Source organism: Phaseolus vulgaris, chromosome 9 (genome assembly GCF_000499845.2).
Source record: "Phaseolus vulgaris cultivar G19833 chromosome 9, P. vulgaris v2.0, whole genome shotgun sequence".
NCBI classification, from domain to species: domain Eukaryota; kingdom Viridiplantae; phylum Streptophyta; class Magnoliopsida; order Fabales; family Fabaceae; genus Phaseolus; species Phaseolus vulgaris.
Window position 1 is genome coordinate 36,247,887 of NC_023751.2, and position 266,852 is coordinate 36,514,738.

The 266,852-nt window shown below is 30.0% G+C and overlaps 27 protein-coding genes and 2 long non-coding RNA genes across 50 annotated transcripts; 14 read left to right on the forward strand and 15 right to left on the reverse strand.

Moving 5' to 3' along the window:
* Nucleotides 1-20,491: 20,491 nt before the first annotated feature.
* Nucleotides 20,492-39,705, reverse strand: LOC137821319 (histone-lysine N-methyltransferase ATXR7). Of its 18 annotated transcripts, none has more exons than XM_068625846.1 (22): nucleotides 39,504-39,705; nucleotides 37,289-37,468; nucleotides 36,112-36,697; nucleotides 35,913-36,029; nucleotides 33,968-34,273; nucleotides 33,545-33,862; nucleotides 33,153-33,461; nucleotides 32,621-33,076; nucleotides 32,053-32,467; nucleotides 31,838-31,954; nucleotides 29,967-30,391; nucleotides 29,759-29,881; nucleotides 28,848-28,928; nucleotides 28,107-28,160; nucleotides 27,827-27,978; nucleotides 24,817-24,862; nucleotides 24,689-24,745; nucleotides 24,255-24,373; nucleotides 23,211-23,306; nucleotides 21,812-21,867; nucleotides 21,008-21,187; nucleotides 20,492-20,920 (listed from the first exon to the last, which is right to left on the reverse strand). In XM_068625846.1, exons 2-16 carry the CDS (start codon nucleotides 37,444-37,446, stop codon nucleotides 24,841-24,843), a joined length of 3,639 nt encoding a protein of 1,212 aa, XP_068481947.1. In that variant the 5' UTR covers nucleotides 37,447-37,468; nucleotides 39,504-39,705; the 3' UTR covers nucleotides 20,492-20,920; nucleotides 21,008-21,187; nucleotides 21,812-21,867; nucleotides 23,211-23,306; nucleotides 24,255-24,373; nucleotides 24,689-24,745; nucleotides 24,817-24,840. The 18 variants fall into 18 exon arrangements, with proteins under 18 accessions (XP_068481947.1, XP_068481941.1, XP_068481949.1 ...); XM_068625840.1 differs by having other exon boundaries at nucleotides 23,177-23,306; XM_068625848.1 differs by lacking the exon at nucleotides 21,008-21,187.
* A 9,206-nt stretch (nucleotides 39,706-48,911) lies between these two features.
* LOC137822051 (large ribosomal subunit protein eL27-like) lies at nucleotides 48,912-49,627 on the reverse strand. Its single transcript, XM_068626946.1, has one exon. The coding sequence runs from the start codon at nucleotides 49,542-49,544 to the stop codon at nucleotides 49,137-49,139; it is 408 nt and encodes a 135-aa protein (XP_068483047.1). The 5' UTR covers nucleotides 49,545-49,627; the 3' UTR covers nucleotides 48,912-49,136.
* A 6,386-nt stretch (nucleotides 49,628-56,013) lies between these two features.
* Nucleotides 56,014-63,908, forward strand: LOC137822052 (copper-transporting ATPase RAN1-like). The gene is made up of 9 exons (XM_068626947.1): nucleotides 56,014-56,901; nucleotides 58,444-59,058; nucleotides 59,709-60,138; nucleotides 60,306-60,631; nucleotides 61,357-61,415; nucleotides 61,517-61,859; nucleotides 62,153-62,341; nucleotides 62,441-62,698; nucleotides 63,239-63,908. The coding sequence occupies exons 1-9, from the start codon at nucleotides 56,629-56,631 to the stop codon at nucleotides 63,713-63,715; spliced, it is 2,970 nt and encodes a 989-aa protein (XP_068483048.1). The 5' UTR covers nucleotides 56,014-56,628; the 3' UTR covers nucleotides 63,716-63,908.
* Nucleotides 63,909-73,256: 9,348 nt separating this feature from the next.
* Nucleotides 73,257-74,208, forward strand: LOC137822053 (uncharacterized). Its single transcript, XM_068626948.1, has one exon. It carries the CDS (start codon nucleotides 73,353-73,355, stop codon nucleotides 74,049-74,051), a length of 699 nt encoding a protein of 232 aa, XP_068483049.1. The 5' UTR covers nucleotides 73,257-73,352; the 3' UTR covers nucleotides 74,052-74,208.
* A 4,878-nt stretch (nucleotides 74,209-79,086) lies between these two features.
* Nucleotides 79,087-83,323, forward strand: LOC137822055 (protein GAMETE CELL DEFECTIVE 1, mitochondrial). Its single transcript, XM_068626949.1, has 3 exons — nucleotides 79,087-79,760; nucleotides 79,861-80,050; nucleotides 82,900-83,323. The coding sequence occupies exons 1-3, from the start codon at nucleotides 79,171-79,173 to the stop codon at nucleotides 83,116-83,118; spliced, it is 999 nt and encodes a 332-aa protein (XP_068483050.1). The 5' UTR covers nucleotides 79,087-79,170; the 3' UTR covers nucleotides 83,119-83,323.
* A 1,248-nt stretch (nucleotides 83,324-84,571) lies between these two features.
* LOC137822056 (uncharacterized) lies at nucleotides 84,572-87,105 on the forward strand. The gene is made up of 3 exons (XM_068626950.1): nucleotides 84,572-84,800; nucleotides 85,740-85,807; nucleotides 85,900-87,105. Exons 1-3 carry the CDS (start codon nucleotides 84,701-84,703, stop codon nucleotides 86,815-86,817), a joined length of 1,086 nt encoding a protein of 361 aa, XP_068483051.1. The 5' UTR covers nucleotides 84,572-84,700; the 3' UTR covers nucleotides 86,818-87,105.
* Nucleotides 87,106-88,386: 1,281 nt separating this feature from the next.
* Nucleotides 88,387-91,764, forward strand: LOC137822057 (protein TRIGALACTOSYLDIACYLGLYCEROL 4, chloroplastic). The gene is made up of 5 exons (XM_068626951.1): nucleotides 88,387-88,907; nucleotides 89,315-89,561; nucleotides 89,750-90,113; nucleotides 90,491-90,819; nucleotides 91,376-91,764. The coding sequence occupies exons 1-5, from the start codon at nucleotides 88,648-88,650 to the stop codon at nucleotides 91,571-91,573; spliced, it is 1,398 nt and encodes a 465-aa protein (XP_068483052.1). The 5' UTR covers nucleotides 88,387-88,647; the 3' UTR covers nucleotides 91,574-91,764.
* Nucleotides 91,765-92,388: 624 nt separating this feature from the next.
* On the forward strand, nucleotides 92,389-95,116 carry LOC137822058 (uncharacterized). Its single transcript, XM_068626953.1, has 9 exons — nucleotides 92,389-92,710; nucleotides 92,862-92,978; nucleotides 93,203-93,271; nucleotides 93,376-93,395; nucleotides 93,477-93,529; nucleotides 93,646-93,676; nucleotides 93,790-93,868; nucleotides 94,568-94,707; nucleotides 94,882-95,116. The coding sequence occupies exons 1-9, from the start codon at nucleotides 92,542-92,544 to the stop codon at nucleotides 94,912-94,914; spliced, it is 711 nt and encodes a 236-aa protein (XP_068483054.1). The 5' UTR covers nucleotides 92,389-92,541; the 3' UTR covers nucleotides 94,915-95,116.
* A 2,871-nt stretch (nucleotides 95,117-97,987) lies between these two features.
* Nucleotides 97,988-103,163, forward strand: LOC137822059 (choline-phosphate cytidylyltransferase 1-like). Its single transcript, XM_068626954.1, has 8 exons — nucleotides 97,988-98,361; nucleotides 98,664-98,777; nucleotides 99,792-99,887; nucleotides 100,765-100,807; nucleotides 101,113-101,268; nucleotides 101,405-101,485; nucleotides 102,581-102,691; nucleotides 102,807-103,163. The coding sequence occupies exons 1-8, from the start codon at nucleotides 98,231-98,233 to the stop codon at nucleotides 102,927-102,929; spliced, it is 855 nt and encodes a 284-aa protein (XP_068483055.1). The 5' UTR covers nucleotides 97,988-98,230; the 3' UTR covers nucleotides 102,930-103,163.
* A 5,936-nt stretch (nucleotides 103,164-109,099) lies between these two features.
* LOC137820435 (RING-H2 finger protein ATL74-like) lies at nucleotides 109,100-109,709 on the reverse strand. The gene has a single exon (XM_068624531.1). The coding sequence runs from the start codon at nucleotides 109,696-109,698 to the stop codon at nucleotides 109,198-109,200; it is 501 nt and encodes a 166-aa protein (XP_068480632.1). The 5' UTR covers nucleotides 109,699-109,709; the 3' UTR covers nucleotides 109,100-109,197.
* Nucleotides 109,710-112,993: 3,284 nt separating this feature from the next.
* Nucleotides 112,994-116,315, reverse strand: LOC137820434 (polygalacturonase QRT3). The gene is made up of 4 exons (XM_068624530.1): nucleotides 115,876-116,315; nucleotides 115,301-115,528; nucleotides 113,811-114,387; nucleotides 112,994-113,543 (listed from the first exon to the last, which is right to left on the reverse strand). The coding sequence occupies exons 1-4, from the start codon at nucleotides 116,263-116,265 to the stop codon at nucleotides 113,083-113,085; spliced, it is 1,656 nt and encodes a 551-aa protein (XP_068480631.1). The 5' UTR covers nucleotides 116,266-116,315; the 3' UTR covers nucleotides 112,994-113,082.
* Nucleotides 116,316-116,686: 371 nt separating this feature from the next.
* Nucleotides 116,687-123,301, reverse strand: LOC137820433 (cellulose synthase A catalytic subunit 4 [UDP-forming]-like). Its single transcript, XM_068624529.1, has 12 exons — nucleotides 123,015-123,301; nucleotides 122,466-122,664; nucleotides 121,965-122,083; nucleotides 121,804-121,870; nucleotides 121,559-121,709; nucleotides 120,286-120,898; nucleotides 120,045-120,182; nucleotides 119,346-119,471; nucleotides 119,036-119,248; nucleotides 118,410-118,928; nucleotides 117,909-118,259; nucleotides 116,687-117,566 (listed from the first exon to the last, which is right to left on the reverse strand). The coding sequence occupies exons 1-12, from the start codon at nucleotides 123,081-123,083 to the stop codon at nucleotides 116,985-116,987; spliced, it is 3,147 nt and encodes a 1,048-aa protein (XP_068480630.1). The 5' UTR covers nucleotides 123,084-123,301; the 3' UTR covers nucleotides 116,687-116,984.
* A 2,739-nt stretch (nucleotides 123,302-126,040) lies between these two features.
* On the reverse strand, nucleotides 126,041-128,826 carry LOC137822695 (polygalacturonase QRT3). Its single transcript, XM_068627640.1, has 3 exons — nucleotides 128,180-128,826; nucleotides 127,846-128,082; nucleotides 126,041-127,350 (listed from the first exon to the last, which is right to left on the reverse strand). The coding sequence occupies exons 1-3, from the start codon at nucleotides 128,441-128,443 to the stop codon at nucleotides 126,325-126,327; spliced, it is 1,527 nt and encodes a 508-aa protein (XP_068483741.1). The 5' UTR covers nucleotides 128,444-128,826; the 3' UTR covers nucleotides 126,041-126,324.
* Nucleotides 128,827-148,969: 20,143 nt separating this feature from the next.
* LOC137822678 (allantoate deiminase 2) lies at nucleotides 148,970-153,770 on the forward strand. 2 transcript variants are annotated; one of them, XM_068627623.1, is made up of 12 exons: nucleotides 148,970-149,370; nucleotides 150,304-150,395; nucleotides 150,653-150,756; nucleotides 150,828-150,912; nucleotides 151,000-151,116; nucleotides 151,303-151,412; nucleotides 151,491-151,596; nucleotides 151,698-151,784; nucleotides 152,256-152,498; nucleotides 152,614-152,739; nucleotides 153,218-153,379; nucleotides 153,463-153,770. In XM_068627623.1, exons 1-12 carry the CDS (start codon nucleotides 149,277-149,279, stop codon nucleotides 153,583-153,585), a joined length of 1,449 nt encoding a protein of 482 aa, XP_068483724.1. In that variant the 5' UTR covers nucleotides 148,970-149,276; the 3' UTR covers nucleotides 153,586-153,770. The 2 variants fall into 2 exon arrangements, with proteins under 2 accessions (XP_068483724.1, XP_068483725.1); XM_068627624.1 differs by having other exon boundaries at nucleotides 148,995-149,370; nucleotides 150,351-150,395.
* A 9,081-nt stretch (nucleotides 153,771-162,851) lies between these two features.
* On the forward strand, nucleotides 162,852-166,696 carry LOC137821743 (uncharacterized). Of its 2 annotated transcripts, XM_068626482.1 has the most exons (5): nucleotides 162,892-163,060; nucleotides 164,849-164,889; nucleotides 164,992-165,212; nucleotides 165,454-165,660; nucleotides 166,198-166,696. In XM_068626482.1, exons 3-5 carry the CDS (start codon nucleotides 165,009-165,011, stop codon nucleotides 166,492-166,494), a joined length of 708 nt encoding a protein of 235 aa, XP_068482583.1. In that variant the 5' UTR covers nucleotides 162,892-163,060; nucleotides 164,849-164,889; nucleotides 164,992-165,008; the 3' UTR covers nucleotides 166,495-166,696. The 2 variants fall into 2 exon arrangements, with proteins under 2 accessions (XP_068482582.1, XP_068482583.1); XM_068626481.1 differs by having other exon boundaries at nucleotides 162,852-163,060; nucleotides 164,849-165,212.
* A 2,291-nt stretch (nucleotides 166,697-168,987) lies between these two features.
* Nucleotides 168,988-171,246, reverse strand: LOC137820644 (cationic amino acid transporter 5-like). The gene has a single exon (XM_068624827.1). The coding sequence runs from the start codon at nucleotides 171,049-171,051 to the stop codon at nucleotides 169,276-169,278; it is 1,776 nt and encodes a 591-aa protein (XP_068480928.1). The 5' UTR covers nucleotides 171,052-171,246; the 3' UTR covers nucleotides 168,988-169,275.
* Nucleotides 171,247-172,434: 1,188 nt separating this feature from the next.
* Nucleotides 172,435-175,749, reverse strand: LOC137820645 (uncharacterized). Its single transcript, XM_068624828.1, has 8 exons — nucleotides 175,155-175,749; nucleotides 174,906-175,055; nucleotides 174,548-174,727; nucleotides 173,785-173,876; nucleotides 173,639-173,703; nucleotides 173,433-173,535; nucleotides 172,810-172,920; nucleotides 172,435-172,729 (listed from the first exon to the last, which is right to left on the reverse strand). Exons 1-8 carry the CDS (start codon nucleotides 175,270-175,272, stop codon nucleotides 172,598-172,600), a joined length of 951 nt encoding a protein of 316 aa, XP_068480929.1. The 5' UTR covers nucleotides 175,273-175,749; the 3' UTR covers nucleotides 172,435-172,597.
* Nucleotides 175,750-178,911: 3,162 nt separating this feature from the next.
* On the reverse strand, nucleotides 178,912-182,233 carry LOC137820935 (uncharacterized). The gene is made up of 8 exons (XM_068625281.1): nucleotides 181,876-182,233; nucleotides 181,656-181,805; nucleotides 180,403-180,579; nucleotides 180,036-180,127; nucleotides 179,887-179,951; nucleotides 179,631-179,733; nucleotides 179,379-179,489; nucleotides 178,912-179,222 (listed from the first exon to the last, which is right to left on the reverse strand). Exons 1-8 carry the CDS (start codon nucleotides 181,976-181,978, stop codon nucleotides 179,091-179,093), a joined length of 933 nt encoding a protein of 310 aa, XP_068481382.1. The 5' UTR covers nucleotides 181,979-182,233; the 3' UTR covers nucleotides 178,912-179,090.
* Nucleotides 182,234-182,730: 497 nt separating this feature from the next.
* LOC137821762 (pentatricopeptide repeat-containing protein At3g57430, chloroplastic-like) lies at nucleotides 182,731-185,469 on the forward strand. Its single transcript, XM_068626508.1, has one exon. The coding sequence runs from the start codon at nucleotides 182,778-182,780 to the stop codon at nucleotides 185,424-185,426; it is 2,649 nt and encodes an 882-aa protein (XP_068482609.1). The 5' UTR covers nucleotides 182,731-182,777; the 3' UTR covers nucleotides 185,427-185,469.
* Nucleotides 185,470-186,518: 1,049 nt separating this feature from the next.
* On the reverse strand, nucleotides 186,519-195,452 carry LOC137821329 (protein PLASTID TRANSCRIPTIONALLY ACTIVE 14). Its single transcript, XM_068625877.1, has 13 exons — nucleotides 195,257-195,452; nucleotides 195,016-195,174; nucleotides 193,696-193,833; nucleotides 193,346-193,471; nucleotides 193,028-193,156; nucleotides 192,248-192,337; nucleotides 192,015-192,165; nucleotides 191,057-191,166; nucleotides 189,712-189,783; nucleotides 188,121-188,226; nucleotides 187,823-188,020; nucleotides 187,189-187,231; nucleotides 186,519-187,092 (listed from the first exon to the last, which is right to left on the reverse strand). The coding sequence occupies exons 1-13, from the start codon at nucleotides 195,308-195,310 to the stop codon at nucleotides 187,014-187,016; spliced, it is 1,455 nt and encodes a 484-aa protein (XP_068481978.1). The 5' UTR covers nucleotides 195,311-195,452; the 3' UTR covers nucleotides 186,519-187,013.
* A 2,571-nt stretch (nucleotides 195,453-198,023) lies between these two features.
* LOC137822609 (cationic amino acid transporter 5-like) lies at nucleotides 198,024-199,970 on the forward strand. Its single transcript, XM_068627517.1, has one exon. It carries the CDS (start codon nucleotides 198,098-198,100, stop codon nucleotides 199,868-199,870), a length of 1,773 nt encoding a protein of 590 aa, XP_068483618.1. The 5' UTR covers nucleotides 198,024-198,097; the 3' UTR covers nucleotides 199,871-199,970.
* Nucleotides 199,971-200,530: 560 nt separating this feature from the next.
* Nucleotides 200,531-204,055, forward strand: LOC137820236 (pentatricopeptide repeat-containing protein At4g20090). Of its 2 annotated transcripts, XR_011082593.1 has the most exons (2): nucleotides 200,551-202,755; nucleotides 203,921-204,055. XR_011082593.1 is itself a non-coding variant. In XM_068624196.1 (1 exon), the coding sequence occupies exon 1, from the start codon at nucleotides 200,677-200,679 to the stop codon at nucleotides 202,612-202,614; it is 1,938 nt and encodes a 645-aa protein (XP_068480297.1). In that variant the 5' UTR covers nucleotides 200,531-200,676; the 3' UTR covers nucleotides 202,615-203,182. The 2 variants fall into 2 exon arrangements, 1 of the variants encoding a protein (XP_068480297.1); XM_068624196.1 differs by lacking the exon at nucleotides 203,921-204,055 and having other exon boundaries at nucleotides 200,531-203,182.
* Nucleotides 203,941-210,227, reverse strand: LOC137820238 (vacuolar-sorting receptor 6). Its single transcript, XM_068624197.1, has 13 exons — nucleotides 209,496-210,227; nucleotides 207,934-208,626; nucleotides 207,763-207,851; nucleotides 207,537-207,606; nucleotides 206,739-206,822; nucleotides 206,550-206,626; nucleotides 206,340-206,421; nucleotides 205,435-205,517; nucleotides 205,254-205,317; nucleotides 205,015-205,143; nucleotides 204,777-204,880; nucleotides 204,551-204,665; nucleotides 203,941-204,308 (listed from the first exon to the last, which is right to left on the reverse strand). The coding sequence occupies exons 1-12, from the start codon at nucleotides 209,788-209,790 to the stop codon at nucleotides 204,552-204,554; spliced, it is 1,884 nt and encodes a 627-aa protein (XP_068480298.1). The 5' UTR covers nucleotides 209,791-210,227; the 3' UTR covers nucleotides 203,941-204,308; nucleotide 204,551.
* A 10,273-nt stretch (nucleotides 210,228-220,500) lies between these two features.
* On the forward strand, nucleotides 220,501-224,137 carry LOC137822655 (serine carboxypeptidase-like). Its single transcript, XM_068627600.1, has 9 exons — nucleotides 220,501-220,854; nucleotides 221,764-221,932; nucleotides 222,097-222,216; nucleotides 222,504-222,647; nucleotides 222,745-222,895; nucleotides 223,004-223,092; nucleotides 223,174-223,435; nucleotides 223,684-223,817; nucleotides 223,900-224,137. The coding sequence occupies exons 1-9, from the start codon at nucleotides 220,532-220,534 to the stop codon at nucleotides 224,002-224,004; spliced, it is 1,497 nt and encodes a 498-aa protein (XP_068483701.1). The 5' UTR covers nucleotides 220,501-220,531; the 3' UTR covers nucleotides 224,005-224,137.
* Nucleotides 224,138-224,483: 346 nt separating this feature from the next.
* Nucleotides 224,484-225,394, reverse strand: LOC137822656 (uncharacterized). The gene is made up of 2 exons (XR_011082955.1): nucleotides 224,893-225,394; nucleotides 224,484-224,810 (listed from the first exon to the last, which is right to left on the reverse strand). It is a non-coding gene; the product is annotated as an uncharacterized lncRNA (long non-coding RNA).
* Nucleotides 225,395-226,969: 1,575 nt separating this feature from the next.
* On the reverse strand, nucleotides 226,970-229,050 carry LOC137822654 (isoflavone 2'-hydroxylase-like). Its single transcript, XM_068627598.1, has 2 exons — nucleotides 227,838-229,050; nucleotides 226,970-227,752 (listed from the first exon to the last, which is right to left on the reverse strand). Exons 1-2 carry the CDS (start codon nucleotides 228,738-228,740, stop codon nucleotides 227,144-227,146), a joined length of 1,512 nt encoding a protein of 503 aa, XP_068483699.1. The 5' UTR covers nucleotides 228,741-229,050; the 3' UTR covers nucleotides 226,970-227,143.
* A 9,976-nt stretch (nucleotides 229,051-239,026) lies between these two features.
* LOC137821738 (uncharacterized) lies at nucleotides 239,027-240,925 on the reverse strand. 2 transcript variants are annotated; one of them, XR_011082874.1, is made up of 4 exons: nucleotides 240,864-240,925; nucleotides 240,561-240,622; nucleotides 240,437-240,468; nucleotides 239,027-239,780 (listed from the first exon to the last, which is right to left on the reverse strand). It is a non-coding gene; the product is annotated as an uncharacterized lncRNA (long non-coding RNA). The 2 variants fall into 2 exon arrangements; XR_011082873.1 differs by having other exon boundaries at nucleotides 239,027-240,468.
* A 7,272-nt stretch (nucleotides 240,926-248,197) lies between these two features.
* LOC137822657 (isoflavone 2'-hydroxylase-like) lies at nucleotides 248,198-250,163 on the forward strand. The gene is made up of 2 exons (XM_068627601.1): nucleotides 248,198-249,295; nucleotides 249,381-250,163. Exons 1-2 carry the CDS (start codon nucleotides 248,411-248,413, stop codon nucleotides 249,987-249,989), a joined length of 1,494 nt encoding a protein of 497 aa, XP_068483702.1. The 5' UTR covers nucleotides 248,198-248,410; the 3' UTR covers nucleotides 249,990-250,163.
* Nucleotides 250,164-257,968: 7,805 nt separating this feature from the next.
* On the reverse strand, nucleotides 257,969-261,013 carry LOC137822477 (isoflavone 2'-hydroxylase-like). The gene is made up of 2 exons (XM_068627367.1): nucleotides 260,077-261,013; nucleotides 257,969-258,844 (listed from the first exon to the last, which is right to left on the reverse strand). Exons 1-2 carry the CDS (start codon nucleotides 260,968-260,970, stop codon nucleotides 258,236-258,238), a joined length of 1,503 nt encoding a protein of 500 aa, XP_068483468.1. The 5' UTR covers nucleotides 260,971-261,013; the 3' UTR covers nucleotides 257,969-258,235.
* Between the last annotated feature and the right edge of the window lie 5,839 nt (nucleotides 261,014-266,852).

Below are 266,852 nucleotides of genomic sequence, written 5' to 3' on the forward strand. Positions count from 1 at the left end.
ATTGGAGAGATTTAGTGTCATAGGAACAAGGTTATTTTTAAAGGGGGTGTGGTGGATCATTCAAAAATCTTTACTTTGGCTCAATTGAAGGCTTGGTCCTGGGTAACTTCTAAAATACCCTCTGCTGCTTTTCCTTCTCTGATTGGTGTTTTCTTTTTATTTATTTTGTTGGATGATGGTGTCTGTGGGTTGTTGGGCTGGTAGTTGGGTTGGTGGCTAAGGCTTGTTGTTCTTTTGCTCCTTGATATGTTTGTAGTGAGTTTGTACTAGGTTGGTATTGTGCTAGTACGGGTTTTTAGTAGTAGATTAATATGAGCTCTTTCGTTGTGCTGATTTGGGTGACTTGAGAAACTGAATTATATTGTATAGGTATGTATAAGGGTTGAATCACCCCTTAAGTGATTCCTGTTATTCATTTCTTATTGCTGATAAAAAAAAGTTAGCTAAATAATATTTTCATATGCATGTACAAATATGTGCTTTGGATTAATTTTGATGGATACAAGATACAACAATTGCTTGGTCCTATAAAATAAATCAAGGTAGGTTATTTACTTAATTCTTAAAAAGTTTAAATCAGGTCTCTTTTTTAATTTAATGAATCAATATTTTCTGTTTGTACTATTAATAAGTATTAAAATCTAAATACTTAGCAAATATATTATTGCACACAAAAAGTATGAAAAGTAGTGTGGATTAAATTATTGCATTTATCACATAATTTGTAGTATTTATATTTCAAAATAAGAATGTATTTAAAAAGTTAATATTATAAAAGTATAATATTTTGTTTGGACTAAACTATTACGCTAAGCTTTTTCTTAACTTATATTATTGGGCCTTAATTTAATAATTTATATTATAATAATTGAAACTTAAATATGAATTAAATTATTGAAATTGATAGACTAAATTCATATATTGTGTCTAACTCACTACAAGAAAATCATGAAATAAAAACCAATTTTTCGAGATCAAAATAATTAGTTACAATAGTAACTAAATTAGAGAATATTTTAAAAACTAAAACAAATTTTGGTTTCTAAATTAGTTTATATTATTATTAAATATTTTCTAAATTGGTATCTAATTAGCAACCAAGGTTTTAACTACCAATTATTTAGTTTCTAAATTTGGTAGTAAAAATCTTGATTGCTAATTAGATACCAATTTAGATATTATTTAACAATAATAGAAACTAATTTAAAAGGCAATTTTTTTTTTTAATTTCTAAAATATTTTCTATTTTAGTTACTATTACAACTAATTATTTTGATTTTTAAAAATTAATTTTTATTTTATTATTTTCTTGTAGTGGCTTTTTCAGCAATTGGTTTTAGGATTTGGAGATTTTAATTCGAGATGACGAATAAGTTATTTACACTACTATATGTGAGATAATATACGGTTATAGCATTGATATTGATATTGAATTCAACAATGTTTTAACATTAGGAAATATATTGTTATCTCCAATGGGGGAAAAATGTCAATATTGGAATTTCTTATATTCTCTCAATGAATTTTCTGTAAGAAATTCATGTATCAGTAATCATTATGAGTTTATATTTAAGTTATTCATCAAAAATCAACCTTTAAATGTCTGTTTGAGATTCATAAAATATGAATAGCTATACTAAATATCAAATGGTCTAATATTTTTTATAATTAATTAATAGATAAAGGGTTTCAATTTTTGATTCAATATTATGTTATATTAAATCTGATTCTGTTATTTTTTTTATAAGAAATAAATTAAAGTGAACTATTTTAGAAGTGTTCCAACCTTTATACAAATTTAAAAAAAAAAAATCAACAAAACTCTTATAAACATCTTATAAAAAAAACAATAGAGATAAATCAACATTATAAAAACATCAATTAACTAACATTGTCCAAATCAAATATCAAAACATCAATCAGAATAAGAAAAAAAAAAAAAAATACATAAAAAAAATAAAAATACATAAAAGGAACCCACAACCAAACTTTCAATCGAAAAAAATAAATATTTCTGAAATATCAATCTTATCTCGTCTAAATATGAGTTACCTTAATGCAGCAATACATATAGCTTCTTAAAGGTTATGTTGTTATTTATGTAAGATGTGACATTGGGGTTGAGTTTGAAGTGTGGAAGAATAGTATTGTTTTGCATAAACATAAACTAAATGGTTAAAATTTGATCACATGCTCCATTGGTCCACCCATTTCTGCAAGATGCAGAATTGCTACTGGTAACCAGCTATAACAAACTACTTTCTAAGCTCTTGTCCTGCTGCTGAAAGAACACCATGATATGCATGTAGGAGTTCTTTTCAATAAACATAATTCTCCTTGAGACCTGTCAGAAACTTCCTTCTTTCTTTTTTTCTTACTTTTTCGGTGAAAAAAACAGTAAACTAAATCATTTCAATAACCACAACGTATATAAAATACTATATTGTGTTAATTTTAGAGATGTACAGAAAGATTTAGCCATGATAAAACATATATGCCTTGAGATAGAGTGGGACAAATTTGCATTGACTTCGAAGCTTTATTCAGTAATGATACTAGTGGAGACTAGTAGTGTTCGATCAAGTATGATAGCTTATGAAATAACAACCCACGTTCTTGATGTTTACATCAACTATTTCAAAACTTTCTTTCAATTTGGTTTCATATTTCAACACTCAAATTTATGTTTTGGAACTCAAAAACAGTCAATTCAATGAAAATAAGTGTCACTTTACTTTTCATTTTATTTATTACTCAAATTTATCTCTTTAAAACCTTTATCTCCTCCTTAATATAGTATTACACGAAAATTATTAAATATAAATTAATTTAAAAATAATAATTAGTTGGTATCCTGAATAAAATAGATACTATTTTAGAGATTACAAAATTTATTAATTTTTAATTCATTTTTACTATGATAAATAGTTTTAGTTATCAATGTTTTAACTATCAATTATTTATTTAAATTTTAAATTTGTTAGAAAAATCTTGGTAGCTAATTTAAATCAATAATAATTAATTAAAAATCAATATTTTTTTGTCTTTAAAATGATATCTAATTTAGTCATTATAACAATCAATTATATTTTATCTCTAAAATTGATTTTTATTTAATAATTTTATTGTAGTGAATGTGAAATTATATTAATTTTTTAAATAAATTTATATTATTTTAAAACTAAATACGTCTGAAGTTTTTTTAAAATTCTCAATCTTCAACTTAAATGATAAATATTATAAAATGAAAGGAGGAAGAGATAATAAATACTCTAATGTTTTCAATAAATGATCATACAATATAGCCATAGATTTGACAATTATAATCATTAGTAAAAATATGGAAGGAAAAAGAAAATCCATCAGCATTACCTATCTGTGGGCCCAAAAATGTTGCAACCAAGACATTGGTCTTTTAAAAGTAAAAATATTACATTTTTTAAACCAAGACATCCCTATCTGCTAGTAGTCAATCATTGATATCTTCAAATAATAACATATATTTAAAGAATTTATTTTTCTCCCTATTAAGAGATTAAACTAGTCTTAAACAATACATTAAGACTAAAAACTATATGTGAATAATGATTTTTCATAAATAAAAAATAGAATAAGTTAAAATGGAGTATTTTAGGATGTTACAAGCCTTCTGGATAATTAATTTTTTAATGTGAAAATATATTTTTTTATCAGTAATAATAAATAAATAAATAGAACTAATTTAAGGACAGTTCAATCCTTATATATATCAAAACACTGTAACACACCTCTTCAAAACACTCACTTCCAAACGAGGAAAAAAACCATCACCTAATAGAAAACAACCGAGAAACAACTAAAGCCTCTAAAGGAAATAACAAGTTAACCCAACAAACAAATAAATTAAAAGTCTCCTAAAGAACATCCAACCTAAACCCACAAACAACCATAACTCAACTCACGCGTGAAAATAAAATATTACATCATGTAAAGTAATTAGGTTTTTTACTTAAGAAGTTCCAATTATAATAAACGTGTGATCAAACTAACACTTTAGTTTGGTAGTAAACTACTTTTAAAATGTGAAACTAATATAGTTCAAGCAAATATATGGAAGTAAATATATTATAAAAATAAAAAGATTGTAGTGCACATAGAGTATTACGAAGTGGACTTTAAGCCTAATTCAACCCCATAAAACCGGCTCAATGAGGTGAGGTTTGCACCCACTTATATACAATGAAAGGCTCTATTTCTAGTCGATGTGGGATCTCCAACACACCCCCCTCACGCCGAGACTGCCAACTCGTGCATGGGACTATATATTTTGGGTGGTCCGATAGCGGCCTGATAGCGGGTGGCACGATAGGCCCAACACAAACACTTTATCTCTCCATTTTGGACGATGAGAGATTTGGGAACTGCAGGATAAAAATATAAGAGTTTATCTTTTTAATGTTAGTTTTACACTGTTTTTTTAATATACTTTATGATATTTTTTGGTGTGATAGTATTTTCGTCACATTATAAAAAAATATTATATTTTTTTTATACAAGTTAGATAATTTCTTAAATAATTCTTTTAATTTTATTTATTTTTTATAGTCAATGTTTTCAAATCTCCCATGGGAAACTCTCTCTCTCTCTTCAAGTCAATGTTTTCTATTTCTCCATTCATCTCTTCCGACTTTTCACCTTCCCACGAGTTTTGTGTCACTTTCCTCTCAAACTTATAAGATGTGAATTTGAGTCAAATGTCTTTATTATCAACACTCTTTTTCATCTTATATAATTTATATTACGATAAGAAACTAAGTTAGCCAACTTTTGTATTGATTTAATCAAAATTACAATAAATTACAACTTTGTTAACCAATGTTTTCTATAATACGAGAAAATCATAAAATAGAAATCAATTTTAGAAATAAAAAATAATTAGTTGTTATAGTGACTAAATTAGATACCATTTTAGAAACTAACAAAAAATTGGTTTCTAAATTAGTTTATATTATTGTTAAATGATTTCTAAATTGGTATCTAATTAAATACCAAAGTTTTTGCTACCAAATTTATAATCTAAATAATTGGTAGTTAAAATATTATTTTTAGTCACGCAATTAATTATTTTTTTCTATTTCATGATTTTCTTAATACTATAAACATGAAGTTTTATACTTTAACATGAATATTTTTTATTAGTGCCATATGTACATTGCGTAGTATCATAAGGAAATGATGACTTAAGCAACTTTTGTACTGATTTAACCAAAATTTTAAATTTTGTTAACCAATGATATTGATAAATTTCAAATCTTGTAATCCAAAACTCTTGTCCTTTTGAAAGTTTTTCATGGGCGACTTCCTACCGATCAGCATATTCAAAATAAAGGTCTGCGTATTTGTTCTGTGTCTACGCTTTGTGAAAAACACGAGGAATCTATTTAATATTTATTTTTTGAATGTTCTAATGTTTTGCGTATTTGGAGTTAGGTTCATCAGATTTTTCCTACTTCTCATTTCTCTAATAAGGATGATCTTCTCTCTTTTATTAAGAATGATGGTAGTCCTTTGGTTAAATTGATTAAACTTGTTGTGATAACTTTTTCTATTTGGATGATATGGCGTATGAGGAGTTATGCTCGTTTTGAGGATAAGATTGAGATTTTTAGGGCTATTTCGGTTAATAAAGATTTAACTCGTCTGGTAGGAAATTTGTCTAAAGCTTCAATGAATAATGATATGTTGGATTTCAACGTGATCAAGTTTTTTGGTATTCATACTCATACTAGTAAAGTTCTTTGTCCTCTTCATGTTAGATGGGGGTTTCCTTCACTAGACTGGGTTAAAATTAACACTAATGGGGCTGCTAGGGAATATCCTGGTCTTACTACTTGTGGATGTATTTTTCGTGGGAGTATGGAGAAATTGATTGGAGCTTTCTTTACGTTTCTTGAAGTTCAGACTGCTCTAGTTGCTGAGTTTTATAGGGTTATACATGCTATGAGGAAGCTCAAAAGATAGGGCTTACTAATATATGACTAGAATGTGATTCTGCTTTGGTTTTTGTTGCGTTTACTGCTAGGACTAATTTCCTTGGATGCTTCGTAATCGATGAAATACTTGTCTTAATTACTATGAGAAAATTAGGTTTAGAGTTACTCATATTTTTCGTGAAGGAAATGAATGTGCTGATAAGTTGACTAATTTTGGATTTATTCATAGATAATTTTTTAATTGGTATAATAGTCTACCATCAAGTCTGTTCTTATAATTCTTTATGAATAGATATAATATACTTATGTATCGTTTTTGTTAACATATGGGTTTTGGTGTAGTCCTCTCATATTTTTTGTATTTTTTTTTTAATAATATTTTTTTTCGTGACAAATAATTGTTGTTACTTGAGGTGTCAGCATAACTCAGATGTTAAGTTTCATATTGATATCTAATATGAAAGCTTTTATTTAAAAAGTTAATCTTAACATTATTGCTACGTGAGAAAATGAAAAAAAAAAAACTTTAAAGAATTATGAAACCACCTCAAGATGTACACTTACGCTTTGTTATGTGGAGATGCACACTTAACAATTCTCTTGTTAATAATATAACATTTTCGCAAATCAATTCAAGATGAACCTATTTTAAATTATTAAATAAAAAATAATTTTAGAAAAAAAATAATTAGTTATTATATGGACTAAATTGAATATTATTTTAGAGATTAAAAAGATTATTAGTATGTAATTTTTTTTTATTAAATAATTTTTAAATTGATATCTAATTAACTACAAAAGTTTTAGGTCCCAATTATTTAGATTTTAGAGTTGGTAACTAAAAACGGATCGAAGTATTTGAAATAATGAGAATAAGAGTGAGTCATCTCAAGTAAAATGTATAAATTGATCTTTTAAGTTCGATCTTATTTTTTTTATTGATAATCTAGAAAATTAAATAAATAAATTATGATTTATACGTATAATAAAAATTATATTTTAAAAACATGATTAAAATATTATTACCTTTCCATATGCATCAATATTGTCCACAAAGAATATTCTCTCTAATTTGAAAATATTTTCCTCCATCTAAATTAGTTCTTCGTACTTCAATGTTGTGGAGAATAAATCTTTAAGAAAAATAACTAATTTCAAATAAGAGAATTTGTATCATGCACCAACATCTAATTCTAAGTTATCATCTCTCTTATAAAATAACTTCTTATTGTGTATAATATTACCATATGAATATGAATATTAACTAAATTCCTACATTTATATAACTTGGTTATTCCAAAGAGAGAGCATGCGTGTTGTTTCTCTTGGACGGGTTTCTACCTTTAAATAAAATACATCTATAACAATAAAAAAAATCATTAAATAAAAACTAATTTTAAAAACAAAAAATAATTAATCATTTTTGGACACCTACTCAATTGACAGACATAACTGTTATAACTGATTTAATCGGCTAGAAGTAGTGTAAACCAGAAATGAATTAACAAATATGAAGCCTATATTAATTAAATTAAATATTATTTTGAAGACTAAAAAATTTATTAATATCTAAATTAATTTTTGTTGTTAATAAAATTTATAAATTATTTTTTAAATTTATATCTAATTAGATATTGAGATTTTAACTACCAACTTTAGAATTTAAAGTAATTAGTAGCTAAAATCTTAGTAACTAATTAGATATTGATTTATAAATTAATTAATAAATTTTATTATTTTTTTCAAAATTACTTCTCTCTATAGCAATTACTTCTCTTTATAGCAGTCCACTTTGTTCAAAGGATTTTATCTTGTTTAGAATCACAAATGGGCACGACATAGTTTGGGATTTGTGAAAACAAGAGGTAATGGAAGTTTCACCTTATATTAGTAAGTTTATTTTATAACACAACTTGGTGTGAAATGTTTGAATTTTCTTATTAAGCACCATTACCCACATTAACTTATCTTACTCATGTACATTCAATAATTATGGTTTAGGGTGAACCACACATTTATTCAATGTTATAATCAATTAAAATGTTTTTCCTTGAGATCCAAGAAGCTTAATAATATTTTAACAACTTAAAAGTTCTTAAGTCCATTACAATAGAATTTAACATTTAAAAAAAAAAAGAAGCTAAAACACTTTCAAATAATTTACTCACTTAATCAAAACAAGATTAAAGATAAAAAGAAAATACTTACAACACATTATACACATAAATTAACCAAGATCCAAAATGAAACGCACAATAATTATAATTTTGTTACACATCGTTATTAACTTGAATATAGTAGTTGGAAACATCACATCTTTAAATTTAATCATCACATATTTAAATTTTTAAGACTATATTATTAAAAATTAAACTGCACATAATTAATACACTTTTTTTTATTTAGATATAGGTTGCTCGAAAAAGATGTTAAAACTATAATAAAATCATGAAATAAAAACTAATTTTAAAGACAAAAAATAATTAATTGCTATAGTGACTAAATTAGAGACTATATTTTTTTTTCTAAATTAGTTTCTGTTATTACGAAGTGGACTTTAAGCCTAACTCAACCTCATAAAACCGGCTCATAGGGTTGAGGGTTGAGGTTTGCACCCACTTATATACAATGAAAGGCTCTAATCTCTAGTCGATGTGGGATCTCCAACACACCCCCCTCACGCCGAGACTGCCAACTCGTGCGTGGGACTATATATTATGGGTGGTCCGATAGCGGCCCGATAGCGGGTGGCACAATAGGCCCAACAAATACTCACTAGGATAGGCTCGAAATGGCTCTGATACCATATTCCGAAAGTGGACTATAAGCCTATAAGTGGGTGCAAACCTCAACCCTCAACCCTATGAGCCGGTTTTATGGGGTTGAGTTAGGCTTAAAGTCCACTTCGTAATATGGTATCAGAGCCATTTCGAGTCTATCCTAGCGAGTATTTGTTGGGCCTATCGTGTCACCCGCTATCGGACCGCTATCGGACCATCCAAAATATATAGTCTCACGCACGAGCTTCTATCTATCACTCTCGGCGTGAGGGGGTGTGTTGGAGATCCCACATCGACTAGAGATAAGGACATTTCATAATATATAAATGGGTGCAAACCTCACCTCATTGAGCCGGTTTTATGGGGTTGAGTTAGACTTAAAGTCCACTTCGTAATTGGTAGTTAAAACCTTGGTAACGAACTAGATACCAATTTAGAAACTATTTAACAATAATATAAATTAATTTAAAAATCATTTTTTTTTAGTTTCTAAAATGATCTCTAATTTAATTATTATAACAACTAATTATTTTTTATTTCAAAAATTGGTTTCTATTTTATGATTTTCTTGTAATGTAAGTAGAAGTTTAACGAATTTTATCAATGTAAAAGGCATTTCCCAAAGTAAATTTTTTTACTTAGTTTTCTTAAATTCTTTTAACAACAATCAAAATCAATGAAACCTTAACTTTCTTTATCAATAAAAAACAATAAAATAAGACAAGATATCCCAATTCTTCTTATAAAAAAAATACACTCTGAAGATATATCTAGTACCTATATAGTAAATATATTATACTTTGTTTTGTTCTTTAAAACAAGCTAAAGCAACAAAATACATTCACAAAGTTAAACTTGCATTATAATTAAAACAAATATATATAACAGGGAAGATTCTTTTTGCCCAACATGTTGAATAATGATTAACTAATGTAGGGTATAAAGGAGAAGGGAGAACATTGTATTGGTGCATTCAATTCCATTTATTGACCAAATTGCTGGATTTTTCATCACTTTATTTTTGTAAGCTTTGAGATGACGTCTGCATAATTGAATGTTGCTCAGAAAAAGGAAAAGAATAAATTAAATGTACCTGAATCATGATTTTAATTAATAGATAAAACCCAACTACTTTAATGCTTCTGTGAAAAATTAGCTCATTTTTTCTTAATGTTACCAAACAAATACTTGTTTTCTTGTGTTTGATATCCTAGTTATAGTAAATTTCTTGCATGCCATGCTTTTTTCTCTCTTCTACTTTCTTGTTTTCTTCTGTCTCTTGATCCTCTAATTACTTGTACAATTACAACCAAAATAAAGAAATGTTGCTACAAGCCTAATGCATAGGGATACTGATTCTACCATAAAGTTGAACCAGAAGAGTACAAAAAAATGGCTCTGTTGCAATCTTATGTTCAGTCAAACTCAGTCAAAAGTCCCTTTTTGAGAGGTTCATTGTGGTATGAGTTGTCTTCTTATCACTCAATGCTACTTTGTTATGTATACAATTAATGCTGATTTCTTTAGGTTTCCAAAGAAACTCGATTGAAGTTTGAGTGGGTTTTTGGGATTTGTTTGGGAGGAAGGATTTTGTTTTGTAAATGTGTTTGTGATTTTTTTTATTGTATTTTAGGATGTTTTGTGTGTACCGGTTTGAACTAGTTATAAGATTTTAATATGATAAATGATATTTTTGTTGATGTGGTTTATTAAAGAAATAATAATTACTAAAATATATGTAATTATTGTATGTAATATTATATAATATTGTATTTAATTATATGAAATTAATTTAATAATTAATAATTAATAATTATAAAATGTCATGATTAGTATCTACTTAATTAGATGGTAATTTGGAGAGAAACTCCCTATATATTTTTCTATACATGATGAAGTGATGTAACAATACACATAAGAAAATAAGAAACATATTTTCTTCTTACCATTTTTTATCATTTTATCATGTTTTTTAATTGAGAATTGGTTTGGTGATTGACTTGGACCACTTACTATATAAAGATTGAAATATATCTTTAAGTATTTGTGTAAAGATTGAAACACTCCTAAAGTGTCTGTATAAAGGTTACGACATCTTTAAAGTATCTTATTTTTTTAATTTATTCTTTATTAATAAAAAAATAATTAATATTGAATTAAGAGTAACTATTTTCATGTAATTGATCATATTCCCAACCAAGTTGTAGTAGCAAAAGTCCAGTGATTTAAATGCGAGAGAACATCTGGCTATCAATAATCATGATTAGTGTTACATAAGTAACACAATGTTACAAAAGAGGTTCAAGACTATTCCAGCCTACCATTAATATAAGACATTTATAATAAATCACATTACCATTTAACTTAATTGTTTATTGTCAATGAAAAAAATATAAACCAATAAAATTAATTAATTTAGTTTTTTTATTAATTTTTTAAAACAATGTTACGAATGTACTAAATTTATTCTTATTGGTAGTAGTTTCTAAAAGTTATTATTTTAATAGAAAATACACTTATTAATATTTAATAAAAATAAATAAGAGAAAAGTAACATTTTATATAAACTATAAATTTCCTTATAAATTTGAGGAGTGTCAGTAATTTCTCGAAGTCACTAGTTGTATAATTTTATGGGAATTGAATATGTGTTTGACGAAAGTTAAATACATCACCGGATTTCATATCACATTTTTTTAAAATAAAAGATAAGTTTCATTATACAATTTGGTATCTCAGTTATGCTAACAGTTTAAGTAACAACAATCATTTGTTATCATATAAAAAAATATTATTAATAAAAAAATATAAAAATATGAAAAAATTATATAAAAACTTATATATTAATAAAAACGATACATAGATAGATTGTATTTATTCATAAAAAATTCTAAAAAAAGATTAGAGGGTAACATTATCCATATCATATTTTAAAAATTATATATCTTTATGTTCGTATTGTATAGAGAGTACTTAATCTCTCTTTGTGATTGTTTTTGCTTTGGAAGGTAGGTGAAATTAGTGATAAATCTCTTTGCGATGACAGTAGAAATCCTGTTATATTTTGGTTCTGCATCATTATGGATGATAGTTGGAAATAAAAAGAAAGAAAGAAAGTAAAGCTTTGATCTTCTGCGATTCTTCACTTTTTATTCACATTATACATTGCCTTTTATAGTGATATTCATTATTTAACCTAATTATCCATATTATGCATACTTATATGCTTAACCATAAGTATTCTTCATTTTACTCTTTACTTATTTTTCCATTTATAATACAAATATAATGTAGTTGTGAAATATAAAAAAAAAAATTCATATACAATACAAGAAAATCATCAAATTATAACTAATTTTAGAGATCAAAATAATTAATTACTATTAGACTAAATTAGAGACCATTTTAGAGACTAAAAAAATTATTGGCATCTAAAGTAATTTTTATTATTAATAAAAATTTATAAAGTAATTTTAAAATTAGTATCTAACCATTAGCTACCGAGGTTTTATCTATTAATATTTTAGATTCTAAATTATTCTCTAAAAAACTAATTGGGACCAATTTAGAATCTAAAATATTAGTAGCTAAAATTCTGGTAATAGATACCAATTTAGAAATAATTTTATAAATTTTTATTAATAATAGAAATCACTTTAAATATAAATAATTTTTTAGTTTCTAAAATAGTATCTAATTTAGTTAAAACCGTGATTAATTATTTTTTGTTTCTAATTCTTATTATTATTTAATGAATTTCTTGTAGTAATATGGATTTCAAGCAAAGGTTCATGTAAATCACGAATAAAGATCTTCAACAAAAGGATCATTGAATTATTTTCTCAGAAGTTAAATATATACTCACTCAATTTTTCAACAGTCACTATAAGAAAATCATAAAATAGAAACTAATTTTAGAGATAAAAAATAATTAGTTGTTATATTGACTAAATTAGAAGCTATTTTAGAAATTAAAAAAAAAATTGTTTCTAAATTAATTTCTATTATTGTTAAATGACTTATAAATTGGTAACTAATTAACTACCAAGGTTTTTGCTACCAAATTTATAATCTAAATAATTGGTAGTTAAAACATTGATAGCTAATTAGATACCAATTTAGAAACTATTTAACAATAATAGAAACTAACACTACAAGAAAATCATGAAATATAATCCAATTTTTAGATACCTAAATAATTAGTTGTAATAGTAACTAAATTAGAGATCATTTTAGAAATTAAAAAAATAAATAAATTGGTTTCTAAATTAATTTCTATTATTGTTAAATAGTTTCTAAATTGGTATCTAATTAGCAACCAAGGTTTTAGAGACCAAATTTAGAAACTAAATAATTGGTAGTTAAAACTTTGGTTGCTAATTAGATACTAATTTAAAAATTATTTACCAATAATAGAAACTAATTTAGAAACCAATTTTTTGTTTAGTTTTTAAAATGGTCTCTAATTTAGTTACTATTGCAACTAATCATTTTAGTCTCTAAAAATTGGTTTCTATTTCATGATTTTTTTGTAGTGTAATTTAGAAACCAAAAAATTTTTTAATCTTTAAAATTGTCTCTAATTTAATCACTATAACAACTAATTATTTTTTATTTTTAGAATTTGTTTCTATTTCATGATTTTCTTGTATTGAGTATATAAGTAACATTTTATTTTATAAATGAAAGTCAAAGTTTTAGCATATTTTATCCTGGATTGCATAGGATACTACTAGTTCTAACATATAATCAAGTAACTATATTGAAGATAATATTACATCCTATACTTGCATAAAAATCATTGTTGAGGAAACTAAAATCATTGTGAAAGTTAACACATTGTTTGGTTTAGATGAAAAAGAGATAAATGAAGAGAAAGAAAAGAAAAAGGTTGAAGAAAATATTTTTTACCCTTGTTGAACATTAAAAAAAGAAGGAAATAAAAAAATTATAGAGATTCTACATTTTTTTTTTTCTTTTTCGAAGAGAAAAAGAAAGCGATTTTTTATAAACCTCCCTTTCTAAATTTTATATATATAATAACCTCTTTTTTTTTTTCTTACATAACCAAACAACTAAAAAAATGCATCACTACTAATTTTCTTATTCATTCATTCTTAAACTAAGTCAAATATAAGATTTAGAGGACCCTTATAAAAAGGAACAGTAAAAATATGAAAAAGGTTGTTATTTATCAATATACATTGCCCTCTAATATTCTACTGGATCCTATAGAGAATAAGAATATGTGTGGACAAATTTTCTTATAAATATTTAAAGGAGAATTTTTATTTTGTGAGCTAAAATTAATTAATGGATAAGTCAATTTATTATTTTTTATATTTATTTTCAATTTGTACGTAATAAGTTAATTTTAGTTTATGAAGAAATTTATTATATTTTTTCGTATTTTTCCTCCCAAAAATTCTTATTGAATAAATTTTGCAAACATATTCTAAACTTCACCCGGGTTTAAAACAAAAACATATACTTTGTCTGAGAAACCATAAATTTGAAATTTAAAAGACAGAATTTAAATTGAGAAAAAACTTATCTATATTTACTCCTATTTAATACTTGTCAATCTAAGCATGTGGATCCATATTTTTTAGTATTTATTTTTATTATAGGTATATATTTAAATATAAATTTATGTGTATTTGTATATATAAGATATATGTTATTGCATTTCAAGAAATATAAGAGAGTAGAGAGATAAAATTTAAAAACTTTTCTACATTCAAAACTACTTATGAAAACTGTTTTAAATAGGAGAATCAATATCTCTCCACTCTCTTGCCAGTTAGTTAAGTGACTACAAATAAAATAAAATTAACGTATCAATCTCTATACTTTTTTAGTAGTTAAGTGCCTATTTATTTATTTTATTGCTGATAAAAAAAAGTGAAAACAAATAAAATTAAAAAAATACTTATTTAATAAAAAAATATCAGTTTAAAACAGAAAAGTAATCAATATCTCTACTCTCCTGTCAGGTGACAACAAAATAAAATTAAATTAACGTGACAATCTCTCCACTCTCCTAGTTAAGTGAGAATAAATAAAATAAAATTTAAAAATTAAAGAACTATTTTATTAACTTTTAAAATTATAAAATATCCAAATAACCAAAATAAATTAATAAAACAAAATATTAAACAAAATAAAATAGGAAAATAATTTAGAGTAATTAAAGTGAAAAATCCTATATAGGTATAAATAAACTACTAAAATCCAAAATCCAAGTAGTAAAATAAAGTAATCTATTATAAAAATTAATTAATACAATTATACATATAATTCTTTTACTAAATAAACGAATCATGTACGTGGCACAAATTTAGGAATCACTTCTCATAAGCACTTTAGACTTTCTTTTTTATTTTTTATCCATTTCGAAAGAACACTGTAGATTTAAGAAATACAAACTTAAAAAGGTTAAATTTTTAAAAAAGTCTGAAACAAGAATACCCTGTTAATAATATTCATCACAAAACTAATGATATTTTTATAATAAAATTTAATATTTTGACTACATTTAAGAGTGTCCTTGTTTTGAATGTTGTTGCTGATTGATAACTACCGAGGATAAAATTTATTCTTTAATTCTTTGGATCTCCATAATTTACAATTCTAAATAGAGTATCTAGAAGTCTTGCTTCCCAAAATAATTCTTAAATTTTGTTGTTGTGTCTTTATTGGACTTGTAGAAATTATGAGATATTTTCTTCGAACTTTATGTGGAAGTAATAATTGTTGTTTAGGACTTAATTAGCACAAAGCTCAAACATATATCACATGGTGCCACCAAAAGGAAAGCATGTGCTACAAAGAATTAAGAATAACATGACCAAGCTTTTTAAAGAAATCTAAATTTTAGATCTCAAATTGGCATTGGGATTTCATTTTGCAAGCATTTCTTTTACATTTACAATTTTGTAAAATCACTTTTAATATATATGAATTAGAGAGAGATTTTCGACACCTTATATGTAAAAAACTTTCTTAAAGAGTAATTATCAACAATGAAGTTTATCTTAAAAGAGTATAGAATCACCTTCATGTTCTTTTTCCCAAGATGCACCACTCTTCTTTCACTCTTTTTTAAGTTTTCTTTTTTTCTTTTTTCTTGTTTTCTTTATATCTATTAGGCCATATACACTACAAGAAAATCATGAAATAGAAACCAATTTTTAGATACCAAAATAATTAGTTGCAATATTAACTAAATTAGAGATCATTTTAGAAACTAAATAAAAAATTGATTTCTAAATTAGTTTGTATTATTGTTAAATAGTTTCTAAATTGATATCTAATTAGCAACCAATGTTTTAACTACCAATTATTTAGTTTCTAAATTTGGTCTCTAAAACCTTGGTTTCTAATTAGATACCAATTTAGAAACTATTTAACAATAATACAAACTAATTTAAAAACCAATTTTTTATTTAGTTTCTAAAATAGTCTCTAGTTTAGTTACTATTACAACTAATTATTTTGGTCTCTAAAAATTAGTTTCTATTTCATGATTTTCTTGTAGTGATATTTCATTCTTATTCTTATTCTTATGTAAAATCCTTATTGTATTGTTGTTCTTATTTTTATATTTAAATTATGATTGAAATTTTTTATTCAAGTTTATTATGAAACTATATAATTGAAATATACAAGAAGATTCAACTTATATATGTCCTAAACTTTTAATATGCACGTTATGGGTATGTGGTCACAACCACAAAAGGTATGTGAAAAAAATCCCAAAATAGTTATTTTATTCTTTCCTTTTGAAGTGAAAGTGCGAGTGGATGGTTACTTTCCTTTTGCATTTCCTTCATATATAAATTTGGAAATTTTCATTTGAAATCATTTTATTTGAATAATATAAAATTATTATAAAAAAATTGAGAATATTTTATATAATTCTATAAAAATAACTTCATATAAAAATATATAATTTGATATTAATTGATTAAAATATTCAATGATGGATTTTGTTGGCATTTTGGATCATATATAAGCTTTTCTACCTCTCCATTTGATTTTAATAAAGCAAATTTATTCCATTAAAAACATCACTACAAGAAAATCATGAAATAAAAACCAATTTTTAGAGACCAGAATAATTAGTTGCAATAATAACTAAATTAGAGAGCACTTTAGAAACTAAAACAAAAATTGATTTCTAAATTAGTTTCTATTATTGTTAAATAATTTTCTGAATTGATATCTAATTAGCAACCAAGGTTTTAGAGACCAAATTTAGAAACTAAATAATTGATAATTAAAACTTTGGTTGCTAATTAGATATCAGTTTAGAAACTATTTAACAATAATAGAAACTAATTTAGAAACCAATTTTTGTTTTAGTTTTTAAAATGGTCTTTAATTTAGTTACTATTGTAATTAATTATTTTGATTTCTAAAAATTATTTTTCATTTGATAATTTTCTTGTAATGCATATATGTGTACGTAATTTCTTTTCTTTTCTTTATTTTTGTGGGCATTGGAATCACTTAAAAAGCCAAAGATATTTTTGTTCGTTCCTTTGGCATGATTCTTCTGTTGCCATTTTTCGTTGACATAAAAAATGTAAGCACCAACATTGAGACATGCAAAAGCAGAATTGAATAATTCACTTCTTTACCACAAAAATATATAAAGTGTGATGATACATACACACACTTAAAAAGACATTATTCCACTTTTGCAACATAACACACTTAATGTAATAAACTGTGTTAAACACAAACTTTTAATAGAGATGGATAAAGAGACAAGAGAAATTAAGATTTTAAAATGAATGGCCACTTTACTAAACGTTAATTAGTACTCCTAAGTATAGATTTCTTAAATATTTTTATTTTTATTTTTAAAGTTTAAGACAATATTAATTACACTGTTATCATTTATATTTTTATCATTGGTCTAATCTTTGTTTATATAGATGTAAAAAAAAATAAAGATTGAAAATCTATAAATATTTTATTAAACTTAAGAAAAATTATTATATTTCTTGATTCAGAAAAGCTAAAATAAAAAAGGTTATAAATATTTTATTAAATTCAAGAAAATTCATTATATTTCTGAATTTTTTTAAGAGAATTTTAAGCAAGTTTAAAAATGAATATGAATAGTATCTTAAGATTGGGTTCATCAACTTATTATATCGATTTCATATTACTAATATTTAAAAAAATATAGCTTGTTTTTTAAAACATAAGATATTTACTTTTAAGTCCTCAAATTTTAACTTCTCTCACCACCTTGATAATCGAAATCCATATTTTAAACTCAATCTCCAAATTTTAACTAAAGAACAAGGTAAGAACATCTCCAATTATTAAAATTAAAAATGGTTAATTGTATTTTAATTAGTTTAATTTCTTGGTTCTGTTTTTCTTTAAAAAGAATTACAAGTATGTTAGGATAGTTCTTCTAATATTTTTTTTTAAATTTCACTTGATTATAATGTTTTATAATATATAAATGAATACAAATCTCACGTTTTAGTCGGATATTATCTCCTTACCTGATATTAGAGCATTATAAAGAAATATCTTTTATCATTTCTCATATGCATATTGTCCATTCTAATCATTCTTGATGACCAAATTGTCTGGGTAGGAAGAAACATCCATTGTATTTAAGTTGGTGGCAGTGGTATGGTTTGATCAGTGTTAGATGTGGATACAAAAGGTTGATTTAGACTCAGTTCAACAAGATTCTCATCAAATTGATGCCAACAATATTAAAAGCGTTGTGACTGGTTCTTTGATTACCATGCCTTTTACCTCGTCCCCGATTGAAAGTTGGAGACATTTTCTTGTGTTTTGATTTTGAGCTTGCATGAAATTGGCATCTTCAATGTCTAGATCCAGAATTGAAGCTTAATTGAAGCTTAAGTTAGAGTCATGGCTACTCTTTTTGTTGAAATACAGTGGTTCAAGTCTCTTCTCATTGAGCTTCAAATTAAGTCAATCAAACCACTTTTGATATGGTGTGACAATCTTAGTATCATTATTCTCGGTACAAATCTAGTTCTCCATTCAAAATTGTTTTGACTTCAAGTACAAAAAATAACAAAATTAGAGTTAATCATTACATCTAAAGTATTTTTTATTTTAGAAGTTGATGTTTCATCACAGTTTTATTTTTAAAAGACAACTTGATAAGTTGAAGGAGAAAAAAATATATTTAAACTAGTTTTGACTTCGACTCCTAAACAATGTGAAATTACTAAACAATGTGAAATTATATTGGTAATATGGCATAAAAAATCAAATCATTTTGAGTTAGAATTTTGGTTTGTCAACGAAAAGGCATCACAGCAGGGAGAAATCACCATCAATACATATGTCAATTTCAATTAACTGATCTCTTAACCAAGCCTCCTCCTTATGCCAGTTTTCTCTTATCAAGACCCAAACTGACTATTAGATCTAAAGCAACATTCAGTTTGCAGGGGATAAAAAGATAAATCCACAATTATTAAAACTGAAAATGCTTGGCTATATTTTAACTAGTTTAGTTTCTTGGTTCAGTTTCTCTTTACTTTTTTTTAAGAGTTTATGATTTAAGATTTATACATTCCTTTTCTTTTCTTTGTAATAAAGTATTTTATGTACTTTTCTATACATTTCTCTCCTTTAATGCAAAAGTGTAAATATGTTTTTTCTTCTTATTCTTTTCTATTATATGTTGTCTGTTTTTCCTTACTATTAACAGAAGATATTTATCAATAAATTAATATTTTAATGTGATTTCTTAAACATAGATTAAAATTATTTATATAAGAAATTTTCATAAATTTTAATCGAATTTGTGAAATTTACACTAAATGTTGATTTTATTGAGAAAAAAAAAACCAAAATAATTTTCATTAGAATTATTCTATTACTAAAGTGGAGAAATATAATGAGATACTCAACTATATCAGAGCATATTTCATTCTCCCAAAGGTTATATGTTCTTTCCAATTTGAAGAATGAATTTAAAGGATAAAAAATGCATTTAAAAGAACAAAAAAAATGTTTTTCTCTGTGCAGTAAGCTTGTATATTACCGTTTCTTACCTCAATAGCTCTGTAGCACAAATCTTGGGTTCTTGGTTGCTATGAAAACAATAGTATACAACATTGTAAAACTAACAAAATTGCATCATTAAATCCACAAATAAACTTTATGTACCTAATAGGACTCTGAAATCATATATTGCATGATGTTATATAATTAGTTAATTCCATGTAACGAAGCTAACATTCTTCAGAGTGGGGTTGCTGTTTGTCTTAATATTTACATTCTTCGCATATTTACATGGTAATTCCTTAAATTTTCTGTATCTTTGAGATGGTACGTATTGGTAGTGTTGTTGAAATACCGGGTCAAAAGGGTTTTCATAGGTATTTTCGTTGATCATGTTAAGAAACATTGGCTACTTCTCTTATGGAATTGAAAGTGACTAAAAACAAGTGAAACGGTTCAATGCTTTAAGGACCAAACATCATGTCTCTTGTGAAACTCCTACCACCAACTTTGGTTAAAATACAAAAATATCAGTGTGGCTGCTGAAGTATATACATAGCACAACCAAAGGAATTTGACTATTCAATTCAAAATTAAAGACTTCAAGCCACAAGATTAAATACAATGTGTGAATCGTTACAAAACTACATCAAATTAGCACAACATAAAATTAACACAAAAACAAGATATTATCTATAAATTATTTTGACCATCTGATTTATAGCAAGTTGACCATGCAATTTTTAAAGTGAATTATTTATATGAAACAAGTAGTATTTTCATTGACTAAAAGGTGCATCATTGGTTGTCATATTTTAATTTAATCAGAAACTTGAAATTGCAACCCTCCTCCTTTTTCCGGGCTGGGGACCGGCTGTGTTTTATTATGAGACACAGGCGGAGTTAATTGCTCAAAATACATAACCATATTTTAATGCCAATGGGGATTGGTCGTATAAGAACTTGAAAGATTATGGGTATACCCACTTAGACGATCATAGATGCAAAACAATGAATCGGTTCATCCTTAAACTTCTGTCACAAGCCACCACCAGATTATACAGTTGCGTTTGCTTGATGTTTTATAATCCGAAAGGCCAACACGTGCAGCCAAGCTATATGATGACCAGTGGCAGATCCAAGACCCTGGACCAGGGGGGACAAAAAATATAATTACACACTCCTATATCGTACAAGTACATAATTTGCAAAAGAATTAATATAGTTAATTACAATTTTACAAAAATTAGGAGGTGCAATTGCGCGCCTATGGTGACGGTTTTCAAACTTGAAGAGACTATAGTGCATACAAGCTTTAGGCCCTTCATCATTTTTGAAGTTACAAGATTGGATTCTCATCTTTTGGAAAGCCACGGCAAACCACCATTCTCAATAGGATTTGTAACGCTCTGACTTAAGTCATGCAATTATCATGAGCAGAATGATTAATCGATCAGGTGAGTAAATCCCATTACCATGCTTGGTTTTTTTTCTTCAAAGTATGTCATTTGCAAATGCAAATAATAAAACACAACCAATGCCTCGATGAATTTGTAAAATAGCTGATTTTGTTATACTTCCACAGATGTTCACATGTGAATCTAATATCCCAACTTATATACATAAAACACATTCACGATTTTATTAAGCAAACTCCTCAACCCATGTTAATTTATCAATTCATGTCAACTTTTTCGTGGACATTAAAGAAGCTTGTGTAGTGGTGGTTTATTAATTTATCATTTATTTGATGCTACAACCTCCAAATGAACTTAATACTTTAACAGAAAATAGTTGTTGGAAATTTGCAATGAATTCGTTGTTATTCGTGAGGACATAATTACCGAGGTAAATAAAGCATGAGAAGGAAGTAACTCAACCAATAAAGGCGAAATCCTTTTATCCAAACACCTTTGGCTGGTGCACACTATACTTTTTCGAGGGCTTAATGGAAATGGGAATCAGTGGATAACAAATAAGAGATAACTCACCAGTCATCAGGAACCACGAGAACAAGGAACGGAAAGAGAAACATACCAGTAGGCATGATCCAACTCAGCAAACTAAAACGGTATTTCCTACGTGAGCTAATCCTGCAACCACAGGAATTGAAGGAGGGAAGCAAAATAAATAGAAGATAAAAGGCAACCAATTTCATCTACAAATTCTACGCACTAGTAAGATACACTAATCAAAAGTCCCCCAAGATGCTTTTTTTCGCGACCATTTACACGCATACACGATTAAGAACTGGCAACACATCTTGATACATCATGTAATCTATCATAGGTCACAAAGGACTTTAAAAATTCAAGTAGTCAATAACCACAATTCCTTTTAATTTTAGAATCCCTAAACTAGAGTGCTAAAATAAACATTAATTCCATACATAAATACATACTAGTATATATTTCACTAAGTAACAGGAAATATCACCCTTAACCATAGTAAAATTGAAGTTCCCAAATACGACCCCTTTCACTTCAAATATTACCATTTTCCCTAGTTTGGGTCATGTCTAAAATTGTTGACAAATGGGAAAAACCTCCAAGTATAACTAATAATTTTTAGACTTCATTACATGTTTGCTCCCTCGGATATTGCAATTCTAAAATTTTAGTCTCTCAAATTTCAATTGAGTCAATTCAATCCCTTAGATATTACAAATAAGTCATTTTAGTCCCAAAGATTAAATAGCATCAATTTGGTCATAAGGTATCGCACAATTGTGCAATTTTAATCTTTCAAACAAGTCATCAATCAATATCACATCAACAATATCCAACTAATAAAAGGAATAAAATCAGAATTGTGATATTTAAGAAACTCAATTGAAACCTGTGGGACAAAAATCACACATTTACAATACATAAAAATCCCAACTAACATAACTGAAACTTAGAGGACTAAATTTGCACAATTGCAATAATGCCTATAAGACCAAAAGTGCAATTAACCCTTGATAGAGACCAAAAGAGCATTTAGTCTACGCTAAGGAAACAGCTAAAGAAATTCTAGCATATGAATAATTAATAGTTAACTGTTTAAAAATGTCGACGAATTTAACAACCCACTAGTCAAAAGAAATTTCAATATCATCATTATTGGCATGTAGATATATCACATAGTTGCCACTTATTAAGCCGCAGCTTTTAATATAATTCAATCAAATCTTTGTTATATAAACAACGAGGGTGTAACTAATAAATGTGAATAATTAGGGGGCAGGAATGAAGATTTGAGATTAGCACTGTTTTGATTTTCAGTAGCTTGTACTAATGTTTCCAAAGCTTTTTACTCATTAATGAATTAGACAATTCCTGTAACAAATCATTCCTTGACTGCAAAAAAAATATATACATGGAAAAAATTATTTACAGCTTCAAAGAGAAGAAACTCAACTGCCACAAAAAAGTCCCAAGAATGAACGAGCTACTTAATTCATCACCAAACGAGCAGGCAATCCGAATTTTATATCAATCATCAATATTATTCAGTGCAGCCTATATCATCAACGATGCTGATAGATAACCTGAAACACCACAAGACTTAAATCAATAACCAGAACTCGTGCACTAGATTGCATGTCTTTGATTTTAAATTATATATTAAGAACCTCAAAGTATAAAAAACAAAAACATGGAGTGTTGAGATCTATCAAAACTATTCCCTACTTAGGGAATACTAAATTTCAACATATCGTTTATCTAGAAGCAAATCAACAAACATGTAGAAGTCTAGACATGCATCAAATTAACTTTTGAAGAAAGATATGATTGCTTTAGTGGACCATATGCATTAAAGTTTACATAGAAAAAAAAAACAGTCAAAAACTGCAAATACATGTACACATGACGTCTGAAACTAGAGCTAAACCATTCATAGCTATCTTAATAAAATATTTATATTTGGTGGCTGTATCAACTCATAATGGTGCAATAGAATTTAAAACCACAGGACATGCTAGCCCCACCACAATCGAAAGATATAAAGTTTAAACTTTCCGAATTATGCTAAGGTAAACTGTATTCATTATTAATTGGAATTAGATTAGTTCATACAAAATATTTGATGATATTAGATTTGGAGTACACAATCAAAGAACAGTAGTTGGTTGGACATTTTCTTAAAGATATATATCAACAACCATAAAGAAATCTCCATGTAGTTTGGAAAATCCTAGAAATGTGATGACTAAAAACACAATGCAAGTTGTAAAATAACGGAGCAGAAAGCAGATATTAAGCAGCCACCCAATGAGTATAAGGCTATGCATTTATTAACAGGTTAACATAGCAAGTTGTTACACAGATGTAACTGAATCTATACAACTATTACCCTGTATATTCCTTTGGCAGTCACCTATCGCAATCCAGAGGTAGCCACATCATGTAATATAAAAATAAAATAACAAGCTAGTATTTAAAAATAAAAATAACCCCCATGAACACCATAGATTATTTTGAGAGCAGAAACGTACAAGGTATGATCACAAACAACTAGTTTAGCAACTCATCCCATTTGATGCCCAGTGAAATATTAAAATAAGAGTCAAGACTTCAGAATGCAACATCCAACAATTGTGGAAAGAATATAATCCTGGAAACAAAACAACGTGATTAATAATATACCAAATGTTCCAATCAAAGCCATATAATTTTTCGGATCAGTTGTACCTACCAAACAATCACACTTAAGGTGTACTCTTTTCCAAAAGATTAATTCACATGTTTAATAAATTAAATCCATATTCACAAGTTTAAAGAGTTGAACGCACATAAGTGCATAAACTCCCTAAACCAACAATTTACAAAATGAGGACATGTAAAGGGACAAGAAAGCAGAAGCTTATGAAATGAAATGATTAACAGTATTGAATACCATTATTAATCTCTATGCAATATGAGTACAAACCTATGTTGAAATCCTGTCCACTCAATAATTTAACATGTGGACTTTGAAAAGAATGACCTACAAAAGCATGACACAAGTTAGAGTGAAGCTGTATACAACGAAATTCACCTTCAGCAGTAAGCGCATACCAGTATCAAAAATCCAATCAATGCCTAATTCAATGATCCACGACACCTGCATAATAAATACATAGATATGTTATATAATGAGTATATCTCAACCACATGCAATGACAAACAAAAAGGCAGTTTTCCACCTTCATTTTTGTCCTAAATGTTCTGAACGAAAATACACATCAAGTTCAAATATCTGTCAAATAAACTAAGATATTATATGCTTATTATTTATAAAACATGAGCAGGGGTCAGTTAAACAACACCATTGTGCTTCATCCTCAAAAACCAATTTTTCAGAAAAAATCATTAAGATTAATTCGAATTTCTGTGTCTAAACCAGACCACTCACCATTGTATTTATAATATATGGACATTAATTACAAATGAATGTAATTTCTAAATCTAAGGCTAATTAGCACCTAATCTGGGATTTGTACAGAAATAAGATGTGTCTAATTATAACAATTCAGAACAAGGTCTCTCCTGATGGTTTTTGTTAGGTAACCATTAGGAACTAGTTATGATAGGTTGGATACCTGTTAGATAGATAGTTAGTGTAATAGATAGAAATAGTTAGCTACTTAGTTGGAGATTGGGGATAGTTACAAAATACCAGCGTTGTCAATAAGATACACTAGGGAAGAAAGAGATCATCTTGTCATTTGTGAGAGAATTGTGACCTTTGGGCATAAGGAGATGCATACCCTTGTCATTCTGCCGGATAGAAATTGTGTTCTTTAATAAGATATGGGGTTCCTATCAATTAGTATCAGCACCTTCCATCATGTATCACAGCCTCAGCTGCAAACTAGCTGCACAGTGGAGACATCAACACTGGAATGTTTCCCAGGACTAGTCAAAGGGTAGGGTACAACCAGCCAGCACAAGTGTTGGCACTGCAATGCTTGGTGGCATATTAGTATCCAAGTCCAACATTGAAAATCTGTGATTCTAGTGGGCAGTTGATTAGGGTTTGGGCTCTCCAACTATAACAGCTAGCTCTTGAGAATCTTATTAAAGCTCCAATCTCGGAGCTATATGGTTGTGAAAATGATTCCAAAATTGATAGGGAAACAATACTTATTGGTGACTGATCAATTTAGATATTTTGAGGGACTTAGAGTGCTTAAGGAGGAGAAGCTAACCAAAATGCTACAATTTTTACTTTGAAAAGCCTGCTTCAGCTGTTAACCAGAGCTCGGGATTTATCTTCAAGATTCAAAAACTCAGAGTAGCAAGAAAACAAATGCAGAGATGAAGTGAAATAGGAGAGCTAAGAACCAATAGCATATAGAGAAGAAGTTGATGACACAGTTACACAACAGTATTTTGGACAAAAAATCATAAAACGCATTTGAAATTACGTGTGATCAAGAATCACAATGGCAAAGATGACACAAAAATGGATCTATTTTTGGATTGCAAAGAGGGTACAAAAACATGGGCTTAGGGAAGCCCATGTTTCCGTAAGGAGGGAGCCAAAGACTGGCCCAACAACAACAATGAAGGTTTTGGGTTTGACCTGACATCAATCCACCACCAGAATCACAAAATCAACAGAACTGATTCTTCATATGATGACTGACAGTGAAGTGCAAATTGGTGGGTCCAGAACGTAGAGACAAAATTGTCCAAGGTGGTAATGAATGAATACAATAGTCATCATCAGCTGCCACTTGCCATGGGATCACATGTGAGAGGCACTGATACTGTTTCACAGACAAAATTAATGATGAAAACAGAGCATTGAAGAATAAAAGTATTAAACTGATTACATTTGCCCTGAGGGGAGTTAATGATATTTTCGGGCAGCTCTGCAGCCTGAAGTGGTGGGATTTGGCTTGATCACCAGACTTTGTAAAGTTGGATCGACAATGAAAACTTTATTCGCAGCCTGTTTGAGGTTTTCTAACTATTGCTTGGTGTGTCATGTTACAAGTCCAATCTCTTTTTTTGGTTTTTAGTAGCCCAACCTGTTTTCCATCATTTTAAAAGGTTATTCAAGCTTTTATAGGATGGTTTTGGTCAGGCTGCATTGCCCAGCCCATTTTATTTACTATTTTTAGAGTTCAAACTGTTTTTGGACTGAGTAAGGGGCGGTCACATGACCCAACCCCTTCAACTCTTCATTCTCCACAGGTATTCCCCCATGGTCAATTCAGACACTGTCCGCCATCCGTTTTGTGGCTGCCAGAGCCCACCGTCAAAAATCCAACACACCACTAATACTTGCTACAATTGCTATAACCTATATCATGCTAAAAATGCATTCTGCATTCTTCACCTTACTAATATTTCAATGTAATAGAAAACCTTTTGTTACTCTTCCACAAACAAAAGTTAATATTTATCCCTTGATATATCAACTAGGATTATATAATCAGAAAAAGTAAAAAAAAAACATGCATTGTTTTAGTTGTACAGGACTTCGAGTCTCATACTGGAAGAATATGACTCTGGTGAAGGGCTTATAATGCATTGGGCTCCCCAAAACTCCAACTACAATGACTAGCTTATATGGTGTGGCTCACCCAAAATTCTTATCACAATGAGGAACTACTATGTATGTGCAAAATCAAAAGGGTGATGCAAACGTTTTGCACTAGTAGCAAATCAAACAACAAAATAGAAAACTTGTGTTTCATGATCTGGCTTGTAATTGAGTGATATTAAGTATTAAATCATTCCGATGCTTGAATATCCATGTATATGCAACAAGTACTTGTACCAAATGTGTAAGTAACACGTGACAATCAAGTAACACATGCCGAATAAGTATGTACAATACTACATAAAATTAGAAAGCAATAATCAAAACGGTGAAGCAAACCGATGATCGAATATCCATGTGTATGCAACAAGTACTTGTACGAAATGTGTAAGTAACACATGACAATCATTCAAGAGGGTATACATGCATCATAGTCACAGCAACTTTTTTTATTAAATTAAGGTAGATAAAATATCTAGCAGCGATAGCAAAAATAAAACATGCTCAGAAATTGAACTGCCATCATCTTACTTTCTGGAACTACAGTTGCATGGAATCTTTTTCTCCTCCAAGGGGAACTTATAATTGTATGTTATTTCTTCACCAGCCTTTATATGTCGTTTTGCATATATGAAAATCTTCTTTTGACCCTCAACAGATATAACCTTTGTATAGCAGTTGGGCTGCCAAAAAAGAAGTCCAAATTAAGAAGAACGTGAAATCAAGAACAGAAGTGACATGTATACACACGAAACATGTCTTTAAATGCATGAATAATACCAAAAAAATGCATTAAATAGTACAAAAGTACCTGACACGAGTGGTTAATAAATCTAGCAATCCCACCTCTCTTTGTGGCATCAACCTGCATATACTCGAACAGGAAAAGTAAATGTAGCATTTCAATAGTTATCACTGGATTCGAATTTATCAATATATATTTTTATCCAGAGAATACTAATGAGAAAACAAGCAGAATACATGTAATTTAACACTTTACTTAGGCAATATTTTATAGATTAGGTCTTATTTAAGCCTATCTAGTGGAGTAACCAATCACAAGATAAAATTATCATGTGTCTAAAATGCCTTAAAAAGGGAGCTGTGTTTAACAGTAAGCATATGATATAACAGGGAATTTAATCACAACTATGTATTTAGATAATCATCCACTAGCCCATTTGTAAGAACATTTGCTTTACCAAATTATTCAACTCAAACCCAACTACAGAGTCAATAATACCTAGGTATGGCCTTCAAAATTTTAGTTATAAACCTATACATCTACCTTTTTACTGTATAACCCGATTATCCACATGAACAGGTCAGCAAGAGTCGTTATCAACTTTCAAAAAGCCACAAAATTTCAAAACACAATACAAACGTCATTATAATTCAATTTCAGAAGAACATAGTAAAGATATCAAACAATACCAACATAGGGAGAATAAAATATTAGATTCATCTGAAAGAACTATTTCATAGTCACCTTACAGAAGCAAGATAAATGAAACATCCAAAATAAAAAATTATTAAAACAATATATACTGACCACATAACCATCATCAAGTCTAAAAAGGTAACTGCTTCCAATTCCCATTTTCTCATATTCCCGTTCCCGTATATCTGATATCTGTCAAAGACAAAATCATATCAGTTTCCCATACAATATTGACCATTGCATGGTTTGTCAGTCAAGAATTGAAATGCAAATCAGAAGACAAATTAAGATTCATTATCAATTGTTCAAAATAATACGATATATATTTTAATACAAAAAACTCTAAAATTAGAAATAATTATTTCCTCATTATCAACGTGTTGGAAGGTCCCACCCACATCACTTGCCTCAAATTTTTGGGGTCCACTGTTTATATCTAACTGTAGGATAACTTCACTTGATGCTTATTGGTTTTAAGATGAATAACATAATGCACAATAATGTTTATGTTTCTCCAAGCTCTTCTCTCTCTAATTTTCAAAACCTAACCAGAAAAAACCCATTTTGTTGTTCAGCCACCTCTTCAGTTCCTTTCGTCTGCCCCTGTACATCCTAAGATGCACAAATATGAGGTGCATCTCACCTCACAACAACCCCACCACCATCCTCATTCCAATGCCCAAACCCATCTTAAAAAGTTTAACCAACAACAAGCATTCTGTTCAATCCCACCCATGGCACCCTTGGCTCATCATCCCACTGTAGCAGTTCACTATCCCTCCATATCATATTGCAAGAATCACAACAGATGTGCTCACTCAAGTGCAATTAGATGACAAAAAGTACTCCATCCTAAACATTTATTTATAAGAAATTTGGAAACGCTATAGAGAGAAACATGCTAATTTAATGGTCTTTATACATATTGTTACATACAGAATATATACATTAAAATTGACTTTGCAAAATCAACCAACAATATGACTTTAAAATATGAATAGTTGTCACAACAGATTTTTTACCCGAGGACGAATTAGTTCTCCAATATACTCAATCACAAAGTCCTCTGCCTCAATTGGCTCCAAGGCAACAAGTCCCCAGTCATGAATCTTGCTCCTTTGAAAACGTAACCGCTTCTTCCGTGCCTGATAAAAGAAAATAAATAGTTTAAATCTGACATCAAGATGCTATAAATAAAAATGACCAAAAACACTTTAATATTTCAATCACCTTCAATTGAGGCACTTTCAGAAGATCCGCACCCTCTGCAGCAGCAAGAAGGTTACGCAATTTCACTCTATTTGTTCTTGCAGAAAGACCCTTACAATTTGGCAACTGAGATAAATTATTTTCAGAATATATGCACTTGTTCTGGACAGACGGAAGGCCCCTGACACGTGCTCTATATGCAGGACTGGCACTTCTAGACCATTTATGCCACTCCCAACCATCAATAGAAGTCCTAGCACATCCAACAGATCTAGGACACAAATTCAATTCTTTGGATTTAGCAGACTTCGTACTTTCCACTGTATTTTGTTTACTGGTTCCCAGATAAGCACCACCATTTGAAATTTTCAAAATCTTTGGGGGATGTGAAGGTGCTGTACCATCCATTTGACGTTTCCTTTTTGATTTTGATGCTTTATTCGTTGCTGTAAATATAAGAAAGGAAACCCATAAAATATATGTGAGTGTGTGTTCAATAAAATGTTAAGGGTGGAATGAATGTGTTCAAGACAAGGTAAGAAACAAATTTAAAGCCTCGCATGGGTACAATAAACCAGAAAAAAGAGCAACGCATCTATCTCAAGCTTTTGAAAAGTTTGACAAAGATATCGGGACAAAAAATGGAGAGCATAAGATGGGCAAACAACAGTTTTGGCCACAGATCAACATATCAAAAGGATGAACAGGCTTTGGGATACAACCAGTGATTTTGGATTGGAAAGGTAAAAGAGACTCTCAAGAGGATGAATGATGGTAATGTTTGTCAAGATGGTATCACTATTTTTAGTTTGAAAGTATGTGGGAAAATGAGGTATAATTTGTCTCGGTAAGCTATTTAATGTGACTTTTTGAGATCTAAAAAACGTCAAATGAGGGATAGAAAAACACTTTAGTTCCTATTTTAATAACAAAGGAAATATTCATAGTTGTGTTTGTTGGAGATCCCTCGACTCGAGATAAGGTCAAATTCTGGTGGAGTAACCAATCACAAGACAAAATTATCATGTGTTTGACAGTAAGCCACATATGATATAACTGGGAAGTTAACCTCAACTATCTATTTAGATAATCATCCACAAGCCCATTTGTAAGAATATTTGCTTTACCAAATTATTCAACTCAAACCCAACTACAGAGTCAATAATTACTTAGGTCTGACATTAAACATTTTAGTTGTAAACCTATACATCTACCTTTTAACTGTATAACCCGATTATCCACATGAACAGGTCAGAAAGAGTCGTTAACTATAATGTTTTCAATAAACAAACATGATGTTAATATGATGGGAAATGAATGTATAACTATATAGCTACACTCTATGGTAGTAAACTGTTGGCAGGGAGGGACAATCAGAGGAAAAAGTGGGAGTAACAAAAAGGAGAATGTTAAGATGAATGTGTAGTCACACAAGAAAGATGGGATATGAAATTATTTTATACAAGGAGACATTAATATTTTGAGGAAAACATGATAGAAAATCAATAAAAGTGGTTTTGGCAAGTACAAAGAAGGTCATTGGAAGCACCAATAATGAGTATACTGAAGGATTTAAGTCCAGTGAAAAAGGGGGGGAAGCAGACCATGAACATTGAAGGAAATTGTTAAAAGAGATCTCCTGCTAAATATCTCTGAAGATTTGGTCCAAACAAAGCCAAATGCCTTCGTTATATGATCTATGTAGCCAACCTCACCTATTGACATACAAGGCTATGTTTTTGTTGTGTGTGCAAAGACTGAAAATTGAATAAAGGCATACATTTTACAAAAGTCGGATAAGTTTCAACCAGGAACAGGAAGCTGAGAAACATACAAAAATCCAGTAAGAATTACAATTAACCTACCACTTTGAATCTCTCTCGCGCAATTACCTGTAGTTTTCTCTTTAACAGAGCCATCACTTTTGACAACCTTCTTCTCACCAACACTATAATCAGTAGACACTGAAAGCTTTTTTACAGTGGATTTCACAACATCCTTAACATTCTCTGAATAAGGAAAAGTGGACAGCTCTTATTAAAAAAAAAATTTATAATCATGAAAGAAGTATCTACAAATTAAGCACGAAATATACTCTGAACTTCACCTGAAACCTTCAACACTTTCTGACCAGCTTTATTCTTTAAAGATAATTTATCACTGTGTGAGCTACCATTGACAATGACAGAAGACCTGCCCTTAGAAGATGAATCCTTCTTCCCTTTAATCCTCCTTGTCTTTTCATGTTTAACAGAAGCTATTTCAACCTCAACAGCCTCACCAACATCTCCACAAACAAGTTTCCTTAACTTGGCCACGGGCTTCTTCGCTGGCCTAGAATTATTTTCTGTTACAGTCTGTGAGGAAACTAACTCCTTCCGTGATAGCTTCTTGCGACAATAAGTATTCTTTCCAATCACCAGACGAACATCCGAAGAACTCTTTGCTCCTTCCTTCACTATTCCCAGTCCAGAAGTAACACCATTCAAATTCTCCTTGCTTGAATTCAACGTTTCTCCTTTCTATAGAATTATAAACAATTAAAGCAAAACAATAAACTTTCAATAATAAGACAAATTAATATTAAAAAAAAAGACAAGTGGAGAGATCAAGATGAAATGCAGTATTTTATGTTCTCAAACATATTGGAATATTTGGATTGATAAAATTCTTACCTCCTGACCATCAGACATAAAATGTTTCTTTATGGTACTTGATGATATAAAAACATGATTGAGCACAGAATCAAGAAACAGCGACTTCCACTCTTCCAGAACTTCATCATGCAGTTTCTGTCGGCACAGTGCAGTTGCAACATATTCTGTAATCTTAGGATGACATTCAACCAACCTTGAAGGTCGAAATTTCGAATTGTGGTGTATGACAACTGGTTGAGACTTCTCTTCAATTCCAGGTGGTAGGTTATCAGTCTCCTCTTCAACCACATCATCTACATATCCACACAACTCCTTAAATGCTTTTGAAAATATACCAGACATAAGGCTTCCAGATGCAGACTTGCCAAATGAATTTCCTGCTTCAACAGAATCCAAAGACTTGTCATTTAGAGTTCCCTTAACAAACGTTTCGTCAGCCAGTTTATCTGAAAAACAAGTGTCACTAACAGCAACCTGCAAGAATTAAAGTAATCTTCAATATAAAAGTGTCTGTACAAAAAAAGGATACAAACACTTACAATCAACTTACCTCATTTGATATGATTTCTTCTGGGAAAGGAACTATTTTGTTCACTTCCTTCTCAACAAAATGTCGTATGTAATCAGCAAAAGATGCCTTTGAAGACAAGTGAAGCTCATTCTCCACGCTTTCAAGAATGAATGTCAAATCTTTATAGTCATGGTAAGGAGAAGAAACATTCTGACCTTTTAGTAAGTTTCCACCTTCGAACCTACTAGGAGATAAAAATAACTGAGGATGGTTTCTTTTTGTTGTTAATACTCCAAACTGATTATAGCCATCGGCATTGCTTTCAGAGAAATCTGGCTTGGGAGCCAACTGTAGAATAATTGTATGATCATTATAGGCACAATTTAAGCAAAAAAAAAAACTCAAGCAAGCTATGCAGAAGTAGTACTCACAGCTTCTGATTCAATCTTTTCAGCATGATATTTACATCCATTAGTAGATGGTTGAGGCTCAGGATGAGACCAAATAGTCCTCTTCCTCCAAGAAGATAAGTAATCTGCTATTGTATCAAAAAACACTGCATTCCACATGACTTGCATGCAATAATCAAGAAGTACCTTGCGAACAACAGCATATGACCACCAAAAATTCTCAACGCTTCCAACTGCTTTAAAACTGGCTGAGGGTAGTCTGGAACTTTCATGACAAGCCCGATCATCAAGAATATGGGAAGTAGCAGAATCACTGGGAATAGCAGAACCTTTGCTGACCTGCACATAAAACTTAGACTGTTAAAGCAAACATTCAACATCTTAGTAAGGCGCACACAATTTTAAGCTTTCAACAATAGTACTTGCAAAGGAATTAAACATCACCATCTTGTTTTCAGGAGTATGGGCAGCTGATTCAAGCTTATGCCTCTTATATTTCTTTTCCGTAACATATTCAGCAATAATATCACCAATAATTCCATCTAGCACAACTCTGCGACCAGCTTTCATGATACTCATGTGCAATTGGGAAGAAATGTTCTCAGATATTTCACTAATCAAGTCTACCATATCGCCAACCTCATTACTTGTAGAACCTGATCTACAAATGGTTCCAGTGGTATCTCCTTTTAATGCATTGACAACAGACACTAGCACAAAGGTGTCATACTTCTTATCAGAATGAAAGATCTGTAAATTAATAAAAGTCGGTCATAAGGATGATTGACAGAGTAACATTAACTAGAGAAAACAAGTGTAAATTGATAGGAATGTGACTTAAAGAGAAACAGAAAGAGTGTCATTGATTGGAAAACTAGATGTATCACATGAAAAAATCTCCTCACAGTGACCCCAGAGCTATTGCTCCTGAAACATTAGATGATTTCGGCCCAACCTCTAAGATTCTATTAAAAAATGATTTTGAATTATTCTCACATGCTATGCCCACTTCCTATATACATGCTTCCTCCTCTAACAAACTGACCACATTAACAATTCTAATAAAATTAATGTTTGGCCAATTTGTTGGCTTAAGCCCAAACCCAGTATGCTAAAATAAACACAGGCAATAAAATAATGCTACAGAAATTTTATTTATATTTTTTTCACAGATAAGCACAATAGGACAGAATTATTGTCCACAGAATAATGCTCAAACTCACATCACTGTAAGAAGAAAGAAAAGAGCAGGAGATTTTATTCAAGCATCACGAAATACCAAACCATTTGGATACCTCTAAACCCTTGCATCAGAAAGAAAACTAATCCAAGTCGAGTTCAAAGCAAAACTACATGTACTGGATAATTACATTAAAGTTTCACAAACAAACTTACAAAAACAAATTTCAAGCCACGAGATATATTTAGGAAAAGGCAACTGATAACAGAATTAAACGTAAGATTGAAAATGCAGAGAGGAAAACAATGATAACTAATGGTTGGAAACTAACAAAAAATAAAATTTAAAATGTATTAGCCAGGTTGACTACAGTCAAGTATCGAGAGTGAAGAACCAGAGGCAATGGAACTCAGATTGTCAATGGGTTTCAAGATGCCTTTTAAAGTGGGGAAGAGTGGTTTCCCTTCCCTACCAGTAAAACAAAACTGTTCCATATTTAGTTAACATGCAACTTGATATCTCTTTAAAAAAAATGTTTATCAGTCCTCTCTAACATCATCAGCAACCCTTCCCCCTCTCCTCTCCTTCTAACCACCACAGTTTCACTTCCCCAGACCCAGACAACCAACAGATGAGCGAGACAAAGAAATATTGCAATAGTACAAATACTCCATCATCACCACACTGGAGGAGCAAGTTAAACAGAACAGATCAAGACACGGCATTGTGCTGGGGTCACAAAAAAATCCACTGATGGCAGCAAAGGAGGACCTCTAACCATCTACCATAAGTTGAAGATTGAATTAGAAGGCTTGGTGGCAAGAGATTTTATAAGGAAAGAGCAGGACAATGCCAATCTCCTATAGAAGAAAGGAGAACTGTATAAATGATGACAATAAAATTATTGTGTTTTCTCCTTCCTATATGATTTTAGAGGACCAACCCAATGGAAAAGTAAACAAGATGTTCCAAAACCAAAATGGAAATTTAGGCAAAAGTTCAACTGCATGTTTGTATTTCCATTCTAAACCATGTTGAACAGAAATCCTACGATAAATTTCTTCCACTCACATTTGAGTGACATGAACTGTGTGTGAATATAACACGCCCTAAAAAATTATGCTAGACAATGGGATAATCGTTCAATCATTTCCTGCAACAGATCAGCAGCCTATAATATTATTTCATTGAAAAAAAAATGCATCTTACCACTGTTGAATCTTTAAGATATCCACGACTGTGCCAAGAAATCAATTCATTGATAGAATGTGGCCCATGTTTCATACCCTTCTCATCCTCATAAAGCCAACAGCATTCTTCACGTAACTGAAATAAGCAATAAGACATGCCCTCAATGTACTGCAAACTTACCTTTACATGACAAAACAAAGAGTAGATATTGCACTACCATCTGACAAGATATTAAACTGTTGAATGCCTCTGAGTGTGGATTTAAGTGATTGGATTCCTTACTGCAGTAATTGACATGCGAATGTGACACAGACTGTGAATCTGGGTTACCAGCCAGAGGAGCAGCAAGCTCAAAAGATTTATCTTGTTCATATACTGCCATTGTAGGCAACCTTGTGCCTGAGATACCAATAATCAGATATGCAAACCCAGTGGAAACATGATCAGGGAACTGCTTGAAGTAATTCAGTGGTACAGGGTTCATTATTGTGCCATTAATTACTGGATACACGGGAAGCTCAGATGGCAAGAAACCAGTAGTTAGGCCCTCATATAACTGCTCCTTGATGTAGGGACCACACATTTGCCCATTTTCATTCACATACATCCATCCACTCACTAAAGCGGGCTGTTGCACATAGCCACAGAAACTCTGTTCCGGGTGTGATATATTCGCTGTGGTGGAATACACAGGAAGATAGCCACTATTAACATTTGATGGACAGCTCATCTCCATTCCCGAATCTGGATCAACTTTATCGTCAGTGTTACTGGAAGAGGGAACATCACCAGCACTAATGCACCTAGAGAAGCACTCAAACAAATAAGAAAATTTAATAAGAAAAAGGGGGGGAGGAAAAGATTTTTCACAGGTTAATGTCTTAAGTGTAAAAAGTTCCTTAAATCAGTAGCAGTTTTATTATCATATGGATATGCTATATCTTTCACTTTCATTAATTCCATCCAATGTCAGCAGCTTTCTGTGTCTTTCATTTTTTATTAAAGAAAATAATTTATTACAAGGGATACAACCAATAATTAATATGAAATATCCTACTCAGGAATACAAAAAAGCAAACAGAAGTAAAATCCAAAATCCAAATACAAGTCCCTATGAAATGATACGGTAGCGTGTCAGAAATATCCATTTATTAGCAGTCAAAAAATGACAAATAGATAATATCATAACATATTAAATAATGAACTCTGAAATCAAATGACTTGTTAGAACAATCACAATCAAACATACAACCAAATTAAACCTCAATGAAGTGAATGATAAAGCACGTTTAACAGGCTATCAATGGAAATTTTTTTATTAATTCCACCCATAAAATGCCTATATCACTAGAAGAACAAGCCAGAATATCATGTAATGACTAAAAATAGAATACCTTTCTATATTTTGATCCGAGGAAAAGAAGGAAAAATCACTGGAAATTCCTGCATCTGCATGTAAATCTATATCTCGATGTCCATGATCTAATGCTCTTGGCCTTTTTCTAGAAAAAAAGGGGCCACCTTCATGGAGGAAAGCAGTTGAGAAGACCATGAACCTTTGGGAATAGAAAATCCTGTGTCAACAAAAAAGGATTCAACCAATTAAATATATGCAAAGTAATGTGACAGTTCAAAATTGGTACATAAAAAAATTAATAAAAGTAAGAAAGGTAACCATTCTACGATAAAGTTATCAGCTTGACATGAAAATAAAACTAAACTAATCATTGAGTATATAAGCCAAATTTCTTCCATTTGTTTCCAACATATAATTATGGCATAAATACTGCACTACTATATAACACATAATTAAAAGTTCATACTTGAAAAGGACCAAATGATCAAACACAGAAAATCTCAGATATAAAATAAAAATAATCTTCTGTCTTATAATACTACTATTTATCAATAAAAATGTTATGAAAATTGTGAGGACTATCGCACAATCTTGATATTGTGAAGATTATGGCTTCTGTTTATGATCATTCTTGCACAGCCCTTTGATTTTTTCTATGTCTGAGCTGAGACCACAATCACATGTACATTTCGTTCTTCTCTTCTCACTGTACCTCTGCTCTTGTAGCCACTTCTCGATTGTGTTTTGTTCTGCCTCTTTTTTCTACCGATATGTTCTAATACCTTGCACTCTAGTCTCTAATCTGCAATTCTTCTAAATTTCTGGAATCTGAAAGTCTTGTATTGTTGCTGGCTTGCACAGTTGAACGTTCAGTTTAATTTACTGTTGTGATTTACAAGATATTTTCCTTAACCACTTCATTTTTTCACATCTTAATCTTTAAATATAATTTTGCATCTTCGGTGACAAACTTCCGATCATTCCATTTCTGACCTCTCATCCCCTCCCCATCCCATGTAAGATCTTGATATTTTACAACATTGAATAATAAGTCTAGAAACGTCTTCCCTTCCCCATAGCAAGCCCGAATGGAAAAGGAAGATTGAATAAGCCAAACGCTCACTGTTCAGATTTCGTTGATTGCACAATTGAGGCAATGGATCTAAGATACAAGTTTCACTCTTCTCTCTGACTCGGGTTGAGTTGCTGAAAACTTTATGTACTTTATAAGCAAAACACATGCATCATTAACAGTTACATTTTGTAACCACTGAACAATTATCATGAAATAAGTTTGCAATTGACCTGCTACGTAGGATAAAGGGATTCCAGAGGAGCATTCAAAAACATAAAAACATAAATATACCCCTATAATAATGAACATAAACCTACTTACAGTAATTAAATGTTGCTGCATTACCTTGGAACAAATGAATTTGCAAATAATAGTAATAGAAGTGATATGAGAAATGTCAGTATATCAGAGAAACACATCAACTATGCTGCATGACATGCAAACATCTTTGTACAAACCCAAATAGAACTAGGGACACTTTTATATCATAATAACTATAGAATAAAAGAAGATGAATTTGGAGCTGACACTTTGTATAACCCAAGCAAACATATTTGTATAAACCATCAATTCAAGACAGACATAATTTGACCTCATTCAATGGAACAGTGACACTTTGCTCATGAATTAGGGCTTCAGTTCAAATATAACTCACACGTGATATTGGGCAAGTTGATTAGATTACAGCCCCAAGTGGGGTAAGCAGATTAAATTCGCCCTAAAAATGACAAAAGAAAACAAATAGAGGTTTAAGATTATATCATTCATAAACTATATAAATCCATCTGTGGCATTAATTTTTACTTCCATCATCTTTCCGTGCCTCTTTTCAAAACATACACAATACAAATAACTGCCACTTGAAACACTAACACCTTAAGAAACACGGAAAAAAGAAAAAGACAAGCATAATCATTAACGAATAATAATCCACCTATAATTTATCACACAACAAACCTTTTGCCTATCACTCCAAACTCTCTCACCTGCTGCACACCAATTCATGACAAGACAAGACAATTCACTCATTTGTTAAACCTCCATTGGTCTCGAACAAAATAAACTAATCAATAAATAAACAACAAAAATCATTGGCGATTTGCGTGTGCAGTAGACTATGGATGATGGAAAAAGAATGCGCGGAAAAGCAGGTTTCACGAGAACAAAGAGAGAGAACCTTCTGATGGCGCAATTGCGTTGGTTTTGTTGGCTTTGATTTGAAGCGGTGGTTGTAGGGTTTGGTGAATTTGTTTGGTTTTGAGAGAAACAAAAGGAATTTCAATTTGCAGATGGAAGCGAATTGGGGATCGGAAGAGGTTAGGGATCAATTCTCAAGATTTTGCTTTGCTTCAATACTTTACCCTCATCTCACTCCTCTTATTTCTTTTTTTCCTTTTTTATTTCTTTTATTGAATGTTCCAGTTAAAAAATATTTCCAAATAATTTCATTTTGAAATAAAATTACAGAAATAAAAACAAAACTTATTGAATTCGTTCTAGTTAAAAAATATTTTTAAATAATTACATTTTGCAACAAAATTACAGAAATAAAGTATTTATCAGAATATTTACAGGAGTTGACCGGTATGCTACAGCAAGTCAAAGATTTGAGAGTCTATTTCTATACTATTGATTTAAAACGCTTTAAGTATATTAATTTATAATTTTTTAATAAACGTTTTTAGAAAAAAACTATTATAATTTATTGGTCATAACTACTATTATTCCATAGTCTTCTTGTTCTCTTTTATTATAGTTAATTTTAGTGTAAATGTGTCACAATTCATTCTAGTCATTCCTAATGATATTTAGTTGATACCACAATTAATTATGTTATTATAAATTATAATGAAATTATAAACTATAATAAAATTATAAACTGTAATAAAATTATAGATTATAATAAAATGTTAATATTATATTTTTGTTGAGTTTCTTTAATTTTGAGTTATAACAAAATAATATAATATTAATTCTGAATCACATCAACAACAAAAGATTATAAACATAAATATGAATAATATTATTTCATTTAATAGATTTATTATGAGATTCAATATATATAACTTTTCTTTATAACCAAAAGCATATCTTTTACTATATAAAGCAATAACATGTTAGTAACAAGTAACAAAATCTCTAATTGACATAAAACTTATGCAATAATCATTTGTCTCTTGAATAATGTATGTTAAATAATCAAACACTCATATTCATAATCACATTTTAAGCTATTGAAAATTCTACAAAATACTCATTTACATGTATATTAGATTTTAGTGTAACAATATCTAAATAGATTGAATTTGTACATTTTAACTTATATAAGTTGAATTCATAATATATTTATAGATAGGGTGAGATAATTTGGACCATTAAAATCATTTGGTACATATGTAGTTATTGCGTTAATCAAGGTAATGTGGAATAACTAAATTCAAATTTTATTATTATTACAAGATAACGAGACTTGAAAATAATGAAGAACATGTTAACATTTGCATGGGATGAAGGACAATACTAAGAACATAAGATAACCAATAAATTATGTGATGAAAATGACTATAAACATTATAATTTCTTACAATCATGTATATTTTGGAGTAACAAATCATTTGAGTATGCACAGAAAGACAAATATTCATCAAACATTTGACTTAAATAGGTCCAACACGAGTTTTCTAGTGGAGAAAACCATAAATTTAGTAGAGGTGTAATTAACTAAAAGATTTGCAATTAGGGTTGACAAATTATGGTATAACTATGGAAAGTTTCATAAACTTCACTTATCACAACAATTATTAAAAGTTTATGACGAATTGTTCAAAGAATTGAGACATGAGAACTATTAATGACCATACACGAGTCTTGTATAATGTCTAAATCATGAAATATGGAGAACTTATAAGCATCAAACAAAATAAAATTAGGGACGTACATTAAATAACAAAGTTGTGCCAAAAATGGATCCTATTGTCAAACATATAGACATACTAAAACCAAGCAGAAAAAAACATTAACTAATGAGTTTGTGAGTTTTTTTTTATATTATTAATTTTTTCATTCAATACAAAATTTAGACTCACATTTTCACTTTTAATAAAAATAATTTGATAAAAGTAATTAAAAAAAATCACAATTAATAACCATAATAATAAAGTGAAATATACAACTCTTACTAATACACTAATATCAAATAACATTGATTTATTCAGGATGAAACATTTGTAACAACAGAAATAATGACCATTTCTTGTAAATGTGTACAACACACTACATTAGCTAATTTTCATTAGCTTTTATGAACACTCATACTATCTTGAATTTTATAAACACTTAGTAAATTCCTAATTTTATTGAATTAATTTTTTAATATATGTATGCAATTGGTTAATTCCGAAAATAAATTTGATCATTAGTTTAAAAATTATAATTGTGAAACCACTCAAACTTGAATTAGATAAATTAGTTAAAATTTAATAGAACATGGATACAACAGTAATATAATAATATTAGACATAAAAAAGTTAAAATTAGAGAATATAAAATATAGCCTAAAATTTAAGTATAAAATTTTAATATTTTTTAAAATAATGATTATGGAATTAAAACTTTTCAATGTTAAAAATACATATTAGATAAAAATATATTAGAAATACATGATAGAAAATATAAGATATATATATATATAATAACAATAATAATAATAGTAAAATTTTAGTGACATGCGTTAAAAATTAAACAAAATGTTAAGAAAATAAAATTTATTTAAGTTAGAATTTAGTTAAATCAAGTTATTGGTATTTTATAATAGACAAGATTCAGTTAAAATCTCAATTTAGTTATATTATTTGGTTGCATTGAACATTTGACTCTGGTAGAAAATTATATTATTAAAAGGTAATTTTTTTTTATGTGATATATTAAATACATTGATATTAAGTGCGAATAACCTCAATAAATTGTATTATTTAATTTAAACGTGGTGCTGCCAAATTTTCAACATATAAAAATAATAACGGACAAGTAATTTAAGCATTTCATAACCTTATTAACAAAATAGGTGAATTTCTAAAATAGTAAGAGATAAAGATAACTTTATTCCTCCTCTCAGAGTTTGTTATACATTATCACAACTTTATATGTGTAGAAGTTATTATTTGTTGTTATGACTTGAGCAATTTGTTATTTATTGAAACGAATTTTAGTTTCCTAGCTTAATCAACATTTTAATATAATAAATAAATATTATTTGGTGCATGCTTTTTATTAAGATTAATTAGCAGAATACATGATTGAAAATGATATTATATCCAACCAATTTGTATATATAATTGAACATTGTTGTATACATTATTTAAAGTGATTATGAGTAGGAAAAAATCTCCTTGTATTTTGTTACTAAAGTGAATGACTTCAACATATAACATACTTCTAATCTAAACTTTATAAGGTAATCATATTTATTTTTAAGTAGTCAATATATTTCTAAGTTGATATTGTGATATTATTTTTCATATTTTAATACATACAACACAAATGGATTATGAGTATTTCGATGGAAGTTCAAGGAACATCAGTGAAGAACCTATCATAAAAAATATGGTCAATGAATTTAGTAAAGATGATGCACAAGAGGAGTACGTACCACAACAAGAGGTATTTCCAACATTATCCCGTCACAATTGTCAATCATTAAATCTTTCAACCCAAAATATGTAGTTTCACCTTTTCGAATGCACATGTTTCAATTCAAAAGAAGTCAATTTTAAATACAATCAAGCAATATCACATTGACCAAGGCTACAAGTTTGTGGTAGTGGAATTGAAGCGAGATAAATATGTTGCATGTTGCATTCATCACAACATTGACTACTAATGGTACAATTGAGCTTCTTTTAGCAAGATCCAACATCAATGGCAAATTAAAAAAATTAAAGCTCTTCACTCCTATTTGAGCATTTATCTTTCGGTTGTCACATAAATTTGGACTCAAGTCAAATAGCTTCTATTGTGGTCAATTCAATCAAGACGAATCCATCAATTCCGATAAAAAGTTTAATTATGAAAATAAATAATCATCTTAATTACTTTGTAACCTGGATATCTAAACAAAAGACTTTTGTAATGGAGTTTGGTGACTGAGACAAATCATATAATCATCTTCTAAGATAGTTGCAAGTTATACGAGACAATGTCTAAGGAACTATTGTTTAATGTGTTACCTATCTGTATCCTGTTAATGGTGTTCAACACAGCTCTGCTTACATTCTAGAACGTGTGTTCTAGTCGTTCAAGGCATACATTGACGAGTTCAATTATTACAAGTGAATAGTTCAAGTTGATGACACATTCTTGACCAGAGAATATCACGAAATTTTGTTAACCGTCATCTGTCAACTGGGAACCAAAACATTTTTTTGTTAGCTTTCACTATTGTTAAAGGTGAAACAAAGGATGCCCTTATATAGTTTTTTTCAATTGTTAAAAGCATATGTGACACCTCAGTCAAATCGATTAATAATTATCGGCAACTGAACAACAATAATATCAACATTAGAATCTACAAACGTGAATGGGAAGGAGATGGATTGACATTAGTGTATCCAATTTCAACAAAAGGTTCAGAAATGCATAGTGAAAGTGGTAGCTAATAAGCATTGGTATTTCTTAACTTCCATCACACATTACTATCAATTCACTACCTTTTCCATTAATCTCATTTTTCGACAACACGACACGTTATGATGAAGCAGCCAAATTTGCAATCAAAGTTATTGACGATGAGATCAGAATTTTGACAAGTAGACTTTAAGAATACCATTGAAAAAAATTATGGATGAAAATGTGGGGTGGGCCATCGCGTAAAAATATTATTTATTAAATTTCATGTTAAGGCAGCCCATTCATTCCCAAGTTGCACGTCCCCAATTCAAACCTAATTTGGTCTGCCTCTGCATCCGCATCTGCCTTGACTTCGCCTCTCCACCACCGCATCTGCTATGCCACCACGTCCGCTTCGCTCCATGCCCAATGTCACTGTATCAACCATTTGCATCAAATTTTGGTGAGTGTAATATGATTGATTCTAACTCTTACTAATTCATAAGTTTTAGTTGTTGTGTTTTTTGCATTTTCAACTTAACATTAATTTTAATAAAGTTGATACAATTATGTAGTTTATCTGTTTTAGGAATCTTGTTATCTCTGAAGGATGAATGAGAGTTGGACAAGTTTGAATTGGGTTGTCAACGTTTTTTTATTCTTTGTCCATAGTTCCAAATCCATGCCAAAATACATAATAAATACATATGTGTTATTTGTCAAAAGTTTTAAGAAGTGATTGAAATGGAGTAAACAATATTTAGTTGTTAAAAGTAGTAAAATCAACCGGAATAACTTTGTAAACTCATAAAATCAAGACAGTCAGGCGAACAATATGAATTATGGCATGTTTTGTTTATGTTATCATTCTTCATTTTTGAATAAATTATTTTATAAACTGATCATGTATATAATTTATGATGGATGGATAAACATTTTATAAATCACTCACAATTAAGATTTTGCAAATAGGAATGGATGAGGAATGTACTAACATGCCCCTTTGAGAATATGAAATTGAAGAAAATGATATCGAAAAACAATCTGAAATAGTTGAACTTGAAAAAAAAATGAACAAGGTTAACACATTCTATTGTTGGAGGTATTTTACTAAGATGGAAAAGAAAGGGCAATGTGCAATAGTTGCAATAAAAATATACGTAACTAGTAAAAGAAAATATGGTAATTCTCATTTTGTTGACCTGAATTGCAAGTTAGCAAGCTACTCCATTTTTGTCATATGCCTCTCCTTTATACAGGTTTTGAGTTGTCTTAGAAAATTAATGAATTTTGGATAATGCTTTTACTAATGATGTTCTTCAAAATACTTTAAGAAGTTAACTTCTTTAACAAAATGATTTCATATGTGGTGTTGAATTCTTTTATGTTTGTTGGTGTACACATATTAAATTTAATTATTCAAGAAGGATTAAAAGTGTTTAGAGATGCTTTGAACCAAATTAGAAATAACATCAAATATGTGAGGAGTTCAAAAAGTAGAATGGTGAAATTCAAACAATGAATTGAAAGGTTTAGTGATATTGATGCATTATGTGGGTTGTGTCTTGATGTCCCTACAGGATGGAACTTTTGGAAGCTTGCACTTGGTTGATGAATCTTATAAATATTGCCTTTCAGAAGAAGAGTGGGAGAGAGTTGAAATTTCCCTTTTATGATATCACTAACTTGATTTATGCTACAAGTTATTCTACTTCCAACTTGTATTTTTTACAAGTTAGAAAAGTTCAATGTTTGTTGATGAAAAATGTGAAAGATGAGGATGCACTAATTAGGAACATGGCTAAATTGATGATAGTAAAATTTGAGAAATATTGAGATGAATATAATGTTGTTCTTGGTGCAATTTTAAACCCAAGAATGAAGTTAAAAACATTGGATTTTTGCTTTGAAAAATTTGATTCACTTATTTGGGAGCTCAAATTGAAAAAATCAAGAAAAATTTATACAAACTTTTTGCTGAACATTCTACCAAAATTTTGGCAACATCATCAAATGTTTAAAAGCATAAGCAAAGACAATTTTCATCCTCATATACTTTAATGCACTTTAATTCATTTTTAATTTTCCTTGCAGTTGTCCATTATACGTGTTATTAACTTATTACATCATAATAAGAATTAAAAATGCGCAAGTTTCAAATAGCTAATAAAATGGGAAGGACACAATTTGACACTTATTTGGATGAATCAACTTTGGATTTTGACTTTTTAAAGCAAATGAATGTGTTAGAATAGTGAAAAAATAATAATCAAAGTTTTTCAGATCTTGCTTTAATGGCTAGAGATTTGTTGAGCATCCTTATAACCACAGTTACATCAAAATCTGTATTTCGCGTTGGTTCTCAAATTCTTAACAAGTATAGAAATCGTCTTTTGCCTGAAAATGTGAAAACAATAATTTGTATTTCTAGTTGTAAACATGAATTTTCTAAAAATAATTCAATTATTTTAGTTAATCCGATTTTTATTATATTATTTTAATTTTAAACTAATTCATTCATTGTCATTGTTTTAATTTATGCAGATAACAAGGAAAATTATAGTTATCAAAAAAGTGAATGAAAGTCCTTCTAATGGAAAAATATTGATGTTTTTTAATTGATTATGTTTGATGTAGTGGTGTACTTGTATTTCATGTAATTTTGGTAAATTCATATATATATATATATTATCTTAATTAAATGAATTTAAACATGATTTTGTTTTTCAACAATAAATATAGTTTTTTTTTATAATTAATGTGTTTTGTTTAAATATTTTTCTTACAAAGATTATCCTTTGTGCGGGACAAGCCTGCAAGGCCAACCCACATTGTTATCTCTAGAAAAAAATGAACTTATGCTTATGACGATCAAGATGTACTAACCACATGATAATTACTCTTGCTGAAAGCATGAACTCTATTTTTAAAAGTACATAATCTATAACAATTTGTACTTTGGTTAAGACCACATACAAAAGTTTGGTTTGTTAAACGAGGAACCAACATAAAGTGCATGTTGTGAGTTTGATTTATTAAACGAGGAACCAAAAGTGCATGTTATGAGTATGACATCAATTTTCAAAAGATATAAACCATCGTACTAAAAAAAAATTAGACACATTCTAATGTATCATGTGCAAAGATAGAACTTAAAAAATTTAAGAGTTTAATATTTAAAAGATAGTTACTCCCCAACTAGGTCATACATAATTAAATTATATGCATGTTATAGTTGTGGAGAGATTCAAACTCTACTATTATTTTACTCATATATAATTGTTTGTTTATCATATTTAAAGCAAAATGATATTTGTTATCCCAATATAAAGTCTCCACTATTTTCAAGATTTATGATATTCAATTTCATACAAATTTACAAGTACTCAACATATCCATTAAATGGATGATCCAATTTTGAATAAGCTAAAAAATTGTTCATGTTCTAGAAACAAATATCAAAATAGAAGCAAATGTGCATATAGACAAATATTTCAATAAAATTGAGTCTCAACTTCCATTATTAAATTCCCCGTTATAATAAAAAGATTTATCTATCTCTTTGCACATTCATTTTATTAAACTCGGCTTAATTAAGGGTGCAAAAATAATAAATTATTGACTTGAGATGTTTATAGATTGCGTAAAGTAATATCAAGTTAAAAAAAAAGTCATTTATCTAAAAATAAAAATAACTTATAATTTGGTAGAATTTGAAACAATTTTCAAATCAATCACATGAAACGTTGGATTATATTAGATGGTTCAAATACAAATCAGCCCGAGTATTAATTACATATAAAAAATTTAAAATAAATATTAATTTAATTAATTAAATATATTCTTAAATTTTTATGATGGTATTAAATACAACTAAACCAAAGAATTTATCTTTGGCATTTTCCAACTATACTTATAAATCTCATTTCAAATAAAAAGAGGAAAGGAAAGGATTATCCTCATACATATGCAAAAAAATATATTTTTACCACAACGCTTACTATAATCAATCACAAGTAGAAATTTCAATAAGATTAAATTAAATTTCAATAAATATAACACAGTTAACTGTTTTAAACACATCTTACATATTTTAAAATATATAACTTCTTTAATCCATTTAAATACATGATATTAGGTGCTTCTACAATTAGTTATTTAATCTTATTAGTACAAAAATTTTATAGCAATGAAACAAATATAATATTGCTATAAACTTTAAATTTGATAAATTTAAAAGACATTATATCTAAAAAATGATCCTAAGCGTATCCTTAATAACATACTATTAACCTATTATAGTAGTATAATTATACATTGTAATAATTCTTGATAATAAAAAAATTATTTGTAAGTGTACAAATTATTCTCCGTCAATTTTACAATAAAAAAAGGTGTATTTAATTGAAGTTAGAAACAATTACAGTTTTGAAATATTCTTTCATATATATAGACAAAACATTGCATTAAATTTAATATATATATATATAATAATAATTTAAACTTTTAAATACTTATTTGGAGCTTCATGAACAATAATTTCCATATATCTACACTAAAGTGTTCAGTGTCAACCAAGATAACTGAAAATCACAGCACAATGCAGTACCAAGAAGCGTGCATTTCTCTCCCAAATCAAATTCCTCCAAAAACACTTTCACAAACCCTAAACCAAACACACCATAATCAAACCACAACAAAAAAAGGACAACACCTAATTGTGAATTTCAATCTAGTATCAAGCTTTATATCACCAAATTCAGTGTATACTTGGAACGACAAAACGAGAAATTAGATTTGATACATCTAAGATTTGAAACTTTTCAATAGCTGAATCCGTTATTAAACATATATATGTTTAAATCTCACATTTAAAACTGTGTATGTGATATCTTAATTTTTAATTTTCCTAAATATAATTTTAGGGTTGAAGGCAGAACTCGGCTAACTATAAAAACCAAACAACATAAACAAAATCTCATAAACAGGCAAATCGCAAATTCATCCCATTCAAACCAAACGCATTCAATCTATAATCGCTAAAAGCTTCATCTATAATCTCCACAAGCACATTAAACATCGAATTGAACCAAAATTTAAGCAGCAGTTTAATAATCTAACCTCAAAATAGCATTATAAAGCGACAATTAAAACGACAAAACGAGATCCAATGAAAACGGTTGAAAACAAAAACGTACAATTTCGCTCAGAACCTGAGCTTGGTGAAGAACCACCGGTTCTTGCCGGTTTTGAAACGATCCTCGAGGCGCTTCTTGGTCTCCTTGAGGGCAGTGACCTTCTTGTCCTTGGCGTGGAGGACGTCGGGGGAGACGGCGTCCTTGAGGTCCACGTCGAGCGTGTAGCGCGTTGGCATCAAGTGCTGGTAGTTGACGAGCTTGATGAAGGCCTTCACGCGCGACTTCTTCGCGGTCTTCTTGGCGGAGTCCTTCTTTATGACCTTGCTAGGGTACTTCTTTATCCCTGCAACCAAACAGTGACCGTAGGGGCGCTCGCGCGTGCCCTCATCGAAGGTTCGCACTATCACCGCCTTCTTCCCCGCGTAACGCCCCTGCAGCACTATCACTGCTTTGTTCGTCTTCAGAAACTTCACCATTTTTGCGCCTCTTTCTCTCTCTCTCTCTGTGCCGTCTCACTCACTGTGAACCTGAAGACGCGAACAAACGAGGGTTTGCTAACTTATAATGTAGAAACCCTAGAGGGTTCGGGTTGGGCCGTGCTGGCCCGTGTTTTCAAAATGGGCCTTTTTAGTTACACTCCCATTTTTTGTAGCCCTATCTTTTCATATATACAACCCTTTTTGTTTGCTTATAAATAATATTATTATTATTTTAAAAAATACATTCGAAATATATACCTATAGATTGTATGCATTTGTAGAGTTTTGGCGAGTTAATCAAAGCAATGAATATTTTTTATATTTAGCATTAAGAATTTAAATTTCGGATTTATGAATTAGGGTTTAAGATTTATATATAGTTTTCTGATAAATATTGTCCTAATGTTTATTTGTTTATTTTTTTATTTTTTATCAGCATCCTCCTAATGTTTATTGATTTTAATTCGTGTTCTTTTCTTATAATTCATATTGTTCTTAATTACTCTAATTTGGTTTTTACAATAAAATGTCAATTTATGGAGGATGAGTAGTAGTAGTAGTAAAAAATTTAGTACTAGGATGCATACAAATATTATATGATTGTATGTGTTATTGTGATAATAAATCAATGATAAAGATATCAATAATATTCAAAATGTTTAGCAAATTATTTGACAAATGTTCCTTTATAAAGATATTGAAATGGTTTTGAATAATTATTTTCATAAAAATTAATTTTTTTAGATAGTCATAAATCTCAAACAATCAGTAAAAAATTGAAAAAAATTACATTATTTCAATGTTGTAATATTTGAATTTGGTATATTATGACTATTTTATTTTTAAGAAATAAAGTTTTAAATGCTATTATCAATTTATTTAATATCTATTTTTAAAGGTGTATGATCTCTATCATTTAAAGTCATATGATTGCAATTAAAAAACTCTAACCTCAATCGCCCACTCTGTGTTTAAAATTTAAAAAATCTTAACCCCCAAATGATTTTTGACTAATCCGTCAATTCACTTCAGTTGTCACCTCACACAACACCCAATCCCATTTCTCTCTACCACATAAACAATACTTGACGTCGTTCGGTGGGACTTAACATAAATGACTAATTTGGGTACTTTTTAAAAACCATAGAAACCAAATTACTTTTTTTAAAAAACCATCATACTAAATTGAATACTAACCCTAAATTTAGGGACCAATAAGGTAATTATACCAAATTTTAATATGTGCAAAACTTTTGAAATATGAACTTAATAATAAGAACAAAATAGTACTGTTTTTTAACTCTTATATTTAAAGTAAGAATAGATTATAAATAATAAAGTCATTTAAAAGTAATGATGTTACACTAGCTATTTTCTTTAAGAAATTCCGTCTTCCAAATTCTCTCAATTGAAAAGAGACAATGATACACTTATATTGTATTTTACTTTCTAATTCTTTAGTTTCATAGTTGTCTCTTTGTTCACTCCATAATACGTTTACCAAATGTATGTCATTTCTCCAAAGTTGTTTAATCACTTGATCTCCAGTCCTTATAGAAAAACACATCATATGTAAGAATTTATCATGTTTGTAGTACTATATCAGGTTTTATCACATGAAAAATGTCACAACTATATTTACAAACTTGAAATACATGAAACACGTAATGAAGTTTTGAAATGTTAGAAAGTAAAGGTACTTGGTTGGTGATGAAACCAACTTGCTTAAGGATTTGATAAGGAATAATGATTTTGGGTGAGAGTTTTGTATATTTGAGAGTTATATTAATCTTAATTACAAACGTAACCTTTAAAAAGACATGACTGCATTCTTGAATCTCAAGGATTTTTCTTTGTGTTATAATTTATTTATTTTTGTCTATCTTGAGAAGTTTTCATCTTGTCTTTGATCATCTCAATCTTATCAAACGCTTTGTTGAATTATTTCTAAACCTAAAATAAAGGATTTTCATTCTCATACTAACACAATAAGATTATACATCTTCTCCCATATAGAGTCTCGCATGGAGTCATTCATATGTTAAAGTGTTGTTGTAAGTAAACTTTATCAATTAAATAATTTGGTCCCAAATTCCATTTTGTTATGAAATACAAGCCCTAACAAGTATTTTAAAGATTGAATAGTTATTTTAAATTTCCAATCAATCTAAGGGTGATAAGTCGAACTAAGTCTAACTTTTTTTCCTATAACTCTTTGTAAAATATCTTAAAAAATAAATGTAAAACGAAAATCTTTATGAGAAGTTAAAGTACACCATGTATTCTAAATAGTTTCTTTATGTACAAATTAGCTAATTTTTCTAAGAATAGATGTAATGTTAACCGGTGTAAAGTGATAAGATTTTGTTAAACTGTCCATAATTATCCATATTGCATCATGACCAAACATAACTTTTGGTAAATATATTACAAAGTTCATAAATATACTTTTCCATTTTCATTTTGGAACATTTAAAGACTATAATACACCATAAGGAATTTTATATTCTAATTTTGTTTCTTGGCCCACTAAACAATGTGCAAAATCTCCACCATTCTTTTCATCTCCCCAAACCTCCAAAGCATATTCTTCAAGCCTTGATACATCATTATGACACCTAGATGAATACTTTAAATATTTGTATGAGATTCTTCAATGTTTTTTCTCTCATGTATTTTCTTTCCGATAAGCAAATTCTATCTCTAAATTTGTTGATTCCATTGTAATCTAAATTTGTTGATTCCATTGTAATCCTTGTGGAGTTATGATTTATTTCCTTTTATTTTTGTTGTCAACTTTTCTTACAACAATTTGTTCCTTTCTTGAGCTTCTTTTATTTGTTCAAAAAAATCATTTGAGATTTTTAACATTCTTAAATACAAACTCTTGGGTCTTAGTTCCAAGTATATAAATGATTATATTAAATCCAATTCACTTACTATCATCATATATGAAAGTAGAGATTCTTGACTTAGCATCTGCCATAATATTTACTTATATAGGATGATATTACAACTTAAATTCGTAATCCTTAATATGTACTTTAAGTTTTTATGGTAAAGATTTCAAACCTTGGATCGTACAATTAATGTTTTCATGGTTTTATGAAAACCATTCCAACTAATTCTAATCATGTATAGGATAATTAACTTCTTGTTGTTTGAATTGTCATGAATATCACTCTCCATTCTTGTATCAATACACATCCTAATTTTTGTCCATAGACATTACAATATATCTCGATCTTTTCGTAGAGTGAGGAAGAAACACAATATATTTCTTCAACTCTTGAAAACTAGTTTCCCTTATTTCATTCCATGTAAATTGTTGACCATTGTGTGTAAGTTTTGTCATAGTCAATGTTGATTTATTTCAGCTTACCTTTCATCTTATCCGATGAGATCTCAACATATTTTATTATATTTAATTTCTCAATATTCTCATTAAGATGATTAATTTTCATTTGAATTAACAAAGAAATAAGCAACATAAAGGTAGTCACATCGTATGAACCAAATCACTATATTCACAAGCAAAAACGTGTTTCTATATTTTTCTAGTAATAATTAGTAAAGTTAAACAAAATGTTTTGGTGTATGCCTTGTAGGAGACCAATAACCTTTATCATGATAACATATATTTTCATCTTCTACGCTATTCTTCCTGCCTTTTTTTTCATATTACTTTTTAGCTTCTAATAAAAAAATATTTTTATAAGATCCTTCAAAACCATATTTATTACAAGCATGATCTGAATCACATCCATTACTGTAGGAATTATATATTACTGCATTGACTTATAAAAAGAGGGAGTGAAACCAATTAGAAAGTTTAAATTTTTTTATTAACAACTATAGTAACAGTTCACAATAATAATTATAAAATCAACTTAGACAAGAGAACAACAGAAAATAAATTGAAATAATTATCTGATTTATTTTCATAAAAAAAAGTTCTCTATTTATACATACAAATGTAACTTATAATCTTAAAGATCACAAATCATTCAAAATAACATAATTTACTTACCATTATTATACATTAAATATATAAAGTTAAATAATATTAAACATGAATTAAAAAAAAAACTAATCAACATTAAATAACATCATTTACTTACCATTATTATACATTAAATATATAAATTTAAATAATATTAAACATGAATTATAAAAAACTAATCAACATTATAGTAATTATTTATAACAATACGTGTGTGAGAGTGAAGACAAGCCAAAGAAACAATAAGATACACAGTGAATTGATTTTTTTGTACTAAAATAAAATGAAGATGATGTTTTGAAGTTAACAGAAACTTCAATTTTATATCCATTGCAAGCCCACAGAATCCCATGGTTGTTTTGTGACCTTTTCTTCCTCTGGTTTAGGTCACCAAAACCACTTTTGCTTTCAACTTTCCTCAAATTGTAGTTTATTCCTAATTCAAATTTTTTCTCCATAAGCAAGAACAATTTCTGAAACAATCATTTGCCTTTTTTTTTCATACCAAAACCAGTTATATAAATTAAATAATCACCAATATTTACTTGTCACCTTATTTCTTTTAGTTCAAAATTTGATTTTATAGTTATATTTTGAAAATCCACTCGACTTTGTCTTCTGCTAAATTACTAGCAATATCCAAACGTGTAAAATGCGTTGTATATAACATTTTGTTTTTTTTCGTAAACCACGAGCTATGTTTTGACAAACGATAACTATATTGCGCATTGATTATTTATATTACTGATATATTTTCTTATAACTGTTTTTGTGTTGTACCGGTTAGGTTCGTACGACTGATGGAGACTCAATTTCCGGTCAAGGTCGATTGAAACTATCATTTCCAAAGAGAATTAACGAGATCAATCAATGATTAAATACTAGGTAATATATTCTTAATTACGACCCATATCTTTAATCCAATCCAAAAATAAATGATCCATAATAATCATATAAATAGACACAATTTTCAAGGATCGGGTACATCATCATTCAGTACTAATAGCACCGAGTGCCGAATACTTAAATTTTACTTGAATGTTTGAGTACCTTTTGCAGGTACCATCCGAGTTCAAAATTCACGAAGACGAGAAATAGAGAAAAGAGAACAGTATAAAAAATTCATCCGAGATGAGAGAGAGAAAGATAAACCGATTGAAAAAGAAGAAAATCGTTCTATTAATTCCAACATTGTTCGAGAACATTTATAGTTTTTAAATTATTCTTAACATAGCATATGTGTTTTTGTTAATATATAATTATTACATTACACATTATTATTATATACTCTGGATTAAAAAAAAAATGGTTATGAAGCAGAGAAGGAAACTACGATAACATCCTTGTACATTACGAGAGTGTGTAGTACAGTTAGAAACGGCAAAAGGGGTGAAAGTCCCACGAAGGTTGAAAAATTGACAGTTTCCATTTTTGTTATAAAAGTCACAGTTTTCAAAGTTAGAAAATAATAATAACACTGAAATAGTCGTGTTTTCCTTTTTTTTCCCATGCATTATTTAAAATCATGACCTATGTTTCCATTGATATAAAATAATGATGAACCTTGTTGTCCATGTTATTTCTTTCTAGCTATTTGCATTTATGGATGGTAGCAATGAGTGAGGAAGAAAAGAGGCTTTTGTGGATGCCACATTGTTATTGGTGGAAGACACTGTTTTATGTGGTTTTCCTTTACATTTTCTTTTTACCTGATTGAGATGGTAGTTTTAGTTTTCAGTAGTGCTCAAAGTAGTGGAAATCTTCCTTTATTTTTCTGTCTTCTTCCTTACAAAGTTATCAAAATGGATATAGTGGAGAGAATTGTCATCTTTCCAACAACATTTATGCCATACATTTTTTCACTATATTTATTTCATTTATTTAAAATTAAAATAAAATAAATTACTTTTTTTTAATGTACGTCCAATAGTCTCATTCCATTCAAATTGAGATAAATTACACTTTAAATATATCGTCAAGATGTGTTTTAACGACAAAACATTAATAAAACTCCGAGTTCCAAAAAAAAATTCTCATTTTCAATGAAGGGATTTCAGTACTTTCATTAGTTTTACATGCTCAAGGCATTTTTGTAGACAAGAACTCCGTTTTTTCCTTTTTTCAGATGGTAAATATTTCTCAGAACATGGAGTGTGAATCCAATCTATGTTTGAATTGAAATTGAGATACTGATACAAGTTTTTCTCTTCTGAAAGAGGTTGATAATAAGTTTTTTCAAAATGGACTATTTGTCTCTCTGTTAGAGGTGTTCCAGAAATGTCTGCGATCGAGTAAATTTTTCAGAAGTCGAGAATAATAACAGAACTCGTTGAGATACTTATGAAACTAAATTTAAACCAATAAACTCTTACTTATATCAATATATCAAAGTTAATGATATTTGTGTAGGTAAAGTAAAATGACATTAACACTTATAGTTCCAATAAACACTTTGTTGTTTTCAAGAAAGAACATAAAAAAAAAATTGGGTGTCTCTTTGGAAGAAAACGAAGACAAGTGATGACGAAAATAGTTTGAACAGGGAAAAGGAAGAAAATTGGAAGTTGAATGGGTTTTTGAAGAACAATTTTGATTTGTGAAGCTCCTGACAACAAAGGTCACACTTGTATTATTTCAAATCACGATTCTACCCTCCTCAGAACAAACATCAATCTTATATTATTTCAATTCAACGTAGTTAGTCAAAATTTCACATGCTTATGTTATTTAAAATATTTTTAAAATATTCATTTTTTTTAATTAATTTAGTTCTATGAAAAATTACCAATGAATATTTTTTCAACAAAAAAATAATTGTTTCAAGTTGCATTGCTACAGAGACACGGTTTACGTAACGTGCAGTACAAATCCTGTGAGTGGAAGTACAATGGACGGCAATTGGAATTCAACAAAAGTCTGAGGGCAAAATAGGAAATAAAAACAGCGTGAATAGAATAAATAAAACTGATTATTTATGAAAATTTGTAATCGTAAATATTTTCCCCTTTTTCTTTTTCATTTCACATTCTTTTCAGTGTCTCTTGCCTTAACGATCTCACTGTTTTTGTTTCTCACGCGATGGCGCCGGGAGTCGGAGGCCTGCAGCTCACTTCCCTTGCCGCCGCCGCCGCCTCTGATTCCGATGACCTCGAGGATGTGCGGCTCTTGGACTCCTACGACGAAATCGATGCCGGAGCCAGGCGGATTCAGGTGACGGTCACCGGCATGACCTGCGCCGCCTGCTCCAATTCCGTCGAATCAGCTCTCAAATCACTCGACGGAGTTATCAGCGCCTCCGTCGCACTGCTTCAGAACAAAGCCGACGTAGTTTTCAACTCGGCTCTGCTCAAGGTTCGTCTTTCTCTCTCTACAACTTACTTTTGTATCTTTTATTTATTGCTTATTATGAAAATTTAACTTGCTTGAAGTTTTAGCCTCACTACGTTTTAGTTAGGTTCTGTTTGGATATAAATCTTTGCAGTGAGCACTTGTAGCAGAGAAAATTAAGAAGAAAATAAGTTAAATTGAATTGAACTTGTGCTAACTTATACAGAAGCTTTTTCTTTTAACTTTCAGAAAATGTTTGCGTCGTAAGTTAATTTTAGTTTAGGGAGAAAATTAATTAATTTTACCTTTTTTATTTTTTCCTCCCAATTTATGGAGAGGTTTATCTAAACCATAATTCTAGTTTGTTTTAACGTATTTTAGATAATTAATCACTTATTTTCTTTTGAAACGATCTCTACTAAAAAATTGATTAATTATTATTATCTCTTGATGAATCGATCGAGAGTGTATTTCCGTAATGGTTTTTTTATTTTGGTGTTTTAACATTTTTTTTGGCCTTTATTGGTTGCATTTGGGCAATCGTGAGCACGTGCATTACGTCTGGAATTGAGATGCGTTCTCCTTAAATCAGTAATCTTGCTGTTTTTCCGGGTGAATTTTGCTGTTGTGTTTTTTATTGCAGTTATTTAAAGTTGCTTTCTATATTTATTGCTTTGGTCGCTGGTGATTGCATTTAAGTGGACATTTATATACTGTGTTCCTGTCAATACTGATATATAACCTTTTATCTAGCAAAAATTCTCCACCTCAGCTTTTAAAGTATGAATGGTGATTACATTGTTTTTGTTAGTTATAACTGTGTTAGATTTTTTAATTTTTGTTATTTTTCCATGTTTGTTGTCCCAATATTCAGTGTGGGGTTACTTATAGTTGGATATGAATCCAGATTTTTTGGGGTCCTCTGGTACAGGTGGATCCCTGTGTGTGTTTTTTCTCTTAAGATGTAGACTAAAATAATTTATGTCATAATACTTCAACTGATATCTATATTCCTTTCATTAACTCATTCTCTTGGAGCTTATTATTTCTTTTTAGTGGTATAAATATTTTTGTGCTCAGATATCATGATTTGGCCACTAAAGCGGACATCCTAACCATCTGGTTCTGCTACTACTGAAAGATGATACTCCCTCTGTCCCAAAATGATTGCCACTTTAACCTTCTAAAACAAAATTCTATATGACTAATGTTAGCAGTTTTCAACTAAATATTAATGTTCTTATTCCCAATTTGTTCCCAAATTAATTATCTGTCTCAATAAGAGTAACACATTTATTGAATGAGTAGAGTTATTTTAGTAAATATTATTTGAGAAAGTGATATATTTACTATCGTTCTTAATCTATGCAAAAAAAAACCTTAAACTGAAGTCATCATGAGATATAAACAGTATACTTGATTGGAAGATTATTGTTTGGCTGATGCATATTAAGTGATGATTTGCCAGTCCGTTAGTCCTATATAATATGAATAAGAACATTTTTTTTTCAAGTGATTTAGTACTCGAAGCTTTTATTTGATAAGATATTGTGTCATGTATTCCAGGATGAAGACATTAAAAATGCAATTGAAGATGCTGGGTTTGAAGCAGACATATTACCTGAATCTAGTACCGTTGGAAAGATGCCACATGGAACCTTGGTGGGACAGTTCACAATTGGAGGTATGACATGTGCAGCATGTGTAAATTCAGTTGAAGGCATTTTAAGAAAGCTTCCAGGGGTCAAGAGGGCGGTGGTAGCTTTGGCTACTTCGTCAGGTGAAGTTGAATATGATTCCAGTGTAATTAGTAAAGATGATATAGTCAACGCGATTGAAGATTCCGGCTTTGATGCTTCATTTTTACAAAGCAATGAACAGGATAAAATAATTTTAGGGGTGGTTGGTGTGTACAGTGTGATTGATGGACAAGTTTTAGAGGGCATTATTAGCAGCATAAAAGGAGTCAGGCAGTTTCATTTTGACCAGATTTCAGGTGAATTGGATGTTCTGTTTGATCCTGAAGTTCTTAGTTCTAGATCCTTAGTTGATGCAATCCAGGGGGGAAGCAATGGGAAGTTCAAATTACATGTTAGAAGCCCTCATATGAGAATGACTTCTAAAGGCGCTGAAGAGATTTCAACTATATTTCGGCGCTTTATCTCCAGTCTGTTTCTTAGTGTGAGTATTTTTCTTTTAATCTCAAATCATATAATGATCATATAGTTTCATTGTATTTCCTTGTCTTCTTTATTTGCCTTCCTTTCCATCTAATTGTGATCTCTATGGGTACATAGTATAGTATACATGTCAAAGTTCTTGTTAGATGATGTTCTGGCTCTGAAACAGCTACATATTATTTATGTTAAGTTGTGAACTGTGCTTTATCCTGAAAACTCATTGACACAGAAACAATGTCTTGTCTATTTTTAGAAACAGATTCTTATATATATTGCATTCGAGGAAGGAAAATTAGAACTGCAAAGAAGTTATGGGCGGTTGGGATAGATATCATTTATTGCTTTGCTTCTGTATTCTAAAAAATTAAGGCCTTTTACCATCTTTGGAGAGTCTGCAATTGTCAAATCCCATAAAGATATGCTTTGTAGGGAATTCATCCATTCATTAATTTCACATGAAAGAAGAGGTGTTCTACCTTAGTATCCTCTTCTTTTCATGAAAAATACACATACTGAAAAAAATACAAGATTTGATATTGCTGAAAGGAAAAATAGTTCTATTCAAAATTTGAGTCTGTGTATTAACACTCCCTTGTGTTTTTAGTTATTGTTAGACTTTTTGAATATATTTTTACTTGATGCTTGTCTCAGATTCCTCTCTTCTTCGTGAGGGTAGTTTGTCCTCATATACCATTCATGTATTCCCTGTTACTTCGGCGATGTGGGCCTTTCCTCATGAGTGATTGGTTGAAATGGGCATTGGTGAGTCTGATCCAATTTGTGATCGGTAAGTGCTTCTATATTGCAGCTGGCAGAGCTCTTAGAAATGGTTCCACAAACATGGATGTCCTGGTTGCAGTGGGAACTACCGCTTCTTATGTTTATTCTGTTTGTGCTCTTCTATATGGTGCTCTTACTGGATTTTGGTCTCCAACTTACTTTGAAACAAGTGCTATGCTCATAACATTTGTATTGTTGGGCAAGTATTTGGAGTGCCTTGCCAAGGGAAAGACATCTGATGCTATCAAGAAATTAGTAGAACTTGCTCCTGCAACAGCTTTACTAGTTGTCAAAGATAAAGGTGCGCATCAATTTCAATTTTTTTTTTTTTTTGGTTTTTTGAAGGAACATGAACCATATTTGGATTTGATTATCTTATATGTAGATTGAAATATCATTAATTAAGTTGATCACATTTGTTATGTTCTGGATGAAAATGATGACAACTAAAATTATATTGATATCTAGGTGGTAAATGTATTGAAGAAAGGGAAATTGATTGTTTGCTTGTTCAACCTGGGGACACATTGAAAGTTCTTCCTGGTGCAAAGATCCCTACCGATGGTATTGTTACTTGGGGCTCAAGTTATGTAAATGAAAGCATGGTAACTGGTGAATCTGTACCTATTTTGAAGGAGGTGAATGCTCCTGTTATTGGAGGCACAATAAATTTTCATGGTGTCCTTCATGTTCGAGCTTCCAAAGTAGGATCTGATACAGTTTTGAGCCAGATTATTAGTTTGGTTGAGACAGCGCAGATGTCCAAAGCTCCTATTCAGAAGTTTGCTGATTATGTAAGTATATTGGTCATGGTTGTGTTTGCCTATGTTGCCCTCAGGCTGACCTATATTTTTCTGGAGTTACTTTCATAGTGAATGCCTTTTGTTTGGAGTATTTTTTTTTAAAGAAAGGATTAGCTTGTGAAACCGTGCTTCAGTTCAGCCAATTGTTTCATGTTTCAAGGTTACCTGGCACTTGACAACCAATTTATATTTTTTCAAATGTTGCAATTCTTCTTACTTTGGTAATCTCAATTGTTAAGTTATATTTACTCACCCGGACAGAACTTGGTATTATGGCTATATTTGGTTCATGATGGATGGATTGTAGTTCTACTGTGGTTGTTATTGTTACTCTCTCTATTTTTTAAGCGAAAATTTGTGGAATTTGGCATACCCTTATCTTAATAAAAGATACATTTAGCAGAAGGAATCATATAGTCTGTTCCTTGACTGTTTTCTGGCTAATTTGGTTAAGCTTGTAAAGCTGGGGTAGTCTTTTGAAGTCTCTCTGGTATCTGAAAATTGGGTTGTTAAATGAAATCTAGTTATTCCAATTTGTGGCTTTCATCCTAAATGTTGGGGACGTTTTTGCTTGTTCATCATTTTCTGAAAGTAGTCTCTATCTTTATTTTTGAAAGTGGCCTCATCTTAAAAGAAAATACAGAGTAGTTTATTGGTCCATAGATGAGTGAAGATATATTAGATATTAGCTTAAGTTCTATTCTCTTGGTTTGCAGGTGGCAAGCATATTTGTTCCTTTGGTCGTTTCTTTGGCATTATTGACATTATTATGCTGGTAAGGTCACCTAACTGGTTTGGGCATATTAATAAATGTTAGATAACTACTGTGATTGGAATTCTTATTCCTTCTCTTTAAATTTGGTTCATTATCTTTAGGTACATTGCTGGGGCTATTGGAGCTTACCCAGAAGAGTGGCTGCCAGAAAATGGGAATCACTTTGTTTTTGCCCTGATGTTCTCAATATCTGTAGTAGTGATTGCATGTCCCTGTGCCGTTGGCTTGGCAACACCAACAGCTGTGATGGTGGCAACAGGGGTTGGGGCTAACAATGGAGTGTTAATTAAAGGTGGAGATGCACTGGAAAGGGCCCAGAGGGTTAAGTATGTGATATTTGATAAAACAGGCACTCTGACTCAGGGAAAAGCTACTGTTACTACTGCCAAGACTTTCACAGGAATGGAACGTGGAGAATTTCTTAAATTGGTGGCTTCTGCTGAGGTGAATTTTAATTTCTAAATGATTGTTACGTTTTTCTTCTTATTGTCTTCAGAGCATTGATTCTGGTGAGTTTATAGAGGACTTATAGAGGATATTTCCACATTTCCCTCCCTCTTGTCTGCTTAACTTCTTGAATAGTGTTATGGCATGATTAGCAAGTTTAGAGTAGATTAATGAATAATAGTTTCTTATATGTTTGGTTGTCAGAAAATAACACCCTTCTATGTTTTGTCTGATGCCTTTAGGGTAACCAATTATGACTTGTTATATTTCATTTAATTTTTGTGATTCAGGCTAGCAGTGAACACCCACTAGCAAATGCAATATTAGCATATGCACGCCATTTTCATTTCTTTGATGACTCGTCTGCTGATACCGGTACCGAGAATGATGCGAAAACTGGTTGGCTTTTTGATGTCTCAGACTTCTCTGCTCTTCCTGGAAAAGGCGTTCAATGTTTCATAGATGGAAAGCTTATTTTGGTATGTCCTTTTACTATCATGGTCGTCTTGATCTCTACAAACTGGAATTTGCTTCTTGTTTTCCAGAGAGTCTTAACCATGGCAATTTGTCCTCAACAGGTTGGTAACAGGAAGTTGATGGCGGAAAATGGCATACATATTTCAACAGAGGTGGAAAATTTTGTGGTAGAGCTCGAAGAAAGTGCTAAGACAGGGATACTGGTAGCATATAACGATATATTAACTGGAGTCTTGGGGATTGCGGACCCACTAAAGAGAGAAGCTTCTGTAGTCATAGAGGGTCTCCAGAAAATGGGTGTCACACCTGTTATGGTTACAGGAGATAACTGGAGAACAGCTCGTGCTGTTGCTAAGGAGGTCTGTATATTTCTGTATTATGTTTTATTTATATTTACCATTAAAATCTGTGTTCTGACTTCTTATAACTATTAGGGTGTATATTCAAAGGGTATTCTTCTAGGATCAGCATTCAACAACTGTACTTTTGCTTGTATAAAAAGATCAATAACCACTCAAATATTTTTGTAATTTTGGTGTTTAAAATCAAGGGAAGTGGAAAAGACATACTTAAGATCCAGGGATGAAAAAAATGTTTTAACTTATAATACTGGCCTTTTTGAGAAGGCCTTCTGTAGGTACTCTTAATTCATAACAACAATGGTAAAAGTTGAAACACTGGTCTTATTTAAAATATGGAGTCATTAGTTACCGGGTTCTTTAGCTCTCCATTGTGAATTATAACTCAACTCAACTAACAAATTGTCCGTCTGAAGCAAAATTAGTACTTGTACAGAGTTGCATCAGAAATTTTACGGGATAGAAATTTATACAAAAATTGATTATGGGATAGAAATTGATGTTGTCAAACCCGTGTTTAAAAAACGTATTGTATGACAGGTTAACATATCAGATGTTAGGGCAGAGGTCATGCCAGCAGGAAAAGCTGATGTTGTTCGTTCATTCCAAAAAGATGGAAGCATAGTTGCAATGGTGGGTGATGGCATCAATGATTCTCCTGCATTAGCTGCAGCTGATGTTGGTATGGCTATCGGAGCTGGAACTGATATTGCAATTGAAGCCGCAGACTATGTGCTGATGAGAAATAACTTAGAAGATGTGATCACAGCCATTGATCTTTCCCGGAAGACCTTCTCTCGAATTCGATTGAATTATGTATTTGCAATGGCTTACAATGTTGTGGCCATACCAGTTGCCGCTGGTGTTTTCTACCCTTCACTGAGGATCAAGCTACCACCGTGGGTTGCTGGTGCCTGCATGGCTCTCTCTTCTGTAAGTGTTGTATGCTCTTCTTTGCTTCTTAAAAGATATAGAAGACCCAGACTTACTGCAATACTTGAAATAGTTGTAGAATAGCAAGAAAGCATTATAGGTTTTAGCTTGTGAGGGTATAAATGAATTTGGATCCAAATCTGCAATTCCAATTTTGTGCATGGTTCTTTTTTTTCCTGCATCCTTGGGTTGGGAGATGCTGTTGTAACTGTAGCCACCAATTAATTGTAAATTGTACTTGGATTGTAATTGATGAAGCACTTTCCCCCTACAAAAACAACCACACTTTCACTACTTTTTATTTATGCTCAACTTCTTCCATGGAGCCATTTGAATGTGTAGTTGATGAGATCTTTCCAACCTCCTAAGGTCTGCTTGTTTCCACATGAATATTGTTCATGCGGATAGAAAAGGAAAGAATAAGTGTTTGCATCCATTCAAATGCAAGGAAAGAAATGCAATGATTTGTGGGAGAAGGATAAATTCAGCTCCCAAAAAAACTAAGTTAAAGGAATTCACACAAAAAGTCAATTTTACCCTCATTCTTTTATACACGTAAAATAACACTATTATATATATTACAATAAAAAATATTATATATATATATATATATTATAATAAATTATATATTATACTTAATTATTATAATAATATAATATAATAATAAAATAAATATTTATATAATCAGTATATTTATATAATAATATTAAAAGAAAATAAAATTATGTATTTTATATTAAAATTTATTTATAGTTGAAATAAAAGTTTTTACTTAATTCAAATTTATAAAAAAATATCTAATATTTTATTATTAAATATTTTTTAAAATAAGGATAAATGTGTAAATTTATCTTTTATACATTTAAAATAAATAAAAAATTTCTTACAATCATCATATTATCACCGACAAATTTCAATAAACTTTCTTCACAAATTCACTTTAACATACTTTAATCTAAACAACTTCACTTTCTTCATACTTTTCTCTCAAATCAACTCCTTCAAATTCACTACCCAATCCAAACACACATAAGGAATTCTAAAATAAAAGAACAATAATTTTTTTTATCACTCATTTGATTTTATATTGAACAAATATTCTCAATAAAAAAGTAGGCAAAAATAAAAGTTTTTTTTTTTCAGAACGTCACTTTCTCTCCATTCCTTTTAATTTTGGATGGATAATAAAAGATTAGGCTCTTCCTCTTTTCAAGCTTCTTTCCATGCAAGAGTGAAACCAAAACTCCATACACAATAGCTTCCACACCCTTCTTTTCAATGTTTCACACATACATTGGATTATCGCGATGAAAGGGACACATTTTATTTTGATTAAAAAAGAATTGGATATCTATTTAGTCCATTTTGATTTATTGAAAATTTAATTAAAAAAAATCTATTCCTATCTATTTAATACAAATCCATTTTAATCTATAAAATCCATTAACCAATAACTTTTTTCTGAATACTTTAATCTTCATTAAAGTCATACCTTTTAAAAAAAATTTAAAAGAAATACGAAACTATACGTTGTACCAAAAATTCAAAATATAGTTTTTGAAAACTTTAAAAAAGGTGAATTTAGAAAAAAAAATTATAAAGAAATTGGTTGGAATAATTTTGATCCATTAGTATTGATAAAGAAGATAAATTAGATTTTGAGAAACAATAGAATTGTTTTTATCCATCTTTAAAATTAAATGAATGGAATTTTGATAACCATTGTTTTATATTTTGTAATATTATGTGTGTGAATATGCCAGATGAATAATCAATAAATGGCCATGAAAAATTGTTATTAGAGTCAATAATTTTTTTGTCAAGTATTAATCTGTGTTGGTAGGAGGAATATTATTTTGTAGTTGTAATATCAATAAATTTCCATTCCTTATTCAAAAGCAAAGTAGTTGTATTATTAAATGCGACCAAGACTCTACATTAGACCACATGTTATAAATTAGGATGTTGTAACATCCACAACAATAAAAATACACACTTCACTTTAATAAATTAATATTTTATTCATTTTTATTTTATTTTTAATTTAAAGATATTATTATATTATTATAATAAATATATGTTATTTACTGGTCATATCAACAAAACTTTTCTCTATTATGTAAGTGATTGACTACAAACTAGAAGCTTAAAACCTAATAATATTATTTTGGTGTGAAATGTATGTATACACTGTTTACAGTGTTAATATATTCGATTTTTTTAAGAGAAAAGTTTATTTGAAAAAAAACATACATTTAACATGGGTTATAATAATATAATATAATTTAAATAAAAAAAATAAAATAAAATAAAATAAAATAAAATAAAATAAAATATTAATTCATTATAGTGTGAAATATATGTATATACTATTTAGGGTATAGATTTAAAATTTAGAATTTAAAATTTAGGAATTAGGGTGGGTATTTAGTGTGTTAATAATGTATGAGGGTTTTTTCCTAAAGAAATATGATTGGATTTGAAGAGTGGCGTGCGTTGAATTGAACAAGTCAGATTTCCCTTCCTCTCTTTCTCTCTGTACGGAAAATTATGTTTGACCATTTATAAAATATATTTATTATGCCGTAACAAATGTTTCATCCAACCTAACATCAACAACAATTAAACATTTCCTTTATTCGAGCATTACAATTACTATATATATATAGCTTCAATCTTTTGTTTCAGTCCATCACTTCACACTAATAATATTATAAACGCATAGGTTAAGTTTTTGTTTAAATATATATTCAAATATTTGTTTTGCTTACCAAGAGATTAATAAGAAAGTAGTTTAAAAAATTATATAAAAAAATAATTAATGTACCATGGATACCGGACGAAAGAACGAGAACACTACAAAGTATGTAATAAATGACAACAACAATTGTTACAAAAATATTTAACGAGTCGTATTCATATTCTAAAACATGCGGGAACATCTCAGACAAATAAACTGAACACTGATGAACTGAGATGAATATTCTTCAGATATCTCAACATACCTTATACACCTAATATATTTTCATACAAATCAGGGATCACGATGCACATCGGTGAATAACTGATCTTCAGTTCATCACAACAAGGATCCATAATCAACACTATAAATAAACCATTTGTGGAGGTGCAAGGTACACTTTAATCAGTTCCTTATACAGAGTATTTATTTGATCGTCGGAACACTTTTTTCAAGTTAACTTCAAGTGAACATCAACATTTGAAAAAGAAATTTAAAAAAAAAAAACGAGAAAATCATCAAACATGTCAATTATTATACAACAAATCCAAGTATTATTTAGAACTTATTTTTCTATACAGGTGCAATTAATAATATAAGATTTAGAAGAACAGTTTACTTGGTAAAACAATCACTCTTTGAAGTAATTTCTTTTTCCTTCCTTTCATTTGGATATAATTTTATGTTCTATAACTTATGCTTTATGTAGTATATTAATTCATGTTTAGGGATAGAGCTTTTTTTTTATAAATAATTCAATAAAAAAACTTTATTTAAGTCTTATGTAATTCATATATTTAGTTAATTAGTTAGTTTTAAGTGAGCTTTTATTAAAAGTTTTCATTTTTTTAAGTATTTAAAATATATCATTTGATTTTTATTATTAATAAAAAATGATGATTATTTTTTGTTTTCCAACTTATTAATTAGCTATTTTTTTAATTTTTTTTCTTTAAGAGTAAGTTGACCGATAACTTAAAATATATTGGGAAAAAAGACCAAATTAATTGACGAGAAGATAAAACACAAAAGTACGTCATTTCGTTCAGAAAAAAATAAAACAACAATATATATTTATATAAAATAAAAAAAAATATTTAAACACTCAATTGAGCAATTTTTTTTACTATAAAATTTAAATAATTTAAAACTTATTTACACTAATTTTTTTTTTAAACTTTTTCAATATATGGCACTCTATTTTGCCCTCTTCTTCTCACGTATATGCATTAATTTAATTACCTTATTAAAGTATTATATTGCATCCTTATCGTGTAAAAGATAAGCAAAAGAGCATTTGCCACGCGTCCACCTATCCCTACATAAAATAAACACACATACTGAAAGGATAATCTTTAACACTTTCTCTTTCAAACTAAAAACAACTTGCAATATTATTTCACAATTATAATTTAAAAATGTATTTATCAAAACTAGTTTATGAATTAATTGCTATGAAATAATTTTTTTAATAAATCAGTTCTTGATGTGTAGTAGAGTTTCTATGAGATATTACATCATTTATGTTGTTATAAAAACTTTGATTAAGAGAGTTTTAAGGTGGTCAAGTGGAATAATTTCTCATAATTTTTTTCTGAACTAAGTTTTGTAGTGTTGATTGATTATAAGAAAAAAATTGAGAGGTTTACATACAAAAATATCTATGATACTTAAGTCAATAAAAAATATAAAATATTTGTGAATAAGAATATGAAATGTTTAGTGTAAAAAAAATTAAATAAATGATACTTTTTAGAAAGTAAGTATTTATAGATCTTTTGAGTAAAAACTTTTATATTAATTATACAATTATTATTTATTATTTCATAAATAATTGTTCATTAATAAAACTTATTAAATAAGTCATTTTATTCGTAATTGTTATTATTAAGAATAATAATGTATACTCAATAACCCGAATCTTTCACATTCCTTATAATAGTTACATTTTATTTTGAAATTAGTGTAGAATAAGGTGTAGTGGTAAAAGTGTAATAACTAAAGTACTTGTTCCATCATTTACAATGTAAATTTATTTAATAATTTTATTTTACATCGTTTGTTGATTCTTATCAAACTAAAATTTTTAGTTTGTTTTTTCGAGGAGGATATATATCCATTATGTGGTACATTTATTTTTTTTTCCTTTTTTTTCGTTTATTAATGTATGTTTTTTTATCTATTTGGAAAAATAATAAATATAAGAAACTAAAAAAAAAAACAAATTACATCAGTTAGTTAGTGCAAGAACCAATTTAATAGGTCTTATTTTTTTTTCTAATATCTTTTTAAATCAATATATAATATTTATATATTATATCAATTAACAATCAATGTAATATGTATATAATTTCTACATCGATAACATGTAAGTCGGTTAATAATAGACGTAATAACTTATAAACAATCAATATTTATATATTTTTTTAGTAACGGCGGATAAATTTACAAGTTAACTTATTAGTTATTAGCAAATTATAAGTTTGATTACATATATAAATTTTGTATCTTTTAGATATATGTAATTCTAATTTAAATTTGTTAAAATTCATTAAATTCTTATTAAATTTGTAATGTTTCTATTTATTAATAATAATTAAAAAGAGATTAAGAAAAATATATTAAAATATAAAATCATGGAAGAATTGCAAGTAAAAAATTTAGTTAAATTAATTTATAATTTTTATAAAATATTTTTATAAAAATTAAATTAATTTATAAACTAGTTTAGGAAATAATTTATTAATGTTATCAATTGCACTCTAACCCATAAATGATGAACTTACACATCATTGTGAGATATGAAATGATGAAAATATATAGTACGTGTAAGGTGATAGTATATCTTATATTTTTATGTTAGGTTTGAAGTTTTAAATCAAACTTAAGTTTATTCTAAGTAATATGAAAGTTTATTTGATTATTGTTACGAATAAGATAAATTGTTAAAATTGTTGTTATCAAACATTTTATTTTAATTTTCGATGGAGAAAGAAATGAGTAACTGAGCTAAAGATTCTATTATTATTATTATTATATATATATATATATAATCAATATAAAATGTATAAAAAAATAATCCACATCTTGCAAGCTCTTTAGTATTTACTAATCGATATTGGATAAATCATGTTATTCGACTTTCGTGATTAGGTTATAATATATTTAAAACAAAAAGTTAAGACAGTTACAGAGACTTCTGAGAATCATGGACACATTCCACCAACTTTAGATAAAGTTTTGAGAAATCAGTTAATCTCCTTACAAATAAGTTAACACTGATATTTTGATAGATTCGGCTCATAATAACAAAGAGTTCATGATCAAATAATATAAATAAATCATTTACAAAGAAGTAATGCACGCTTTAATCAAATTTTAACATATACTTCAAATATTAAGTATTTACTTGATCGTCGAAACACCTTTTACAAATCAATCAAGCACTAAAGTACAAGAACACAAGAGAATGTGACCGAGTGAACGAAACCAACAATAACAGTTACAGTCAATCTTAGGTACAATTTATGCTCACTTTGTTTATATAATACAAAGTTAAATCCAGGTCAAATTCTAAAATAAATGGATTAGTTATAGTTGGTTTATAAACATAATTATCTTTTAATTTATAAGTGTTAGTAAACTAGTTTTTGAAATAAATCCTAAATTTCGATGAAGTAATGGATAAAATATTCAATTAAAATTACCCTTATAATGTATGCATAAGTACAACAAGAAAAATCCACAACATATTGCAAATTAATATAATATGTGGAAATTTCTCTATTTAAATTATAAGAAAACACGTGGATTCCAAGGTAGCTTATATAATAAATAATGGAGCATTTTATTTTATTATTTAAATTTAAGAAAACACGTGTACGATTCAATTGCTGAGTTATATATTAATAATTAAGATATTAACCAATTTATAATCACAATTAAGATTGATAGCATACGCAACGTAGATTTATTTGAATTTTTATAGTTAATCAAATATAATTAATTATCGCGCACATTTTACATATTAAATTAAGAAAATGACAAGTTCGTGATATTATTAATGATTAATTAGTTAAGTCCTTTGAATTTCGTATAAAGTTAGAACATGTTACATGTGTTGTCGCCAAATCTTCCACCTTAAAGGCACCCACAAATAAAGTTGCACTTTTCAAGTAAAGTATGTTAATAGCTAAATTACTTCTTTTCAAATTCATATTAATTTAAAAATTGTAGATTAAATTTTTTTAATAATAAAAAATTATACACACACTACATATATACCCTTTTGTGATTTTCGGAATCCAAATAATTTAGAACAATAGGGTTTCTTAATTCTCACTCAAACTATCAAAACCCTAACTATTTCACTTTTATTGCTTGTTTAATACTTCTTATTATAACTATTTTTCCCATTTGAATACTTAATCTACTATCTATAAATTTTAATTGATTTTTTTTAAGTAAAAATCACTTATAAAAAATATTTATTAATATTCTGATACCGTTAATATAGTTTTACATTACTTAAAAAGTTGAGATAAAAACAATACTTTAAATATAATAATACAATGATTAATTATAATTATAATTAATTTCTAATTATACTATTTAAAAAATAAGATTCAAACATTAACATCATCGATCCAAATTCAACCTCAAATTTCAAAATAAACTTGAAAATTGTAAGAATAAAATACTTATTTTAATGTGAGTTTAAATATATTTAAAAGATCTTTTGTTGGTATGCTTTTTGCTTTGCCTTGGATTTTGGAAGGAAATTAGCCGCAATTAAAAGTCAGTACAGAAGGCACAAGGGACTTTAATTACGTAATTAATATTTTAATTAATTAAATAATTGTATGTGCCATTAATTTGACCGGCTCTTCTAAAACTGTAGCAGTGTTTAATTTGAAAGATATTTTTTAAGGTGAGTTACTTATAAAAAAAGGCTTATAAATAAATATATTATTTTAATTCATGGTTATAAATTGGTTAAATACATTACGTATAAGTTGGTTAAAGTTAAAGGAAATTATATAAATTAAAAAAAATTATAAGTATTTTTTAATTTATAAGCATATATTTTTAATTTCAAACAGTTATTAATTGTAAATAATGTTCTTTAATTTTAAACGATATATATATATATATATATTTTAAATAATACTTTTTATTTTTAAGCAACTCTTATAAGAAAAACATAGTTAGAAATGATCATAGATGTTGATAATGATTGGAAAATTAAATATTTGATTACATTTCTAGTATTTGTAGAAGGTAAAATTCATTTTGCTATTGAAATGTCTAGAATTAGACAAAAATGATTCTTTAAATCAATAAGACGACAAAGTAGTTTCTTTAATGTAAGAAAGGAATTTAACTTTTCTAAACTTTATCTTTTTTATAAATCCTAATATTTAATTTTATCTTAATTGATTTTAAAACTTTCTCATAAACTATATTCTTTTCAAATTATTTTTTTAAATATACACCTTAGTATCAAAATCATCTCAATTAAAATTTTGAAACTACTTATTTTAAAAATAATCGATCACATCAAATTCGAACAAAACTAGAACGAAATATCAAACATTTCTTCGTTTGCTTTTTATATCATTTTCTTTATCAGGTTGATTTTTATGAATCATTTTTTTTCAGACGTTAAATCACAATAAAATTTAGAATTAAAAAATAAAATAAAGGTTTTAGTTTTGAATAGATGAGTTAAGTGGTATTAGATGATATTTTAAATTAACTGAAAATCTAAAATATTATATGAGAATTTTTATCATCTAATAAGTGGATAAATTTGATATCGAAAGTGTGTGTCCCTTCACTTAAACTATGGTCAACGAAGACTTTTGCTTACAACTGTGGTGTTCTTCGATATTAATTTCTTTCTGCTTTGTATATATCACTTTGACAGAGACTCTGTGTTCTAGTAAAAACACGTGCCAACTCCATGTTGAATTGCTACCATAGTATCTTACATGCTCATGCTCATCTCATAAAACACAGCAAAATTTAATGAACAAGGTATGGTGGGTGGGTGGCTCACACCATGTGCATCTTATCTTTTCAACTCCACACTACACAATTTTCTGACCAACATCACTACAAAACCTCCAACATAACAAACAACCAGTCCAACAATGATGTCAATCCAATTTTTCATGTCGTCATAAGTATGAACACACCCTAGGAAAATGTTTCAACTTTGTCACCAATTCTAACTTTAATCTTAAATAAGCAAGAATACTTGGTGTGCCTGTCCCTACGGTTGAGACCCAGCATTGGATCAAGATCGACCGAAAGCATCACACCTAAATAGAAGATTGATGAGACTAATTAAAGATCAAACATTAAACAATACCTTCCTAATCATGAATTAAATCCTTAATCATGTCCAATAATAGAGGATCCACGGTAAATTATATAAATAAACACAGATCCCAAGAATCAGGTATGTCATCATCTAGTACTAATTGCACTGTGTACTGAGTGTCGAAGTCTTACTTGAACGTTAGAGTGCCTTTTACAGGTCTGGAGTTCACGAAGGCGAGGCAAGAGGAGCAGAGGAAGTGAATTCGAGAGAAAGAAAAAGACCGACTGATCGAGAAAAAGGGTAATCGTTCTTTTGGTTCCAACCCCGTTTGAGAATGCTTGAAAAAAAAAGCATGCAGATGCAGATAATGATGTTATTTAATTTGAGTATGATTTTTTTGTAGAGGTATTTGTGGTTTATGTCAAAATGATGAGAATAGTATGAACACGATATTTCGTGGAAGCACACCATTCTTTATCAAAGTTTCTAAGCAGTCCCTATCAAAGAATAGTCAAAACTTGGACATTTTTACTTTGACCATGTTTTCATAATAGAGCCAACTTTGATTCTTTCTTTAAATCAAGAAATGTGTGATAGAGTGAGGGAGTGATCACTGATCCTCACCTTTTACCACCTACTTCCTTCTCACCCACATGAGGGATAACATGACCATGACTGCAACTACTGATCAATGGATGCAGTTCTATCAACAACCTCTAATGGATGCGCATGATCATGACCATGATCATGCTCTGCCACCAAACACAACTAGTCCACCTCCCACCATGCCCTCATCAGAGAGAAATAGCATCTCCTCCCAATTGACACCAAAGGGTAATGTATGCAAACCAATAAGAAGACGGTCTAGAGCGTCTAAGAGAACCCCCACCACACTCCTCAATGCCAACACCACCAATTTTAGAGCATTAGTACAACAATTCACAGGGTGTCCTACCACAGCCATGTCCACACTAGGGGTCCATAAGGGTCCTATTACCTTGAACTTCCAAAAAGGAAGCAGTGAGCACAAGATTCACCATAACACAAGTACTAGAGCAGTGCTACCATTTAGTGACAGAAGCTACCACAACAACAACACCACCAACAACCAGCTTCATGAAGTTCCTGCATCACTTCCTTGGCAGAAGCACCAGGAACAACAACAACTACCTCGGCAGCAGTTGTTGCAACAACAAAGTGGTTACTCCTTTGATTATGTGAAGAGCAGTGGTTACTCAGTTAGCACTAGCATGGATGTCTCTGACGGTTTGCTCTTGGATAATGATTTTAGCTTGTCTGATCTAACTATGAATGCCTTCCCCAATGATACCTTTTACAAGAATGAATTATAGATATATTTCATGTGATGAAAATGTTTAATTATAAAAGGGTTCAGTTATTGAACCCTGTTAATATCAGAAAACAAAAGTGGAGTTTAGTTATATTCAGTTCATATGTATGCATGCTTTTATAGAAACAATAATTCATAATAGTAGTTCATTCAGTTCAGTTTATTCTCTTTCTCTCTCTGTTTCCCTCTAATCTTTTTCAAAGGTGAGTTCCCTTGATTAAACACTGTTCTCTTGTAGAACAATTTCTTTTAGTTGAAATGTGTGCAGGTCCTATCTTCCTCCCACTTTTTTATATTATCTGTTTATAACTAGTTCATGATCAAAACTCTGATCTGAATGAAGCTTTTCAAAAGTCAAAATTGAGTATTAATTCATGAGCAGTTAAAGCGATCTCGACTTATTTTGGATAAACTGGCACATTGGATTTGGTTGCAGGTTCATAAATGAAGTTTCTGAGTCATAAATAAGACAATTTTACTGTTAACAATAGTCTATATTATCTGGTTCAAGCAAAGTTGTTTTCTGTACAGAATCTATGTTGTCTTAGAAAACAATTCTTCACTTTCTTCTACATCTCTCTCAATATATATTCATCAACTTCAAATTATCTAGTTATAGTACCTACTCACACTTCTTTTCAAACCTTCAATTCGTGAAATCTTGAGTTGATCACAGGTCATCACCAACCAGCACGTGAAGGAACATCCAGGGTAGGTGCAGTGTGTGTATATATATATATATATATATATATATATATATATATATATATATATTGACCATATCATTCAAGAAATGGTCAGATATGTTAGTTATCTAAGTATGAATCCTACAAAAGGGTTTGATTATTGATATGATGAGTGATGCAAAATTGGAGTTTTGGACACTTCACTGGGACCAAACCCTGGGCTGATTTTGGCTGCATCTGCATCACCCATGTTTGCTATAGGCCAAGTTTGTTCTTATCTTTTCTGTTACAAGGTTAAATCACACACAAAATTATAATAAAGACAATACTACAAAAACATGCAGCAATCAGAGGTCTCTATAAATTAACAATTTATCATTTCTATCTGATTTTGTTCATGAGTTGGATTTCTCTTAAATTAATTCTTATTTATTATTTATATATTTTGTTATTGTTGATAAAAAAAATTCTAGAGGATTTAGATTTTAAGTTGAGTTTGAGTAGTAGCTATTTTAATTACTCTTATTCAATTGTTGCTTACCATAAAATTTTATTAAAAGAATTAAATAATATGTAATTTATTTTGAGACTTCTGGATATTTTTCATCGAAATATAACCATGCTTTGTGTTTCAATAATATTGATGACACTGACATCTTTTTTTTTTTATCAGCAATCTAAGACTAACATGATGTCTCCTTCTTTTAATTCTAATCCATTAGATATAAATATAGATGCAATGACAATAGAGGTCACAACTGTAATTGTTTTTCTATTTTTTTAATATTAGTTTGATTTTTTTTTGTTACCTTAAAACCAAACTTCATTCACAGAATATAATTGTTTTCATAGTCAAAGACATTAACTCAAAATTTTCTAATATTATAAATAAATCAAAGTTGTCAACTATTTTAAAACATAAATTTTTTGTAAAAGAGATAAAACTAACCAACTATGAACTCTAAAAACTAATCTAAAATGTCAATCACTTTAATGTGTTATAAAAGTTAGCAATGTTCGTGTCAATATGATACATTCAAGTGTTTCATAGTCAAATAATTGTTTTTGCATGAAAACCTTTAATACATAATAATTTCACATTAATTCATAAACTAGAAATAGTTAACTTATTTGGTCAAAGAGAAAAAAATAAATAATTTTCACTCCCACAAAGTGTAACGTCATTCATTGCATATTACAACAAGTTTAAATGTTCTATCTTTTAAAATTTTTGTTCTTTGGAAAGTTTTCCATGAGCGACTTCTTACAAATCAACATATTTAAAATAAAGGTTTGATATATTTGTTCTATGTGTATGCTTTGTGAAAAGCACGAGTACTCTATTCAATATTTATTTTTTGAATGTTCTAATGTTTTGCGTATTTGGAGTTGGGTTCAACAGATTTTCCCTACTTCTCATTTCTCTAAATAAGAATGATTTTCTCTCTTTTATTAAGTGTGATGGTAGTCCTTTGGTTAAATTTATTAAGCTTGTTGTGATAACTTTTTCTATTTGGATGATATGACTTATGAGGAATTATGCTTGTTTTCAGGATAAAATTGAGGTTTCTAGGGCTATTTCAGTTATTAAAAATTTAACTCGTTTAGTGGGTAATTCGTTTAAAGCTTCAATGAAGAATGATATGTTGGATTTCAACGTGATCAAGTTTTTTGGTATTAATACTCGTATTGGTAAAGTTCTTCGTCCTCTTCCTGTTAGATGAGAGTTTCCTTCACCAGGATGGGTTAAAATTAACATTGATGGGGCTGCTAGAGGATATCTTGGTCTTGCTACTTGTGGAGGTATTTTCCGTGGAAGTATGGGGGAATTTATTGGAGCTTTCTCTGCGTTTCTTGAAGTTCAAACTGCTCTGCTTGCTGAGTTTTATGAGGTTATACATGTTATGGAGGAAACTCAAAAGATGGGGCTTACTAATGTCTGGCTGGAATGTGATTCTGCTTTGATTTGTGTTGCGTTTACTGTTAGGACCAATGTTTCTTGGATACTTCGTAATCGATGAAATACTTGTCTTAATTACGGTGGGAAAATCAATTTTAAGGTTACTCATAATTCTTGTGAAGGGAATGCGTGTGTTGATAAGTTGACTAATTTATGATTTATTCATAGATAATCTTTTAATTGGTATAATAGGCTACCATCTAGTTTGTTCTTAGAATTCTTTATGAATATGTATAGTCTACCTATGTATCGTTTTTGTTAACATATGAGTTTTGGTCTAGTCCCCCATATTTTTGTATTTTTTATTTTTTAATAATACTTTTTTTTCACGTGATGACAAATGATTGTTGTTACTTGAGGTGACAGTATAACTCAGATGTTAAGTTGCATAGTGATGCATAACATAAAAACTTTTATTTTAAAAAAATATCACCTATAATTGATTTACTAAAAAAAGGCTTTTAATTATGAATATATGAAGCATACTATATCAATTTCATTTTGAAATTAAAGTAATGGATGATGCATATTTGTGTTTGAACTTTTTTGTTGATGAAGGAATGAAGGAGTTGAGAATCCTGAACCACATACTTGATGTTTCTTTCCATCCATTCATAATCCAAACATATACCTAACAAATAATAAGTATAATCAATCATTTAACTATTAGAACTATAAATAAATATTGTTTAAATAAAATTGATATGTTTGATTCTTGGTTATCCAATGTAATTTCTAACACGTTAAACATGTGTATATACAATCATACATCACTATTTTTATTACAAATAATGAGATTTAATGATTTATCTACGAGATTTATACCTTAACCTATAATTATAGGATCATTAGTAAATAATTTTTTCTCATTTTTTTGGAAGAATTTGTGTCCCATAGGATACCATATCTCAACTATGTAATATATATCACGAAGGCACTTGACATGTTGCTAGTTTAGCCACAATATGACCATCAAAAGTAAGAGTAAATTCTATAATCACATATTGTATTGTACAATGAATTAATGAATTAGATAATATTAAGTGATTGCACATCCTTTTTTGCTTTCAAACTTATTCTCAAATGTTCATAAACTTTATCCTTTCTAAATGTTCATTGGTCTTAGGTTTGAGATTTGAAACTACTAGAAGATATTCTCCATTTTCTTTGACTTATTTTACAAGATAGCTTCATCCACAAACATGCTTATAACTTTTAGATATTTGTCTACAAAATCTCTCTATTGTAGATGCAACAATAACGATATAAGAATACCATGAGATTCTATTTCTAACGTCAACTCAAACTTAGTTTATTAGTCAAATTCTATGAATCAAATCCTAATAAACCCTAATAGTTGATTGCCAACTAACAAGAACACAAATGACATTCTATTTGTTTTTTTAAGGCAAATAATGCAACATTTCTTCATGTAATAATAACATGGAACTTATAACAATTTGTTAATAAGATGTAAATCCTTGTATGATATCATGAAACTTGTTACTAAGATATGAATTGTTTATAATGATATCATGGTAACTCAATTAAATTGAATATTAATAACATTTTCTACGAGAGACTGACTAAACTTATCATGGTGACATTTTTTAAAATAATTAACAATTGAATTCCAAAATTTTGTAGTACTTGCAGCTTGTAAGTTTTTTCAATGCTAGTTTGCAAATTACAAGAAGTGTCTCTGAAAAGTAACTCACTCATAGTCTTGAGTTAATGAATAAGTGTCAAAATAAAGTTGTGAACATTCAATTTCGTTGGAATAATTTTATAAAAAATTAAAAAAATATTTTTTTTAATTAATTAAATAATGATGGAATCGGATTATTAATTTTTGAAAAATTATAAAATTATAAAAAAGAGTTTTTAATTAAAATAATAGTAATAATAAAAGATAAAATTAGAAAATTATAAAATTGAAAAAAATTATTTTTTATAAATATTTAAACTAGAAAAAATTATGGTTAATCTCTTTTTAACAGAATTTATTTTTCAAAATGCTTAAATGCATAGACTTTTTTTTTAAATCCGATCAATTTATAAACATCATATATCAATACATTTTTTTTAAATAACTGTGATATTTTAAAAATTAATATATATATATATATATATTAATAAATTGTGTCAAAACAATTGAAAATGATTAAAGTATTTTCTTGCAAACTATTTACAAGCTACCACCTCTCTTCTAAAACTTCTAGGCTTTTGTTTTATTATGCATAAAAAAAAATGTTAAACACATTATCTAATAGATTTTGAAGAGGTTTAATTTATTGAAAGAAATATCTTAAAATATTAACTTCTTATTAGTTTTAAATACATAAAAAAAATTAAGTATAAAAAAAAATAGTTGCAAAACGAAATGAGTGATTTTCTCTAACATAAGCAAAACTAATTAATCAAATTTCAACCTCTCCGCCACTTCACTCACTAGTCGCCGCTCCACGCTCACAATGCAAGCCCTTCACCGTTTCGCATTCGCCACGCGCCGCGTCGCCGCGTCGCTGAGTCACGACAGCCTTCTTCCCCCAGCATCTTCTAGAATCTTCTCTTTCTCCACCAATTCGCGCGACGGAGGAGGAGGCGCCTTCGACGCCGAATGGGACACCACCTCGTCGTGGTCGACTGGGCTCGCCGGCGACCACTTCAACGGCGAACCCTCGCATTCCCCGTCGGCCGCTCTTGCGGAGCTGCAGGACACGGAGGACAGAATGCGCGAACTGGAGGGGGAGAATCGCCGAGGGAAGGCGTTCGTGGACAGCTGGGGGAGACGCTTGTCGGAGACGAGCGTGCTGATGAAGCAGGTTACGGAGCCCGGCGCGCGAGGCTCGTATCTCAAGGACTCCGAGAAGGCGGAGATGTACCGGTTGCACAAGCAGAACCCCGAGGTGTACACTGTGGAGAAGCTCGCTAAGGATTACAGGATCATGCGGCAGAGGGTTCACGCCATTCTGTGGCTCAAGGAGATCGAGGAAGAGGAGGAGAAGAAACTCGGTCGCCCTCTCGATGATTCCATCGAGCTCTTGCTCGATTCTTTCCCCGAGTCGGTGTTTCAATTTCTTAGGGTTTAGGGGTTTAAGATTTGTGTGGTGTTAGGAATTGTGAATTGTGAATTTTTTTTTTTTTTTTTTTTGTGGTTGCAGGTTTTTTAATTCACATGATAGGGAGTTTCATGTTGCGTCTCTTCCGTATAAGCCCGACTTCAAGGTTATGCCGGAGGGGTGGGATGGCATTACCAAAGATATGGATGAAGTGCATTACGAGATCTCCAAGAAGGAGGATGATATGCTGTTTCGAGAATTTGTCGAGAAGATGAACTTCAACAAAAAGAAAGTAAGTTCTTTTGGCCTTTGATCTATATTACAATGTTTTTGGGTCAATGATATGAATTGGAGTGTCGAGGGTGTACATTGTTTGGTGGGTATGTCGTTTTCTTTCTGTTGGCATTTTTGTGGATTAATAGAAGTGTTTCATATCCTCGTCCTAGAAATTAAATGCTATATGGGCATGGTTTGGAGGAGCAGATCCCAAATAAACACCAAGAGTTTTTCTCCTGTCCTGTATTTTAAATCAAAACTAAGTTGTGCCATTGTTGTTAATGGAGTAATGAAAATTTTGGTTGTTTTCTGAACAAAGAAAAAAGGGTTTTTGCTTGCACTTAGGCCACTAGCTACCAGTGTATCACATTGCTTGTCTATGTCCATTTTATGCTCTGTAAGGTTCACTTTTTCTGTCTGAGGGGCAGCCTTTTTCCCTTTTTCTTTGAATATTATTGAAATAGACTTGATCCTAGATCTTTGATTGAAAAGTAACTAGATGGTGATTCACAAGTAGATGGTATTCCCTTTGCTCTGTGTCAATGCCACAATTAGGGTCTTCTTTTAATTTATCTTCCTCCCATTGCCCTATGAAAGTCCATCAAGTAGGGTTAAGGTTGTCAAAAGCAAGATTATGGATGGGACTTTGAAGGGCTCACAAGATCATAAATCGTGGAATTATAACCCAGATCGCACATTCTACTTCTACATAAACATGATATGTATACCAAGCAAACAACAAATAAATAAAAACATGTTTCGGTATTACACTTTAAAAATATGTAATCAAACATCATAAACCATGAGAAAGAAAGCATGTCAACCAAGTCATAACTACCAAATGCCAAATTATGAAATACCAACTACCAAGTCCAAGACAAAAAACACATAGAAGCCTAAAGCCTAAACAGTAAATGTCTAGTAAAAATCTTTCAAATTAAAACCTGAAACTCAAGGATCTCCATTACTTCCATCTCCTTCGCCAAGCACATCAATAAGAACATCCTCCACTTGTAGAGGTGGCACGGCAAGAACATCATCCTCTTGCTCTCCAATTTGGGCTTGACCTTCAACCAAGTGTTCATCATCTTCTTTTGAATTTGGAACATCATCTAGACCTTCATTTTCATTGTCTCCTTCAACATAATCCACTCATCATAGAGTGGAATATCATCAAATTCAAACTCAAGTGATCTTCTAAGTTCTACCTTCCTTTTCAGCTAATTTTGAATTAACCATGACATAAAAACATCATTTACTGTTTACTAAGAAGTTCAGTATAGTTCTCCTCCTTTTGTTGGTCCACCCATCAGTCATTATGGTGTAACCTGTTCTCTTCCATGCATTCTTGTGAACTCCCAAAGCTCTTTGTGTCCTAAGCTCCTTCCCTCAAATTCTTTACTCTGATATTGTGGTATGAAGGGTGCTCAAATCCTGGGCCATGTTTTGAAACTAAATCAAGTATTTCCCAAAATTCTTTGCTCCTTGCCACATTAATTGTATACCATTTAATACAAAACCTTGCAACATCTTTACAAGCAGTTTCTCTTTGATCCTTAAGTAATTGTGGCATGTGAGCTTATTCCCCTCTTCTTGAAAATATTTCTAGTGCTGTCCACATCCTCCTCTTCAGTCATTTTTTTCTTTTCAGTATGTGAATCATCATCCTCAACATTATAGCTTCTCTTCTTCATTAATCTTTGTTCAAGACTCAACTATTTCAAAACATCTTTTTTTTACTTCATCAGTCACACTTTTGCAAGCACCTATATTCTTTTGAGCTACCGCCAACTGGTGCTTCAAGCAATTAACCCCTCCGGTTAAGACCTCAACATCAACACATATGCAATGCCTCCAAGCCACATGTGTATTACTGCCAGGAGCACTTTTTTGGCAGTTTTAGAGTGGGTAAATGTTGTCATCACTAACAGAAGTAGTAGTAGAAGGAGAATCAGAAGCCATATCAATGGTGCAACAAAGTAGAATTGAAGAGGGAACTGAATCACTGAAAGGACCTTAGGAACACATGTTTCAAGCGAATGAGTGAAAACAGAAGGTTCTGTCAAAATAAATTAGTGAAAACATGCATGCCTTTTGCATAGAAGAAGAATGCCCGAGAGAAGAGAAGACAAGTACTTGAGGAGGCTGAGGGAGGTTTGAACTGTTTTTGTAGAAGAATAATGTGTGGGCCTTTTGCATAGTAGAGAAGAAATGTCATTGAGGTTTCAAGGAGTCGAGGGGGAGCAATCAAAGAAAATATGGGAACTGTTTCATGTGTGTGGGTACAGAGATGAATGATCACAAAATATGAATTTTTTAATTCTTTTAGTGTTTTTACCCATTGGGCTTGGGTTTTAATCCAAAGCCCATTTTTAATATGGCAAAAACAGAACCATTTCCGTGCTTGCTCAACTCGCACTATCTTACAGTTTTTGCAAGCTAGTACTTCGATCTCACTGATTCTGCTATTTCACCGCCTGTGATCTAACAGTTCTATACTGCAAAATTGTGGAATCATGTGATTCCATGGGTAATCTTGAGATTCTGTTTACATTGAGTAGGGTTGCAAGGGTAGGTGCAATCTATTTGACATTAAGGCCTTCGATCATAAAACCAAAATCAAACTCCCCTGCCAATTTCCTGCAGAATATTATGCAATTAAGTTACCTCTTCAACTTGATATAAAGGGAAAGTTACATGACTTTTTTAATTTAGTCTTTTTGTATTTGCTTGTTATCTTGATAGTTAATATACACTTTAGCACTGTTACTGGAAACCATTTCTCACTTATCTCTTTTAGTTTTTTATTGCCATTTATGATCTGATAGTTGATGAAATGGTCACATCTCTTTTGGTTGTGTATAGATGGCTGGAGAGGTTAAATGCCACAAGTATAGTCGACGACGTCCTTCAGATGGATGGACTTTTACAGTAGAGAAATTGGGATCCAGGGGAAAACGTGGAGGTGGTGGAGGCTGGAAATTTGCTAGCATGGCAGATGGATCAAGCCGACCACTTAATGAGATGGAGAAAATGTATGTGAGGCGAGAGACTCCACGCCCCCGACGCAGGATCCTTCCTTGATTACCTTACCAGTTTCTGAATTTTTTGTTAGCTCTTCAAATTACATTCTGTAACCAATGCATTCAATCCTTTGGTTTCTTTTCTCTTGTTTTTCTTTGGAAAAGCTCAGCATATGGTGATGCTTATAATTCATTCTCCTTTAATCGCTTCTCATGTTCACCGTTTTGTGGAGAATGAAGCTCCTTTAATTCTTCTCACTGTCAAACATGCCTCCCAAAATTACATTTTCCTCAATTATCTCATTTTTATTAATTTTAAAATATTGTAAAAAGCAATCCAAATTGGATGACAACAGGATATGTATGAATTTGGTTATATACATTAGTGTTCATGAATTAAAAATTTATATCTATTCTCGTTTTATATTCAAAAAATATGAAACTTGTGTCATTTGTCAAGTATTTTGGATTTGTTTAAATATTTGTTAAATATTTTTTTATGAAAATAAAAAGAGAAGTAAAGAAAACATAATATTATAAACAATTCAATGTCACAAGAACATATTTTTTTCAATGCTAAGTAATAATAAAAAGTTATAATTGTATAAATTTAAGGATAGAGAATCAAATTAATTAAAAATAATTTAATGATTTAAAATAAAAATAAATATAAAAGGAGGAATGTGGACATACTTATCTTTATCGTCTTTGTATTTAATCTAAAAAGTTGCGTATTATTGTATTTAATCTAAAAAGTTGAGTATTCTCTATATCTAACTAATTTAGACTATATTCATGTATACAAATTTATTTATTGTTTATAAACTCATTACCTTCATTATTATCAAAAGGGATGAAATCCCTATAGTAAGTTGTTAATTGTATATTTTTAAGTTCACTCTCATGAACAAGTTCTTAAGATTTTTATATAGCACAAAATTCATAGTGTTTTAGAATGACAACATATTTTGCTTTGGTAACATTATTATTACATTAAACTAAAGTTGAGAGATTAAATATAATATTTAATAGGAGAGACTATAACAATCATATACATAAGTTGAGAGAACAAGACTCGTACGAAAATTGCTGAAGGATTAAAGTAGTCAACAAAATGCAAGCACAAAAAATAGATTTTGTAAAAATATAAAAAAATTAAAACAAAAATTGATCCACAATTATATATGGTTGGAACGTCATAATACGATGATTACATAATCATTTGACAATGAGTTTTAGCGGCTGAGACCACAAATATTATTAATAAATAAAAGTTTAAGTACCAATATTCATTAAATATTTTTTTAGAGATTAAAAACTAAAATTGAGGGAGGAAAAAAAACTGTGTTAAAATTTCATGTGTGCTCAATTACATAATTAAATTGCTTGTACAAATAAAGACCTTTGTTTCTTATGAGGACCCCTTATTCTTTCTTTCTTTTTGGGTAGAAATTTTGTGATAAAATTTAAAATTCTTATATTTTATTGAAAAATAAAAGAAAAAGACCTCTCAGGTTTCCATCTTCAATTTCTTCATTGTTTTGTTTTGAATCAACATTTTTCCCATTGGTTTGGTTGAACACTTGAACTGAGGACGACACCATCTTAGGACCTCCGAACAACACCGCCACAAGCCACGCCCAATGGGCGGCGAAGCTCAAGTTACAGTCTTTGCCGACACAAACTTAGGCACTCGCATTGCCTTCAATGCCCCTTCTGACATTACAGCCGCATCTCTCAAAAGTAAGTCCACAACACTTCAAACCAAAAAAGACTCCTTTTTTCCTCAACCCTTCAGCTTCTTGGTTTAAATGTTTTACCCATTTGAAGATTTTGCTATTGGGCTGTGTTTTTCACTTGCAAGATGCAGTCTTTGCTGCCATCTATCGCTTTGTTTGAAGAAAGTTGTATATTTCTTCTGCATGTTTTATGATGACAATGCTGCTGGTCTTTTGCAAGGGTTTAGATTTTTTTTATATCGTTACCTTTCATTTATTGTTAGGGTATCTATTGTGGAGTTTGTTGAAATGAAACTTGTCTCAATCTCCATTTGTACTCAAAATCCGTTTATTCTCTCTACCATCATGGCCTACCGCTAGATTCCAATTAAGTTTGAGAATAAAAGATGAAACTTAGTGGCAGAAGCTCAGCATATTGAATTGAATTTGATATGAACTTCAATGTTTAGATCTCAGTTTGGAGGGTCAAGATGAATGTATTACTATCATTCTCTTTTTGCTCAGCTGAAGTTTGAGAAAGCTAAAAGCATTTGACCCCTATAGAGAGAACTGTATAACTGTTTTGAATATTCCAAATTAGTTGACGTCTAAATGCAGACTTCCTTGATATTTTGCTTGTCCTGACTTTGTTTTAATCAGACAAGACAGAGTTCTTGAGTTTTGTGTTTTTTCTTATGAGATGGTCTTCCCTTTCTTCATAAAGGTGGGGGATTCACGGGGCATGTTCAAAATCTAGTTTTCTTTGAGCTTGAGTCTTCCATGAAATGGTTTGTTTCCAATGCTGGTTAGTCCTTTTTTGGATAAATTAATGTTCTGGAGTACTGTCGATTCTTGACCATGGTCATTATTCTTAAAAAAAAAAGGCATTGATGAAATTGTAGTTCAACTTGGTGTATGTTAGGTTATGACATGAAAGATAATCGATGCAATGATTCTTCTGCAGGAGACTTTGAGAAAGCACACCTCAGTTGTTTACCAGATATTGGAGAGATTCAAGTTAATGGATTAATGGTACTTTACTTTCTGTTTCAGTATCTATGTATCCTTTTATGAATTTTGTAACATTAAGCTTATGCTCAATAAGTTACTTCATATTCTTCCAGGTGAAGCGAAAATCATTCTTCTACTACCTGCCTGATGCCTTTCCTATAAAGTTTGCTTTCCCTGCGATGCGAGGAACATGGTTTCTTCATGTGGAAGTTAAGCATTTAAAATGCTTGTGTACTCCTCGTTCACCCTGTGATGAAGATGTTCTATCAAAACATAAGGACTTAATGATCTGTAAAGGTGATAAGGCAAAATGTAACAGTGAGGAAAAGGAAGAGCATGAAATCACTAATCTTGTTTCAAAGAAGCAGGAGGGAAATGAAATTTCTCATGAAAATCATGCTCAAAATGAAGCCACTGGAATGTCAGAAAGACATCCCTGCATATTTGGAGACAAACCTACTAGTATGGCTAAGACTTCCTATGTAATGCCAGAGAATAAATTTGAAAATCTGGTTGAGTTGCATGCTAACTCAATACAAGGCAGTCACAGTAAGATGTCAACACAATTGATATCAATCACAGGTATAATCAATAAATATTTTTCAAGTTTCAATGGCACTGACAATTTTAGCAGCTCTGCAAACTCAGATCTTACCTCTAGAGCTGTTCATAGTGAGATTGAAGTTCAATCAAACACCAGAGAACGTGGCTGCTTGAAGATACAGAGAGATTCCTTGCCACAATTCACTCCCAAAACATCTCCACGTGTCTTGCATACTCCATTGGTTTCCAAAAAATCAGGAAGCAAAAATAGAAAATTGAAAGCTGGTCAAAGTTCTTTTTCAGGGAGCCAAAGTAGAAAATTGAGAATAGGGGCACGTCTGCTTTCAGCTTCACAGGATCTTGGGGTTTCTATCACCAAGCATGATCCTAAACTTCCTTTCCGAATACTTAAAGATAGAAAACTACTGCAGGGAAAATCTCAGATGAAGGGTTCAATATTTTCTATCTCTGGCAGTGATGATGATTGAGTCTTAGACTGTAACAGATGTGTAGATGTAAAGAATGGTTTTGAATATCATACTTCTGATTTAGTAGTATCATGGGTGAAACTATAGGCAAAATGTTGTAACTGAAACTTCTTGATCACAAAAAGAGCAAACAGATGTGTATACTAGCAGTTTTGATACTATTGAGATTGCTGTGGAATAGTTCAGGCAAACGAAGGAATGAATGAATGGGAAAAGTCATGTACACAAATTACGAAGTTTCTTTTAGGGAATTCTTGCTCAATAACAATGCTTTGTTATATAGTTGAACTTAGAATTCTCAGTGACAATGTTCTATTTATACAGCATAATTGCTATAACTAATTTCTATAAATTACGTTTAAACTAATAAAGGCACATAAACTTCTGAGCTTAAAACATTATGTAACAAAACTTTTCTAATGAGAGAAAAGGTCTGATACAAGATAGACGGTTTGATACCATCAGACAAATGCATTTGAACTATTAAACGATGTTAAACTATTAGATGTTCTGAAGCATAGGATAATGTTGGAACCTTAACAAGATTTGACTGAATCAAGTATCACGTATATTTTTCTACATAGATGTTATTAGCACAAACTCTATTGGTTTTCAAATGTTTGTTTAAACATGCATGCTGCAGCCATATGACTATTTTCCAAAGTCTCATTGCAAATCATGTAAAGGAGAGGGTTGTGTGGTTTCAGTTTTTGTTAGATTATGTGGATTGTTTAGTTAATCGTTGACAAGAGTAGTATAAATCTGTATCATTAATGCAAGATCAGCTTGTTTGTTCTGTGAATTTTGGTGTTAAGTTGACAAAAATCACTTCAATCAAGGATTTAACTTTCCTACTTTATTCGATTTCTTTCATATAATATTTATTTTCCTTTTGTCCTTTTTTTTTTCTCTCTTTCACTGTACACTTTATAAAGTTTAGTTCCTTCAAACCTCAAATGCTTCAAGCAATCCCTACCTTCCACACTCTTTTTTAGTAATTTTGCTTCTGTTCAGTCATTTTCCTTTACTAAATTTTGTTTCTTGTTTTCATTCTGTCATGTTCCTTTATATACATTGTTTCTTTTATACACATTGTTTTCAATCTGTCATTTTGGGTCATTTTCAATTTACTTTGTAGTTTTTTTTCCTTAATATTTTTATAATTTACTTTCAAATATTTAAAATAAACTATTTTATATTTTTTATAAAATAAACTATAAAATAGTTTATTTTATAAAAAATATATATGTTTTATAGTTATTGTCCTTAAATTATTTCTTTAGACTTTTTTTTTTCAATTTTTTTGGCTAGGAATAATTTACATATTTATATATTTCCCCCCAAAATTTTGACATTAAATATGGTTAATAAGATAAAAAAAAACTTTGGGTTACTCACCATCTATTGATTCTTTGGGAAACTTATGTAGTAAAAAAAACTTGACTAATAATATGATTAATCGTGAAGAAGAACTAGATTAATCATATTTTCTCTTTCAATCCATTTTTTTCATCTACAAAATTCTCACTTGAAATCATAATTAAAATTTGTTTATGTTTATATTAGAGTGTGTGACATGTTAGAATCTCTCTCTTTGGTAGTTAGTTAGAGTACAAATTCCCATTTCCAATCATTTTGGTTTAAACTTGAAAGTATTGATAACACGATGAGTGTAGTTGAATTGTGTGGCTGACTATGGCAAAGTGAGTGTGAAAAAGTTAGTGGCTGAGTGAGTGAAGAAGAAGAAGAAGAAGAAGAAGAACAAGAAGAACAAGAACAAGAAGAACAAGAAGACCCAATTGATTGATTCATTCATTCCATTGGACTGTGATGAGGAAACTCAGATGGGTAATGGATGGAGGAGGGTTTTGGGATTTGGACATTTCCACTCCTCAAACCCTTGATGGAGTGGCCTGTGCCGTCCCCGGAGACCCTCTTCCCTTGGGTCTCTCACGAGGCACAAGACTTTCCAGAGCCAGACAACTCCAATTCATGCACCTTTTCATGAATGCCCCTCTCGTTCCCTCCTACGCCAAAACACGTGGCCTCTCCCTCCACCGTCTTATCTCCCTACCCTTTTCTGATAATTGGTATGCTAACTCAATTCTCCATCAAAGATTCAATCTTTTTCTGCATTTCGCCCCTTTTCGTTTCTGGGTGTGTTGGATATTTTTATCTGTTTAATGTACTCCACTTGTCTTGCATTTTAGATTAGATGGTATTGCTGTTATAAATATGATCAATTAAGTCGGTGACTGTTTTCATTAGTTTAACAATTAGTTACGTTAATTATTGCTTGTGTGGAGTGTAGATTGTATGGTTTTTAGTCCTGTGAAAAAGACATTGGAGGAAGGGATCTCTTAGTATATAATATCTCTGAAGATTTGGTCTGTATTTGCTCTTACCTTGTGGGACATGGCTTTGTTCTTGTTGTTGTAAGTGACCTCTGTGTGTGTGTCAATTCTGGTGGCTGATATTCAGTTTGGGAGTTTTGCAGGGTTTTATTTTTACTGGGTCAGTTCAATTTGCAGAGGTTTGTTTCCTCTGTTAAGAGCAGTGAGGAGAAGCCAAAGGGGGTTTCCTCTTGGTTGAAAACCTTTGGGAGACATTTGCAGCAGAAGTCCTTGTATGCCTTGGGCTTCTCTTCAGAGTTCCAGTTGGGGGAAGATGATACATTGCTTTTTGGCTTAGATGCTTATGATGATACCGAAAAGCCTCGTGGGAAAGTTGTCTTTCACCATAAGGTAAGCATTTGAGTGTATCCTCTTGTGCATCCCAAAGATGAATTTTGTAATTCTCAGTTGATCATAACATTGATTCGGTTTACATCAACGATCTACTTTCTTTTGTTGTATAGTAACTTCCTGACATGAAATTGAACTAGATTTTGGTCTTTTTACTCATACAAAATTTTATTGGTGTGTGGTTGTAGTTTCCCGATCATGATCTAAGAGTGGAGGCAGTTTCTCCTGGTCTTTTTGTTGATAATACCGGTAATTACTGGGATGTTCCATTTTCAACTGCAGTTGATCTTGCTTCTGTGACTACCTGTGACTCTTCCACCGCATATCATTTGTCGGCACACTACACTTCCGGGTCACCCAAGCAGTTTGAAAATGTTCATAACCATAATGATAGAGTACCACCTACTCTACTTCCTGGCTTGGCCTTCAAAAGTGCCTTTTCTTGCAGGAAGAAAGTTGATATTTGGAGAAGTGAAGCCCCAAAGTTGAAATTGGAGCAACTGTATGACGTGTTTCTTTCAAATTCTCATGTTTCTGCCTCAGGCATTATTGGTAAATTTTCTTCTTGTTTGTAACGTTTTTTGCTGACACATTCTAGAGTCCAGATAGAAAGGATGCTTGGCAGTGATCTTTAGATAACCACTCATTTTCTTAGCGAAGAAGTGAGGAAACTGTTTGACATTTTCTTAACATTTCACATGCATGTTATTGTTATCACTAAATGGAACGGATTTTAGAGCCTCTGATATGTATGTATTACTTAAGATAGTGGGCGCAAAGAAGTTAACTAGTGTAGTGTCACAACTTATCAAATACATTTGTTCTGATCACATCACAAAGATCTTTGATATGAAGCATTTCCATGTTACCTGAAGCTGTGGATGCTTTTAGAGTATGCTTATTATTTCCTTGAATTCTTTAATGGGAAGGTGCTGCTGCAACCGCCGCTTTTGGGGATAATTCGGCAAGAGCACGAATAGAAGATGGTAGTCCAGGATATTTTCTCCAGGTTTCCGGAGTAAAGTCTTCCTTTCTAGCAGATATGTTTGCATCTGTTTCATTCACTGCTCAATATGGAAACTTCCAGAGACCTGCTCTAGATCTTACCCGATTTCAGGCCCGGCTGGATTTCCCTTCTGGTTTCAAATTTCTTTCAGCTGCAACTGGTCTAACTCAAGATCTTCTCAATTCTCAAAAGCCCAGCTTGGAAGCTGTTCAGGCGATTTTACCCAATGCTACACTATCACTTCAGCAGCAGGTACCTCCCAATCAATTATTTCACAAATTTGCAAGATTTCAATGTTTTAAAACTTCTTCAGATTAGTAAGCTTTATCTCGAAAGGACATTTTGGCACTGTTGGAATAAACTTTTCTATAAACTCTTTTAAGAGAAGAAAGTAAAAAGGTGAAATGGATTGAACTTCTGGCCTAAGGTAAACTCAACTATTTACCTCATGTTTTGAAGATGTTAAATAAGAAAACTTTTATAAAAGTTTAATTTTCTTAAGTTATAGGAAAAGTTCAACTTTAAGTCATTTTGGCTTCTTATTTTCTCCTCCCATAAATGCTTATGAAAAACTCTATCCAAACAGGGTTCTTCTTCTTTATATGGTTTCCCATTGTTTGTCCATAAGTAAATGTATGTTAAAAAAAATCAAATTTTCAATATCCTGCCTTGTCTCTGACGGTCTAACCTCATTGATTCTATCCATGCTTTTTCTGATCTCATGTTTCTAATAATGCGGTGCAAATTGTTCAAGCATTTGGTCCTCAATGCTGCTGGAATGTTAACTAAAACACTTTATATCTTGCAGATTGTTGGTCCTGTCAGTTTTAGAGTTGATTCTGGAATTACAGTTGATCTGAAGAACCCTGATTTGCCTATTCGTGCACAGGAACCTGTATTTGCTTTGGAATATGCATTGCAAGTACTTGGTTCAGCAAAAGCAGTTGCATGGTATTGCCCCAAACGCCAAGAGTTTATGGCAGAACTTCGTTTCTTTGAAACATAAACAATAGCCCAATAGGCACTATAGAAATATCTTTTCCTTAAATTGCAAAAGCTAACCTCTATTGGAATTGTAAGAAGAGAACTATCAACTTTCATTGAATTCCGGGATTTTCAATGTAAACATTTTGTACAACAAATTCTTTGCAAAACTTACGTGAAACTCTTCTCTTCCCGATTTTACCGGGCATCAAATTCAGCTAAGGTTGATCTCAGCATGCATAATCATTGAAAGTTTTCAATTTCATTTATAACGTGCAATCAAGATGAAACTGGTTATACCGAAAACCAAATTAACCAAACAACTGTCTTTAACTACTTTGTGACACGCCTTAGCTTTCAACAACCAAACAACAGAAGTCTCCAGATTGACATGAGAAGGAAGCATTGGTTGTCGTAATTTGTGTGTTGGCAGAGGGCACATTAATCAGACACATGGTGTGCATCACATCCAAATGGTCAAACCAATAACATTTGGTTACCTGTTATTGGCAAACTGTTCGTGATTATCGGCGAGACAGAGACACATTTTGGATGTCATTACTACAATATTATTACATAGCTAGAAAAACATGGCGTGAATCACCCAACTATTAACTAATCAAAGTTTGGATGATTATATTAAACATATGCAAATTATATTTTATTTTCTCGGGAATATAATAAAAAACATTTTCATAAATAGGAAAAAAATACAAAATTTACATGAACTTAAGGAATTAATCTGTATTAAAACATGATGATTATAATAATTTATTTACTAAGAAAGAAAAATTGAAAAATTGAAACTGCATTTGGGTGATGCAAAAGGAGACATGATTGAATGGCACCTTAGGCAAGTATAAGTTGCTTTCTTTCCATCACAAGTCTTCCATTTCAAGATTTGTAACAGAACAACCTTTGTGACTGCAACATCTTCCTCGTACCCATTGGATTTTACTAACACCATTCAATTTCCAAACACAGAGAGTTATGACGTCAAGTACCCAAGCCTACGGTGAACCATGGTACTGGGACAACCGCTACACCAACGAACCTGGTCCCTTCGATTGGTACCAAAAGTACCTCACTTTGGCTCCCATCATCAACCTCTATGTCCCTCCTACCCACCGCATCCTCGTCGTTGGTTGTGGCAACTCAGGCACGTTTTCTTCTCATACCCCTCTTTTCCTTTTCTCTTTTTTTCCTCTTTTATTCAGATCTCTTTCATGGGTACATGCCTCTTTCTTTGGATTCAATCAAAAAATAGATTTTTATGTTTTGAAAAAAATATTTTTTTGCGGTGTTTGCAGCCTTCAGCGAAGGCATGGTGGTTGATGGCGGTTACACAGATGTTGTCAACGTTGATATATCCTCAGTGGTTATTGAAGCTATGAAAAGCAAATACCAGGACTGTCCCCAATTGAAATGTATCCTTTCTGCTTTTTTGATTTATCTGTGTCAATTTTACATGTTATGGAATCGTTGAAGAGTTTAATGGTGCACCTGTCAATGGATAATTTTTTACATTATCTATCAATTTTAAGTTAGTTATTGAAAATGTCAATAAATTCGTTATAAAGTATTGAACTTTATAGATTTTAGCAAAGATGGTAATAATGTGGAGTGTGATGTATCCTTAATGATTGACCAGATATGAAAATGGATGTGAGAGATATGAGTGATTTTGAATCAGAGTCTTTTGGTGCTGCTATTGACAAAGGTGTGCTTACTGTTTAATTTTAGTTTTTTTTCTGTTTTTATTATAAGAGGTTCGTTCATATTGGACAATGAATTGTGCTGATACTGTTTGATTTTGCTTTTCAGGGACTCTTGACTCTATCTTGGTGGGTGTAGTGATGGTTCATTGAAATGCTAGTATGTTTGACAAGTCTTATAGTTTGGTCTTTGCATGTTTTTGTTTGTAGTGTGGAAATAAGTCAAGAGAAAACGCTACAAAAATGCTTGAGGAGATTTGGAGGTATAATAAAACCATGAACAAAAGTCTATAATTGTTTTACAGGTTCTGTTTTATTTTGGATTTTTTTTATTCTTGATCTGTTCACCATTATTGAAGCAGTTGATGACACACTATAGGGTCCTCAAGGATAAAGGAGTTTATGTTCTGGTAATTGCACCTCTTTATTTAAGCATCAATCTGCATTCAGATTTACTCTCCAATGGATAGCATGTGCCTTTGCATTTCACTTGAGCAGGCTTGAATGGTTGTAAAATCTGTAGGTGACATATGGAGCTCCTCTATATCGCCTACATTTGCTTCGAGAATCATGCTCATGGACAATAAAACTCCATGTCATAGGTTGGCTTCAATCTTAATCTCATTGTCATTTTGTATTCCAAGTTACACACTTTCTGTCTTATATCTCTCAGATGCTGTCTACAGGCTTCTAGTTTTGCCTTTTCTGTCATTTAATTTTGTAATTCAGAAGTCTTGAATAACACACAAACTTTAGAATAGACGTTGGCTCTGTTTGGACAAACTTCTAAATAAGCACTTATAGGAGAGAAAAAAAGAGAGAATAAAATGAATTAAACTTATGCTGTAAGTTAAAATTAGTTAAGTGTCAACTGATATATAAACACTATCATTTAGCTTTCTTGTTTTGAACTTCTACATAAATTAATTTTATGATATTTGAAACTTTTAGTTCATTTTATCTTTTTATTTTCTTCTCAACAAGTGTTTAATGAGAAATTTGATTTAAATAGACCATAAGCTTCTTATCAGTAATCCTTGTAAACTAAAATATCCTGGGATTAGAAGTTTACTGAATCTTGGTGTCTTGCTGGTTAAAAGCATGAGGAATTATCAATTGGCTTTAGATATGTAGCAAATGCTTTTTTAGTCTTTTCCCCTTACAGTGTCCTTTTAAGTGTTCCTTTCTAAATTGCCAATTTGCTAGCCTTGTAAAGTATATTATGCATTCTTAGCCTTATGCATTAAAAATTGGTGTGTAAACTAAGTCCTAGACTATAACCACTGTCATGGTATATGCAGAAAAACTTGCCTCAGAAGAGAAATCTGATCAACCAATTTGGGAGCTGACAAAACCTGTTCCTCTCAATGATGATGGAAGCTCTGTGGAGGAAACCCTAGGAAGGAGTCCTGATGTCCATTTTATATATATTTGCACTAAGGTAATCAATGATTCATGGTGCCTATGTTTATTATATGTCATTGGTCAAATACATGTCACATGTCACTGTTTTGAATAACTAATCTTCATGCTTTGTAATTCAGACTTCTGACTCAAGTTCAGTGCATCCTTTGCCCATTTGGACTAACCATTTTTGTTCTAATGCTTCTGTCAGGAAATTTCTGCTAATTCAAACACAAATGCATGATTGAGCTTATTACAGAAGGAGGCCTGCATTTTCACTATTTACAAATTCATGTTGCCACTTTATTACTGTAGTTGATCTTTAGAGATTGTAATGCTGTTTCCAAAGAAAAAACTTGTTCTATGCAACAATATTTAATATGATCTCTCAGTGTGATATCAAGACAAAAGTTTCTTTAATTTCAAATTTGATTGATTCTATTTCATGACTCTTTTCTTAACTGAACCAATTTATTATTCTTCTAAATTCTCTTAACTGCAATTGTTGTATCATATTTTAAGCTTTTCATTATTATGGGCTTTTTCATATGTAGCCAATTGCCCAAATCTCAAGCTATTATTAATAAATTTATTAATATATATTTTAATGGAATAAAAATGTAAATATAGATGCACAGAATCACGAATGTTTTTACTAGTTTTTATAATTACTTTTTATGGAATTTTTTTATAATTTAATAAGATATTTTATTTTAATAATTATTATAATAATTATTATTTTATCTTTTGTTATTATAAGAAAAAAAGTGGACACGTGTGTTTTATCTATAAGAGAATAAAAAGCTTATTAATTAAATAATGAAAAAAAATAAGAAATATATGAACACATGCATTGAGAGAAAAGAAACACGTGTTTAAAGATTTTTTAATTCATTATAGAATCTTTGTATGCATTTTTTCAATAATTTATCATGTGGGTTAATTTTGTATGAAATTCTTAATTTGTTTCTTAGATACACTTCAAATCTCACATTTAAGATTTTCTCATCCATTTGAAGATAGTTTTAGTTGAACTGAAAAAAATTATTTTTAAAGATAATTCACAAGTTTTAGCTAATTTGAGCAGTAATTTTTCTAGTTCTCACATTTTTTCCCAGATTTTTTTTCATTTTCAAACTTATTAATAAGCATATATATTTGAGAAAATATATAACAGCTATTTTTAATACACATGATTTATTTTGAATTGAGTTTTCAAAGTTAAAATATAATTTAAAAATATATAAAAATGCAATAATCAATATTAATTAAAAAATATTTCTTTAAACAAACATATTATTTTTCAAGCACTTTCATTAATTTTAGAATAAAAAGAACACTTGTGTGATGTCATACTCAAAGAAATTAATAGTTACTTTTTTACATCATTGTAACCAAACATTAATTTTAAGTTGTTTTTATAAAACCACTACTTAAAAACTCTTATTTTTAAGTTTTGACAAACTCACCCATGTTTTTACATAAAGATCTAATAAAATGTTTCTAACACCAAATATTCTAATTCTTTCACCCACTTCTTTAGCAATTGAAAAGTAAAAATAAAATAGTTTTGATATATTTATTAACATTTTTAAACCATTTGCATACAAATATATAATACAAATTTCCAAGCAAATCATTTTTTACCCATTTTTTAATAATTAAAAATAGAAATAAAAACTCATTTAGTTAATTTACTGGAAATTTTTTATGTTTAATATAAAAATAGAAATAATTGATAAATATTTCTTTATTAATTTTTTTCTCATTCTTATTTTAGTATTTTTCACATAATTCCTAATAACTATATTTTGAACTTATTGAGTCTAGATCATGTTGTTGACAATCACTTACAATAATGTTACCGTTAGAAGAAAAAACAATCTTTTGAATATAGAATAAATACTTCAAATTATAAATAAAATATTTAACTATACTTAAATGACTTAACCTCTTATAAATTGAATAAAAGATATTATGTGTTGAACTTAAAATCCAACTTAACCTAATAAAATTTATTAAATAATAATAATGGTAATAATAATAATAATATAATTCTTATTCAATTTATTCCATTATTTTATTAACTAATTTCTACTCTTCAAATATTAGTTTTTTAATTTTTAAATATCAAATAAAATAATTTACTTTTTCTAAAAAATATTTTAAAAAATAAAAACCAATAAATGTTTTGAAATTATAAATTTCAGCTACTAAAATTTAAAACTTTAGATTTAATCTAACCTTGTCAAAAGTAAATTTAGTTAAATTAGATCTAATAAAAAATAAACAGAAACCCATTTGACTTAACTCAATTTTTTTATTGAGTTGAACAATGAATTCAATATACCCCTTATACATATCTAAATGAAAGAGAAATTCCTAACTAATTGAAATTTAACAAAATGTAAATGAAAATATAAATTTGTACATATTTTGATGATATTCGTGTATAAGTACAAAATCTATAGATATGTAATCATCAATTATAAGATTTTTATTTAAAAATATATTTGAATAAGTTTAGTTCTTCATTATCTTAAGATTTTACTATTTTGCAGATTGTTTATTATAAAATTAAAATAAGGGAAAAAGTAATATTACAGAGGAAGGATCCAAGGATCTTTACCATTCAAGGCATAAATACAATGATTCAAGTTTTTTCCACTCTACACTTACAATTCTTAATACTTTCCTTAACTTTCTCAAAACACACAACCACTTTGATACTTTTTGAAAATTCTTAATATAATTTTAAAATCCTAAATTCTAAATTTTAGATGTGTTTTTAATTTAGTACAGTGTAGACTGAATCATATTTTTATTAGAAAAAAATGATATTATTTTCAAAATTAGAAAAAAAAACAAAGAATATAATTTGAGTTTAGTTTCCTCCAAACACAATTACTATAAAAGTCTAACTATAACCAAAACTAGTCAAACACGTCTAAAAGTCTAAAGTTATGAAAATACCTAAAGTTTCTAAAAAAAAAATAAAAAAATTCCCAATTGCCGTCAACAAATAATCATTTTAAATTTAAATTCTTCTAAATTCTAGTGGGTAGAGTCTCTAAAACCAGAAAAATACACCAATATTTCAATATCAAATATATTAATTTTGAATTTTAAATATATTAAGATAACATCGAGTGAATTATATTTAAAATATTATTTGCTTTAGAGTTTTATATATATATATATATATTTATTTGATCTTTAAAATTGTCTCGAACAATAAAAAAAAAGAAATAATATATAAATAGTTTTAAACCTTAACTTTTGTGTTACATGAGACTTTTTTTAGTGTAAGAGAAAAAAAGGGAAAAGTAATTTAAAATAAAAGAAAAACAAAGTAAAAGAAGTGTTTGTCTCTTTGCTGTTTTTTCCCTTATATCAAAGAAACATTCAAAGCTTAAGCAAAAGTCCGATTGCTGTCCGTTCGGGCTATCGGGTCGGGCGGGTCTCAGGCGGGTCCGACGAACGGTTGATAAGATCGTGGACAGATCTTGGAGCTCACTGTTCAGACTCAGAGAAAGAGAGAAAGAGAGAAAGAGAGAGTGATGGAAGAAGAAGAAGAACTCAAAGTTATGGAAAAGGGGTGCAAGGAAACTCCTGTTCGAGTTTATGCTGATGGGATTTATGATCTCTTTCACTTCGGCCATGCCCGTTCTCTTGAGCAAGCTAAGAAACTGTAATTCATACTCTCTATTTCTCTTTTCATCTGAAAAGGACATGTTTTTATGACTTGTAGTTCAACACCATGTTTTTTTTTTCTTTTGGGTTGGTTGGTGCATGTTCATGGACTAAACTACACTTCACTCTACTAATCCCCATTTTGGTTAATTTTCCCACTTCAAAACGGGGTTTTTGTGTGTTTTGCTGAATCAGTCTTTTTATTTTTTACTTTTCTTTTTTCTATTTTTAGACTTAGTTGTTGTCTGAGAGAAAATGTTCATGCTGCTTAAGTCAATTTGTTTTTTTTCTTGATCGAAGGTTTCCAAACACTTATCTCCTTGTTGGATGCTGCAATGATGAGATCACCCATAAGTATAAGGGCAAAACTGTTATGACTGATAAGGAACGCTGCGAGTCCCTTCGCCACTGCAGGTTTTGTTCTCTTTTCGTTTTCGGTTTAAATTTTGACTCGTTTTTGCGTATGTTCCCACTTTTACTGTACACTTGCTGAGAAAGCTTGTTTCTTATCAAAGAATTATGGGTAAATTATAAATATACTGTGAAGGGTGTCAAGTCAACCAATAAAAATTTGTCAAGTATGACAATTTTGTTGGATTTACAATCTTAAAAATCATTTCTACTATGATTTGTAATTTGTTGATGTCGTTGATACTCTCTTTACAGTGTCAGTGCATAGATTTTACAGTTATGAATTATACTTGCTTCAGGTCAGGTTTTGGTAGTATATAGTTTGATGGCATGTGTTGCTGTTGAAATTTACCTGCCTTTTCTTTCATTACCCTTTTCTGGGAAACTGATTGTATGGTTTCTGACTATGAAATATGATACTTTTGTTGACTATTTTTCAGAGTAATCTGATGAATGGTGAGATTGGAACTGTAAAAGTATGCATACAAGGTTATAGTTTTGATTTTAGAGTATAGACAAGTCATGGATGTCAAGTTTTTGTTTCCATTATTAAAATTAGTGTTTGTGGACTCATATGGCTGCCTAATTGATTGCAAATGTGATTGTGCTAATTTGTAGTTTCAAAGTTCTTTGGTGCTTTTATATTATAAATGAATGCAAATCTTACCTTAAAAGTCTATTTTGTAATGTTGAGTTAAACTTTAAGTCATTTTTATAAGATGGTATGAGAGCCTATCCTAATGAATAGACTTCCAATACATTTTACTTTGAAAATCGTTGGCTTCATCCTGGATAAGCTCCCTAGTTTTTTTTTTTCTTTTCAGTTGTCTCCTAAAATCTAACTGGTGGTTGAAATCTTAAAAAAAATAAAAATTAAATTCAATCCTTTTGTTCATCTCACTTAAATTGCTTTTGAATTCCTGATTACATTATATTGGACCTCTGCATTTTGAGTCCTATTAATTGCTTTCTCTATATATTAGATTGTGTGAAGCATTTGAATTGTACTTCCTCCAGGTGGGTTGATGAAGTTATTCCAGATGCGCCATGGGTCATCACCAAGGAGTTCCTTGACAAGCATCAAATTGACTATGTGGCACATGATAGTCTTCCGTAAGGTTAACCAGCCCCAGGCTATTTTGATCTAGGTTTAAAATTTGTGACTTGATGAAAAATTATCAACACCAGAATAGAATAACTTTACACTGAATGGATGTGCAGACATTCTTGGTTCTTGCAGCTGTGATGTGAAAAGTTTAGGGATTTTAAGTTAGAAGCATGGATACAATGCAAGACATAGACAATTTAATCAATTTTTTGCTTACATCTATGGTGAAATTAGGTCTTTTGTTGGACGGGTATTTTTGCTTTCATTATATTGCACTGATATGGATACAAGTATCAAGTATATTTCAACACTTAATATTTTAAAATTAAGATATGGGTACAACAATGCATGTTAAATAAAATATAATCATATTTATGTATTTCTTATATTTTTTAATTTATTTCTCTCTCTCTCTCTCTCTCTCTCTTTATATTTCTTTTTATAGTTGGTTTTTATATTGATTTTTCACCATTATCACATATTTCCTACCCTTTAATCTTTTTTAGAATTTATTATAAAACATTATTATAGTCAAATTTAAATAAAAATGCCATCATTTCAGTTATAATAATAATAATTTCATCTCTATTCAAGAGAAAAAAGAGGTTTAGAATATAACAAACTCAAGTTCTAATGTGGAGGCCACCATACAATATGAATATGTTGCCATATTAAAAATATCTGTGTATTAGAATTTCATTGTTACACTGTTGTTGACTTCTTGTTGATATTATTATTATTTTCACTTGGTTGTCTTGTGATGCTTCTGTTCTATCCATGTGATTCTGTTCTGCTTGGATTGCAACACTTGAGTATATTCTGACTGGTACCATTTTCTTCAAGTTCTTCTCATATATGTTATCACTTATTCTATTGTCATAGTTATGCTGATGCAAGTGGAGCTGGAAAGGATGTCTATGAATATGTAAGTTCAAGCATAGAATTATGTTCTAATTTAGTTTCCATTAATTGAATGTTCTTTCTTCCTCTGCCCCTTGTTTGGAAGCATTCTCATCTGTTTCTCCTATCTTTCAGTTCTTTATGCATTTTTTTTTCTCCAAATATATGCTGATTGGCCTATAGCTGGCTGCATTTTATTTGTTTGATTTTTTGTCAGTTTTCTCTTACATCTTTAACCATGTTATTCTTTATCAAATTAAGACTACTTGTAACCATATTAAACTTTTCTGCTGCAATTTTTGATCTTATGCCTTTTAATTTCTTATCTAGGTTAAGTCTGTTGGAAAATTTAAGGAAACAAAGCGGACTGACGGAATTTCTACTTCTGATATTATAATGAGAATTATCAAAGATTATAATCAATATGTAATACGTAATTTGGACCGTGGTTATTCAAGAAAGGAGCTAGGTGTCAGCTATGTCAAGGTTTGTTCTTTTGGTTAGCATCTTTGTTTTGCTTTCTTTCAAATTCTTCATGAGTTTTAGTATTCAGTTTCATCATTGGTTTGCTTTATTGCTTAGTGGGGGAAATTATCTTTGTTACAAAATCTCTTATTCACAGGAGAAGAGGTTGAGAATGAACATGGGACTTAAAAAATTGCAGGAGAGAGTGAAGAAAGAACAAGAGAAAGTGGGAAAAAAGGTAACAATAGATCATGAAATACCCTACTAAATCTTAGCATTTGCATTGGTAACTGTTTGCCAAGTCTTTGAGTGAGGTTGCCATCGGCCATAAAAGGTTACTTGTTCTTAATTTTGTTTTGCTTTTATCTTTGTATAACAGCTAATTAATTTTAAATCTTTCTATGTTTGATTATTTCCCCGCCCTCAAAAATAACTTGTAAAGACGCAACGGAAACATTATTAACTACCTTTTGAATTCGGATTGTTGTTGGATATTCCTTGGATGGTTGGTGTCAAATTGTAGGAACCCTCTGAAGAAGTGCTAGTGATTTCTTCATTACCTTGATTTAGTTCTCCTTTTATTTTTACAAAAGCGTATAGAACTGCTAATGTTGAACCTTGTGCTTTTTTAAAGTGGAAAATTAAAACATCCTAGACTATCCAAATATTATCTCTCTACTGATACAATCAAGAAATTATCACAATGAAAATTACATAAATTATCTAATGTTCAAATGATATTCTAGGAATCTTGTGCCAAACATCTTTTGTCATTAGTAAGGTCTATTCTCATCATAGAACTAATGTGTAAATACATTCTATAGATCAGAGGAGAACTGAAGTGATTGGTGATACGCTAATATTATGGCAAAGTTATATCTGTAAAAGAAAGTGAGACCATATCCACCAATATTCTTTTAAACTAAAGCATTTTGTAAGCATAAATTTCTTTAAATTAGTGGTGGATAGGCCATCACTTTCTCACTTTACACATCTCTTCACTTTAGAGGTTTTAAATCTCATTAGACCACAGCAATCTACTATATGCATTATTGTCTTTTTTTTCTGTCCCTTGTTGAAGGGACAGTAAAACGTGTCAAATTGTTGTAATAATTATAATCTTTGTTCTATGTATTATTACTAGAGTTTGAGTCTAAACTTTATAAAATCAATTTGTCAGGACAAGATTGTTCTCTCACTTATATATATATATATATATATATATATATTATTTTGGGGTTGATATAGAACTTGAACATTTCTAAATAAGCATATTTTCCTATTCAATATACTGGTAATTCTCGCATGATGACTATGATGTTGAACTTTGCAGATTCAAACGGTGGGAAAAATTGCTGGAATGCACCCTAATGAATGGGTTGAAAATGCAGATCGACTGGTTGCTGGATTTCTTGAGATGTTTGAAGAAGGCTGCCACAAAATGGTAGATTTCTTTTACCTCTCCTAAATATATCTTACTATAATAACAAATGACTAGTCTTTGCATGTGATCTTCTGATGTGTAATGTACTAATTTGGTTAGTTTACTGATATCCCAGGGAACAGCAATCAGAGACAGAATACAAGAACAATTAAGGGCACAACAGCTGAAATCTCTTCTTTATGATGAGTGGGATGATGATGATGATTCGTTATATGATGATGAATACTACACCGACTAAAGTGGCAAATAAACTTGTGTGTTTATTTATAGATTAAGGGTCATTCCTATATGTAACTAAGCTACCCTTTCTGTAAGGAGAATTACTATAAGGATACTGGATTGTCGTACTTGCAAGTGGTTTTGTACATTATTTTCCTTTGTACATAGTTTGATTTGATTATATTTTCTTGTTTAAACAGAAGGTAACTTTTAGAGTACTGCTGGGGTAGACCTTCAATGAGACCTTTCTTTACTCTTTGTTTTCTGTTTGCTATGATAAGGGTTGCTTCACAAGGAAGGAAATCACACGTGTTTCCTCACAAGGAATTAACATCTAGTAAAAGTATTAGTTTATGAATTGATGAGGTTTCCACTCACTTATATACTATGAAACGTTATAGTCTCTAATCGATGTGAGATTTCCAACATATCTTTCTCATGTCGAGGTTACCAACTTGTGCGTGAGACTATATATTATTATTAAAATATGTTTGAAATGATTCTGATATCATGTTAAGAAGATGAGGACTTTAAGTGTATTAATACCATGTTAAGAAGAGAATTTTAAATGAATACTAGTTAGATAATTTTTCCTTTTAAGAGGTAGCTTCTGCCTGAAAATAAGCATATTATAAAAATTTGTTTGTTGTTATTTAGCTTAATTTCCTTTTTTTTTCCTCTTAGTTTTTTCTTTCATGGATCATCATCTTAAAGCAATTCAATTTCAAAAAGTTCTACTATTATAATATGATGTTTAATAATATTAAAAACGAATACTTATCTCTTGGTTGTGTTTTCATATTGTCATTATTGGTTAGACTACTTAGTTGGATTGGACTTGATCCTTTCACATTAACTATTGAATGTTTTAAAATAGAATTTATAATTTTTTTTATTTATTTTGAATATTATTAGATACATAAAAAATATTTTTATTGTATTACCAAGTAGATCGAGTTGCTGAGTCGAGTGGTAAAGTGAAATCTTCATGACACCTCGGCACATCAACTAAACAAAATAGTTAACAACTAAGAATAATCACTCGATTTCTCGGTCTAATCAAATAAGTGTACCAAAATGATTAGTGACTACATAACTCAATTATATCCTTAAAGCATGATTAGGAAGATATGAACTTACATGGACCTGCCCTAACCTCCCCTATAGTAGGGATCTATAACCAAAATTATAAAGATATGAACACCCTTAATTTGTAAAGTAATGAGTTTCTTATTCTCATATATAACATAATTCAGTTACATCTGACTTTAGCATTGAAATACTTGTTTTAAATACCCGTACGCTCTTGATCAAGAAGAAGAGATCGAAAATAGAAGTCAACTGATCGAAAAACAGAAAGTGTGAAGTTGAGACATAACCTTGTATAGAGAATCAATCTTATAAATTGTAAGAATATTTATTATTATTTTACAACATTTGTTAAACTCTTGTACAAATTAAAGCATTGAAACAATTGGGGCACATGATGATTCTATTTAACATAAGTAAGTTGTAAATTATAGTTTTGTTGTAAAGGCACGAAATGAACAAAGTGATGGGACAAATGTGGCTTTATCACACACTTGGATATGTCGGAAGAGAATATGCATTTACAAAATGAGAATATGCATTTAGAGATAAGGACCACAATTGGGTCCTTGTAATACTTTTTGATTAATTTTTGTTTTTTATTTATGAGAAAAAAACATTTATTTAGATAAAAATGTGTTTTAAAAAAATAATTATGAGTTATTGATTTAAATATATTCTTAATTCAAATAAAAAATATTTATTGATTCTTTAGGTTTAGGAGTGACAAAATAGACAAAAGTATGCATTGTGTATTTAAACTTGAATATGGAAAATTAAATTGAACTTAAATCAAATAAAAAAGTATAACTATTTTTACGTTTTGTTTTTAAAGTTTTTCTAAGAGTGATTAGATTCCTTGGGAAATTTATATCTTTTTGAATACTCAGGTTTTTTAATACTCTTACTTGAGAGATGAGAATATTGTATTATAATTTATATCTTCTTATTGCCTTTATATAAAACCTACTTTTCACTTCCAACTAAATTTGCAAGTTTACACACTTTAAAATTATACCTCAACTTTTCTCTTTCAAATTTATCTATTATCTATCCCTATATAAATAGGAGATTCTCCTCTTTAATTGCTATCAATTTTTTTTCCTACTTTATCCTTATTTCAGTATTTATTTTTTTACTGTATTATGGACATTGTGTCATTTTCTATTTTCTCTAAAACATATTAAAACAGTCAGTTTTGAATGTAAAACATTTTTTTAATTTCATTTTCTGAAATATATCTCCATTTTTTTAATTTTCGCGGATAGTTACTGCTTTCCAATTTAAATTTTTGGAATTTTATCACCGTTTTTTCTCTCTTCGCTCTTGCTCACTTTATTTATTTTCTTCTTCAAATATCTTAACATGACTCTCATGTTCTCTTTGTATCTCTCATACATACAGAAGCACATAAATATATATTTTATTTAGATAAATATAAATATATATAATAAAAAAAATGCGGATGCATAGGTAAGAGCGTCCGCTAGTTTAAAATAATAAGGATTTCAATAAGAAATATAATAAATATTATCTTAAATTATTAAATCATTTTTAATTAATATTCCTTTTTACTTATCAACTATAATTGTTATTAGAGTGTTAAAAGTATTTAAAGCATATTGGATGCTTCAAATATAATAAAATTCAATTGCAATTCAATTACAGGCTTTTAAATTGTAAGCATTTATCACCTGTTTATTTGCTAATTTATACGAATCAATGATAGCATCACCTAAAGACTAAATTTGAATAATTATGAAACTTAGAATAAAAAATTATGAGGCATTACAAACATATGAAAAAAAAGTATAATTAAATAAAAGTTAACTAAATGAATAATGGGGCTTATATCTTTGTAGGTGTTTAGATACAGAATCTATGATTTCAGTGCTTCAATATTTTTTTATTGTTTAATTGTTTTTGGAATAATTTTTTTTTTAAATATTAATTTTATATCTTTTGTTTCTATTGATAAGATATTATTTTAAATTTTTTTCTTTTTGTATGACATTTTTTATATTTTTTCGTTAATTAATTTTTGGCTTGTAATTTCCGTTCATATATTTTATAAAATGTACAATTGTTTGGTCCAAATTTTTCCCCATATTTTAGGTTTTCTTTTTATTTTTAATTATTTCTAGTTTTGGGTTTTAATTTTTTTCACACAGTTTTAATATCTTAACTGTTTATAATTATTGAAAAAATATAAAATTAAATTTATAATATATAAGTGTTTATAATATTGAAATTTGAGTTTCTTAAGAATAACTTTACTCAATATTTAGTTTCACAAATACATTTATTGTTAAATTAAATAACTTGACGCCCTTTCCAAATGTATAAGAAAGTCATGAACAAGAAAAATTGAGGGAATAAAATTATGGATAATTGAACAAACTTACATATAATTTTAAAATAAATAAAAGAATCAAAATTGCGTAAAAAAAATTAGAAACGAAAATTATGTATGGTTAAAAACTAAGGGAATGGAATTGTAGAGGAAAAAAAATCATGGATTAAAATTGTAGATTTTGTAAAATATAAGGGTCAAATGGCAATTTAAACTTATATTTTTTTTAATCAAAGTATCCTTAATTATTCTAGTTTATAAATAGTAAATATTATGGATGGTATATTTTTTCTCTTCTTAAGAATTGAAAATTTGAGAAGTTAAGTTTTAAAAATAAATCTCCACTCATATTATTCTCTTTTCACTATATTTTTAAGAGTAATTTTGAAAAAAAAAATATTATATTTACAAATAAATATAATATTACTAACTAAATTAACCAATTTCTTAATAATTATAAACTAACTTTTAACATCAGATAACACTAATTAGAAAAAACTTACTTTACTTTTATTTAATATAAAATAAAGAATCGTATGACATAGGTATAATAAACCAGGTTGAGTATTTTAAGAACGAACTAACAACATTATAGAGATAAAAATAAATATTAAGTGAAAAGATTTGAAATCTGGTGTGTTGATAGAATAATTCAATATTCTATTTTCTTGTATTTAATTGGGTTTTACACATCCTATTAATAAAGAGTAATTACTGAGAAAATTATATGCATCTAAATTTAGAATGTAAGTTATTACTAAACATTTTTAGAAAAAAAAGTAAACTTAAAGAATAATAATTTTTTTTTTAAAACTAAAAGTAATTTTTTTAATAATTATAATCATAAAGAGTAAAAATATATTTAACATTTTAATATATACATATAAAAATGAAGCATAAGAATACCATGGTATTCCAATGACATAAAGCATTTTGTGTGAATACGAACGACAAATACATTTGACCTTAAGTATATTCTCTGAATTTCTTCCAATTTTGATAGAATTTTTTTGCATTAATTAATTACATAAATGTATAAGTATGAGTAATACCAAATGTTTTAAATTGGATATGAGGATGAATAACTTAATCTTTGTGTAGTTTTTTTTCTCAAACGATGTATTGCATTCTAATAGACGTAAACTCTAATTTTATTGAATTAGTATTATAAAAAAGTTTTCATGTTAAACATCATTATACAACTTGACATCTCAGTTAGGCTAATACCTCAAGTAACAACAATCATCTACCATCACATGAAAAAAAATATTATTAAAAAAAAATACAAAAATATGGGACTACTATAATTTTATTGAATTAAATTATATAAACCTTTAGTTTATTAGGTAACATAAAATTGTATATTTTCTTTTTTCTTTGGTTCTTAATTTTATTTCAGTTGAAGAATTCATTCTATACACAAATTTTCATTGTCTCTTCCAAAGATTCAAATCTTTCCATATTCACAAAGTCACTCAAATTCCTAAAATAATTTTCCTCTCAAAATTGTAAAAATAATAAATATTGTAATTGTTATAAAATTTTAATTATATATAATTATTATTTAATGACATATTTTCTTTATAGTGATTTATATTGTAATAAAGTTATTTAATTAATATTTAGAACAATAGAAAAGACAGTGTAAACATAGATGATTCCGTAGATACGAGAATGAGACACAAATATAAATATGATTTTTAATTTAAGAGTAAGGATTAATTTAACCAAACATTCATCAATGTTGTCCATTTTCATCCTATTCCCAAAACTCTTGTTAATATATTAAACTCAAATCTTAATTAATAGGATTTTTATCATAGGGTTTATGTAGGGTAATAGGTTTAAGTCTTCCTACTAATCATATAAAAATAATAAAAAACCAAAACTAACCTTTTCTCATAAACCAAAATTATTTTTTAGATATGCTCAAGTATTAAGATGACTTAAACACCTTTATTAAGTTAAAAATTTATTAAAATATTATAAATAGTTAAAAAATTTAAAAATAAATATATTTTTTTATCTATTTCATATTTCAATCAACTTTTAAGTGTATAATTTTTTTTAGACACAGTCATGAGAGAATAATAAAGAACATCTCACAATAAGGAAAGAAGAATACACCTTTTAAAAAAGAGTTTGCCATGTGAGTCTTGTTAACTCATCTTGATTTTTCTAACAACATAATTTAATTTATAAAAAACTCTCAAATTTTATGAGTTGAACTCATGAATAAGACAACATAATTTAATTTATAAAAAACTCTCAAATTTTATGAGTTGAACTCATGAATAAGACAACATAATTTAATTTATAAAAAACTCTCTCAAATTTTATGAGTTGAACTCATGAATAAGAGTGATCCAAACACTACAAGAAAATCAATAAATAATAATTAAATTTAGAGACAAAAAATAATTAGTCACTATATTAACTAAATTAGATAGAAACTAAAAAACTATTGATATCTAAAGTGGTTTCTATTATTAATAAAAATTTATAAAATAGTTTCTAAATTGATATATAAATTAGCTATCTAAGTTTAAGTTACTAATATTTTAGATTCTAAATTAGTCTCTAAAAGACTAATAGAGACTAACTTAGAATATAAAGTAGTAAGTAGCTAAAACTTTGATAACTATAAGAGTTAGATAACAGTTTAGAAACTATTTTATAATTTTCTATTAATAATAGAAACTAGTTTAGATACCAATAATTTTTTTAGTTTATAAAATGGTCTTTAATTTACTCAAATAATAACTAATTATTTTGATATCTAAAATTAATTTTTATTTAATAATTTTCTTGTAGCTAGTATCAAAAGATGTGAAGGTGGATGAAACTATGATACTAGAATATGCAAGGAGTGTAGTGAATGAGTAGACTTGAGGAAGTTCCTACAAGTTGGGCAAGAAGAGTGAGAAAGCAGCCACTTATCGATGCAATGAACATGAAAAGGGTGATTGCAGTTTGGGAGGAACCTTATGTTGTCCCCATCAGAGAACTCTGATAAGCAAATGGCACAGTTACATGGAGAGCCACCAGAATGGGTGTAGGTTGAGGTTGGCAGAGCCACCACTTCTGTCTTCTTCAGGCCAGAATTCAGTCTCCTTGAGGCAATCCATTGAAAGGGTTGAGTCAGAACACGATTGGCACATTGGAACACACATTGCAACATTGTGTTCAGACCAAGAGCACAAAGACAAGCACACACTATGGCTGCCAAAATAACCATCAAATTGATGCTGTGTTCAGATGGAGATGGTGTGCATGGTTTGGCTGCTGTCATAGGGCTCATACTGGGTGCACCTAAGGGACTCTCAGCCTCAGTTTCACCTATCATCTTTCACAATTTTTTAGATACATTCCATCACCTCAAGGAAATGTAGCTTATATATATAAACTAATATTTACATTACAATCATTACAAATTTACTAAATGATATACAAATGTTAAACAATATAACAAAGAAAAAGTGATATTAGGATAGAGTGATTTGTGTTTCCAATGACACTTTACAATTTTTTAATTTTATCAACAAGAAAAAATATAATAAATGTGATCCACTTTAGGGGTGGTCCAACCCTCCTAAAGAGTAAAAGAGACATACATCTCAAGAAAACTTCAACTGTCTATCCTGTTACAACTAGCTAAAAAACGACTTAAAATTCAAAGACCAACCTCATCATTTTATGAGCAACTATTAATTGAATACATACATATTAGGGATTCTAAGCACCAATCAAAGAACGAGAAACTCGCTAATGGTACCTTTGGAGATTCAAGGCCAAACCTTAACATGTGTCAAGGAGAAGACTTCAGAATAGTCTATCATCCCTCCGTTGAATAAACAATTATTCTTATGTCTCCAAATCTCATATCGCTTACCAATGCAATCCAAACATTACCCAAAATAAGATTAACTAAAGTGATCGTATCAAGAATTTTAAACGGTTCGAAATGTGACCTAGGAGAGAGAAGATTTATCGAATTCACTTCTAACTAAGCGTAACAAAGATTCCAAACTAGCCAAGTGACTATGTAACCGAAGAACAGATGACTTGTCGACTCCTTTGACACCCTACACAAACAACAAAGATTGTTATCAATCTGAACCCCTCGTCTCTCCAGGTTGACTTTGGTAGAAATATTGTTTTCAAACACCCTCCATGCAATAATATTTAGCCTTAATTCTCCAGAAAAAATTGTAAATCTTTACAATGTTAATATATTTATGATCTAATTAAGATAAATGAGTGGTGGAATGGTAATTAAAGAGAGGGTGGAGATTGGTGGGGCAAGGGAAGGACATGGAATATTGCTGAGTTGATAATCCACTGTCTTCCTTTATGTTTATGCGTTTGAAAGCACACCAAAAAAGCAACTCATCATTTTTCCTTGGTTCCATGATATGAATTTTAAGCTTGCGGATTTTAGTGCACTTGGACTCATTGTCTAGTAAGATACGTGAATGATTATATCTCTCATAAGTCAAATTATGAACTCTTATTTTGTTCTATGTGTGTGTGGAGGAACCATGAATTGAAGTCTAGGTTATCACTTCATTCATTAATGTTGAGGTTCTGATATATCAGACATTGAAGTGGATAATTCTGTACAATATTCATAAAATGTTCTCATCATCATCTTCTTTGTCTCTTTTATCTTAAAAAAAAGTGATGTTGTCCATTTACTTCTGGAATGTCCTTTCAATTGATTTTAGCTTTGTGTAAGTTGTTTTTACAAGGTCGGGTTCCTTCTATAGTGACTTTTTTTTTTCCTGCTTCCTTTCTTTCTGACCTCGAGGTGCGGTGGTTTCCGATTGGTTCTTCCTTTTGTCGAATGAGTGGGGAGAATTTGCAAAGGTATTCCAACGATCAAGTTAGTCTGAGTACAATGTGCAGGTGAGTCGAGAGAGAAAAATTACCTCTAGCGTTTTCCTCTAGTATTTATACCATTTGGATGGGCATCAGCTATCATGGGTTTGCTCGTGGGTCCAAAAGAGAGCCTACAACTAAACTGACTGAATTGACTAATTGTGGATTTACTGGTTGTGTTTGGATTAAGAGAGTCATTCAGACATGTCGGCCTTCTCGACTATCTGCGTGATTATGTGATTAGTGGTTGGAATTAAAGATAAGGCTTCAAAAAAGATCCAAGTATTTTGTGGTTCACCTAAGCTAAATTATAATTTTAAAAATAGTAGTAATGATATATGATTTCAGTTTCCTCAAGATAAAAAATGGATTGAAGTTGATTATTTTATAATACTTTTTTAAAGAAAATTTTATATGTATATTACTATATAAAGTATGCCAAAAAAAACTCATGAAAAAATATAAAACAATAATTGTTATGAAATTCACAAGTTAGATTTCATAAAATCGTCTAAGAAATTAGTTTACATCAAGTGTTAAATGTTCTAAATCTACATGTTTAATAAAATTTTAATTAAAAGGAAGATCAAAATTAAAGGTTTTTTAACTTTAAATAATTTGAATTTAAGTACTGATTAACTAAATAAATAAATAAATGATTGTATCAATGCTAGTTTTCTTTTTAACGTTGGTATTTGTTACAATTGTTACTTGCGACATGATGAGTAGAATTGAATTTTGAGTTTTTTTAAATAAAGTTTTAAATTGATTAAATATTAATTATTAATAAAATTGACAAATTTTCGTACGGTAAAATCAGTAAATAGTTTATATCTATTTTGGGTGCTTTCTTTATGACCTTATTTACAAGTTAATGGTTTGATAAATCATTGAATAAATTTATGATTTTGGTCAGCCAAAATTTCTTCACACTTATGAATAATCTAAGTTTCCCTCCAAATAACTTTATTATTAACATACGTCATAAAATTATTCATTCAATTTTATAATTAACTGAGAATGTACGGTATCCTGTCCAGGGACTAGCACATGAAATATAAAATAAAGTTTATATATTTGGTCTTTTGCTGTATTCTAATTGAAAATTAAGTATTTTTTGTAAATTTTATTTTTTTCTCTATTTTAATTATGTAATCTTTCTTTGTTTCTTTATTAATTTTATTTAATATGAAATAAAAATATTAACACGATCATACTACAATAAGGTGTCATGTCAATATTAATATACTGATATTATTATCGTTTGTTGTTAAATACTGAATATTAATTTAACAATGAAAACATAATTAAAATAAGTCGTTTTGGGTGTTTATATAATGGTAGTATACTCTTCACAAATAGATAAATTAATATTTTATTTATATTTTATTTATTTTTTAATTTAAAATATTATTATATTATTATGTATTTTTTTTTCAACATTAGAATTTGTTAGATATAGACTATGTATAAGGTGTGTTTTTACTATTTTTTTTTTTCATATTTTGGTTGAATGTGGAGTTGTTGTGTTTCTGTCTGTGTCTATGTATACGCAAATATATTTGTTTGCGTATATGTCTGTGTTTGTGTGTATCTATGTGTACATGTTTATGTTTGCGTATGTATGTGTGTATGCATGTATTCATAACAAGGAATAGAACATTTTCATGATGATTTAGAGTGGGTAATTGATTGCAAGTAAAAAAATGCACTCTAAATAACTTTTATGGATTATTTTTTTCTATAAACACTACAATATGTTTTTCAATAAAAAAAATGTGTTACCTTTGTTTTAGTGAATCACAATTTGATTGATGAGAGAAGAACATAACCAAAAAGCCTACACAACTCACTGTTCAACCAAGAAGGAAACAACCCCTTGAGCTGGTTTCTCACTTTCCACAACTACAACATTGTTAGTCACATTGGTCACAGAATGTGCCAAAAACTTGGTCTCCCCTTCAGCATAAAATGAGTACTGGAAGTGACTAATCCTATTGGGAAATAGCAAAACGTTTGAAAAATCAGCCACCCACTTTGTGCCATTTCCTCCCACAATTAACTTCCCAACAGTTGATCTCAGACTCATACCAATCACACTGTTCCTATCAGTTATCACTTGATCAATGTTACTGAATTCCCCATCTAGACTTACAATTGGAACCTTGTTATTGGGGTTCCCACTGAACATATTGTCAACTATATTCAAACCACAAATTTTTCCTTCAACTGACTTCAAAACTATGTTAGCATCTCCTAAGAAAAATCCATTAGTGACATGAACTTGAACTGGATCTTCCATCACTATTGCTGTATGGAAAAAGTTAAACATTCACTCAAATTTTGGTGTGAGAGCAGAATAAGAAGATAGAGAAAGAAAAACAGTGATGTGACAAATGATAGTTTGAGTATAAGAAGAAAATAAGAATGAAAGTTACATATATAGAGTGAAATTGAATTGACAGATGATTGTTGTTATTTGAGGTTTCAGCATAGTTGAGATGCTTCGTACAGTAATATTGAACATGAAAGTTTTATAACAAGTGAAATTGAGTATATGAATATAATAACCCTTACCTGTATAGTCCATGTAACAATTATCAATTCTAGTTTGTGAATTCCCTGCTAGTTTCACCAAAATGCCAATGCCACCAAAACCTGTGGCCTTGTTATAGCAATGCACCCCTGTGAGTATGTTGGCCTGGCCCCTCAGGAGAACTCCTATGGCTGCAGAGAAAATTGCAACATCTGTGATTGCATTGTCATTGCTGGCAAGATCAATGGCTGTGCCAGAGAAATTCCTCTCCCCTTTGTCTCCACCAACTGTTGAGTGTTGTCCAAGAAAAGTGTTTGATATGAAGGTGTCATGGCCACCTTCAACCAGAATCCCTTCTGTTGTGAAGTGCAGGAAGAAGCAGTTGTTGATCCTTGTTCTCACAGAATCAGCAATGAATATCCCTCCACCCCTGTGGCCAGAATCAAAGAGAATGTCTCTGAATGTTATGTCTTCATAGTAAATACCATTAGGTTGCTGAAGTTTCATGCTGTTGAAAAGTGATGTTCTTGGAAGGTTTTGGGAATTAGATGCCCATAACTCAACAAGATGCCTATCAGTGGGAAATGAATCAGAAGCTCTCAATGTTCCTCCTTTTACCTGATTAATCATTTATGTAAATGCTTAACAGACTGCAACATTATAAGCAAGGAAAATGACTACAATTTAACTTCCCTCTTATATAGTGATGTTAACTAATTATATATACATTTGCAAAACTTGCAGAAAAATGATTAAATTTGACTTGCCAAACTGGTGTGTTGTTGTTTAATGATGCTTTTAGTTTTGTTTTTATTTTCCTTAGAAATTAAGCATTTACAACTTACTTAAATTTACTACAATTTATTTATCTCTCTTTTGAATATTATTCCTTTCCAATGCAATTTCCCACTAATTCTTTTAGAAAAACTAAAATATTGCTTACATTTTTATTTCTTGTGATAAAAACCCTAAACACCTATTCTGAAGAAAGTATTTAAAAATTACGTCCTTTATTTCATTTTATTTAAATTTTATTTTTTTTATCAAAATTAAAATATGTTCTTAATACTTTAGATTTTTTAAATATTGTTTTTAATTTTTTAATAAATCTTTTGTCTTTTATATTAACTAAATTTCTCTCATTTATATTTTTTCTCAGTCTATAATAAAAAATATTTAATGTTTTATCAACAATATATAAAATGAAATTAATAATAAAGTTTTCCTTTATTACTAAAAAAGTCAAACAAAATGTGGCATTATATGTAGTAATAATAAACCTTTTACCATTTTTATTTTAGAGGTGTGTTTTAGTTTAATAAATGTAATGGTTAGTTTGAACTATCCTTTGCCAAAAAGTTTTATGGTTTTTTTTCTCAATTTTGTTTCATGCTAATGGAAACTTCATACATTTAGTAAGCACCAAATGAAGAGAATAGAAGTATGGCACCAAATGAAGAGAATAGAAGAATGGCAGCAAAGTATACCAAAAAGTGAAGCATGAAGAGAGGAAGAAGAGAGAGATGCTGACCACAAGATTGCCACCCCCAGAAGAAGGAAATTTGATGGGTTTGCTGATTGTGTAGTTTCCACCTTGCAGATCAATCACAACCCCTCCAAGGTCTCTAACTCCTCCCACCAACTCACCTTCACTCTCAATCCCAAAAGCATCTTCAACAGCTTTCTCAATTGAATCACTGCTCTCATGTGCCCCTGTGGGGTCTGCACCATACTCAGCTGGATACACCACTCTCCCACTCTAATCACATCCAAAACCACCACCATGCAAATAACCACAAAATATTTACATAAAAAAAAACACCTTTCTATGCTTTCAGTCCAAAATCTGTACACTGTCAAACTGACATTGATTGTAGAGTAATGATACATTGACAACCTGGTCCAGTATACAACCTGTGATTCATTCATGATATGAAGAAAGAATATTTTTGTTGCTTAATACAAAAAGACTGAAATTTTAAGCAAAGAAATGAGATGGTAGACTGATGCAAGTTGTCAAATATCACTTCTCTTCATTGTATAATATGTGTATACTCTATATTTCCTCAACACAACAAAAAGAAAGAAAGAAATATTGTAACATACCATCTTGGTAGATGGAGATGGAGAGGGTGGCTGGGATGATATGGCCATGGCCATGGCCATTCTATCCTTAAATTTGTTCCTGAAATGGGACAATGGTGGTGCATGTTTGTTGAAGCATGTGACTTCTTGTGCTATTATCAGTGGTAAGAGAAAGACCAAGATTGAGCATCTCATAGTTTTGGATGGTGGAAACAAATTTACAATGTAGATTTTGGTTTGACAAACAAATATTAAGAGGAACAGATAGAAGCTATGAAGGGGTAGGTATAAGCACTTTAAGACACTTCCTTTCTTCCTCTTTTCTATAATATGCTTTTGAATTAGCTGTCTCTGTCTGCATGTTCTCCATGAGCCTTTATAAAGACACGGATACCCAAAGTTAATAGTCATGCTTCACAATTTAATGCATACCATTCCAACTGTAAGTTGCTCTTTCTTCCAGAAAAATTTATTGTTTCTTGAGTTATGCAATTTTGAAAAAATTTATTTTTGTATATACAATCTTATTATAACAATCTGAGTATTTGAGTATTATTTTTATCATTTCATTTATAAAAAATTGAAAATAAAACTAAAGCAAAAATATATTCGCAACACAACAATAATAAAAAATACATCACTTGGCAACCATTTTGTCCATTCATTCATTGTATTAATTAATTACATTGATGAAGTAGGTGTGCCAACTGATGGAAAAATGAAAACTAGGATTAAGTAATCTTTTAAAACATAGGATTTCATCATTAATTCAGATATAAATGATGGAAAAGATAATTGGGAGTTTGCTTTGACCCTCTGCTGCAAATTCATATGAAGTTGGCAAAAAACTGAGTCTTATTCTCAATAGTCAAGTTCTAATAGATGAAAAATCAACTACTAGAACCAAAACTGAACAATATATGCTTTTCCAAACAATGACATGGTTATATATGGTTCTGTGTTGTATCATGAAATGAACACATTCCAATCAGACTCAATTTTGTCCTTCAAGAAGACTATGTACACAGATAATTGTTGTCATCAAAGCAAACCACTCAATAGCAATAAGAAAATAAAATGATGCACACAAGTGCAATTACTCATCAAATGAGTTTGGAGCATCCACAGTCTTAGCATTCCACCCCACATTGTTTTAGCACTGGACCGGTTTGCTTGGGCAAGAAGGGATCAATCCTGACCCAAATCAATGAGAAAATAGATGCTAGAAGGATTGACCACAACACCACAATGGTAGGAGTCCTGTTTTGCTTTCCCATGAGACCTTTGAGGAAAGGATACAAGTGAACAATGACCCAAAAGGCAAAGAACAACTTCCCAAATAAAGGTCCCCATGAACCATATCCATTGTTTATGGCACCAGAGACTCCAGCCACAACACCAACAATGTTCAAGATTATCAGAGTTGTTGGAGGGATGAGAAGAGTGGTCCACTTAAAGAGATAGAGCTCTCCAAATTCAGCATCTTCTGCTGCTTTTGATGTCACTGTGAAATTCGTGTCTACTCCAGCAAGAACTTTGAGGAGACCTTGAAACACAGCAAAAAGGTGAGCAGAAACACCTCCAATGACCCAAAATTGCTCATTTCTCCACAGGGCTTCAATTGTAACACCACTCCATCGGAGCTCAAGCACACTTGTTAAAATGATGGAGATAAAAAGAGCCATAAACCAAACGCTAGCAAGGTTGGTCAGCTGTACACAAGAAAAAACAAGCTCATATTCAGAATATGTATTGCTAATGGAAACATTATTGTTTCCCCTTCCATTTTCTTCTTTTAAATACTATGTTAATCTTAGGTGAAAGCACATGATCAATCTTAGTAATCACAAGCAATTTTTAGTTGGCAAAACTAGATGCATTCTATAGGTATCTTTGGTACTATTCTCCAATAAAAAGTTGAAGTTTTATATGGTAATTTTCATAATATATGATTGCATAAAAGATCAATATATCTAATGGAGAGCAACACCAAAAGACACCAAAGAAACTTCATGTAAGTTTTTTCCTTCATAGTTGTGTTGTGTGGTACTTACTGTGGGGATGATGAACTTTCCAGTCAAAAGACACACAGCAGGAATTGTGCAGTACGCAAGCAGAGGGATGGAGGTGAATGGATAAACAATGGTGTTGGTGTAAGCTAGTCTCTCTAGGTACTTAAGTTTTCCTCCATAACCATACCACAAGGGGCAGTGGCGACTAAGGAAAATCTCAACAGAACCAAGAGCCCACCTCAGAACTTGGTGCAACCTATCTGATAGATTTATTGGGGCAGATCCCTTGAAAGCTGCTCTCTTTGGCATGCAATATACTGATTTCCATCCTCTACAATGCATCTTGAATCCAGTCAAAATATCTTCTGTGATTGAGCCATAAATCCACCCAATCTGTAGAAGAAACACATTTGCCAAAACTTAACAGGGACATCTATATAAAGATGAAATGAATAGTTTGAACTAAAATGTATTAGCCCATTTAATGTGTAAAAGAATAAAGAAAATCCAAATGTTGCATTGTTTTGAGATTAATGGCTTTACCTCTTTTCCCCATTCAGTCTTCTCTTCATAGCCACAACTTATAACATGAATGGCCTCCTTGACCAATGAATTGCTATTTGTTCCTTCAGGAAGTCCTCCATTTTCCATCAAGGTGGAAGCAATGAAAACTGGTGATTGCCCGAATCGTTTCTCAAAACTTTTCTGGGACATGAGGGATGATTTCTCCAAGTCCTCATACCCTTCAAGCCCTTCTTCAATCTCTTCAAGATCAAACATGGACCCTGATCCTTTTCTAACATAGTCTTTCCCCATCATTTTCTTTTTGCTCTTGTTCTTGGAGAATACACTGAAGAGACCTTTTCCTGATTTCTTTTTTGCCTTGGACTTTCTTGAACCACCACAACAAAAGCAACACCATGATGGCCAACAGTCACATGTCATCTTTGGTCTTTTCTCTGACACTGGTGGATCATAACCATACAATGCCTGCCTGTTGAACACAGTTCCAGTACCAACATATACTGGACCTTGAATCCCATCAAGCCCTTTCATATTGATCTATAATGAAAGCAACATTGAAGACAAACCATTCAAAAATCAGCCAGTGAGATGAAATTTGCACATATTTGTGAAGTTAGTTTTTATTTTAGTAGAATGATACTTACATCAAAGAACACAGTGTTGCGATTAGCATATCTATCATGGCGATCAATACCATCAAATCTTTGTGGAAATTGAACATAGCACAACTTCTTCCCAAGGTTGGGGTCCATTAAAAAGCACATAGCCTCTCTTACTGCCTTGCTATTATTGACGTAGTGATCACAATCCAAATTCAACATGAATGGTGCATTGGTAAGCACAGCAGAAACTCGAACCTTTGGAGGATACACAACAGTAAAAGAGTTAAAAATCAGTTTCTAACATTTGGGTCTATTAGAACTAAACAATACAATATCAAGTTTTTGTTCTTACCAAAGCATTCATGGCACCAGCTTTCTTGTGGTGTGGATATCCAGGTCGTTTTTCACGTGAAATATACACAAGTCGTGGCAATTCCTTGCCTTCTACATCTAGTGCACCAGCACTTCCTAAATATACCTGCAAAGCAAGTGCAGGAGCCATATCAGTTGATGACAATGCATAAATGCAATGTATTTCTGTTTTGCTTTGTTCTGTTCCTTTATAACAAGATAACGAAAATTTACATAAAAGAAAGAAGTATCAGGCTCGACACGTCTCTTAAATGTAAATGGTGACGTATTGGACACCGACACTAGTAGGATACGTATTAGTGAAGTGTTAAATTTAAAAAAAAATTGTTGAATTTCTGACAATTCTAGCACGGTTCTAATACAATTTTAAAAAGAAAAAATACATTAATTTTTTAAAAACTCGAACTTATTATATAAATTTTTAATATAATTATAAAAATAAGGAACAAATCCTTTTAATCCAGCCATGAAAAACATCTTTTGTTACAAAAAAAAACAAAACATGCTTATGCACGTAAATCTTTATTATCAATTTATATAAATCATAATTATATAATATATAGATACATCTCCCCGTATCCTACATTTTAGAAATTATACATATTTCTATGTCCATATCCGTGTCGTATCAATGTATCCGTATCCGTGTCGTATTAACTTAAGGATTTAATAGTCAAACCTGAATCATTCCTGGATGATCACGAGTGTTGTTCCCAGGCCATGGAGTTCCATCCTGCATCACCCACCCTTCCTCAGGTTTCTTTTGAGCCTTTGCCACCAAAGAATTAATTTTCACCTTAAACTCTTCATATTCTCTCTGCAGTGGAGCAAACACACAAGTTTTATCACAAGCCTCTGATGCACATTGACACTAGAAAAATAAAACCAAAAACAACTTGTTTATCTCAAGTATATCCCACCTTCATGGACCTTCTTTCCTTCACAAATGTAGGTTGCACCTTATCTTTTAAGTAATCAATTTTCTGAGAGAAGTAATACTCAGGAGCCCTTGGCTCTATGTTATACTTCTTGCAAAAGGGAACCCATCTTCTTGCAAACTCAGCAGTTTCTGCCAAGGAATCAAACAGAAGCATAGATGCACCATCATCTGAGACATAGCAGCTGACCTTTTCAACAGGGTAGTCAACAGAGAGGATTGAAAGGACAGTGTTGGCTGTTATAATGGGAGGTTCCTTCAAAGGGTCCACAGTACTCACAAAGAAATCAACTGGAGCTAGTTGGTTAGGTTCTCCTTCACGCTCAAACCTTAAGGACAAGCGATCCAAGTAAGTCTCACGTGTGATGGGGAACCACTTGGGGAACTGATCAAGAATCCATGACAATGCAAACCATATCTCACATATAACAGAGATTAGCCACAAGGCATATGCATCATTTGCTGGAGTTAAGATTCGGAATCTAAAGAAGAAAGCCAGGATGACCAGCCTCATAATAATCACTATGCGATATGGATTGATTAAGCTTGAAGATATTGGAACCTTGCGCCACAATGGTTGTCTAGCTTCAGCCAAACTGTAAGGTCACAAAACTACATCAGTTCCAGTTAAAATATGCTGTGTGAAGAGTGATGATATGTTGAAACTAGAAAGAGAAACAATTATGTACTAAAATGAAACAATTTTAAAATTATATTGATCAAATCACTGTTGTAAACTAGTACATTTTAATTTGGAGTTGTGAAAGTAACATTTTATGCATTTTAATTTGGAGTTGTGAAAGTAACATTTTCCTTCGGTGTAAGGCGACAACAAAAGTACATTATTTTTGTGTACATTCCTTAACAAATACACATGAAGATCAAAATTTTTGCATTGTATATTTTAGGAGCCATGTGACTCAAGTGAGTTCATTATGATTGCTCACTTTGAAGTGTCCGTAGTGAGCTTTCACTTTACAATGTGCAACATTTAGTTTTGATATTTGTTTGTTTTCTTCTTAAATCCTCTGCTTTTAATATGAACAAAATGGTAAATGTTTTTGCTCCAAATGGACACTTTTTCTACTAATAACAGCAATATTTAAACTTAGGGTGGAAGTTTTAATAATCTCTTTTAGAAAAATTACATATAGATAATCTCATGTACAAAAGAAACATAAGGAAACAATCTCATGTACACATTTTAAGGCTTTTGTTATCATTGGAAAAAGCAATCGAAGAAAGTGATCACTTACATGTAATCATCATCTTCACCTTGCTCTTCTTTTCCATCTTCTTTGTTCAGAAGCCCTCTTTTTTCTTGCCTGACTTTCCATTTCTCTACTCTTTCTTGCCATTCTGCATTGCTGTAGAAATCTTTCTCCCCATCAAAATCCTTGCCAGTAACTACAGAACAATAGATCAACATATAAACAAAACAGAATACCCCAAAAAGAAAAATCATCATTATGGATAATTAGCAATTTAACAAGTTTCTTACCACTTCCAGCTGAAGAGAAAGCTTGACCATTGGGATGCAATTTCTCTTGATTATAATCCCCATTTCCCTGAAAAAATCACAAAATGTCTCTCATACATAAAAGATTATTAATTTTCACATTCACTTAATTTTAGAAGCTTCATTAAGTATAAAGAAATTACCACATGATTAGCATCATGTTGCCGATCTAGATCTTCGCGGTGATTCTTAATTGAAAACTCATCATCAAAATCATCAGCATCCAAGGTCTCTTCTTCATCTCCAGCCACTCTAGGACAACCTACACAGAAGCCACCATCAAAGTTTTAGCAAAACCAAGTTATTTCAAACTTACAAAATGAGTTTAGATTCTTTTTCTGTTATTCTAAATTCAGAATTGGAACTTCAGTAGTAATCAAAGTGTCATAATAAAGGTCTACAGCTTTCTAAAAAAAATACATAATGTCATGGAAAATTTTCAGAATATTATGTTTTTACAAAATTGTAACTGCTCTTATAACTTCTTAAGTTCATTTGAGAAAATGTCTTATGGGACCAAACAACAGTAATTTTTATAGGAAAAACTAAAAGTATCAGAACAATCTTAATCAAAACTATCAGAAACACTATATGTGAAGCCTTCCATTACAATAACACATACAAAAACATCGAACTAAGCTAACCTTTGTGGCGCTTATAGCGAGTGTTGCATTGAGGACAGCTCTGGTTCCCTTCACTCCTCTCATACTCATAACATGGTCGACACACAGGAAATCCACACACATGACAAGCCACAAACACTTCTCCATTTTCCTTATATCCAATCTCATCACCACAGACACGACATGTTTTTGATGAAGGTTGACGAGTAGGGGCCTGATGCTGCAAAAAATAACATAAGCTGACATGTTAGCAACCACCAACATGGAACATGTTAGTTCACTCATGTTAAACAAATATTGGAAAACATGTTATCAAGACGTACAATTTTAAGCCTAACTCAACCTTATAAAATCAGTTTATGGGACTTATAAAAAATGTAAGATCTTCAACAATGTTAAGAAAACCAGTTTATGAGACTTATAAAGAATGTGAGATCTTCAACAATATTAAGAAGTAAGTAGATTTTAAGTCTAACTCAACAGAGTAAAGTTCAGTTATAAATAATTGAAATATGTTAATCTCTAGTCGATGACATGTAATGAGAATAATGAAAAAAGATGAGCACATACCTCATCGGAGTCAGGTGAGAAATGAGCATGAGAGCCAGTGATGAAGCCAGCCATGGAGTTTGAGGCCATGGCAAGGCAAGGCAAGGGAAGTTAAAGAGTGGTGGGGAAGAGTGGAATAGGAGAAGGTGGTTTATAAGAAATGGTAGGTTGAGAGTGAAACATCAGGGTCGTGGTTGGAGATGTAGGAGAGTGTACCAAACCTTGAGTTGGAGGGTGGTGAGTTTGAGTCTAAGAGACGTCATGGAAGGAGCGATAGGTGTGAAGGGCTTTTCCTATATTCATTGTTTGCTTCGACTCCAAGGAGAACCATCTTTTGTAGTTCTTAATACGTGACACCATCAAGTTAGGTGCATGTTTGGTTTCTCACACCAGATGGTTATCATGTCACGTCCAACTTCATACTAACATTAAACCCAATGTAACATCTCAAATGTTTCTAGTTCTAACATGTTCATCCACATGCTACACATTGCACCACTTCCAATGTCACATTAAATTTCCAAAGCTAACAACAAAACGCAATACTATTTGTTGGACATTCAGTCAATCCAATGTTTCATATATGTCACTTTGTGACTCATTTGGAATTGTGTTATGTGTACTGTTTTAGTTTTGTTGGAAAATATTATTTATCTTGCATCTTTGTGATTCAAATATATGGTCCAAATGGTATAAGAGTACAATTCGGTTTAGGCTCTTTCTTCCTCTAACCTTATCACTTTTTCATCTACATTTGGAATTTTTTAAATTTTCACTGTGAAATCTAAAATATATTTCTGAATTTTAGATTATGCAATTTAAATATATTTTAAAAATTTATATTCTAAAATGTTTTTAGTCCATGGACAATTTGGACTTTTCTCATTGATGAAAGTGGAGGAAAAATTGTGGCAATTACTTTCTGCACCATAAGTACCCAATTACATTATGAAAAGACGAAAATGTCCTTATATAAAATGGATGTATATATAAAAATACCCTTTTTCGGAACATGTTCTGGATTTCTTTTTTCGGAACAATTTTTTTGTATTACAGATCTTTTATCTAGAATGGAATTTTAATTTTTTTTTTTTGGATTTTTATTTCTAGAACACAATAGTTTCTTCTGAATCTACTTTTTCAAAATATATTGTTCTCAATTCTGGATTTTTCCTTCTGGAATCACTACAAGAAAATCATGAAATAGAAATCAGTTTTTAGACACCAAAATAATTAGTTGCAATAGTAACTAAATTAGAGACCATTTTAGAAATTAAAAAAAAAATGGTTTCTAAATTAGTTTTTATTATTGTTAAATAGTTTCTAAATTGGTATCTAATTAGCAACCAAGATTTTAGAGATCAAATTTAGAAACTAAATAATTGGTAGTTAAAATTTTTGTTGCTAATTAAATACCAATTTAGAAACTATTTAACAATAATAGAAACTAATTTAGAAACCAATTTTTTTTTAGTTTCTAAAATGGTTTCTAATTTAGTTACTATTGCAACTAATTATTTTGGTCTCTAAAAATTGGTTTCTATTTCATGATTTTCTTGTAGTGAATGAAGGGCATTTTCAGAAATTTAAAATTGTGTAGCAGGTTCAAAATGATTGGGTGTAGGAAGAATTTGCCAAAATTTGGGATGCTAAAAGAAATAGCCTTTTTTTATTCCTTCTCCACCTCCCTATTTTCTTCTCCCACCCCTATAATATAAAAAAAAAAAAAAGTATATACCGCATCATAATTTATCCATATATGTAATGTCAAACATTTAGATTATGTAATCAACATATAATTCTGAATCACATCTTCTATATTGAATTTTTATTCCAAATTACATGTAGAATAATACTCTGAATTGGGTAACCTGTAACATGATTATATGATTGTGTAATATGGAACAAAATTTTGGATTATATAATATTTCAAATTCTACAATTTAAAATAAAGTTATAAATTAGAATATGGTTGTTTTAGATAACGTAATCCTAAATTTCACACATCAATTGTCAAACTTGGAGATTGATATTTGAACAGCCTCTTTCTTTTTACTTTTTATAAAGACTTTTTTTCGCAAAAACTGGTTTCGATTATGTATATAGACTATGGAAAGTATTTTCGTTTTACAAAATCTTGCACTTAAATATTAATTTCTATAATATAAAAATTAGATTATAGAAACTAGTTTCTGTAACGTAATTTTTTTATGCATTACAAAAACTAGTCTTTGTCGATGAATAATATTAACTGCTATCACGTATTTGAATCAAAATACACCATAAAAAGTAGTTTTTACCCTATATTTTTGTATAATATAAATTAATTTTCGTAAAGAAGTAATTTGTAAAAATAAAAGTTAAAAAAAAATTAGACACATTGGAATTCTCATATAATAAAAAGTTATCCAGATTTGTAATTATTACTTCAAAAATTATATATGAAGTGTGATGTGTAGGAAAAATTCAATAATAAAATTCGAAATGCTTATATGAAATATCGAAAAATCAAGAGACTGTCATCTCACACAAAATCAAACGTAAATAAAAAAATATAAAAGACTAAAACAACTTTGATATTGTATCAAAACTTAATGGATAAGTCCAAAATATTAAGAATACATTTAACAAATATAAGATATAAAAAGTAAAAATCCAATAAAGTACTATAAATATGTGACTTGATCAATAGAGTGTACTTTCTCTTAAAAGAACATGAAGTGATTTATTCACTTTATAAAGTTTTTTAAATCAACAATGTATCAAAATGAAGTTATTGTTTGTCCTTCTCTTTTCCTCTTAACTTCTCAAGAAAAATAGAAAATATCTTAATTTGTTCTTGTTGCGACAAAGTCGTCATGGTTTTGTTTTTAATAAACACTCTAGAAGATTGAAGGAAAAAAAATGTATTTAAATTGTCTTTAATTTCGATTCCTAAACAATGTGGGACTCTATTTAAATTACCCGAAACACTTCTTAAATTTGTTAGTATCAAGTTTTATAGTTATTCTTTTACTTATTTCAAACTTAAAAAAATTGATTACTCGTTAGAGGGGATGAATCTCATGTAGTAGATAGTTAATATGAAAAAGATGGTGGTACAGATTCAACCTTAGCCTAGTTTTACAAAAACAAAGTGTTGAAAAGGTATACTTCTATGGTATGCTTTTCATTCAATTACAATCTTCTAAACTTATAGCTGTGTTCAGTGTATGCTATTACTTTAAATTGATCCAAAGAAAGAAAGAGTTCACAACTAAGGTATGCACAATTCCCTTTGAGTGAAGAAGACTCTTGACCAAAAACTTTGGTCACCAGCTTCCAACCTTCTTCAACTTGCCTCACTTTGATCCACAGAAACAAAAACACTGGCAGGCACTGCTTTGTTTGTTTCAATCACAACACGATTCTCAGACACATTCCTCAGAATATGATTTGGGAAGGTGCTGCCAGGGGTGCTTACAGAGTACTGAACATGTTTTATAAGGTTAGGAAAAAGCAAAACATTGTTAAAATCAACAGTCCATGAGGTTCCATTCCCTTGCATGGACCCTTTTGCAACTGTGGCCTTTAACTTCATCCCTCTTGCATTGTTTCTGTCAACAATGACTTGTTCAATTTGATGGAAAGGATTGTTGGATTGGTCCAGCTCAACAATTTCAACCCCATCATCTGAACCTGAGAACATGTTATCAACAATATCAACACCATTTATAACCCCATTCTTAGACTTTAGGACAATGTTGGCATCACCAAGGAAGAAACAACTAGAGACATGGAATTGAACCGGGTCTTCAGCCACAATATTGGTGAAATCCATGTAAGAATTCACAATCTTTGTTTGTGTCAAACCTGGTACTTTCAAATAAATCCCTGTGCCTCCAAAGCCAGTGGCCTTGTTGTAACAATGTACACCAGAAAAAGCATTGGCTTGACCAGTAACCATTATTCCTATAGCAGCAGAGTAAATTACAACATCTGTGACAGCATTGTCATTACCCTGGAGGTTTATTCCTGTCCCTGAGAAGTCTTTTTCATTTTTGTCCCCACCAGCAGTTATATGCTGACCAAGGAAAGTGTTTCTGATGTAGGTTTCATGGCCACCTTGGACTAAAATTCCATTGGTGGTGAAATGTGTGATGTAGCAATTGTCTATGCTAATCCGAAGTGAGTTTATGACTGAAATGCCTCCACCCCTGAAGTTTGAGTCCAGCAAGAGGTCTTTGAAAGTTATGTACTCAAAATTGTAGGATGTTGAAGAACTCTCTCGGTTTCCTTCATTGGAAAAGGGTGACAAATCAATGATATAGCTATCTGCTGGAAAACCATCTGAGGCTCTTATAGTCCCCCCATGTATCTGTTTTTTACATCAAAATACAAACTAAGCTGTCAAAAATTTGTGGCCTCTTTATGGATGCCTTACTAAATAAACAAAATAGAAAAAAGTGCTGTTTTCCATGACTTTTCTGCAATCTAAAGTAATATATACATTGGTTGAAACTAAAGAAAAAACCATTTCAGAAAAAAAACAGAAAGTAGTGACAATAAAGGAACGGTTGAAGAAGAAAGTTATTTTTCAAAAATCTTGTTTTCTTGGTTAAGTTAGACCAACTGCTTCACCATCATGACCAAAATATGGACCAGCAGCCTCAAAAATTAAAATTTGGCCCAGCCATAAAGTATTACAATACACTAACAAAGTGCCAATTGGCAAAATATGACAAGCATTCAAACTTTTGGAAGATACTTTTCATATTTTACACTAACAAATAACTTATTGGTAGTTATATTTGTCATAGAAAAAGCAGTTCATGAATGAAGTTAACAACTAGAACGGTTTCTGAAGGCATACCATAAGGTTCCCCACTCCAGCCACCGGCAACCGCAGTGGTTGGCTGATCAAGTAATTTCCACCCTCGAGATTAATCTGGGGACCTCCAAGGTTTTTGATGCCTTGCATCAAATATCCTTCACTGGGACCCTTGGCTGCATCTGCTATGGCTGCAAGGAGTGCTTCAGTGCTATCTGAACTACCCGTTGGATCTGCACCATAAGATGTGACATGGTACACACGTGGATAGTTCACTCCCTGCATCACAAAAAATATCAAACATTTGATATTTTACCACAAAAATGGAAAATGGACTAAAGACTAAAAGGGTGTGTTCATAGTTGAGTTGAGTTACCTGAAGTGAGAGAGGAGAAGGAGAAGGAGCAGGAGCAGGAGCAGGAGGGCTTGAGAAGGGTGATAAGGAAGATGGTGCTGAAGCAATGGAATCACGTGTAGTTAGAGAGGCCTTAAATGACTGCAACCGTTGTATTGCCTCATGATAGTTGCCCCTAGAAATTTTCCTAGGATACAAGCTCTCTTCATATGCACCAATTACTATGGAACAAGCCATCCCCAAAAGCAAGGAGCAGGTAAAACATGTTCTTGCCATTGTTGTCATTGTTGTTGTTGCTGCTGTTTAAGAGAGGTTTGAGGTTCTTAAATTTAACATGTTGGAGAAAAGCATTCCAGTTGTGTGGACATTTAAATAAGACAGAGGAAAAGGTTGATGAGGGAGATAAAGAAGGGTGATTAATAGGAAGAGAAGGGAAAAAGTGAGGTAGCTAAGTCTTGATGAGAAAAAGTGTAGGAACATTTTGATATTGGATCATACACATGACACCCTCCATCATTTGGACTATTATGATATTAGAGAAGATTGCTGTGTAACCTTTTCATGAAACTTTTTCATTTTCCCTGACCTGGTACAAAAGTAAGCACTTACCAACTTCTTACTTTTGGAACCTTCACTAATTTTACATTGTGTAAAAGGTATTTTGGACTAGGAAGAAAGCACACCTGTGGTGATCTTAAATTATGCAGTGTGGAATTATTGGCTTGAGGGGGTCCACAGAGCTCTCATTGATTCATGATGGTAACACTAGGGAAATTGTAAATTGTTAGGTATGTATTTATTGCTGTGATAAAAAGGACTATTGTACTTTCCAAGAAATTATGTCAATGCTAGAACTGAAAATGAAAATGAAAAAGGTTTACCAAGAAAGCAGGGTAAACCTTAGAAATTCAGCAATGTACTTGTTAGATCAATCTCAAGTGTATATATATATGTATGTTTGTAATAAGCACTTTTATACAAATATTATATCTAAATAAAGATATTAAAATATTACATATGGGTATTTCTATTTATTTTATGTGTGGTTTAACATGCATATTTCTATCCAATATCATTTTGTAGAACGTGAAATAAGTTTGTTGGAGATCCCACCTCGACTGGGTGCAATCCTCAACCTCATGAGCCGGTTTTATGGGGTTGAGTTAGGCTTAAAGTTCACTTCATAATATGGTATCAGAGTCATTTCGAACCTATCCTAGCGAGTATTTGGTGGGCCTATCGTGCCACCCGCTATCGGACCATCCATAATATATAGTCACACGCACGAACTTTCACTCTCAGCATGAGGAGTGTGTTGGAGATCCCACATCGACTAGAGATTAAAGTCTTTCATGATATATAAGTGGGTGCAAACCTTACCTCATCGAACCGGTTTTATGAGGTTGAGTTAGACTTAAAATTCACTTTGTAATAAAGTTTATCATAATTAAAATCTCCAACAAGAATTAAGCACGTGAAATAAGTTCTGCATTTAAGTTATTTTTTTTTACGTGAAGTAGCACAGTGCAATTGCACTAAGCAAAAATCACATGCAAACGCGTACGTGTTAAACCCAGAGTGTCACGTTAAAAACTTTAAATTTAGTGAGACTAATTAATGAATTATTTGTCTCTCGCCTAGCTTATAAATTATAAGTTATTTCATTAATTTGTATCTTATTTAATTCTTTTTAATTTAATATATTTCTTATTATCTTTAACTTTTTTATCTATAATTTCAGTTTTATATAAACAACATTATTGCACTACTTTTAATAAATTCTTAGCTTATAATTTCTAAGTCGATAGTGTTTAGGAGAATAACGGAAAAGTTAATTGCTAAAATGCAAAATGACGTAAAAAAACATAATACATAAGTTTTATTTGATAAATAAAGTTTGTTTTTTTTGTCAACAATATATTATTATGTAACCATAATTTTTAATTTGTTTAAATAAATAATTAAATTCTTATTAGACTTTTTATTGCTTCTATTTTTTTTTTAAAGTTACATTTTTATATTTGAATAATTACTAGTAGATTTAATCATTAATAAGAAAAAATTATTTTTATTCATTTTTATAAATTTATTTTTTTATTTTTCAATTGTATAATATAAGTTTCTTTTTTATAATTTTTATTGTGTGTAATTTCCATATAGCATCGTAAATAAAACATAATTAAGTTACTTCAATTTGTAATGTAATAATTAAAATATGAAAAGAAAAAATGTTTTTATCTTTTTTTTTAAATTAAAAATAAGTAATACTAAGTAAAAAAATTAAAATAATAAATAAGTATATTAAAATATAAGGAATAATAAAATTAAATTAAATAACTTAGTTATAAGAAAAGTTAGATATATTAAATAAGAAAATCTCGAAACTATTATTATTTATTCTACGTAATTTTGTTTATCATATAGAAATAATAATTATTGCTCTATTATTTTTACTGTTTGTTATTTTTTCTGATTTCTTTTACTTTAATTTTTTATTTTTCACATTAATGATTTTTTGTATTTTTAAAATGAGTAAAATATGCGCTAGAAAACTATTTGGTGACTAACAAAGTTTGAAATTTAAATTAAAGCCTTGATATTTATGTGTTTCTGCTAGGAAGATGAGACCTAAAGAACTATTGACTGACTTCGTTTTTCTCTTTTCTATCGATCGGTCAGCTCACACTTCAGCATACTCTCAGTCTTCCTACTACTCCTTCGGGGGTCTCGGTTGCTTGATCTCTCGGCCACTTGGGAAATGTCGAATGGGGTACCTACAGAAGGCACTCTGACGCTCAAATCAGAAAGGGCACTCAACACTCGGATGTCAGAGTATGGTAATTAATGACGTACCATCTTTTTAAAATATGCATTATTTTATATTATTTTAATGGACTTACCTTATTGGGCTTAGTGAGTTGTGTTTAAAGGTGTATTGTCTAATTTATAGTGATGGTTTAATTTTACTGACTTTAATTGAACGTAATTGAACCGAAAATATCAGTTGATGAACCTGAATGAACCGACGTATGGAATTGGGCGTTCGCCCTGTAATTTTACACTATGAATTAGATAGAGAGAGTTATACTAATAGAGGTTTAGCATGATAGGTTAACATGACAGAGTTAGGTTTAGTATAAAGGGTTGTGAATATTTGGTATTGAATATTATTTTTGAATGAAAGATATTTGCGGGAATCAACAAAGTATTAATTAAGAAATTAATTAATAAAATACTAATTAATGGTATACCAAACACTGTACTGGTGGTTGAAAACTGAGTATCATACTTTTGACCTCTAAACACATCTATACAATGAATGGTGAAAATTAATTATCTATATCATTTTAAAAAATTATTAAATAATAATTAATTATAGAGATTACAAATAACTAATTACTATATTAACTTATATTAACTGAATACTATTTTATAAATTTAAAAAATATTGATATTTAAAATAGTTTTTATTATTAATAAAAATTTATATATTGATATTGAATATTAGTTACCTAAATCTTAACTATTAAGTATTTTAAATTTTAAATTAATTATTAATTTATAATAAAAATTAATTTAAAATTTAAAATAATTAATATTAATTATTAATTTTAAAATTATTTAATAAATTTATATTAATAACATAAATTATTTTAGATATTAATAAATTTTTAATTTATAAAATGATATTTAATTTAATCAATATAAATATATATATATATAATTATTATTTTTCTCTAAATTAATTATTATTTAATCATTTTCTTAGAATATATATAGTTGTCACCGCGTCTAGGATATCCAGGAAAACGAAGTCATGCTGATTAGTTAGAATTTATTAAGAGCTTAATCAGAATAAATCATATTTAAATGCATTTGGTCTCATAAAAAATGCAATCTCTGTAATATAATCTCGAAATAGTTAGCATGATTAGCTTAATCTGAAATTATGGTGTAATTTTCTTTGTTAAAGAAAGGAAAATAATAGATAAAAAAGTAAGAATATAAAACATGTACGGTGGGAAAAATATGTTTAAGATTTTTCATAAATAATCATTTTATTGGTATTTAATCGATTTTTATCTAGTCTCTTATTAGAATTCTTTATAAATAAATATAGTTTAAGTATGTATCGTTTTTAATTTTGATATAATATTTTTATATATTTTTATATATTTTTTAATAATAATATATTTTTTACGTGATGACAAATGATTGTTGTTACTTGAGATGTTAGAGAAAACTTTTATAAAAAAAAACAAAAAAGAGAGAGAAGAAGCATGAAAAGATTGGATTCCTTAAGGTTAGAGAACCGTTGAAAACAATTGGATCATGCTTTTCGCTGCTTTCCTTTTCATTTTACGCAACAACCTATATTGGAAGAGCCGTGAGACAAACCTTCTACTTCTTCTTACAATGTTTCATCCAACAAAGAATTAATGTCAACCACTTTTTCTTATGTCTTTTTTTAAATAAGATAAATGTAAAACCATCCTTATAATATAAAAATTATTTTCTTTCTTTCTCATAACCTTCCTAAATCATTATATTTTAAATTACATAATTCAAAACTATATTATAGATTTTAAAGTCCAAAACTCTTATTTTAAATTCCCTACTTCAGAATTTTAGTTCAAATTATATATTTTAGAATCCAAAATATGGTTATTGATTACGTAAATTTTAGGTCATGCATTTCAATATAAGGAAAATGTAGATTTGAATTATGTAATTTTGAAATATATTTTATAATGTATAAGTTTTGGATTAATAATTTAAAATCTAATAGAATATCTAATTTGTTTAAATTATTAAACAATAATTTCAAGCTTCTGAAAACAACAAATCTATAATATGTTTCTTAATAAACAGTAGATACAAATATTTTAGTAAAAACACTATAGTCATAGGTGAGAGAAGAAAGTATAAGGGTGAAGAAAGTAAATGTTATTACATGAGTTGAGAAATATGAATTGGCCCATGGGCCTTATCCGTTTATAAACAATGTGAAAAATTAGTATTTTTGACAAATAATCAAATTATATGGTCTAAAATAACTTATTATATGACAGTCTAGCTAATTATTTTATAATATATAATCAATTATCTTTATTTTAATAGCAGTTAGTATGATTTTCTGTTAAATATTATAACTAATTATAATCTATCGATTATATAACTTATTAATCATTTATGCATTCTTAAAAATAATCACCATGAAACTTAAGTTAAAAGTATGAAATAATCACCTGTATGAATTAGAGATGATAAAAACTTTAAAAGGATAAGTATTATTTTTTAGAATAAGAGGATAACAGAAAAAAGAAAGTAAAAGTTTACAAAATTATCTTTTCCATCCACGATAGACAAAAATACTCAAGTCTGAATATTTTAATTAAAAAACATAAATACCATGATAAGACATTTTTTTTTTTAAATAATCTTTTCAATAAGATTAATATAGTTTCACATCCTTTAGAAATCGAGGTCAAGTACGGTTTAAATAATTTTTTCTTAATTCAACGAGACATCTTTTAAAGATAAAACTGTGACAAAACATTAACCTGCAAAATAAATAATACCCCAATGTGATAATTGACCTCATATTATCTCTCAGACTTTATACATATATAAAATAAATAATCATAATATATATGATTGTTATTTTATAATGATAATAATAATAACAAAAATAAATAAATAAAATTTAATACTTTATTTATTTATTCAAAAATATATATTTTTATTATTTTTTTACTTTTTTTCAAAACCAAAATATGACTATTTTTAGTTTTTTTCTTACACAGGGTTTATATTGGATAGATAAGTCGTTGTGGGTTCAGCTTAAATCTTTATGTTCAAAATGACATTAATTTTTAAGGATTTTGACTTATTGTTTTATGAATTGGGTATCTATTTTGTTCAAAATGATTTTTTAATTTTTTTAATTAAAAAAGGGGAAAAGCAAGGTGAAAGACACAGAAAATTTGATGAGAAAAGGTGCGATTGCTTTTAACTTAGAAAGTGCAGGGCGACTGCGTAATTTTCTATAGTTTTGTGCTGCGGCCATGCTTTTTGACTCCGACATAAAATAAATAGGTGTAGTTTAAGATATTTTCTTTAAATATTATAATAAATTTGACGTGACAGTTCATTAAATTATATTTTCAATTTTTTATTAAAGAAAATTATTTTATTAAATATTTAAGATACTATTTTATAATTTTAAATATTCTATCATTTGATTTTGTTGAATAATATGTTTAAAATATATTTTATTTTATTGTCATGATATTTTTGTTTAATTTTGTTTTTGAGAGTATAACTCATTGATTAACTCAGTTCTTCTCTTTCTAGAAAAGTTAACTAACAAACAAATTTTAAAAAAATACAAAATAAGTTAATACCCAAGTTAGAAATAAAAATATGAAAATTATAGATGATAATGAGGATTGATCCGTTCTACATATGCTAGTTCTGTGTTTGACCCGTAAAATACGAATCGGGTTGGTCCGCCCCGTATAGTAAACACAGGTTAATTTCTCTGTCTCGTCATGCATAGTCCACGAGTCTGCATACAATTTTTTTTTCTAAAAATATTCATTAAAAATGTTTATTACTAAAGAATTAAAAGAATTCAATATTGCTACAGAAAAAATAAATAATAAAATTTAATAATTATAAAAAATTAAATATAAATTAATTATAATCAAATAAAAAATTAAACCTATATTTACTATCGATATAAAACATTTCACATCAATATTTTTTTTCTTTCATTTCCCTTTCAAAAACATAATCAAACATCAATGAAATTTCAATATATTTACTTATCAAAACAGAATAATCCATTGAATTCCAAAACAATGATGGATGGTAACATATAAAAATCACAAGAGTAGCAGTCATGTGTCGATCAGAATTGTCACATGGATTTAGATACTAATCAATAAAATATTAATATCTCTTTTATTGTAACTGTTAACGAGACTTTCTATTTTTGACATTTATTGGAGAATTTTACATTTGCATAGTTACTTTTTAGGAAAATATTTAGATAACCAGTTACTTATATGTAAATTTTTTTTTTATTATTTTATTTTTTATTATTTTATTATTTTATTATTATTATTTTTATTTTTATTTTTTTTATCAGCGTTACTTATATGTAAATGTTTTGACACTTACTTAGAATGTATTCTATAAGAAAAACTTGTTACGAATCATCATATTATTGATGTATTATATAATAAATGGCTATCTAGAGATAGTTATTTTTTTATAAATATTTTAATACTTTGTTTTGTTTGGATGAGTCTTGATTCTTATTATTAAATATTTTCAGAAACTATTAAGTGATTTTATTGTAATGTTATTTGTTGTGACATTTATTAATGATATCCTTACTTATTCATGAAGTGATGCATTCACTGAATCATTAGTAATACAAGTCAGGCTTGTCAGGAATAAATATCCCTGGAATTAAACCTGGTGCTGCTATTAAATATAATTATCACTAAATAATTATTTTAATGAGTATTTTTTGGCATAAAATTTAAATTTATGACATTACTAATTATTTTCTTAGTAGAGATTTTCATGGATTATAAGTCTCATGTTAATTTTTTTTAGTCTTTTAATATATCACTTATCTATTTATTTGTTTACTGATAAAACAAACTCTTCTACATGTATGTCTTTTTTGTTGGTTAAAATATATTAAGGTCACAAAATTATTAATAAATTCTAACCAGAAATAAATAAAAAAGTGTGTAAAACACATTAGAATGTGTTATTACTACTAGTTGTATTGCTTCAATATTTTATTGTCTCTTTTTATGCCAAGATGATTTAGTCTCTTAATCAAAGCAACTCATTTTGTATTGTATGTGCACCTTTCTCAACAAAAGATTCTTACTCCCTAAAATTAAAAATTAAAAAGTACAGAAGGAGAAAAACAAAACCATTTGAAGATTCTTTCTGATTGATTTTCATCATGCATGAGACAAACAGATGCCAATATATTTTTGAAGGTGACAGATGCCAATATTTGAATGACTTTGGTTGTATTTATCATATTATTTTTCATTTTTTTATTTTAATGATATTTTTTTATATGTCAGATGATTGTTGTTATTTAGGCTGTCAGTCTAATTAAGATATCAATCTAATTGAGATTTCAGTCTAATTAAAATGTCAAGATCGGTCTATGTATCGTTTTTGTTAATATATGAATTTTTGTTTAATCTTTCCATATTTTTTTAATAATATTTTTTTCGTAAATTATAGTTGAGATCTTAAGTTGCATAATAATAGCTAACATGAAAACTTTTATCAAAAGAAAAAGTTAAGTTATATAATGGTGTCTTAAATGAAGAATTTATATAAAAGAAAACTTCTTAAAATCTTTTGGCTCTTGGTTGATTCCAAACATTAGTATTGGAAGGTGGTCACATAGCTTAATTAAGCTGTTGTTAATCAGACCTAACTTCTAATTAAATATTGCTCCCTACCTTTAGGATCCAGATTTCAATAAGATCTCAAGTTATGCAAGTCAAATATTACGTCTTATCTTTTTAACTTTTACTTGGTATACCTAATAATTTAAAAGTTTTCATAATCTGTCATTTTCATAAAAATGATCACTATCTATGTTTTTTTACTGTGATACCATTGATATCTATAAACTTGAGGATGGTTTTGTGTTGTATTATGGTAGTGTAGCATCACCAGGTATGATTCCTTCCTTAGTTCCCTCCAAAAGCAGGAATTTGTCTTTCATACCTGGTTTCACCACAATGATGAACATTTTGTTCTTGAAAGCGAAAATCATGTTCAGCAGAAGGAGGGAGAAACTTTGTTCACCTTTTTCACAAATGTTCTGCTTGAATGGTTTTGAGACTTTGTAGAAAGACCAAGATGGTAACAAGAGGGAAGGTCCATAATTAATGCATCATGATGAATGGTGATGTTTCTCTTTTTCTGATTTATGGCTTTCATCAGGTGGATCTTTAGGTGGTGCTGTCCCAGACAGCATTCCCTACAGGAGCTTTTCATGGCCAATGGAATGCTTTTGAGAAGTGATTTTGTGGTTTTGCTGAGTTGTGACTCTCATACACATTTGTTGTGGCTGTGATTATGATTATGATCTTGTAGAGTAGTGTAGAGTAGAGTATGATTCATGTAACATGCCATAGTTTGGTTTGTTCCAAGCATTTGCATTATCAGAACATGCTTGAAATTGAAACCCTAGTTGCTTGAAACCCTATTTGCTGGGTGGATCTTGGCTGAAGATAATTTCAACCCTGCCTTTCAGAATTTGCCATTGCTCTACTCACCAATCATCAAATCTCACAACCATTACTATCTTATATAATGAACTAAAGTTCAAATTCATATTAATTAATAATATATATTTTAAATATTGTTGGAGATCTTACGTATTAGAGTCTTTCATTGTATATAAGTGGGTGCAAACCTCAACTTCATGAGCTGATTTTATGGAGTTGAGTTAGGTTTAAAGTCCACTTCTTAACATGGTATCAGAGTCATTTCGAGCCTATCGTGCCACCCACTATCGGGCCGCTATCAGACTACCCATAATATATAGTCTCACGCATTAGAGTCTTTCATTTTATATATAAATGGTGCAAACTTCAACCTCATGAGCCAATTTTATAAGATTGAGTTAGGCTTAAAGTTCACTTCATAACAAATATGTTAATAAAATTTATTCAATATTATACATTTTTAATTCTGTTATAAATTAATTTTAACTTTTCTTCCAAATGATATCAAACATTTGGATTCACTCAAGCAAATAAATTAATCCACTTTCCGCAATAATGAATGATACACCTTGAACAACTCAGCCATGTTTTATTTTTTCCTCAAGTGGGCACCTCCACTTTTATATGTTGGTTAAATTCTAAAGAATATAAATATATAATAACCTAACACTTTTCACTTAATAAAATGTTAAATGTCACTATAAATATCTTAAACATGAGATTCCGGCGACGGTGCGGCGGCGACAACTCTGACAATGATAACAGTGGATGACGGCTGACAATGAACAGTAACTCTAAATTCTAGATTCCATGTTAAAAATAAGAAAATAAATATAAAATATAAAATTGATATATATACTCATATAAAGTTAAATTTATTATAAATAAAAATAATAACAGAATCAATAATATAATAATATAAATTATGGATTAAACTCGTTATATATATTTAACCGTAAATTTTGGATGGTTCAATAATTATATAATAATTAGTAACATGCTTAGGTAGATATTAAGATTAAGTGTAGAAATGATCCCAGAATCTATAATGAACAGTTGACAATCTAATATACCAACCATTGATTATTTTTTTTAATGAAAGAAAGAAAAAGTGATTATTTTACTAATTGTTCTGTTGCTTTTAAGTCGGCAGATATTTATTTTTTTAATGGGCACAATTTAGAAGAATGCAATGGACCATTGTGTTCAAGAAAGAAAGAGAAAAATAATATTTTACACAGCACATGTGAATTTATCATTATTTTTTGTTTTGTGCTTTTTGTGGGGTCAATGATGTTTTTTAATAAAAATGTTTTATAATATAAGAGAAGGACAAGTCCGTGATCATGCACTACGCATTCAAGTTGGATTGGACTAGTTAAACAGTGAGCTCACAGAGACAAAAAGAAGATGTAATTTAAATTTATTGACAAATTGACCAATGAAAAGGGTCCTAATTGTATCTTTTAATCTTAAAAATTATTAATCAAAGAATTAAAGTGCATGCTTCATTTGACCATGGTCTTCTATAGGTCCAAGGCCATTTTTGCTTCCACCTTTTCAGTATTCTCTTGCATAATCAATGAGGTAATGGAAAACAAATGAAGAGAGAAGAAGAACATAAGAAATAAAATAATTATTTTGAAAAGATACTCCACTATCTCTCATTTTCCTTCATCAATGGTTCATTTAAACTAGAAAAAAAAACAACATGGATGTATATTTACATTTTTATTGTATTAAAATAATACAATTCGAGAAAAATAAAATATAATTTTGTGACAATGGTTACAAGAATACGCGATGTTATTTTCTTAAATAAAGAATATGTATTTTATTAAGTAAATAATTCTTTCTATTTATTAAAAAATAACGCGAAAATAATTAAAAAAATATATCTCTCTATTTAATATAGGTATTATTAATTTAATCTTTAAAAATAATATTTATTCAGTTCTTCTAAAGAATCCTCTGTGAAAGTATTACAATATATTATTAACTTCAGTATTTTGACACTCAAATGTAAATATTAGGGATCAATTTTACAGTGAAGTGTTATGTTATTTAGAAATCATATTAAAAAAATTATTAAATAAAAATTAATTTTAGAAATTAAAAATAATTAGTTGTTATATTAATTAAATTAAAAAATATTTTAAAATTTTAAAAATTAAAAAATTATTAATTTTTAAATTAGTTTCTATTATTAATAAATAGTTTTTAAATTGGTATCTAATTAGCTACCTAAGTTTAAGTACCAATTATTTAGATTCTAAATTTGATAACTAATTAGATATCAATTTAAAAATTATTTATCAATAATAGAAACTAATTTAAAAATTAATAATTTTTTTAGTCTATAAATGATTTCTAATTTAGTCAGTGTAACAAATAATTATTTTTTATCTTTAAAATTAATTTTTATTTAAAATTTTTATTGTAATGTCAATTTAAATTTGTTAGATATTCATAAATTATGTCCTTTGGACATTATTATAAAAATTAATTTTAGACTTTAATGTTAAAAGACACATGTTTTTATCTTTCAATATCAAATGAAAGAATTATAATTATAGTTATATAAATTTTATAATAGAATATTTTAATAATTTAAGATGAATATGAAACAAAATACAGACAGATTCATCATCTTAATGGTAACCATTGTAACATACTGAATATTATATTTGGGACAAGTTCGAATATTATTTGTGATTCCTAACAAGAGAGTTAATGAATATTTTTCATGAATAATAATGTACTGATTGATCGGGTCCTTACGAAAAGTTGGTAACCGATACGAGTAGATTCATTATGTTTAAATAAAAAATTAATAAAATTAATTAATAATTAAACATTAGATAATATATTTTTAATCACGTTCAAAATCTCATTTCATACTAATAACAAAAAGTTTATAATAATCATATAAATAAGTATAGATTAAGATACGTTATTATTGAATACTAATAACATCAAACACGAGATCTCATTTGAACATTGAAGTGTCTTTTGCAAGTACCATTCAAATTTGAAGTTTACAGAAAGGAGGAGCAGAGTGAAAGGAGAGTAAGTAAACCGTTCTGAGAAGGAAGGAAGATCAAGAAAAGAGACAATCGTTCTTTTGACTTCAGTCACGTTCAAACACAAATAATATAATAAAATATTTTACTTTATATTATATTTCTTACATTTAGAAAGACATTGATACATTAAATTAAAATCAATTAATGGTTGCATCAATGTGTAATTTAAAAAATATTAAATTAAAGAAAAAAGAGAATCCACTTCCCCCTATTGGGGAGTGATGGTTGGAGCAGCACGATCTAATCCTAAATAACGTGTCCTTTTTCGATAATATGCTCTAATCTTTGACCATCAAAAGCTATTATACACTAATCAAATTATTTGTCTTATTATTAGACAAAACGATTGGCTAATAATCTCAAAAGTATAAGTAAAAAAATAAGATTTATAACATTTTTTTATTTCAAATATATTTTCATCAATAATAAAATAAAAACAGATCAATTTTACTTTTAGGGTTCATTCGGAGTCTTTTAGTCGGGTCATGTTTTAAAATTTGGATTAATTTAATCGTTAATGAAACAAAATTATTATAATTATATATCCCGAAATGACTAAATAAAATTATAATATTATAAATTGAGAGAAACAAAATCGACCTACACTTCAAGGATAAAAATTGTTAATAAATTTTTACAGATCAAACAATCAAAATAAACTAAAAGATTAAAACTAAAGTTTTGTAAAAAAATAAAACTAGACCACAGTATCCATAATTATAAATGGATGAAAAACTAATTCTTAAGAATATAAAACTCACAAAACTTGAAAAAACATGTATCTTAAAGAGTAAAATAAAATATATATTATCCTTTTCATAAGAATTTTTTAAATATATATTAAAAAAATAAAATATTTTCTCTACTTACTTCTCAACACGTTAATGTTGATATTCATTGTATATAGTTTTTTATCTGGTGTAAAACATGATTATAAATTAAAAAAAGAAACATAAACAATCAATGATTGTATAACTAATAATCATTCAATGATTTTATCATATCTCTTAATTTACATCACAACACATTACTCAACAATCAAATGGCTATTATCAATTCTCATATCACACTCACCATCACAATATATTAATCATCACACTTCATCAATTCCGATGTACTAAGCAATAAGGTGTCTATTATTAATTCTCATATCACATTCAACATTCATGTTAGAAATCCACTAAAATACAACAACAAACATCTGACTCTACTTTCAGAAGATTCGTGTATTAAAATTAAATTTAGAGATATGTACCTATCATATCATTAAGTTGTCTCCACAATATCGTCTCAACATCAGAAAATCCATTTTCATATGACATTGGTAAATTCCTTATGATCCACCTAATACATATTTCATTCACACCATATGATAAAACATATGAACCTTCTTCAACTCTCAACCATTGAACACCTTTATTTATATGATTTTAATGTACCAGAAGAGTCATGATCGTCTCTTTTCCTTTTCTAAAAATACCATGTCTCGGTCATAATTTCACATGATTTGTATTTCATATCACACCTCAAAATACCACTCAATCATTCAAAAATTTATATTTTTAACAAAAATTCAAAGTATAAAAGAAATTCACATAAAAACTTAATGTAAATGTTTAAATACATGTATAATTCAAATTTACATATAATTTAAATAAAATAAATAAATAATCATCAAACAACCCATACAAAAATAAGAGGCACAAAAATGACTACAGTTAGTAATTTGGCTCAAACTCAGGGAGTTGGAGCTAGTGTTGAGTGGATTTGAGGTTAAGAGCACACAAAAGAATTACACATCATTCCACTTAAGCATAGAAAGTTGGCATTGAGAGGATTTGAGACAGAGAACACCTCATTTTGCTTTAGCGTAGAAAGTTGACGTTTAGCGGATTTGAGGCAGAGAGCACCTCAAAATATTGCACCTCATTTCGCTTAAGTGCAGAAAGTTGACGCTGAGCAAATTTGAGACAAAGAGCATTTCAAAAGTAAAAATTTGCTAAAATCTATAAGGTTACATCTCATTTAAATTACACTTTTACAAGTAAATTGAAGACTTAAACTTCAAAATACTTCTCACAATCAATCTAAACAATCAACCACTTATTAAATTGTTTAACTCCAAACCATTTTTTTTTATCAAAGAACATTTATTTCACTTACTAAAAAAAACACTACAAAAGAATTTTAGAACTTGTGACCACGTCACCTTCACATCCATATCCTAGCCTAGAGTTCTATTCAAATATAAAATTAGCTTTCCTTACATGATTAGAAGGATTAACACTCACAAAAAGATCCAACTCCTAAAGAGATCAGGAATATCCTAACTTGCACCACATAATTCTGATCAACGATTTGAACCAACAAAGGCTAATTCTGAAGTCACATACATTACATCCAAAGTATGTCTACCAGGTTAGTCAACTCAAAACTAACTCCAAAAAAAAATGAAGCATAAAGAAACTTACTCTAAACAGAAATCTAATTAGGCAATTTTTCTTTATTCAATTTCAAGACTCCAACTGTGACATTCGTTCATCAATCTAATGAAAGATTGAGTTAAAAATTCAGAGAGGAAATCGAGAAGAATTTTTTTTTCTAAAAAAACAATGATTATTTTAAATAAAACTTGAATAACTGATATTTCTATTTTTATAAATTTTTTATTTTAATAATAAAATATTGAAATGTGATTTTAATAATACCAACTTTACTATAAAATTATTTTCTAGCTTCTTACTTTTTTTCATATTAGTATTTTCTATAAATAACGTTAACCAATTAAAATTCTTTCATAACACCTAAGTCATCATTTGTTAGAGAAACACAATGATAAATAACATCATATAATATTATATATACTACTTCAATTAGACCACTTTCATTCTCATTGCAATATATTATATTAATTTACAAAAGTAAATCTCATTATATATTATATTTTATTTACACTTCAACTTATATATATATATATATATTTTTTTTTTTTTTTCATTATAAAACATTTCTCTAATATAATTCTTTTTAATATAGAAAAATATTTTTACTTCATCCAAAACATTATTCTAGATTTGTGATTTTAAATTTATCATCCAAAATTACTTCGTTGTTTAACACAATCCACCTACACCTTAAATTTATGATTAAAAATGTAATTTTATCTTTAAAAAATAAATTTTGAAATTTTCAAAAATGTGTTAAACAAGTTGTTCCAAACACAATTCTAAAAGATAATATTATTAGGGTCAATTATCAGATATGAGATACTATCTGTTTTGACTGTCGGTGCTCTGTCACAAAACATCTATAGTAGACTAAAGAACAAAAAAAATATATAAATTATTCTCAATCTCAGTTCCTAAGCAATATAAGACTATAAAACTATATTAACATATATAAAACTTACGAAAATCGAAAATCCTAAATCTTAAACTCTAAACTCTAATTACAAATTTTCTTATAAATAAAAAAAAAATAGATTTTGATGGAAGATTATCTAGGAAGTGTGGAGATGATAGTGATTATAGAAAGGCTCTAAAATAGTAAATTGTGTGAATGAAAAGTTGAGGATGAGGATATGAATATGAATATGTGGAGGAAGTGAGAGATGAATAAACTGTGTAGGTCCATTCGTATCTTTAGGAATTTGACAACAGACCGATTCCGGTTGTGGAAAACGCGTCAACATGCATATTCCTCTCATGCCATAAATCATTTTTTTATTATACTATTATTTTACACCATTTTTATATCATTTTTTTAATCTAATAACAAAAACAGTACACTGTGCCTCGATTATGTCCTTTTATTTTTTGCTCCAGTACTACCTTTCCACAATAAAATATTCTTATTTCTTTAATACAATAAATTTACGATAAAATTCATTAATACCATTTAAGACTGTTTCGATATAATAATTAAAAAAACCGCAATTTTACTATTTAAATAGAAAGAAAAAATAAAATTTAATTTTTTTCGCTCTTATACGAAAATTTGAATATAAATATTTTATGTCTTTAACATAACAAATATAATTGAGGACATATATAATAATGATATGATTAATTAATTATATCTTTAACATTTTTTTTCTATATTTATTATAATAAAATAAAATAAAAATTCAAATCATAATTATAAAAAAAATTCAGTTTATTTATTTATTTAAATAATTGATACAATCCACTGTGTCATTATTTGAAAACATGTATGATATCTAATTTGTTGATTTTATTTATAAAAAAAAAATACATTAACTACCAAAATGAATGGACAAGGCTTTCATTTATGAACTTTGAAGGGGACTACTTTAACTTGTATACATAATGGTGTATTTATTATAGTGTAATATAAACTTCACTTTTCTAATGTTGAGGGTATTGGAATATTTATGATCTATAACAATGTGTTTTTACGCCAGCCATTTTCCTTCTTCAAGTGACTAAAAACATGTTTGCAAGCATATATTTATTTGTTGATTTAAACTATTTTACTATTAATAGTATACTATATCTTAAAATGTTTCTAACAAATTTTAAAATTAAATTAAATAAATCATTTTCTAACCATACTATAAGAATCATCTGTTTTTGTTAGTACTTGTATTGATTGGGATATGATGATTTTAGGACATATTTTTATTGATTGACTTCTTAAAAAAAAAATTCATGTTAAGATAATACGAATTAAGGTAAGATAAATTCTACAAAAAGTTAGGTAATGTTAATGAGAATTCTCATATACATGTTAGTCACGTCCAAAGGTAATAGAGTCTAACAAGATCCTATAGATAAACACAATTGTCAAAAAGAATGTACATCATTATCACAAACTTTTGTATCCAAATATGATAACTTATCTAAGCGTTAAATAACCTTTTCAAATACACTTTTCGCTCGGAGTTGAAAGCCAGAGATCAAATAAAAGTCAAAGATCAAATAAATGTCAAAAGACGAACTAGTAGTGTGATAATGGTGGTAGTAGCACAACAATGAACAAAACTATTACGACAAATAATTGAGCAATAACAAACGATGACGATGAACATGACAAACAACGCCAACAATAAACCAATTACATCAATACTGGTGCAAGGACAACATTTAAAATCATGTTTATAGAAGTCTTTCATGCAACATCAAATATGAAAAGAAGAAAGAAAACCAACATGCAAGAAAAAAAAAATATATATAAAACATTACATTCTATATTAACCAACAATAGTTAGAACCATCGTCTTTTCTAATCATCAATAACTTAACTCTTCATTAGTACGAACATCAACTCTTTTCGACCACCACACATTTTCTTCCCATACCCTCTTACATTTTTACTATAAGATAATTTTTCTATATTAATTATTTTAGAGATTCTACATTTATTGTAAGGTTGATTTCTACCCAATCATTGGAGAAACTACATCATGGAGAGTTTATTTTTGAAAAAAAAAATCTTGAACACTATTTCTAATCCTCCAAATCAAAAGTCAGCATCTTCATGCTTGTTATCGTCCCCTCCCTCTCCTCATGCAATAATGTCCCAATTTCTAAATTCTCTTTTCACAACAAACCTTCCTTCTGCTACTGCCACTATAATTTATAACCAAATATATATTTTTTATTTATGAAAATATTATCGTATTTTTTTTTAACATCAAATACCTATTGTCATAGAAGACATATTTTTTAGTATTACACGTAATCTTCACTTTAAAGTTATCTCAATCCTTATACAAATCCACTAAAAATCGAAAAGGAAAAGTAAAAATAAATAAAAAGAAAGCGAAAGAAAATACACAATATTCACCTGCATTATCTTACATCCAATAAAACTGAAAATTATTTAAATGGATTTTAAATATTTATGTCCATTTACTAAAGTATATATTTTGTAAAACTAAAGAAAATAAAATTTATCAAAAAAAATAATATATATATATATATAACATTATAAACTTAACCTAACTACCACTAACGGACAAATTTTTACACCAAATAATTAGAAAGACGCGACCAGAAACATTATTTTCAACAGCCGTGTGCTTCATAAATAATACAAAGAGAATACAAATTACTATTTTCTTTCTAAACACTAATTACAACTTTATGAGAGCGCGTGTGAGAACAAATAGTTAATTAATATAATATATCATAAACATGAGTAATAAGTTAATAAATTGTAAAAATATATATTAATTACATTCTTTATAAAAATGCTTCCTACAACTAAAAGATTATAAAAATAGTGTTATTTTCAATGTATTTATTTATTGATACATTAAAAAGTATTTATTGAGGTCGCTAAATCTAATTAGTAATACAAAGTTTAGATTTTTACATTTTTATTCAATTACAAATTATTTTAAACATGAGATTTAAAGTATTTAATATAAAATTTAATAATCTTATTATGCATGGCCATTTTTATTTATTAGTAATATAAATATTTGTACACTTCTTGTGATTTAAATTAAAGTGTAATAAAAACCGTCACCAACACAATCTCTATCACGACATTATTCGTTTAATTTGGGAATGAGACTTACCAATTGAAAAATGAAAGCTTGAACTTCACTTAAATTTAATTTAAAAAGAAAGTGTATAAGAGTGTGAATTAATAATAATAATAATAATAATAATAATAATAAAAATAAAATATTGCCCACCTATACTCTTTATTGTTTTCTTAAATTTGTTTAAAATTGAAAGATTTTGTTAAATCCTTTTCCTCCACTCCTTGTTTAAAGTCTCCATAAAAGTAAAAAATATTATTTAATATTAGAATTTATTTCTGTAACTTTTACCATTGGGCAGTGTTCCAACTAACTTTTTTTTATAGTTTTTTCTTTCCTTTTTAAGGAAAAGTTACCTCACACACTTTACTAAAACAAAAATATTTATCTGATAAAACAAAAATGTTTATTTCACTACGTTACAATTTATAATTCAATAAAAAATAATATTTTAATTATTTATAATTTTATAATTTTTTTAATTTTGAAAAAAATTCTAACATTTTATATTTTATTTTTTTTATTAATTTTTTCTTATCAAGTTTTAGTTACTTACTATTTTATATTTTGTACCTATATAGACAAAGTGAGTCTAGATAGTATTTGGAACTTGTTGTACAATTGTTGATATGACGGCTAGCTTCTCATTCCTCACTTCAAGTTTCTTCCTTTAATTGTTGGTATTCAGTCGGGGTTGACCTGAAAAAGGTATTTCGATCAAATAAGTACTTTGTGTAAATAGTGTATAATGAAAACTGATTAAAGTGTTACATCTCTCTAAAGAATTAATTTATAGTGTTTAATTATGAACCTTTCCTGTAATTGACCGAATTAGTGTTTGCTGATTTCTAGCATGATCCCTGGTTCATAAGAAGATATTTTGGTATATTTGGATAATGTTAGAATATCTGTAATGAGTTAATATCTTTTACTAAATCATTGTTAGTTGATTTCTCGAGAGGTGTTAACCGGATTTGATGAGATATGATCACGATTCACAGGGAATTTTCATATTTATTATTGTTGTCATTTATTTAGCATCTTTAATGCATATCAATGTGGTCGGTCGGTCACCGAAGCTAAGTGAATGGCTTGTACAATACCAACCGGTATATATTTAAATTAATCTTTAATTAAATTAATATGAATTTTATTATTTTAAAAATTAATAAATTAATTTATAAAATCATTTTTTCTTATAGTGTTTAATCTTAAATTTTTGTTTATTTTTTTACAAAATAAAACTCATTTTTAACTTTGGTATGTCATACTTTTTTTTCCATCAGTTACTTTTATTAACTTTAGAAGGTAAGAAGTCATTTCAGGATTAAGAACATAACCTTATTCATTTATTATTTTCTAACTTTGATATAGATTATACTAAAATAGGAAATGTGTTTTTTAAGGAAAACAGAAAATGTATTAGAATGTATGAACTTATACTAAGTAGAAAATGCGTTAGGATATGAATGACTCCTTAGAATTAAAAACCTTTTCCAAAATAGAAAATTTGTTAAAATTTAAGTAGTCTTATTAGTTTAAATCAGAATGATCAATTCAAGAATATAAACCGAAAAAATTTAATGTGTATAGATTTTACATCCAACACAATTTCATTGAAACAAAATCATCAAACCAAAAGTAATAAAATACATTATTCACTTATTTTAATGATAATTTATGTATATATTTTTAAAATAAAAATTATATTTTTATTATATAACCTATGAAGTTCGTCTTTTAAATGATGTGTAATGGTGTGTTTGTGTTTGTGTTGACACGTATTCAATACTCATAAACAGTTATATAAAAAAAAAAAGTTGAATGTAATTGAAGTAATAAAAATGAAAGGAAATTATAATGTGGTTGAAGTAAATATGAATGAATGAATATAATTGAAGGAGTTACGTAAGGGATAATTGCAGCTGCTAACACATGGAGATGCAAAAGCAACACTAACACTTTAGAGTTACAGAGAGAGAGAAGAGAGAGAAGAGAGTGAGGGGGCCCCACCACAATGCAACATCGCTCGTGCATGTCACGGGTTCGTTGGTGAGCCGCCAACACTTCCACCACAAATTCATATTATTCCCTGTGCTTCACTCGGTCCTTGAGATTGGGAAGCATTGGTGCCTAGCTAAGCTAAAGCTAAACCCTTCAGTTTTAGCTTAGCTTCTTCTGCTTTTGCTTTCTCCAACCATAAACAGCCGCCACCACCACCCACCACCATGTCTTACACCACCACCACCACCACTTCTCTTCACTCTTGCTTCCTTCTCTTCTGCCTCCTCTCAGCTCTTTCATGTGTTTCCATGTTCTCTGGTAATTCTTTTCTTCTCCCTACAGTTGTCTCAGAGAATAAAAAAACCAAAAATAAGGTTGTTGTGTTTTTGTTTTTGTTGTTGCGGTAGAGTCTCTGCATGAAGTGCAAAGACATAAGTCACCCTTTTAAGGATTCAGATTCCGTTTCCATGATGTTAGCACAAGATCTCTTTTTTCTTTCTCTCTCTCTCTCTCTCTCTCTCTCTCTCTCTCTCAGATTTCGATGCAACAGAGCCCAGAAAAGGCACACTCAGCGTGTTGACGGTTGAGATTCTCCCGTTTCTGGCGTCACCTTGAATCTCTCTCAGCCAGCTTACGCAAAAAGGAGTCTTTTTTTTGATAAAATATTCATGTGGGTCCTTGTATTGCGATTCTCCCTTTGACCATCTCTCTGGGTGTGCCTTTCTGGGCTTGTGTTGGGCCTGTGGATGAGTTGACACCTGATTCACATGGAGATGGCGTTTGTGTGAGGACTGAGGAGAGTGAGATCAGAAAAATTTGTGTTTTGTTTGGTTGCTGTATGTTGCGTGGTGCTAATGGGTCTATTCATGACACTTGTTAGTTCACTGGAGATGCTTGTGTTGACAAGATGATTTATAATAATTTATTATTCAGATTGGGACATCTGAGTTCAAGTTGTGTCTGAAATGGGTAGGGTGTTGGTAGGAGGGGTATGCTACTCTTGTCGGTCAGATTTTGAAATTAAAATTAGTCAATATAAAAGAGAAAGAGGATGATGTAACAATCTTGGTTTTTATGGCAATTGGGATTTTTTTTCTTCATAATTTGTAGTGAAAATTGTGTGTAACTGGCGCAAGTTAATTTAGAAAAAAGGAGTAAAGAAAACGGGAAGCACAAGGTAGTTTTGTTTGTTCTTGTCGATGGATGTGATTGATTGCGTGAATGTGCTAAGTACCTATTTGAAATGATTAGGTATTGAGACAGGAGATTTAGAAAAAAGAGATGATTTGTTTCCACAGATTCTAAGAGACGAGGCAGTGGCGAGGCTTTACGAGCTTGGGAAGGTGACTTATCTGAACTCAGCTTTACCTTGATAATTTTTCATTTATATTTCTACTCATACATCAATGAGTTTCTGTTCTTGACCTCAATGATCCATATCCATACAGGAAAATGCAGATAACATCAGTGTCTGTCAGTTTTAAAGTATATCATTGAAAGAAACGTGCAGCATTATGTTATCTATATTGCTTATTTCATTACTTACACTTCACTGTAAATTGTTTATTCTTGGAAGTTAATGTTGTTGTTGGATATACAGGTGAGTGATGGCAAAGGTTATTTGGAGAGGACATTCTTGAGTCCTGCATCCATGAGGGCAATTATTCTTATTCGTAAATGGATGGAGGATGCTGGTTTGAGAACGTTAGCTTTCTAACTTCTTCAACTCTCAATAGTTTTTCTGAAGACATGACTGATACTTTTGTTCTTTGCAGTTGGGTGGACCAAATGGGAAATGTACATGGTCGAGTCGATGGTGCAAACGCAAATGCTGAAGCTTTATTGATTGGTTCTCACATGGTGAGGCCTTTGTTCCCTCAATTTGTTTAAATAAAATTGAACCTTTCCTTGACAATAGTGATGATCCATTTTAATGATGGATATTAGGACACTGTTGTTGATGCTGGGATGTTTGATGGATCCCTAGGAATAGTCTCTGCAATATCTGCCTTGAAGGCCATGCATTTCAATGGAAAACTGGAAAAGCTAAAGCGCCCCGTTGAGGTTAGTCAAGTAACTGATATAAGTTTGCAGTAAAAGAGTACATGTTTGTGCTCACTGCACATTAATTTATTGCTTCCTTTGGTAATAATGATGTGCACTGAGAAAAAGATAGTCAGAAATATATATGGAAATGTTGGAACTATGCTACTGTTTTATTGATGCCATCTTATCTTTCTAATGCTTCAGGTGATTGCATTTAGTGATGAAGAGGGTGTCAGATTTCAAACTACATTCTTGGGCAGTGGTGCTATTGCTGGTATTTTGCCTGGTACAACATTGGAGATATCTGATAAGAGGTTTCACCTTGCAACTTTCTAGTTACATTTATAATAAATTTTGTATCATCGTTATATTTATTCATATACCTCTTTCAGGGATGTAATGATAAAAGATTTTCTTAAGGAGAACTCGATAGACATTACAGAGGAAAGTCTTTTAAAGCTCAAGTATGACCCAAAATCCGTTTGGGGTTATGTTGAGGTGTGATAAAATTTTCATTGTTCATCTTTTGAGCTATTTTTCTCAATAATTTCACCAATAAGCTCATGAAAATTTGCTTGGATGTTTATTACATGTTGCAGGTTCACATTGAGCAGGGTCCTGTGCTAGAACAAGTTGGTTTCCCACTTGGAGTGGTTAAAGGCATAGCTGGGCAGACACGATTGAAGGCATGTTACAATTAAAATTTTCTGTCGTGTGTTCTAATGTGCATTGTTACTTGGATCAGTTGTGGTGTTGCTTCTGTGTGAACCCAACAAGATACAACTGATTTGCTAAATTGTCTTTCTAACAAACAAGACTTTAATCTTTCATGCGTGTGAAACATATGATCTGAACTTGTCAACCAAGGATTTGGCTCATCTAAAGTAACTCACATTAGAGGATAAAGTAAGTAGTCTTAGTTGTTGATAAAAACATCAATGGTTAATATTGTATGCACATGCATAACAAATTATGAATGTGTTGGAATATCAACTATTGATCTTCTTATCAACAACTGACTGAGATTGTGCATTGTATCCTTACTCACTTAGGAGTCAAATCCAATACTCAACTACCTATTATAAGTTGGTGTATCTAAATAAACTTTCATATCTATATATGTTGGTTTATAATTCATACATAAACAAACCATGCAGGTTACAGTTAGAGGATCACAAGGCCATGCTGGAACAGTGCCAATGTCCATGCGCCAGGATCCAATGGCAGCTGCTGCAGAACAAATTGTAGTCTTGGAAAGCCTCTGTAAACATCCTGAAGAATTCCTTTCTTATGATGCTCATTGCAGTGATTCAACAGTGAAATCACTGTCAAGCTCACTTGTCTGTACTGTTGGAGAGATATCAACATGGCCAAGTGCCAGTAATGTCATTCCAGGCCAGGCAAGCGATGAATTTCTAAAATGCGCTGACCCTGGAATGTCAAAGTGGGCGTGTCTCATCATTTCATATTTGTGTAGTTGAGGCTCATGATGACTGAATTTTTTACTTGTTGTAGGTTACATATACCGTGGACATTCGAGCAATTGATGACCTTGGACGTGAAGCTGTTATCTATGATTTATCAAAACAAATTTACCAAATATGTGACAAGCGTTCAGTATCCTGCATTATTGAACACAAGGTTTGGCTGGCCTTCTTTTGTTTTCCTCACTTGTTTTATGAATTGTACTAACAACCTATGAGGCTCAAACACTCTTTTTAAATGGCGTGTTCGTGTCCGACATACGTATTGAACACCGACACTTGTACGACACTCATAAGACACATATCGATGAAGTGTCTAATTTAAAAAATATTTATTGGATTTCTGACCATTCTAACACGGTTCTAACACAATTTTAAAAAGGAGAAATACATTAATTTTCTAAGAACTCAAACTTATTGTATAAATTTTTATTATGATTATAAAAATAAGGAACAAATCCTTTTAAACCAACCATGAAAAACATCTTTCTGTTACAAAATAATCTGACACGTACTTATCCACATAATTTTTTAGAAATTATATGTATTTCTGTGTTTGTGTCTGCATCCGTATTATATCAGTGTCTATGCTACCTAACTAACAACAATCAATGACTTTGTTGTGTTGACTTCAGCATGATGCAGGTGCTGTGATTTGTGATTCTGATCTGAGTTCTCAGCTCAAGTCTGCAACTTATTCTGCACTAAAGAAGATGGAGGGTGACATTCAGGATGAAGTGCCAACATTGATGAGTGGAGCAGGCCATGATGCAATGGCAATATCCCACTTAACAAAGGTGACACATTTTTGTTCCTTGACTGTAGGTTTTGAGATGTAATTTACTCTGCAGAATCTGACAATGAATGAGGATTTGAACAGGTGGGAATGCTGTTTGTGCGATGTCGTGGAGGCATCAGTCACTCTCCACAAGAGCATGTGCTAGATAATGATGTCTGGGCAGCTGGTTTAGCAACCTTGTCATTTCTGGAAAATCTATCATGAGTGATATGATAACTGTGTAAAGCAATAAATAGATATTATAGCTTGTAATTATAGGTTAATTTATTGAGTTAATTCATGAGTTAACTCTTTTTTTCTTTAGTTGTTTGTGTCTTCTTATAGTTGTGTAATTGAATTTTTGGTTTTAGTTATCCTGTTATCAGGAAACGGCTCCAACTTGTTCTGCATCTTCTTTGTCACTGTCGGAAAAAGCTTATGACTGATTTTACTTTTTACTTTAATAGGTATATAATTTTAGTGTAAATGTCATCTAATCGTTATAGAATGTTTATCATACATCGTCAAAGTAAAAACACAAGGAGTTCATGTTAGATGATGATAATATAAAATGTTGGTGAATGCATGGATTTTTGTTCCCACACAAATGCTTGGTTCTTAATCCTTGCTTTGTTGAATCAAATTCATGGCATATATATTTTGTTGTATTTTAAGTTAAAAGAAAAGTAACAAATCATTAAAAAAATCTTGTCTTTCACCCAAGAAAATCATTAAATACTATAAAAAAAATTATTAAATAAAAATCAATTTTAAAGATTAAGAATAATTAGTTCTATATTGACTAAATTAGATATTATTTTAAATTATTAAATATTACAAGAAAATCATTAAATAAAAATCAATTTTAGAGATTAAAAATAATTAGTTCTATATTAATTAAATTATATTAATTAAATTAGATATTATTTTAGAAATTAAAAAAATTATTTAATTTTTAAATTAGTTTATATTATTGATAAATAGTTTTTAAATTAGTATCTAATTAGTTATTAAGATTTTTGCTACTAAATTTAAAATCTAAATAATTGATAATTAAAACTTTGATAGCTAATTAGATACTAATTTAAAGACTATTTATTAGTAATAAAAATTAATTTAGAATTTAATAATTTTTTTAGTCTTTAAATTAGTATCTAATCTAATTAATATAGTGACTAATTATTTTTAGTCTCTAAAATTGGTTTTTATTTAATGATTTTTTTAGTAGTGTTTTGAATGATGATATAATTGATTTTGGAGGAGATTGAAAAAGACAAGGTAAACCATATTTGATTCCAAACTATATGGTGGAATTGTGAAGTAGAGTTTATGTGCAAGTGCAACTCTTGGCCATGGATTGTCTTGGTTCAAAATAGTTTATGAGAATGATTGAGTTATGTCCATTCACAATGGTTGAACATAAAGGAATGGGAATGAAGATTTGTGGTCAAAGTTCAAATGTAACTGTCACAATAAAGAAAGGAACAAGAACCAAATCTTATTCGGATTCGTCTTAGGTCATTAGTATAAACTTTGGATATCCTCCCATGTTCTTCAATGCTTAGGTACCCAAAGGCTCATACCATAGTCTTAACATTAACATTTTATAAAAGAAATTCATGAAAAATATTTTGTCCTTTATACATGAACATTTTCTAGCATTGTCATCTTTTGAGATTGAATATATTGTAGCCTCTAAAATTATATGTTATGTAGTTTGATTAGATGCTTTGACGGAAGAATTACAGGTGAAAAATCTGCCATTAATCTAGCAAGGCATCCAACAAATCTGAAAAAAATCAAACATTTAGAAGTAAGGTTTCATTTAATTTAGAAGTAAGGTTTCATTTAATGAAAGAATAAATCACTAGGTTAAATCTTGCAGAACTGAAATTTAGTTTGTAAACATAATTATTAAGATTTTAAAACAAGAGAGATTCGTATGTTTAATAGATTCTATTGGAATTGTTTGCGTAGTTGCAACTTCGTTTTTTTAAAAAAAAAAATATGTTAGACATCATTATCAAAATTGTCATGTTAGGCTGACACACTAGATTTCAACATTTATCTACCATCATACGAAGAGAAAAAAATTATTAAAAAAAGAAAAAAAAGAATACATAGCAAGTATGGAAGGACTAAACAAAGACCCATATATAAGAAAGCAATACAATATTAAACAAGCGAAACATAGGAGTTTTACACCTATTATGAAAAAACACTAAAAGAATACTAGGAGGCATACTGTTATGCCAAACCTGATCATGCTGATGAATAAAACCTACTTCTCTGAAAATATGAGAAAGTTTAAAAGTAATTTTCTGATAAGCATAATAAGATCATCCATTGAAGAAAAATTAGCAGTAGGAAAAATCTGTTGAAGCCTACTCCAAATGTATGTGACAATAGGACACTCAAAGAAGAGGTGCTAAATAGATTTCCCATGTTTTTCACACAAGGAACACATGGAGTAGATCTACTCTAAATCACTTTATAGTGGGAAACCTCCAACGAAGAATTTTCCAAAGCATTACAGATTTAGTAGAGGGAATAGAATGAGACCATATTAACTTACCCCAATTACAAGAGTTACCTGGGTGAGAAAGGAACTTGCAAGGAAAAGCCACCATTCTCCTCTAAAGTCCAATTAGGCACATCATCATCTTGAAGAATGATCATGTCTTTAAAAAGATATGCAAAAGGGAGAAGAGAAACAAATTCATGTCAAGAATTACCATTCCAAACTTGAGAACATTAAAGACCAAGTTGACCCTCTCCCTATAAGGTATACCTACAAAAATAGACAAGCAAATTGGGGAGCACCATAAATCATTCCAAAATTTAATACTCTTACCTGTCCCAATCGTCTAGTAAGTTTGTTCAAGAATCAAATCATAAAATTGCTTTATATTATACCAAATTATAAAGATGCAACCTTAAAATTAAAGGAGAAGTGTCAAAGTTTAAAGTTTTGTTACTATTCATATAACTAGTTATATTGAAATATATATAATTTATTCATTTCTTTCAATTTATTAGTATTGTTTAATAAAAGTATCTAGATGTTATGGTTGTTGCACCAACATCTCTTAGGATTTTTTTTAGGGATGACAATACGGGCTAGCTCGTTCCGCATTTGGCCTACAAACTCGCATAGAATATGTGGACTGGTTTTACTAACACCCCCGCATAAGGGTTGGTCTACGAGCGTGCGGGCCAATCCACATAATTTTTTAGAAATTAATAAAAAATAATTTTTAAATAGAAATTTTGAATAAATTTAATTATTTTTATTTAGATGCATTAGGTAAATGGTCTCACAATAGTATTCTCATGACACATGATAAGATGGGAGTAAAAATTTCATAATGTAAAATATGAGGCTGCATAAAGAAAATATGGGGATGCAAAAAGAAATTTGTAAAATTTTTAAGTTTTACTGATCATTGAGATCATGCGGGCCAACCCGCCCCGCACTTGGCCCCCAAGGGCTGCGAGTTATTTGAGGCGGGCCTAAGCAGGCTAGTGAATTGGAATAAACAATCTAGGAAGTTTCTTCCTACACCCCTACGTTTTTCTTCCTGCACCCCCACAACGGTATGCAAAGACTAAAACTTGTTATTTTTTTAAAAACCCTAAAACGTCCCTAATTCCTAAAACCCCTAGAAATCTCACTTTCATTTTCTTCTTCCCAACGCAGCCAAAACTCCTGGTCTCCATTTCGTGCTACGCCATTCTAGAACTCCACATCTCTTAATGCTTTAGGGTGATCTTGGCAACCTGAAGTAAGTATAATTTATGGTTTTTGGATATGCACTTCTATTTTTTCTTTGTATTTTCGTTAGATTTCCATTTCGTGCTACGCCATTCTAGAACTCCACATCTCTTAATGCTTTAGGGTGATCTTGACAACCTGAAGTAAGTAGAACTTATGATTTTTGGATATGTACTTCTATTTTTTCTTCGGATTTTCGTTTCCACACTTCATTTATAATATTTCAGATAATGCAATCCAGTAGTTTTAACAAATAAAGAATCCATATATGTTTTTTCACATTTTGGATTATGAAATCCGCAGAAATCTCGAATTGATGCTTTCGATAAAATTTTGGATTGGTAATTTTGGTAATATTTCGAATTGTTGTTTTTGGTAATATTCTAGATTGATGAATCCGTAGCACATTATTTAATTATGGATTGATGAATCCATAGCACATTACTCAATCCCGATTTTTAGTAACCACAAAAACTCCATAATCACCAATGATTTAAAAAAAAAACTTAATTTTTATCTCTAGAACCCAAACAACACTTCAACAACGTAGCCTACTCCTCTACCATGCTTCGCACAACTACAAAAATCCTGCACCAACACCTGAGATGAGTGAAGAAGATAAACAGTGGCAAAGAAACTCCAGTGCTCCTTCTCAAATAATAGGTCAGGGTCAATTTTGAAATTTTAAAAATTATGGAGGTGCAGGAAGAAAAACGTATGGGTGCAAGAAAAAGAAGCCAACAATACCCTACATTTTTCTCAGCAGGCCGCAGGCCCGCAGAGTGCAGTCCACTTTCTCATCCTTAATATTTTTTTCTTTAGTGAGCAAACAGACTGTTTCTTCCTGCACCTCCATATCTTCTTCTGGCACCTCCATACACAACATGAAAATACATTTTTATCCTTCTTGTGCCACCCCCATAGAATAACTTCTGGATTATGTAATCCAGAAATGCATTTGAAAAAAGACTTCCGGATTACATAATCCAGAAGTTAAAAAAAACTTCTGGATTATGTAATCCGGAAAGTAATCATGCATCTGAAAAAAGACTTTCGGATTATATAATCTGAAAGCTAATTACAAATTTGAAAAATAACTTCCGGATTATGTAATCCGAAATATTACAGAGGAGCATTTTTGGAAATATGAAAATCTATGGAGGTGGATGAGGATGAAGAAGCAGCCGAGCAAACATCATCTAGACGTATCCATTCAACCTTGTATTTTTTGTCTCTTTCTATTTATAAGTTCATCTCTTTTTCTTTAATTTATTTAATCTCATACACTCGTTACTACTCTTTTCTATTAATTATATTATGTGAAGTTTTAATAACAAAATTTAATACGATAATAATGTTTTTTCACTATAAGAAATTAAAATAATAATAAAAGTTTATTATTTGTATTGTTAACGGCAGATAAGTTATTCATGCTAAGATAAGGATAGTAATTATTTGTTTAAATCCAAATATTTATATAATTTTAGAAAGTTTTATTTTAAAATTATTTTAAATTGAAATCTTAAATTAAAAGTTAAAATCTGATAACCATATTTTAAAATCTATTTTTCACATCAAACAAATGACATTAATTAAAACATATTAGTGGTAAAACTCATCAAAATAAAACTTCAACGGTAAAATGTAAAAGTCTAATGGTAAAAGACACAATAAGTTTTATTTTTTAATTTCTTTCTTTTTCATTATATGTTCTTATTTCCATGAATGGGTAATTTAGAGTTGAGATTTATCTGAGTTGGTGTCAACCATAATTATTAAGAATGATATCGATCAAACTTATTACTTATTTTTATACTGTCATTGGTTTGAGGATTAATTTTACCAATTTTTTTATTGATTTGGACAAAAAAATATTTTTAATTGACATTGAAAAAACATAATTAGTATTGGTAAAAAAATAAATAATAAACTATTAGAAAAGAATAATATTGACATATATGCTATGAAGTAATTTCTCAACTTAAAATAACCTCACGTTAAGTCCCAAGGAAAATTAAATTAAAGATAAAATGTGAAGAAAAGTAATATGAATTTGAGAAATATGAAAAATTGAAAATTTTAACTTTTAAGTAAAATTTGAAAATTTGTAATTTTAATAAATACGATTGCTCTCATCAAATTTAAAATTTCAATTTTTTAAATTTCTTCTACTCAAACAATATATATTATAAAAAAATTTCAGTTTTTTATAAAAATAAATTACCACTTTTAAATTCTTGATCAAGGGATAAAGATGAGTGGATATGAGATTTGAAGACTTGTCAAACACAGTACTTATCTTAAAAACTTCTCTAAGAAATTAGTGTTGTTTAGGATATAGGGTTTAGTTTTTTAATTTGAAACTTAATTATCAATTTAAATAGTTATTGATTAAATATTAATGCTCGAAGTTGACAATTGAGTTTAACTTTTGTTATATATATATTATTCATCATAATTATTAATTTTTTTTATCTTCTAATTAATAATTGTGAATATATATATATATATATATATATATATATTTAAAATACACCTCCCCATTTAGAATGGTAAGTTTTTCTCTCTCTTTGTATTTCAAATCTCTTATCTTTTTGTTTTTATATATGGTACTCAATTTGACTCATGCATGCTCAATTAGGAAAGATTAATTCTTATTAATATGGTTTGTGGTAATATATTTATTTGTTATGTTTGACTTTTTATGAGTTATTTAAGAAATTTTGTAGTATTTTCTATCTTTTTTGTCTCTATAGTTATAGTTATATGTCTTGGAGAGTAAGATGATTTCACATAAGAGTGGTTAATTTATATTTTGAATTAGGGTAGGTAATGAGGTGAGTTTTAAGAAAATTAGGTATGTTTGAAACTTAATTATTTATGTAGTTAGATGATCAATTGAATTGTAAATTTGATTAAATTATTTTATCCTAAGCTTTTTTTAGTGAATTATAAATATGTTACTTTCATAAAAGTGAAATTCTATTTTATTGTTTGCATTTTCATATATTACATAAATTTAACAACATAAACCCAATTCGTACCAAATTTGATTTTTTGAATTGAAAATTTTAGTTGACTTCTTTTGAAACTTTTATATATATATATATATATATATAATTATTTGATGTAAAATATTTTTAATGATTAATTTATCCAATTTGTATTTTTTAAACTATAATTGTTAATATACAACAATAATGATTATGATAACTTCTAACTTAACCAAATATATGTATTGATAAATATATTTTTTAAAAATATCAATAAGAAGTTATGTAGATATGTTTATAAATATGCAATTTTTAAAAAAAAAAAATCCTATAATATATTTTTATTTTGCATCTTTTATTTGTAATAGAGAATAATATATATATTTATTTTGTGAATATAATCTCACGAGTTCAATGATAAGTTATATATTCTTTCTTTTTTCAACCCATTGAAGCGTTTTTTATAGACTAAACTGTGACGGAACATCTCCAAAACGAACAATACATAAGATGCAGTGATGATGAGGACGAAAATATGTCTCAAATCCTTCGAATAAACATTTTATAGACTACATCTTTTATTTATTTCTGTATAGTATTAAAAAAAGTGTATTTCTATTTAACTTTAATATAATATTTGATCAAAAATATCCATTTACTTAATCAGAAACTTTTTAGGTAATAACAACCTTAGTTTTACACGGAATCTTTTGTCCCTAAAAATATTGAACATGAGAACCAATTTGGTTAAACATTTGGAAATTGGAAAGGAAAATACATTTTGGAAATTGGATAACCAATAATTTAAAGCTGTGAAAATGTCATAGATTTTGAAAACAATCAAAACAAAAAACAAAAAACAAAAAGTTATTTGTATTTCCAAGAGTTGGGTTTGTTCTTTAGGTCATGGTTTTGGCAGCAAACGGTTTTCTTTCACCGAACATTGCTTTTTCACTAAATACCGCAGCAAAACCGCGACCACAGTACATGGTTTTCTTTCTCCTACCATTCATGTTTTACTCTCTAGTCCTTCATATTTTATCTATTTACACTAATCATCCTTTAATAAACCATTTTTTACCATTCTAACATTCTCGTCTTGAAGGAATTTGCTTATGTAGTTTAAGAATTAATAACACTTAATTTAATAGTATATCACAATTAATTTACTTAATACAAATATTTTTAAATGGTTAAATACTTTAGTGATGTAAATTTCAAGAAAAAAAATGAAAATATTTTTTTTTGGTATTATTAGTACTAGTACCATTTGTACCAATTAGTACAACAAGGAAATAATGAGAAAATATAATTGAAATAAATTTTAATTTTATACATAGAATAACATGAATAGTTTATCTTTTCATAATTGCGTAAGAAAATATTTTTATAATCTGTATTCAAAACTAAATTATATTTTTTTTTTATATATGTTTTTGGTTTTGTATTTTTAAAATCTTTTTACATAATTCATAATTTGATCTATATTCAATTTTATATATTTTGATTAATTCAACTAGATCAAATTAAAATATATTATATATATATGTAAATTTGGTAATTTAATTGAAATTGTAGATTTTTCTTTCAGAAGGACTAAAATCGGATGAATGAAAATGAAAATTATGGATGAGGTATGAGAAATAATATTTGTTTTTAGAAATAAATAATAAAATGAAAATTTTAAAGTAAGTTAATCAAAATAATAATATCTATGCAGGTTACATGTCTAGTATGAACATAAAGTTGTTATTTTAATACAATAGTTATATCAAGAAGTTTTATTTTATTTTTTTTGTCTTAATTATAATATTTAGAGTTATTTTTATTAATATTTTCTAATATAATGTTTTATAACACTTAAATTTTAAGTTTATGATCTGATTATAATGCACAATGTATTTTACTTAAACAAATTGTAACATGAAACATCCCATGGAGAGTGAACATTATAAGTTAAATTTTAAAGTAGTGTAAGAATTTCATATTATTTTTACATGAGAAATATTTTCAGTATATTCTCATAAATATATTAATGCATTATCAGTGATTAATTAATTAAGTGTTTTAAATTATTTAATTGAGACTTATACAATTTTGTTAATGAAGTTTAATAAATATTAAAGATGGTATCAAGAGGTGTGAAGGGATATTTAATTATTACAAAGTTATTTTTATAAATTAATATTTTTTCATAAGCTACACTTATTTAATTCAATCAATAATATACATATTAATTATATAAATTAGGTATGCAATAGATATTTAATTTTAAATTTCTATATGTAAAAATTATTGTTTTTTTATATTAAATACTTTATAACTCATACCAGAATAGTTTTTAATTATTTTTAATACTATAACTTTTATTTTAATTATTAAATTCAATTAAATTTTATAGAAAGATATATTCTTTCTCTTTGTAACAGTAACAGTGTTGAAAGTTTTTTTAAATGGAATCTTAAAATAGAAAATAGCATTAATTATTTTTATCATTCATATTCACACATTTCAATTAATTTATAGTTAATCTACAAACATACATTTATTATAATCTGAAATAACATTTTTTCTGAAAAAAAATAGTTCATTAAAACAACACCAAATTGCTTAACACATAATTTTGGCAATATCAAAAGTAGTGATGCTTAAAAAAGTAGAAAGAAAAGAAAATGAACAGAACTTTTATTAAATAATAAATCTGAGATATGATGATTTTCCTCAATGCATATATAAGATCCTCTGGTTTGAGAAGGAAGAAACACCATCACCGGCTAAAGCTTCTCTCTCTTCTGTTTCCCACCAATAAAAAAAACATATGAAAATGTGCCCAATGTTTGTTTCTCATGATAGTAGAGAGAGTTCGGTCATCTTCTGCAGCATTTATGATTTAGACACAAAGTTCTGAACTTTTCACTTTTCTGAGTTTCTGGTAAGAATTTTATTTTTTGGGCATATGATAGTCAGAATTTGAATTTTATCATTTGTGTTCGGTGATTGTAAAGATATAATTTTTTTGTGATATGTTTGGTGGGGTGTTGACCTAAGCACACTCTGGTTTGCATGTGTGTTTTGGATGGAATATTTTTCTTTCAATGGTGGTATCAGGTGATTGGATCTTGCTTTTGTTATTGTTCTGCAGAGCTCTGTTTTGAATTTATGTCTTGTTGGGCATTTTCACAAATGAAAAATCTAATAGTTGTGAGTACTCTTTTCTTATTCTAACCTCTGAGCTGGTTTGGCCTCGGTGTTTACCCCATGTTCAATTTGACACATTCCAACTTGTGATTTTGCTTTTATTCTTGCCAGACATGCCTAGAAATAAGGATTTGGGTTTTATTGTATCCATTGGTTTAGATTCAGAAGTGAACATCCTTTTGATGTGTATTTTAACCAGCAATCAGAGGGTGGTTTAATTCAAATTTAAGATTGTGTTGATTTCAAGATTGTACTTCTTTGGTAATTGGTAATTGTTGCAGAAATCTTGTACATGCATTGATACAATCTTGGCTTTTCATTATGGATCTTGGGTGATTGAAGAGTCTAGGGAGGAATCTGGGCTGGTCTGTGTGAGATATTCTTCTTGTGCTTAGGATAAATAATGATTATTTTTTGACTTGGGTTGGATGATTGTAGATTGTAACAAAAGATTTTAAGTTTACAATATAGTTTTTGGAAACTGTGTAAATATTATCTTCATCATGGGAGTTGTATGCAAAATTAAGACATTACTTAGATGCCCAACCATAAAAAAATTTGTTCATGAATGAAAGTGTACGATATTTTTCTGAAATGATCTTCAAAATGAACCGGTTAACTTCCTGAAAGCTGGGTTTGACTACCATTTTTCAGGAATCTAACTTATTACTATCATTATTTTGTGAAATTATGACCAAATATACGTCACTCCTTGCAATGTTTGATCTGAAGATCCTGTTTGGGTTGGTACTTGTGGTGGTTGCTTGAATCGAACGATGAAGTAATGTGGTGTTTTACTATCTAAGACTAAATTCAGTTGTTTGTTATTGTTTTACCACATTGGCAAGTAATTGAATGTCCTAAATCATTTCCAGCTGCAAAAAGGCTTCAATTCTAGATATTTTTAATATTCCTGAATCTGTGTGTTCCTCGTTCATTCTAAATTATGTTATGAGTTCTGCTTGAGATGTTTCCTTATATTTTCTCTGTATATATAATAGATTTTGTAAGAGATTTTTGTGCTGATAAAAGAATAAAATATATACAATAGATTTTGTAACAGATATATGGGAATAATTTCATTTGCCTTCATAAACACAGTATCTTTCAAGGATATCATGGTGTAACTTTGCTACTTTCATATTTGTATAAAATACTCATTTATTTAAATCGGTTTTTCCTTCCTGAGAAAATGCTTGCTTGCTGGTATGCATGCCTTATATTCACTTGTAGCCTATTGAATACATTTCTTTATGTTTCTGGCTGCTATGTATGCATCCCTGACTTTGTTCATATTTATATCACATCATGTTTTATCTAGTAGATCACAAGCTTAATAGTTATTTTGAAAATTTCTTTTTGCACAATAATATCATTTATAGTATCAATTTTTCCCCTTGCTCTTGTCTCCACCTTTTCATAAACAACCATACTACTTGCAAAGTCTTATTATCATGTAAGCTCTTTCATTACTTAATTTTGTTTTAAAATTAACAAGGTAATTTTGGAATCACATATGCAGGCTTGTCAGTTTTGAAGGAGTTCTCTGCTTTACCAAATTAGGTTCAGTGTATTTTATATTGGTATTGTTGTATCGGAAATTGTTCTAAACAATCCCGTAACAAACCATGACATTGTTGGCTAAGTTACGCTGTGTCACTATAGATGTTACTGGTACCCTGATGGCTTACAAAGGGGAGCTTGGTGACTATTATTGCATGGCAGCCAAAGCTGCAGGCCATCCTTGCCCAGACTACAAACGTATGCACGAAGGCTTTAAGCTTGCATATAAGGAAATGGCAAAGAACTATCCCTGTTTTGGGCATGCAGCCAAAATGCCAAACATTGTGTGGTGGAAAACCTGTGTGCGAGATTCTTTTGTCAGGGTAAGACATTGGAAAGTCATTACTTTGGTTGTATGATGTATTAAATGTCATAATAGCTAAGTTTTTGGTATTTAGTTTGGTTCTAAATTTGTCTTCTGCTGAGCTAAGAAAGGTTTAACTCCACTCTTTATTGATGTGTTCAGCTGCATTTAAGCTACCAAAATTGAGCATTGAATTAGAAGTTCATAATATTTGCAATCCCACCTGTGAAAATTCATGCAGAAAGTTTGTTTTTTGGCAGGCTGGATATGTTTATGATGAGGAGACATTTGAGAAAATTTTCAGACGCATATATGCATCCTTTGGTTCATCTGCCCCATATACTGTCTTTCCAGACTCTCAACCATTTCTTAGATGGCTACGTGAACAGGGTCTCAAGGTTGGTATTGTGAGCAATGCTGAGTATCGATATCAAGATGTGATTCTTCCAGCTTTGGGATTAAACGAGGTAAATTTCCATTGTTTTTCTAAAGCTTGCTATCTCAGATCTGTAAATGACATCGAAAGATAAATTAACATTCAAAGACTACTTAGATACTTAGCCAGAAGTAGCATAATTTCACATTCTTAAATTTATGTGAGTGCACATGTTGGAAAAGATAGTAGAGAATGGTACACTTCCATTTTGAAACGCAATGCAGTTATTGATTCATGATCTTAGTAAAGGCTGCCAGAAGCACCTGAATTTTAGCCTTAAGAGAAGAAGAGAGAGTGCAAGAAAGACATTGGTGGAAATTGTTAAGAGGGATCTCATGATGAATAGTATCTTTCAGGATTCTGTTTGTCTTCAACTAAGTCTAATAATGTCATGCTATCTTTGTAACTGATATTAATTAATGAGACAAAGTTTTGTTGTTGTTGTCATCATCATCCTCAACTTTTCAGAACTAAGACTTACTAATCACTACAGGTCTTTTTGTTGTCCTGTATAATTACCCCATAGACAATAATGTGTGATTGCTATGTATGATGTTTAATGATGCAGGGATCTGAGTGGGACTTTGGTGTGTTTTCTGGTCTTGAAGGCATTGAGAAACCAAACCCAAAAATTTATGAGATTGCACTTGAGAGGGCTGGAAACATTCCACCTGAACAAACTTTGCATATTGGAGACAGCATACGCAAAGACTATGAGCCAGCTAAGAGCATAGGGATGCATGCACTGTTGATGGACAGATTTAAGACTCCGGAAGCTGCAGAATGGAAGAAAACTGGGGCAGTTGTTCTTCCTGATCTCTCTGCAGTACAAGAATGGCTTTCTTCAGCTGAGTCAGATTTCTAGAGGCTCTAACGTTTCTGAACTAGTACTTGTGTTATCATCCCCTCCCTAATCATATTACTATTTACTTTGCCTTGTGACATTCAACCAAATGCATGTGGCTGAATATTTCTCTCTAGAGCCATGCTTGAGAATCTAAAGGCTAGAGTTAGATGTAGCTCAAACTCAAACAGTAATTTGCTATTCAATATTTATTCTTATTTTACATTCTTTTCCGTAGGGTTCTGTGGTTTTCCTTGGTTACAAGTATGTTAAAAGTTTGTAGGTAGAATGGTATATTTGGTCCTTAAAAGGACATATCAGATTCAAGGTAGTATCTGATATCTGAGAATATTATTAAACTACAAAATTCCTCAAAATAGTTTCTGTATTTCCTATAAAAAAGTATTCTACAATACTTAAAAAACAAATGCAATCAAGTTTTAAGGGATTAAATTATATTTTAATGGTAACACATAATGATTAAACTCATCATGTCAAAGTTTTTCTGTTTATCTTTCTTTGTATCTGTTATTTTGAAGAAATAATGATGAGGGAGATGAATCTTTGCAGCTGGATTGTAGTAATCATAATGCCAACTTTTTTCAGGTCTCACTGATTACACTTGTTACGTTTCATATTTTTTTTCAAATTGACTTTTTTTCAAATAAACCTTTTTTTTAAAAAAAGATTACCCAATTAAACTCTGACAATTTATTTATGGAAGTAGACTTATTGTTCAATGCCAGAAATTGATTATTTAAAAAGAGAAAGGAGTGAAAGGAACAATTCTGAAAAAGGAAAAATAAGGGTAGCAAATTGAATTTAAAGTTATTAGGTTAGAGATATAATAATTAAATAACCTTTGTTTTAAGGTTATAATTAATTTTAATTTCAAATTTTTGTTACACCATATATAGGATGAATGTGTTTTATTTTTCAACATATATAGGATGAATGTGTCAAACTAAAAATGTAACAAGAGGTTTAAATACAATTTTAGTATTTGTAAATGAGTGAGTTTTAATTTTGTTTTTTATAATTTTTCATTTTGTAAATTTTTAAAGCAATATTTTTACCTTTAACCTTTATTTTAATAAAGATAAATAAAATTTATTTGTTTTATGTTTCTTAATTTTTTTAAAGAGTGAAATATTAACATCATATGATGCTTATATCTTTCCTTCTACACATAAAACACTTGATAGATAATAAACTATTACATAGTAATAGTAATAAAAATAATGGTTTTCAATTTTTAAGGAAGTAAAAACAAAAGAAAATTTATAAGAATTAAAATTAAAATTTTATTATTTTGTTAAGACTTAAAAACATACTTATATTCAAATTTAGAGTTAATTAAATTTTAAGTGCCTCATATATTTGAGAGTATTTTTAATAGTTTATATGAAAAAAATTAATTCTATTGAATACTTAAAATTTTATATTTTGCAATTGAGTCTTAATTTGGTTTTATTGTTAATTGGAGCACATGAAAAATCTCATAAATGTGAGTACTTTTTTTAATAGAGTTCTTCTAAAAAATTGTTTTATTGAATGCATAAAATATTTATACCTTTTTAATAAAGTCTCTACTATCAATTATCAATTGGGATGACCTGATATTTTTTATTTTGGAGTTTTAAGGAAAAACATCATAACTTTGAACAATAAAAAAATAAGTTATAGAACTTTAATTATCTTTACTAAACGTCATTGTTTCGTATCTTTATAAGATTGATGTAATTTTTGTTTCAGTATTTTAATTTATATGTCTAGTAAGTATAATTATGGTTTAAGAATTTCATTTTGTTATTGTTTAAGTAGTCTATGATGTTCTACTTGAAACTGTGAAGTCATCCTATTGATGATAAATATTTAATTAAAAAATAAAATAAAAATTAAATATTTAATAAAAAGTATTTTGATTTTTTTTTTAAATTTATGAAAATTTTAAAACTTAATTAAGTCTTAAATTATTATAAAAAAATTATTAAATAAAAACTAATAAAAAATTATTTTAAATATCAATAAATTTTTTAATTTTTAAAATAATATATAATTTAATTAATACAGTAACTAAATATTTTTATATTTAAATATAGTTATTACTTAATAAATTTGTTGTCACACATAAACTTCACATTAATTTGTAAGAGGGGTTGCATGGAAGTGATTTACTTTTATTAAATCCGACAATGAAGATTATGTATAACACTATAAACAACCTAATTCAGTATAACACTAACTTCTGTCCAAACCATATACTGTAATATTTTACTATCTGTCAAAAGTATGCTCTGATACACTGTATGATGAATTTGATAATGGTATGCAAAGCTTTTAAGAAAATTATGTATGTTATTGAAACATTCTTTCTGAGTCTTTTCAGTAAATACATTGTTCAGAGTGCTACCATTAGAGGGCTGTGATATATTTGGCATTAAATATTGGCAATTTGTTTATGATGCAGGAAAAACATTTCTTAGTGATGTTAACCGTGTCTGGACTGAAATGTTGAATATTGACATAGTAAACATTTTTATTAAAAAACCTTAATCCTTTTTCAGTTGCTCCTGTAGTATTGTTCAGTGCCCATGTAGCACCTTGTGTTGGATAACCTTCAGAGAAAATACACTGCAAGTACAGATGAATTTAAAAGTCATTCTGCTACATAATATTATGACCTGCATTTTTTGATTCAACTATTCAAGGACTACTAGCTTGAATAATTTCATGTAAATTGTGAAACTGGTTTGCGGAAGGGAAATCTGATTCAAAATACTCAAAACAAATACGCAAGATCTATGGCCCTTCTTCATTCTTGATGGTTTCTCTGTGATCAACTTTTGATTGCAGCTTTTCTTGTTGGTGAGCCATATCATAAGTTGCATGGAGTCCAAAGAGAAAATAGTATATCAGCATTACCACTGTGCACACTCCAAATCTTATGAAGGCTTCATACTCCAAAGACCCCATGAGAAAGATATTTGTTGCAATTGACAAAGATGGCAACCATGGAACAAGTGGAACACCCCAAACTCTTGGCACCCTTTGCTGGGTCAAAAACAGTGACATACCTAGAGTTGCCAAGAACCAAACAGGAACAGTCACAGTGTATCCAAGCCAACCATTCGGCCTCAGCCCCCAGTAGGCTGAAATTCCTATTGAGGAAGCAATAATGAGCACCAAGAAGATAACTAGCTTTACCAGGTTCTCCCTTGGTGTCACTCCTCTCACATAGTACCTCCTCACCAAAAGGGCAACAGATATCATCATGAAGACAAAGAGTGTGCTAACAGATATCAAGCTTGACAGCACCTTCAAGCCTGTGAAAAAAGCTATGATGGCACTTGCAATGGTGATCAAGAGTGTAGCATTTATAGGGGTTCCTGTCTTAGGGTGCACAAGAGCAAACCATGGTGGGATCATGTGGCATCGTGCAATATGAGTAATATAACGTGCCTGTGCCAATCTGGCCACCAGAAGCACTGTAGTCATTCCCTTTAGTGCTCCAAAAGCTACCACATACTTTGCCCACTTCATCCCCACATGCTGAAATGCAACTGAGAAAGCAGCACCAGTGTCTATTGCTGTGTACTTCTGCATCATGCTCAGTGAGAGTGCCATCAAGCAATAAATCACTGTGATCATGGACATTGACCCAACCAAACCTATAGGAATGTCCCTTGATGGATTCTTGGTTTCTTCAGCCATGGTTGCAATATGGTCAAATCCTCCGTAAGCAAAATAAATAATTGCTGCAGCTTGAAACACCCCTTTAGCCCCATAAGGTAAAAAGGGTGTCAAATTTGATGTGTCAGCGTGAGCAAACCCTGCAATAATCACAAATATAATAACAGCTGTATTGATTGCAGATGCTATCCAATTGAGATATGAAGTTTTTTTTGTGCTGATCATTGTAATTACTGCAGCAATTAGCAGAACCCCAGAAGCTATAGGGTCCAACAAGTTGTACCCCTCTTGAAGATTTGTTTTAATGCGCAGTGAATCCTTGGGACGGTTTAAAAGGCTTGTGAAGTAAGAAGTCCATGATCTGGCCACTGCTGCACTTCCAATGACACTTTCAAGAAGAATGTTTCCAGCTGTTATGAAAGCAACAAAGTCTCCTAATTCAACTCTCAGATAAGCAAATGAGCCTCCTGCTGATGGAACTTCTACAGCAAATTCTGTGTAGCAGAAAACAGAAAGCATTGCTGAGAAGCCTGAGGCAACATAGGATAAGACAATAGCTGATCCAGCATGGTCATGAGCCTCTTGACCAGTGAGCACAAAGATTCCTGCTCCAATCACTGCACCAAAACCGAACCATATCAGGTCCCACCAGTTGAGGCAACGTTTCATGTCATGCTCACTTTGTTTCTTGAGTTCTTCTGTCTCTGTGGCATCGTCTGATCTGCTGAGGAGACGGTCCTTGAACCTTGGCCATGATTGTGAAAGGGCAGAAACGTAGTTGTTCCAGCTTTGGAAGGACTCCTCTGGCAAGAAATCTTGTTTGCTCCATCTCCAATACCCTCTTTGAGGTTCTGCCTCATAATTGTCTCTTGCTGCAGTAGCCATTCAAAAATATAGTTTCTTTTCTGTAGCTATCGAGTTATTTTGAGGAGAAAAACAAGCATGAGCAGATATTTAGAAGTTCTGAATAAAGTCCTTTCAACTGTCTCAAATTCTTGTCAGTTTGTGTGGAAATTTCTCCCCTCATCCTTGTCTCTTATGTAAGCCATTAAAAATATTGCTTCTTTTCTTGAGCTCTTGGAAAGTGGAGGACTTAAGAGGAAAACAAGCATAAGTAGATCTTTTTGAAGTATAGACTCGTGTCCTTCCAAGTGTCATTATTTTGTCAGTCGGTGTGGAAATTTGACTCTTCAATAGGAGGCATCATTACATGATATACAAGAGGGTGTTACATATTTATAAAATTTAAAATATTAGTTTTTGTTATAACTATTATTTGAAACGAAGTAGTAGGTGTAATTTTTAACTGATTTGTAATGTACAAATCTTATCAAAAGTCAAGCTGAGTATATCTAATAATTGGATCTTGGAATGAGTATTTGAAGAAGCTTATCCACATATGGTTGCAATAATTGTGAAAGTCTCAGCATGCTAAAGCTAAGTTGGCATTTTCATCATCATCAAATCAGCAGTCAAGTTGGAAAAACAATGGAAGTTTTCACATTATTCCTGCTGAGGTGAAGATTGCATGAATTGTCACAATTTTGGTCCAAATTAAGGACTAGCCATTGTTTTTCTTCATATTAACAGTGCATGAACGTAGACAAATTGGTTTGCCAGATGCTGAAAGTCATGCCTATTTGGGCCATATGGTTTGAAAATACTTATCATTCATTCTTCAATTATTGTAAGATTACTAGTCAACACCATCACAGCATTGACGGATAAATCCTTACATGGTTAGATAGTCGAACACATTTCACCCTGTAACTTGCAAAATATTACTATTTTGAACAGACAAAAGCAAGAGGTTTAAACAACTAAGTGGTGTTACACTACACCATCTTCAAAACAAATAAGTGCTTGGTACTTTCATGTATTAACATTGGCACGCCTCCAAACAACATTTCACATTCACTGCTAAGGAAAAACTTACTTCAATCGATAATGCATGGGAAATTACACTCTTTTCTTTTGTAGCCTTTCATAATTCATACCAAATGTAGCCTGAAGTATACAAAAAAAACTAAAATCAAAATCAAACATTTTCTATATTATTTTTTTGGATGAGTTAAACGATAGAATCCAATCATTCATCAACGAAGCAACACTGCTGGCAATTCATTCTTTGGATATTTTTGAAGACAATTTTAGCTGTGTTTTACTTAACCACATTGATTTTTGACAGAATACACGGCTGGATTCATGAAACTAATGAGTAACCAAGAGTTTGTGCGTGAAACTATCTTTGGCACCACTTACCATTAGTTGAAATAGAAAGATAAAACCTCTTTATTCATTGCACAAGCCTTATACATGCCCCAACTTGTAATTATTTTTATATCCAGTTACAAATACGCAGAGCAAACTTCATAGGAGTTAGTACTATGTTTGATCATTTTATATCATTATATCATTCCACATACACAGTTCAAGCAGCTGCTTCAGCAGAAGAAGAGACTTTCCGAAGAACATAAACAGGATCCCCCACTTCAATGATTTTACCACTCCTTTCAGCTGAAAATTCCGTCCAGTTCCAGGTCATATTCTGACCAAAGTAGACCTGCAGAAGCAGTTCACATGTCATTTTACATCATTACACCAAAGTACTTTTATTGAAAGCTTGACGACTCAATGTCTCACCCTTTTTTTATTTTTATCATTTGGTCTTATGATTTCTCCAGACCTAGTTTTCATGAGAATTTCATTTGTTTCTGGCCCTGCTATTCCTGTCTCTTGATTGATTGTAGGTATCTGTTCATACAAACAGAATCAATCAAGCCAGTTGGATAAACAAGAAAACTAAGAAATTACAGGAAAAATTAGATTGGCATGGCATGTGCATTTTAGAATCTAGCTCCTCTAAAGTGAACAAGGCACTTCAATTCAAATCAACAGTACAAGCTTGTTGGTATTGTAGAATAAAAGGAGAGGAAAATATATTAAGTGAAATAAAACAGAATAAGATATTCACTAATAATTACATTTATAATACTTGCAGTAATGACTCTGAACTGCTTTTGCCTAAAGTTTAGTAACAGTTACTTAGAAAGACTTATTCAACAATTGAAATAGAAAAAACAAAATATCTAACAAAGCTCCCCCACTTTAAATGCTTGCTCACTTTAGAAGAGTCAAATCCATGTGATAAATATCCAAGTTAGAAATGCATTAAAGAGTAGTGAGTAGATGAGTGATGGATGGACAATGTCAGGATAAGTCATGTTCTTGAGGTGCATAATGATGGGTGGGACATTATAAAGTACCTTACAACGGTAGCAGAGTTTGACACCAAAAAATGAAAACTTGCTTATCTTGATGTCTGTCCATAAATCCTCAGAAAATGGTTCACAACCTTCAACGAGAATACTGCACAATGAAACGCCCAAAAACTCAATTCAGCACCTTCCTGGTGTAACAATGAAACAATACAATTTCAGGAGTAAACAAAAACACTTTGAAAAATCAATACTTAGGTCTAAAACGATTTATAGAAATGGGCTCCTTCAGATGCTCGTTTATTGCATTCAATGATTCCTGAAAGTCATAAATGACAAATAGTGAGTAAAAGATTCTACAAATAAGTAAAATACAGACTTCATTCCCAGCTAGAATGACCTGAGATGCGAGTAAGAATGGATAACCATCAGTAAATAAGGTATCATGTTGTCCCTTGACATAATCAGGATCCACTTGTCTAACTTCAGAAGCTGCATTTGGAAACATTAGATAAATTTGTTAATCTCAAAGTAAACACCTCGAACTCTGTATGTATTACTACTGGAAGTAATTTGGTTCTCAAGCCAACAGATTTATTTGAAAAACTTCAACCCTACTAAAACATAAAACATAGTATCTCATTGACTCCTAGAATCATCCAAGGTTCCAAATATATTAAGCATAAACACAACATTATTGAATGTTACACCATAAAAAGCTCAAGGTTGGAAGAGTTCAGGAATTAGGAGTAAGGAGTCTGAATGAACTTTTAGTCTTACCATAAGTAACTTGTGAATTAAGGACTAACAATTAATAGTGAAGTTTTGCTCTTGGGTCAGTCAAGATACTAAATGTGAAAACATGTCAACAGAGTTCCTTGGTTGCCACAGCAGCTGCTACTAAAATCCTTCCTCCACAAATGTCTGCCAGAACAGGCTAACGCCCTCTAATTCACAACATTATAGGTTTTGTTTCCATGGACCATGCTACAGCAACTAAAAGAGTTCTAGACAATTTAATGTGCACTAATCTTAATGAATCAGTGCATGAAAAAAGCTTTAGTCGTTTAACAATTAATAACGTGCCTGAAGTAACACCATTCTAAACATTTTTGTGTTCTCCTTGTCTTATTCCCCAAGGTTTCAAAATTTCAAAGACCTACCAGTATTGAAGCGGACCAGTTGACAGGGTTTTCCTAAATAATCTGAGAACCACTGAGATGCTTCAGCTCCCTCATCCCAGGCAGATCCAGTCCATTCCCATACACTGACAGCATCTGCTACTTCCTGACCTTGTTTTCTCAAACAAACTCTGAGAGCTTGCATCCCAGGTGCTTTCACCACTGTAATATTAAGTGGCACTTAACATTAAACTAAGGAAGAAAACAACCATGATCATGATGAAGAATGTAAAATTCCCATCTTTTCACACCAACACAAATACATGCTAAGTAAAAATTGATTCAGACCATAAGCTGATGATGTTTACTACTTATTATGCTAGGATTTTATGCAATCTACCCATGTAGGAGTCTTGAGTTGGTTCCCAGTTTTCAAGAAAGGCCTCAGGTGGAAGTTCAACCTCAACCAAAGCAAGCTTTGGTTCAACTCTTTGAGTGTACATCCTTCCTTGAGGATTCACCACCATCCATTGTCTATCCCATCGAAATCCTGTCACATTACTCAAAACTATCAGTATACACACTGCACTATAAACAAATAAAGAAGCAAAATTGTTGTGGAAAAAAGAAAAGAAGGAAAATTTCTTACCAGTATGAATGAGTGGAGCATGAGAAACAGAAATTCCACGGCATGATTTAACTGGGTATATGAAGATGGCTGATACTTTGGCTGAAGGTGTTGGTGGTGTTGATGCTCCATCACCCATTCTTCTAAGTAACTCACCCCTCTCAACAGGTTACTCTTATTATAGCAGCATTAACCATCAAACAGAATCCAAACTCATTACTTTTGGACATAATCAGTAGGTGAAATCAAGTTTTTCAATATGATTTGTTTAAAGAACATCACTGAAAATCAAACTCAAACTATGGGTAACTATCAAGTGCAAACATAAAAAATTACTGACAAAGTTACATGTTTATTTATGATTGAATATGAGACATGTTAAACTCTTAGCATAGTTTTTTCTCACATTGTATATTCTAGTACATATTTTGTAAATGAAAGGAATACAATTTGAGTTTCAAAATAAAATAAAATAGATTTATTTTATGATATATAATTTTGTTTCATTTGCATTTAAGAAATATAAACTGTAAAAGATATTATATTTTCTTACATCTCACTTCATTTCTGACTTCCAACCAAGCAATCTAAAATATCTTTGAAACTACATAGCAGCACACACTATCATGACACGACATCACATTATAGATAAGATAATTTGACTGAAAAAACATTTTTCTTAAAAGGTTAAAAGTTTTTTTTTTCTGAAATTGATTCCTGAATTTGGTTATAATCAAAATGATAAAGTTATTTAGATGTAAACAAAACTTAAAAGTAAAATTAATTACAATATTTTTGTGTAGAAAGTATTGAAACTTTTACTTAATATTTCTCTCACTCATTCCATTAACTTGGAAGTGAATTTTTGCCTTGAATCCTGATTTCATACTTAAATTAAAAATCCAATCCCAAACTTTCATTAAAGACTTTAAATATCGAACTACTTTTACTAACTACTAACATACTTTCTGTTCCTTTTTAATTAAAAAAATTGTTAATTAAAATCCTTTTTAACTAGGCTCAATTCCCTATCTAGCACCATTTATATCTTTATTTCCCTATCTAGCACCCTTTTGTTTTTATTTCCCTATCTAGCACTCTTTTATTTTTTTATTTTCCTATCTAGCACCATTTTAAAAATAAATAAATAAATAATAAATTATTATTTTTTATAATTTTAATTTTGAATGCATTAAAAAATAAATATTTTTAATATTTAAAATAATTAGAAATATAATTAATGAATAAATAAATGAGTTTTTACAAAATAAAAATAAAAAAGTAATAAATTAAAAATGTTTAGTTTAAAATTATTTTTTTTAAAATGAAGAAAATAAAAAATTAAACTATACAACAGCATAAAAGTTGAATCTATAAACATAAATTAACATTTATTTTTATTATTATTGATGATATAATCATGTTAATTTTAAGTAAAAAATACAGGACATAATTATAAAAAACCCAAAGTCAATTAGTATTAATTAATAGTGAACACATAAATAATATTAAAGTGTCTACCCTAAATGCAAAATTCTAAAAAAAAGCTAATGCAAATGCTACACTTAATGCTTAAAAATGAGACCAAAAAAATACAAAACTAAATAAGTATAGAAAATAAAAACAGCAACAATAAAATAAAAACAAAAAATAAATATAAATAAAGAATGACAGAAAAACTAAAAACATAAAAGATATAAAATAAAGGCAAAACAAAATAAGATAAAGATAAAAGATATAAAAAAAATTCAAACAAGATAAAGATAAGAGATATAAGGCAATATTAAATAAGTATATGTTGATCATAAGAAGGAAAATAAATAAAAGATGATCATTCATTTGATATTTTCTTTCGTGGTACACTAAATAGTTTGTGCAAAATGAAACATAATTAATGACGAGAATTGCACAATCCAGTAATTTTTTTTATAATTTTAATTTTGAATGCATTAAAAAAATATATTTTTAGTATTTAAAATAGTTAGAAATATAATTAATGAATAAAAACATAAATAAAAATAAATAAAGAATGGCAGAAAAAATAATAATATTGTCAAACACTAGGACACACAAAAAGAACGTGTCCCAACATTACTAGACCGTCTACTTTTCGTCATTAATTATGTTTCATTTCGCACAAACTATTTAATGTACCATTGAAGAACATATTAAATGAATGATCATTTCTCATTTATTTTCCTTTTTATGATCAACATATACTTATTTAGTATCGTCTTATATATCTTATATTTATCTTATTTTGATTTATTTGATTTTTTTTATATCTTTTATCTTTATCTTATTTTGTTTTTCCTTTATTTTATACCTTTTATGTTTTTAGTTATTATTATTTTTTCTGTCAATCTTTATTTATTTATGGTTTTTGTTTTTATTTTATTGTTGTTGTTTTTATTTTCTAGACTTATTTATGTTTGCATTTTTTTTTCTCATTTTTAAGCATTAAGTGTAACGTTTGTATTAGTTTTTTTTAGAATTTTGCATTTAGGTAAACACTTCAATATTATTTATGTGTCCACTATTAATTAATACTAATTGACTTTGGTTTTTTTTATAAATATGTCATGTATTTTTTACTTGAAATTAACATGATTACATAATCAATAATAATAAAAATAAATACTAATTTATGTTTATAGATTCAACTTTTATGTTGTTGTAGAGTTTAATTTTTTATTTTCTTCATTTTAAAAAAAAAAATTTAAACTAAACATTTTTATTTTGTAAAAACTCATTTATTTATTCATTAATTATATTTCTAATTATTTTAAACATTAAAAATATTTATTTTTTAATGCATTCAAAATTAAAATTATAAAAAAATAATAATTTATTATTTATTTATTTATTTTTAAAATGGTGCTAGATAGGAAATAAAAAATAAAAGAGTGCTAGATAGGGAAATAAAAACAAAAAAGTGCTAGATAGGAAAATAAAGATGTAAATTGTGCTAATAGGGAATTGAGCCGTTTAACTACTGTAATTAAAATTCGCTTCTGCAATAATGACTTAGATATACCTTCACATGTGTTTTCTTTCCACTTTCTCAATTACACATTATTAATATTCTCTTTGCATATTATACACTATTCACATAACATGTCAATATTTTTTCTCTATCATCTCAAACCATTATTCTTTATATTTAGTACCAAATTTATTTATTTTTTATTATTATACCTTTCAATCTACCTTTTGTATATCTATTTTAAAATGAAATTCAATCATTTTCCAAATAAATGATCCCAAAAAGTTACATTGTATCAAATTTTAAACCATTTATTATAAATGTAAAACAACACACATATATATATAATTAGACACTTTGCTTATATTATCTTATTAAAATTTTCCATATATATATATATATGTATGTATTAACTAAGAGAGAGAGGTTAATTGCAAATTTTGATCATACTTATGACATTTTAATAATAATAATAATAATTTTGATTAAAAAATCTAAAATATGAGGAGTTGGAAGAACATTTCTATGGAGGGAGTACCCTGTAGTTGTTTTTACTTTGTATTTTTTTAACAAATTCATACAAACACAAATTAAAATGAATTTCTTTAAACCAAATCCTATTTAAGTAGAGTTTTCAAATTTATATAACTTATTCTATATATATTTTGTGTAGCTGTCTGCACATGTCTGTTATAAGACAGAATAGACAACATGTACCTGCGGAACAATGAAAAAGACAACATTTGTGTAAATTTTAAGTTTAAAAATCCAGAACATGGAAACACAAACACGTGTACAAAGATATATATTGGAATCAAATTAGAGAAACAAAACTAAAGTGTATATTATTATTTTATAAGAATGATGAAAATTTAAAAGTCTAGATACTTTGGAAGATTTATTTGATAAAGTTTGTAATTGCAGCATTTTAATTGGTGGAATTGGAATCCTGCAGATTCTACATACACAGTTCAGGCAGCTGCTTCGACTGCAGAAGAGACCTTTCTAAGAACATAAACAGAATCTCCAACTTGAATCATTTTTGCATTCTCTTCAGCAGAAGAATCCATCCAGTTCCATACCATATTCTGACCAAAGTACACCTGCATAAGCAATAAACATGTCAATAAAACATAAGGAATGCTCAACCAAAGCTTCACTAAGGCATTGTTTGGATTGGAATGAAAAAGAGAGGAAAAAAAACAGAACTAGTGTGTGAACCTCATAGTTGGAATGAGAGGTTAGGCTAAGTGTCTGACCTTGTTTTTATTTTTTGCATCTGGTCTGATCACTTTGCCAGACCTTGTTTTCATAAGAGTCTCAGTTGGCTCAGATCCTGCTATCCCAGTCTCTTGATTTATTGTGGGTACCTGAAACCATAATCATTTTAATCTATATATGCTTATGATACTGCTACTGTTACATGTTAGAAAATAAAGTTGTTAACACAAGTCACCAGGTAAATGTTCCAATGAGCATAAGATGTGGAAAATTATGAAAGAACTCTTCACCTTACAACGGGAGCACAGCTTGACACCCTGAAATGAAAACCCACTTATCTTTATCTCAGTCCACAAGTCCTCAGAATATGGGTCACAACCTTCAACAAGGATACTGCATAATGAAGCAGCAAAAAACACTCAATTATGTGATTTAATAACCCATTTAGATAAAACACTACTTTCATTTCAGGTATAAATTAGTAACAAAATATTATGAAACAATACAATTGCAGGACTAGAACAACAGAAATTGAAAAATCAATACTTGGGTCTGAAACGATTGATAGGTATGGGTTCCTTTAGAAGCTCATTCAGTGCATCTAATGATTCCTGAAAATCATAAATGTCACATACTGAGTAGAAAATCAGAGTTTATTTAAGTAAAATAAAACTTCATTTTTATAATGGACTGACCTGAGATAAAAGTAAGAATGGATAACCATCAGAGAAATAGGTCCGATGTTGTCCCCCAACATAATCAGGATCCACTTGTCTAACTTCCGAAGCTTCATTTGGAAACATTAAAGAGGTTCATAATAATGATTTTTTCTTTCTTTCTGTGAGTTATGTTTGACAATAAGAGCTCCAGATAATGTAACATGTATGCATCTTAATGAATCAATGCAATGCAAGTTAATAGTTCTTTTGAGTAATGTTGGTATATTCCTAAAACAGTTATAGTTCTCTACCAATTCATTACATGTCTAAGGTAACATCACCTTCTCGACAATTTTGTTCTCATTATCTTAATATTGAAGGTTTCATAGTTTCAATGACCTACCAGCATTGAAGCGGACCAGTTGACATGGTTTTCCTAAAAAATCTGAAAACCATCGTGAGGCTTCTATTCCTTCATCCCAGGCAGATCCAGTCCATTCCCAGACTGTGATAGCTTCTGTTACTTCATGCTGTTTACTCAAACAAATTTTGAGAGATTCCATCCCAGGTGCTTTCAACACTGTAATATGAAGGTCTTAATATTTATATACTAAAATATGTTAAAACAATCATGATAATGAAGCATGTGAAAAAGCAAAGTACATCATCACTTCAACTACTGCAATTTTATTTTTCAAAATAAAGAGCACAGAGAAAGCATTTGTCAAATGAGGAATCAACAAAAAGTGAATTTATTAACAAAGTATAGGAGGGTTGATGAAATGGTATGCTTGCCGCTCACAACCATTCCAGAAGGCTACAATTTGTCCAACAGGCACAGCGTTCTTAAATAAAAATTATGAAGTTATGAAGAGACAGATACCAAAGCACCGGATAAGAAATTATGAAGTGTAAAAGATAATAACATAAAGACTAAAAGGAAAAGAAGGCCAAAAATGTAAAGCTTAAGAACCAAGCAATAAAGCATGATGATCTTAGGAAGATCTAACACATGAGAGGGGGAGTGATCACCAAAGACATATCCCAAATCGGTCAAGAATATGAACTAAGTACATCTTTCTTACAATGATTGGAGCAACAGTCCACCTTTGAGAAGCAAGCTTTTGGTGGTTAAATTGATCCTAATATGTTCTCAATTCTACTATGAGTAAAACATAAACCCAGATATTTCTTTGACCAACTCCCTAACCAACTAATTACTAACAATTTACTATAGGGTATGTCTTTTAATGGTTTTGTTCTGTCCATTCTATTTATCCTTACCAGCATCAAAACCACAGAGACCAGCTCTGCAAGTCTAACTATTGGGTATGTATCAGTATCAAAGTATAGTCAAAATCTATTTCGATAAATTTACATGATAAGAAAATATGAAGCTAAAATGCATTTAGCATCTCCATAAGCAAAAATCAACTTACCCACCTTAACTTTTGGAGAAGTTAAATGAAAAGAATCTCTATAAAAGACAAGTTCAGTAGATGGCCCAACTTCCTATTTTTTAAAGGAGACAGCCCCACTTCCTTCAAAGCACATCTTATCCTCTAGCTAGTTCTAATTTCCATCATTCCTCATTCATACATCCAATTTGAAATAAATAAAGAACAAGAAAATAATCATATGTAGTGAAGAGGTTACCCATGTAGGAATTGTTGGTAGGTTGATAGTGTTCAACAAGTGCTTCTGGTGGCAGTTGAACCTCAACCAAAGCAAGCTTTGGATCAACTCTTTGGGTGCATGCCCTCCCTTGGGAATTCACCACCACCCATTGGCGATCCCATCTAAGTCCTGTCACATAACATATAATATGAATAACATTAGGAAAGTTGAAAGAAGGAGAGAAAGAAGAGTTAGATACCAGTGGGAGTAAGGGGAGCATGGGAAACAGAAATTCCACGGCATGACTTGATTGGGTATATGAAAAGCCTTGAAACTTTGGGTGCTGGAATTGCTGACTCCATTGTTGCTAATCCTCTCTCTCAGTTACCATCACAAAGGGTACAATTTTTATACAACTCAACAACCCCCACAAGGATCTGCGACACATTTACACACGTTTCCCTTGGGAATGTATTTTTAAACGCAAAAAATAACTTTTAAATTTTAGAATTTAGAAAATAAAATTGTGTTCTAAATTCTTGTTATAAATTTTACAATCCGAAAGAAGAGGAATAGAGATGTTAATGAAGAAGCTCAAGAAAAAACACAAAATTCTCATTTCAAAATATGTGAAATTGCCTAAAATACTTTTGTTCTTGAACACATTATTGCCTAAAATATCCTTTATTTCTAATTTAAAAATCTAAAATTCAAAAAATATAATTTGAAAATAAAAATCTTATTCCAAAAAATTAAATTCAGAATGCAAAAAATATATTTCAGAAAAAGAATTGAGGAACACAAAATCTATTAATGCATTCTGAAAAGGGTTTCAGAAATTCAGAGTGTTCTAAAAATTTAAATTTGGAAATGTATTCCAAAAGGTTCTTGAAGTATTTTTTTATCTACAATTTTCTTTCATCTAAAACAAAATTCAGTAGTTTATTAAAGAAAAAATGAAATGTATTTAAGTCTTCTTAGTATTATTTATTTTTAGATAGAATTTATTACATTTTTTTTACATATAAGACCAATTTGGAAAAGCTTATGTTTTCGGTAGCAATAGAGAAAGATTGTTAGAAAATGTGTTGGTGATGTTATTTTAATTTAACATATTAGTATTTATAGAGAGGGATGAAATTTGAGATTGTTTGGTAGAAAATGCATTCCTATCTTACCCTTACCCAACCGTCACTACCTTATCCCTTTTCCCTCCAAACCCATCACCACACTCTCACTATCCCCACTCCCAAACACTCTCCTCCACCTACCGCCGCCGTTGAACGCCGTTCTCCGTCGCAATGGATAGACCTCCTCCGCTCCCAAACCCAATCCTCTTCCTTCCGCGACGCCATCGCCACCTACGCCGCCATGCTCGCAGCCGCCGCAGCCCCCGACAACTTCGCCTTCCCCGCCGTTCTCAAGGCTGCAACCGCCGTCCACGACCTCAGCCTCGGGAAGCAACTCCACGCGCACGTCTTCAAGTTTGGCCAGGCGCCCTCCGTTGCCGTGGCTAACACCCTCCTCAACATGTACGGCAAATGCGGCGACCTCGCTGCCGCGCGCCGCTTGTTCGACGAAATCCCCGAACGAGACCACGTGTCGTGGAACTCCATGATCGCGACGCTGTGTCGGTTCGAGGAGTGGGAGCTGTCCCTGCACTTGTTTCGGTTAATGCTGTCGGAAAACGTGGAGCCCTCGTCGTTCACGCTGGTCAGCGTGGCACACGCGTGCTCGTACTTGCGCGGTGGCACGCGGCTCGGGAAGCAAGTGCACGCTTTTACTCTGAGAAACGATGATTTGAGAACTTATACCAACAATGCGTTGGTGAGTATGTATGCGAGATTGGGGAGAGTTAACGATGCTAAGGCATTGTTTGATGTGTTTGATGGTAAAGACATTGTGTCTTGGAACACTGTTATCAGTTCTCTTTCTCAGAATGATAGGTTTGAGGAAGCGTTGATGTATATGTACCTTATGATCGTTGATGGGGTTAGGCCAGATGGGGTTACACTGGCGAGTGTTTTGCCAGCTTGTTCTCAATTGGAGAGGTTGAGGATTGGGAGGGAAATTCATTGCTATGCGTTGAAAAATGGGGATTTGATTGAGAATTCGTTTGTTGGGACTGCGTTGGTTGACATGTATTGTAATTGCAAGCAGGCTGTTAAGGGTAGGTTGGTTTTTGATAGGGTGTGGAGGAAGACGGTGGCGGTTTGGAATGCCATGCTTGCTGGTTATGCTCGGAATGAGTTTGATGATCAAGCGTTGAGACTGTTTATTGAGATGATTTCTGAGTCTGAGTTTTGTCCCAATGCCACCACTTTGTCGAGTGTTTTGCCTGCTTGTGTGCGTTGCGAGTCGTTTTTGGACAAAGAAGGGATCCATGGTTACATTGTGAAGAGGGGATTTGGGAAGGATAAGTATGTGAAGAATGCGTTGATGGACATGTATTCCAGGATGGGAAGGATTCAAATTTCGAAGATGATATTTGGTGGGATGGGTAGAAGGGATATAGTGTCTTGGAACACGATGATCACTGGCTGTGTTGTTTGTGGGCAGTACGAGGATGCGCTTAATCTTTTGCATGAAATGCAGAGAGGTCAAGGAGAAGATGGGGGTGACACATTTGATGATTGTGAGGATGAGGAGAGCCTCCCCCTCAAGCCGAATTCGGTAACTCTAATGACGGTGCTTCCGGGTTGTGCTGCCTTGGCAGCGTTAGGCAAAGGAAAGGAGATTCATGCTTATGCTATTAAAGAAATGCTGGCAATGGATGTTGCTGTCGGAAGTGCATTAGTTGACATGTATGCAAAATGTGGTTGCCTGAACTTGGCTAGGATAGTCTTCGATCAAATGCCTATAAGAAATGTTATCACTTGGAATGTTCTTATCATGGCCTATGGGATGCATGGGAAAGGGGAAGAAGCTTTGAAGCTTTTCAGAAGAATGACAGAAGGAGGAAGCAATAGGGAAGTAATAAGGCCCAATGAAGTGACCTATATTGCTATTTTTGCTGCTTGCAGTCATTCTGGGATGGTGAATGAAGGCCTTCATTTATTCCATACAATGAAAGCTAGCCATGGGATTGAAGCCAGAGCTGACCATTATGCTTGTCTTGTGGACTTGCTTGGCCGATCCGGTCGGATCAAAGAGGCCTGTGAATTGGTCCACACAATGCCATCCAGTTTGAACAAAATAGATGCATGGAGTAGTTTGCTTGGTGCCTGTAGGATTCACCAGAGTGTAGAAATTGGTGAAATTGCAGCAAAGAACCTGCTTGTCTTGGAGCCAAATGTAGCCAGCCATTATGTTCTACTGTCTAACATATACTCCTCAGCGGGGCTCTGGGAACAGGCAATAGAGGTACGGAAGAAAATGAAGGAAATGGGAGTAAGAAAGGAACCTGGTTGTAGTTGGATTGAGCATGGTGATGAGGTTCATAAGTTTTTGGCAGGGGATGCTTCACACCCACAGAGTAAAGAACTTCATGAGTATATTGAAACACTCTCCCAAAGAATGAGAAAGGAGGGCTATGTGCCTGATACTTCATGTGTCCTTCACAATGTTGATGATGAAGAGAAAGAAACTATGCTGTGTGGGCATAGTGAGAGACTGGCAATAGCTTTTGGCCTCTTAAATACCCTCCCAGGGACTACCATCAGGGTTGCCAAAAACCTTAGGGTTTGCAATGACTGCCATATTGCCACTAAAATCATATCAAAGATTGTGGACAGGGAAATCATTCTTAGAGATGTCAGAAGGTTCCATCATTTCAGAAATGGAACTTGCTCTTGTGGGGATTATTGGTAAAACAAAGTGAATACTAAAATATTAATTCTTACTATTTTTTTCATCTCAGCCTCACAACTAACTACCTTTTTCCACCAGAAGTTGAGAGAAGGGATTATTTATAACTGCATGGTAACTAAGACCATCTCTAGGAATTGTACCTAGAATTATAAGTTTAAAATATGGGTTTTATAACATCCTCTTGCTAAAATATGCTTACATGATAATACATTTAAAATTCGGATCTTAAATAAACTCTAAAATTGTAGAAATAAAAAATATTTTTTTATTAAAATAACTTGTGCAAAAAGTATTTCAGAAAAATTAATATAGAAGTCATTCACAGTGACCAATAATAATAATTAAATATTTTTAAATCAAGTCTAAGTAATCTTTTAGAATCCATACATAAGAAAAGAGTTGGAAGTCTTAAAAAATTAAGTAACATCACAGAACCAGAAAAATAAATTAAAATTCCATATTATGAATCCTGGAAATTTTCTTCATTAATTGCAGTCTCCCAGCTCTGTCTCTGTTCATCAATTTTCCATGTTTGTAACTACTGGTTATTATATTTTTAAAGTCCAACTGCTTATCTCTATTCATCAATTTTTCATATTTGTAACTTATCTCTATTCATCAATTTTTCATATTTGTAACTAATGGTTATTATATTTTTAAAGTCCAACTGAATCTAGTAACATGATAGATCCAAACCAAACAAACATTTGTTAGAATAGACTCAATGACTATAATATCATATAAAAAAGTAAATTTTAAGCCTTATTCAATCTTATAAAACCGACTTATAAAGTGAAGTTTGCATTCAGATATATATTATGAAATGTTTTAATCTCTACTTGCAACTATCTTTAAGCATCTTTACTCGACAACTTTTGACGTGGCTATGCCATAATTCATGTTCTGGCGGTGTATTGATCTAATACATTTTTGGAGATACTAATTTCATGTTTGGTTTTAGAGCGAATATATGATTTAACTGAATAAAACTATGTTGAAGAACCTTGGTTTATTGTTGTTTCATCATAGTTTGCATCCTATAATCTTTAAAATGATTATTTTACTCTTCACAAAGGCCACATCAAAACAAACTTTTCAGAATATATGAGATGCTTTCAAAATTGAATTTACCAGAACAAGTTTTCCAGAAACAAACTTTCTAAAACACATCAAGATACATTCCAGAAGAAGCTTTAACCCATTGTTTATATGTGGGCCCGAAATACAAAACTATTCTGGGTTGGCGTGTTTGCTTTCTCACAATATTAATATTGTCATGCGTCTTTAAACACTTGCCAAACTGTCATTTGCTTTTGTGTGAAATTTTTGGATTTTAACTTCTCATCAAACGGTTTCATGTTGTCTTTCTAGTTGAACTGTCCGATACATGGTCAAGCAAGTGAATTGATAACTCAGTCTTCTCACCGGTTTGATTTCATTCAGTCTGGTTTATAAGACTTGCTTTCACTCTTTCTATTCCTTTGCTTAGAACTTGACCAAGGTACAACACAAAAAATGGTAAGGTACAACAGGACTATACCGCAGTGTTAAAAAAATTTCCTCACTATTCTATTAGTAGATTGGAGATCAGAACAGTATCTTCTCTTGGTACATCTCTAATGCTTTGCTAACTTTCTGCATCAACAATTTTCTGTGCAATCTATACCTGCATATGTGGCATTCACAGAGAAACTATAATTAGAGGGTTTAGTAAAAATTAAAAAAACTTTTGAAACTGCTATATGATGTAAATATGGCATACTTAATTGCAGCTTCAAGTGTCCTCGTGGCATCTGTCATGGAATCTGCAATCATGATGTGTAAGCTAAGAATTAGCTTTTCTGATGAAGCTTTGGGTAAATTTTGGTAAATTGAGTTAGTCAAAATAGTCACGTAGTCCTGGAACTTTTGATAAAGTTTGAGCCCATCCTTGAACCCATGACTATTTTATAAACCTAATGATAATTTTAAGAGCTCCATTACACGTGGTTGAGCATTTTGCCCATTGGATTTACGCAATTGACTCAAGATGCATAAACTAAAATTCTAGACAAAAGTAATACATAGTGAATTTGCAGGGTTAATGAACGTTCCAAGGATCTAGATGTCCATAGAACTGATGAAACTTGTGTAGAAGATATAATTCTAACCATGTATAGTTGTAACTTGTTTTGGCAATATTTATAGACTGCTCCAAGTTAACCAGAATACACCCCAAAACATTTTCAAGCCCGCATGCATTACTGATATAGAAGAAAACTTAACAGGCTTCTGCACACCATTTTCAGGATGATATATATATATATTCTCACAAAGCAATCATATTGCATAACACATTATGACAATCAGTTGTGTGTATATACTTCCTAGAACAAGGCTACAAACGTCAAATTTACCCAGCAATTTCTGGTCTTGCTTAGAGGTTGTAGCAAATCCTGCGAGCATCTTTTGGCATTCATTTTGCAACTCCTTCACAGCCTCTCTTTCCACGCTAGGGATTGGAGGCACATCCCCATCTGACCAACTTGGCAATGTTCGTGCCGCAGCTATGACTGCTCCATCAACAAAAGTATCGCCAGCCTTTGATAGACCATCTACCAAAAAATATCATATTAATAATCTAAATAATGCCAATTTGAATAGACATAAGTGTAACATAGCAGATTCTAGAAAGAAAATTCATATTGTCCATACTGTTATGGTAATACTCTTCACGAAGGCCAGATATATTGAAGATTGACAAGAAGGAATCCAAATGAATACGTGCATTGCCTGAGAATTGTACCTCATCCCATGGATTCTGCAATTGTAAGCAACTCTGAGAACTACATTTCAAAAACTCAGTAGATCTATAAACCGAACAAGTAGAAGTTTACATGAATTGTTCACTACAGGAAAAATTAATTAACGAAATCATAATATAAATAATTTTAAAGAAGCACTTGCATGTGTCATACTTTAAAGTGACCATTCAGAAGTCTTACAACATGAATGAATTAGGTTGGATTTATGGTGGATAGGTGATTGACTTAAGCGTAGTTTGTGGGAAGAATTTTAGCGTATTTGGTTTGCTTCAGTTTATATCCTTTCTATATAGTTACAAAATTTCTATCTTGTTTTAATTATTTTTTGGTTTTTTTCTTCCTGAAGAAGTAAAAAGCAGCGTCTTAACTGAGTGAAAAGTACTGAGCAATGGTTCAAAACTACTTGTGGACAGGTTTTGTTGTGCCAATTAGCAAACCTCCAACAAGGCTGGCTTCAAGAGTATCTATCACACGAGCATTTGTGTGAATCTAGGTCCCCATATTGCATCAAATCATTGTTCCATGAGAGCACTAAATATTGAGATTTTTCTCACTTCATTAGAAGTTGTATCAAGGACTCCTTTATACCTTTGTGCAGAGAATACAGACTGACAGCAGATATTTCTATTAAGTCATTCCCAAGTAATAAAGTTAAACATATCTGTAACATGAAGCCACTGCGTCAACTATGTACGATGGAAGCAAATCATTTGGTACCTTTTCTGGGTTTCTAGTGAGCCATGATATACATACACTGCCGCTTTTGCCAATTACTTTTGTAAGAGTAACAAGTATTTTTTAACACCAGGTTCAATAAGCAATGGAGATTCATAAGATAAGATGCCAGTATAGCTTTTCAAAGTGCTGCAGGGAACAAGGAGAGACAATTTTTTATTTTGAATTAAAAGATAATTTGATTTGTATATTATTAAATAACATTATGCTTTTACCTGATCAAGACTATCATGAATTTTTTACTGCTATATCAATTGTTATGCTTGAGTATTGTTTGACGATATAAACAAAATTCATGTTAAAGGTGTTGAATTTAGAAACACACAAAGTAGCGTGTTGCAAATGGAAGTACATATCAGAATGGTTAAAATCTTATATCAAAGTAAAATAATTTAATTGAATTTTCCTACAGTCATATGGAAAACTAACTCTTTTAACTTTGAGACTAAGGTTAAAGTTAGAGTGAAAGATGTGGTTGAGAGTATTGAATGAATAAAGTGTGGCAGCATAACCATGGTGGGAAGAGTTAGAAAGACTATGAAGCAGAAGCTAGATTCTATTGATGTTGATTAAAGGTAGAATTGAGGAAGGCTGACATGATGGTTCAACAACCAACACTCTAGCATGGTTGACAGTGAGCTCTGTAATGGGCTCAATTTAATGCATAAATCCATGGTGGGTCTCTACCCTAAAATATACAGGATATAGAAATTCCATTCAACAAGATTTAACTGAAAGAAAATTACCACAGGTGATGAAAATCCATATCTTTGCATGTATGTATCGTTCTTCTGCGAGCTCATGTAATTAACTGTCATCTGTTACAATTTTTTACAGTATCATTAGGATGTCCATGTCTTGGTGAATAATACATATGATAAAATAAACATGGAAGCAAATATTTTAGTTACACCAACATAAAAGCCTTTATGCTCTAAAAGAATCCAATCTAACAAATAAAATAACTAATTAATATTTCAAGCTTATGAACAATAATACTCCATTGTCTAGACCACAATAATAAAGATAAGTACAAAACATAAAGACACGATTATATGCTAGCCATCAATATGAATTTGTGAGTAAGATGTTTAACTTTATAGGGCAACATGGATTTCCCTCCTCCCCATTCAGTTAGTGCTTCTGGCTATAGCAAGATCCTAAAATTTGGTTTTCAACTTAATTCAACCTCAAAAACTGGCTAGTGAGTTGTAATTAAATCATATCTTTACTTGATGCATTGCAAGTTGTAACTAAGTCATATATTTACTTGATGCAGGGCTAAATGCAACTACACCTACTTTCCAACTGAAGAAATTGGGGGCCTTTGCTCTCTTTTCTTGTTTTAGATGCATGCATATATAGCATAACATGAGAATTTTCATTTACCAGCTATCCTCTTTAGATGAGTTGTTCGTCTAGCTTTTTATGAGCATTTTGGCTGACAAGTTGTTATGGGGGTTTCTTGAACAAATATGCAAAGGGATTGCAGAGCCTCTTGAGCTAATAATGATGATTTCCTTTCATGTGTTTTTTCTGTTAATTTTGTATCTGTTTGAGTGCTTGCTTTGTAACTTTAGGAGGCTTAGTCATCCTATTCTTCTTCTGTTCCTTCTTCTTCTTTTCCTTTCTTTTTTCTAAATGAAGTTAATTGTTACAGGACTACACCTTGGAGAACATTTTACATCACTATGAATGGTTAGAGTCCAATAACATTCTAAACCACACTACGTGTGTCTTCGTTCTCAAGGAACCTCTAGAAGGTTCCAAGCATATGCCTTGGATAATTAGAGTAATGAGTAGCAAAGGTTGAAGAGCTATCCCCAAGTGTACTGATATAATCACCACTTCATTAAGGAGGTATCCCCAACTACCATGAACAGAATTGGAAGATTAAGATAAAAAAAATGTTATTCCTTAACAATCAAATGATAAAAAATAGATCATAAATAGGAGATAAACGACACCTGTATAAAGTAAACAATTAGGATAATTTACATGCAATACTAATTAAGGTTGTTTCCTAAGAGAAGTTCCAATAAACTTTAAATACATCGAACATATTTATCACAGAAGAATCAAATAGTTTACCTCATCTCCCTTTCTAACGCGGTGTCCAGCATTTATGAGAACCTCAAGCATCCTGTCCTTAAAACGCCAATGGAAATAACAATTTGGCTCAAATGAATGGTTCAGCATATCTGAAAAGTAACATGCTAATCAATGAGCTTAGTTTTAAGTTGGAAAAATAAACACTGCCACCACATGCAATATAAACAAATAAACTTTTACAAATTTTTGCCCACTTCTTTACCTCTACCATATTGTTTTGTTTTGCTTTTTTTCTGATGACAAAACTGATATAAAAAGAAAAAGACAATTTCAAGGACTGTCTAATAGTGTTTGTTCACTTGTATAATTTGTTGCATAAAAATGTGACAGTTGTTCTAATTTCTAACAATATGAAGAAAAAATTAAACAATGACAAGGAATGGATAAAGATTTATTTAGAACTAGAAATAAAATCAAACTTAATATAAAAGAAATCCATTGAAAAAATGAAAGGGCAAAGCTAACTCACAATCCATAATATTAGTTCCAATCACTCAACAAACTTCATTTCTATTGATATCTAAAATTCACAAATAAAAAAAGAAAAGAAATAAATTCCCCCAAGACTACTATACATGTTATACAATTTTTTCTTCTTCTCAAAGTTTGATGCTTTGTTATGCAATGCAGAGAAAAAAATCTATTCCATGCATATTGAAAAACTCAAACAGCAAAATTTTCTAAGTCGTCCTTCGTAATGTATACTCCTATTATAAATTTATAATAATGAAAGATGCCTTTGTATGGTTATTTTTCCAGTTTTATATTTTTCCAATTTCTAGACTTTCTCCTGAAACAGACAAATGACATCAAAATAAACAAAGTCCTGAAGAAAATAGAACTTCAGCGAAATTCAAAGATATAAGACCCCTTTGACTATATGACTGCATGAAATGAAGGTATAATATTTAGTCAGACTAGGGTGAACTGAGCTCACCAGCATAAGGAATCAGCATGTTTGCGTCTTGAGTTAGAGCACCAATTCTCGTTTGCATGTTAATACATCGTGACTGTGCAATACTTACTGCCCAAATGAACCTTTGTGGATCACGAGCAAGACGCTTTATTTTAAGAGGTGCATCACTGTGCTAAACAAGATTAACACAATTTGTTAAGAATACTTCATAAGTTTTTGCAAAGTGAAAGACTAACTAATCAATAAAACCTTACCCAATTATTTTGCCAGAATTCTAAGGCTCGCTGTTGCTGTTTTCTAATAGTGGAAGCAAGATTGGGATCCTGTAGCTCCAAAAGTTCTTCCTAGTGATACAGATCAATATATGAGATGACATAAAACTATTACTAAAACTTTATTGTAAGTTCCAATATAAAGCAATTCAAATGTGTCAATGCATACAATAAAATCTTAAAATTGCAAGGGATTAATCCAAGCTAACTAAGACTTTATATGTATCTTGTGGCTCAACCAAAATTTATGTTATCTTTGAGGTTGCCATAAAAAAAGGCAAAATATAGAAACCAATAATGACCCGAGTTACAAATTACAAATATTTGTAAATGGAGGCAACTAAATTTATTTAAGTGCAATCTGTAGTAAAATTAGTTGCTAGACTACGCTGCTCCAACCTAATTTTTGTGTAGACCAATCAAATATCTTAATATTAGAACCAAGTTAAAGGTCCCTCAAAATCTACGCAGAACACCAGAAAGAAAATAGGCAAGTAACACATGATAGAACTAGTACTAATAGTAATAAGAATAATTATTTTTCCTGGTCTTACAACATAGTCCAACTTCAACACAGAATCTGCTCATCAAAATACTTTAAAGGAGAAAACTTTGAAATAGCTCTTTAAATGGGAATTGAAACATCTACTGTGTACATGATCTCCCTTTGATATCAAGAATTGATCAGTAATAATTTCAAAAATGGAATTCCCCAATCTAACAATGGTTTAATGATCTAAATCCATTTTGTTTTACACACACCTCTGAAGCCAGAAGTAGGCTAGTGCACTCATCTGCACTCGGTAAGAAGTCGCTATACAATTGCCAGAAGTTGCCTTCACAGTCAAATGCGAATAAGAGAAGGCATGCTAACCTTAAGTCCCAATCTGTCTGCCATAAAGATTTGCACAAATTACATTAGGCAGATGACCAGAACATCTTTTACTTTTGTAGCAGGTTCAACAATTAAAACAAAGGGTGACATGTTACATACGTATTTATCATGAAAAGCAAAACAACCAAGTAAATTTGGTTATATCTTACTATGAACCAATGAACTTAGAGGAGAATTGCAAATACCTCTGGATTTGTCGAATTAATAATATCAAATATTGGATGATCCAAGGGAATTATATTCGGGAAAAACATCCATGGGAGCTTCTTGCTTATGGTTAACATCAATTCAAGAGGAATTTCCATTATAACCTGCCCAACATCATCATTAGGGAAATCATCCATAGAAAGATACTAAAACTAATCATAATGGATATTATACAAATAACTATGTCAAAAATTATAGATGTTGACATTATGTGCAATCATTTTCCCTTGTTCCACTACCAGCGATTGGAAAAGGCTAAAAATCTGGTAGAGCTTAAGAGATGTACCAGCACTTGTGGCAACGAGCAATATTAAATGAAGTCACTCACCCTTGCTCGACGAAGAGGTTCTACATCTTTGGAAGCATATACACCCAAACCATCTGGCCCTTCTTTAAATTGAACTCCATAAGCTCGCATGCTTCGGACATACCCAATCTTATAGAAGTCAGGATCCACAGGCTCCAACTAGAGGAACAAATAAATTAACAAAAAAGAAAGAAACATTTCATCAAACAGAAGCCCCTTGACGAATTCTTTCAAAGGCTGGTCGTTCAAGAAGGAAGATATTGAGTCTCAATATGCATAAAAGCAGATCAAATTAGAAACAACCCTTACTTTACCAAATTAAGAGTTATACACATAAAAAAAAACAAATTATACAAACAACATTCACTGTAAGGCATTAAATGTTGTGAACATAAAAGTATCAAATCTATTTACTATATATTAAAACCTAGTTGTTTGCAATATATATTAAAACAATGTTCTAACTAGAAATGTCCCAGCTCCCGATCAATTTTGTTTCCAGCCCATTCCCCCTACTTTGTTAATCAAGATTTCCAATGGTCATAGTCATCTGTAGTTCTCCATTTCAAACTTCTCTCCCTTGAGTTTCACCTTTTCCCAGCATCTTTTTTTCAGGTTCTCCTGCTTCTGGGGTAACCCTTATTTTCCCTCTCTTTTTTCTGCTTCTCAGTGTAAGCCCTATTTTCTTGCCACATTTTTTTGCTTCTCACTTTAAACCCTATCTTGTTCCCACATTCTTCTACTTTTCTTAATCTCAATATGCACATGTATCTATATCAACTTCTTAATAACAGTCATGAACTATATGGATGGAGTTGGAATATACAATATAACAGTATTTAAATCCATTTTGTTACATGCATAAAGACAAACACAATCTAACTGGTCACAGAAAAAGCATTACATAGGTTTTATCTCGATAAACTTCTCTAATCACTTCTACAAGAGAAAAAAAAAAGGTAAAATGAATTGAGCTTCTCGTATTAGCTAAATCAACTTATGCACCTCACCTCTCAAAAATGATGGACTAAGGTATATTTTGACAAGCTTCTCCATAAGTACTTATATGAGAGAAAAATGCTTGTGAAATGAGATTCTCTATAAAAGTTAAAATTAGATTATCTCATTTATAAAAACTACTTTTCTAAATTTTTACATAAGACTACAAAATGGTTCTTGTATCCAAGCATGCTCTAGTGTTGAGGACATTAAAGCACATCAAATCAAGGAAACAGCATACACAGACTGTTCATAGGTGTCAGTCAGTGCCAAACCATCAAAACAACAACCAACTGCAAACAAGCGAGGAGCAAAATAGGAAACACAAAAAATGGGATTTACCTCAGACGGTAACTCTTCTTCAACTTGGGGAGGCTGAAACAGGGGAAATGAGGATTTAGCAACCAAAGCTTTGATGGGTCGTGCTTTGTTTTCAGCAAGAGTCCCAAAGGAGTAAGTGGGTCGCCAGAAAAAGCCACCGTGCAAGTGCAAGCCCTTGACCTGTTGAGAAAGAAAACAATGTTGGAAAGTGGTGGAGAGTGAAGAGACAGAAAATGGATGGAAAAAGGAAAGAAATTGGAACCTGGGTATTGGAGAAAATGGAGTGGGTTGGCTGGTAAAGAGGAAAAGAAGCCATTGGATAATGAAAATGGAAAGAAGAAGAAGAAAGTTAAAGCATGTGAGCTCAGTGACAGCAACACAGAGCAGAACAATATGAATAGAGAGAACGTTATCCACTCTTTGGTTCCACCAGCTTATGTAAATTCACTTTTAATCATAATAATAATAGATATTGAATTGCATTTTAATATTGAAATGAAAAATTAATATGAATATAAAAATATATTTTTAAATTTTATTATTTTATTATTATTTTCGAATTAAACTGAAACTTTGCTATATTTTCAAGCACCAAATTCACTGTTCTATCTTTTTTACACTTCTGCATGTGTTTAATAATTTTGTTTTCTTTAGTAGGATTTTTTATTGTAAAATTTTCTTTTTTATGAGTATATTTTTATGCTGGGTTATTTTTTTAGTATTTAATGAATTACACATTGTTTTAAATTATTGTTTCAAACCATATGCTATAATATTTTACTATTTACTTGAGTAAACAACTAGATCATGTAGCATGTTATGATACTATTAGTATTTAAAATTAAAAAAATTATATAAACCTTTGTAATTTTCAGTTGTTTTTATATAAGTTACTAAAACTTATTTCTTATTACCAATTTGCTTCTTAAAGATATGTTAATATCATCATTCTATAGATTGTATTGTATCACGCAAATAAAATAAGTGTCATAATTCAGTAATATTTTATATTAAAATACAAATCCTCTAATTTATTAATTGAAATTATTTTACATATTTTTAGATTATGAGATGAATAAAAATGATTTATTCTCAATTGTGTTTTATTTTCAGGAATTTAAGAAGAAATAAAACATATAAATATATTATAAATAAAGATTTCACTTGATTCAAATCCGATTAGGTTAAATAGAAGGCATAGTACATAATCCCGATTAATGATTAGTATTATCATGTTTAAGGAATGAATAAATTTGAGATATTAATTGCTATCAACATCTACTCTAAAGGATAAAGAGTTTTTATAAATATGCAAGAAATTAATATTTAAGAAACTATCTTAATAATTTTATATGCGAAAACTCGATATGACTTTATATGGGCATCCATAACAATCAAAGATATAAAATTATTATGTTTTTCAAAATATAAAAAAGCGAAAATGATAAACTCGTCCCAATTTTTCCAATTCAATCAACCAACTCTTCACTTTTCTTTATTTACCATTCTTGCAATCTCACATACAAAATATTTTCTCTAAAATACTTAAAAAAAACAATTTGTTAATAAACTACACATATACACTAATCTATAAAAGCTATTTCACATTACTTTTTAAAAAAAATATTTTTAAGATAATTTAATTTTAACTTGTGGAAAAATAAATTCACTCTGGTTCAATTTTTTCCGCTAAAAATGTTTATAAATTTTTCTCCAACATACTCTTGCTGTTTTAGTTTTAGTTAGACACACTTTTATAACTAAAATATGTATAGATTAAAACCATCTAACACAAGATTTTCCTTGGCAAAATCTCATTATTTTCTAAAGCAAACACTGCATATATCAAATGTGAACAAATAGATGACACAATTTATCCAAGAATGCACATGGAAAAGGAAGGGATAGGTTTATCTTTTAATGGTGTTGACTTGTGCAAGCTTATAACTAGTAAGCTACATGCTGCAATGGACAGTGATTGATATTTCAGTGATAAGAAAAGAATCAATAGAATTTTCATATCAGTTAATGTATGTGGCACTCTAATTAGTCTATGTTAATGCTCTCTGAATTTGGAGACAAACAACAGTTAGATCTAAATTAGAATGAAATTTGTGATAAATGATGGAATTTTCATGTTAGTTTCCACAATGTGACAACTTCATTGTTTTTTCCAAAGACATGGTGCCTTAATTTCTAATTTGATAACGACATGGCGAAAATCCCAACATAGTTTTAGTATGCTGTCGCTTTTACTCTTGGTAAGTTCTCTTCCAATATCAAATACTCATTCCACTGTCGAATCTTACACTATTAAACCCTTGGAAAGTCTTACATGGCCTATTTCAATTATTGGGAAGTAATTTAAATACTTGTTAGACATGTTGGTTGTTTTATCTGCTCAAAAGGTCTCACATGTTTGTGTCAATTACATAAAGATAAAAGCAAACTTTACATTTTTAAGTTATTTTTTTAAATATTAAGAAGTGGACTTTAATCTAACTCAACTTCGTAAAATCGGTTTATAAAGTGAGATTTGCATTCACTCATTCCTCACACCGAAAGTGACAACTCGTGCATGAAACAACATATTATGAGTGGTCGATAACAGTTCGATAGCGGGTGGCTTGATAAGACCAATAAACTCTCGCTAGAATAGACTCAAGATGACTCTGATACCATATTAAAAAGTGGACTTTAAGTCTAACTCGAGCTTATAAAACTGGCTTATAAGGTAAGGTTTGCACCCACTTATATAGTATGAAATGCTCTAATCTCTAGTCCACGTGAGATCTCCAACATTAAACAACTTCAATTTTTTAATTTTTCCTATAAAATTGACTCTAGAATATGTAAGTTGTGTTTCCAAATGTTACATGTAAAATTCAGCATCATAAAGGGAAGAGTAGAACACCCTCTTATATACCATGTGATGTGGCCATTCTTCTATTGAAAACAGTTGATGGAAAGTGAAATTTCCTCACCAACAGGCAAGCATTTAAGACAGCAAGAAGGACTCTATTCAGGACTTCTAAATATCTGCTTATCATCAGTCCTCCACTCAAATCTACTCAGTAGCTTCAGAAAAGAAGCAATATTTTGAATGGCTACTAGCACAAGAGACAGTGATGGGACCGAGCCTCAAAGAGGGTATTGGAGATGGAGCAAGCAAGATTTCTTGCCGGAGGAGTCCTTCCAAAGCTGGAACAACTACGTTTCTGCACTCTCACAAACATGGCTAAGGTTTAAGGATCGTCTCTTCAGCAGATCAGACGATGCCACTGAGACAGAAGAACTCAAGAAACAAAGTGAGCATGACATGAAACGTTGCCTCAACTGGTGGGACATGATATGGTTCGGTTTTGGTGCAGTGATTGGAGCAGGAATCTTTGTGCTCACTGGTCAAGAGGCTCATGACCATGCTGGATCAGCTATTGTCTTATCCTATGTTGCCTCAGGCTTCTCAGCAATGCTTTCTGTTTTCTGCTACACAGAATTTGCTGTAGAAGTTCCATCAGCAGGAGGCTCATTTGCTTATCTGAGAGTTGAATTGGGAGACTTTGTTGCTTTCATAACAGCTGGAAACATTCTTCTTGAAAGTGTAATTGGAAGTGCAGCAGTGGCCAGATCATGGACTTCTTACTTCACAAACCTTTTGAACCGTCCAAAGAATTCATTGCGCATTAAAACAAATCTCAAAGAGGGGTACAACTTGTTGGACCCAATAGCTTCTGGGGTTCTGGTGATTGCTTCAGTGATCACAATGATCAGCACAAAAAAAACTTCATTTCTCAATTGGATAGCTTCTGCCATTAACACTGCTGTTATTATATTTGTGATTGTTGCAGGGTTTCTTCATGCAGACACATCAAATTTGTCACCCTTTTTACCTTATGGTGCTAAGGGGGTGTTTCAGGCTGCAGCAATTCTTTATTTTGCATATGGAGGGTTTGACAGTATTGCAACCATGGCTGAAGAAACCAAGAATCCATCAAGGGACATTCCAATAGGTTTGATTGGGTCAATGTCCATGATCACAGTGATTTATTGCTTGATGGCACTCTCACTGAGCATGATGCAGAAGTACACAGAGATAGACACTGGTGCTGCTTTCTCAATTGCATTTCAGAGTGTGGGAATGAAGTGGGCAAAATATGTGGTAGCTTTTGGTGCATTGAAGGGGATGACCACAGTGCTTCTGGTGGCTAGATTGTCACAGGCACGCTATATTACTCATATTGCACGTTGCCACATGATCCCACCATGGTTTGCTCTTGTGCACCCTAAGACAGGAACCCCTATAAATGCTACACTCTTGATCACCATTGCAAGTGCCATCATAGCCTTTTTCACAGGCTTGGATGTGTTGTCAGGCTTGATATCTGTGAGCACACTCTTTGTGTTCATGATGATATCTGCTGCCCTTTTGGTGAGGAGGTACTATGTGAAAGGGGTGACACCAAGGGAGAATCTGTTAAAGCTAGTTATCTTCTTGGTGCTCATTATTGCTTCCTCAGTAGGAATTTCAGCCTTTTGGGGGCTGAAGCCTAATGGTTGGTTAGGATACACTGTGACTATTCCTGTTTGGTTCTTGGCAACTCTAGGAATGTCACTGTTTTTGACTCAGCAAAGGGTGCCAAGAGTTTGGGGTGTTCCACTTGTTCCATGGTTGCCATCTTTGTCAATTGCAACAAATGTCTTCCTCATGGGGTCTTTGGAGTATGATGCCTTCATAAGATTTGCAGTGTGCACAGTGGTAATGCTGATCTACTATTTTCTCTTTGGTCTCCATGCAACTTATGATATGGCTCATCAACAAGAAAAGCTGCAATCAAAACTTCACCATACAGAAACCATCAAGAATGAAGGGCCATAGATAAAGTGTATCCTCATCTGTTTGTATTCTGAATCATATTTGGTGCTAGATTGAGACTATTGGAAACATGTATAATAATTTGTATAGTTGTTTCATGGAACTTAGTCTTCTTTTTTTCTTTGACAATCTTGTAATAAAAACTTTGAAATCCCAACCATTAACAAAACAAAATTTTAAAATAAAATACCAAAACTGTTTTTAAAAAAGTCCTTGTTTATTAACAGTTGTTAATCTAAAAACAAGTGTATGAATTAATCACTACCCTTTTAAATCCAGAGTTTACTTTTATCATGTTCAGAAAATAAATATTAAAATAAAATTTAATTGTATTTATAATGGACAATTTTTTCTTTTCTTTTCAAATTTTAATTAATGAATCAACTAAAAAATTGTACTTGAATTGAACTCGTTTACAAAAATTAACTACAACAACCCAACTCAATTAATTCATTATTCAACTCAATATAATGAGTTTCTCTAATACTTTTCTTTGATTTAGACTTTTTACAATTTAAAAATTAATTTTATTATATAATGAAATATTTTTCTTTTTAAAATATAAGATCTTTTACATGAGATATGCTTTTATTATGGCAAATCAACATAGTTTAATGATATTTTTTTTATAATAGTTAGGTCTTAAATTTAATATATGGTCTGGTCTTGCTTCCTGAACAAATATACAGTCATCGTCCCCATGAAAATGTAGCAGCTTCTCCATCTCCGACAAGATGACATTAACATTCTCAAAACTGTGAACTCAACTCATTGACACTACCCATTACATCAAAACCCCACCTTTTGGAATGATCCATGCTATGCCCAAGTTCTCCACAAGAAACCTTCTCAAACATTCTCTTCCAACAACACTCCATCGCTATTTCTCCCAAACCCTAGCATTTCCCTCTCACTCTTCCTCTCCCCATGTACCTCAACCTCACCCTTCGGCTGAAATCTTCAAATCCGGTACCAAAATGGGTTCTTACAAATTGGGTGATTTGTCTTTCTATTCCCTCATTCAGAACCACGCCTCTACCCTCGATTTTGGGTCCCTGGAAGAGGTCCTTCAGCAAATGAAGCGCGAAAGGAGGGTTTTTGTAGAGAGGAATTTCATAGTTATGTTCAAAGCTTATGGGAAGGCTCATTTGCCTGAGAAAGCTGTGGACTTGTTCCTCAGAATGGGGGGTGAGTTTCAGTGTAAACAAACTGTGAAATCATTCAATTCGGTTCTTAGTGTTGTTATTCAAGAGGGTCTTTTCAATCGGGCCTTGGAGTTGTACTCACATGTTGTTGCATCCAAGAGTTTTAACATACACCCAAATGCACTCACTTTTAACTTGCTCATTAAGGCCATGTGTAGGCTTGGTTTGGTTGATCAAGCAGTTGAGGTTTTTAGAGAGATTCCACTGAGGAATTGTGCTCCTGATGCTTACACGTATTCTACCTTGATGCATGGGTTGTGTCAGGAGGGTAGAATCGACGAGGCGGTTTCGTTGTTGGATGAAATGCAAGTTGAGGGCACCTTCCCTAACCCGGTTGCGTTTAATGTGTTGATCAGTGCATTGTGCAAGAATGGTGACTTGGCACGTGCAGCCAAGCTGGTTGATAATATGTTTCTTAAGGGTTGTGTCCCGAATGAAGTGACCTATAATGCACTTGTTCATGGCTTGTGCCTCAAGGGAAAGTTGGAGAAGGCAGTGAGTTTGTTGAACAGGATGGTGTTGAATAAGTGTGTACCTAATGATGTTACCTTTGGAACACTTATTAATGGGTTTGTTAAGCAAGGTAGAGCCTCCGAAGGGGCTCGAGTTTTGGTCTCCTTGGAAGAGAGGGACCATTGTGGGAACGAGTATGTGTACTCGTCCCTTATCAGTGGCCTGTGCAAGGAGGGAAAATTCAACCATGCAATGCAGTTGTGGAAGGAAATGGTTGGAAAGGGATGTAAACCAAATACTGTTGTTTATAGTGCTCTTATTGATGGGCTTTGCCGAGAAGGGAAGTTAGATGAAGCAAGGGAGGTCTTATCTGAAATGAAGAGTAAAGGTTACTTGCCCAATTCTTTCACTTACAGTTCCCTCATGAGGGGTTATTTTGAAGCAGGCATTAGCCATAAAGCTATTCTTGTTTGGAAAGAGATGGCCGACAATAATTGTAATCATAATGAGGTTTGTTACAGTATACTCATTAATGGCTTGTGCAAGGATGGGAAGGTTATGGAGGCTTTAATGGTGTGGAAGCAAATGCTGAGCAGAGGAATTAAATTAGATGTTGTGGCTTACAGTTCAATGATTCATGGCTTCTGTAATGCTAACTTAATAGAACATGGCCTGAAACTTTTCAATCAGATGCTTTGTCAGGAGCCGGAGGTGCAGCCGGATGTGATAACGTATAACATAATTTTAAATGCTTTGTGCATGCACAATAGCATCTCTCGAGCCATTGATATTCTAAATATTATGCTAGATCAAGGTTGTGATCCTGATTTTATTACGTGCGACGTTTTCTTGAAGACTTTAAGAGAAAATGTGAATCCACCTCAAGATGGTAGGGAGTTTCTAGATGAGCTTGTAGTAAGGTTAGTTAAGCGACAGAGAACCATAGGTGCTTCCAAAATTATCGAAGTGATGCTGCATAAGTTTTTGCTGCCAAAAGCTTCTACTTGGGCAATGATTGTTCAACAGCTCTGCAAACCCAAAAGGGTTCGAAAAGTCATCAGTGAATGTTGGAGCAAGCTAAGTGGCTGATATCTGGTAAGATATGTTATTCAATCACAATTTTCTTGGATCTTAGCAACTTTGGATACAGGGAGCTTGATTGAGGCCCTCGAGCCAAAGACCTTGAACTTTCATAAAGCCAGATGTTGGTGTGAGCCAAACAGGTGACAAGTGAGTATACACTTTAGATGTTTAAACCTCTTGCTTTTGTCCATCCAAAATCTTGCTTTTGTCCATAATATTTTATAACTTACAATGGGATCATTGTCCTAAAAGCTTAAAATGTTCCATTATCCAATTGGCTATGATGTGTTTGTAAATGCACCATATTTTGACTGATGTATTTGTACAGGAACAGAATGAAAGACTAATTTTTTGGTAATGGTTGTCTATAGGACCAGAATTATCTTTCTTTGTAAGTTAACTATCACAGTTGTAGATGATTGAGTGAGAAAATTTTTGGGGCTGTGATGAATGAAACCAATAGTTAAAGTATCAAGAATTGTTGTTTATCCACTCATTTCATGTGTATGTTAAGTTTTTTAAACATGCTCTGTTCTTGTTGTATAAGGAATAATCAGCTTTTGTTTTGGTAATTCATTCTTCATTTCTAAAAGCTTCGTTACCAGATTATAGTTTTTGGTTTTTTCCACACTACAATGTACTCCGTCAAAAATATGCTCTGATAAAATTTAATTGATAAAATAATTGCATTTAAAATTCATCCAAAGAATAACAAGTAGCAGTGAATGATTATGTAAATAATTTTTTCAACTCTTCATAATAGTTTAGCAGTAGATTCTTAATATTGGAACAATTTTTAACGAACAAAATTTACAACTTATATTAATTTTACAGATAAAAAATCGTATTTGAAAATTCATCTTAAAGAACCCATAACTTCAAGAATGGGTAGTAGATGATCATGTAAGTTTTTTTTTTTCAACTCTTATAGTTTAGTAGTGCTCTAAACTATTCTTTTAGTATTTTAGTTTTTTATAAATTGAATTAAAAATAATAATTTAGTTTAGTTTTAATAAAAATGATTCAGTTTTTTTTATAGTTTATTTCAGTTCAATTAAGTATTTGTTAAAATTTGTTTTTAGCACCTATTTAGAATTAATCAATAAATTAATCAATATAAATTACCAAAGTAAAACTCCTACTGTGATTGGATGCCAGTATAATAGGTGTTTTTATGTAAGTTTTTTATTTTATTTTTATAAGACATCAATACATGGCTGCAACACACAAAGAAATCGAAAAGCACGTGATAGATTGAAGATAACTTTGAGCAGATTTGATTAACCACCCTTACGAACTTACTATTTATTAGGCAAAATGGTGGATGAAATATTGGATTGGTGAACCAAAAATTGTATTTAGGCCACAAAGAAGAAGCAGAGTTTGGTATCAATGTCGTCATAAGTTGATCTCTAACATCACATGGATCCTTATTCTATATCTAAGGTGTATACATGTACATCTCAAAAGTTCTATTTACAAACTGTGGAAATTGGAAATTATTCTATGCAGAAATTTTCTGTATGCATTCCAATCGTTCGCATAATTATCCTACAGGCTACAGTAAAGTGCTGATCTTCCCTCGCTGTGAAATGGATTCAAATCCACGTAGCCATACCTGTTTAATCCATCTCTCAAATGGATTCTATAGTGCAACGAGTTCCTTTGACTACTTTTAGCTTATTATGTATGTCTGCAGGCTGAATATAGATAATGGCAAAATAAGAAGATTGTTCCCCATAAAAGCTGTCTCAAATGCAGTAAATTAGTTGAAGGACGAAATGTGAATGCAGTTCCTTACATGACTTATGCAAACCTTTTATAACGTAAATTACTAAGTAAAACATCAATTCTAATCAAAGAACAATGTCAGATAAACTTGAACTGCATCTAAATTTTTGTCTTTGGTTAAAAGGTGAAGAGATATGAATATTGAATATACCTTACACGGTGCCTTCTTGTCGTAAAGGCTGAGCTTCAGCATGCACTACATTATTTTGCTGGTCCAGTGGCATGTACTGTGACATGATTGCCATGATCTCAGAGTCCATGTAAGACTACAAAAAGGAGACATGTAAATTAATACGGTGATTGGTGATAATTTGGATTTCCAATTTAATGTGAACGATGTGTAACGTTATCTCTAGTTGAGAATGAATTAGGCTTACCCGGAGCCTATATTTGTAGAACACGTAACCAGCTAGACCAGCGCCCACAACAACTGCTATGACCACAAAGGCAAGGAACCGGCCAAATCGTGATCCATTTCTTTCTGCGTGAGAGAAAAAGCAAAATTCTAATCATAAACAAACTGAATTTTCTTTAAAACACTTTAGTTATGGTGGTGGGATCACGAATTGACAGTAGTAATAATAGCAGAGCAACAGATGGACTTTAATATCTTACCAATACAGACGTCTTGTTCCTTTATGTATAGAAGATTTCCCTTGCATTTACAATCGTAACTACCCCAAGTGTTCTTGCAGCTGCAGCCATCACACTGACAAGCACTTCGTTCCTTACATTCGTCAACATCTGAATATGATCAAAACATGTTTTTAGATAGATTTATATTTTTACAAAATTGATCATACAAAGAAAACAACATGTGCTCAATTGCTTGCCAGAGTAAAATCAAATCTTACCTTCGCATTTATTACCATCCCCAATAAACCCAACCGGGCATTGACAGCCATTTGCCTTGGAGTCCTTCATTTATACAGAAGGGAATTCAGTTAGCCAAGAGGGATGTCGAGGAAAGTGGCACAATAAATATTTTTCAATAATCAAAAGAAAAAATGAAGGTTAGGTTATGCAGTACTGAACTGAGCAAGCTGAGAAAGTTAGTCCTTTTTTAGTTTCTGACCAACAACCACCATTGTTTATAGAACACCTTGCAGGTCCAAAAGCTGTCAAATAAGGAAAAGAATATAAACTTCAGAAACATCATGAAAAAGAACATATATGTTGAATATAGAAGCAAAACAATTGCCTCATATTATGGACCATGCAACGACTTTTTTAATAGTTTGGTCATTCTAAATGTACATTAACCCATCCATAGGTATTCGAATGTTTTATTAACTTATTCCCGAGCAGCCATAGGTAACATTGACATACAAGGCTCTTCAAAGAGAAACGGAGATGACTGGCTTGAAAAAAAAACAATCCTAGCAATACTGAAATGGCGCTTTTATATCTTTCAAAAGTTTTCTGTATAAGTTATCCCACAAGAACCCAGTACTGAATTGTTGTTGTTCAGAAAAAATTAACTTAATAACGGATCTTTTCATTGTGAAAGTGCTTATTAAAGTGAAAATTGACCACATAATGATTAACACATAAATAGTAAATAGTAATTCTCATACAGTGTTTCAACATGAATTCATATTCCCTGGCATTTTTTTTCCTTAAGTAAATCAGTCTAGAGCACGAATAAGAATGTTTAGGGGGAGAGGATCTACTGATCTTCATCCAAATTTATGAGTAAACATCCATTTGTAATTGGATTTTGATTCCAATATAAAATAAATTTTCTCAATGATGAGAGTTACATATGGATAGATTCCTAAGATGAAAGTTTTTATTAAAAAAGAGTTGCATATGGATGACTTCCAAATCATAGAGGAAATGTTTTAATCTCTGGCTCCCTTAGCCAGCTTGTTGTATGAGAAAAGAGAAAAGAATATTTTGATATTAAAAAATAATGTTTTAGATTGGAAAATGCATACCTTCACAAGTAGTATAACCATCACCCTTATACTGAACACCGTTCACAACAGGGCACTCGCAAACTCTTCCCCTGAATGTATCCTGAACAAATGTATAAAGGCTTAGTTTCTAGTCAATCATAAGCAGACACACATGGACCGCCATACATCATGTCCAGTGATTCTAACTATGGGGGAGGGGAATGGTAACAGAAATTCCTTATTTTATACCTTGCAAGCACTTATGTTAGCTTTTTTGTCTTCCCAGCATCCTCCATTTCTTTCAAGACACTCATTAGTCTCAACATCTGATAAACTCAAACCAGGATGTATAGTTTAGAATATTAAACAGTAGATTTTTAGAACTAAAAGAGTCAATCATCAGTGAAATTCATATAACACGATATTAGGCACACTAACCTCCACTTAAACAAACTGAAGGTTCAGTAGTCTCCTTAAATCCAGAACATACAGCCTTCAGTACAGCAGTTCTCTCCAATTTTCCTTTAGAGAAGATAAATAAAATATTCAGAAATCTGATACGTGAAACATCAGATATGGTCATATAAAGGGTAGTTAAAGTTGACATGTAACACATACATCCACTACATTACACCAATAACAAATTTAGAAACTCAATTAACCAATCAACTAAAATAAAAAGAATAAAGCCCATAATATACCGGGAATAGATTAAGGAATGGAAGAAGATCACACAGAAGAACAAAAGTGCATTAGAGAGAACTAAAGAAGTTCTAAACTTCACCAATCTGCCTCGAGTGTAAAAGAAAACCCAGTTTTTCAATAACGTGAAGGCAGAGTCAAAACCCTAAATTCTAAGTAAGAATTAGGCTGAAGCCCAAAAATCAAATTAAAATCTTCCGTGAGTCTAAACTAGTTTCGGGACAACCAGACATGTCTAAACATTAACAGAAAAATGTTCGGAAGATGATCACGATGGTTGATGCTCTAGTTTTAGACAGAAGCATTGCATAGTTGAAATTCACAGAGCTTTTCAGTGGTCAAGCCCGGGAAACATGTAGAACCAAAAGTCATAATAGGTATAGAGTAACAGCACTTTTTCTTGACCCTTAAAACTGGATTTTGATAGCCAGATTCAATAATAGAATGCACAGGTCACTCGTACATTATTGAAGATCAGTAAAAGCATGACGTGTTCAATTTACTTGATTTCATGTAGGGATTTAAGTAACTAACCTCTATACTGGACATTGTTTAAAACCAATGTTGGCAAGATGGTGATATCACCCCGAGATCCCCTACCGATCTGAATATCACAAATGAAACGCAAGTATATCAACTATTGAATTATGTAATCGCCTGGATTTGTTACTTCATTTTATACGGAAGCCTTTATGATGACAGTTATAACATTTTTTTTTCTTTAATTCTAAAGATATGGCAATAAATATTAAAATGTGACCTGGACTTGTTGCTCATTCTTTAGCACTTCATTCTCCACATCCGCTTCAGGATCACCCATGCATTTTTTAATTTTCTCCAAAGGCAGATCTGTAGTATTAATATTTAACTTTTCACAATAGAAGAAAAACAACTTATTTGATTCACAACAGCATCAAAAAGCAGTATTTACCCAATGATTTCATCACTTCCTCAGCACAATCTTTGCTGTATCTTTTCTCCTTCATAGAACATCTGACATGGAAATCTGTCACATAATCCCACCAGACCCATGAACGGTTGCTCTCATTGGCAACCCTATGGACACACAGCTGCCTCAAATTTTCATACACCACATCCTTTCCTTCATAGCCCTCTCCAAAATCCTTCTCTGGGTCCGGGGCACAATATCTCCCATGGTTTATACACTGCGATTTACACTGACTGCTAAGAATGAAGGGCGGTGGACAAAACCAAGTTATATAGTGTGGAGTGAACAAGGTGTAACCTCCCCTCTCAAGAATCTGAGCATGACCCTTAAAATTCTTCACGAAACTCATCTGCTCGTCGCAACGAGCTCCACATTCATCATTGCTGTTGGTCCAAAACTCATACTCAACTCTGTTATCAGGGTGAGGTACGGACTCTCTCCAGTCAATTCTCAGCAAAACTTCATCTTTGTTATTCAAAGCGTCCTTCAACAAATCACCAAAGGATTTCTCTATCAGAGCTGATGGAATCACAATCTTCTCTATGTATCCATCTGCATCAGAGCTCTCCTCCGGAGAATCCATGGTTATAAGAGATTCATCAATGCTGTCGGTCACCAAAACTGCCGCAGCACCAGCTAATTGTGCATGCCAAACCTTCAAGGCAAAATAACACTCTACAAGTGCAAATAACTTTCCCAGTAAGCATCACAAAATATGGCTATGAAGAATAATGATAGAAAACAATTATTGAAGCTCCCACGACAAGCTTCTGAGCCTAGTTCTGCTGTTGCCTTTAGGATTCATTAAAATAAACATCCAAACACCTGTTTAGAAAGCTTATTTATAGTTTATACGGACTTATCATAGACAAACAATTGTGTAAACATTTGGAATAATATTACAAAAGTTAAAAATCAATTTTATGAGAAATTAATATTAGAGACTCTTTGTAAATTAAGTTATTATTTTATATAAATTAATTTCAACTTATAAAATGAGTTTATTTTATTTTTCATATTTTATTATGTTTATAAGTATTTTCGCAGAAATTCATCCAAACACGAACAATTTCTCCAGGATAACTCCCGATTTATTTTTCCTTTTTTCCTCCAGTATATAAACAGTTCATACAAAATGAACTTACGTTGTAAGCACTTAATTAAGCTATTTATCCAAACGGGGAAGGAAAGCCAAATTAAGAAGAAACAATACTAACAGTCGAAAAAGGAAAGAGCAGGACTTCATTTCTCTTCATATTTCACCAAAGATAAGAAATTCGATTAAAAAAGAAAATATAATTAACAAAAACAAAAACAGGTTCAATTAACAGATAAACCTATTCCATACTAGAATCAACGTATAAACTATCAACCAACATAACTGGTTTCAGAACAGAACACACCATACAAAAAAACAGGATAATGTAACAGTAAATTAACACGACACGAATGAAACATGAAGCACGCAAGAAGAACGAATCAAAGTCAACGAAGACAAAACCGAGGAAGCAGATAGATACATATATAGATGGACAGATAGGTACCTCCGCGATCAAGGAGAACAATAGTAGGACGATGGGACTGAAGTTTGAAAGGCTTGTCTCCGTCGAAGACCTTACAACCGTGGGAGCCTTTGGCGGGATACATCACAGAGCCAACGATGAATCCTCCGTAGTCAGGAAGGCCGAAGTTACCGATAGCGCCGTCGCGTTTCGTCCGCATCTTGTGCGGCGAAAGAACGGCTATGCTGCTCTTCTCCACCACAAACCGCGCGTCGACGAGAATCAGCCACGCCGCAAACAGAGTGACGGCCGCAGCCGCAGCAACGCACACTTTCATGGTTGATTTGCGGTGGTGATGTTAGTGAAGAAATGAAGGAAAGAGAAGAAGAAGAAGAAGAAGAAGAAGGCGTGTGGTTGAAGATTGTGTAACTGTCTAGGTCGTACCGGTGGAAAACTTTGCTTAGAGAGAGAGAGAGAGAGAGAGAGAGAGTGTCGTTTAATGGTGCGGAGGTTTGCGTTTCGCAATCAAACGGTGACGTAAAGCAAGGGTAAACGACAGGTGAAAGGAAGAGGAGGTGGTGGACGGAGTCAGGGCAGCTACCTTCTACACAAACAGACACACGCGCGCGCCAACACAACACACACTTCCTTTTTTTCTTTTTCTTTTTCTTGTGTCAATCCGAATTTATATATTTTCTCAGTGGAGGGAAAGTTTCTGTCGCCTTTTTATTTTAATTAATACAATTTATTAATAAAATGAATAAATTTCTACTTGTTTTATTTGTTTGTCTCAAGTGTTTTTATTTTAACTATAAACTATTAATAAATGTTTTTACAATTTATTAGAGATCAAATATCCTTTATTAATAGATAAGGCCAGGTGATTTAGTTCAGAATTCAACATAATATTATTTTTTATTTTATTTTTATTATGAATTTTTTTTCTTATTTATATTGTTTTAGTGAGTGTTATCCAATCAGAAATGATTAAAACAAATTTAATAAACATTTAGTCATATTTTATAATCTTAATCGCACTTTCGATTTTTATGGTATATTAATAAATAAGTCTTATCTTTTTATTATATAATAGGTATGTGTTTTGAGTCATAAATTTTTAAAAAAATTGTTGATAAAACAATAAATAAGAAATAAAAGCTGAAACTGAAAAAATATACAGGTAAATGTGTGTAAAACTGTCTTAATCTAATCAGAAATTTAGAATTTGATTTATTTAATTCTGAGTCAAAAATACCCCAACTTGAGTAATCTTATCTAACTTCTCAACAAGTTTTTTTATCAAAAAAATATTTGTATGGATTTTTCTTTTCTGTTGACTTAACAACTAACGAGTTATTAGTTTTTTTATGATTCTAGTGTTAATACAAAAATTATCAACAATTTGGTTTGAGTGTGAGAAAAGAGTTAGATATGGACAAACTCAATAAATATTTTAAAATATGATATAGAAAAATAGAAATACGCCTAAAAAGTTAATAGAAATGGAATTATTCCTTATAAATAAAAAGTTTCACCAGTTGCAAAATCTAAGAAATATATTATTACTATTAATAGTTAAGGTAAGTCAAAACAAACAAATTGAATTGAATTATTTTAAATTAAAATTCATCTGTATCATAATATTAGTCTAACTTAGTTTTGCTTTAAACTATCTTAATTTAATTCTAGTTGAATCTAATTCATGGAATATTAAAAGTAATATCTTGACATCTAAGAGGGAGAGAAGAAAACCCATTTAATAACTTCAAAAAATAATATTTGATTCATATTTATTTTATTTTTTAATTTAAAATTGTATTTCATATTATTATATTATTAAAGTGGGTTTTCAAGTGGGTATTTTTTTAGTATGAATCTATATTTATTTTGAATGGACTGAGTCTAGGGTGACAATGAAGTATTATGGATATTTTTATCTAGTTCAATGAAGACACTAATCACAATTCCCATTAAGTTTCTTTTCATTGTCTTTTCAACTTTATGGAATCACTTAAATAGACATGAAGACACATATTTTCTCATTGAAAAATCATGAATAAAAAAATTAAAAAGCTTAGCTTTCTGGTTTTTTTTAACATATTAATATATATTAGGATAACAATATATATTAGGATAACAGATGATGATTGTTACTTATCAGTGTAGTTGATAACAAATAATTGTTGTTACTAGTCAGTGTAGTTAATATTATATATATTATGTGGTAAAAGAATATTAATTTTTTTATAAGACAAAATTGTTAATGGTACCTTTTCTTGTACAAAAGAAAGTTACCTAGAAGTTTACTTGGTCCTTATGAAATTGCAAAGAACAAAAGGCCATTAGGGTTTCTTGGGTCAAGTCAATGAAAAAATAAAATAAAATAGAAAGAGAGAAAAGTTTCTTTGGATTTTAGGGTTCCATTTGTAAGTCTTCTGGAAAAAGATAGTCAATGTGGAACAATGATGCTGAAAAGTACACCTTAGAAGGCACGTTAAGCGCTTTTGGGGCTAATCATATTATTCACAAGCTAAGACTTCAAATCTTGAAAATTATTTATAACTTTTTTCTGTATGACGTTAGATCTACTTTATATTTATGTAAAATATAAAAAGGACAATTAAAAATTAATAAAATTATAAAAAGAACTTTACACACTTGATTTAGGAAAAAATAATTTTAAAAGTGATTAATTTAAAAGAACTTAAATTTAATGGAAAATAGAAAATGACAAGTTGATTCTTTAAGAAAATGAACTATAATTTAATATGGAATGTTGAATTAGAAAATGACATGTTAAAATTATACTTAAAATACTGTTAAGTTGGTTTTAAAAAAAAAATATGTGTAGAAGACCATTATATTATACAAGTCAACTGCGTAGTGGTTTTTCTTTCTTCAAAATTTGCAATATTATTATTACACAATGGCCATATAAATAATACCCCATTTATAAGGTGGGAATTATTTTTTTTATAAATAACATGTAATTTTTATGAAAAATAATAGTATTATAAATTACAAACTTTTTTTCTAAATATTTAATACACTCACGCAAAACCTTTATATATATAAACTTAAATATTACTCAACAGGAGTTAAGTTGAAATTAATCATATAATCTGAACTAAACCATTTTTTTTTACAATTTTGATTGGTTTTATATATGTTTCGAATAAAATTAAATCAAAGTTTTACAATTTGGGTTGATTTTTTTTATTTCAAAATAATTTTGTGATGTACTATATTCAACAATTATTCCAATCTTAAAAACATTATCGATAAATGAATTTAAATTTCTTGTAAGACATCATATAATTATAATAATAAATTCAAAATAAAATAATTATATTAAAAGTAAAAATAATTTTGCATTATGTTAATTAAAAAGTTGAATAAATTTAACTAGATTAAGATGTTTCACAAAAATTATCATTTATATAAACTAAATATATCATGTTAAGCATTATAACTAAGAGCAAAAGAATACTTGAATTCATAATGATGATAGAACAAAGCGATTTGGTCTTCTATATCAACAATATTAGTGTGTTTAAATGATAAAGATAAAAAAATGATATTTTAAAATTTATAATAAAAATAAAACAATTTTAAAGATTTATATTTTTTAATTGTTATTACTTTTTAAAAAAAAATTATTATCTTTATTTTATTTTATTTTTTTAAAATAAAATTTATTTATTCGAAAAAAATTGGGTGTTGGCACTGCATGTGAAACATCTCTATGATGTACTCCTTGATATTGTGCTTGCCCGTATTTTTTTTTCCAAGAATATATATATTAGACTTTTCATTATTAAAAAATATATTTTCCATTTCTACCTTAACTATTTATATTTTAAAAGATTGTACCTAAAATGTTTTTGAAATGTCATTTTTCATGATCATGTATGATTCGGTCTACACTTTCAATTTTTCTTATTATTAAAGATATTCTCATAGGTAAGAGGTGAGAATGAGTTTTTTTTTTTTCATTAATAATAAACAAAAAATAATAGAGATATTTTAATTTATCTTAACCCTTATACAAAAAGGACAACTTAAAACATCAATCCTAGAAACTCATATAATAGAGATTTTAAATGGAAAGTCTAGCAAATTCTAATATCACTTATATGATACTTTTTAATATATTTCATGCAAACTAGTGATTTCAGACACCTATGAGAGTAAGAAAAAGTAGTTAAAGAAACTTTCGAAAAAATCTATGACCATACCTTCAGTTGTGTCAATGTGAAAATTTCAATGTGATTTATCTTCTCATTTTTAAAGATCTTCTAATTTATATGTTTTCACAATTCTTCTATGACGGCTATCCATACATCATCTCAAAGAATGAGTTTATTCCTTTTGACACAAGATTAAGATTTATTACTCCCAAACTATCATGACATTGTTTTTTAAAGACTTTTAAGTTTGAAACATTTAAAACAAATAAAAATTCACATTGACACTAATATTCATAGAATCATCATAAGTAAATTGATAAAATTTTAATTATTCATTGATATCTCGTCAGAATGATAAAATGCTAATAATAAAACGTGTAAAACAATCAGGATTACATAATCTTAAAAAAAAATTGGATTTGAGAATAATTTAGGATTATGTAATCTGAATATATATTATGGATTACATAATCCACAAATTATTTAATTCAAAAACTAATTACGAATCTGAAAAAAACTTCTGAATTATATAATCAGAATATAAATTACTTTAACCATTTTACAGAAGGACCTTTTTGAAATACAAAAATTTATAGAAATAGCAGAAAAACGTAAGGAGGTGCAGGAAGAAGCATCTTGTGAAAGTATAGTAGGAAAGGCCTAGAAAGTAAAGCCTTCCCAACATTGGATCAACAATGCCAATATAGCCCAATCCATGCAAACAATGCCAGACTCTTTCTTCTTGCATCCCATAATTTCTTTTTGCACCTCCATAGGATGTGCGAAATGTCCAAAGTATTCTTCATGTAGTTTCGTAGATTGCACAGTACAGTAGCTTAATACTTGTGTAATCCAACAATAATTCTCCTTTTTTTTTCTCTTTACCGTTATGGATGAGTATATTAAGGGGCATTCATTCTTTCTCTAATACACCAGAACTCATTATAAACTTTTACAACACGAATCTCTATATTATATAATTATAAATTATATAAATTAATAATAAAAGTTTACATATAAATATATTTTAGATTTTTTTAAAGTAAAAAAATATTTTTTATGATTAGATCAAAATGATTTATTCCTTACTTTTATAATTATAATAAAAAATTATACAATAAATTTGAATTTTTAAAAAATTAATATATATACTAGTACATTGGCTCGTGTAACGTATGGAAATTTTTCCAATATTTTATATGTAAATATTAATATTAAAATTAATAATTTTATTTATATATATATAAATTATAAAGTTGATGAAATGAAATTAAATATAGTGCAATACCATAAGTTTACATACTTTTAGTATATTAATGAATTTAATATAACATAACATAAATAAGTAAAAATTAATGAATAAATTTTTGCCATAATAAATACATTACAATACAATAATTTGAACAAATACATTATATAAACAATTATCTAATACTATGTTCCCATAACGTATTTATGGTGAAAATGAAGTCATCTTCACCAACCTCATGATATCTTCATGCTGTAATTTAATCTGAAAAAAAAAACCCTCCGAAAATTTATTGCAATTAAAAAAAGAATTCATTATATTATACCAAGTACAATTATTGCAAAAAACTATCAGTAGATATGTGTTTCTTCCAGAAACATATTGTAGGCAAATTCATATTAAATTATGAAGTTACCATTTATGATATAAATTAAATTAAAATGTAATATAATACAAATAAAACATGATGAAATATAAATACAAATAAAACATGATGAAATATAAATACAATGAAATACTATTTATATAAATAACTAAAGATCTTAAAAACCATACAACAATAATAAACATATATACATCATCAGGTTTTTAGATAAAAACAACAACCATTAATATTTCAATGACTAATTAATAATAAACAATATACAAAGAATAAAATGAATATAAACATTCTATAATATTAACACAAAATATATAAAATAAAAAATATGATCAAAGATTTTTATGACTTTAATATACTGGCAATTGTTATAGCGTTAAGCATATGTAATAATGTCAACCTATTGTAAATATACCAGATAATGAAACAAAATTGTAATAATTTATGTATTCACATTGCAAAAAATGCATGAACAAATAGAATATGAATATTACTAAACAAAAACATATAATGAATATAATATAAACATAAAGAGTACCAAACTCTTCATGTGTCCAAAAAAGTCCAAACAAAAAAATAAATATGTCTAAGCTTTCTTAATCACTGGTAACTATTATCCTAAGAGAATAATAAAAGAAATTATGCAGGATAGCTTAAACTGTGAATAGAAGTAAGTAACAAAACCCTGATATGAGAAGAAGGATTTCTCGTATCACATTCTAAGATAATCTTGTCTCCTTCACGAAAAGAATGAAGACGACAGAAATTTTTCCATCCTTTGCCAAGTTTAATCCGTCTAGAAGGAGACTTCCCTTTCAACACCTTGCATTCCACATCCATTAGTAGACTATGCAGGGTAACCTTATTGAATCTCCCTTGTCGAATATATTGTGAAAATGGAGTAGGAAGATCCTACAACAATATCGAAATAATAAGTAAATAGAAATGAAGTAGAATATAATACAAGGTATTTTTAAATAAATGAATGGTATACTAACCAGATAACTGAGTTTGATACTTAATCGAGACAACTTTATGAAAAAATGGTCAAAGGGACCAATGCTTAAGGGTTTCTTCCCTTCAATTTCGTCCAAATAACGATTTACTCTACTCTGAGGGACGTCATCCATATAAACAGTTATATGGAAAGCGTTGTGACCCACATACGGAATAAAATGTAGTTATCATCTGTGAAACCATACAAATCAAACAAATTAAACCATCCACTCAATATTTCCGACAAGAATAAATTTTCGTTATATTCCACTATATGGACGTTTCCTTCTGAATCAGATAGGGTCCACTCCTGTCCAAGTTCTACATAACCAAGCTATTGATTTTCAAATAAAGAAAAAAAAATGTTAGGAAATGAAGAAAAGGTTTAAAAGAAGAATTTTTTTGAAAAAAAGATAAATATACATACTTCACCACGGCTGTTCATGCACCAAAAGACTCCTCTTGTTTGAAGTCTAATGATTTCTTCAGCACTGGACGCTATTAAATGAGTAATGGAAAGAATACCAAGAAGTAAGTAGGAGAGAAAATGAATAATAGAGAAAACACCAGAAAGAAAGTAGTAGAGGAGAAGATTTTATACAAGATTTAAGTAGAAAAGAGTACAATTGTGAATAATAAAAACACCACAATGTTATGACCTTTGGTTTGTCGAGGGTCTCTTTCATTTCAAGTAAAACATTAATTAATATTAATTAATTAATAATATTAAAAAAATAACAATTAAACTGAATTATAACAGGCATACTTCAATATAATAATACAAAATACATAATTATATAATATATATAATATTATATATTATGTATATAAGATTTATAATATTTAATTATAATAAAAATAAAGTTAAATTTAAATAATATTGAAATTAAATTAAATTTTAATTGTATAAAAAAATGACTGTAGGGAAGCGAAATTTTAAATTTAAACTATTAATGTTTAATGTTGAAATGAAATGATTATGTATATCTACCAAATCTGATAAGGAAGAGGAATGAATATTTTGAAAACTGTGTAAGAGAAACTACATTAGCCACGTGTCTCTTAAAAAATACAAAATAGAATCTAAAAAAGTACAAATAAAGGTTACATTATGTGTAAATTTATGAGTTGATTGCTATCAGATATATGGAAAGCACGCATGTATCAATAAATAAAGTCTTTAAATATTTATTTTATTTAATCAAATTGTTTTATTTAATAAATATTTTGGAATAATGAATTTGTTCATTTTTAAGAAGTTTGATGATGAGAAATATAACATAAAAAGAAGTCGCCTAAAAAAATCATTACAGACAACATATAATTATTTTACATAAATAATAATAATAATAATAAGCATGTAAATCCAAAGGTTAAAATTTAAATAATTTAAAAAAAAATATTTTGTAGAAAAATAAATTTGGAAATTGGGATGATATGATTACCTGTTTCATTAACTGTGTGCATAGAAAGAGTCAAGTAAATTTCGAAAAAAGTGTATAAGAAAAATACAAAGGGCACACTCTATCTCAAAAAGAATAAAATAAATTATTGAGTTAATTATTTTGACACCTATTTAATGTAATCATGTATCAATAAACAAAAGTCTTGAAAATAAGAAATGATCTACCTTGTATCTTGTTGAGCATAATGTTGATATATACTGACCATAGTAACTTATATAATGCATTTAAGGTATAAGTTATAAGTAATAAAAACACAGAGCATGATTAAATAACAAATCATTGTTAGACATAACATGCAATTTGTCGTAACAATATTATATTCAATTTTCAACTATTTAAATAATAATAATTCGTTATTCAATTTAGTACATGTATTTGAAGAATAAGTATAACGTAATTGACATACCAGTAAAGTTTCTAGAGACAAACAATGTTACCTAAAATTTTCAGAAAAATAATTTATTATATTATTATATCAATTATAATTAAAAAACTGATTAAAGTAACATAATTAGTGTAACAAATTGTTTTAACTCCAATATTAAGCATACCTGAAACATTTTGTCCAATGATGAAATCAACACATTACACAAAGAAATATTAAAGAATAATTCTACTAATAAATCAAAATATGTTCTCAATAGAAATTAAATAATATGTACTGAGTAATGAATAGAAACTAAAATTGTTCAAATATTGCTTAATAAGACATTAAAATAAGCCAATTAGCTTAAAAAGTAAATCTGCTAAAAATTAATAAAACACATTGTGTTAGAACCGTATTAGAATGATCAGAAATCTAACAAATATATTTTAAATTTGACACTTCACCAATACGTGTCCTACAAGTGTCATACGAGTATCGATGTCTGATACGTGTGTCCAATACAAATACGTCATTTAAAAGAAATGTTTGAGTCTCATCACTCAGAAGACTACTTCAGAAGATTATATCTATACACAATACGACCACGTGAGTAAGTAAAATTGCTATTTTAATAATATAGTTGCAACAATGTTGATGGAAAATAAAATATTTTTGATTTTACATTTTTGGTTTATTGTTAACATTTTAAATTTACAATTTTTATTACTCTTATTAATTTTGATATATTTTTTAAATCAAAATAACATAATTAAATTTTTCTTAAATTATTTCATCATTTTAAAAGTAAGTTTTTCTTAAAAAAAACACTAAAAATATACATCTTATATACTATTTCAATACAATCTGGTATAAAGTTATACATGCTAAATACAAATTCAATTATACAGAACTTTTTCAAAAACTGTATTTTAGATGTATATGTTTAATTATATCTTAATTAAAATTGTATTTTGTAACTAAGATTTCTTCAAAAAAATTATTTTCGAATTAGACCTTAAATTTGGCCGGTACATGTTGTTTGAAATTTTAAAAAATCGTATTTCTAATTGTTATTTCTTCAAAATTAATCATATTACATAATACAATTTATCCAATTTTTGAATAAAAAACTAATCTGCCCATTTATTGTGAAAATTTGAATTAAAATTACACCACTTTAAGAAAAAAAACTCATCAAATCTAGGCAGAGAAAAAAAAATTGTAATATATATTTTTTAAAAAAATAAAAGCTTGTTAGACATTATTATGCAACTTAAGATCTCAGTTAGGCTGACACCTAAGATAACAACAATCATTTACCATCACATGAAAAAAATATATTATTAAAAATAAATAAAAAATACAAAAATACGAGACTAGACCAAAACCCATACGTTAACAAAAAATTGTAATATACTTTAATAATCTTTTAGTTATTAAAAATAATTTGAAATTTTTGCTTCATTTTAAGTCTATTAAGCCTACACTAATTACGTCTAATCTAGATCAGTGTTCTTTTTTAGAAGCTCATTATTTCTTTTCTTATAATTGGTGGTAAGATAAACTGATATTAATGATGCGTTTGGAAGATTAAAACCATACCAATTGGAACCAAGAGAATCAAATCTCAAATAGCATAAAAGACAAAGTTACATTCAATTGATTTATATTAGTAAATATTTATTATCACTAAGTTGAATGACTTAAACAATAATAGAAAAATATTAATTTAATGATTTTTAACTAAAATATATACCGTGACGAAGAGAACAAAAAAAATTAAAAATATAATGCACAAAAATATAATAACTCTAAAATTGTAGAAAGAATGCAACGAAACAGCGTTTACTAGTGTTTTGTTTTTATGGTTATTAAAACATTGAATGGTTTAATTAGAGTGTATGATAATAAGGGTTAGACAGTAACATGCAGATAAATTTATTAATTAGTGTAATTTTTCCCTTATTAAAAAAGTTAAACAACTTTATCTTCAAAACCCATATCGACAAAAGCTGAAATTAGAAGTCAGACAAATTAATATATACCAAAAATAATGCCACGAAGCACATAAAGTAACCAGAGTAAGATTATTCTAATTTAGTCAAAAGTTTTAAATATATAATTGAGTTAAACATTCTGTGTGATCATTATAACTTCTTGAAATAATACACGTAATTATATATATAAATAGATAATTTAAAAAAAAATTAATTATACACAAAATTTAATGAAAAACTATTAACCAATTTTGTATATTTAATTATTGGTAGTTCCAAAAATACAAGTTTTAGGTGTATGATTACTAGAAAATGAAATGCATAATTAAAATATTCCGAAACAGTAAATGATGAGAAGTGGTGGAGCCCTTGGAATTGAGTGAGAAGTATAAATTGAAAAGCATTGGTAGACAGTTTCCACAAACTCACACAACATGGCTCCATCACCAACGTTAACCCTCTCCCAACTGTCTCTGTCTCTTTTTCTGCTCTTCTTCTTCTCACTTTCTTCTTCCTATGCAACTTCTCGCCTCATCCATCACCGTGCCAACTCACACTCACCAGCACAGAAGCTCATAAGAAGCTTCAACCTGTTCCCAAAGTACCCCATAAACACTGTCAAAGATGACCCTCAAGCTTTTGTTTCAGGGAGGATCGTGGAGAAGAAGTTTTCGTTTCTTGCTGATTCTGAACCTTCTATTCAAGACCTTGGTCACCATGCAGGTTACTATTCACTCCCCAGTTCCAAAGCTGCAAGGTATATATATATATGCATCCTTCTCATCTAACATACTCACTTATATCATACTACGGGTGAAACATACGTATCAGACATCGAGACTCATACTATACTTCTTGTAAAATACTTGTATCTTGTAGAATACTTGTATCAGTGTATGTGGTATAGATTTTTTCATTTCCTCATCATTCCAATGAGAAAAAAGTCTTTTAGACGTGATGGGTCAAGGTTCTATCTTTGCAAGTTGCAACAAAAAGAACTCTTTCTGATACAATGATTAACTAAAAGGGTCAACAATTGTTGCAGCACTTTATTCTTTTCCAACCAGCTGCTACTATATATTAGTGTTATATATTCAATTAAAGTATAGATCTAAAGGAATAATGAATTGTTCTGCAAGTAATATGCTTCTCATTAAATTTTAATATCGTCATATACACGAAATTGTATCATTATTATATATATCAGACGCGTTTTACAAGTTTCTTCTATTAATTGCATTCATCCTTGAATTTGGATACTTCTAACTTCTAAGTTCAGTTTCGACCACTCATCTTTATTGACTTGAAATATAACTTATAATGGTCTTGTTACTGTATTTATCATGAGTTTGGACACTTCCAAGTTTATTTCTGATCACACACATTCTTATCACTAATAAAAGAAAACTTGTTTCACTATACAACCTGTGATATTAAGAAAAAATATTTTGTTATTTCATTAAAAAAAACTAAAATTTTAGAAAAATAAATGAGATGTAGATTGGTACAAGTTGTCAATCTATCACTTCTCCGTTCTTATTGGTTTGAAACTGGTCAATTATAATTCAAGTGTATTTTATTTAATTGTTTAAACTGAACTTTATCCTTGTAAATGTTCATGTATATGTTTGATCATGATTTTTTCTTCTTCTTCTATGAAATGCAGGATGTTTTACTTTTTCTTTGAGTCAAGGAACAGCAAGGATGACCCCGTAGTGATATGGTTAACTGGAGGACCAGGGTGTGGCAGTGAATTGGCTTTGTTTTATGAGAATGGCCCTTTTCATATTGCCAATAATTTGTCTCTTTTATGGAATGATTACGGTTGGGACCAGGTAATGATCAATTTCTAGGTTTCTTTCTTTTACTGAAACTGTGGTTCAACCATTAAGTACATAGTCAAAAAGATTGGTGAAATTGGTTAGATTAGAGAACCTAGTTGTTACACCAGTTTTTTTTTCTTATTACTAGCATCAACCATAGTTTTCTCATTTTGCAGGCATCAAATATTTTATTTGTTGACCAACCTACAGGTACAGGTTTTAGTTACACTTCTGATGACAGTGACATTCGTCATGATGAAACTGGTGTTAGCAATGATTTATATGACTTCTTGCAGGTAAAAAGAAAATTAATATGAATTTCCTTTTTTAATCCCATTTATCAACTTAGTGCAGTTTTGTAAGTACTTGTAATGATTTTTGTAATCAAAATTAACTTTTCATCTTAATAACTTAGTATTATTTTTTTACTAAATATCAGTACTTTTTGTTTGCATGAATCTGATTAAAAAAGAACATTGGGAACATACATGGAAACTGTATTTATATCTTGTCAATTCTGAATATAAGATATTCTTGCTGTGCATGAATAAGATCTGCTAAATCAATTTTATTATAATGACAGGAGTTTTTCAAGGCACATCCTGAGTTCGTTAAGAATGACTTTTATATCACTGGAGAATCATATGCTGGACACTATGTTCCTGCTCTTGCATCCAGGGTTAACCAAGGAAACAAAGAAAATCAAGGAATTCATATAAACCTTAAGGTCTTACATTGTTCATGTACATTTCTTGAAAGGTTTATTAATTAATAATTTTCTTGTCCTGTTTTTTTCTGTGTTGATTCATTTGATGTAACAACAGGGTTTTGCAATTGGTAATGGGTTAACAAATCCTGCAATTCAGTTCCAAGCATACCCAGACTTTGCATTAGATAATGGAATTATCAAAGAGGCTGAACACGAGGATATAAGCAAGTTAATCCCTGGTTGTGAACAAGCTGCTAAAACTTGTGGTACAACCTCTTGAGTTCTTCTCCCTTTTTCTTCCATGCAAACACACCCCTTTTGCTAATTTATAATGATTTTTCACTTTGTGATGCTGTTTGTGTTTGATTTTTCAGAAACTCAAGGTGGACGTAGTTGTGACAATGCATTGAATATTTGTATGAACATATTCGACAATATATTGTCCATTGCTGGGGACATTAACGTGAGTAATCATGCAAGAACAGTTCCTTTTTTCATACTCAGTTCAGTTTGCTTACTGCATCTTCTGATATGCAAATTGCAGTACTATGACATCAGAAAGAAGTGTTTGGGGGATCTGTGCTATAATTTCAGCAACGTGGAGACGTTGTTAAACCTGCAGAAAGTGAAGAGTGCTTTAGGTGTGGGGAGTGACTTGGATTATGTTTCATGCAGTGCAACAGTGTACAATGCTATGATTCAAGATTGGATGAAAAACCTGGAAGTGGGGATTCCTGCTCTTCTTGAGGATGGAATCAAGGTACTTGTGTATGCAGGGGAATACGATCTCATATGCAACTGGCTAGGTGAGCATAATCCATTCATTTGGAACAAATTTGTTTGAAGAGTGCTATTCATGTTCTTTTTCTGATTCAGAATTACCAATGGATCATGATGAGACTTGTTAAATACATATGGATCCCACAAACTTTGGTGAATCTCCATAAACTGTAGTCAACAATAGATGATGAAATCATAAGAGTGTTACTTACATTTCTCATGAAAAGTTATGTATGTGCTTGGTTGAGTTCTTGATGTGGTTCTCATTTGGCAGGAAATTCAAGGTGGGTTCATGCAATGGAGTGGTCAGGCCAAAAGGAGTTTGGAACATCTCCAACAGTGAAATTTGTTGTTGAGGGTGTAGATGCAGGGTCTTTGAACAGCTATGGACCTCTCTCTTTTCTCAAGGTTTGTGTTCAGGGTTGTATTCTTTAGTGAGGCATTGTTAATTTCATATTTGGTAACTCTTTGCTTTGTGATATCATCTCAGGTATATGGGGCTGGGCATATGGTTCCTATGGATCAACCAAAAGCTTCACTTGAGATGTTGAAAAGCTGGATGGGAGGGAAACTGACTTCACAGAGAGATAATTAGTTGTCTCTCTTAATCTATACACTCATGTTAAAGACAAAACCAAACATACATGAATAGTGATCACAATCATTTTGTGTAAATGACTTCTGGTATAAATAATATTTGGATGCTGGAATTTGTATTTTTCACGAAACAGTTCTTGAACTCTATACTCGCACAAATGGCTTGTGCAATGTGCACCATTTCATATTGCTTTCATACAAAAAAATGTGAACAAATCATTGAACTTAATATAGTTCTGACTCAGAAAAGTGAATAAGTTTCGAAATTTAGAAAAACGTTAAAACAGAGACAACAAAAGCTCATGGAATGGACATCTTCATCTTTGAAGGCAACTGAAGTAGTTGTTTTTCTTCCTTTTGCTTTTCTTTCTTAAAGAACCCTAAGGAGCTCTTTTATCTGTTTCCATTGACCAAGCAGGAATACATTTTTACTACATGAATTTCCTTTATTCAATTCATCCAAGAGCTAAGAAAAACTAGAAAAGAAAGGAAGAATCTTCTATCATAAGCGACGTGAATAATTACAAATTTTAATGATATAATGCAGAACCAGTTCTACATTTGGATATAAGAATAATAAAAAAATACATTGAAGATTATTGGCAATTGAGAAAGTTTCAGAAAGAAAAAGAGAAAAAGGAAGTAATCAGAGGAAAGTTGAGAGTAGAGAGGAGGAGGCTTCTCGAACACTAATCTCTCCAATTCCTCTCTCGCCTTCTCCAACACCTCTGGATGATTCAACAAATTCGACAGCGACCACTCCAGAGTTCCCGTTCAGGAGTCTGTCCCTCCAAACAGCATGGCCTGTGGAACCATGCACACAAACTTAACACAACAAAGAGAGTGTTTAAGATGATTATGATCTATAGCACAAACATCCACTTACATATTGTTGTTCACAAACACAATTTAAGAGAAGGATTCGAGCTTAGGAAAATGATGAATAAGTTACAGAGAAAGGTTTTTGATGATCTGGAGAGTGTAATAGTGAGGCTGGGTCTCTTGGAGTTTGAGGAGATGGTAGATCATGGAGTTCTGACGATGATCCTTGTTGTTGCGATTCTCATGGATGATCTTATTGAAGATGGTGTCGTACCTTTTGCTGATGCTCTTCTTGAAGCGCTTCTCCACATTCTGGAAATGGAACCACCTCAGGAAAGGCAAGTAATCAGCCTTGTTAGCCAAGCCCATGAGTTGCAGCATCTCCGCCACCGTTGAAAGAAGCGGTGAATGAGTTGTTGGAGGAGGTTGAGGTTCCCTATTATGGGCAGAGGAGTGGGCCCCGGTGGCAGATTTCGGACTCTTCTGCTTCCCAGTACCAACTTCAAACTGATACCTATGAATGCCAGGGAAACCACAAAGTAACACCCTAGCAACACCAAAACACACACTACCATGACACACCACACTAAGACACGACGGATACAATACATATATGTAAAATCTTTAAAATATAGGATACGAAAACACAGAACTATATATTATATAATTATAAATTATCTAAATTGACAATAAAGATTTATGTTTACAAGTATTTTTCAGATTATTTTTTGGAGCAGAAATATGTTTTTTTACGACTGACTGGTTCAGAAGGATTTGTTTCTTATTTTTATAATCATAATAAATACAAATAATTTTTTTCTAAAAAATTAATATATTTTTCCTTTCTAAAATTGTGTTAGAACCATATTAGAATTGTCAGAAATCTAACAAATATTTTTTGAATTGGACATTTCACAAATACGTATCTTACATATATCATACGAGTGTCGATGTCCAATACATCGGACACCAACATGCTATTTAAAAGGTTAAAAGGAGTGTGTCAGCTTCATACACCATGATTCTTCCTTATTGCTATGATATGAGATATAGCATGCAGGCATGATCTCAACAGTGAAAAGTCCACCTTTTGTTCTTATTTTTTTATACTAAACAGTAGCAGCAGCCAGCCATTTTGTAACAATATAATCAATGTATTTGTTCCTGATTAATTGTTTTTCATAATGATAATACATCTTAATTAATTTCAAGTAAAGATTAAAAAATGAGAATTATAAATCTTTATTTTAATGTCTTTTTCCTTCAGATTGGTCAAGAATCAAACCTGTCAACCTCTTAAGACCCTCCTATTGTAGTAGTAATTATATATATAATAGTTATCACATTCAAACTCAACTAAATTGAATAATTAATTTATTCTATATTTTGTTTGAATGACTTGTTATTCCAAAGAATGTTAAATTAATTCATACTTTAACTTTTGAATTATTTTTTCATTCTTTTCTTCAGTTAATCTTTGAACCAATTATTATTTTATTTGAGATTAAATTAAGTTTAAAGAAATTTTATTTTATTTTTTTATATTTTCTTCTAATAGAAGTTCTGAATAAAGAATATTTTTTCCTTTTTCTTCATAAATGGCTGCGGAGTGGTTGGATCTGAAATGGTGAAGGCATAATCTTGAACATATTAAGTAAAGTAAATAGTAAGGTATTCAACTGGTCAAAAAACTCTCTGTGGAATGCCATACAAAGCCATGCATCTACAATCCAAATAATTCCCTATATTATATGTAAACATTCTAGATTGTTAACAACATAGGAAAGATTATAAAAATAAAAGTTCTATATTGACATGCTATGACTCAATCTTTTGTAAGCTATTGTAGATGGAAATGAAGAAGCCACTCTCTCTACAGTTATCTTTGACTTTGCAGATTCAATCTTCTTTGAAGATGCTCCCATGGATATTTTGGATATATGTTTTCATCTTCAATTTCACTTATTTAAGCCTTTAATCAACCATCATTCATATATGTTTCTTCAGATTATCAACACAAATAGGAACAATCATCATTTATAAGTGATGATTTATTTGTCAACACTTGAAAGCGTCATGATAGTAACAGGAGAAATAAAACAGAAAATATGTTTTTAAAAAGCATTGAGAATCATTCATAATTAAAAGAAAGTAGAGAATTTTATTGAAGAAAACTGGGGTTGTATACAGTATTGATACTGTATATGCTAATACAGACCCAGTAGAATACAACAAACTTTATTAGTTTAAACATGTATAGGATCAGCACTTATAAGAAGTGGATCCTCATGAAACTCATACAAAATAAAATATAATTAAAAGGTTCCAATTTGTTGAGTGACAGGGCGTGCTTTACACATAGCCTCAAGAGGAATTAACCTTGACAATGTAATCCAATTGTTCTCTGTCATGTCAAGCTTTTCCTCATTAACTCGTTTCCAGTCAAAACACTGAATCATCAATCCAACAGTGTAGCTCACACTTTGCATGGCCATTGGTTCTCCAGGGCAAGCTCTTCTTCCCATTCCAAACGCCACCAACTTTTTCTCCTCCCCTTCTTCATCAAACCTCTCAGGCCTAAAGCTTGTCGCATCCTTCCAATGTTCAGGGTCTCTCTGCATGGCCCAACCATTGATGATCACTATTGAGTCTTTTGGGACGTTGTACCCTCCAATGGTGATATCTTCTGAAGACACGTGTGGTATCAGAATTGGAGCTGGGGGATACAACCTTAGTGTCTCCAGAATGATCTTCCTGAGATAAGGAAGCTTTGGAAGGTCTGACTCACTCAACAATCTCTCTTGTCCTACTTGAGCGTCCATTTCTTCTCTTGCCTTCTTCAACACCTCTGGGTTGTTCAATAAATTAGATAAAGCCCACTCTAAAGATCCAGTTGATGAGTCTGTTCCGCCAAAAAGCATCGCCTACAGTGCAAAGTTCATCATCTCAAAGTTAGAAACACAAGTTTACATATTTCTCCATCTCTATATATAGATATAAATTGATTACCAGAGCAAGGCCTTTGATGATTTGGTCAGTGTAATACTCGGGTTGAGTCTCTTGCAGTTTGAGGAGATGGTCAATCATGGAGTTCTCACGATCCTTGCTGCTACGGTTCTCTTCCAAGATCTTATTCAAGATGTTATCATACCTGTTGCTAATGTTCTTCAAGCGCTTCTCCACGTTCTGGAAATCGAACCACCTTAGGAAAGGCAAGTAATCACCCTTGTTGGATAAACCCATGAGTTTGAGCATCTCCGAGACGGTGTCTCTGAACTCCCTGGCTTCCTCCACGTTCTTCATGTCAGTCTCCTCCCCGTAAAACCTCTTCCCGGAGATCATTCTCATGATGTTGTTGTAGGTCAAGTCGCTGAACAGGGAAGTTATCTCCACGTGCGCGTAGTCAGTTCTCGCGTTCCTGGCCATCCTGTGAACAAGGCGCTTGGTTTCGTCGCTGCGGATTCCGGAGAAGGAGTGGACGCGCTGCGTGGAGAGAACGTCGAGGGAAGTGATGCGGCGGAGGTTGCGCCAGTGCTCGCCGTGGGAGCAGGACCCTACGGTGGTGTTGTCGTAGAAGATGTACTTTCCGGAGAGGTTGCGCGGGCGGTTGGCCAAGGCGACGTCGTTTTTGGTGAAGCATTCTTGGTACGCTGAGGGTGAGGAAACCACAACCACCAGACGAGAGCCGAACCAGAGAGAAATGATTTTGCCGTACTGCTTGGAGGTTCGTTGAAAGAAGCGGTGAATGGGTTGTTCGAGAAGGTTAAGGTTCCCTATTATGGGCAGTGGAGTGGGCCCCGGTGGCAGATTTCTTACTCTTCTGCTTCCCAGTAGCAACTTCAGACTGAAACCTATGAATACCAGGGAAACCAGAAAGTAACACCCCAGCAACACCAAAGCACACACTTCCATTGCAATGGTGAATGTTTCAGTTGTTGTTATTTGGTAACAGACGGAGTATAGAGAAGTATGTGTGCGTTTGCATGTGCAGTTGAGTGATGAATGAATGAAGAATGTGGCATGCAAAGCAGCTTTATATATAGCAGTCACTCACTCATAGCATGCAGTTTAAAAAACATTAATTCCTCTAATGATGGCATATCAGAAGCAGCCACCATGTTTGTTCTTGAAGTGTTTTTTGTTTTCCTTTTCTTCACAAATGGCTGCTGAGACCTGGAGTGGTTGGTGTATCATCTTCAATGCATTAAGGTAAGAATACTTTGAATTAAAAATAGAAGAGAATTTTGGTATATAATATTATAAAGATTTTGCATGGAAAGGTGAAGGGGAAAGTGTGGGTCAAAGGAAGATGGTGTTCTGCTAAAAAAATCAACGGTGATGGAAGCCATTGTTGAATGGGATAAGCTCCAGTAGTCTACAATACCGATAATATTTATATTATATAATATCAACATTCTAGATTCTTAATATTAGACGAAGAGAAAGTTTCTATATTGTCGTGCTTTCTGTAATAACATATTCTTCTGACTAACTATTGCAGATGGAAATGAAGTAGCCACTCTCTCTACAGTTATCTTTCACCCTGCACATTCCTTATATATCTTTTCGCAATGGATTTTAACTTTTTATTTTGCTACTCTTAATGAACTTTACACAAATATTAGTGTATTTTTATTTTATGATAACATGAGATGAAAATCATCAAAGTATTAGCTTTAATTTAAATTTCCAATTCCTTATAAAACCATAGACTATAAGTTATACTAATATTTAGCTCCGGCAATGTATCTAATAAATTTCCTTTTAAATTTTCTATTACAAAATACCTGTTCATCACACTCTGACGATCAAGTCAGTGAGAGCATACGAAACAAAGATAAGTATTCAAGCTAGTATTCAAAATTTGCATCCTTTTATCGAGAGTCTTAACCCCTTTTTATAACTTTTTTTTGTAATCGCTTTCTTTCATGAGAATTTTATCTCTATTGAAAGTATAATAACAAAAACACCACCTGCCAACGGTGCATCACTTTAGGTGCTAACAACAGGAAACTACTATGTTTTACATGGACACCCTTAGTTACGACGTTTATCTTATTTAACAATTTTATCTTTTCAATCAACAACGGTATGAATGTATTTACGTGTCTTAACAACTACATACATTTGTTAGGTTAAAAAACATATTCTGCTAATAACTTTATGTTAATATATAACAAAAATATTATTTTAATTAGTCTCAAACAAGCTTACCAACATAACTGGGTCAAACTTGTGATCCATTATTTGGATCCAATAACCAAACTGACCTACTCACACCTGTGCACCGAGCATTCGAGTACTTTGTCCGGTACAATAACAAATATTTTTTAATATAAAAATTATATTTATAATTAATTTTTAGTAAATAAATATTTTTAAATATAGAAGTTATATCCACTTGTTGATTTGAGATCATCAAGATCAGATCCCAGTTTACATCACTCAACCCAATAATACAGGACTTGGAGTAACTACGAAGAAAGAAGACCATAATGCGCGGTAAGAACAAGATATGGTAAAATACATCTTATAGCCTACTAATAGAGTAATGAGGATGCAGTTAATAATAATGGAGTGCAGGAAGTAAAAGCTGAATTTGAGTTGTGATACCAGAAACTTGAGTCCAGTGCTTGTTGGGTTCAACTTTGGGCTGTTTCTCCCTGCACCATATTATTTCAAACCTACACCACCCAACATAATTATATGAAAATTCTATTTTGTTATTTTGTCCTTAATTATTTAAAATCTAGGTTCATTGAGGCACCATAGAGCAAGACTCTAAAGTTCTAAAATTGCATATTTTTAATGTTTAGATGATCTGAAAGAAAATAAGGATTCGGTAAAAGAAAGTAAAGAGATGGTGTGAAACAAAATAAAAAAAGTAAAAAAATGAAGGAAGAAAAATATTGAAGAAGGTTAACTTGTGTAGTGAGTTGAAACACACTAACCCAAAAGAAGTTTTTAATAATGGTTAAAATAACCTTGCTTTTTACTAACTGTCATTGATAGAGATTTTTTGTAAAATGTAGCATACAGTCTCCATCTAAAATGTCACCAAAAGTATTAACTAATAAAATAAAATAAAAATTAGGATTATATTATTTTTTTAAGAAAATCCATTTTTTATAGTTTAATATTATGTAAATTTTAATCGACATCTTTTATATGTTTTATAAAAGTTAGCAGTATCAAATTTTAGGTGACATGGAAATAATAATATAAAATTTCCATAATTAAATATGTATAAAAATCAATATAAAATAAAAGAATGAAATTATGTAAAGTATGTAAAGTATATTAAATATAGATTAAAACATGTATAATAATAAAATATTAAAAAGTGATTAATCTTTTTAAACCGTGGAACTACAATTACTTCTAGTATTGTCTATTTATTTCTACTTATTTCTTATAAAGATTAAATAAATCATAGAAAGATTCAAATTGGGATGTACTTGAATCTAAAAAAAAATTAAGATTTTATCCATACACAAAAATCTAACAAAATTCTGACAACATAACACTTTAAAATGCAGACTTTGCAAAAAATAAAGATTATGACGCAATTTTTCAAAAATCTGATACCCTATGTGCAATACTAATATATTCAATTACTATTTTTAAAACATGAAAATTTACAAATCACAACTAACAAAAGCCTTAAATTAAACCTTAATTATATACATAAATTTATATATCTAAAATTTTAATATATAACTAAATAACTTAAGCTCCTAAATTGTAAATAAGAATTGCAATAGATATAATCGAACATAATAAATATAATTTCAATTCTAAAGCCTCATCTAACATAATTTTAACTTCATTCTCGATGACAATTCTAAAGATATATAAAAGAAATTTAAATTCTAATAACACTTCTCAAAATATATAAACAAAACTCACATTCTAAATAACTTAAATTCCAAATAACATTATAAAATATTTAAATACTAACCTAGAAAATGGGGACAAAGTGCAGAAGAGTGGTGTGATAAGAATGAGGAATGCAGCAAAAGAGGGAACAAATTGCAATAGAAAAAAATATATAATTCTAGACAACTAAACATATAATAAGAAAATTATTAAATAAAACTAATTTTAAAAACTAAAATAATTGATTAAATTAAAAATTATTTTACAAATTAAAAAAATTGTAGTATTTAAAATAATTTTTATTATTAATAAAAAATTATAACATAGTTTTTAAATTGATATCTAACCATTTGCTATCAAGATTTTAGTTTCAAACTAAAACTTTAATAGCTAATTTAAATATCAATTTAAAAGTTGTTTTATAATATTTTATTAATAATAAAAGTCACATTAATATTAAAAATTATTTAGTCTCAAAATTATTTTGTTTGAGTAGAAGATTAAAGTTGTTTTATAATATTTTATTAATAATAAAAGTCACATTAATATTAAAAATTATTTAGTCTCAAAATTATTTTGTTTGAGTAGAAGATTAAAGTTGTTTTATAATATTTTATTAATAATAAAAGTCACATTAATATTAAAAATTATTTAGTCTCTAAATTATTTTGTTTGAGTAGAAGATTAAAGTTGTTTTATAATATTTTATTAATAATAAAAGTCACATTAATATTAAAAATTATTTAGTCTCTAAATTAATATTAATTTAATTAATATAATAATTTATTTTTTTATTTTTAAATTTAGTTATTATTTAATGATTTTTTTATAACGATATTATTATATAGAAGTAGTTTATTTTATTAAATGTGTATAAATAAAAGTCCTAGATAGCTTGACTATTTCTTTTATAAAGGTTGAACTACTCTAAATATTTAACATTTATTTATTTATTTATTTATTTATAAAAAAATCTAAATAAATATATTTATTTATTTATTATTGTTTCTTATGATCATTGCCAAATGATTTATTATGTGTGAAAATGATAGGATTATTATTGTATATATAGATTCAAACATGAACTCATCCATTAAAATTATGTAACACGACCCAAAAGAAAAAACTTTAATTAATAAATCAGTTCAACTAAACAAGGTTTCAAACTTTTATCTCTATATATATTTATCTTACTCTGTCAACTTTTATCTGCCAACCCTCTTAATTATATATAATATTTATCATATTCAAACTTTGACTAAATTGAATAATATTTTTGTTATGTATAGTTTGAATGACTTGAAAACAAATAAACGAAAATCACACTCCCAAGGTCTCAGACTCTTTGATGTGTTTGATGCTTAATTTGAATCTTCGTTATTAATCAAACCACGTCAGGCAAAAATAGTTGAATATATTCTGAAAGTGCCACTATTTCTTCCCAAAAAAAACTTGTCTATCAAAGATTAATTCAAATTTATATACAAAACTTTGCAAAACTGTACCATCATATTTTGTTCTTGGAGATTTATTGTTGAGTGAATTAGAATGATTTGATTTAAATTCATCGTGAAAGTATAGAGATAGTATATTTTGATAATTTGGTAAATTATATCTTCATTAAATGTTGAATTTTTTTTGAATGTGATTGAATTATGTTATGAATTGTTTGAAGTTTAAATAATAATGAATGTTGGTTGTTTGAATTGAATTTTAAAGGAATCTTTTTTAGAATTCTTGAATATGTAGATATATATGTTGATGTATAGGAGTTTAATAAGAGTAGAAGTCAAATTTTGGACAATGTGATATTCTTATTAATCTTGTATGTTTTATAAAACTACAAAATTAGGTATTGATTTTGGGTAAAACCTTGAAAAGTAGTTAGTTTTGGAGAAACATTCTTTTTGTATCTTTTGCTCAAACAATATATTTCCACTAAATCAAAAATATAAAAGAAATAATTATCTTTTTCGGATTCATTTTCGTTCAAACAATACAATTTTAGCTCAAACAACACGATTTTAATTCAATTGAAAATGTAGCAAAATTTTCAGTTATTCTTAGATATATTTTCATTCAAATAAAAATAATATTAGAATAGATTTCGATTTCCTTTCTACTCAAACAAAACAATTATACACTTAAGGAGAAAATATTATTTAATCTTCTACCTTTATTTAATCTTCAACCTTTATATTGTTTTATATTATTTAATCTTCTACTCAAACAAAACAATTATACACTTAAGGAGAAAAGGAAATTGGTGAAGTAGGTAGATTCTTTGATCCATGATTCATGAAAAATAAATTAGTGAGAAATGATTCTAACATCACTGAAATAAAATATAAAATCATGAAATAGAAATCAATTTTTATAGACAAAAAATAATTAGTTGCTATAGTGACTAAATTAGAGATAATTTTAGAAACTAAAAAAAATTTTGGTTTCTAAATTAATTTCTATTATTGTTGAATGGTTTTTAAATTGGTATCTAATTAGCAACCAAAGTTAGTAGAAAAACCTTAGTTGCTAACTAGACACCAATTTAGAAACCATTTGACAATAATATAAACTAATTTAGAAATCAAAATTTTTTTAGTTTCTAAATGGTCTCTAATTTAGTCATTATAGCAACTAATTATAATTTTGTCTATAAAAATTGATTTCTATTTCATGATTTTGTTCTAACGAAGGAATAATTGAGTGAATTAAAATGTTTGTTTTTGTTTTCTAGAGGAATGGCTGCAGAGGTAGGGTGGTAGGTATGGTGAAGTGATAGTGTTGAATGCATTAAGGTGAAGGCTTGAAGGTAGGTCAAAAGCAATGGATTAGCCTCCTCAAATCATGTATCAATATTTTCAAAGCAAAATTAACATTCTAGATTCTCAATAATAATAAATAAATAAATAAATTAAAAGTCTAAGTTGTGGTGCTGTAACACAATCTTCTGGAAAGAAAATATCCCTTTTCTGCACTCATTCTGCAGGATTCACGCTATATTTATATATACATTTGAGTTATTTTAAGTTTTAAACTTCCTTTTCTTAGAAGTATAAATTATTTATATATCATTTTTTTATATATACTTTTCATTTATTTTTTTAATAATATTTTTTTTTCCATATAGTAGTAAATAATTATTGTCAATAATATGGTAAGTTCAAAGTCTAACACGAAAATTTTAATAAAAAAAATAGATTTAAAAAATATGGTAAGTTTCAACGCTATTATATTTCATTATTATAAAAAAAAATAGATTTAATTTTCTATTCTAATATTGATTCATATTGCATAAGATATATCACTAAAAAATAAAAATTGAATTAACTTCTAAATAAACTGTAGTATAAATAAGACCAATCTTACTTTATAGCCAGTCAAAGATTCATTTTTTTTTTTTTTTTTATATGTTCATTAAGCTTTACTCACTACAAAGAATTTAGTCAATTTTAATCGATATTAATTTTTTTATAAATAAACATTAAAAAAATTATTAAATAAAAATTAATTTTATATACTAAAAATAAATTAAATATTAGTTTACGTACTAAAAATTTATTGATATTTAAATTAATTTTTATTATCAATAAATAGTTTCTAAATTGATATTTAATTAATTATATAAAAACTATTTATTAATAATAGAAATTAATTTAAAAACTAATAATTTTTTAATTTCTAAAATAATATCTAATTTAGTTAATATAATAATTATTTTTATTTATCTATAATTAATTTTAATTTTATAATAGTAAAAACATGTGTATTATAGTTGGTTTAGCTGATACTAGTAGAATATGCTTAATATTACACATTGATAAAATCAATTTAGTCAACTCTAAATTAATGATAATTACTTTTAACTTTTTAAATAACTAAAAAATATTTTTATTGATATCAGATTAGTGCTAAGGTAGGAGATCGTATTTGAAATAAATATTAAAAATAAATTAAGTTAATATTAGCCTAAATATTTTTTTAAATATTTATATTTATTTAAATTAATATAAATACTTAATTAATAAAATTTATTAACTAATTAATAATTATAAAAATTATTTTATAATATAAAATAGTCAGTAATTAAACTTTAAAACTAATATACTAAATATAATATAAATATTAAATATAATATAGAAACTATTTTAAATATCAATAGTTTTTAATTTATAAAAGAATTAGTTAATATAGTAACTAATTACTTTTTTAAAATTAATTATTATTTAATAAATTTTTTACACTGTACTAATATTAGGATTAACAAGTTAACTTCTACCATCATACTAAATAATATAAATAAGCACTTTATCTTACAATTACTTACAATTTCTGCATCTTATCCAATTTTATATGATTTAACAAGTTATTTTGATCTGTTTTAAAAAAATGAAATTAATTTAAATAAAAAATAAAATAAAATATGTATTTTAAGTTAAATCGTAAATTTTACTTTTAGATACAACATACATATATATAAATAAATTATAATATATATATATATATATGTCTTAGAAAAATAACATTACTTTTACTTTTTAAAATATAATTGTTATTTTATAAGAGAATAGGTACTTATCTCTGAATTCTTAGCTCTTCAATAAGAAGTTAGTCAATTAAAAATATCATATAAAATTTTAATTCTTTTACTGGTCTTTGATTTGACTTCTCTCTTACATCACTATGAGAATGACCCACGAAAGACCAAGACAAAAGTAACATTGAAAACTCAATGACAATAATTTAGAAACACTACTGTTTTCACTAGGTCAAGTTGAGAAAAAAAAGTTAAAAAGTGTACTTATTTAATTAAGGAAAAGATAATAATAAAAAATAATAGAATTACAATTGATTTGATTGATATAATAAAACATATTTTTTCGTATATTAATATATTTTTATTTTTTAAATAAAATTTTAAAAATAATTTGATGTGAAACATAACTTTTAAGAGTATAAGTTAGAGTTAAAATACATTTTAAATTAAAATATTTTTTTATGAAATTTAATAAAAAACTGTATTTTTAAATAATAATAATAAATTAAAATAAATATTTTTACAAATTATTAAAATTGAAGTTAATTATTTTTACTTTATTTATTAATTTAATTATTTATTAGAAAAAGTAATTATTAATAAAATATTAACATATATAATTGATTAAGATTTTAACTTTAATCAATTATATACTTATGTCTTTTTCTATATCATTTTAGGTGTTTTCTTTTTAATCCTTTATCTAATTAAAATACATGTGTTTTTTTTCTGTTTGTAAAAATAAAAAACACTCTCTGCACATTCTTAACCTAAAAAAAATCTTTATATAACATAGTTCACACTAAAAAATTTGTTTGTTACTATAATAATTTATTTAAGTAATTTTTTATTATAAGTATTTAGAAGATTCAAAATTTAAATTATAAATAAAAATCAATTTTGTTTTATAATATAAAAAATATATTTAATTTAAAAATAAATAACATGTAACTATATATCATGCAATATTTCAAGTACTTAATAATTTTCATTGAATAAGAAAGGCATAGTTGAGTTTTGGTAGGTGGTGGATAAGTCCAAGAGTAGCTTGAGTTGATGGCATCACTGTAAGAACAATACACTATTTATGTAACATTTTCAATTCAGATTACATCATTTCAATTAAATAATAACACCAAATTTGACATACAACACTCACATTTTATTTTATTCTGTTAAATAAACCCTAATTTGACTTATACGCAACCATGTGTAACTTTTATTTGATTATTTCAACGACTAAGGATGAGGATAAACACTGTTATAATTTATATGTTAATTTATTATTAAATATTTTATAAGTATTATAGTGAAGTTTTTATCACGTAATGTATATATTATAATATTTTTAAAAATACATACAAAAATATTTTAGCATATTTTGTATTTTTTATTTTTAATTATGGCTTACATGAATATTTGAACTAATATATTAATATTCAAAATTATTCTATAACTGTAATTGAAAAAGTTATTGTTGTGCTTTGTCTTTTTCCACATTTTATTACTATTAGAAAATTATTTCTAACTAATTATTAAGTGATGTTCAGTTGTTAAAATATAATATTTTAATTTTTTAAATTAATATAACACATCATTGTTAGCTAGAGTGTAGGAGAAAAATCCAACTTATGTACTTTAGTATTTAGGGTAACCTATGCTCGATTTTAGATTTCATGCTACAATGACCCTATGGAATTTCTTTTTTGCGAGAAAATTCCTATGCTAGAAAATGCATTTATTTACTTTCCAAACTTGTGAAAATGCTTTTTATGAGTAAAAGTACCTTAATTAGTTCTAGGGAATTGTAGGAGAAAATCCACCTTTATACACTAAACTGGAATTTCATCAAATTTATCTCTATTTTTCCACCTATAAATATTATAATACATCTGTAATATTTAATTAAATATTTACATATTCATATTTCATAATATTTTAAAATATGTATTTCTCTTACTAAGGATTTTAATAATTACATAAGTTAAAATAAGTATTCAACCCAACACAATTTCATCTATCACATGTAAAATCATCTGCTGCTCAGGTGTAAATACACTATCATCGCAGATAAATAAAACAAAAGCAACACAAATAAAATGATATTTTTAAAACTTATAATATAAATAGAACTTCAATTAAGAGTCATAATTTCATCAATGCTCATAGATATACACAAAGAAATCAAGTGTCCATAAAATTTCGTAATCAATATTTCTCATGTTCGCCTCCTACTTACTCAGATATTTGACTCTACTTTCGAAAGACTCGTGCATTGACTTAGACGCGGATATTTGCATCTGTCATACTACCTCATTATGAATCCACACATCTATGCACATAAAAATCTCAATATCTCGAATCATCTCATATGACAATCTGAAAGACCAAATTTTTTTTTCACACACCAGATAGAATCACATGAACCTCCTTCTACTCTCACCACCTGAATAACTTCATCTATATGATTCCATTATATTAGTAGAGTCAAGATACCTCCTAGACACATCACTAGTCAATGCATATCCCAACAATCTGAACACGTTATTACTTTTCTTGAAAATATTATTTCTCAATTTCAACTTCATAATTCACATATCACATTATACAAAGTCACATAATTTAAATACTAAAACTAAGAAAGCAAACAAACAAAATTACATAATCACATAAAAACTAAAGGTTTTTTAATTAAATATATAATTAATTTTTTCATAAAAATTAATTAAAAATAATAAAAAATAATGAAACACGTAAGAAAATCTTTTTTTTTAGCTTGAGCAAAAAGAACCACTCTTGAGCGAAAATCAGCCCGAGAGCATCCTAAAATTCACTCCACTTTCGCTTGAGCAATATTCTCTCTAGCTTAGGAGAAAATGGGTCTCGTCTGAGCGAGATTCCTTTTCGTTTGAGCAAAAATAAGTCTGGAACTCATTGTTTCAAGCTAGCTTGAGCGAGAAAGGTATCTCCTAAGCGAAAATACCTCGCCTGAGCAAGATATGCATATTAAAACTCCATAAAACTATTAAAATTTAATCTTTTCAACAATTTTTTCATACTCAAACATATTAGACCAAAAACAATAATAATTCACTGCTTAAAGTTGTATAGTAATTCTAATAAAGCTAATTTATCAATCTATAATACCATCTATGTATTCAACATCTTTAAATTAAAATCAATAATCAATACTCACAATTTCTTAACTTCAATTATATCATAAAATAATTCAACTCATTTATATTGTAATTCAAACACTTCCAATCTCAACCAAAACATATTCAATAACTATATTCACATCTCAATCAACATAAAATCTAAAATTTTACAATTTAATCTCAATCTCATACAACATTCTAATTTTCTAAAAACCAACCTCCCTGCAAGAAAATTTGAGACTAGTGACTACGTCACCCCCACACCCAGATCTTGTAACCTAGGGTTGTATTTGAAAATAAAATTAACTTCCCTTATCTGAGTTTGAGTAGGTGCTCATTAAGAGATCCAATCCCACAAAAATTCAAGGGTAGCTTAACCTGCACCACAAAATCCTGATAAAAAAATCTAACTATATCATTAGAACTTTGAGCTAACAGAGACTGGTCTTGAAGCTAAAAACACCACATGCAAACCCTATACAAAAGATAAATCTAAAAATTTCAAAACTAACACAAGAAGAAGGAGCAAAAAAGAACTTATTTTGTCTAAAATTTTTATTGAGTAGTCTTGTAGTATTCACTGTTAGGTATCCAATGACAGACTCTGATTATCATTCTGATGACTGTGAGATTCAGAAAGTTAGAAAAATAATGGTTATTTTAAAATAAAATCTTAATAACTGAATTTTCTTTTTGTATATTTTTTTATCTTAATAATAAAATATTTAGGTGTAATTTAGAATATAACACTTATACTCTAAAACTATTTTCTAAGTAATTACATTGAATGGTAGCTAACCAAGAAACACTTCCTACCAAAATTTAGATATCTTCACCCGACAAGTAGACTTGGAGGTAGCTGAAACTCAAAAAAAAAATTATGTACTCATATACATATCAAAGAAACCCACACCAACTTTGATTTAAAATTGATTAGTACATAATTAATATAAAATAAGTATAACTAATATAAAAATGTATTTTGTTTAAGATTTATTAGGGGGCAAGAATATGATTATCAAATGCAACCTTACCTTTATCATCCCCTTGATGCATCATGAGACAACTTGCAAAATCAAGAAACAAACATTGCATAACTTAAATCCTGCCCCATATACAATAGAGAAGGACATTGAACTCATATTCATGAGACCATACCTTATAAAGGGCACGTGAAAACCAATGTCTTCTTCATTTTGAAAGCATTATGCATGAAGGGTCTTGCAATAGTTTCCATGAGAAAAAAATGAAAAACTTTAAGAACAATTGTAGAACTACTTGAATGTGTAGATGGTGGAAAGTTGGTGAAATTGTGAAGTGAGTATTGATTTAGTATATGCAATTGATACAAAACCAATTATTTAATTATTTGAACAAATCCTCCAACAAAAACTTTATTTTAAAAGGGATATTTGATAAAAGTGTTGTTGTGGGATATTTGATAACAGTTCAAAAACATACCTTCTCACCATTTATGATCTTATCAAAAACCCCATTCAAAGAAAGAACTTGCACAAGATTCCAATCACATTTTGTCTCTCCTCGCCACCATATATATATATATATATATATATATATATATATATATATATATATATATATATATATATATAATACAAGTCATGAATGAGTGTGGAATTAATATTCATAATTATTATACTGTTAATATAAAATCACAATAATTATTATATTAGCATAAAAAAAATGTACGTATACTCATACTTAACCAACTGTTATTTTTTAGTTATACATGTCAAACGAAAACAACCTTTAAACAAACAGTCAGAAGCAGCGTCAGCATGCCATTATTTTCTTCTAACCTACAACATTAATTATCCTAATAATAATAATAATCAATTATCCTAATAATAATAATTAATGTGTATCCCACATTGTGATTAAAAAAAAGTCTTACCTACCACTTCTACAGTCTTTGAGCAAAAATGTTGAAAAAAACATTGAAAAAAAATATTATCAATCCAAATATAAACGGAAAGTCTTGTATTATTAAAAATAAGAAAGTAAATATATAAAAAAGACCTAAAAATATTTAATATAAATTTTTTGAGTTGAAACATAATGATTGATAATTTGTTTATAATTAAATTTTCCTATCCATTAATCCTCCATAATCAAAGATTAAGTTATTCATTTTCATTTTTATAGTGTTCAATGAAGATGGCTACTCCATTTCCACATTTTTTTTTATCTCTCTGCAACGTGAAGATTGAGTTACACAATGACAACTACAGTGGAACGTTGATCCTTTCTTCCCTTGGAAAATTCCTATACGCATGGTTTGACAGAAAAAAAGAAGAAGAAGAAGATAACAGTTGAACGTAAAAAAATGGTTAAATATTTTTTTTTCTTGTATTATATTATAATATGAAATTAGTTTTTACTTTGTTTCAAATTTTACATAAAATTATTTCACTTTATCAATTTATTGAAAATATTTATAATAAATATCAATCTGAAATCAAAATAACAGTAAATTTATCTGAAATCAAAATAACAATATTATCTTACAGGCAATGAACTAATAATATATATAATTCATGCGTTGAACAGCATGTCTTGTGCACACCAACCATCATCATCGCAGCCACTTGTCAACACTTTCATATAGAATGTATATTTAGGACTTTTTTTTAAAAATAGTTTAATGAAATCATTATTCTGTAATATGATAGAAGAAAATAAACTATTTTCGTATGTACTATTAGTCTTTTTATAGATTATGCTGTGAAATAAATTCAAATACTTTTTTTGATGTTAATAAAATAAGTTAAAGTGAATAGAAAGTTGAAATAAATTGAAAATAAGTTGGTTTATGCATCTTTATATTCGGATTGATCACCAGGGAAATTCAAGTTTGACAAAAGTAGGTGTGACACAATTTTTAATTCCAAAAAATCATAAACTATATAAATAATATATAGGTATGATTAATAATTAAGGAGTTTAGTTGAAATTTTTAACCAAATATTATAAATATTTTAATCACCAAACGGCGTGCCATCTATCAATAATAATTTTTTTCCCAACAATTCTATCGTAACAAAATTAATTAATCACTATATTAATTAAATTAAATATTAATTTAAATATTGAAAAATTATTAATCTTTAAAATAGTTTTTATTATTAATAAAATTTACAAAATAATTTTAAAATAATATTTAAATTAATTTTTTAAATTTTAATTTTTTAAATTTTAAATTAATTTATAACTTTAATAATTAAGATTAGATATCAATTTAAAATCTATTTTATAATTTTTTATTAATAATAAAAATTACTTTAAATATTAATAATTTTTGTAATTTATAAAATAGTATCTAATTTAATTAAATAATAATTAATTATTTTAATTTTTAAAATTATTTTTTATTTAATAATTTTTTTAGTAATACTATCCTATTTTTTAAAAATATTTATAGGTTTTTTTTAAGTATTAAAAAGATAAAGAAGAATACAAAATAGTTGTATACTCATTCAATTCTTTCTGGATTCTACAGAGTCAATTTTTAACAATGATAATAGAAGAGTTTTTTCATTTATTCTAGAACAAAAGTTGTAAGCGGAATGGTTGCAAGTATCTGATGGATAAAAAAATAATTAATAATTAAAAAAGTCTAAATATTTTGAATTGTTTTGAATTTTTTTTAAATGGAGCAGTTCAATTTGATTTGAAATTTCAATTTTCAAAACATACCAAAATGTACCTTCAATATATTTAATAATAATAAAAATATAATATAATAATAAATTATATCTTTCAACTAGATATCAATAACATATAAAGTCTCACATTCAACAACGTTATACATTTTACATATGAAATAGTTTTTAATATACTAACTATAAACCTTTAAAATGAAATTTTAATGGCAACCAATTAAAAATACTCTAATAAATAAAGTTAAAATATAAATAGACAACTGTGATAAATTATTAACTTAAGCATTAAAACCTAATAAACGCCCTTCTGTTATTTAAAGTTGTTCTAAGGAAAGGAAACAATTTTTTTTTGGTGGAATTGTAAGAGAAAATAAATAATTTATAAATGAGTTTTTTTTATGTTTGTGTGAGTATTACGTGTTAAATTTTTTGTAAAGAGAGTGTGAGTTCTTAAGAGATTCATAAAAAAAGTTCATATAATATTTTTTTTTTAAAAATTGAAGGTGAGATTTAATGCATGCATATTAATCAAGAAATAAAATAAATTCGTGAATTCGATATAAAGAAACTACAATATCAAACTTAATAAAATAAACAAGTTAAACAAATAATTAAAGGATAAACTTTCTAATAAAAGAATCGATAAAGTCTCCTACGTTTTTTTTACAAACCAAATATAACAATAGATTAAAACTTGTGAAATAATTGCATAAGTATATAATAAACTTAGGTTCAAATTGGGTCTTAATCTTAATACTCAACTCACCAAATCTAAATTTCATTGTATTATATCAATATTCAACCAATTTTAATAGGAGTCAATGCCATTTTTTTTAGTAGTCGAATAATAATTCAAATAAAAAATATTTTTTATTATCTAATATCTTTAATAGAAATTGCCATCCTCTATTAGCTCAAATAACAATATGATGGATTCAGCTTTTTTTTCTCATTGTAATTATTGATTAAAGAATCAATTATTAATATTCATTTCATGTATGATTATATATATATATATAATATTAATATTATAACAAATAAATTGCAACAACCTAAATAAATTATCATAAAAATCTCATTTTATACCATAGAAAGTATTTAATACTAAAAACTATTATACAAGTACATCATTATTATAATAACTAACACTTCAAAAAAATAATCAAATAAAAACCAATTTTAAAAACAAAAAATAAAAAAATAATTAGTTATTATATTAATTAAATTAAATATTATTTTAGAGATTATATTTATTTCTTTTTTTAAATTAGTTTATATTATTGTTATATAGTTTATCAATTGATATCTAATTAGCTACCAAAATTTTAACTACCAATTATTTAGATTTTAAATTTAGTAATAAAAAATTTGGATGTAATTAAATATTATTTATAAATTATTTAACAATAATAAAAATTAATTTAATTTTTTTTTAATTTCTAAATTTGTCTCTAATTTAGTAATTAATTATTTTTTATCTTTAAAATTGATTTTTAATGATTTTCTTTTTTTAGTGTAATACGTATAAAAAGGAAACTAAAACATGATGTAAAAAGAAAATATATTCGCCATATTTAATATACTAAAGAAAATATTTCATACCAAAAAATCATAAACTATATTCAATATTACACAAGTGCACATTATTATTATAATAATTAACACGTATGGAAAAAACTAAAACATTATGGGAACAGAAAACATTGTGTTGATATTTAAAATTTCTTATAAAAACAGATCTCACTAATTAAAAGAGACATGATATATCATACGTCATATTGAAGACATGAACAAATTCATTGAGAGACCAAATTTATTTTTTATTACAGACAATTTGGACGGATAAGCATTGAAACATTGTGCTGATTAAAAAAAAACATTGAAGCATTGAACTTGAATAGGATTTCCGTCAGCTGACTTAGACGGAAAAAAAACAGAAGAGACCAGACAATATACCTCTTTCAACACCACCCAAATATTTTTTTTTTAAAAACTAATAACTACCAAAACTTTATGTGTATTTCTGCCAGATATCCCACATCGATTAGAGATTAGGACAATTCATAGTATATAAGTGAGTGCAAACTTCAACTTCAAAAGTTGGTTTTATGGGGTTGAATTAAGTTTAAAGTTCACTTTGTAATATGGTATCATAGTCATTTATCCCATGCACGAGCTGTTGTCACTCTCGACGTGAGGGGATGTGTTGGAGATATCACATCGATTAGAGATTAAGACAATTCATTGTATATAAGTGGAGTCGGTTTTATGGGGTTGAGTTAGGCTTAAAGTCCACTTCGTAATAATTTCTAAAATACTAGAAAAAAATATAAAATAGAATCTACTTAATATAGACGTTTTTAGTGTTAAAAAAAAATAAAAATAATATATATATATATATAAATAACAACATTTTTTATACTATGATAAAAATATTTCATCCTATATAACGTAATATAAACTAATTTTTATGTTATATATATTATATTCAAATTAAAATTGATAGGGAACAAGTATTGTTAAATATGCAAATCATATTTTAAATTTATATATAATGTAAAACTTTTGTCATATATAAAATACTTTTAAGTACTAAATAATTATTTAGGAAAACTATTGAATAAATAGAAAGAGATAAATAGTTAAAATATTAAATATATAGATAAATATAAAGGGTTGTATGGTTTATATTTATTTTATTTTTTTTGATAAAAAAATAGATAAATATAAAGGGGTATTTTTTTTCTGCTTATGACATTATACAGATTAATTATTATAAAAAAAATCTTCGAAGATCTTAAAGTATTACATGAAAAGCATAACTAAAAAAAGTAAAAGAGCAATATAAATATCTAATTAAAAAAATACAAAGTTGTATTTTTTTTATTGACAGAATACATTCCTATAAAATATTCACTCATTTCATCAATTACTAGTTTGAAAAAAAAATATTAATTTGATCACTTTTTAATAGACTGTTACTCCTAACTATGTTTTTTTTTTGGACTCAAATTCAGACTTTTGGTTAAAGAATTTGAATTAGTACTGTGTTGGTCGACATAAAAGTATATTATAACATAGAAATATTATTTGTTTCATATACAAGCATGCGGAACATCACAGCGAAGGTCGAATTATTCTAACATCAAAGTCAAAACTAAGGTCGAATAATAATAATAATATACAGGAGTATCAAATTATTAAATTATTGAAGATTTTTTTTATGGAATAATATGTTAAAAAATTATTTAAAGTTGTTATCATGCAAATTATGTTTATAAAGTTTTATAAACTATACAATTATTTAACATTCGGTTCATTTACTAAAATTGATGAGGCACACGTTTTATAAAACAATTTAAAATATCCTCAAGTTGTATAAAACTAATGAGTTTTATTATATTATTATAATTACTTAATTTGAATAAAGTTAATAAAACTACTCTGTTGGAGATCCCACATCGACTAGAAATTAGAGCTTTATGGAGTTGAGTTAGGCTTAAAGTCCACTTCGTAATATGGTATCAGAACCTATCTTAGCGAGTATTTGTTGAGCCTATCGTGCCACTCGCTATCGGGCCACTATCTAACCACCCATAATATATAGTGTCACGCACGAGTTGGCAGTCTCGGCGTGAGGGGTGTGTGTTGGAGATCCCACATCGACTAGAGATTAGAGCCTTTCATTGGATATAAGTGGGTGCAAACCTCAACCCTGGGGTTGAGTTAAGCTTAAAGTCTACTAATTTGTGATTGATTGATACGTAGTGTGAAATATTTTTATTTTTTTTTATAAAATTAGTAATGAAACAATAGTTATATATATTTTACTAGTTTGATATAACCTTACACCGAATATAAGGAAAATTTTCATGGTTGATTTCGTTGCCCACAATTTTATGCATTGAAAAAAAAGTCTATATTTGCGGTAGCAGAATTCAACCTTTATATAAAATTAAAATATAGTTGTAATTTCAAAGTGAAATAGTTGAAAAAACACAAAGAATACAAATAAATATAGTTTGTAAATAACAATATTATAATAATTATAATATGTGCTTTAAAAATTTTCAAATTTCCATAGGATCGCAGTCATTTTCTATTGATATCTAATAACTTTTTAGACTGCACGAGTCTCTGACTTTGACTATGCATGATGAGATTTTGTTTACCTTTTTTCTCAGCCATTCGTACTCATAAGATATTTACAGAGTTCTATTTATTTGAAGAGTTATGTTCTGTTTTTTCTTTTCATTAAATTTTCTTCTAAATATAAACTATTTCCCTTTTTTAAATTATTCACTAAAAGACACACAATTTGTATATTGGTAGAGAACTGAATTAGACAATCGATGTGTTATAAAAATGAACAAGTAAAGTTTCATAAAAAATATATAAGATAAGAGAATCAACATAAGGGTGGTTAAGTGGGAAAATATATTTTATACTTTATGGTAGGCAAATATATTTTCAGTTGGGATTATATTAATTAAATATTGCTCGACAATTATTCATTACTTGTAATTATTATTATTATTATTATTATGTCACATATTAAAACTATTTCCCACATTAGTCTCGTTTTGTGCCACTAGTTCTCTGTCTGCAAATGGTTTGAAGCCGCCATCTTCTTTCATCACAAATCACCACTAATGATGATACATGAATCCGAGTTCATGCACATAATTGACTTAACAAATCTACATTTTTTCAATTATATATAGTTTTTTTATTTTTGTCATCATAAAATTTTAGCAGTAAATGAACGTAAAAAAAAAAAAATACAAGAAATAAAAGGTTAAATACTACAAAATATCCTAATGTGAGGTTTCAACATCACGACAGTGATGTTTTATTTTTTCTGTCCATGCATTTATGATGACAGTGTCTTGTTTCTTTTCTGTTGATGCAGAAAAGTGTGTGTGTGGAGTTGTGACATGTTAGATATGGCAATGGAGGACTGGTAGGTGGTGACCACCACGGATCAAACTCAGCTACCTCCTATTTCTTCTTACAGCCATTTTAAAAACATTTTTTAAATCAACTTTAGTTATTTGGCGAAGGAAAAGTCTTTGTCCTGTATTAAAATTCAACTCGAAAATGATATTTACAAGGAACATGTTGCTTAATTCCATGACGACAAAGACAAAGTTTTAGTAAGATACTGTGCTAAAATAGCCTTGTTATGTTATCATGTTTTTGCAAATTTAAAACTCTAGTGTTATGAGTGGGGCACTATAAAAGGGGCACTTCCATGCTTGCTGCATATAGCATCAGCATAAGCAATTACTGGTACATAGCTCTCTGGTGCAAAAACCAGGAACCATGTCTCTCTTCTTATCTTGCTCGCTCCTTGCCCTAGTCTTAATCGTCACTCTCAAATTCCTCTTCCAAAGCAGAAAATTCAGAAACCTTCCACCAGGTCCCAATGCTCTTCCCATTATAGGCAACCTTAACCTCCTCGAACAACCAATCCACCGCTTTTTTCAACGCATGTCCCTGAAATATGGCAAAGTCCTTTCTCTCTGGTTCGGCTCTCGTCTCGTGGTTGTGGTTTCCTCGCCCTCGGCGTACCAAGAATGCTTCACCAAAAACGACGTCGCCTTGGCCAACCGCCCGCGCAACCTCTCCGGAAAGTACATCTTCTACGACAACACCACCGTGGGGTCATGCTCCCACGGCGAGCACTGGCGCAACCTCCGCCGCATCACTTCCCTCGACGTTCTCTCCACGCAGCGCGTCCACTCCTTCTCCGGAATCCGCAGCGACGAAACCAAGCGCCTCGTTCACAGGATGGCCAGGAACGCGAGAACTGACTATGCGCACGTGGAGATAACTTCCCTGTTCAGCGACTTGACCTACAACAACATCATGAGAATGATCTCCGGGAAGAGGTTTTACGGGGAGGAGACTGACATGAAGAACGTGGAGGAAGCCAGGGAGTTCAGAGATACCGTCTCGGAGATGCTCAAACTCATGGGTTTATCTAACAAGGGTGATTACTTGCCTTTCCTAAGGTGGTTCGATTTCCAGAACGTGGAGAAGCGGTTGAAGAACATTAGCAACAGGTATGATAACATCTTGAATAAGATCTTGGAAGAGAACCGTAACAGCAAGGATCGTGAGAACTCCATGATTGACCATCTCCTCAAACTGCAAGAGACTCAACCCGAGTATTACACTGACCAAATCATCAAAGGCCTTGCTCTGGTAATCAATTTATATCTATATATAGAGATGGAGAAATATGTAAACTTGTGTTTCTAACTTTGAGATGATGAACTTTGCACTGTAGGCGATGCTTTTTGGCGGAACAGACTCATCAACTGGATCTTTAGAGTGGGCTTTGTCTAATTTGTTGAACAACCCAGAGGTGTTGAAGAAGGCAAGAGAAGAAATGGACGCTCAAGTAGGACAAGAGAGATTGTTGAATGAGTCAGACCTTCCAAAGCTTCCTTATCTCAGGAAGATCATTCTTGAGACACTTAGGTTGTATCCCCCAGCTCCAATTCTGATACCACACGTGTCTTCAGAAGATATCACCATTGGAGGGTACAACGTCCCAAAAGACTCAATAGTGATCATCAATGGTTGGGCCATGCAGAGAGACCCCGAACATTGGAAGGATGCCACAAGCTTTAAGCCTGAGAGGTTTGATGAAGAAGGGGAGGAGAAAAAGTTGGTGGCGTTTGGAATGGGAAGAAGAGCTTGCCCTGGAGAACCAATGGCCTTGCAAAGTGTAAGCTACACTGTTGGATTGATGATTCAGTGTTTTGACTGGAAACGAGTTAATGAGGAAAAGCTTGACATGACAGAGAACAATTGGATTACATTGTCAAGGTTAATTCCTCTTGAGGCTATGTGTAAAGCACGCCCTGTCACTCAACAAATTGGAACCCTTTAATTATATTTTATTTGCTATGAGTTTCATGAGGATCCACTTCTTATAAGTGGTGATCCTATACATGTTTAAACTAATAAAGTTTGTTGTATTCTACTGGGTCTGCATTAGCATATACAGTATCAATACTGTATACAACCCCAGTTTTCTTCAATAAAATTCTCTACTTTCTTTTAATTATGAATGATTCTCAATGCTTTTTAAAAACAGATTTTCTCTTTTATTTATCCTGTTACTATCATGACGCTTTCAAGTGTTGACAAATAAATCATGACTTAGTGCTAAGGGAGCTTTCTTGTCTCCATTTTGGCTGCTTCAAAAAGACTTTATAATGTTTTTCATAGTGATTTAAATCTGACGTTTTATTTTCTACATTTGTGATTAATTTGACCTAGTTGCCTGAAAGATTGAATACTATATATGTTAGCATAACTATACAAGATATATCACATCCTCCTCTAATGATATACAAGATATATCATTAGAGACAAAATCTCATCCTTGGAATTGAAGTACCTACATCAATAATAATTTAATTAATTTTATGTTAAACTTAATTACTGTGGTCAGTAATAAATTCATGAGGGAAATGTTAATAATTAGTATAACATAAATATTAGACACATATTTCCATTGATGGCAATTGGAAACAATATGGACAACTTGTTGGGAATGAGCAGTGATGAGTTTTTGCTTTGGTATGTGTCTGAGAACACTTTCATTATGAAGTGTATTATGGGCATATAAACTACTTAAGAGCTAGGTTTTTTTATAAAGATTCTGATACCTTGTTAATTAGGTTGTTGTGCTTGGGATCTCTCATGAGATTCGATTACTATGATTGGTTTGGTATACCACTATTTTTAGTTTTGCAGGTTTTTGTTTGTTGTGCCTCACTCCTAATATTTAATACTTGCAATTGCTTCCTCTTGTTGTTTGGCAACTAAAATTTGTTGTGTTCATGTTCTTGTTATTATAGGCTAATTATATACTACACTTCTTGTTATGTGCTTAGTTTGTTGTCTATGAATATTTGTTTGGTGATTGACTACTTCAGCTTGTGAAATATCATCATAGCCTTATAACTTCTATATCAAAGATTCTTTTCTATTAAAAAGAATTTAATTGACACCACATTAAAGTTTATTAAGCTTCAATTTCATGTAGACTTTTGACATGTATGTGATATAATTCTTGAAATAATTTCCATATTTATAGCAGGAAAATTATATCATGTGTTCCATTATTTGTAAGGCGATTACTGGAAAAATTAAAACAGGCTATGTGGATAATTTGAAAAATCTATTGTGACTCAATTGGATAATTTAACATTATTTGTATTAGAGTTCAGTAGGTAAAATACAAAAATACAAAAATTCAAAGTAGAAGTCACTAAAAAAAATCATGAAATAGAAACCAATTTTTAGAAACCAAAATAATTAGTTACAATAGGAACTAAAATAGAGATTATTTTATAAATTAAAAAAATTGATTTCTAAATTAGTTTATATTATTTTCTATTATTGTTAAATAGTTTCTAAATTAGTATCTAATTAGCAACTAAGGTTTTAACTACCAATTATTTAGTTTCTAAATTTGGTAGCAAAAATTTTGGTTGCTAATTAGATATCAATTTAGAAACTATTTAACAATAATAGAAACTAATTTAGAAATTAAATTTCTTTTTAGTTTCTCAAATGGTTTCTAATTTAGTTACTATTGCAACTAATTATTTTAATTTCTATAAATTAGTTTTTATTTCATGATTTTCTTGTATGAGTTAACTCCAAATAAAAACGTACACTTTTGTGATAAAAAAAAGAAGAAAAAAAGAAGAAGAAGAGAGCTTATACTTAGAGAAAACTCATCCACACAACCCAAAAAAAAATTGTATTTAATTGAGATTATGTATTATCTTATTAAAAAAACTGAGATTCATCCAACAAACTGAACAAGCACAATTTTAACGTTATATATATATATATATATGTGTGGTTAGCTGCGAGTGATGTTAATTATTGTAGTCAACGCTTAGATACCACAAATACGTTTAAAATATAACTTAATTTCGTCTAATCTAAACGTATTTATACTATTTACAAGAAAAATATAATTAAAATTTCGAATTTTATATGTATAAGTCATCCTGTCCATTTTAAGACTTCCTTTTATTATTTTGAATAAATTAAATTCTATTTTACTTACTTTATTAAATTACTATCTCGTCAATTTGAAATATTTTTTTATCAATAAACAAAAAATATATTAATAAGAAGAATTTGAGATAGTTAATTCATATACATTAATATAAAAAGTTATCTACTAATATGATAATTGAGTTTAGATAATAGAACAAAATACTTGTTGAACAGACATTTAGACAGTTTAGTGTAAATAATAAGAAGATCATCTACTAAATACAGTCTAGTATTGTAAGACAAGTTAAATTGGTTAATGTTAGTACAAAATATTAAAATCACAATTTTATATAACGACACTTCTTGTTAGAAAAACGTTGTAAAAAATACGGTTTATAGTTTTTCGAAATTTTTAATGATGTTTTGATGAATATATATTTATTCACACTCAATAGCTTTAATCATGAATTAATGAACTATAATAATAAATAAATTCATTGTTTTAATTCATATTCATGTAATTTGGTTTATTTGGGTCTTAACTATTATTATTGTCTTTTTAGAGTAAATTATCTGGAAGAAGCATCTACCTTTGTGAATGACCAAATATGCAAAAACCCAAGTTGCTTCTTGAACCAAAACAGGAAACAAATTATGATGATGAGAAGAAAGAGAAAATAAAACTACAATATCTTAGAAACAAAATTGGAAGCAAATCTTCTACAAAATATAAGAATTCTGGAAAGGTGGAAACTTAGAAACTGTTAACAAAAAATAAACTACAATATTTTCCCAAGATCCTTGGAATAGAAAAGCCAAAGGAGAGCTTCAAAGGGTTTTCTTAGTTTCTTTTCTTCTTTGTAATTCTTTTGTTTTGCCTCTGCATGGAAGGTTAAACTTTTTTTGTTGATTCCTTTGTAATTTCCCATTGAGCTCTGTTGGAGATCCCACATTTCATTGTATATAAGTAGGTGCAAACCTCAACCTCATGAGTCAGTTTTACGGGGTTGAGTTAGACTTAAAGTCCACTTTATAATATGATATCAGAGCCATTTCGAGCCTATCCTAGCGAGTGTTTGTTGGGGCTTATCATGCCACCCGCAATCGGGACGTTATCGGACCACCCATAATATGTTATCCCACGCACGAGCTGTCACTCTCGGCGTGAGGGGGGGTGTTGGAGATCCCACATTTCATTGTATATAAGTGGGTGCAAACCTCAACCTCATGGCCGGTTTTATGGGGTTGAGTTAGGCTTAAAGTCCACTTTAATAAGCTCTGAGGTTTCGGTCAATATAAGTTTCTATTTTTAATTCTCTATAGCAGTTGTTGTTTTGATAGTCTAATCTCCTGGAAAACTAGTTTTTGTGAGAGGTTGTACTTGAACGCATGATTGAGAGTCTTTCTTATCTTAAACTTTGGTTCACATTGTTCTAATCAATTTCTTGGGTGCATGATTCAAGAGAGAGGAGATAAACATTCTCATGGAGTACACGCATGGAACAAATTGGGTATTGATTAAGCCAGTAAACGCATGCTTTACTAGTGAAATTCAATTGAATCAGATCGGCGCATGTTCAATCTGGTTTAACTCTGTTTTTTGAAGTAATGGTCGTTGGTACGAGGATAAGGATGTGATCAAATAAAGGGTCAAAGAGTTTTTTGAAGCTAGATTTGTTAGGAATGACGCTCCCCAACTCAGATTGGACAACATTAGTTTCAATTCTATTTCAGGGGAGGATAATGAAATGTTGGCGGGTGATTTTACCGAAGAAGAAATCAGGGAAGCTGTTTGGAGCTGCGATAGTACAAAGAGTCCTGACCCAGATGGTTTTAATTTTGGGTTCATTAAGTTTTGCTGGATGTTATTAAAAAGGATGTGTTGTCAGCGGTGATGGATTTCACGGTTAGTGGTAAGTGGCCTAGGGGGTCAAATGCGTCATTTTTATGCTTGATTCCAAAAGTCGAAAATCCTCAACAGCTTGGTGAGTTTAGACCTATTTCATTGGTTAGGTGCTTATATAAGATAATTTCGAAATTATTATCGTTACGGTTGAAAAATGTGATAAGTAAAGTCATTGACGTTACACAATTAGCTTTTCTTGAAGGAAGTTGGTTTGCTGGATAGTGTTGTAATAACTAATAAAGTGTTGGATGAAGTAAAGAGAAAGAAGAGAAGTTTCATTTTCTTTAAAGTCGATTATGAGAAGACATATGATTCTATCAGTTGGGAGTTCATTTTGTATATGTTTAAAAAGGGTTGGTTTTTGTGACAAATGAATCCATTGGATTAAAATTTGCTTAGATTTAGCTTATGTATTAGTGCTTCTGAACGACAGTCCAACTAAGGAGTTTTTTTTCTAAGAAGGGGTTTTGCCAAGGTGATCCTTTAGCCCCTTTTTTGTTTCTTATTGCGACTAAGGGCTTGGCTGGAATGTCAACGATGACAGTGAAAAACTTGATTGATAAGTTGGAGATTGGAAGAAAAAAGTGAAGGTTAACATGTTACAGTATGCTGATGATACCTTATTCTTTTGCAAAGCTAACACTAAAAATGTTTTTAATATCAAAGCGGCTTTGAACTGTTTTGAACTCTGCTATGAACTTAAGGTAAATTTTATGAAAAGCAGGATTGAGGGGTTGGGGGGGATTGACCAAATAACGCTCCAGCGTTTTGCGCCGATCCTCAATTATGATGTGATGGGTACCCCTTTTGTTTAAAATACATATAATTTTATTATTTTTATAATTTTACTTGTATAATTATTATTTGTGATTTTATTATTATTTTTATATATTATTATTTTATAAATTTATTTTGATTATTATTCTCAATTAAGATTTATTATTATTATTTTTATGGTTTTCTAATTATTTTAATTATATTATTAGTACTATTTAAAAATGTCACTGAAAATAATCTATGGAAAATATTATATAAAAATAAATTATTCTTAATTTAAAAAAAAATAAATATTTACCTTCTAGTAAACTACGTTTGTAGGTTTCATTATTGAATCTCACTGTTAAAAAATGTTCCATATTTCTCTTTTTCTATTTCTGGTATCTATTTTTTTGCATTTTTTTTATCAAAACCTGCAGAGGTTGATTTGGAACCGCGAAGAGGACAGTGAATGCAATCGAATTGGCTTTATCAAAGCTTCGATTCTCTTGCATTTCATGTCATCGCTTCCGCTCGTTACCAATTACGAAACTCATTGGGCCACCACTACAAAACTTAGCCAATTGCTTCCTGCACTTAACATTTTGAACCTGCGCCAACATAATTTCAAAAATATCCTTTTTTATGAAAATGAAATTCTGAAATTGAAAATAATGGATTATGTAAAAGTAGATTCGGAAGAGGTTACTGTGTTCCGGATATAAAAATCCAGAAACAAAAAATCAAAATCTCATTCCAGATAAAAAAATCCAAAATTGAAAATAATACATTTTGAAAAAATTTATCCGAAAGAGATTATTGAGTTCCAGAAAAGAGATGGAATGTAATTTTATATGTACCCCATCTTTTTAAGGGTATTTTTGTCTTTTCCCCTTTAATTGGGTGCATTGATATGGTGCGGGAAGCAATTGCCCGAAACTTGGGGGTGTTTTTTCCTGGATCTCTACATTTTTCTTCCTGCATTTCTTCACAATACCGAAATTATCCTTTACAGTTTTAGGTGTTTCCAGAATAGTAATTTTGTAAACAAAGGTATTTTCAGAATAGAAAATTTGGAAGACAAAAAACCATTTCAGAATATTTTTTTTCAAAACACATTTTTTATTTATTTTCAAATTGATAATCCAGAATTCATAAAACATGTTCCAGAAATATTTCATAAAGAACAATCCAGAAGTCCCTTTTTAAAGGGGGCAAAACAGTCTTCTCTGAGCAGTTTATCTGGAAGGCACCATCATGCTTCTGGATATACATATCCGGAAGCCAATAATCCTCGACTTTTCTTTTTGGCAAGGTGATGATTTTGGTACAACCGGATATAAGCATCCAGGCACATCCGAAATCTGGATATAGATATCCGAAAGTCATAGAATTTGCAAAAACTTACTGCATGGCACTGTGTATCAATTTCCACAACCACAACTCTTTTCCTCCTCCGTGAACGACAGTTCTTCTCCTCCTCTCCGCTGTCGTGCCTTAGAAACTCTGTGGTGTGTGTTGGGTGTCATTGTACCTTAGGTAGTTAGAGAATGTTAGATGCGCAAGGTTGGCAAGGTTGGGTGTAGGGGATGCATTGCTGTAGTGAAAACCTAGCTTTTATTTCATTAAGGATACAATAGACATTCACATAGTTCATTAAAACATTTCACAAAATAATTGTGTTATTGTGTTCATATATGTGGAATAGTAGTTTTGGATAATTATGTTTGGAAGGATAATTTGCTTGATTTGTTCTGGATAAAAAAAATCCAGAATGTGACTCACACCTCTTTAATTGTTTCTTTGAATCTGATGTGCCCCTGCCAACACATGGCACACATTGTTGGGGATAAAAAGTCCTTCAAATATTACTCTCTTGGTCCAATTAATTTGAGCAATGCAACCATTTATTTTCATTGCACTTTCACCCAACAATTTTCAGAGTGCTTCAATGACAATTAGGCACATGATTTCACAATTTTTATTTTTGTCGCTTTTGGATTAAAGTCCATAACTTAATTTTTTAAATTTGTTTAGTTTAGTAGGTTTTAATCCATTAAAAACACTAAAATGATGGGTTTCTGGATATGTATATCCAGAAGCATGATAGTGCCTTCTGGATAAAGATGTCCATAATTAAAGAGTACAATTTTGGATGACAATATCCGTAGGCAAACATGACGCTTCCGGATACCAATATTCATAGGCAAAACTGACACTTCCAGATGCCAATATCCATAGGCAAAGCTGACACTTCCGGATGTCAATATCCATAGGCAAATATAAGACTTTCGGATATTGATGTTCAATAAACAAATCTGTAACTTCCGGATATTAATATCTGTAAGCAAATCTTTGACAAGGGCAAAGTTGGGTTTAAAAAGTTTCGTTGGGTGCAGGAAGCAATTGATCGGGTGCAGGAAGTAATTGCCTAAGTTTGAGCCTTTGGCCCAATAAAACCCTAAACCTCTAAGGTTTTTTCTTCTTGCACCTCTACATATTTCTTCCTGCACCCACAAATTTCTAAATCCTGAAACTAACCTTAACCTTTTATTTGAAAAAGGGCACCGTGGTTACCGAAACTCAGGATTTGGGAGTGTGCTATAAATTCATCAATCTGAAACTAAATCATTTTTTTTTTGGATGAGGGGATGTTTTGGAAGCAAATTTTACATAAATTATTGATTTCCAGATTACTGAATCCATAAGCCAAATTCTGTTACAGATTGGTGGATCCGGAATGCTTTTTTTGAATGATGATTTTTTTAATGTAAAATGCATATTTTGAATTACGGATTGGTGGATCCGAAATTTTACTGCAAGTGCCAATCCAAAAATTTTCTGGATTCCATAATCTAGAATGCAAAAAAATAAATACAATTCAAATGCATTTTAGGGTTTTAAAAAATAATAGGAACAGGTTTAGTCTGTGTATAACATTGTGGAAGTGCAGGAAGAAACTGTCAACCTTTAATTATTCAAATAAAATTTAAATATGTTGTAGCTGCATTTAAAACTAATTAAGGAATAAGAGTTTAAAACCTACTTAAAATTAGGTTTTGTTGGCTATTCTTGGTCCATTTAAAACATTATAGTTATTGTAACAATTTGACTATTTCATAAATTATGAATTTATTTTTAATTATCTTATTAAAATAAATTATCTTATTTCTAGTAATAACTTAAATAGTAACTCTTTCAAGTCGAATTACGATACTCGAGTTACGAACTTTCGGATCCTTTCTGATCCGCCTCCCAAGTTACAAGTTCGACAACATTGATCATGAAATTTTTGCCCATAACTAGATCTAGTTAACTAAGAGTTCAAATTTTTTATTTTATTCGACAAAATCTGGTTATGGGCAATTATTATAAGTTTTAACACGAAGATACAGAAAATTACAAAGGTTACACTTGATGATAGATGATCCACAGATGCATGCATGGCATTACTTGAAGGTCATAATCTGGTCAACAAGTGGGAGAGCTTTGCACATGGCATTCAATGGAGTTAATCTTGACAAGGTGAACCAATTTGCCTCCCTCATATCAATCTCATCCTCATTCACTCTTTTCCAATCAAAGCATTGAATCAACAATCCCAAACTTAACCCAACGTTTTGCAAAGCCAAACCTTCTCCAGGACAAGCCCTTCTTCCCATTCCAAACGCAATCACCTTCTTCTCCAATCCCTCTTCATCGAACCTCTCCGGTTTAAAACACGTGGCTTCCTTCCACAACGCAGGGTCTCTCTGCATGGCCCAAATATTAATCATCACCATGGTGTCTGCCGGAACGTTGAATCCTTCAATGCTCACTTCTTCCGACGACACGTGTGGTATTGCTAGTGGAGCAGGAGGGTGCAGTCTCAGTGTCTCGAGGATTATCTTCTTGAGGTATGTCAGTTTTGGAAGGTCTGATTCGTTTACCAAGCGGTCTTTTACGTGAAACTCCAATTCTTCTCTTGCTTTCTGCAACACTTCTGGGTGGTTTAGTAAATTTGACAGTGACCATTCTAGTGTCACTGCAGAAGAATCTGTGCCGGCGAAGAGCATTGCCTACAAATCAAACCCAAGAGTCATGAAGTTGACGATTATTCAGAGAAAAGAAATTTCAATATTGATGAAGCACGCCATGCGATGGGATCGTTGAATTATTATCAACATATTCTTTGTGATAATCTTCCACGTTGAATGACAATATAAAAATTCAATGTAATGACTAATTAAAACAATGGAAAAATGATGTAATTCACTTTGAAAATTATTTAATTGGTCAAAAATAGAAAAAATAACAATTTCTAAGTTAAAGTTATCGACAACATTAATTAAATTTTATTACTTTTATTCAATTAAAGTTGTTAATCCACAACTTCAATTTAAATAATTAAATTGAGAAAAAATTGTACATTGAGTTGACACTTGAATTATTTTTAAATAATTAATATTTTTAAAATTAAAAAATTATATAATAATAATTTAAAAATTCTTTAAAATTACATTAAGTGAATATGAATATTGTAAAAAAAGTTAATGCGTATCCTTTATAATGTATTCTCATCAAATATTTTAATATATTTTTTTTTTACTTATATTCAATGATTTAATTTATTTATTTTAATAGAAATACATGTATATTATTATTATTTTCATATTATATAATTTATATTTTTATATATTATATAATTTAAAAAATTATACATAAATCATATCTCCTTTTTTTTTAAAGTGTATTTAACTTTAACAATATTTAAAAAATAAGCAATGTTTTTAATTTATCACACAAATAATTTTTAACCAAATTTATTTAAAGTTATTGTAAAAAAAATATTCATTTTAATTCTTCAAATTTATAAATGATTTGCTTAAATAAAACAAAATTATATTTTGATATTATTTATAAAATAAATTTTTAATATTTTTATTTTAAAAAATATTAATTATTATTTATTTTAAAAAATATCAAATGAATTTGCTAACTAAATTGAGAATTTCAATTTAAATAAAATACACTGAAATTTTCTTAACAATTTATTTAAACTAAAGTTGTAAGGACAAATTAATGGATTTAATGGATATTGTTGTCTCTATCATTAACAACTTTAACTAAAAATACCTTTTCCAATGTGAATTGCAAGTAAATTTTCCTTAAAACAATATTCTCAATTATATTAACTAATTTTTTAGTTATAGAGAATAAGTTAATTAAATGTTATGAAAGTATTATAGAAAATTAATATATGTATAAAAAATGAAATTCTTAATCTGAAGAAAACACCTAAAAGCATTACCAGAACAAGGCCTTTGATGATTTGATCACTGTAATATTGTGGCTGCGATTCCTGCAGAGTGAGAAGATGGTGTATCATGGTGTTCTCCCTCTCCTTCTTGTTGCGTTGCTCGTGAATCAGTGCATCCAAAAACGTATCGAACCTTTTGTGAATACTCTTTAGCCTCTTCTCCAAGTTCTGAAAATCGAACCAACGAAGGAAGGGTAAATAATCAGCCTTGTTAGACACTCCCGCCAGCTGCAGCAACCCCTCCACCGTCTCTCTGAACTCCTTCGCCTCCTCCAAATCCTTCGCCTGAATCTCCTCCCCGTAGTATCTCTTCCCCGCCACCATCCTCATCATGCTGTTGTAAGTCATGTCGTGGAACATCGAACTCATCTCCACGCGCGCGTACTCCACGCGAGAGGCCGTCGCCAGGGCCCGCACCATCCTATCGGTTTCGTCCTTGCGGATTCCGGCGAAGGAATGGATGCGCTGCGTGGAGAGAACGTCGAGGGAGGTGATGCGGCGGAGGTTGCGCCAGAGGTCGCCGTAGGAGCAGGATCCGACGGTGCTGTAGTTGTAGAAGATGTGCTTTCCGGAGAGGGAGCGGGGTCGGTTGGCCAAGGCGACGTCGTTTTTGGTGAAACATTCTTGGAAGGCGGAGGGCGACGAAACGACGACGGCGAGACGAGAACCGAACCAGAGGGAGAAGACGTGGCCGTGCGTCTGGGACATGCGTTGGAGGAAGCGGTGGAGGGGGCGTTGGAGGAGATTGAGGTTGCCGATTATGGGAAGAGGTGGTGGACCTGGTGGAAGGTTTTTGTGCTTTGTTCTTTGCAAACAGAGTTTGAAAGTGATGAGAAGAGAAAGGAGGAAGAAGAGAAAGTATGTGAAGAAGGGAAGTGTTTCCATGGCTGGTTACTGCAGTTGGTTTGGTTGGTTAATGTTTGCATGTGAAGCAACTTTTTATACAGCGATTAGGGTTGATGAATTGCTTCAACTAATTAATATTTTTGTTTTTTATTTTTCACGTGGACAGTTTAAAAATTACAAATCTACAGCTAGATTTTGTTTGATTAGTACAGTGGTTAGCATCTAAGAGAATGCCTAATTAATTAATTAATTAATGATATAATGACAATCACTTACACATCAAGAATGTATAAAACTCTTAAAGAATTGTTAAACTGTTATTTTCATTTTTTATATAAAAACATTACATTTTTCAATATTATTATTTAATATATTTTCATATAATTTAATTATAAATTTATTTTTTATTATATATATTTATTTATAAATCTATGTAGTTATTTGTCAAAGTATCATTTTAGAAATATAGTGATTGATTGAGACGAGTGAATAAAATTTCAATAGAAACTTTTCAAACGTTTGAAGCCACACTGTACTATGTTTGTTGAAATTCGAAATATAATAATAATAATAATAATAATAATAATAAATAACTCACTAAAATTTAAAGTAACTATCAATGACAAATTACAATGACTTTGAACTTCATTGTAGCATTCACCTACTAATATAGGTTGAAATTCACTGTAACATATGTGTTAATAGTTTCATTTGAACTTTACACCTAAATTATAAATCTCAAATTGTTTTTAAATGAAAATATTTTTAGAACTACTTTTAGATGTATTTTTAAACAAGAATATTTTTCGGGATTATTTATACTTTTATTGAAACCAGACGTCTTATCCAAATTTTGTACATTGAACAGTTAGTTTACTTTTTTCCTTTAAAATATTATTTTAATTTGATTTATAAATCTCAAATTACTATTTTTTTACTTAGTTGTACACTATTTTGTTTAATAATTAATATCTTTCAATAGCCAATTCATTTATTTAATTTCAAAAAAAAATTAAAAAATTATTGTTAATTAAAATCAACCTTATATGATATAATTAAGTTATTAATGTAAATAATACGATTCATATGTTGAAACATTTATTTATATAATTTATATATTTAAAAATATTTCATTATTAATTTGAATTATATTACCTTGAGTAACATATTAATAAAATATTTTTTTCACAGTGACTTTTCTAGGTTTGAAGTCAACTCTGTCTAAATTGAATATTGAAAAATCAAATAAACACAATAATTGACACATGATCCCATCAAAAACACCAAACTCAGCTAGTATTTTTTGACTTTAAGAACAAATATGAGAAGATAAAGTGGAAGAAAATATAAGTTAAATAAGAGTGTTCATGAAGATAACATATTATAATAAATATTCTTTGTTGCCTATTTCTAGAAATACCAAACACTGTGTTGATAAACATCAAAGCCATGTTCACCGAACGAATCGAAATAAATGATGAAGAAATATATGTAGTAGCATATGTATCTGCAGAAAATATATTATATATACCTATGATGCATGAAAATTAGTAATCAAATTGCAAGAATAATATAAGAGAATAAACAAAACCACAATCAAATATCAATTAATTTTAAAAATAAAAAATAATTAGTTGCTATAATGATTAAATTAGATATCATTTTAAAAATTAAAAAATTGGTTTCTAAATTAGTTTCTATTATCTCTAAATTGGTATCTAATTAGTTATCAAGTTTTTCTACTAAATTTAGAATCTAAATAATTAGTGGCTAATTAGATACTAATTTAGAAACTATTTAACAATAATATAAAATAATTTAGAAATCAATTTATTTATTCTAAAATAATCTTTAGCCACTATTTATGACTAAATAATAAACACCCAAAAAAAATTTACTAAAACACTAAAAGATAAACCATTAATAGAGAGTGAGATACTTACTCTCCTGATTGGGATATATTTTGAAGGAAAAACATAACAATTAGGATTCAAATTTGACTTATATATAAAGTTGAATGCTTGAAAAAATGTTACTTTTCATCATTTTATTTAATTTGAACAATATTTCTTTCAGTAAAAAATTATTATGATATTTAAAAAGCAAAAGACTAACTAATTGATTATTTTTTTAAGATATCATCAGTTATTCAATAATTAAATGAAAATAAAAATAAAAAAGATAGTGGTATTTAAAAATTACAAGTCTACTGCTAGATTTTTTTTTAATTAGTAAGCATTTACGAAAATATATTGATTGAGAAGGGTGAACAAATTTGAAATAAAATATTTTCGAAAGTTTGAAGCCACAATATGCTGTTTATCGTAATTCAAAATATAATAATATGAAATTTAAAATCGAAAAGTCATCGCTTGTCTTTCGGTTTTTACAATAAAATTCAATGTTGCTTATGTAAGTTACTTCGTGTCCAACTTATTTAACAAACATTAAAGGTTTTCCTAAAAGAAGTTACAAGAGAAGGGATATTGATAACGATATTGCTTTGTTTTTAGAAGGTTGTATTTAACTCGACATATCATCGTACTTTCTTTTGTGAAATTGATAAGACATTCGTCGTAAGGCCTCAATTGATTATGAGAAATTTGTAAGCCCACAAATGTTTCCTAAAACATTATGTTAGTTAAGTTTTCTTGATCGATGAGGACTATGTGTACGTTTCGTCTCATAGTGATGACTGATATCATCACAGGGCCGTCTATGTGGGGGTACACGTCTTTCGAATTGGCCGATGTGAAACAGAGAAAAAAAACTGAAGATTGCTTGGACTTGTTTGTGTCCAGGGACATCACACTTCGGGAATAGCGTTTTCGGCTAGATATTGAACTGCCTCCTCCAGAGAAACCTCCCGCGATGGTATTCAGATCACCGGGACCGGGGCCTTATGATTTAGTTCTTGGGGTGTGGCTTCCCTCTTTGGTTCCTATTGGTCGTTGTCGATGTACTTAGTCAAGAAACCCTCCTTGACCATCTTCGAGAGTTGACAGGTTAGGGTGAGGCATCATTCAACATCGTGACCCCGTGCCCTCTAGAACTAGCACCAGTCCTCTTTTTGTGATTCCAACAACCGATCTGTCTTCTTTGGAAAATTTAGCTTATCTATTATGTCATCTTTGGCTATAAGCACCTTGTAGGACACTCAAAACTTCAGTCTGAATATATTTTCTTCGTTATCATGACTTTTTACCTCAAATCTCTTTACGAGGTATGGGATGTACCTTTGGTTAGACCTTCTACTCGTGGACACATCCTCACTCTTCCATGAACACTCTCTTTGTACCTCGGTTGTTTTGACCGCGAAGTGCCATTCTGCCATTCTTCTTAAGTATGGCTTCTTCTGCCTCAATATGGGCTGTTGTTCGCTCCCTCTACTTAACATCGAAAAGATCGGGCAACCGCGAAGGGTCGACTTTATTAGCTGAGAATTGTTCCTTAAATATCCTCGAGAACTATGGGAAAGAAGTGATATGGTCATCAGGTATCCCACTAAACCAATGGAGAACGATTCTTATAAACGTGCCCATGAGCATCTTGCATCGAATGATGTCTAACCCACCCGAGATGATCATTTGAGCCCTAAATGCTTTTAAATGGCTCTCAGGATCTTCCACGTCAGAAAAAGGGGATAATCTTAAGCGTGATGTAGTAAGGCGGTATGGGTTCTTCCATGATTTGTTGCAAGAATGGTTTGAGGTCATCCCTTGAGGACATGTCCGAGGAATGTGCTCGAACATGACGTCAACCATGTATGTGCATGTTTCTTCGCAATTCCTCATTGGTTGTGCGTAACTCCTCGTTAGCTTCGGCGTGTTCTTCCTTGGTTCTCTAGGAGGCCTCTATTTCCTCCATGAGGCGTGCTTGATGAAGTCGCGTTTCCTCTTGGAGGCGATCTAGCCATTCCTGCTCAGCTCGGGCTTTTTCCTGAATTTGCTCTTGCTCTTTTTGATGCTCTTCATTTGCCTGCTATAGAGCTCTCATGGTCTCCATTATTTGTTGCAAAGCTGGGATCTCGTCCCCTTAGGCACTTGCACTCATTGTCCAGTGTTCCTCATTGCGTCAAGTTACTCGATGCTTTGCGTTTCAGCGTTTAAAGCGTTAGTGGGATCAGTTTTTATCGGGTCCCATAGTGGACACCAAATGTTCTTGTCGACTGACCTAGATCAGGTCCTGTAGGTGGATTCTGGGCCTTCCTTTTGCTGCTTTGAGATGCTTTCAGTGAGGGGAGCTCCAACAAGCATAAAGATATTTTGTTAATATGTCATCTTTATTTTAGGGATGCAGATAAAACATTATCTCTAACTGTTTTTTCATTATCTAACTGTTTATTTTCGTTGGTTCCAAAGTAAATGCCTATGCCTAACTGATTCAATTATTGATTCATTTATTTTTATTTGTTGTTACTTTTTTAAATATATTTTTCCAGCGGTTTTGGACCGACTTCTTCCGCATCATTGAACTTATTATTGTTATGAGCCGAACTAAATATTTACCTTCCTATACTAGTCATGCAAGAGTAATGTACTTATGTGTTATGTGTTCAGATGGACTCAAACACATCCAACTATTACAAAATATATATATATATATATATATATATATTATATTGAATTTGAATAGTTATAAAATTGAAAAAATGTTACTTTTCATCCTTTTATTTAATTTGAATATTGTTTTCAGGAAAGATATAATGATATTTAAAAAGCAAAAGACTTACTAAGTGATTGTTTTTTTTAAGATATCAGTTATTAAATAATTAAATGAAAAAAAATAAAAATAAAAATAGACAGTGGTATTTAAAAATTACAAGTCAACTGCTAGATTTTTGTTAATTAGTAAGCATTTAAGAAAATATAATGATGGAGAAGGGTGAATAAATTTTCAATAAAATATTTTCCAAAGTTTGAAGCCACAATGTGCCGAGCATCGTAATTCAAAATATAATAATATGAAATTCAAAAGTCCCCATCAAAAAGTCATCGCTTGTCTTTCGGCTTTTACAATAAAATTCAATGTTGCTTATGCAAGCATTGAGCACAAATAAAAGGGTTTTTTTAGTTAGAGTTTATGTTATTCTTTTGCCAAACAGAAAAAATGTAAGAGAAAAATAATTGAATGAAAAACAAAATAAGTAGGTAAGAAATAGAGTAGAAATATTATTTTCTTAAAAGAGAAATAAATTTTCTGTTGTAATATTATTTTATTTAATTATTATGTTTATTGTTATTTTATTAAAAAATTCCAATTTATTATGTTGTGATTCCTTATAATCGATTATAAGAATATATTAACATTATAGTGTGTGTGGTGCGTGAGCGGGGAGGGGCTATCTTATGTGAAATTGAGGAGAAAATAGGGGTGGCAAAGCGGGCCAGTCCGTCTCGCATTGGTCCGTTCCGTGCTTGGTCTGCAAAAATACGAGTTGGGTTGGCTCGTCCCGCAAAGTTATTGCGGGCTAGAATTCTCAACCTGCCCCGCATAAGAGCTGGTGTGCGGGTTTGCGGGCCAGCTCGCATTTTTTTTTTTTTTATAAATTAAATATTTTTTTTTACATCTTGTTCTTAAAATTAAACCTATATATTTGTTACTATCAAACCTAAATTCTTTTTCTTCCTTTTCAAACATAATCAAACATCAAAACATTAAACATTAAGATAAATATCAAATATCACAATTCTTCCACTTTCAAAACATTAAAAATACCTAATTCCAAAACATTAAACATAAACATTAATTAAAAAAACATTAAACAATTGTGTTTCTTTCTTTGAAATTTTGTGAAAACCTAATTGCATTGTCTTGTTGCTGCTAAGTGCCAATTTTTTTTTTTCTTGAGGGTTAGCGAGCCAGTCCGCCCCACCCCGCTGCTGGCCCGCGCACGTTGCGGGCTAATGCGGGCCGGGCTT

What these genes read in the sequence shown, in the direction of transcription:
- LOC137821319 (XM_068625854.1), bottom strand. Translation starts at nt 37,446, where the DNA reads ATGGTCTTCTCAACTGCTTTCCTCCATGAAGGTGGCCCCTTTTTTTCT. An exon ending in AAAAGATTGAATCAGAAGCT is followed by an intron (nt 33,462 to 33,544) that starts GTGAGTACTACT and finishes ATTATTCTACAG; the next exon opens with TTGGCTCCCAAGCCAGATTT. An exon ending in GAGAACTAATTCGTCCTCGG is followed by an intron (nt 28,929 to 29,758) that starts GTAAAAAATCTG and finishes TGTCTTTGACAG; the next exon opens with ATATCAGATATACGGGAACG.
- LOC137822051 (XM_068626946.1), bottom strand. Translation starts at nt 49,544, where the DNA reads ATGGTGAAGTTTCTGAAGACGAACAAAGCAGTGATAGTGCTGCAGGGG.
- LOC137822052 (XM_068626947.1), top strand. Translation starts at nt 56,629, where the DNA reads ATGGCGCCGGGAGTCGGAGGCCTGCAGCTCACTTCCCTTGCCGCCGCC. An exon ending in TTATTGACATTATTATGCTG is followed by an intron (nt 61,416 to 61,516) that starts GTAAGGTCACCT and finishes CATTATCTTTAG; the next exon opens with GTACATTGCTGGGGCTATTG. An exon ending in AATTGGTGGCTTCTGCTGAG is followed by an intron (nt 61,860 to 62,152) that starts GTGAATTTTAAT and finishes TTTGTGATTCAG; the next exon opens with GCTAGCAGTGAACACCCACT.
- LOC137822053 (XM_068626948.1), top strand. Translation starts at nt 73,353, where the DNA reads ATGAGGGATAACATGACCATGACTGCAACTACTGATCAATGGATGCAG.
- LOC137822055 (XM_068626949.1), top strand. Translation starts at nt 79,171, where the DNA reads ATGCAAGCCCTTCACCGTTTCGCATTCGCCACGCGCCGCGTCGCCGCG. An exon ending in TTGCTCGATTCTTTCCCCGA is followed by an intron (nt 79,761 to 79,860) that starts GTCGGTGTTTCA and finishes TTGTGGTTGCAG; the next exon opens with GTTTTTTAATTCACATGATA. An exon ending in TGAACTTCAACAAAAAGAAA is followed by an intron (nt 80,051 to 82,899) that starts GTAAGTTCTTTT and finishes GGTTGTGTATAG; the next exon opens with ATGGCTGGAGAGGTTAAATG.
- LOC137822056 (XM_068626950.1), top strand. Translation starts at nt 84,701, where the DNA reads ATGGGCGGCGAAGCTCAAGTTACAGTCTTTGCCGACACAAACTTAGGC. An exon ending in TACAGCCGCATCTCTCAAAA is followed by an intron (nt 84,801 to 85,739) that starts GTAAGTCCACAA and finishes ATTCTTCTGCAG; the next exon opens with GAGACTTTGAGAAAGCACAC. An exon ending in TTCAAGTTAATGGATTAATG is followed by an intron (nt 85,808 to 85,899) that starts GTACTTTACTTT and finishes ATATTCTTCCAG; the next exon opens with GTGAAGCGAAAATCATTCTT.
- LOC137822057 (XM_068626951.1), top strand. Translation starts at nt 88,648, where the DNA reads ATGAGGAAACTCAGATGGGTAATGGATGGAGGAGGGTTTTGGGATTTG. An exon ending in CTACCCTTTTCTGATAATTG is followed by an intron (nt 88,908 to 89,314) that starts GTATGCTAACTC and finishes GGAGTTTTGCAG; the next exon opens with GGTTTTATTTTTACTGGGTC. An exon ending in CACTATCACTTCAGCAGCAG is followed by an intron (nt 90,820 to 91,375) that starts GTACCTCCCAAT and finishes TATATCTTGCAG; the next exon opens with ATTGTTGGTCCTGTCAGTTT.
- LOC137822058 (XM_068626953.1), top strand. Translation starts at nt 92,542, where the DNA reads ATGACGTCAAGTACCCAAGCCTACGGTGAACCATGGTACTGGGACAAC. An exon ending in GGACTGTCCCCAATTGAAAT is followed by an intron (nt 92,979 to 93,202) that starts GTATCCTTTCTG and finishes ATGATTGACCAG; the next exon opens with ATATGAAAATGGATGTGAGA. An exon ending in ATAAAGGAGTTTATGTTCTG is followed by an intron (nt 93,677 to 93,789) that starts GTAATTGCACCT and finishes TAAAATCTGTAG; the next exon opens with GTGACATATGGAGCTCCTCT.
- LOC137822059 (XM_068626954.1), top strand. Translation starts at nt 98,231, where the DNA reads ATGGAAGAAGAAGAAGAACTCAAAGTTATGGAAAAGGGGTGCAAGGAA. An exon ending in GAAAGGATGTCTATGAATAT is followed by an intron (nt 100,808 to 101,112) that starts GTAAGTTCAAGC and finishes TTTCTTATCTAG; the next exon opens with GTTAAGTCTGTTGGAAAATT. An exon ending in TAGGTGTCAGCTATGTCAAG is followed by an intron (nt 101,269 to 101,404) that starts GTTTGTTCTTTT and finishes TCTTATTCACAG; the next exon opens with GAGAAGAGGTTGAGAATGAA.
- LOC137820435 (XM_068624531.1), bottom strand. Translation starts at nt 109,698, where the DNA reads ATGATAGGTGAAACTGAGGCTGAGAGTCCCTTAGGTGCACCCAGTATG.
- LOC137820434 (XM_068624530.1), bottom strand. Translation starts at nt 116,265, where the DNA reads ATGACTATTAACTTTGGGTATCCGTGTCTTTATAAAGGCTCATGGAGA. An exon ending in CATCTCCATCTACCAAGATG is followed by an intron (nt 115,529 to 115,875) that starts GTATGTTACAAT and finishes GGATGTGATTAG; the next exon opens with AGTGGGAGAGTGGTGTATCC. An exon ending in CTGGGGGTGGCAATCTTGTG is followed by an intron (nt 114,388 to 115,300) that starts GTCAGCATCTCT and finishes ATGATTAATCAG; the next exon opens with GTAAAAGGAGGAACATTGAG.
- LOC137820433 (XM_068624529.1), bottom strand. Translation starts at nt 123,083, where the DNA reads ATGGCCTCAAACTCCATGGCTGGCTTCATCACTGGCTCTCATGCTCAT. An exon ending in AACATGATGCTAATCATGTG is followed by an intron (nt 121,871 to 121,964) that starts GTAATTTCTTTA and finishes TGATTTTTTCAG; the next exon opens with GGAAATGGGGATTATAATCA. An exon ending in GAAAGTTCATCATCCCCACA is followed by an intron (nt 117,567 to 117,908) that starts GTAAGTACCACA and finishes TCTTGTGTACAG; the next exon opens with CTGACCAACCTTGCTAGCGT.
- LOC137822695 (XM_068627640.1), bottom strand. Translation starts at nt 128,443, where the DNA reads ATGACAACAATGGCAAGAACATGTTTTACCTGCTCCTTGCTTTTGGGG. An exon ending in CTTCTCCTCTCTCACTTCAG is followed by an intron (nt 128,083 to 128,179) that starts GTAACTCAACTC and finishes TTTGTGATGCAG; the next exon opens with GGAGTGAACTATCCACGTGT. An exon ending in CTGGAGTGGGGAACCTTATG is followed by an intron (nt 127,351 to 127,845) that starts GTATGCCTTCAG and finishes TGTAAAAAACAG; the next exon opens with ATACATGGGGGGACTATAAG.
- LOC137822678 (XM_068627623.1), top strand. Translation starts at nt 149,277, where the DNA reads ATGTCTTACACCACCACCACCACCACTTCTCTTCACTCTTGCTTCCTT. An exon ending in GAGGATGCTGGTTTGAGAAC is followed by an intron (nt 150,757 to 150,827) that starts GTTAGCTTTCTA and finishes TGTTCTTTGCAG; the next exon opens with TTGGGTGGACCAAATGGGAA. An exon ending in CCTGCATTATTGAACACAAG is followed by an intron (nt 152,740 to 153,217) that starts GTTTGGCTGGCC and finishes TGTTGACTTCAG; the next exon opens with CATGATGCAGGTGCTGTGAT.
- LOC137821743 (XM_068626481.1), top strand. Translation starts at nt 164,955, where the DNA reads ATGACATTGTTGGCTAAGTTACGCTGTGTCACTATAGATGTTACTGGT. An exon ending in TGCGAGATTCTTTTGTCAGG is followed by an intron (nt 165,213 to 165,453) that starts GTAAGACATTGG and finishes GTTTTTTGGCAG; the next exon opens with GCTGGATATGTTTATGATGA. An exon ending in CAGCTTTGGGATTAAACGAG is followed by an intron (nt 165,661 to 166,197) that starts GTAAATTTCCAT and finishes TTAATGATGCAG; the next exon opens with GGATCTGAGTGGGACTTTGG.
- LOC137820644 (XM_068624827.1), bottom strand. Translation starts at nt 171,051, where the DNA reads ATGGCTACTGCAGCAAGAGACAATTATGAGGCAGAACCTCAAAGAGGG.
- LOC137820645 (XM_068624828.1), bottom strand. Translation starts at nt 175,272, where the DNA reads ATGGGTGATGGAGCATCAACACCACCAACACCTTCAGCCAAAGTATCA. An exon ending in ACTGGTCCGCTTCAATACTG is followed by an intron (nt 173,877 to 174,547) that starts GTAGGTCTTTGA and finishes TTCCAAATGCAG; the next exon opens with CTTCTGAAGTTAGACAAGTG. An exon ending in CATTCTTACTCGCATCTCAG is followed by an intron (nt 173,704 to 173,784) that starts GTCATTCTAGCT and finishes TATGACTTTCAG; the next exon opens with GAATCATTGAATGCAATAAA.
- LOC137820935 (XM_068625281.1), bottom strand. Translation starts at nt 181,978, where the DNA reads ATGGAGTCAGCAATTCCAGCACCCAAAGTTTCAAGGCTTTTCATATAC. An exon ending in TACCAACAATTCCTACATGG is followed by an intron (nt 180,580 to 181,655) that starts GTAACCTCTTCA and finishes TTCATATTACAG; the next exon opens with TGTTGAAAGCACCTGGGATG. An exon ending in CATTCTTACTTTTATCTCAG is followed by an intron (nt 179,952 to 180,035) that starts GTCAGTCCATTA and finishes TATGATTTTCAG; the next exon opens with GAATCATTAGATGCACTGAA.
- LOC137821762 (XM_068626508.1), top strand. Translation starts at nt 182,778, where the DNA reads ATGCATTCCTATCTTACCCTTACCCAACCGTCACTACCTTATCCCTTT.
- LOC137821329 (XM_068625877.1), bottom strand. Translation starts at nt 195,310, where the DNA reads ATGGCTTCTTTTCCTCTTTACCAGCCAACCCACTCCATTTTCTCCAAT. An exon ending in AACCTCTTCGTCGAGCAAGG is followed by an intron (nt 193,472 to 193,695) that starts GTGAGTGACTTC and finishes GATGTTGGGCAG; the next exon opens with GTTATAATGGAAATTCCTCT. An exon ending in AATTCTGGCAAAATAATTGG is followed by an intron (nt 192,166 to 192,247) that starts GTAAGGTTTTAT and finishes AATCTTGTTTAG; the next exon opens with CACAGTGATGCACCTCTTAA.
- LOC137822609 (XM_068627517.1), top strand. Translation starts at nt 198,098, where the DNA reads ATGGCTACTAGCACAAGAGACAGTGATGGGACCGAGCCTCAAAGAGGG.
- LOC137820236 (XM_068624196.1), top strand. Translation starts at nt 200,677, where the DNA reads ATGATCCATGCTATGCCCAAGTTCTCCACAAGAAACCTTCTCAAACAT.
- LOC137820238 (XM_068624197.1), bottom strand. Translation starts at nt 209,790, where the DNA reads ATGAAAGTGTGCGTTGCTGCGGCTGCGGCCGTCACTCTGTTTGCGGCG. An exon ending in TGGTTATACTACTTGTGAAG is followed by an intron (nt 205,518 to 206,339) that starts GTATGCATTTTC and finishes CTTATTTGACAG; the next exon opens with CTTTTGGACCTGCAAGGTGT. An exon ending in TCTACAAATATAGGCTCCGG is followed by an intron (nt 204,666 to 204,776) that starts GTAAGCCTAATT and finishes TCCTTTTTGTAG; the next exon opens with TCTTACATGGACTCTGAGAT.
- LOC137822655 (XM_068627600.1), top strand. Translation starts at nt 220,532, where the DNA reads ATGGCTCCATCACCAACGTTAACCCTCTCCCAACTGTCTCTGTCTCTT. An exon ending in ATTTATATGACTTCTTGCAG is followed by an intron (nt 222,217 to 222,503) that starts GTAAAAAGAAAA and finishes TTATAATGACAG; the next exon opens with GAGTTTTTCAAGGCACATCC. An exon ending in CCATTGCTGGGGACATTAAC is followed by an intron (nt 223,093 to 223,173) that starts GTGAGTAATCAT and finishes TGCAAATTGCAG; the next exon opens with TACTATGACATCAGAAAGAA.
- LOC137822654 (XM_068627598.1), bottom strand. Translation starts at nt 228,740, where the DNA reads ATGGAAGTGTGTGCTTTGGTGTTGCTGGGGTGTTACTTTCTGGTTTCC. An exon ending in TCATCAAAGGCCTTGCTCTG is followed by an intron (nt 227,753 to 227,837) that starts GTAATCAATTTA and finishes TTTGCACTGTAG; the next exon opens with GCGATGCTTTTTGGCGGAAC.
- LOC137822657 (XM_068627601.1), top strand. Translation starts at nt 248,411, where the DNA reads ATGTCTCTCTTCTTATCTTGCTCGCTCCTTGCCCTAGTCTTAATCGTC. An exon ending in TCATCAAAGGCCTTGCTCTG is followed by an intron (nt 249,296 to 249,380) that starts GTAATCAATTTA and finishes TTTGCACTGTAG; the next exon opens with GCGATGCTTTTTGGCGGAAC.
- LOC137822477 (XM_068627367.1), bottom strand. Translation starts at nt 260,970, where the DNA reads ATGGAAACACTTCCCTTCTTCACATACTTTCTCTTCTTCCTCCTTTCT. An exon ending in TCATCAAAGGCCTTGTTCTG is followed by an intron (nt 258,845 to 260,076) that starts GTAATGCTTTTA and finishes TTTGATTTGTAG; the next exon opens with GCAATGCTCTTCGCCGGCAC.